The following is a 288,358-nucleotide window of genomic DNA, read 5'->3' on the forward strand; positions in this document are numbered from 1 at the left end:
AGTGTGGCTCACTTGTTAGAGCAGGCAGACCCTGAAGCAGAGGTCAGACCCGGGACCAGGGTTCAATTCCCGACGCAGCAGGGTCTTGAGCTCAAATGTCCATGGACTCGATAATTCTCGCTTCGGTGCCAGACCTAATCATGGGTTCACACTCTGCAACTCTGGGCATTAAGCTTGCTTAATCTCCACAACGGCCCCCGGCGGCAGGATGCCTGGCTTTCACCTTGGGGATGCCCTGTAGGGGCTATCTCACAGGGAAAAGCCAGGACGGGTACACAAGGCAAGCGCAGAGATACCCCTTCGGGGGTTGATTCAGGTGCTATATAAGAAACATAATAATAATAATGAGTGACTGTATGTATGAGTGATTCTATGGGTGAATGTGTGTGTAGAGCTAGGAATCAGTGCGTGCGTATGTAGTAACTGGTATTGGTGTGTCAATGGTTTCAGGAATGGCAGTCTGTATTTACCACTGGGTGTATCAAAGGTTATATTAGAGTGTGAGGAGGTGCATCGTATTATCACATGAATTATATCATTAGTGATGTGATCAGTGATGCCACTGACCATGTCATGAATGATGTAATATGTGACATCATCAGCAGTAGATTGCGGGTGCGCGAAATATAGTTAGTACAACTAACTATATAGGAGCAATTTCAATGGTTTTTTAAATGCTAATTCCTAACTATATAAGGCCTGAAACTTATGGTTTTTTAAGTGAATTTGCAAGGTTTTTATAATGCTAATTCCTAACTATATAAGGCCTGAAACCTATGGTTTTTTAAGTGAATTTGCAAGTTTTTTTAAATGCTAATTCCTAACTATATAAGGCTTGAAACCTATGGTTTTTTCAGTGAATTTGCAAGGTTTTTTAAATGCTAATTCCAAACTATATCAGGCGTGAAACCTATATTTTTTTTCAATACATTTCAAAGGTTTTGTAAATGCTAATTCTATTAGCGGATAACGTTTATATATGTTATTATCCTTCTGGGACCACCTGAGCAGCCATCTTGTTTCTCAGGAGGAGTGAGGCACAAGAGAGCACAAAACAAGAGTGGACCCCCTAGCCCTTCTCAGGGGGTCCCAGAAGGACCACCAAGTGCAAATTCTTTTTAATTTTTTTTTTAAATCGCGGGGTACGCGCACGGTACGCGTACGCGTACGGTGCGCATACCCCACGTTTTCTTTTTGCCCTTGGGGGTCCTTTTGGGACCCCCAGAGAAGGGCTAGAGGGTTGGGGGTCTCTACCCTGCCCCCTTTTCGTGTTTTCCACTTCTGTTTCGGGCTCTCTTGTGCCTCAGTTCTCCTGAAAAACAAGATGGTGGTCAACACTTCCTGGTTTGGACAGTTTGGAATGTTGACAGTCGACTGCCAGCCAATCAGAAACTCGCTCGCGCACGTAAGGGTACGCGTACGGTGCGCGTACGGTGAGTGCATATAGATATATAATTTGATCAAATTCAATTTTCTCAACAACTACTGGAGGGATTTTCACCAAATATAGAAAAGGCACTACTGCATACCTGTCCCTACCATTTTGTCAAGTTTGGTGTAATTCCGTTCAGCCGTTCGGGCTGTAGCCGTGTATAAAGGTCCCATAGAAAATGCCATTTCAAAAATTTCAAATTCCATTTTCTCAAGAACTACTGGAGGGATTTACACCAAACATACAAAAGGCACTGCTGCATACCAGTCCCTACCATTTTGCCAAATCTGGTATAATTCCGTTCAGCCGTTCGAGCTGTAGCCTTGTCAGAATGTCCCTATGGAAATTAACATGGGGAAAACACGTTTTGGGACCCCCCCTTTTTTCTTGGACCCCGCTTGACGAATCCCCCCGAAACTTTCAGGGAAGGAGCGGAGCGCAGCGAGGCAAATTACAGGCAGATCCCTCAATCGGCGCCAAAGTTATTCTCAATAGAATGCTCGTAATTTCCTATGGTAACTAGGTCCTAACTATATATACCTACTGGCGACCGCCAGTAGGTAATACATATATATATATATATATATATATATATATATATATATATATATATATATATATATATATATATATATATATATATGTTAAAGCTCCGCAGGTCAACGACTGGCAACAGATCGGCACTCACAGCAGAGATTGAACCACGTACGGTTTATGTAGCGCAACAATCAAAAACCAGACGCGTTTCAGCACTTGCCTTCGTCAGTGTCAGCGGACGACGGCAAGGAGGAAGTAAATGAAGGCATTATTCCATGAAATGAAAAACGGACCATAACACAAATGAAAGCGCCATCTTGGAGTGATGAAATAACGCTATTTACAGTGCAAAAGTAAACTTTCTCGAGCAATGTATGTATAGCTGTACAATTGATCATTCCTCAATACATTGAATTAATTAAATAAAGTATCTGTTAGGAAGTAGCATTTACAAAACCTTAGACAGTCATATATACACTCATACAGAAAAAAACCAAATAATAACCTATATACCTACTCACCACACACACTCACTCACCCATACAGTCCAGCATATATGCTGCCTACAACACATACAAACAGTAAGTCACTCATTCATGCATCTATGCACTACGTAAGATCTCCCAACAAAGCATATTGACACTTAGACACTCAGACACTCCAACTAATAATCAAACAAACAATAACCTATATAGACATTATGTATCACTCATATAGCTACTCACCAACACATGCAGCCACTTACACAGAAACTGAGAGACTGATACAGATATGTATATATTTAAACATTACTCACTAACCCATGTACTCATTAAGATATACTTAATCAGTCAGTTATACAATCTATTTTTCACCTAAAAAGCAGCCATTTATACACTTATATACTCAATTCTTCTTCCATCAACCTTCAGATAAACATATATAAAACATATTTAATTTTCAGAACTAACCCATTCACTGGATGATGTCATGAGTGATGTCACTGACCATGTCATGAGTGATGTAATATGTGAAGTCATCAGCAGTGCATTGCGGGCGCGCGAGTTATAGTTAGCTGAAGTAACTATAACGGGGGAATTTCATTGGTTTTATATGAGTAAAATATCCAGCTAACTATAACATGTGTCAAACCTATCGTTTTTTCGTGAATTTCATAGGTTTTGTAAATGCTACTTCCTAACTATAACGTGTGTAAAACCTATGGTTTTTTCAGTGAATTTCATAGGTTTTTTAAATGCTACTTCCTAACTATAACGGGTTTAAAACCTATGGTTTTTTCAGTGAATTTCCAAGGTTTTGTAAATGCTAATTCCTAACTATACCGTGTGTTCTACAATTGTGGTCGAATGTGTGCATGGTTTCATCTCTCTTAATATACGATGGACTCGGCTGTTTGATGTACAATAATCCTTTAACCCCTCCCACGCTTATGACGGAACCGCTCCGTCATAGCCCTCGGGTGGGCTGCGCTGGTGACGGAGTGGTTCCGTAATGGCCCACCCGGCATGCCTGCGCGGTGCTGATTTCGCGCCTGCGCTGACGTTCTGAAGAACGGGCGGGACCATGACGGAACCAGATGCGTCACGTTGTAAATAGCCCACACCATGGCGCATCTTTTGCACCGCCTCTGCGTCACAAAAGTGACGCAACGGCGGCGCAAAACAGGTGTAAGGGGCTTGTAAATCTGCCCCAAGTTGTCTAAAGGTAGGGTAGTGAGTTAAGGGAAATAAAAAATTAGGTGAAGAGCAGTATGGAAAAGAAATTAAAGGAGGAGGAGTGACAGAAGGGGAGTGAACTGGTATATTATATTGTATGTAAAACAGACGGATGAGATATACTAAGCCAAAGTATATTGTTTATTTTCATTGTCACGTGACACATTACTTTACTTTATTAACACTATTGAAACGCACATTCTTGCCCGTGAGGAAGGAGTAATCTTACTCCGAAACGCGTAGGTCGTTGTGCTCGCAAGCAACTGCATTTTGAATTGAGGCCACGGCTCCTGTGTGGTTTCTTCCCGTGACTGGAGGAGGGAACCTGCCGGCGAAACTGTGCTAATATTGACGGGGGTGGCTACCCCTGCCGTGTGCCCGCCGAATCAGAGGCTTGGGGAATAGCCATAACTGTGTGTTCATATATATATATATATATATATATATATATATATATATATATATATATATATATTGATAAAAGCAACTAGCCCCTCGACAGGGGAAAGAACCGTGTAAGCTTTGCCCAATATTAAAATAACCCAGCGCTAAGCTTTTACAATTAATAATAGGAAATCAAAGACACTAGGGCCATGAATAAGGGAGAAGGAGTCTGTATATTGGAGACCTGTAAATAATAACTACAAGAAGAATTGTAAATTGTAAATTGTTGTGTCTTGTAAAGCGCACTGCTACCCGGAGGCCTCGTAGCGCTATAGACCGCTGGGGAACCCGTCCTGGCTTTCCCTGTGAGATAGTCCCTCCTGGGGGTCTCCAAGGTGAAACCAGGCATCCCCGGCGTTTGTGTGGGGCCGTTGTGGAGATGAGGCAAGCTAATGCCCAGAGTTGCCGAGTGTGCTCCCTGGTCGGAGTAGGCACCGATGCGAGAATTATCAGTCCGCTGATCCTGGTTCAAGACCCTGCCGCGTCGGGAATCGAACCCTGGTCCCGGGCCGTTCTCTGCACTCGGGTCTGCCGCCTCTAACCAGTGAGCCACACCTCTCCACCAGAAGGGCAACAATATTAAGATGTTACAGATTCGAAATTGGAGATACTTATCTTTGCATTCAAAAGAGGCAGATTGTCCTGCGGGTATGCCGACTAGGGCCTAGCTGTATTCTGCCCCAGAACAATTTTGTTTGTGATGTAATATTTCAAAGTGGCTGTGTGGAGTTTGCATTAAAGGAATAATGCATAATGATAGCCTCCGATCTTGAAATGAAATCAGCAAATAAATCCTGTGCTTCAGAGTTATGTAAATTATTGTGGTAAACTCAGCATTTATTATGTAGAATAAAAAGACCATTAGACAAACCCAAAGCATTTTATATCACACATCCCTACAATTTGTGACCAAATAGTCTAATGTCTACCTAATGCCTACATATATATCAGCCTCATGTTGTTATATTGTCTCAGTGATTAGTATTCACTCTAACTAGATTATGCCAAACCATTTACTTATCCAGGCATACCTTAGAAAGTGGCCAGGCCTGCAGTCGTATAATAGTAATGTTGCATTTCACCTCAAGCGCTTAGTCCTTGTGTCCTTGCCCCTCCCAATAGCTCAGATCTCTATATACATGTATTACCAATGATTCAACATACAGAGAGATTGAAGATCTGCTGTGCAGTCTTTTGGTTTCCTCACTGTACTCAACAAGCAATGTCTCATTCAGAGACATTTTTGAAAAAGCAAGCAAATGCATCCATCTCTACTTCCTTCCAGGTGTGCTCTGTGCAAGGCTGGATAGGCCTGCAATGCTAATGCTAATCAGTACATGCAGAATGGAAGATTACGCAATTCGATGTTTCTTTCATGTTTGTTAGTGTGACTAAAGACAACTTGCTACTAAAATAATATGATTTCATGTACTGTATCATATTTTATTACCATTCAAAGTAATAGTTCTCTAGGCACTAAACCCTGCACATACACACCCAAAAGATTTACTGTGTCTTACGTATGTAACAATAGTTTTGTAAATTATATTTGGGACATTACAGTTATGTTATTCAATAATTTTGTACACGTTTTTGTAACGTACACAATTACACCCCCATTCTCTCCTGATAGAGTTCTCTGCACAGTACTGTGATGATTACCCAAAAGTTGTTATACACCATTGATCTTCTGTTATACACCATTGATCTTCTGTTATACACCATTGATCTTCTGTTATACACCATTGATCTTCTGTTATACACCATTGATCTTCTGTTATACACCATTGATCTTCTGTCATACACCATTGATCTTCTGTTATACACCATTGATCTTCTGTTATACACCATTGATCTTCTGTCATACACCATTGTTCTTCTGTTATACACCATTGATCTTCTGTCATACACCATTGATCTGCTGCTCCTCACACGAGTTCCACAGTCTTTAAAGGGGGATACGGGTTTACAGCAACACTTGTTGGAGAAGAAAAAATACCGAAATCTGCCTTGAAAAACGTAAAAGTTATTAGATGTGTCTGACTGTCTTGCCACATTGAGTTGTTCTTGAAGCTTCTCTTACCTGCAAAAGCTGCAATGAACCGTAATCATAATAAGCTCTTTATCAAGATATCAAATGATAAAGGACTGGAGGAAAAAGTCTAAATCTAAGGATAATTTATTTATTTATTTATTTATTTTTAATATTTATAAAGCGCTACTTATACCCGTGGGCGTCAAGGCGCTAAAACCAATATTGACTATGGAAATGTGAGAGCATATGTTGGATAGAGCAGATATGACGGTATGGAAAAGAGATTACTGAGAGAACAGCCAGGTTTTCAAGAGTTTACGGAACCTGAGCAGTGTGACACTTTGTCTGATATTGAGAGGCAAGTCGTTCCAGAGTCTGGGGGCCGCCACCAAAAAGCGTCGGTCACCCCAGGAGACTGTTTTGGTGCGAGGGACAACCAGTTGGCTGAGAGTGGCTGATCGTAGAGCTCTTGTGGGTTTGTAGGACTGTAGTTGATCTCTTAGGAAATGTGGTCCTTGATTATTGATTGATTTGAAAACTATGCAGAGTGCTTTGAACTGAATTCTTTTTTGTACCGTCAGCCAATGAAGGTCTTTTATGTTTTTTGGAGATGGGTTCAAACTTTGTTTTGCCGGTAAGGAGACGAGCTGCTGCATTTTGTATAGTTTGAAGTTTTGCAATTACTCTGATTTGAGCATTGAGAAATAAACCATAAGTTGCTCAAGAGAATAATATGGCATTACATAACTTTCTTTGAGAATTCCGCCAATAAAAGATGGAACATCACATAAGGAGATACATTAAAGAGGTAAACAGAACTATGAATTACATGATTACAGTAGGTTCAAGTCCTTCAATCAAATGCAAAATCTCTAATCCCTCTTAAACTCTGAAATACTGAAGTATGCCCCTATATGTAACCGTTTGATAAATAATGCACTATTTGACTATTACAATCTTTCCCCTTTTAGTACACTCTGATTCTCCATGTTAATATATCTCAAACATGCTTCTTTTTTTATAAACCGTTAGTGGTCTCTGATAATTAGAACAGGCATGTATCCATACTCCCCTTTAATGGAACACTGTATCTGTCTGATGATGGGTCCTGGACGAGGCTTTACTATCCAAGATCTGGCTTAGTGCACAAATCTGACACGTCTGCCTCCATAATTCAAACCTCAGTCTTCATCGCCCATGGGATACCAGAGAGATGATACAGAAGAGCATTAAGGGCTCAGAATACAGACATATAGTGATGCAGCACTTGAACACAACGGGGCATATTACCAAGCAATAGCGATAATTATCGCTATTGCTTGGTTAGAGACAAACATGTATCGCCGACCTGCGGCGATTTCAATCACAGATAAACGTAGGTATTACCAAGGTTTATCGCAAATGCGATAAAAATCGGCCGCAATGCATGAATATCGCTGAAAAGTCAGCGATATTCATGCATTACCGAGCTAATGCTCTTAGCCATGTTATCCACCTCCCATTAGATAACATGGCTAAGAACTGCTGAGGGCAGGTGTTAGCTTTTGGAGATATTTGCGCTTAGCGCGAATATCTCCAAAAGATGGTAATAGGAGATAGCGATGTTAGCGACTGTTTCCAGTCGCTAACATCTTGGCACGCCCACTTTGCATGTTATTAGTGATACATTTCTCTGACATGCAAAGTGGGGCCCAAGATGGTCGCTATCTCCTACTAGCTGTCGCTAACTGGTGTTAGCGACAGCTAGGTAATAGGGAGATCATTCTATCTCCGCTTTCTTGGCTTTTAAAGCCAAAAAAGCGGAGATAAACCCCCTTGATAATATGCCCCAAGGTCTTTACCTCTTCTGCTCTCCAGCCCTCTGGAACATGAATGACTTCTCTACACTTAAAATCGTCTATTTCTTCCCAGGACGTTCCTTTTGGGAATTGTACACCCCCTCACTAGCATTCGATCTCTCTGCTTCTCCATATCAAGGCTATACTATCATACATTTTCTGATGTAATTCAGGTCTGCTATCTGCCTAGGATGGAGAACTTCCTACCTGATTCATCAAAGAGCAAAGGCAACCTTTAGCTAATCTGAACCCATTTGCAAAACGATCTCGACAAAACTTAATACTTGCCCAATTTGCAACCTAGATGGAATTATCAAAATCACCCTTAACCACACTGTACACTTACTCCTCGCGATCTTCTGCGGACTCTTGGACTTCAATCACTTCAATCGTTTTTCCCACCACTCCTCCTCTCCCCTCAGAATGATTGTACAATTCCCAAATATATAATTCTGCCAATGACTTTGTATTTCTCAATCTTGGGTGTACAATCTATTTCTGCCACTGACTCTGATACAGCCATCACTCCTTTTCTGACTCGTCATCTCTTAAGCCCTTCCATTATCATATATCAACTTATGTCCCCTAAAAACCCTTCCAGATTTCCCATATCTACTTTCCTCTGTACCTTACTATTGGAGGTGTGTTTTTTCAGAAAATACAAAATACACACAAATAAACAACTTTCCAAGAGAATGTACTACGGTTAGTACTACATACTGAGTACCAGGGCTGGCTCTAGGGCGGTGCTGACTTCGGAGGGCACTGTGTTTTCAAGTATATTATAGTTTTTAAAGCACCTGCTGCGTCATCCCTTGCCTCCAGTAATTTCCATACAACAATAAGAATGTCAAGATAACTCCAGTGATTAGAGGCCAGAATGTTGTGTAATGGAAGTTTTGACTTATCATAAAGTAGTGCAGAGGATTATTATGCCTGCTGCAAGGAACGTGTACCATGCAGATCACAAAGGGCATCTAATATAAATAGCCAATGATTTTGTCAGAGGGATACTTTTGTTACGTGCAGTGTATATGTTAACATCCTAATATAGAACAGTGTGATAATAACTGTCATCAAAGAGCTGCATGAAAAGTGCAACCTATAGATTAGAGCGGTATGATTTTCCCCACGGTCTTTCATTATTCTAATGTTGTAAAAAGGGTTAATTTCGGTTTAAAAATAAATTCTTATTATTAAATGTAACCCTCAACAACGGTGTTATGTTTTAAATTTTGAGTTTGTACTTCTTCAGACACAGCACTCCGAAACTATACTGTCTATCAGTATGGATGATGTGTGCCTCCTGCACTTTGTAGTCCTCTGGCTTATGATACATTCGTATACACTGATTTACACACATGTGTGTGTGTGATGTAAAGTGCTCTGACACCCTACACTGGTATGAATGGAGTTATAAACCTAATTAAATGCATCAGAGCGAGAGTAGTTATGGAGACTTGAGGGACACTGTTAAAGGGTGGTAGTGAGGGAATCAGTGGAAAAGGTGGTTATTGGGGGCGCAAACAAACATTGCAGCACAGGGCGCCAGCAGTAATAAAGCCTGTCCTCTTGAGCATTGCCATGCTGTAAACAAACAGACAGAACATTCCTTCATATGCCAAATCACAGTACAGATAGAAGCGTTAGGCATTTTCTTTGGACTCAGTCACAAACATTAAAGGGCTGTGCTGCTCTAAAACAAGGGATATCTAAACTAACAAAAACAGTAATAAGTGCGGGCCCTGATTCGCAAAGCCATTTTGCCCTCAAAAAGGTTTCTTTATGTTTATCAAAGAGCTACAAAAGCAGGTGTAAAGTTCTATAGAGCTGCATATTTGTCTTTCAAAATGATGTACAGTTACACAATAGTGAACCTTTCACAAGCATTGATGAGTGGGTGGGTGGATCAAGGTATGGTTGCTGCATGTAGGAACAGATCCTAACGGTTGGTTACTTGAAGAAACTAGATTATTTATTGAAATGGAGCCCACAGCCAGAAGAACTTGTAGGCGGTTTAGGTTATCAGCAGCAACTGTCCCACAGAACCCAATAACTTTCTAGAAACGGAACACACACACAAGAATCATAACACATCAAGAGTGTAGATATGTTTTTTTGGAGGCAAGATTGCATTCGAGTAAGTCCATCACTCGAGCTGCTCCAGCAACCAGATCTCCAGCCCTCGAGCTAGCCGACCAAATGAAGGAGTATGCATAGTGGAATCTATTCCAGCACTAGGACCGGGGAGGCGGATCACCGCAACCAGTTTCGCAGGAGCATCTTTGGAGCAAGCTGAGCTTGGTGGTGTACTATGAGTCAGCTTTTGCTCCCGGCTGCCTCGGCAGACCTAAGGTGCTGTCTGAATGTTCGTAGACCTACTGTTCTGCTTCCAGTCTCACAGCAGGGGCGTCCTCTGAAGAGAATGGTGGGACACTGTATTAAAGCTGTGGTAGCTGCTGAACCCCCCCATGGCGCAAGACTGTTTTAGAGAGTCGAACTGGCGTATAGAAGGGCGATGGTCAAACCGTTAAGGGGGACAAGCTGGATAAGCTGGAGACTGTTGAAAAAGTGCCCCAGAAGCCCTCCCATGAAGTGGAAGGGTGTCAGCCCCTGATTACTAAGTGATTTTGTACTACTGAAGCGGACTCTTTGCTGATTGATGGTCAGGAGAGGGGAGATGGAACGCTACCGGTAAATAAGTCCAAAGCTGACCTTGAGATATCTAATCCTGCCACGGAAGCTGAGTTTGAGCCACTGTTACAATCTAATATAGAGTCTGCTTTAGAAGCTTCACGTATGGGAGAAGAAGAACAGGCTCTCCATCCTGGCCCCTTGAATGGGGACAAAGTGGCTGATGTAAGCAATATAACAACCAAAGTGGCAGTGCCCCAGGCTGATAGAGCCTTGATAAGACTACGAATATTCTCCCGGATGAGTCAGGAATTTCCAAAGCCAGTATTTCAGCGTCCAGTGTACGGGGGGGGGTGCTAACTGGAACAGCAGCTTCAGGCCAGAAGACTTCATAAACCCCTAGTGGCAAAGAAAATCTCCCTAAAAGAAGGAGAAAGAAAAATAAGAGCTTTCGGAAAACATCTGAAGGAGGCAGTACGGGGAATCTGAAATGGGATTATTCCGCCACACAGATTTCTGCCTCGGACGAAAGAGAGGGTAAACTTGGAGGAGATCTGGCAGGCTCTGCTATCGCAAGCATTGGTGGGATATCAGAGACTGGAAATCTGAGAGACCCCTCTCTTGCAATGGTTTCGCAATCTATTAAGAGCTTCCAGGAGGAGGTCAAAAGTGAATATCACAGAGTTCGACTTGCTGCTAAAAAACTGCGGGGCGCCATTACGAAAGTGGGCAGAAACTGCTCTGATATTGTTGAGAGAATATCCGCTGTTGAGACTTGGACGAAGGTCCTTGAAACAGAAGTAGTGTCCCTAAAAACTCAGGGTGTAGCTCATTACGGAGTTGTCAAGGATAAGATGTGGAAAATTGAAGATCAAGAAAACCGGCAATGTCATAACAATCTAAGCTTCCTGAGGGTCCCAGAAGGGGTTGATGGGAACAATGCCAAAAAATATATGGTTTCCCTTTTAAGGGGCGTCTATCCCATGTTACCTACATGGGACTGTATAAGGAAATCCAGTGGGCTCACAGGTTTCTTTTCATGCTGCCCAAACGTTCCCCTAAAATCCTAGATCGGCCCAGGGGCGTAACAAACACCCCGCAGCCCCCGCGGTGCAGGGGGACCCCCTCAGCTCATCGATAGAGATCTGTGAGTGAATTTCTCTCAGGCAGCTGTATTCTGCAGTCTGCTCAGAGCTCCTCGCGCTGACCCAGGACTACTTTGTGAGAGAGAGTAGAGAGAGAGAGTGGAGATAGAGAGAGAGTGGAGAGAGAGAGAGAGAGAGAGAGAGAGTAGAGAGAGAGTGGAGAGAGGGAGAGTGGAGAGAGAGAGTGGGGAGAGAAAGAGTGGAGAGAGAAAGAGTGGAGAGAGAGTGGATAGAGACAGTGGAGAGAGAGAGTGGAGAGATTGGAGAGAGTGAGTGAAGAGAGAGTGGAGAGATAGGAGAGAGACAGTGGATAGAGAGAGAGTGGCAAGAGAGAGAGTGGCGAGAGAGAGTGGCAAGAGAGAGAGTGGCGAGAGAGAGAGTGGCGATAGAGAGAGAGTGGAGCGAGAGTGGCGAGAGACAGTTTAGGGAGAGAGAGAGGAGAGAGTGGAAAGAGAGTGTAGAGAGAGAGAGAGTGGAGAGAGAGAGAGTGGAGAGAGAGAGAGAGAGTGGAGAGAGAGAGTGGTGAGAGAGAGAGTGGAGAGAGAGAGAGAGAGAGAGAGGGGAGAGAGAGTAGAGAGAGAGGGTGGAGGGAGAAAGTGGAGAGAGAGAGTGGGGAGAGAGAGTGGAGAGAGAGTGGAGAGAGAGAGAGTAGAGAGAGAGAGTGGAGAGAGAGAGTGGAGAGAGAGAGATAGAGAGGAGAGAGTGGAGAGATTGGAGAGAGAGAGTGGAGAGAGAGAGAGAGTGGAGAGAGACAGTGGAGACAGTGGAGAGACAGTGGAAAGAGACAGTGGAGATAGCGAGAGAGGAGAGAGTGGAGAGATTGGAGCGAGAGAGAGAGAGTGGAGAGAGAGAGTGTGGAGTGAGAGTGTGGAGAGAGAGAGTGGACAGAAAGTTGAGAGAGACTAAAGAGAGAGAAAGTGGACAGCCAGAGTGGAGGGTGAAAGTGGAGAGAGAGAGTGGAAAGAGATTGGACAAAGAGTGGAGAGAGAGTGGAGAGAGAGACAGTAGAGAGAGTGGAGAGAGAGTGTGTAGAGAGAGTAGAGAGAGACAGAGTGGAGAGAGAGAGTGTGGGGAGAGAGACAGTGGGGAGAGAGACAGTGGAGAGAAAGTGGAGAGAGAGTGGAGAGAGAGTGAAGAGAGAGTGGAGAGAGAGAGAGAGTGTGGAGAGAGAGCGAGAGAGGAGAAACAGAAAGTGGAGAGAGACAGTGGAGAGAGAGTGGAGAGAGTAGAGAGGTTGGAGAGAGAGAGAGAGACAGTGGATAGAGAGTGGAGAGAGAGTAGAAGAGAGAGTGGAGAGAGAGAAAGAGTGTGGAGAGAGAGAGAGGAGAGAGAGTAGAGAGACTTCCTGACTGAATCAGAAACTGCATACTGACTGACTGAGAGAGAGAGACTGGCTGACTGAGAGAGTGTGAGACTGGCTGACTGGGAGAGAGAGACTGGCTGACTGACTGAGGTAGAGAGTAAGCGTGGGCGTAAAATCCATTTCACTGGCGAATTTGCGGATTTTTGATGATTTCGCAATCCGCGAATCGTGCGAATTTACCCAATAATCCGCAAATTCACAAGCTACAAATTATTTTGCTTGGTCGCGCTTGAAAAATACAATATCGCGCGCACTGCGTTGTCTTACCGTGATTCTGAGTCCGCCGAGTTGTTTTTCTTCAGGTTTTGCGTCTGCGGCGCTATTTTCGATCTTGCTGCGTGATCGCGCGAGTTTTTCGAACGCAATTACATTATCGCGGCTTGCCATCTTGCACAACGAGAGTTTGACAATGCGAGTACGTCATAAAAGCCTGCGACGGCACACAGCTGACTTCTGGCGGGAGATTCGAACAGCTCGCGTTCCCAAAATTGCAAAAATTGCAATTCTGCACAAGAAATCCACCGCAGGAAGCATGAACCTTGTGAAAATGATGATTTTGATCAGAATAACTCTTCAGATTGACATTTGACTGCACTTTTTGGTGCAGGAGTCCATTTTTTGGGGTGGGGTGGGAGGAAGGAAGAGCCTCAGAGTCTCCAACTTCCTGTTCCTGTCCAGCAGGCTCCTCCCAGTGTTTTGTGCATGTACTGGTCACTTTTCATTTGGTTGTTGAGCTGGAAGGATTACTTTCTGTGACTGCTGCTGGATTTGTATTTGAGGACTTTTTGGACTTTGGAGTTTGAATCACTTTCGGTCTTGAGATTTTACAAGTAAGTTGGTGTTGTTTGTTTGGGGCAATGCAGTTGAGGTAACTACAGTTCTAAAACTTTTTCACAACTTTAAGAAAAGATATATTGTGGTGGGTAGCCACAGTATCCAGTAGGCCCAGGGTTAGTCATGGGTGCATGATACTACTGTTTCTGTGATTTGTTTTTTAACTTAATTCTCATTTATGTCCTGGAATTTTAGCTCACTGTTATATGTTGATTTTTTTTTAAATTGTGGGGTGCCTGTAAAGCCTAACTAGCCAGTAGTCCCAGGTGTAGTGAGTGGTGCATGGGCCTAGTCTTTCTGTGGGGTGTCTTGAATTTAAACATCATTGAGGGCATGGATGGCATGGGATTGTGGTGATTTTTGAGTGTTTTTTGACTTTTTGGGGTGGTGTTGGGGCCTGGCCATGTGGGTGGGGTCCATTTTGAGGCCTGGGACAGGCAGGGTCTGGCCATGTGGTGGGGGGTCAAGGGGCCATTTTTAAGCCAGACAGTGTGCTGGGGCCTGCACCCAGTTTGCCTTGCTTTCAACCATTATGCCCAGGGGTACTCAGTGGTGCATGGGCCTATTCTTTCTCTGGGGTGTCTTGAATTTAAACATCATTGAGGGCATGGATGGCATGGGATTGTGGTGATTTTTGAGTGTTTTTTTACTTTTTGGGGTGGTGTTGTGGCCTAGTCATGTGGTTGGGGGCCATTTTGAGGCCTGGGACAGGCAGGGCCTGGCCATATGGTGGGGGTCAAGGGGCCATTTTGAAGCCAGGCAGTGTGCTCAGGCCTGCACCCAGTTTGCCTTGCTTTCAACCATTATGCCCAGGGGTACTCAGTGGTGCATGGGCCTAGTCTTTCTCTGGGGTGTCTTGAATTTAAACATAGTTGAGGGCATGGATGGCATAGGATTGTGGTGATTTTTTAGTGTTTTTTTACTTTTTGGGGTGGTGTTGGGGCCTAGCCATGTGGGTGGGGGCCATTTTGAAGCCTGGGACAGGCAGGGCCTGGCCATGTGGTGAGGGTCAAGAGGCCATTTTTAAGCCAGACATTGTGCTGAGGCCTGCACCCAGTTTGCCTTGCTTTCAACCATTATGCCCAGGGGTACTCAGTGGTGCATAGCCTAGTCTTTCTCTGGGGTGTCTTGAATTTAAACATCATTGAGGGCATGGGATTGTGGTGATTTTTGAGTGTTTTTCGACTTTTTGGGGTGGTGTTGGGGCCTGGCCATGTGGGTGGGGGCCATTTTGAGGCCCGGTACAGGCAGGGCCTGGCCATGTGGTGGGGGTCAAGGGGCCATTTTGAAGCCAGGCAGTGTGCTCAGGCCTGCACCCAGTTTGCCTTGCTTTCAACCATTATGCCCAGGGGTACTCAGTGGTGCATGGGCCTATTCTTTCTCTGGGGTGTCTTGAATTTAAACATCATTGAGGGCATGGATGGCATAGGATTGTGGTGATTTTTGAGTGCTTTTCGACTTTTTGGGGTGATGTTGGGGCCTAGCCATGTGGGTGGGGGCCATTTTGAGGCCTGGTACAGGCAGGGCCTGGCCATGTGGTGGGGGTCAAGGGGCCATTTTTAAGCCAGACAGTTTGCTGAGGCCTGCACCCAGTTTGCCTTGCTTTCAAACATTATGCCCAGGGGTACTCAGTGGTGCATGAGCCTAGTCTTTCTCTGGAGTGTCTTGAATTTAAACATCATTGAGGGCATGGATGGCATGGAATTGTGATGATTTTTTAGTGTTTTTTGACTTTTTGGGGTGGCGTTGGGGCCTGGCCATGTGGGTGGGGGCATATTTTGAAGCATGGGACAGGCAGGGCCTGGCCATGTGGTAAGCATGGGCGAATTTTGCGAATCTCGCGTTCGCGAATTTTGCGGATTTGCGAACTCGCAATCCGCAAAATCCGCAAATTCCCGCGAATTTGCGGATTTTTTTTTTTGTGTTCGCCCGTGTTTCTGCCAGTTCGCGAGGGTTTTTACAATTTCGCAATTTGCGAACTTACCTGTCGGGTCGCAAGTTTTGCGAACTTGTTGTTTCTACGTGTCCAGCCTGTTTGGGACACTCTTCTTCATCACTGCCACTCTCTGTCACCACTGCCACTCTCTGACTACTCATGCCACCCTCTGGCCCACCCATGCCACCCTCTGTTTCATCACCACACCCTCTGGTTGTCCAGTGTACATTATTTTCGGCAAAGCAAAGCACACCTTCCCTGCCTCAAGTGACCTGAATTAATTTGGGGCTGATTAATGTGTCACAGAATATTTTTTTAGCTGGCACCTGCTTCCTTAGTGCGCCCTGATTAGTGATCTTTTGCACTTGCTAAGTGCTTTCATTGTTGCAAAATTAGTTACAACACCTGCCCTGCCCCAACTGACAATAATGAATTAGGGGCTGATTAATGGATTTTAACTTCCAGCCTGGCTCCTGCTTGTCTCCCTTAGCTGTAATTCAGGACCTTTGTGGCATATGTGTAACTATTCTGAGGTTCAGAGCAGGGTCACATAATAGTTGCAACTGGCAACTGAACTCTGGAGGGGCCCCTCAGGAAGCACTACAGGAAATGGCTACTAATGATGAGCCTGAACTTTTGAACCTGGTAAGTAGTTTCAGTTTTGCTAAGATCGTATTTCTGCAATTTAGCACTTATTCGCGGGGCGCGAAGTTGTACTGGGAAGCCGCGAACTCACACGAACAGTGCGAGCAGTGCGAGCAAAATCCGCTGCTCGCGGATTTGCGGATTTTGCGGGAGATTCGCGAATCTCACGGATTGCGAATTTCCCGAAAATCCGCAAAATCCGCGAGCGAAACGGATTTTCCGCCCATGCCTACCATGTGGTGGGGGTCAGGGGGCCATTTTGAAGCCAGGCAGTGTGTTCAGGCCTGCACCCAGTTTGCCTTGCTTTCAACCATTATGCCCAGGGGTACTCAGTGGTGCATTGGCCTAGTCTTTTGAGGTTCCGTGACGATTTGAACCCGTGTTTTCAGTATTGTCGGAAATACATAATATTGGTATCAGCGAACCGCAAATGACCCATTTAGCATATCCTGGTGTTTTCGCTACGCTACGAGCAAGAGTACTCCTGTAACAAACACATTTCCGATCTACCCATGGCATCCATCTTAGATCATGGCAGCCATTTTGTGTTTCTTGCCCTCACATACGCAATAACCTTTGATTATTTCATTTCGATTAAGGACACGTAGCCTTAGCTGGCGATTCACCTTTCCAGTGACACGTGCACCTTGGAACAGAACACGCTGTAGCTGCATGACTCGACAAAGGCTGCCTCCTCTGCCCGAGGCCAGTCCTGCTATACTGGTTCTTGTGGTCGTTGGCCTGATCATGATTAGGCGGCCGAAGCCGGTAGCCTTGCCCATTTACAACCTACAAACATCCCTTATCCTGCTTTTCTATCTTCTGCACCTGGCTCTGCTCCTTTCCTTCTGGGCCTTTATTAGGGGGAGGTAACGAAATTTACGATGAGGCGGTCCGGGTCTTGAATGAAAAGTTGACATAAGATTATGATGGAAAAGTGGGAACCCCTCGTTCGTAATGTTTTGACATCAGATATTGTCGACGATTCCTGTGCAACGCCAAATATTTATTGTTTAGGACACAAAGGTTTGGGAATGTACTAACATGTGGAGAATTTGCCTGAAGCCCAATTTTTAGTATATAAGGAGCAACCCTCTTTGTACAAATCGAACAGGCTCCTAGACACTGCCCATGCGTAGTTTCTGTGACTTCTGTGTCCCTGCAGTAATAAACCTTTGGTCTTTGACGCCACCATCGAGAAGCCCGTGTTTCTGTTTATTTGTGCACCAAGACAGGTGGAACTCCGGGGTCTTCGGGTGTTGTTCCCTGACACCTCTGGACGGAACCAAAAAGTCCAGAACTCCAATTGGCGCCCAACGTTGGGCGACGTCATTCGGTACCGGTCCAAAAGCCTGAAGAGTTCGAGAAGCTTTGTGTGAAGATTCCTGAGGGAGGCGCCCCACTTCATCGATCCCGGCATATCGCAAAAGTGGCCCGACGTTCTCTTCCACGAGGGTTCCCGTTCAGGACGGCTGCAGTGGGCCGTTGCCTTGACCGTCGCCCTGTCTTGGACCCGAGGTGCAGTCCTTAGTACGGCGAAACGTGACGGGTTTCTCCTTGGTGACGTCTTCAGTGCCTCAGTTAAGTATTTAGTGATTGCTAGCTGGTTATTTCGTGAGGGTTGTTAAAATCCTTTTTGGTTCTTAGTTTGGTTTGGTTTCGTAAGATTATCACTGGTTGTTCTGGTTACGATAATCTATTTGGTTTGGTTTGGGTATCGATACATTTGTTCTCTTTTGGTAGGCCTAAGTTCTTGGTTCGAGTGCACATTCTTGTTTGTGTTGTTTGTTCTGTGTTCCGGATTACAAAATGGTAAGTCGGAAAAATTGTATGTTGTCGTGTTTTGGTTGCAACAGTGATTCACGATTGGAGGACTCATGTCTGGTTCCTCCGATTGGGACTCCGTTATATGATCTTTATTGTAAGCATGGTGTGGGTCCTATATCTTATAATGAGGTATGGGTCCGCTACACTGAGAAAGATGGTGTCCTTAGTTGGCCACTGCATGGTAGTTTTGAACCCGAAATCCTTGACAATCTAGAAGTGAAATTGTTTAAGAAGAAAGCCCGGCCGGCAATGTTTGATTCTTTCCGTTACTGGCGAAAAGAATCTAAACAGAGAGAGATTAAAAGGTTGAAAAAAGAACAGAAAGAGCAAGAGTTAACTTTAGAACAAGCGGCTAAGCAGCTGCAAGATAACGAGTCTGAGAAAGCAATGGAGGTAGCTACTAGAGAGCGTAACTTAGCGATAGATAAATGCTATCCTGCCTTGCCATCGAGTACGACTAAGATAGTAGAGGATTCCGAAAACGATCCTCTGTTGTCTTACTTGTTACGGTCACCACCACCGTATGCACAGGGTATTACGGCTCCACCTGTACCAAATGTTCAATTGCCGGTTGCTGGACAACCTGGTATTCCTGCTCCTGCCCCTCAGAATCAAGTTCCTGTACCTCCTATAGTTAATGTAAACGTTCCTACGGCACCTCCTCTTCCTGGGTTGCCGACTTCTCTACCTATACCTGTATCGCTTACACCTACTGTTTCACAAGCTATCTTCCTCGATACTCCTACTGTCCCGCTATCTGTTCCAACTGCTACTGTGTTCTCTGCATCTGCCAGTATGTTGACTCCGGTTTCTGTTCGTCGAAAAATCACTGATTCTGTCTCTAACATTCTATCTCCTTTCTATAAATCTTTAATTAAGACTCCTACTTCTGACTCCGTACAAAGACGTAGTCAGCTCCCAAGTACTGAGGAACGGGGAATATTAGATTCCACGGCTCTCAGATGGATTTCGAAAAGTAGAAGATATAGCACGAGAGATGTACTAGATACATTTATGCAGAGGAATGAACCAACGCAACGATATGTCTTTGACGAGATGTGCTCTCTTTTACGTGAGGAACTAGAAGAAGATGACTCTGAATTGAATTTAGAAGTCTTAATTAAGGTTCAGAAAGAGTTTGCTGCAGGAATGATAATAGGTCAAAATATAAAAGAAGCGATGGAACTGATTTTAAGTTATAGGAATGATCCATCACTTCGTTCACCGAGAGACTTAGAGAAAGGTAGTACGAAGCAGAATCGACAATATCCAATGAGGGAGGTTCCTCCGATTTGGCGCGATGCTGTGCAAGCTGATGCAGTCCGTGGTATTGCAGCCGCTCCGGCGCAATTCCAAAGAGTGTGGATACACATTCCGTGGAAGCGAGCCGAAGTGTTAGCAGTGAAACAGGCCTTGCCAGACCCACGTAAGAATCCTGCCGGATACTATAAAGAGTTAGCGCAAACAGTTGAGGCCTGTGTAATGAATCTGGCGGACATTGACATGTTATTTGGCAATGTAGTTCCGCAACCAATTTGGGCTAAAATTCGTAAAGAGAATCATCCAGTTGCCCTAGGTGGTGATTGGGCAGCTATCATTGCAGCGGATGGTCAGCAAATAGGTGGTTCCAAACCCGAACCTCTAATTGCTAATCTTCCAGGTAGGATAATCGACTTAATGAAGACTCTGATGCCCGCATTGCGTGTTAATTGGGACAAGTTGGCCGCATGCAGGCAAAAGAAAGACGAAAGTGTCTCCGACTTTTTCACGAGGTTCGAAGAGACTTTTGTAGATCATAGTGGTCAGGATATGAGCACAGAAGGAGGACAGAGATTGTTTGTCGATAAATTCGTACATAATTTGCTACCTGAGCTATGCAATAAATTAAAAGATTCCGAGAGTGCGTGGGCTGTCTCTACAACTGCGCAAATACTTGCAACTGCACAGTATTATGAAAATAGGGATAAATAGGAGAAAGAGAAATCAGATAAGAAAACGAAAGACTTAAAGACTAAAGTTCTTTTGCAGCAGGCATATCCGCCTCGCATGAATCAGACTAATACACAGCAAGGATTGTATCAAAGGGCAGATTATAGTTCACCTAGGCCACAATACCAGTGGAATCAGTGTGCGTATTGTAAGAAAGAGGGTCATTATAAAAATGAGTGTCCAGTCTTAGCGCAAAATAACGCAGCAGCAGCTCAGAGAGGTCGTGGTGGTTTTGTGCAGAATTCTAGAGGTCGAGGACGAGGTGCTATGCCTCCACAGACGAATGATCGCCCTTCCAATCACTTTGATCAACGAAATGGACAGTCTGCCCAACAAAATAGATCTCAACAGTATCATGTTGAGGATTATTGTGAAAATGATGAGGGATTTCAACAAAATGAGTACTAGGACAGCCATGGACAGAGAGAGGCAGTAGTATCAGTTCCAGTGGATCAGAGTGGGCCTTATGTCGCAGTAGCAACATCAGGTGTAGTCGAACCATTTCTGTTGGATACTGGTGCCGCAAAAAGTTTGATCATGCATGCGAAACTCCCTGGCGCACCTTTGTCCGGCTTAACAAATGTTTCTGTAGGTTTTTCAGGCGCCCCTGTTTACAACCCGGTATCTGGTCCCTTGTCTATTTCTGTTGGACCGTGTCAATTGAAAGCACCCCTGATTTTGACGACAGGTTGTAATGAAAATCTGCTTGGTTTAGACTTGTTAAAACGCCTATATGCGACATTGTACTGTTCTCCGGAAGGAGTACAGCTTACGTTGGGTAAAAGAATCACCTCTCCAATGTACTTGTCAATGGATGCACTCCCGCCAGAGCTGCGTTCACTCCCTGATACTCTTTGGGCGACTGGTCCTAATGATGTAGGCCTTTTAGAAATACCACCATATGTAGTCACTTTGAAAGCAAATGTAAAATTTCCACGAATTCCTCAATACAAGATCTCTAATGAAGGTGAACGTGCACTTTTACTGATTGTGCAAGATTTGATTAAGAAAGGTGTGGTTGAAGAAACTAGAGGAAATGTCTGTAACAGTCCTGTATTACCGATTTTGAAACGAACTGATCCTACAAAGCCTCCAGTATATAGGTTTGTTATAGACCTCAGAGAAGTTAATAAAATTGTGGTTCCGCAGTTTCCTGTGGTTCCAGACATTACTGCCTTGTTAACGTTGATTCCTGCAACAGCTACATGGTTTTCAGTCATCGACCTGAAAAACGCCTTTTTCAGCATTCCAATAGCCGAAGAAAGCAGAGATATTTTCGGCTTCTGTCTAGGAGGTCGAAGCTTCAGATTTAAACGCGCTCCACAAGGCTATTGTGAGAGCCCATCCATTTACAGTCAGGCATTAAAAAGTCAGTTAGATTCCTTTGTACTTCCTCCAGGTTCTGCTCTAGTACAGTATGTAGATGACCTTCTAGTGGCTGTCGATGACAAGGAAACTTGCAAAGCAGCTACAATTTCGTTATTGCATCATTTGTCTAAATTGAATCACAAGGTATCACCTTCGAAAATGCAATATTGCTGCCAAGAAGTGACCTACCTAGGTCATCTCTTGTCAAAGGAGGGAAGGAAGTTGACCCCAGAGAGAATAAAAGCAATTACGCAGATGAGTGTTCCTCGCACACAGAGAGAAGTGCGTGCCTTTTTAGGTATTACCTCTTACTGTAGGCAGTGGATCCCAAATTTTTCTCTTTTAGCAAAACCATTGGTAGCTTTGACTGGGAAAAATGTTCCGAGTCCGGTGCCATGGTCTGCTGAATGTCAGGAGAGTTTTTCTGAGTTACGAAATGCACTTTGTTCAGCTCCTGTATTGGGCACACCCGATTACAGCAAGCCATTCACGCTCTATGTTCACGAGAGAGAAGGTTGCGCGTTGAGTGTTTTGACACAGAAATTTGGTGATAAACAACGCCCTTGTGTGTATTTTTCATCAACATTAGATCCGGTAGCTAGAGCGTTACCTAGTTGTTTGAGAGCTACAGCGGCAGCTGCGGCTTCCATTCGACAATCTGCTGGTTTGGTGATGAATAACATGCTAGTGGTCATGGTTCCTCATGCTGTGGATACACTCATGAACAGAACCAAGACACAACACCTTACCAGTGCGAGATTATCTGGCTACGAGCTGACATTGCTAGCGAGTCATATTCAGATCAAAAGATGCAATGTATTGAATCCAGCAACACTGTTGCCGGGGTAATCAAGAGTCGAGTGATTCCGAACCCCATGATTGTTGTTTCAGAACCGAGGAAGAGACAAAAGGACGAATTGATTTAAAAGACACCCCATTGTCAGATCCGGATGGCACGTTGTATGTTGATGGGTCATGTTTTAAATTGGAGAATGGTGATGTGACTGCTGCTTATGCAGTAACGACTTTGAGGACGATTGTGGAGACTGCAAGAGTGAGTCAGAATTCTGCCCAAGCTGCAGAGTTAATCGCTCTAACAAGAGCGTGTGTTCTAGCTAAGGGAAAGAGAGTGAATGTGTTCACAGATAGTCAGTACGCGTTTGGCGTGGCCCATAGTTTTGGCCGTTTGTGGAAAGAAAGAGGTTTCATTACGTCCCATGGGACTAAGATTCAACATGGTCAGTTAGTTAACGACTTGTTGGAATCTCTAACCTTGCCGACTGAAGTTGCGATTGTGAAATGCAGTGCGCATAAAGCAATCACGGATGATGTTGGTCGTGGGAATGCTTTTGCTGATGAGACTGCTAAACAGACAGCTAGAAATATGATGAGTAGAATGTATGTTGCAACGTCTGCAAGATGGATTTCCGAGTCTGGAATGTGTGAGGATACAGTGGAAAGTGTGAAAGAGATTCAGAAAGAGGCAACTGAGGAGGAAAAACGTGCATGGAAAGAAAGTACGGGCAAGTTGGATTCGAATGGGTGTTGGATTGACTTGTCGGAACAACAGCGTTGGATGTTGCCCGATGCGTATGTGCTTGCAGTGGTGACAATGGCACATGGAGTAGCGCACATAAGTTCTAAAGGAATCTGTAAAATGTTGGCCCCAGTCTGGAAGAATGATGGGATTAGTAAATGTGCAGAGAGAGTGGTGAAAAATTGTATGGTATGCTTGATGCATAATCCTGGCAAGGGAACTCCTACTCCTGCTGGTCACTTCGCTCCACCTTCTTGCCCCTTTGAAGTGATTCAGTTAGACTTCATTCACATGGATCGGTGCAATAACTTAAAATACGTCCTGGTGGTAGTTTGTGCTTTCTCCAGATGGATCGAAGCATATCCACTAAAGGACAATACTGCCCTATCTACTGCCAAAATTCTTCTCAAAGAATATTTCCCTAGGTATGGAATGCCACGGATTGTATGGTCAGATAACGGAAGTGAGTTTATAGGGAAAGTTATGCAGAGTGTGTGTGCCGGTTTAGGTATTAAGCAAAAATTTCACAGTGCAAACCATCCCCAGTCTGCTGGTTTAGTTGAGGGTTACAATGGCACCCTCAAACTAAAACTTGCTAAAATACAGGCATCCACGGGTTTATCATGGCCAGACGCACTACCCTTGGCTTTGTTATGGACGAGAGCGACTGTACATTCTAGAGTAGGGCTTAGTCCTTACGAAATAGTTTTTGGTCGTCCCGCTAATGTTTGGGGAGTGCCTAGGCCAAAAGAATTTTGTTCTTTGGAATATCCAATGTTGATTGATTACCTTTACGACTTGACTGCTAAATTGAGTCTTATTCACCAACAGGTTTTCGATGCATTGCCAAAGCCTCCGGAGAGTCCAGGTCATCAGCTGAAACCCGGTGACCACGTTGTGGTACGAAATTTTATGAGGACAAAGAACCTTCAGCCCAAATTTGTTGGCCCCTTCCAGGTGTTGTTAGCAACGAGAACTGCTGTTCGTGTGGCTGGTCGCAAGCACTGGATACATGCAACTCATGTCAAATGTGTGCCCCTACCACTTCCTTACGACAACTGGGTGAAGAAGGGAATTGGTGCCTCTGAATTCGAGCAAACACCCAAGTTTATCCCTTTCAGCGATACCGAATTGATAACTGACACTCCGAACTCTGACTCTCCTCCTGAAACTACTTCTTTGACTCCTGAACACTTGCCCCCTGCACCAGAAGAAACTTTGCCATCTGCGAACTTGAACATTGCAAACTCTGTTGACAACACACTGTTTCCTGATCAAACGATTCCTGCAAAACTAAGATACAACTTACGATCTCGTAATAAGGACAAATAAAGCAGGAAACTGCCTATTGTGATATTTGAAATTTTGAACTTTTGCCTTCAGCCAGGAAGTTTGCTATTGTTTTTTTTGTTTTTAAAATTGCCTTGCCGTCTGGGTAGCCGTAGGGTCGTGGCTGTGTACCTAGTTGAATCTGCGGGGGTCTGACACAAGGTCGATCTTTCTGTTGGTTCTGGGAACTCCCAGGGCTGATAGAGGCATTTTCATCTACGTACACATCATCAGTGGTCGCGAGCGGATTGTAGAAGATGGAGCTTCCTGCGCTGCAACGAGAAAATGTGATTTATGTTCGCAGAAACAGACTTTACAGAATCCTTCATAGTAAATGTTTTCTGATGCAATGTGCTATTACATTTTTAATTGTTTTGATAACGTTGGTGGGTGGAATCATTTTTGGTATAAACTTAATCTTTGTGCCAGTAACTACAGTACCTCCCCTTGATCCTGCTTCCTCTACTGTTTCTCCTATGCACTCTTTTCACTCGTTTCCTGAACATGAGCAAGCTCGACGCTCAGAATTCATCAATAACACTTTCATACAGCTCTTGCACCAACACCAACTAGTAGTTAACACTACAGACTGCTGGGTGTGTGGCTTGATACCCCACACTATGGATAAAGGCATTCCCTACCTGGTTTTGCCTTTTAGCTATAATGGATCATTTCAGGCCTTTCAAACCATCTTTGCTTATGCCCTTGAAACCTATCCTCCGCGTCCACCACGTTCCACTAAATATAACTCTGCCAACAAAGCTTTAGTCCAGGGAATTATTGACATGATCAAGGACGTCAATAATACTCCATCTTACCCTAGAGACGAATTGTGAGTATATTTGAGTTGGAACTCTTCAGAGTATCGCCTTAGTTTGGGAGAAAGCAAGCGTAAAAGCTCAACTCCAATCTGGGTCGTACCTCACCGAGGTCAGGTCTGTTTGCAAGGAAATGGGAGAAATCCGAGAGCTCAGCTAGGGAGGAGTGAGTGCGTAGAGACTTACGTGTTTCCGTCTAACTCTTCCCCTGCTTTTCTTACTGCTAGGGGTACCTACTTCATCTGTCAAGACAGAGCATATACATGGTTGCCTGCTGACTTTTCAGGGTCATGTTATATTGCTCGACTGTTGCCTCCAACATACACTGCTTCTTCTGACTACCACAAAACCAGAGTAGCAAGAGGTGTTTTCAGCAAGGAAGACACCGCTGGTCAGGAAGCTGGAGACTTCTTCAAAGGCTTCCTTCCGTTCTGGGGGCCTATGGCCAATAGTAGAAACATACGTCAGCTAACACGGGTAGTTGAATCTACTATTACCGAGACTACTGGTGCCCTTAGCAATTTGACAGCTGAGCTTCAGGCGGATAGACTCATGACGTTGCAGAACCGTATGGTTCTAGACGTAATACTTGCAGATCGAGGTGGGGTATGCAGAATGATCCAATCGAGCTGCTGTGTCTTTATTCCCAATAATGCTCCAACAGTCTATGAGGCGATCTCTAAGCTACACAAGATTTCCGACTCTATACACGTAGACAAGGGAAACTGGTCCTTCATGGAGTGGTTTTGGACTCTGATATCAGCGTGGGGATGGAAGGTTCTGATGGTCATTGGTGTCATCTTAGTATTCCTATTCTCATGCTGCCTGATTATCCAGTGTGGTCCTGCTCTGTGTAGTCTTTGTGCTGCAACCTGTTTTAGGAAACCACCTGCGTTTGGAGAAAAGGCACGAGAAAGGATGATGATACAACAGCATGTCACTGACCTGATGAGCATAGAATTAGACTCTGACATAGATTGAGTAATTGCCTATGTAAGGGCAAAAGGAGGGTCTGAGGTTCCGTGACGATTTGAACCCGTGTTTTCAGTATTGTCGGAAATACATAATATTGGTATCAGCGAACCGCAAATGATCCATTTAGCATATCCTGGTGTTTTCGCTACGCTACGAGCAAGAGTACTCCTGTAACAAACACATTTCCGATCTACCCATGGCATCCATCTTAGATCATGGCAGCCATTTTGTGTTTCTTGCCCTCACATACGCAATAACCTTTGATTATTTCATTTCGATTAAGGACACGTAGCCTTAGCCGGCGATTCACCTTTCCAGTGACACGTGCACCTTGGAACAGAACACGCTGTAGCTGCATGACTCGACAAAGGCTGCCTCCTCTGCCCGAGGCCAGTCCTGCTATACTGGTTCTTGTGGTCGTTGGCCTGATCATGATTAGGCGGCCGAAGCCGGTAGCCTTGCCCATTTACAACCTACAAACATCCCTTATCCTGCTTTTCTATCTTCTGCACCTGGCTCTGCTCCTTTCCTTCTGGGCCTTTATTAGGGGGAGGTAACGAAATTTACGATGAGGCGGTCCGGGTCTTGAATGAAAAGTTGACATAAGATTATGATGGAAAAGTGGGAACCCCTCGTTCGTAATGTTTTGACATCAGATATTGTCGACGATTCCTGTGCAACGCCAAATATTTATTGTTTAGGACACAAAGGTTTGGGAGTGTACTAACATGTGGAGAATTTGCCTGAAGCCCAATTTTTAGTATATAAGGAGCAACCCTCTTTGTACAAATCGAACAGGCTCCTAGACACTGCCCATGCGTAGTTTCTGTGACTTCTGTGTCCCTGCAGTAATAAACCTTTGGTCTTTGACGCCACCATCGAGAAGCCCGTGTTTCTGTTTATTTGTGCACCAAGACAGGTGGAACTCCGGGGTCTTCGGGTGTTGTTCCCTGACACCTCTGGACGGAACCAAAAAGTCCAGAACTCCACTTTCTCTGGGGTAACTTGAATTTAAACATCATTGAGTGCATGGATGGCATAGGATTGTGGTGATTTTTGAGTGTTTTTCGACTTTTTGGGGTAGTGTTGGGTCTGGCCATGAGGGTGGGGGCCATTTTGAGGCCTGGTACAGGCAGGGCCTGGCCATGTGGTGGGGGTCAAGGGGCCATTTTTAAACCAGGCAGTGTGCTGAGGCCTGCACCCAGTTTGCCTTGCTTTCAACCATTATGCCCAGGGGTACTCAGTGGTGCATGGGCCTAGTCTTTCTCTGGGGTGTCTTGAATTCAAACATCATTGAGTGCATGGATGGCATTGGATTGTGGTGATTTTTGAGTGTTTTTCGACTTTTTGGGGTGGTGTTGGGGCCTGGCCATGTGGGTGGGGGCCATTTTGAGGCCTGGTACAGGCAGGGCCTGGCCATGTGGTGGGGGTCAAGGGGCCATTTTGAAGCCAGGCAGTGTGCTCAGGCCTGCACCCACTTTGCCTTGCTTTCAACCATTATGCCCAGGGGTACTCAGTGGTGCATGGCCTAGTCTTTCTCTGGGGTGTCTTGAATTTAAACATCATTGAGCGCATGGATGGCATGGGATTGTGGGGATTTTTTAGTGTTTTTCGACTTTTTGGGTTGTATAACTGATGTTCCTCTGGTTTCCATTGCTTTTAGGTGCACAAGAGAACCACCAGTGCCAGGAGGAAATCCCGCAGCAGTGTGTGCAGCACAACGTCACGTGACGTCAGGTGTGGCCACAGAAAAGACAATTCTGCAACTCGTGCAACTGCGGCCTGCTGTTCTGACATCTCAAGAAGATGGCCCCAAAGAAAGTTTGCCGTAGCGCCTCAGCGAAAAAAGTCGCCAGTACCACTGCCAGTAAGAAGGAGCAGAAGAAGCAAGTGGCACCACCTACCAAGCAGACTGGTGTGCCCACCGACACCTTTTTTGGGAGAAAAAAAACTATGCCTGCAGCAGCAGCGGTGTCTGCCGGGGACCAAGGTGGAAGCAGCACCTCCTCTTACTTGGGCTCAGTGCCACCACGCCAAGTTAGGTCCAAGCCCACCATGAGTGCTGCAGCGGCAGCCACTTTGGTTGTTGAATCACCATCGACCAGTGATCTTGGCTCATCACAAGAAAGTACCATCCAATCAACGCCGGGTGTAACTCAGCTAAAGAGTGTTCAACAACCACAGCCGCAACGACAACCACAGGTGCAACTAGTACAAGCGCAAGTACATGGGCAAGGAGAGGCGCAAGGAGAGGCGCAAGGAGAGGCGCATGGAGAGGTGCATGGAGAGGCGCAAGGAGAGGCGCAAGTAGAGCCGCAAGTAGTGCTGCAAGGAGAGGCGCATGGACAGGTGCATGGAGAGGTGCAACTAGAGGTTCATGGAGCGGCACAACTGCCTACAACGCTTGTTCCTCCAGAAGCAGGGGCACATCAGGAAATTTGCTATTCAAGAGGAGGTATCCGAGGAAGCCACTCCTCCTGATGATTATCCATTGTCTTCCAGATCCCCAACAAGAAAAAGGTCAAGGAGGGATACTAGAAGTTCTTCTTCAAGCCCCCTTCCTTCTGATGATGCTGATGTTGATTGGAACCCACCAATGCAGTCTGAGAGTGAGTCACCCCATGATGAGCCGACAAAGGTAGCTAAGCCTAAAAGGAAGGCTCCCGCAAAGCTTCCACTTATGGGTGATGACAACGAACAAGAAGTGGTATCTTCTGCTGCTGATGAACAGTCTGACAATGACCCAGTCATCACAGCCGTCACTCCAGCCCCAGCAGGCATGCAGCAGACAGATATTTTAACCCTAGCCCGAATGGCTGCTGAGCGGGATATGGGCGGTGTGGCACTGGTACCACCAGCGTTAACTATAACACCAACACGACCTTCAGCTTCCATCTTTTTTAGTCAGAAGGGCCGGCATGGACCTCCATCCAGCTCGACCTCAAGTAGTGGTGCTGTAAGTGACCAACAGAAACAAATTCAGCCACGCCCATCCTCCACTTCATCTGGCATTGAAAGTCAAAGTAGCACCTCCACCACCAGCAGACATCACCCGTCCCCAGTTTGGGACTTTTTTACTGTTAGCCCAAAGGCGGAAAACATGGTTGTTTGTTTGATTTGTAAAGTATTAGTTGGTCGGGGTAAGCCTGGTACCAACTATGGTACCGGAGGCCAGAGAGGTCATCTCAAACAACACCACCCTATCCAGTGGGAAGCGCACATGAGGAAGATCGAGGAAGCCAAAGGAAAAGAAAATCCAAATGTATCCCTTGATATTGAATCTGATGATGACAAGAATCTGATTGTGCAGGGGGAAGTGAAGAAGTGACAGACATTTTTTCTGGTACAGCCAGTACCCCTGGAAGCAGCACTGCAGTGGTATCGCCCACACCCTCTACCCCTGCAACATCTATGAGGCACGCTAAGAGTGTTGGAGAGACACCAATGCGAAAAACTACATCAATGGGCCTAAAAACCACCGCAATGGAGCGCACACCGCTAGCCCCTCCTCCGGATCGCCCCTCGGGATTCTGGTACTTGTAGTTCAGTAGTGGATCACCCAGGTGGGTGCAAGTCGGTACTTGTTGGACTGATGAATCTCTAGACCCGATACATGTCCCGGGTTTTTGGGTATCGCCCGAGACATGGCTCGGGTTTCGGGATAACTTCCCTAATCAGTAGAGAAAATGGTTTAGGGGTGGAGGAGAAGGCCGCCAAACAACAGTCAATGGCCTCGATGCCCGAACCGGCACGCAGGGCAGCATCCAGGAGCCCGTCGGCTCAAAGCTCAAGGGAGCCAATTAGTAAAAACCACCGCAATGGAGCGCACACCGCTAGCCCCTCCTCCGGATCGCCCCTCGGGATTCTGGTACTTGTAGTTCAGTAGTGGATCACCCAGGTGGGTGCAAGTCGGTACTTGTTGGACTGATGAATCTCTAGACCCGATACATGTCCCGGGTTTTTGGGTATCGCCCGAGACATGGCTCGGGTTTCGGGATAACTTCCCTCATCAGTAGAGAAAATGGTTTAGGGGTGGAGGAGAAGGCCGCCAAACAACAGTCAATGGCCTCGATGCCCGAACCGGCACGCAGGGCAGCATCCAGGAGCCCGTCGGCTCAAAGCTCAAGGGAGCCAATTAGTAAAAACCACCGCAATGGAGCGCACACCGCTAGCCCCTCCTCCGGATCGCCCCTCGGGATTCTGGTACTTGTAGTTCAGTAGTGGATCACCCAGGTGGGTGCAAGTCGGTACTTGTTGGACTGATGAATCTCTAGACCCGATACATGTCCCAGGTTTTTGGGTATCGCCCGAGACATGGCTCGGGTTTCGGGATAACTTCCCTCATCAGTAGAGAAAATGGTTTAGGGGTGGAGGAGAAGGCCGCCAAACAACAGTCAATGGCCTCGATGCCCGAACTGGCACGCAGGGCAGCATCCAGGAGCCCGTCGGCTCAAAGCTCAAGGGAGCCAATTAGTAAAAACCACCGCAATGGAGCGCACACCGCTAGCCCCTCCTCCGGATCGCCCCTCGGGATTCTGGTACTTGTAGTTCAGTAGTGGATCACCCAGGTGGGTGCAAGTCGGTACTTGTTGGACTGATGAAACTCTAGACCCGATACATGTCCCGGGTTTTTGGGTATCGCCCGAGACATGGCTCGGGTTTCGGGATAACTTCCCTCATCAGTAGAGAAAATGGTTTAGGGGTGGAGGAGAAGGCCGCCAAACAACAGTCAATGGCCTCGATGCCCGAACCGGCACGCAGGGCAGCATCCAGGAGCCCGTCGGCTCAAAGCTCAAGGGAGCCAATTAGTAAAAACCACCGCAATGGAGCGCACACCGCTAGCCCCTCCTCCGGATCGCCCCTCGGGATTCTGGTACTTGTAGTTCAGTAGTGGATCACCCAGGTGGGTGCAAGTCGGTACTTGTTGGACTGATGAATCTCTAGACCCGATACATGTCCCGGGTTTTTGGGTATCGCCCGAGACATGGCTCGGGTTTCGGGATAACTTCCCTCATCAGTAGAGAAAATGGTTTAGGGGTGGAGGAGAAGGCCGCCAAACAACAGTCAATGGCCTCGATGCCCGAACCGGCACGCAGGGCAGCATCCAGGAGCCCGTCGGCTCAAAGCTCAAGGGAGCCAATTAGTAAAAACCACCGCAATGGAGCGCACACCGCTAGCCCCTCCTCCGGATCGCCCCTCGGGATTCTGGTACTTGTAGTTCAGTAGTGGATCACCCAGGTGGGTGCAAGTCGGTACTTGTTGGACTGATGAATCTCTAGACCCGATACATGTCCCGGGTTTTTGGGTATCGCCCGAGACATGGCTCGGGTTTCGGGATAACTTCCCTCATCAGTAGAGAAAATGGTTTAGGGGTGGAGGAGAAGGTGGTTTTTACATCAATGGGCCTAACTGGTTTGAAGAGGTCATCATCATCATCATCACGTAAAATGATCCAGCCCACCATTAGCGGAATGTTCTGGTCGGAGGCGCCATTTGAACGTAACCACCCAAAGGTACATCTGTATAACGCGAAGCTGGCTAAAATGCGAGCGCTGGACCTTCTCCCTTTTTCTTTTGTGGAAGGGGTGGGGTTTCTAGAATTAGTGGCAACAGTCTGCCCTAAATGGAAGGTTCCTAGCCGGTCCTATTTTGCCAGAATTGCGGTTCCAGCACTACATCAAGATGTGCTGGAGGTGATTGGGACAGCTTTGCAGAAGAGTGCTGTTCACACTATCCACTTGACAACAGACATGTGGACCAGTTGCCAAGCCCTTGATTACATGTGCATTACTGCACACTGGGTCTCTTTTGCAGGGTCTTTTGCAGGGGTTAGAGACAAGTCAAGTGCAGTTGCTGACCTGGACACAGTTTTTCAAGCTTCTCGGAAACATGCAACATTAGCCATGTTTGCAATGGACAAAAGTCATACTGCAAAAAACATTTTGGATGAGTTTAAAAGTAAGGTCTCTGAATGGCTGCAACCAAGAAATCACATAGTTGAATATGTTTCCACAGATAATGGCAGTAATATAGTTAGGGACATGCAGGACGGTGACTATTTCAGAGTGCCGTGTTTGGCGCACTGTATAAACCTGGTTGTTCAAGATTTCTTGAAACTGAACCCCAAGTCAAGAAGTTACTGTCTATGTGCCGAAGAATCTGCACACATTTCAGCCATTCTTTTAAGGCCCGGAAGCAGCTGAGGAGCATTTAACATGTACGTAAAGTGCCAGTCAAAGGACTCATCCAGGAGGTGGCAACACATTGGAACTCAACCTTTTACATGCTTGAGCGTCTGTACGAGCAGTGCATGGTAATCAATGACTATATCTTTACAGTAGGTTCTATTGACCCGAGGCTAGAGTTGGAGGAATGGCAGCTAGTTAAAAGCCTGACAGACATGCTTCGTCCTTTTGAGGTCTTCACACGTGAAGTCAGCAGGGAGGACTGTTCTTTGAGCAAAGCTATCCCATTGTTGCGCATGCTAGAGCACCAACTGAAGGCGGTGTCTTCAACGTTGAGAGATGATGGTGGAAAGCAAGCTGCATATCTGTTGGCGGAGAACTTATTTAGCCGCCTAGTTGCCAATGAAAGGTTTCAAAAGATACATACAGAACAACATTACATTTGTGCCACTATTCTGGATCCACGGCACAAAAAGGCAGTGGCCAGCAAAGCATTCATTCCTTTTGATTAGGCAGATGTTTCAAAGTACAAACATTGGATAGCTGTGTCAGCCAGATGGTTCGAAAAAGATCGGCATAGAATTCAAGGAGCCGTCAGAAGTCCAACTGAATCAGCAGGCGATCCAGTGTCAAGTTCCACTTCTAAATCTGTGGCCGAAGGGAGTCACTTTCCCTCACAGCCGTTAACGACACCAGCAGCAACCCTATCATCATCCTCACCCGCACCAGGTCCAGCCATAATATTGTCGGAAGAAGATTGGCTAACTCATCAAGGGTTTGTTCGTTCCAGTGCTGAGAAGGCCACAGATGGTACGCAAAGTGGAGCAACCGTGGAGAACCTTGAGTTGATGGTGCAGGCCTATCTGGATGAGCCAACACAGGTCTTTGTTCATAGGAACCCATTGCTGTGTTGGTACAGGAAAATGGCTCTATGGCCACTGATCGCCAACCTGGCTCTAAATTATTTGTCTTGCCCACTCACAAGCTTGTCTTCTGAACGTGTTTTCAGTGCTGCTGGTGCCATTGTAACTTCAAAAAGGTCCCGCCTCTCGGCCAAAAATGTGGAGAGGTTAACACTGATCAAGATGAATCAGCACTTGATACCACCAGATTACAAAGTACGTGAATGCACGCAGGAAGAAGAGGACACCGACTTAGGTGACAGAAGTTCTTCTCTGTTACCTGACCTACTCCCATCTCAAATCATGGAGTTGGAGGACGATCTCTACTTCCCTGACACCGAGGCCTGAAAATGACTTCCTTTTTTTCATCCTTATTCACTTTTATTCCTGTGTGTCTTTCTTTGTTTTGCAACTTTTACCACAACAAAACTCTAATCACCTTATCACAACAAGTCCATCAGCAGCACTGTCTTCATCTTATATTCCTTATTGATTTGAAGGTGCCTCAGTTTGCATTCCTGAGGTTCACAAGTTCACAACTCAATCATGCTCCTTTATACTCCTCCTCCAGACTCCCCCTATACATTTCCCTCAGCGTTTAGGCCCTGTTCTGTCCCTGTCCTCAGCTTCCCAGCAAGTAGTGGGCAGCTGCTACGTTTAGGTTTTGGTGTAGTGGTGCAACCTGGACTTTGATGTAAGTTCTGTGCTAAGGTAATTCCTGCGAATCTCCTGTGCTGCACCTCTGAATGTGTTTTGATGCATCATGTGCCTTGTTCTTACACCTCTGAATGTGTTGTTTATGCATCATGTGTTCTCCTGTGCAGCACCTCTGAATGTGTTTTATGCATCATGTGCCTTGTTCTTACACCGCTGAATGTATGTTTATGCATCATGTGTTTTGTTCCCAGGCCTATACCCCTAAATGTACGGTGATATTTAGTTGGTTGTTTTCTCCTAGTACAGGTGTTCCCTGTGAGGTCCTGGTTCCCTGCGTAATATTCTCCTAAGGTGGTTAGGGTTGCGTAGGTGGTACTTACCGGTTACCAGTAGTTACTGGTTGTGTGCTAAAGTGATTTATACTCTATGTTCTAAGTGCTAATTCTAACAGTATTTCTAGTTATAAAAGTGCTGATTCCTGACAGTGGTACAGGTGGCCCTGTCTTGTACATATCCCCTGTAAATTCTGCCCGTGCCTGTTGGCACATTGTGAAGTGTGTGTTTTTATCTAATGTGTTTTGGTGTAATACAAAGGCTATTTTTATACATAACCTTGTGTGGAGTTTCCTTTGTGGTGGGCCTTGGGTGTTGTTGCTGGGGGTGCATGCGCAAACACTTAACTCACATTGCCTCAGAGTTTAGCCTTACTGCTCGTGCTACGTTACCAAGGGGGTGAGCAGGGGTTATCTTGGCGCGTAACTTCCTTGCCCTGACGTGAAAGTGGGGGTCTCTGACTGACTTTCGCGCAAGCCCTGGCCGGCTAGGGATCCCATTTCTAACATTGGCTTGTTCATAATGATGCTGGCAATGTTTTAGGGGGGTTTGGTGTTCTTTGGTCCAGAATTGGCAGAATGTTTGCCTTTTTGGGTGTTTTGCGGGCACGTGTGTTTGGATGAAAACTAAGTGAAAACTAGTCGTAGACCTTCCTTCTTCTTCTTCTTCTTCTTCTTCTTCTTCTTCTTCTTCTTCTTCTTCCTCTTCTTCAAAGAGCGCAGTGGTTCGATTTTGTTCTGCCTTGCTGAGATTCTTGTGAATCGCTGGAACAAGTGACTGTCCATGTGAGTTTCAAGAGGATCGAAGTAGTGAAAATGCTGAAAACAGCAATGTTTTGTGAACAGCGCAATTTGCCATGTTTTGAATATACCAGTATTGCATGTTTTTGGGGGGCTGTTTGGGGGGCTTCTAATCTTCTGTGGGTGGGTTTTGGGGTCTGGGAGCACTGCTGGCACAGTCTAATGTTGATTGCATTTGTTTTTCAGGAAATCCATGGTGGAAAAGGGGAGTTAGGGCCTAGCTGCAGAGCGTATTTGGACTGAATTGAAGGTAGGCCCATTTTTGCTTTTTGCCTGTTTAAAGGTGTTCTGCTTTTGGGCGGGTGGCTACAGGGGTCTGGGGGGCATAGCTCGTAAGGTCTAATATCGGAATCAAGTGTTTTGGACCAAATCGGAGGTGAAAAGGTTTTTCCATTTTCAGGAATTTTGCTCACTTTAGCGTTTTCAGGGGCCTGCTTGGGGGGTTCCTGGTGTTTGGAGGGAGTTGGGGGTCTTGGAGCAACGCTGGGTATGGATACTTTTGATTGCAAGTGGTTTGGAGAAAATCCATCGTGGCAAAGGGGAGTTAGGGCCTAGCTGCAGAGCGCGCACTGAGAGATGTGGGAAATATGCAGATATTGGCTGTGAACATTTTTCCGTTTTTGCTTTTTGGCTGTTTGGGTGGGGGTTAAACTTGTTTCCGCTTGGGTTGACGGGTCTGGGGGCATTGCTAGGAAGGTCTAATACCGGATAAAAGTGTTTTGGAGAAAATCAGAGGTGAAAATGTTTTTGTGTTTTTGCTCACTTGCTTGTATTTGGGGTGCTGTTTGGGGGGTTCCTGGTGTTTGGGGGTGGGTTTTGGGGTCTTGGAGCAACACTGGGTATAGATACTTTTGATTGCAAGAGGTTTGAAGCCAATCCATGGTGGCAAAGGGGAGTTAGGGCCTAGCTGCAGAGCTCGCATGGAGTGATTTTGGAATGAGGCCAAAATAATTCCAAGTCTCCATTTTTGTATTTTTGCTTTTTGGCTGTTTGGGGGTCTTCTACTTGTTTCCGCCTGGGTTGACGGGTCTTGGGGCATTGCTGGGAAGGTCTAATACGGGATAAAAGTGTTTTGGAGAAAATCGGAGGTGAAAACGTTTTTGCGTTTTTGCTCACTTGCTTGTCTTTGGGGTGCTGTTTGGGGGGGGTTCCTGGTGTTTGGGGGTGGGTTTTGGGGTCTTGGAGCAATGCTGGGTATGGATACTTTTGATTGCAAGAGGTTTGAAGCAAATCCATGGTGGCAAAGGGGAGTTAGGGCCTAGCTGCAGAGCTCGCATGGAGTGATTTTGGAATGAGGCTAAAATAATTCTAAGTCCCCATTTTTGTATTTTTGCTTTTTGGCTGTTTGGGGGTCTTCTAATTGTTTTTGCCTGGGTTGACGGGTCTGGGGGAATTGCTGGGAAGGTCTAATACCGGATAAAAGTGTTTTGGAGAAAATCGGAGGTGAAAAAGTTTTTGCGTTTTTGCTCACTTGCTTGTCTTTGGGGTGCTGTTTGGGGGGGTTCCTGGTGTTTGGGGGTGGGTTTTGGGGTCTTGGAGCACTGCTGGCACAGTCTAATTTTGATTGCATTTTGTTTTAAAGGAAATCCATGGTGGAAAAGTGGAGTTATGACCTAGCTGCACAGCGCGTTTGGACAGAATCGAAAGAAGGCCGAAAATATTCCAAGTATGAGATTTTCCATTTTTGCTTTTTGCCTGTTTGGGGGTGCTCTGCTTTTTTGCGGGTGGGTTGGCGGGTCTTGGGGCATTGCTGGGAAGGTCTAATAACGGATAAAAGTGGTTTGGAGAAAATCCATGCTGAAAAGCGTTCTGGCCCTTTTTTAACTTAGGGCTCATTAGGGTTAGCAGCAGTATTGCATGTGTTTGGGGGTGTTCTAGATTTTTGCAACTGGGTTCTGGGGTCTTAGAGCACTCGTGGGAATGTGTAACTTTGGTTGCAAGTGGTTTGAAGAAAATCCATGTTGGAAAAGGGGGGATTTGGCCTAGTTAAAGAAAGCGTTTGCCACTATTCTTAACTTAAGGCTCGTTAGGGTTAGCAGTATTGTATTGCATGTGTTTGGGCGGGGGTTCTAGATTTTTACCACTGGGTGGGGTCTTGGAACACTTGTTGGAATGTCTAATTTTGATTGCAAGTGGTTTGAAGAAAATCCATGGTGGCAAAGGGGGGTTTTGGGCATACTTTCTGAGTGTGTTTTGGCACAATTTGAAATTAGGCCTCTGCGAGGTAGCAGCAGTATTCTGCACGTTTTTGGGAGGGTAATGTGGGGATTTCTAGATTTTGGGGATTGCCATCTCTGAAAGTGAAAGTATAATTTTTGCACTACACAGCGTGCCTTAAATATTTTTTTCTCAGAGGTGTCTTTAACACTTACTGTTGTATTTTTCCATCATCAATTATAGGCAGGCTTTTACCCTGTGCCATCGATGTACTACTCAGGCTTACAATTAACGATCCGCAAATCCGCATCAGGCAGGTAGTTAACAGTGTCTCTGGTCACCAAGATTGATCGACGGAGCATCCGATGGAATGAAGGAGTACCGCGAATAAGAGCAATGGCTGGATGCATCAACTTCACAAATTCAACGGGACAACTACAAAAAACAGTAACAGTATCCAAAATTCGCCTTATCTTTTAAATGATGTTCTTGTGAACTTGAACTTACTTCTACGAGTGTGACTCTGTGCGTTTGTTTGATCTCTGCTTCAAATTCATCCCTCCAGCTATTTGATACGTCTTTGCTATGTTTAACACTAATTTAATGTTCTAAGTGTTTATTCTCTCTGAGGGCAGAGAGGCAAGTGAAATTGCGTAATGACTGCAGCCCTGTACTGTCAACTTGTTTCTTCGTAGTTACTAGTAAGTTGCAGTAAGTAGTGGTACTACTTTTCAGTAACCTAACCATCCATTTAGTGAACAACTTCTGGCATGCAGTAGTGCACTTCCTTTATGTCCCTTTAAAGATTTATCAATATCTTCTAATCCAAAGATTTGTTTCTCTTCATTTGTTGTTTGACTGTCCATGCTGTGTTTTTTTTCCTCTCTACCAAACTTTCCCCAAAACCCCCATTCCCATCCAATTTTCAAACCCTAACCCTCTTCCCCCAGGCTGTGTGGTATTTCATTGAGGTGTGACTGACAACAACAATAAATTCCACACACTTGCTGGGGAGGATAAGGTCAAAGCAACCAGAAGTTCATGTGCGCCATCGTGGATTGATAAGAACATCCTCCTCCTACACGACGTGAACAATCAAATGCTTAATGCTTACCTTACGTTGGCACTGCTTAGGCTACAATTTAGGGCACTCTTCTGTACCGTACTATCTATTGTACTGTTTCTAATGCTACGCTCAGGCCACTCAATGTTTAATTTCCTCTTTTTTTCATATGGTGATACTGCCAGTGTGTACCATTACTGCTACCAGCACAACAATGATATTGCATTCGTCGAGGATTCAAGTCAACAATCAACCTTAATCACCATTTGCAATGCAGCCAGCCCTGGGGCTACCCCGATTCTGAAACACAAATCACAGGTAAGATAAGCATATTGGAGAGGTAGTAGAATAATGGGCTAGGAGGACTAAGTTGGGAGGAGAGCAGAGACTGACAGTACTACTAGTAAAGTACAGTAGTAGGGCTACTAAATTTACTAACTCGGTTACTTGCATTTTGGTACATTTCAGGACTAGATGTTTCATTCATGCTGGTAAGTTTGAAGAAAACAAACGTTCAGTAACCACCGCCAACCCCCACACAAAATAATATATGAACGCGTATGCTGTGTTTTTGTAAGAAAAATCATTATTAAGACATATATCTTCGTGTTGTTTTCAGCACAGCAATAAAATAAATTACCCGAACTCACCCCCCCTCCCTAACCCAACCAATGTCAAAAAGTCCAAAAGTCCCCTTTCCCAAAAACCCATTTCCCACCCCCCCAACAGTCTTTAAAAAAGGGGCAAGGGACAGTCACTTCCTCCGTGGCGTAGTTTGGCAAGCTGTTGCTGCATGTCCTGCTGCTCTTTGTGGAGGTCCCGAAGCAGGCGCTGATGTTTTTCGCACATCTGCTCCAGGTAGTCCACTCACTTTCGGAGGCGGCGTACATGTGCCATCCAGGCTCTGGGGGGGCAGCTGTTGTTTTTGCTGCTGTGCGGCGGCGGCGGGAGGCTGTAGGGCCACGGCTCCGTTTGGCTAGAGGCTTGTGGCTGGTTTGCCCGGAGGCAGTGGAGGAGGATGTACTGGTTGTTGCAGTGTCCTCATGCTCCCGAGCACACAACCGGCGATACTCGGCACAAATAGCCTCCAGCTTTTGGGCCCTGGCCCGGACAGCCATCTTCTTAGGGGTGAGCTTTTTTGGAGTAGCATCTATGAAGAAAGAAAGAAAAATACTGTAGCCAATAGTCTTTAACATAAAGTCAAAATAATTCAACAGAAAGTTGACACTCAGTAACACCAGCAAGTAGCAAACACAGTATAACATTTTGAAGATAACAGACTAGGTTTTTTTTGATTGTCGATCCACAACTGGTGCCTCCCGTGTGTGACGTTATTTATAATTTCTAACCACTATTTTGAGGGTGCCCCAGATAGGAGGAAGAACCTAAACCTCCAATTAGGACCAAGATCCAAACATAATTGATATAACAGGTATTTGTGCACACGTCGCCTTTTACAGAGTAAATGCTGTAGGTAATCAAACAACACAACCAATAGACAAACAATGTGGAAGTAGTCTTGATGGAAGTTTTTCTTCAATTCAGATTTTATTCACCACGCCCAGCCAACACGTGTTTCGCCAGGGCTAGTAGCCCACGACTTCATCAGGGCTGACGCGGGAAGTGGTTCCAAAGCTATTGCCACAATGGCTAGGTGCTCTCAGCCGGTTCTAATTCCGACCCGGCTACTGGGACGTCGCGTGACAGACACAGTCCATCATCATGATAGCAGACCACTAACAAATGTCCTATAACAAGTAATAAATAATATACTCAACGTATCAATCCACCACTATCTCTTCAAAGTGGCAGCAGCAGGAGTAAAAAGAAGGACTAGACTTGAGTCTACAGTCTCTAGATTTACGCAGTAATGCTCTTAAATGACTAAAAAGTTGCAAACAAGTAAGCATAGTAGCAACGCCAATAACCAGGCGAGCACCTGCAATGACAGAAGCTATTTAAACCTTAATTTACCTGCAATGTAATCGAATCAGCAGCATTCGTACTCTTCAGGAAAAAAAAAGATTAGCAATATAACAGAGCAGAAGGAAAAAAAGTAGTTATTAAATAGCTACTTACCAAGGCCAGGGATCTCCAGTCATGGCAGGTCGAGCATGTCATGCTCCCGGTCCAGGATGTCACTCCACCAGTGTGTCACTTGCTGGTAGGTGCGCCGGACCCCTTATACATGCGCCGGCACACCTTCTCCCACAGCTGGCAACGCTCCCGGAGGCCATAACCGGAAGCAATCCACCCACCTGCTGCCACGGTCTTATGGAGGTGGACTTGGACAAAAACCATCAAGGCGGCCACCTCCACCGCAGAGAAGACCTCCCTGTCCTGGACTTCCTCCCCCCTCAAACGCCCGCAAGCAAGCTGGGTACGGGGTGCTGGGCCCTTCCCCTTGCCCTTGTCGCCTCCCTTAGCCATGGTCCTGGGCACAAGAAGAAGGAAAGAAGAGTATGTATGAAAAAAATAAGAGAGAGAGCGAAAGAAATAAAGTAGGTAATAAAGTAACAAAAAGTTTTAAAAAAACACAAAATATAGGTGTAGGAAATTGAAGAGAGAGATAATAAGCAAAAAAAAACAAAAAAAGTTCAGAAAAACATAGGATTACAAAGATGTAAGATGGATAAAAAGGTAGCATGCCCAAAACCATAGCAGTGAATGAAAAACTAGATGGCCGCGCCCATAGAGGACCGCGTGGGAAAGTTTGTGCGATATTTCCCCCGCGAGCACGCAAAAATGCTCACGAACACGTAATCGCTCGCCGCATACGACGCAAGCATGCAACTAGCCCCCGGAAACAGAAACACGTCACGCAAACAAGATGGACGCGCCCATACACGACCGCATAGGCAACCTCGGGGTCGGTGCACTGCAAGCGGTCCGCGAATAAGCAAAAAATCTGCGCAAACACGCAAAAAAAAAAGAAATCCGCAAATTTGAACGAATTTGCGGATTGCAAGTTCGATTTCGCACGAATTCGCGCCACGCGAATCTCGCGAAATGGCAGAAAAACGAATTTTGGAAAACTGAAAGCACTTAGCAGGTGCAAAAGTTCAAGCTAATTTGTAACCATTTCCTGTAGTGCATCCTGAGGGGCCCCTCCAGAGTTCAGTTGCCTACTTGCAACTATTCTCTGACCCTGATCTGACCCTCAAAGCAGGGTCAGAGAATAGTAACAAGTAGGGCACAATGCTCTTGTAAAAAAAAAACTGAACAGGAAGCACTTACAGCTAAGGAAGCAGGTTCCAGACTTGAAGCTCAAATTCAGTGACACATTAACCAGCCTCAAATGAATTCATCTCAGTTGAGGCTGGGAAGGTGTGCTTTGCTTTCCCCCCATAATCTACAGTGGTGAACAAGAGGGTGTTAGTGGTGAACCAGAGGGTGCTGTGATAAACCAGAGCGGGACAGTAATGATCCAGAGGGTGGCAGTGGTAAACCAGAGGGTGGCAGTGATGAACCAGAGGGTGGCAGTGATGATCCAGAGGGTGGCAGTGACAAACCGGAGGGTGGCAGTGATGAACCAGAGGGTGGCAGTGATAATCCAGAGGATGGCACTGGTGAACCAGAGGGTGGCAGTGATGAACCAGAGGGTGGCAGGGATGAACCCGAGGATGGCAGTGATCAACCAGAGGGTGGCAGTGATCAACCAGAGGGTGGCACTGGTGAACCAGAGGGTGGCAGTGATGAACCAGAGGGTGGCAGTGATCAACCAGAGGGTGGCAGTTGTGAACCAGAGGGTGCTGTGATGAACCAGAGGGTGGCAGTGATGAACCAGAGGGTGGCAGTGATGATCCAGAGGGTGGCAGTGGCAAACAAGAGGGTGGCAGTCATGAACCAGAGGGTGGCAGTGATGATCCAGAGGGTGGCAGTGGCAAACCAGAGGGTGGCAGTGATGAACCAGAGGGTGGCAGTGATCAACCAGAGGGTGGCAGTTGTGAACCAGAGGGTGCTGTGATGAACCAGAGGGTGGCAGTGATGAACCAGAGGGTGGCAGTGATGATCCAGAGGGTGGCAGTGGCAAACCAGAGGGTGGCAGTCATGAACCAGAGGGTGGCAGTGATGAACCAGAGGGTGGCATTGTTGAACCAGAGGGTGCCAGTGATGATCCAGAGGGTGGAAGTGGTGAACCAGAGGGTGGCAGTAATGAACCAGAGGGGGGCAGTGATAATCCAGAGGGTGGCACTGGTGAACCAGAGGGTGGCAGTGCGGAACCAGAGGGTGGCAGTGATGAAACAGAGGGTGGCAGGGATGAACCATAGGATGGCAGTGATCAACCAGAGGGTGGCAGTGATGAAACAGAGGGTGGCAGGGATGAACCATAGGATTGCAGTGATCAACCAGAGGGTGGCAGCCTTGAATCAGAGGGAGGCAGTGATGAACCAGAGGGTGGCAGTGATGAACCAGAGGGTGGCAGTGATGAACCAGAGGGTGGCACTGGTGAACCAGAGGGTGGCAGTGATGATCCAGAGGGTGGCAGTGGCAAACCAGAGGGTGGCAGTGATGAACCAGAGGGTGGCAGTGATAATCCAGAGGGTGGCACTGGTGAACCAGAGGGTGGCAGTGCGGAACCAGAGGGTGGCAGTGATGAAACAGAGGGTGGCAGGGATGAACCAGAGGATGGCAGTGATCAACCAGAGGGTGGCAGTGATGAACCAGAGGGTGGCACTGGTGAACCAGAGGGTGTAAGTGATGATCCAGATGGTGGCAATGGCAAACCAGAGGGTGGCAATGATGAACCAGAGGGTGGCAGTGATGATCCAGAGGGTGGCAGTGGCGAACCAGAGGGTGGAGGTAATGAACCAGTGGGTGGCAGTGATGAACCAGAGGGTTGCAGTGGTGAGCCACAAGGTGATGAACCAGAGGATAGTAGTGATGAACCAGGGGGTGGCAGCCTTAAACCAGAGGGTGATAGTGATCAACCAGAGGGTGGCAGTGATCAACCAGAGGGTGGCACTGGTGAACCAGAGGGTGGCAGTGGTGAACCACAAGGTGATGAACCAGAGGATAGCAGTGATGAACCAGAGGGTGGCAGCCTTGAACCAGAGGGTGGCAGTGATCAACCAGAGGGTGGCAGTGATCAACCAGAGGGTGGCACTGGTGAACCAGAGGGTGGCAGTGATGATCCAGAGGGTGGCAGTGGCAAACCAGAGGGTGGCAGTGATAAACAAGAGGGTGTCAGTGATCAACCGGAGGGTGGCAGTGATGATCCAGAGGGTGGCAGTGGCAAACCAGAGGGTGGCAGTGATGAACCAGAGGGTGGCAGTGATGATCGAGAGGGTGGCAGTGGCGAACCAGAGGGTGGCAGTAATGAACCAGAGATTGGCAGTGATGAACCAGAGGGTGGCAGTGGTGAACCACAAGGTGATGAACCAAAGGATAGCAGTGATGAACCAGAGGGTGGCAGTGGTGAACCAGAGGGTGGCAGTGATGATCCAGAGGGTGGCAGAGGCAAAACAGAGGGTGGCATTGGTGAACCAGAGGGTGGCAGTGATGAACTGGAGGGTGGCTGCGATGAACCACAGGGTCGCAAACAGGCTGGACACGTAGAAACAACATGGTCGCGACCGTTGCAACCAAAAAAGTAAGTTTGCGTTCCCGAACTTGTAAAAAAACCCTCGTGAACTGACAAAAACAGCAAATTCGCAAATTCGCACGAATTCACAAATTTTGCGGATTGAGAGTTTGCTTTCGCACGAATTTGCAGATCGCAAATTCGCAAATTAAGCCCATGCTTAGAGAGATACTGACTGACTGCGAGAGAGACTGACTGACTGAGAGAGAGACAGAGAGAGAGGCAGAGACTGACTGACTGAGGGAGAGAGACTGACTGAGAGAGAGAGAGAGAGAGAGAGAGAGAGAGAGAGAGAGAGAGACTGACTGACTGAGAGTGGCTGACTGAGAGAGACTGACTGAGAGAGAATGACTGACTGACAGAGAGAGAGAGACTGGCTGAGGTAGGGAGAAAATGACTGACAGAGAGACTGACTGACTGGGAGAGAGAGACTGACTGACTGAGAGAGAGAGACTGAGAGACTGACTGTCTAAGGGAGAGACTGACACAGAGAAACTGACTGACAGAGAGAGACTAACAGAGAGAGTGCCTGACAGAGAGAGAGACTGACAGAGAGGGAGAGAGAAAAAGAGAGAGAGAGACTGGCTGAGAGAGAGACTGGCTAAGAGAGAGACAGACTGTGAGAGAGACTGACTGACAGAGAGAGACTGACTGACAGAGAGAGGTTGTCTGAGAGACTGACTAGGAGAGACTGGCTGACTGAGAGAGCGACTAACTGACTGACAGAGAGAGGGTGTCAGTGATCAACCAGAGGGTGGCAGTCGTGAACCAGAGGGTGCTGTGATGAACCAGAGGGTGGCATTGATGTACCAGAGGGTGGCAGTGATGATCCAGAGGGTGGCAGTGGCAAACCAGAGGTTGGCATTGATGAACTAGAGGGTGGCAGTGATGATCCAGAGCATGGCAGTGGCGAACCAGAGGATGGCAGTAATGAACCAGAGGGTGGCAGTGATGAACCAGAGGGTGGCAGTGGTAAACCACACGGTGATGAACCAAAGGATAGCAGTGATGAACCAGAGGGTGGCAGTGGTGAACCAGAGGGTGGCATTGATGATCCAGAGGGTGGCAGTGGCAAACCAGAGGGTGGCATTGGTGAACCAGAGGGTGGCAGTGATGAACCGGAGGGTGGCTGCGATGAACCACAGGGTCGCAATTAGGCTGGACACGTAGAAACAACATGGTCGCGACCGTTGCGACCACAAAAGTAAGTTCGCGTTCCCGAACTTGTAAAAAGCCCTCGCGAACTGGCAAAAACAGCAAATTCGCATGAATTCACGAATGTTGCGAATTGCGATTTCGCTTTCACACGAATTCGCGGATCGCGAATTCGCAATTTAAGCCCATGCTTAGAGAGATACTGACTGACTGCGAGAGAGACTGACTGACTGAGAGAGAGACAGAGAGAGAGGCAGAGACTGACTGACTGAGGGAGAGAGACTGACTGACTGAGAGTGACTCACTGAGAGAGACTGACTAAGAGAGAATGACTGACTGACAGAGAGAGAGAGACTGACTGAGGTAGGGAGAAAATGACTGACAGAGAGACTGACTGACTGTGAGAGAGAGACTGACTGACTAAGAGAGAGAGACTGAGAGACTGACTGTCTGAGGGAGAGACTGACAGACAGAGACTGACAGAGAGAGTACCTGACAGAGAGAGAGACTTACAGAGAGGGAGAGCGAGCGAGAGAAAGAGAGAGAGACTGGCTGGGAGAGAGACTGGCTAAGAGAGAGACAGACTGTGAGAGAGACTGACTGACAGAGAGAGACTGACTGACAGAGAGAGACTGACTGACAGAGAGAGAGAGACTAAGAGAGAGAGAGACTGCCAGAGAGAGACTGACTGACAGTGAGAGACTGACTGACAGAGAAAGAGAATGACTGACAGAGAGAGAGAGAGACTGACTGACAGAGAGAGAGACTGGCAGACTGAGAGAGAGACACTGACTGAGAGAGACTGGCAGAGAGAGAGAGGCTGTCTGAGAGACTGACTGAGAGAGAGAGAGAAAGAGACTTGCTGACTGAGAGAGCGACTAACTGACTGACAGAGAGAGGGAGACTGATTGAGAGAGAGACTGACTGTCAGAGAGAGAAACTGACTGACTGACAGAGACTGACTGACTGAGGTAGAGAGATACTGGCTGACTGAGGTAGAGAGATACTGACTGACTGAGGTAGAGAGATACTGACTGACTGAGATAGAGTGACTGAGAGAGATAGGCAGAGACTGACTGACTGTGAGAGAGACTGACTGACTGAGAGAGAAACTGATTGAGAGAGACTGACTGAGAGAGAGAGACTGACTGACTGAGAGACTGACTGACTGACAGAGAGAGAGAGACTGACTGACTGAGGAAGAGAGAAAATGACTGATTGACAGAGAGAGAGACTGACTGACAGAGAGAGAGACTGACTGACAGAGAGAGAGACTGACTGACTGAAAAAGAGAAAGAGACTAAGAGAGGGAGACTGAGAGACTGACTGGCTGAGAGAGAGACTGACTGACAGAGAGAGAGACTGACTGAGAGATAGACTGACTGACAGAGAGACTGAGAGACTGACAGAGAGAAAGAGAGAGAGAATGGGAGACTGACAGACAGAGAGAGAGAGACTGAAGAACTGAGAGGGAGACTGACTGAGAGAGACTGACTGCCAAAGAGACTGACTGAGAGAGAGACTGACTGACAGAGAGAGACTGACTGGGAGAGATGGAGACTGGCTGACTGAGAGAGACTGACTGACTGACAGAGAGAGAGACTGAGGTAGAGAGAAAATGACTGACTGACAGAGAGAGAGACTAAGAGGGAGAGAGACTGAGAGACTGATTGGCTGAAAGAGAGACTGGCAGACAGAGACTGACAGAAGAGAGAGACTGACTCGGAGAGAGAGACTGACTGACAGAGAGACTGAGAGACTGAGAGATAGACTGAGAGACTGACAGAGAGAGAGAGACTGAAAAACTGAGAGAGAGATTGACTGAGAGAGAGAGACTGACTACCAGAGAGACTGACTTAGAGAGAGACTGACTGACAGAGAGAGAGAGACTGGTTGCCTGAGAGAGAGAGACTGACTGAGAGAGAGACTGACTGACAGAGAGACTGACAGAGAGAGAGAGAGACTGGCTGCCTGAGAGAAACTGACTGCGAGAGACTGACAGAGAGAGAGAGACTGACAGAGAGTGGGAGACTGACAGAGAGAGGGAGACTGACTGTCAGAGAGAGAGCGAGACTGACTGAGAGAGAGAGACTGGCTTGCTGACTGAGAGAGAGAGACTGACTGAGAGATACTGACAGAGAAAGAGAGACTGTCTGAGAGACTGACCAAGAGAGAGAGAGAGAGACTGGCTGACTTAGAGAGCGACTGACTGACTGACAGAGAGAGAGAGACCGATTGAGAGAGAGAGAGAGTGACTGGCTGACTTAGAGAGAGAGACTGACTGAGAGAGAGAGAGACTGGCTGAGAGACTGAAAGAGAGAGAGGGACTGGCTGACTGAGAGACAGACTGACTGACAGGAGAGAGAAACTGATTGAGAGAGAGTGAGACTGACTGACAGAGAGAGATAGACTGACTGACTGGCAGAGACTGTCTGACTGAGGTAGAGAGATACTGACTGACTGAGGTGGAGAGATACTGACTGACTGATATAGAATGACTGAGAGAGAGCGAGGCAGAGACTGACTGTTTGAGAGAGAGAGACTGATTGACTGCTAGAGAGACTGACTGACTGACAGAGACTGGCCGACAGAGAGAGAGGGAGAGACTGACTGACTGAGGTAGAGAGAAAATAACTGACTGAGAGAGACTGCCTGACTGGGAGAGAGGGACTGACTGACAGAGAGAGAGAGAGACTGACTGACAGAGAGAGAGAGTCTGACTGACAGAGAGAGACTAAGAGAAAGAGAGAGAGACTGACTGGCTGAGAGAGAGACTGACAGACAGAGACTGACAGAGAGAGAGAGAGACTGACTGAGAGAGAGACTGACTGAGAGACTGACAGTGTGAGAGAGAGAGAGACTGACAGACTGACAGGGAGAGACTAAGAGAGACTGACTGAGAGACTGACTGACTGAGAGAGACTGACTGAGAGAGAGACTGACTGACAGAGAGAGAGAGACTGACAGAGAGAGAGAGAGACTGACAATGAGAGAGACTGACAGAGAGAGAAACTGACTGCAAGTGAGAATGACTGAGAGAGAGAGACTGACTGACAGAGAGAGAGACTGACAGAGAGAGAGGGACTGACTGACAGAGAGAGAGAGAGACTGACTGAGAGAGAGAGACTGGCTGGCTGAGAGAGAGAGAGAGAGAGAGAGAGAGAGAGAGAGAGAGAGAGAGACTGACAAAGAGAGGTTGTCTGAGAGACTGGCCGAGAGAGCGAGAGACTGACTGACTAAGAGAGAGATTGACTGACTGACAGAGAGAGAGAGAGACTGATTGAGGAGAGAGAGACTGACTGACAGAGAGAGACTGACTGACAGAGAGAGACTGACTGACAGTGAGAGAGACTGACAGAGAGAGCGACTGACTGAGAGAGAATGGCTGACTGACTGACTGAGCACGAGAGAGAGACTGATAGAAAGAGAGAGACTGACAGAGAGAGAGACTGACAGAGAGAGAGAGAGGCTGACTGACAGAGAGAGAGAGACTGACTGAGAGAGAGAGAGAGAGAGATAGAGAGAGAGAGAGAGAGAGAGAGAGAGACTGGCTGTCTGAGAGAGAGAGACACTGAAAGAGACTGACAGAGAGAGAGAGAGAGAGAGAGAGAGAGAGAGAGAGAGAGAGAGACTGGCTGGCTGAGAAAGCAACTGACTGACAGAGAGAGAGAGAGAGACTGATAGAGAGAGAGTGAGACTGACTGACAGAGAGAAAGATGCTGACTGACTGACTCTGACTGACTGAGGTAGAGAGATACTGACTGACTGAGAGAGAGAGACTGACTAAGAGAGAGAGAGAGAGGCAGAGACTGACTGACTGAGAGAGAGACTGATTGACTGCGAGAGAAACTGATTGAGAGAGACTGACTGACTGAGAGAGAGAGACTGACTGACTGAGAGACTGACTGACTGACAGAGAGAGAGAGAGACTGACTGACTGAGGAAGAGAGAAAATGACTGATTGACAGAGAGAGAGACTGACTGACAGAGAGAGAGACTGACTGACAGAGAGAGAGACTGACTGACTGAAAAAGAGAAACGGACTAAGAGAGGGAGACTGAGAGACTGACTGGCTGAGAGAGAGACTGACTGACAGAGAGAGAGACTGACTGAGAGATAGACTGACTGACAGAGAGACTGAGAGACTGACAGAGAGAGAGAGAGAATGGGAGACTGACAGAGAGAGAGAGAGAGAGAGAGATTGAGACTGAAGAACTGAGAGGGAGACTGACTGAGAGAGACTGACTGCCAGAGAGACTGACTGAGAGAGAGACTGACTGACAGAGAGAGACTGACTGGGAGAGAGACAGACTGGCTGACTGTGAGAGACTGACTGAGAGAGACTGACTGACTGACAGAGAGAGAGACTGAGGTAGAGAGAAAATGACTAACTGACAGAGAGAGAGACTGACTGACAGAGAGAGAGACTGACTGACAGAGATAGAGAGACTAAGAGGGAGAGAGACTGAGAGACTGACTGGCTGAGAGAGAGACTGGCAGACAGAGACTGACAGAAGAGAGAGACTGACTGAGAGAGAGACTGACTGACAGAGAGACTGAGAGAGAGACTGAGAGACAGACAGAGAGTGAGAGACTGAAAAACTGAGAGAGAGATTGACTGAGAGAGAGAGACTGACTACCAGAGAGACTGACTGAGAGAGAGACTGACTGACAGAGAGAGAGAGACCGGCTGCCTGAGAGAGAGAGACTGACTGAGGGAGAGACTGACTGACAGAGAGACTGACAGAGAGAGAGAGAGACTGGCTGCCTGAGAGAGAGAGATTGACTGAGAGATACTGACCGAGAAAGAGAGACTGTGTGAGAGACTGACCAAGAGAGAGAGAGAAAGACTGGCTGACTTACAGAGCGACTGACTGACTGACAGAGAGACAGAGACCGATTGAGAGAGAGAGAGAGTGACTGGCTGACTTAGAGAGAGAGACTGACTGAGAGAGAGAGAGAGACTGGCTGAGAGACTGAAAGAGAGAGAGAGACTGGCTGACTGAGAGACAGTCTGTCTGACAGAGAGAGAGAAACTGATTGAGAGAGAGGGAGACTGACTGACAGAGAGAGACTGACTGACTGACAGAGACTGTCTGACTGAGGTAGAGAGATACTGACTGACTGAGGTAGAGAGATACTGACTGACTGAGATAGAGTGACTGAGAGAGAGCGAGGCAGAGACTGACTGTTTGAGAGAGAGACTGATTGACTGCTAGAGAGACTGACTGACATAGAGGCTGACTGAGAGAGAAAGACTGACTGAGAGAGACTGACTGACTGACAGAGACTGACTGACAGAGAGAGACTGACTGACTGAGGTAGAGAGAAAATGACTGACTGAGAGAGACTGAATGACTGGGAGAGAGATACTGACTGACAGAGAGAGAGACTAGGAGAGAGAGAGAGAGAGACTGAGAGACCGACTGGCTGAGAGAGAGAGAGCCTGAAAGAGAGAGAGAGACTAACTGAGAGAGAGACTGACTGACAGAGAGAGAAACTGGCTGACTGAGAGAGAGAAGCTGACAAAGAGAGAGACTGCCTGACTGAGAGAGAGAGACTGACAGAGAGAGACTGGCAGAAAGGGAGAGACTGACTGACAGAAAGAGACTGAGAGAGACTGACTGACCGAGAGAGAGAGAGACTGAAAAGCGGAGAGACTGACTGAGAGAGACTGACTGACAGAGAGAGACTGACAGAAAGAGAGAGACTGACAGAAAGAGAGAGAGACTGAGAGAGAGAGACTGACTGACTGACTGAGAGAGACTGACTGACTGAGAGAGAGAGAGGGGGAGAGAGAGAGAGAGAGAGAGAGAGAGAGAGAGAGAGAGAGAGAGAGAGAGAGAGAGAGAGAGAGACTGGTGGAATTGGGGTCAAAGTGTGTTTGAAGCTATGCAATGCCTCTTAAGATTGCTATTGTCTGCTAATAAAAATTTATTATCAAGATTTGCTCTTTGAAGTTACATCTCCTTTTGAAATACAGCATTGTCTAATGTTTTAAAACGAGAAGGAGCAGTGGATGCACTTTTATCAAAACTGAACAATGAGTGGGCCCGATGTTGTATATCATGACAGGAGTCTACATCAGGAAACCCACCTAAAATTGGGCAAACTTTCCTGGCCTACTGATGGCAGGGACCCTGTAAGGAATGGACCACCACCTAAGATAACCTGCTGGCAGACTAAGCCCAACCTTTAACTCCACCATCCAGTGTTACTTATAACGGCTGTATTGGTGACAGTGGCGTAAAAATAGCCCCGCATGTCCTGCAGTATGGCGGGTTCCTAGCCTGAGAGCTCTAGACTGGCACGGAGAATGGGAGGGGGGCCCCCTCCATTTAGTTTGCAGGGGGGCCCCCTCAAGTTTTGTTACGCCACTGGATCGGCCACGGGCAATGCTGGTCTATTTTGATCATTTTCTGTTACGGCAAGCCCTCTGTGATCTACCTCACCCCACAGCTAAAAAAGAGCATGACGGAGTGACTTTCTTTACCAGAACAGATTTTGCCCATGCTACTGTAGAACGGAGGTGGCATTTTAGGCAACTTTTCGCTCCATTCCAACAGCTGGGGTTTGAAGTATATCTTCATAATCCGGCTCGAATAAAGTTTGTTTTCAGGGGGGAAACATGCAGCTTTACCTCAGAAATTCAGGCTTAAACATTTTTAAAGGATATCACTGGTGGGCCTCTGAATGGGGTTTGATGGATCATAGTATGTCATCGTATGTTATATGCCTATGGTGCTACTACCTTTTTGTGTTCACTTTGTTGGGTGGTAACTTAGAAATTGATTAGTTTTATTCTTGGGGTGACTGGAGAGAAGTGTTGAGGAAGTGGTGGGTATGGGATTGCTTCGGATGACATCATCCTGACTCTGGCTGAGCTCGGATGCCTTGGATATTGGTGGTGGGTGGGGGTTGGGGTGGATGGGTGTGTGGGTGAGGTTGCAGGCCGGTGGGAGAGGTTTATCATACACATTTTTCTTTTCTTTTTATTTCTTTCGCTCTCTTTCACCCTTTTTTCTCAGTATATATGGCCCAAGAAACATTAGGATCTTTTCTTTCTAAGGAATGGGTAAACTATGTATAGCCACTATTAATATAAGTGGCCTTAATGACATTGCCGCCATGGAAAGGCCAAAATCCGCATTCATCATAATATGGCGGGCGGTGCCTGCTAGGCACCCCCACCATATTATGAGCAGGGACCGCACAGCAGGCAATCTTAATGACTGCCTGCGTGCCAAAAAGTGGCAGCAGTCTTTCCGTCCGCCACTATGCCCCCCCACATTTTAATAGGGCAAGGGGGTAAATGGTGGGCAGGCAGAGAAAGATGTCGGATCGCCACCGCACTACCGGCGGTTGCTATCCGCCCGACATCATAATGGTCCCCTGTGTTGTTTTTTAATTATATATATTATTTCTTTTATTTTACATTAGTTTTTTTATCATAAACAAAAATTATATTTTTAATAACGATATTTTAGACTATGATGTTTTTTCCCTGATATTTTTGTACTTACCATTATGTAGGTAGGACTTCGAGATTTGTAACATCGATATTTTTGCATCAATATTTTTGTACCTCGATATTTTTTATGTCGATATTCTGTCAGTGATCCAGGCTAGTTGGGGTGACAACTCAGAACACCCGGACACGAAGAGTGGTTATCTTGGCATGTAATACTAATCTACAATTCACTTGCATGATAGCCGATAAACTTGGTCGATCGTTCATTGTTGAATGCTTAGATTCTCTCTGAACCTTAACCTTTTCCATGCTCATGACGGAGCCGCTCCGTCATGAGCCTCGGTTGAGCTGTGCTCATGACGGAGCGGTTCCGTTATGGCCCGCTCAGCGCGCCTGCGCTGCGCGAATTCCGCGCCTGCGCTGGACGTTCCATTGAGCGGGCGGGGCCATGACGGAACCGCTCCGTCATGAGCACAGCTCAACCGCAGCTCGTGACGGAGCGGCTCCGTCACGAGCATGCGAGTGCCGCTCGGCCCCCCCCCCTAGCGCTGCGGCGGAATTGCCGCCCAGCGAAGGGGTTAACAGGAAAAGCTGACAGCTAATATGTGATCTGCAAGCTCGGTTGGCTTAAGTGGATGAGAGTTTGGCTAGGGTTCTAAAACATGGGGGAGACCTGGAGGAATCCCAGGCAACAGTGGCACTGTTCAAATCTTCTATTTTGGGAATTATGGCTAAAAGGGATGACGGTAAACTCACTGTTTGGAAAGAGAAATCGTATGAATACAGTGAGCAGATCCGACACCATTTGGCTATGTGAACTAGGCAAAGGAGATCGCAAAATGTAATCTGTGAGATTCAGGATCCAATTACGGGGATAACCACGGATCCAGATAACATCAGACAGTCATTCCATCAATACTATTGATGATCTAAAGGGGAGTCTCAGAGAGATTAATGCATCTTTGGACTCAACCCCTGGTAAACAGTTCTCCTTATAAGAACAGCAGCAGTTAGAAGATACCCCACAATGAATAGAGATCCCATTAAGCATGAATAGCGTCCAAAATGGCTAAGCTAATGGCATGGACAGTATACCTGAATTTTACAACAACTTAACGAGCGCATGATTCAACTGTTAAATCATGTTTTTAAGGAGGGCAGGCCTCCAAGTTCCTAGTCTTCCGAACAAATTATGATATTTCCCAAAAAAATAAACAAATAGAGCTCATATCATTCGATCACCCTGATAAATAGTGATTGTAAAATATATTCTAAGATCTTGGCCTCTCGCCTAGCACCAATTGTTCATAAGGTAGTATCAACCTGACAGCATGGATTTATTCCAGGAAAGGGGACAATAGAGCACATAAGGAGGGTGATTTCACTCTTACATGCCACTACAACAGCAGGGTGTCCTTGAGACACCCCTGCACCCTTGAAATTATTCTCAAATTGCAATTAGCAAATTGTGAATCGCAAATTGAGATTAATTTCACAATCATTCCTATGGAATGAATGGGAAATTATTCGCTAATTGGGAATTCGCAAATAAGAAAGATTAAGAAATCGCTAAAAAATAGCGATTTTTTACATACATCCCATTTTGCGATTTCTAAATAGCGATTCCTTAAAAATCGCTATTTAGAAATCGCTAAATGGAATCTTGATACATCTGCCCCTATATGGGTTTAAAATATGCAGAACAGCTCAGATGTTATTTGTTATTGGTAGGCTTAATTTGTGTACGCCCCGGGCAAATAATCCAAATCTGCCTGAGATTTTTGGGGATCAACATATTAAAAGATGGGTGGAGCTTAATCTGAGTAGACTGGGGTTCTTCTTTTCTCCAGTTGACATAGTCTCCTTTGATGACATCAAGAACATATTTTGGTTGGATTGGAGGGATTTTTTTAAATACCTGCAAATTAGGGATTTTTTATCTAAAAACATGAGGTGGACCAATTGGATTTTCTAAAAATGCTGTAATTGACAATCTGGTAGATAACAGGGATATGTCAACATGGGTCATTTATAATCTCCTTAACTCAACAATGAAAGATGATCTGGAGAAATGGTCAGAGAAATAGCAAGAAAGGGTTGATATCTCAGATATGTTGTTCCATCAGTTTTATAAACTGGCACAGAATGTTTTATTACCCACTCGATTGTAAGCATAGTATCATAAAACCTGCTTTCTCTTTATTATACCCCATTTAAGATTGCTAAATGGGGAAGGGTAAGGGGACATACTGTCCTCACTGTGCATTGTCTTGGCCATCCATATTTATGCCTCATGTAGCATGCTTACACATGTGAACCAAGATATCGCTAAATATTTCAGGGAAGTGTTAGGATTGGAATGTATGCTTTCTCCCTGTCTGATCTTGTTAGGAGTGGCAGAGGAGGGGTGGATACTGTAGGGCAAGACTTAATCTTCATAGCTATGGCTGTTTTGCGGCTGTGCATTGCTTCAGCATGGTTGGACTCCAATCCTAAGGGATTTCAACAGTGGCTAGCCCTGTTCTTATAGGTCTACAATTTGGAGAACGCTGTCTATGCAAGGAAGGGGACTTGTGCTCGACAGAAAGGGGAAACAACACTTACAACGCAACTTTTACAACTCACTACCTTTACAACAAAACTTTTACACTGCAACATCCATTACAACGCATGCCATTACAACGCAACCATTACAACGCATGTCCCTACAACACATACCACTACAACGCATACCTTTACAACTCAGTCATTACAATTCATACCATTACAACGCATACCTACACTATCCAACACTTACCCTACTGTTGCACTCCCTGGAGTTAAATAGTAATTTGTACCCCTACACTATCCAATACTTACCCTACTGTTGCACCCCCTGGAATTTTAACCCCTACACTATCCAACACTTACCCTACTGTTGCACCCCCCGGAGTTAGAATAGTAATGTTTACCCCTACACTATCCAATACTTACCATGCATGCAATGTAATGGTATGCGTTGTAATGGTATGCGTTGTAAATGTAGTATGCGTTGTAGTGTAATGCGTTGTAAAGGTAGTTTCAAAGATTTTGTTGTAATGGCATGCGTTGTAATGGAATGCGTTGTAATGGATGTTGCGGTGTAAAAAATGCGTTGTAAAGGTATGCGTTGTAAAAGTATGTGTTGTAACGACATACATCCAACAGAAAGAGAAAGGCTTGAGAATCTGGGATCCACTGACAGAATGGGTTGAGGGGAGTTTTCAACCTGGCATTACCTGATAGTATTATTATCAGATTGCTGCTATGGCACACAGCACTTTAGAGCCATTTGGAGATTTTATGGGGCATATAAATGTTTGCTGGCTATTTAATGTTTATATTTCCATATGAGAAAGGGTTTTTAGGGAGATGTTTGTTAAAGCCTTAAGAATGAATTATATATATTTGTTATCTGGATCTCTCGTCAGCTGCTGGGGGGGTGGCTGGGTGGTGAGGGGTAATTGGGGTGTTTAAAATGATAAAATCCACAAAGCTACAGGGTTGATTCTTTTTTTCTCACTACAATTTTGTCGTTAACTCATGAATCTCCTCGTGTATTTAACCCCTTCCACACTCATGACGAGCTGGGCTCGTCATGGTGTAGCCTCCTCAAACACTGATGACGAGCCCAGCTCGTCATGAAATAAAGGAATACAGCAATTCCCAGCACAGGAGGGGAATTGCCTTAGCAGCCATGGAGTTAAGTACTTATTATTGATACAACGTGCAATAAATAAAACATTTTAAAAAAGATTATAGATATGTGGAGCATAAAAATAATAAAATGAAGCAGGTTAATAGTGAAAAGGGACAGCACATAACAACGGTATGCCTGAGGGTTTTTGAACATCCACACTCATGAATTTGTGGCCCTTCACAAACTCTTCTCTGAACCTGGCAAATGTCACGTGTTTCTTCTAGCAGCGGGCTTGAGCAACTCCCCTTTCAAGGTGTGAAGGGGACCAGAGCATCTCTGAAATGGGTGTAGCTGCAGTGGAAGGGGTTTATCCATAGGGTATACTTTATTTCGATTTGAATACTTATCCCTGATGTAAATTGTTGTATTTCTGAAGGAAAATAAAAGACAGAAAAAAGTGACATTTCACAGCGGGACTACTTTTCCTCAGTGCAGAATTGTGCTGGGTGTGCACTCCTGAACTCGGAAAGAGCAACACAGAAACATGTCACATGACATTCCCAGCAGTACACATTGAAACCCGGATTGGCACAACTTTCCAGGCGCATTTGTGGATTGCAAACAGTAATACATCTACACCCGTGTGTGGGAGTGCCTGGCACCATGCCATATTACAAACTGTAAGATATTGGGTAACTCAGGCAACAACCACAATCCTTCTCAGGATGATTGTTATGATGAACTACAAAAGTCACTAAATTAATCTGTGCTTACCTCTCTGGTAGTTTGGCACAAAAGCAGCCAGGGTTGGTTTAGAGGTAATGTGTAAATTATTTATGCAGCCATTGCTGGACTGGCCATAGGCGGGCATCAGGCATTTCCCCGGGAGGGTGAAAGGGTGGGGGCTGGTTTTGCAGTCTCAGGGCCGGTTTTGCTACCGGGGGCCGGTTTTCTAACAGTGCTGCAATATTGGCAGCCTGTAACAAAAGTAGCAAGCAAGCATTTCCACTCTTCGGGGGGGGGAGCAGGGGCGGCTCTAGGCTCATGATGGCCCTGAGTAGGGAGCGTAGGTAGGGGACCCCGGAAGAGGGGGTCTGGGCGGGGAAGAGCAGAGGCCAGTGACGAGGGGGGTCCAGGGTGTTTGGAAGTGGAACAGAGCCGGAGGCCGCCAAATCCCTGCCAGGGGCCGCCACGCAAATATGTATCCATCGCAGAGGATTATTATATTAGTGATATATTTTGGCATGGTGGCCCCTGGGGTTTGGTGGCCCTGTGCAGGTGCATAGCTTGCACATGCCTAAGGCCGCCCCTGGGGGAGGGGGTATTGGGTCGGGTCAAACAGTGCTTCATCAGGGGCTGGTCCAAGAAAATTGCCAGGGCTGCTTTGGTTTCCCAGTCCGGCCCTGGTGTGCCTAGAAGTGCAGATTAAATGTTAGGTTTTGTACATCGGCCAGTGCTACGTAGCGTGGTCGAAGGGTGGGTGCAGTGGTTGGGAATATACGAAAAATACAATTTATTCCAAATGATGAACGCTGTCTTGCTGTGCAATAGCGAAACTAAATCTATGACAAACTACTCTGGGGCAGGGCTTTTAAGTGGGCCAGGCCGGCCCCCCCTGCCGGTGCTCAGCGCCGACAGTTCTAAATAACAGGTGCTGAGACGGGTCTCTATCGGGCCTGAAGGTGAAAAGAAAAATCTTAGCTCTACAGCAGTCCCACCCTTCACTGTCTTTGAAGTAACTTCAAAGAGACTCGTTATAGTTCTTTCACAGTCTCATCTTTTCAGAACGGCAGCATTCATAGTTGTTGCCTACTTATCTTACATAATTAACAACCATTGGTAAAGCCAATAGCACTGACTTCTTGTCGTTGTAATGTTACTTGTTGTGTTATGTGCTGGATGCAAGGGCAGAAGTAGCAAAATACCAGTCCGGAGGCAAACTACCTAGGCACAGGTTTTTAGCTTGCGTATTTTTAAGTCACGCCCTTAATCTCAAAGGGGCCACCCCGGCCCCTTTAAGAGACCCCCTTGTTTTTTCATTCCACTTAAAGCCCTGCTCTGGGGAATCAATACTCAAAAAGAGCAACAGCAAGGAATATTTGTTATGAACAATGTCATAATTGAAGGGTAACTTGAACCGCCCACAACAAATGAACAGGAACAATGCAAGAGGATTTTGCACTCTCAAGGTTTTCTGCTTTGCAAATCTCGCCAGGTAAAGCACATGGAGAGTTATGTACGCTGACTGCAACAGAAAAGGGCATCCTCTATCGTGTATGGCAGCTCCAATTCCACATAAAGTCCTTCATTGTCATTTCCACTACATCTCTGGCTTGTAACCAGGCAGACATATCAGCCCCATTACTTCCTCTCAACATAGAACGAGGGCCTTATTGTTGAAAGTATCAGAGAAAGCAGTAAGTTCGCAAAGGTACTTTTTGTTTCATACATTTTTTCTGCCGTTTCTAAGCGCTAAATGGAGGAGGTGATAACGCATATTCGGCCTTGGGCCTTGGGCTATACAATCAGCACCCTTGGGTTGCTTAACAATTAGAATACGTTGTTTAGCGTTAGGGTCCCAGCAAGTAAATCTGCTAAATAGAGGTAAGTAATGTTTGCTCTTAAAACGCCATAAACATGAAATAAAAAATAAAAAGAATTTGAACTATAATAAAAGTTGTGGATGAGGGAAACTGACAGTGATTGTGACCTCATTCAGGAGGAATGTCAGCCCTCACAGCACTCCAGGCTGGTCTCCAGGATACACTTTGTATCATAAAAAAACAAGAGATTGGAGACACTGACTGACCTGCCCAGCTGAAGGATGGGATCCTGCCTTCAGAAAAAAGAGACACCGGAAGTGAAGAAGGCAAACAAGCCGGCAGACTCGCCAAAGGCTCAACGCAGTCCCGTCAAGAGGCCATTCTCTGAGATCATGAGTAGCGGAGAAGGCCTGGGCGATGACGCACTCACGGTGAGACTACGTCAGGTCTGTCAAAATAGACGGGGCCCGGGAATGTAAGACAGAGAGCTCAAGGGAAGCCGCAGCCCGGGACACATCCTGTCCAAGGTCACACAGCGCCTGTTAAAGGAGGGGCGTCCCACACTGTTTGGTTTAGCTGTGCCTCTGGTGATGTCAGAGGAGGGTCATTTACTGTAGAGTCCAGAAACTGACACACACCCCGACTAGAGAGGACAACAGTATGCTTATAACTTTTCCCGTTATTTTTGCAAGTCCCTTTCGGCACTGCTGGTGAGCTGCCGGATTAGAAAACAGATGAATTGATAAGCGAATCAATGAAGACATGAAGCATGGGCTGGGAGAGGGGGCGGCGGGGGGCAAGGTGATGTCTACTCACGCTAAATAGAGGCAAAGGACCCCTGAAACTTTGTTTAGGTTGTCCATCTCGTGGAACTACAAAAGGGTAGAGTGGGTACCTACTCCACTGGATATAGTGTATCGACTCGGTCGTACTTAGTAATCTTGTCTGCGCAAGCAGGGTTAAGAGTCTCCTCTCTCGATGGGGGTGGATTACATTTATCTAAATAAAATTGGTGTCTTCGTTGTTCTGAAAAAGGGTTAAAAAAAAGTGTAAAACGGTATTGGAACTTTGCCATTTGGGCGTTTCCCCAGTAGGTAGTAGGCTGGGGGATGCCCTCGAAGCAGGAAGGGGTGCCCATAACCAACCATGCCCCTCACTAGCCGATTCTAGCAGGACCAGACTGGGACCCAAAAGCAACTCTGGCAAGGTTTGGTCAGACCACCCATACTGCATGGAACGAGTCTGAGCGCCCCAAGGAGGTTAGAGGCTGATGCAATCATTATACGGCTGGATGAGACTAGAGACAGGGCTGACGTGCTCACTGGATGAATAGTGGAATGGTAATGAGTGGACGAATGAATTAATGCAAGAATGGATGACAATTGCATGGTGTATAACCAAACAGTAGAACGGTGCAAAGAAACACACTGTTTTGAATTATGAAGTGTCTGTATCATATATGCACTGGGCTGTGAGCCAAGCAACAGCAGAACCCTCACGTTCCTCCCACAAAGTCCTGAAGGGCATTGATGCTCATTGTGACCCTGCTGGAGACAGGAATGAACTAAATGCTAAAACAAATGGTTTTGAATCAACACTTAAAAACCATATGTTTTGTATGGTTTATTTTTAAAGTTTCAAAGCACTGCAGGCAGCCAACCCAGCCAGCTCGAGCCCCACCAACAAAACTGGCCCCCACCAGTACTGAAATCGACTCCCACTATGCCAGTCCACCAGGAAAACGCCTGAATCTTTAGTATCAGCCCGAGCCTGCTTTCTAGTCACAGCCTCTCGCTGTCTGGGCCTTGTTTACAGACAAAGACCATACTTTCCGGGGTCAAGAAAGTGTCTGTTTTACATTGTAATAGCATGTGTAAACTGACATGGGTCCTACTACTATGAAAGGAGTAATTTACAGTGAAGTGGCCTGGTCTCCATAAAAATGATGCTGCCAAGACTCTGCCTCCCGTGCTTATGCTGGCCTGCTGCTGAATCTAGAGTCAGTTGGTTTGTCAGAGAGTTTTTTCATCAAGCAGACAGTCCCCCATTTCTATGGTGGAAGGGGAAAAACACTGAGGCAGCAGGTCTGCCATGCTATGTCAACATGGTGGACCTTGTTGCCACTTATGCCAATTCTGTTGACTGGCGCACACATTGTGGGTCCATATACCTCTTATGATGCCAGCATTCTCTGATTATATGTGTTAGGATATTGCCATCTGGCCACTAGGTGGTGCTCATAACGGACCTCTTGGGTCCTGCCTTAATCCATGAATGGGAATATATGCACTTCTACACTTTGCATTCCCAGATGCACTATCTTCCTGCTGCATCATGGTCCCTGAAGTCCTTTCTGTCTCCAAACCCTGGTGGTGGTATTCTATTCTCTGTCTTGATTCCTGGATCCCACAGTCTTTCTGACCTCTTTACATCAACATTCTGGATATTTCACTTTCTGGGCTCCGACCCGTATTCTGTTCCTGGCTCTCCTGTGTTGTGTCTGCTGGTTTCCCAGTTCTCCTCTCCTCGTCCCAGTCTGCCTTTCCGTCATTGGTGGTACCTTATTCCTTGCAACTGGTTGACTCAAGTCAAGTCAATACAAAGTTTATTGTGTAGATTACTTAAAACCATGACAATAGAAAACATTTAAGACAAAAACACAATTATACAGAAGTAAAATAAAATGCTAGTTGCATGTCAAAACCATGCAATATGAATGGCTTATTGTGCCTGAGAAAAGGAAGCACTTAGTATATAGACTTTCTCTCTGCCATCTTCCCTTTCCCATGTCTGTTATGAAAATAATGGATAAAAGTAAGTTAAAAAACCTTCCATAAAATAAATAAAAAGTTGACAACAAAAAAAAGACTCCATTATGGCGTAGGCTAACTCTACTATGCATCAATGTCCGTTATCCATGGGTTAAGGGTTAATACATAATCGTCTCAGTGCTTTGTATAGAGTTTTTTAGGAAGTCCTGCGCAGCTTTAAAAAAATGTACCTATTCTTGCCAATTCAGGGGGGACCATTGTGCTAAAAATCCAGTTCATAGCTTGGCTGCATGTTCTTATGCCGTGAATTAAAAAGAGTGGCTTTAGTAAAGTTCGACGGCAATCAAGCAAGATCGGACAGCTGCACAGTAAATGTAAAAGAGATTCTGATTTGTAGCCACAGAGTCTGCACTTGTCTACTTTAGAAAGCAGCGGCCAGTTAGGATTAAAATCTTTGATTTGTAATGCCAGCATCCTTACTGCCAATTTTAGTCAGGCAGGCTTTCCCTATAGTACAATTGAGGTAAGGTTGTGCCCTAAGTCCAACTTGACTTTCATTGTTGTATGACGCTGCCAGGGCCCTTAATGGTGGAGTGGTATTAATTTTTTGCAGGTCCATGGTCTTGGAAAGTAATCTAGTCTGTTTTTTCATTATACTTCTTATTGCAGCGAACGTAAATGAAGAAGTATTTAAAGTGGTCAAGTTGATTTGTAAAGTTTCTGCTGATGTCTTTAAGTAAGTGGACCATGGATTGATTTTATGTTTGAAGATATCTTGCAAAATAAATTTCAGGGTGCCCGGTGTTGCCGTGATACATCTGTGATAGTACTTTACAAAAGACCCCATACTTGACCATGTGATGCCCTCAAGGCCAAATTCAAGTCTGACCAAGGGTCCCCTGGTATAACAGGGCCATTTAAACACTCTTTTGTATATTTTTGGATGTAATTTTTTGATGGTGTTGGTGAGTTGACCTGGAAAGGCCTCACTGCCGTAGGTAGTTGCGGATGGTAATACTGCCCTGAGTACCTTTCTAATTGGCGCAGAGGATGGACTTTTAAGGGAGCGTGTAATTGACACAGTCTTGTGGTTATTAACACTGCCTTGTTCTTTATGTGACACTTGTTTGTTGTTGATGTGCCGTTTGCAGAAAACCATGTGCCCAAATAGTTATAGGATATGGCTCCAGAGATTTTTAAGGGACCAAGGGACCAATTGTTTTTTTTTTTTTTTGCATCCTTCCGAATGATAGAACCTTTGTTTTTGCTTTGTTTACTTTCAGTTTATTTACACTATTGTATAGGTGGAGAGAGTTTAGTGCTCGCTGGAGACCTATTTTTGAGTTGTCGAGGAGGACGATGTCGTCCGTGTATTGCAATATTGTGATCTTTGTGTTGCCGACTTTTGGGGAGAATAGATTAGCGTTGGTAAGCGCCCGCGGCATGTCCGCTGTATATAAATTAAACAACATTGGAGCAAGGACGCACCCTTGCTTTAACCCTTGGGTGGTATTGATCTTCTTGGTTAGCGCAGTGTCTGACAACTTGACCCTCACCCAGGTAGTTGTGTATAGCGATATGATGGAATTGAGAAGGCCGCCAGGAATACGCCACGCCTGCAGTTTTCTCCAAAGAATGCCTATGTCCACCAGATCGAATGCAGATGAATAGTCCACGAAACATGCGTAGAGTGCTGGTGTCTTCTGGTTTGTTGCCTGGTAGGCAAGGTAGGATAGGGTGATTATGTTGTCCAGTGTGGAGGAATTAGGTCTAAAGCCAGTTTGGCAAAAAGGAATTATTGCGTTTGTTGTTGCCCAAGCCTCTAGATCTTTTAAGAGTGCGGCTGCATAGATCTTAGCCTCAATATCCAACAAGGCTATCAGCCGATAATTATAGGGATTCAGTCTGTCGCCCCTTTTAAAAATTGGGTGCAATATTGAACCTCTCCAGCTGTCGGGTACTTGATGGAGTTTAGTGCAGGTTGTAAACAGTGAGAGAAGTATTGCAGACCATAATGACGAGTCTTCTTTGAACAGTTGGACCGGGAGGCCATTCAGACCAGGTGCACCTGAGGATCTTATTTTGCTCAGTACTTTTTTAATACTATTAATCGTAAATGTGGAGGCACTGTCCTCTGAGTCATCCGAAGCATCTGAGTATTCAGGCTGAGAGGCTCCTGTTTGATCAACTACATAGAGGTTGTTTACCTGCGAAGACCACATTGCTTCAGTGATGGAGTTGCTCCTTACTTGGTCTCGGCTTGTTTTGTTTTTGATGTATCTTCATATGTCTGCATGATTATGATTGCTCCTGATTGAGTGGACATATTGCCAATCCTTTTCCCTCTGTTGATTTTTTTCCTGCCTTATCAATTGCCTATGCTTTTTTCTTGCACCCTGGAGTTCCAAAGACAGGTCGACTTTGGTTAGTACATTGCAAGTTTTCTTGAGTGCCATTGTCGGCTTACGAATGTGCAGTGAGCTCACCAAAATCGTTTGATTATAGTTGATTGGTATTAACTGGTGCTTCCTGGGGCCTTTTTGAGGATTAAGTAATTCATGGATGCCCCTAATAATGGGAGTCCAGTGAGATAGTAGGTATTCGCCGCTTTGGGCTTGCAAGGACTGTCCTGTGGCTGCTTTCCAAAATGCAAAATTCCGTAAATTGATTAGGTGAAATCTTTCGTCGTTGCATGAAGTACCCAACACTTTATGACCTTTGTGTTTCAGGAGATTTACATTAAATGTTGTACAAAGTGGTAGATGGTCACTATCTTTGGAAAAAGGCACTTTGAAGCTCGCAAGTTGATTAATAAGGTTCGCTGTGGCAAAAACGTAGTCGATGGTACTTATTCCTTTGAAGGTCTTCAGGGATTGGGATGATGAACCTTGGCTGTTTGGTAAGAGCTGTAAAAATTGTAATCCATGTTCACTTAAGATGTTATTCATTTGGGTACTTAAAGGATTTAGAGATAAAGAGGTGGTGTTAAATGATCCTAATTTTCGTAGGTTAAAGTCTCCGCAGAATATTGTGTCGTAGTTAACATGGTCACAGAGGGTTTGGTCCAGATTATCGCACAGCTGGCGAAGACGACTTGCTCGATCTGAGCCGAAGCTGTTGAAATAGACATTGATCAGGAGGATTTTAAAGCGGGGCGCCAACGGCTTACTGCTCTCCAATACGAGCGCTTGAAGCATCTCATCTTGGGTTGAAATTGATCGTGTTTTTATTTTCATATTCAAGTTGAGATATATTGACAGGCCTCCAGAGGGCCTCCCAAAGATGTTTTTTTTCTTAGCTACGTGGTGGATCCCTTGGAAGCCAACAATTGTTAAAGGTGTTAGAGCCCATGTTTCTTGGAAACAAAGAACATCAGACTCCAATAGGAGGTGGTCTCCTGTTCTCCTCCCCTGAGCCTCCTGCTATTTTGCTTGTTGAGCACAGAGTGCAGCACATCACAACTGACCTTGTTGCTGTGTCTCCTTCCTCTCTGTTTGATCCTGCAGCTATTTTCCAGGTTTGCCTTTGCTTTCAGTTTTCATTGTTTTTCGTTTTCAAGTCTGTTTATTGAATATAATGAAAATACAAGGAATCAAACAAGTAGGAGAAATACAGCAAAAAAGTTAAAACCAAAGTCCATCACAGGTAGCGATATACAGCATTGCGTCTCTGCCAAACATAAACAATAGCTGTAACCCAAATCTAAAGGTGGGTAAAAGACAGAGGGAGAGATATGTGGTGTGGTCCTCTTAGTGAATGAAATAGAATATTGCCTCTGCTGAAGAAGCCCCACTGCAAGTGTGCTCAAGGTTAGACATACACGTGGGTCTATCGCTATTGAGAAGACTGAGTGATCAATGTTCAGTTATGTATTTCAAATATGGTATACCTGTGTTCATCTCTGAGATTTCTTAATATCAAACCTGGAGAGAAAAAAAGGCGTACATCTCAAACTTCCAACAAATAAAGGGGACACAACTCCCCAAACAGGGAAAGAAAGAGAGGGATGGTGTTCCTGAAGCACCTTGGAGTGGGGAGGGGGGGGGGGGGCTTTACGGAGGGGGGAGGTAAAGAACTCTTCTATTGCTCCGATGAGGCCGCAGACACCGGCTGTCAACCTCTAGGATACGTTTTTTAATGCTATGTTCCTGGCCTGATTAGTTATTTGTCTTTATTGCCTGTCTTTTCTTTATCCTGCCTCCTCGTTTCCCTGTTTGCCCTGTCCCTAGTTCTGACTGCACACATCCAATCTGTCTTGTATATGCAGATTATTTGTCTTGGATTATATGTTCCGGTTCTGATTGTGTATTCCTGCACGGTCCTAGTTAGTGTGCAGATTTCCAGTCCTGTGTATTCCAGGGTTAACCCTGACCCTTATTCTAGTCCAGATGTCCCCTGAGCCCAGATCCTGTTTATGTGTACCTTACACTGTTCTCTAATGTGTCTGTATTATTATCCTGATTTTTATTGCCTCAAAGAGTGCAGGCTAGACTCCAAAGCGTGCGCCTTTGGCTCAGAGAACCACCCAGCACTCCTCATAGGCGCTGCTGGGATTCTCATTGAACTCTGTGAGATTTGTCTGCTCCTTGCCTTCTTGTAAGATTTTTTTTAACCTCACAACGAGATCCCTTCTGGGGGTATAGAAACCATCATCGATGATCGTTTGTCTATCACTTTCATGCTTTTACTGTCCTGTTGTTTGTACTAGTGTTAATTACATAGTTTCTCTTGCAGACCTCCAGTTTTTTATACCCTGCCTGTTCTAACCTGCCTTTCTCCTGCTTTCTTCCCGCCCTTCAGGGACTCTCTTATTTATGTTTGAGCCCTTCTCTAGAAAGCCTTTAAAAATGACCTTGACTTGTTCTGAACTTAGCTAATGTCCAAACTAGCTACTTTCTTGACAACATGCATTGAAAAAGTGCGACCTCCTAAGAGTTCTTTACAGACTGAAACAGGTAGGTGCACATTTTTTCTAATTTGTTTGTGCTTTGTATACATGTTATAGCATACATATGTGCAATAGCACCATAGGCCATTTGTTCAAAAATCATTTTTCTCAAAGTGCTTTGCAATTCAATAAATTCAGTAACATGAATAAGACAAGCATTTGCAATGCAATGGTCTCGGCATCATTAAAGGTAGAGCAATTGGCATTGCTCATGACATTTCTTTTTTTTCTTTAAATCATAAATAAATGGCATTGTCATTTACATTGCCAATACACACCACTCTGCACCTGCACTCACTGCTCTGCACACTCACTACTCTGCACACTCACTACTCTGCACTCACTACTCTGCACACTCACTACTCTGCACTCACTACTCTGCACTCACTACTCTGCACTCACTACTCTGCACTCACTACTCTGCACTCACTACTCTGCACTCACTACTCTGCACTCTGCACTCACTACTCTGCACTCTGCACTCACTACTCTGCACTCACTACTCTGCACTCTGCACTCACTACTCTGCACTCACTACTCTGCACTCTGCACTCACTACTCTGCACTCTGCACTCACTACTCTGCACTCACTACTCTGCACTCACTACTCTGCACTCACTACTCTGCACTCACTACTCTGCACTCACTACTCTGCACTCACTACTCTGCACTCTGCACTCACTACTCTGCACTCTGCACTCACTACTCTGCACTCTGCACTCACTACTCTGCACTCTGCACTCACTACTCTGCACTCTGCACTCACTACTCTGCACTCACTACTCTGCACTCACTACTCTGCACTCACTACTCTGCACTCACTACTCTGCACTCACTACTCTGCACTCTGCACTCACTACTCTGCACTCTGCACTCACTACTCTGCACTCTGCACTCACTACTCTGCACTCTGCACTCTGCACTCACTACTCTGCACTCACTACTCTGCACTCACTACTCTGCACTCACTACTCTGCACTCACTACTCTGCACTCACTACTCTGCACTCACTACTCTGCACTCACTACTCTGCACTCACTACTCTGCACTCACTAGTCTGCACTCTGCACTCACTACTCTGCACTCTGCACTCACTACTCTGCACTCTGCACTCACTACTCTGCACTCTGCACTCACTACTCTGCACTCTGCACTCACTACTCTGCACTCACTACTCTGCACTCACTACTCTGCACTCACTACTCTGCACTCACTACTCTGCACTCTGCACTCACTACTCTGCACTCTGCACTCACTACTCTGCACTCACTACTCTGCACTCTGCACTCACTACTCTGCACTCTGCACTCACTACTCTGCACTCACTACTCTGCACTCACTACTCTGCACTCACTACTCTGCATTACCACTCTGCACTCACTACTCTGCACTCACTACTCTGCACTCACTACTCTGCACTCACTACTCTGCACTCACTACTCTGCACTCTGCACTCACTACTCTGCACTCTGCACTCACTACTCTGCACTCACTACTCTGCACTCTGCACTCACTACTCTGCACTCTGCACTCACTACTCTGCACTCACTACTCTGCACTCACTACTCTGCACTCACTACTCTGCACTCACTACTCTGCATTACCACTCTGCACTCACTACTCTGCACTCACTACTCTGCACTCACTACTCTGCACTCACTACTCTGCACTCACTACTCTGCACTCACTACTCTACACTCACTGCTCTGCACTCACTGCTCTGGTCTCACTGCTCTGCACTCACTGCTCTGCACTCACTACTCTGCACTCACTACTCTGCATTACCACTCTGCACTCACTACTCACTACTCTGCATTACCAGTTGGCTTAAGTTCACTTAAGTTATTAAAGATGAGCAAACAGGAAAGGAAATACCTAGGTACTTCTCATGGTGGCAGCGTGGTGGGGACGCTTGATCAGTTTATTCTTAGGGGACCTCTGTACCGAGCATCTGTTGTCTCTGGTCCAGTTATTAAATAGGAGATCTTCCCTAGGGACTATAGCTACAGCTCGCTCGCCAGCTCATCAAGATGTAATCATTATTATACCATCGACTAATATTGAGGTTGGCGTTGAAGTTCCATATCCCCTTGGAACACTAGAGGATTCCCCAAAATCGCCACTGACCCAAAGTAACATTACAGCCAGCGTCTCTACACGTGCATCTGCCACATCCCCAAATAAAAAAACCTCTACCAAATGATTAACTCTGGAACCGGCAGTAAAAAGGAAGCGGGGAGGAGGACCACAAAGGCCTTGTAGAGCCTTGTAGAGCAAAAGTGGCAAGGTCGAACAAAACCCGTGACAGTGTCTCACCCGAGGAGGGCAGTCCTATAATTAATGCCGATTTGGTTGATGGTGATACCAATTATGCAGCGGAAAATGGTATTAACTCGAACTGTGATTTAGAACAGTGGAAGACATTTGAGAGTATTTTAACTACCTTGCTATCTCCTATTACACAAAAACTAACCAAGATAGAGGAATGTTTGGACAATTACGAATCTCTGGTGAGGTCAAGGTTTGTTGTAAAAAGGGATAACATCTGCAATACACACACACTTGGATCGACAAGCTTTTATACCCAACGAGCTGCAAGCGAAACCTAACGTGGGGCGGGACTGAGAAAACGAAACCTATCGTGGGGCGGGACTTCCGTTTTGTGAAGCCCGCGCCCACGGAGTGCCTGGAGGAGCACCGAGGGAGAGCCCCGCGGTCGGAGGGCCTTTGACCGGTGAGCGGAGCGGGGGGAGGGGGGGGGAGAGAGAATGCCTGTATGTCTGCGTGTCCGGAGGGCCTTTGACCGGTGAGCGGAGCGGGGGGGGGGGGGGAGAGAATGCCTGTATGTCTGCATGTGTGTGTGCGCGACGGCGGAGGGGTGGGGGGCGGGGTGCGACGGCGGAGGGGAGGGGTGCGACAACGGAGGGGTGGGGGGGATGCTCGGTGCACGTGTGTGTGTGTGTGTGTATGCATGCGACGCTGGGTTCGCTGTATGTGTGGGTGCGTGCGTGCATGAGCGCTCGTGTGTGTCTGTCGCTGTTTCTGCGCATGCGCGTGTGGTGTAGCTGCTTCCCAGGAGACAGCAGCTGAGCGCGTTCGCGAGCGCGTGGCCAGCGGAAATCGCCTCCTTGAGGCAATGCGCGTGACCAAGGCTGTCTCCTGGGAAGCATCGTCCCTGACATAAGATCTCGGCGGAGACGCGCTTACGCGCGTCTTTTAGCCGAGACCTAAAAAAATGATCCGCTTGGATGTAAAACATAAATTAAGCTCCTTCACCAGTGCTAATGTTGTGCTTGAAAAAGTGTGACCTAGGCCTGAGACAACTGAATGGCAGATGGGCTGGCATGTAGATTGGCGACTGGTGACATTTGAAAGTGGTGGGGTGTAAAATTTGGGTATGACATTTATGTAGTGAGTGACATGAGCAAGCTTAATGGATAAACGTGGGGTCCAAAGTCGCCTCTCCTCCTGAGAAAAAATTGAAAACATGATTGGCAAATGGTGCATTTTATAGCAAATTAATTTAGAGATAAAGTATGGCTTATAAAGCAGTGGAAACGTATAGTCTTGAAATACTAAACACATTTAAAACTGCACCATACTGCATTAATGTGTTCAACAGTAAATATAATGTGCAAATTGTACAGTGCTACAACTTCAGGCCCTTTAAAGTGTGTGCTTGCCTAGTGTTGTATACTGCATGCAGCATCATTTTTGGAAGAAAATGCTCTAAACAGGCTTTGGGAAGCACCTACAGCTGCTGGCTGCATTCAGTCACTTAGAAATATGTGCAGACAGGTCTTTAAGAAAGATGAAAAATTGTGGGGGCTCTCTAAATGGAACATTTAAAAGAAATTTCTAATTTCCATAGTGTGCCACCCAACCAGTATTTTGGTTTCTCTCCGAAATGTAATTGCATTCAGACATATATAACACAACAACTTAGATACACCTCAAATATGTCACTGTGATTGGCTTTGTCAATGAATTGTTGTTAAGCTAGATAAATGAGTAACAATAATAATTTGTTATAAATTATTACCATTGGAAATGTTTCACTTCTGAAATTGTGAGTTTGAAAATTAAATAGCATGGAGGCCTGTGGAAGAATTTTCGGCCTTCAGTTATTTGCTCTATATGTTAGATATGTATGCCCATTTGTTTCAGCACATCTTGCCCATCTGCACCTCTTCTTCTGCCTTTCTTTCCTCTTCCGCACCCTCTCTGCACTTCCTCGCATCTTCCTGGCATTACCACTTCCAAAAATATATACGGCACTCACTCACATTTAAGCACTTTATTTCCTCTAGCTTTTACCTTGAAAATATTTTGACATCTGTGTACAAGAGTAATAAGATAGTCAAAATAATACAGAAACACAGCATGATAAAATAGCTAGCACTCTTGGGGAATGCAAGATTAAGCAAATAATGTGAAATAAGAGAGGAACCAAATTGCTGGGATGCATTGACTTAACTTTTTTCACATTCACTGTTTGTAAATCAATTCATGTTTTTGACATTAATGTTAAGGGCATGAAGGTAGGGACAGTTTAATTGCCGTACAGCAGATGTCTTTACTGAGCACATATTTCTCCCTTCCTGCTTGACTCGGATATTTGGATATTCCCTACACTTCCGCCACACTGGTTTAATGAATAGGAATATGTGTGCACGTTCACAGACAGGTCTGTCTTGTTTACATGTGTAATTTTTGCTTTTAACTGTATGTTACAAGCAGGTTGGTTAAAGGAAGGAAATGCTGCTGCCATCTACGGCTGGTTCACTATATAAAGAGCATATTATACTCCGGAAAGATTACATAGATACACAGGCCAAGACACTTCGGCCTGTGATAGGTGCCCGGAACCCATGACAGATTTCATGCACCTTGCGTGGTCCTGCCCTAGAATATATACATTTTGGGAATTGATTTTTAAGGAGCTAGCAAAAATATTTGAAATAGAGCTTGCCCCGGATCCAGCCCTGGCACTGCTGGGTTATTCCAAAAACATTGCGCGAGGGAAGCGTAGACTGCTGCTTGCGAAATGCGGAGTCGCTGTCCATTGGCTGCGTGGCCCTACCCCCACCATGACACAGTGGTCACGAGATATGCTTTACTGTAGCACACAGACGGAGAATTACAGTGAACTACTACCTCCCAGGAGCCGCCCCAAAAACTTCTGGGGACTACACACGACATACATTACCAACAGGGGACAGTAAAAAATGGAGATTGCAGATGATATTCCACTAAAGGACCACCCATCAGTTGCGGACTGACTACACGAAAAACTTAGCGCGACAGACACGACGTAAACAGAACAGGGACTCCCCGCCCCCACACACATAGGGCATTACTGCAACTTGTTCTGGTAGGGTGGAGAACAACCACACCACGTTCATTACGGTGCTTAATGACACCTCCTTATGATGCTGTGCTACAATGTGTTCAGATGGTTTGATGTAATTTTGGATTGTGCTAAAATGTGTAACATGTGTATGCTTCACTGCGGACAGGATACTGCATTTAGCTTCTTGTTTGAGCTGTACATTTTTGGAAAATAAATGTAATAACTATAAAATCTGGGGAGAGAATGTGAGGCTAAGGCAGTCATTCACATTTCTTAATTATACCAACCATTGTCTATGCCCGGGAAGCACTATGTGACTGGCATGTCCTTGTCTCTAAGCTACCTTTGGTTGCTATTTCACTGTAACCTTATCCCGGTGCACACGTCCAGTGGATTGCCAATGGTGTGAGTGTCTAACTCACTGATCCACCTACTGTTTTAGAAAAAGCATTTAATTACATGATGCATTATCAGTTCGAAAAGTTCAGCAAGCATTTAAAAATTTCCCCCTATGCTGTTCAGCCAGGGTTAATTTGCAGACCAGTAAGTGAAAACAAAAGGGCTGAGGAGTAAGGCATGTTCAACGATTATGTGCAGATAAGGACATTTGGCAAAAAATGTTAATTTGAACAGGAAATGTGTTCTGCGCAAGCTGCCTTGCTACCTAGCATCAAACTGAAACTGAGAGGCATATTTACAAGGCACTTGCGCCACGTTTATGCCACCGTTGCGTGACGCAACGGCGGCGTAAACGTGGCGCATCCCAGCGACCCATTTACAACGTGACGCATCTAGGCAGATGCGTCACTTTGTAAATCCCTGCGCCACATGTGGGAGTTCCGGCGCAGGGTGGGCGTTCCGGGGCAGGTACGCCTCGCAAAAGTGCCTGCGTGAAATCTACAAGATTTCACGCAGGCACTTGTGCGACGCTGCTACGTCAATTCCTTACGCCTGCTTGAAGCAGGCGTAAGGACTGACGCAGCACGTTAAGTATAGGGCACAACCGAGCATTGCTGGAGTCGCCTCGCGCTTGCGACGCGACTCCAGCGATGCGCCGCCCTTACGTCATGAGATGCGTCATGCATCTGCCTACCCTTGCGCCACGGCGTGCCGCATTGTAAATGCTTCAAAAAGGGGGTGGTGATGGACAGAATATCTGAATTAAGCAAGACACTCCTACCCAGTCAAGAGATCAGGGCTTGATCCATCACCGTTATTTAGCTCACTGCACCATCCCAGCTCAGAACCTGGCTACATGCACATTTCTCTGTCTCTGGCCCATTGCATCATGGGAACAGGGCAGACCAAACTACCAAGCCAATTCTTTACCAGAAAGGAAACAAGCTTCCGGGGACCGGTTTCTGGCATTACAGCCGTTTTCGGCCCGGCTTGCTTGAATCCTGATGGTGCAGTGAGCAAGGGACTCACATCTGAGTATACCCTTCCACACTTGTGGTGCCCAAAACGATTCAAAAAGGGGTTGGTGATGGACAGAGTATCTGAATTAAGCAAGACACTCCTACCCAGTCAAGTGATCAGGGCTTGATCCATCACCGTTTTTTAGCTCACTGCACCATCCCAGCTCAGAACCGGGCTACATGCAAATTAGTCTGTCTCTGGCCCAGTGCATCATGGGAACAGGGCAGACCAAACTACCAAGCCAATTCTTTACCAGAAAGGAAACAAGCTTCCGGGGACCGGTTTCTGGCATTACAGCCGTCTTCGGCCCGGCTTGCTTGAATCCTGATGGTGCAGTGAGCAAGGGACTCACATCTGAGTATACCCTTCCACACTTGTGGTGCCCAAAACGATTCAAAAAGGGGTTGGTGATGGACAGAGTATCTGAATTAAGCAAGACACTCCTACCCAGTCAAGTGATCAGGGCTTGATCCATCACCGTTTTTTAGCTCACTGCACCATCCCAGCTCAGAACCTGGCTAGATGCAAATTAGTCTGTCTCTGGCCCAGTGCATCATGGGAACAGGGCAGACCAAACTACCAAGCCAATTATTTACCAGAAAGGAAACAATCTTCCGGGGACTGGTTTCTGGCATTACAGCCGTCTTCGGCCCGGCTTGCTTGAATCCTGATGGCTCATCCGCCGTGACGCAAGGGTAGTTTTGCGTGACGCATTTGTTCTGGCGCATCCCTGCTGATTTGCAGAGATGCGCCAGAACTCATAAATATGCCCCTTGGTGTCTGCTGCAAGGGAAGGCCTAACGTATGGAGACCTCATACTAACAGATAGGGGAATGCAACTCTCAAACAATAAAATTGAAGAAAAGGCAATTTCAGGGTATATTAAATGCAATGATAATAAGTATTCAGCAACTAAAGTGAGTGCCCACAAGATATTTGGACCACTTGTGCAAGGGAACAAGAACCCTGCTTTTCTTTGTTAATGTTATGTTAATTATTATTTGTACAGCGCACGTACGCCCATGGGCTTCATGGCGCTATTGGAAAGATCAGATAAATAACATAACAAGGGGAAAGTGTTAACAACAATCTATACAGTGAAAGCCTGTGTGAAGAGCAAGGTTTTAAATGCCCGTCTGAAGGTAAGGAGATCCTTACTCTGTCTAAGAGTCAGAGGCAAGGAGTTCCATAAGGAGGCTGCCAAGAAGTGGAAACAGCTGCCTCCTTGTCGCTTCTCCTTAAACCGGGGCACCACCAAGAGATCTTTATGGGCTGAGCGCAGACTACGCGAGGGGGAGTATCTCCCTATCAGCTGTCTTATAAACAGGGGGTCCTGGCCTTGTAAGGCCTTGAAAATAATGCAACCGGCTTTAAATGTGGCTCTCTGGGCCACAGGTAGCCAGTGTAGTCTCTCTAGTCCTAGTTTGATGGATTCCCACTTGGGTAACTTGCAAATCAGCCTGGCTGCTTGATTTTGAAGATATTGCAGTCTTTTAAGTTGACCTGCAGGCAGGCCCAAGTATAGACAGTTGGAGAAATCAATGCGGGACAGAACTAAGGCGATAACTGCTTGGATCAGGGCAGAATGGGTAAGAAGGTGAGCAATTTTCTTGATTTTTCTCAGTTGGAAGAACCCCGAGGAGACTACTGTTCCAATCTGTGTTTTCAGAGAGAGATCCTCGCTGATGGTCAATCCCAAGCTTTTTACTGAGTGAGATTTTTTAGGAGGAAGGCCCATATCCAGGGGCCAGAAATGGGGGCCCCAGCTGATCTCACTCTTCCCGGGCAAGATCAACTCGGTCTTGCCCGGGTTCAGCTTGAGATGGTTCAAGGTCATCCACCTCTGGATATGGGTCATAGCAGCCTGGAAGTCACCAGCAGCATCGGAGGAGTTCAGGGTGAAAACGAGCTGTAAGTCATCAGCATAATTATATGCGGTGACTTTATAATCTCTCAAGGAAAACAATAGGGGCCGCATATACAAATTAAATAATAATGGGGACAAAGAGGAGCCTTGAGGGACTCCGCAGAAATAAATCATTTTGGGGGCTGTAAAAGACCCTAGCCGGACAGACTGGGTGCGCTCCGATATAAAAGATTGCAGCCAGCCCAAAGCAGAATCTCTAAGGCCGGCCTGTTCGACACGGTTGACCAGAATGGAATAGTCAACCGTGTCGAACGCTGCAGACAAATCGAGAAGCACCAAAGCCTGATGGAGATTTTTGTCGGCATTGGACCTCAGGGTGTTCTGAATGGCAAGTATCACTGCCTCGGTGGAGTGACAAGGCCGAAAGCCTGCCTGATTAGGTTGCAGGTACTCAGTGTTTTCAATAAATTTCGAGAGGCAGTTGGTAACATGAGCCTCCAAAATTTTTGAGAGGTAGGGCAGGAGAGAAATAGGCCGATAATTTGTGAGGTCGAGAGGGTCTATACCAGGCTTTTTTGTGAGTGGAATTAGTAAAGCCTGTTTAAAACTGCGAGGGACCGTGCCAGAAATAAGGGATTCGTTAAGCAGTGGTATCATGCCATGAGGGATGGCACGTCCAATTTCCCTCATAATGTGAGGTGGGCATATATCCTCAGGGGATCCTGATTTTACTCGTGTCAACAAGTCTGAGAAAGTGTTTAGGTCAATAAGGAGGAAGGAGTGTAATGTAGAGGGGTTGTAAAAGCAGTCGTCCAAGATGGCACAGACAGGGGATTGAGATATATTTTGTTTTATGGCGGCTATTTTTTCACTGAAGAAGGTATTCAAGGAGTCACAGAGTGTTTGTGTGGGGACTACCGGGGGGGAAGTTCTGTCATCGTTGCACAGCTCGTTCACAATGCTGAATATCTCCTTCGACCTGTTTGTAGAGTTTAAAATTTTTGTCGAGAAATATTTGGCCTTGTGGTGGAGAAGAATTTTTTGATAAACTTTCTTAGCCGAGCAATAAGTTACCCTGTCTTGTGGGTGATAATTGGATCTCCATGCTCTCTCTTTCTGTCGTACTTCCAATTTTAATTTGTTTAGATTGGGTGTAAACCACTTATGGGCATCAATGCTTCTCGATTTGCCAAAGCTGATAGAGGGAGCATAATCATCAGCGGCTTTGTTCAGCCATTGTTTAAGCCTAGAATCTGCAACCTCCACATCAGTGCTCTGCGAAGGGAGAGATGTGCTCAGTGAGTTTAGGAATGCAGGCATGTCTGCTGTTTTCCATTTCCGAATGGTCCTGCTTGTTTGTAGCCTGAATTGAGTGACTTTCTCCATATGAAATGAGAAGACTATACTAAAATGGTCTGACCAGCTACAAGGGTTTATACTAATAGAGTGGACAGGTAAGTTCAAGGTCCAGATTTGGTTGAGACTGTGACCCTTCTGATGGATCGATGTGTTAATGTGTTGGGTCAGGTTAATATCATTTAATAGGTCTCTCAGCTCGGCTGCTTGAGGATCCAGTGTTACATTGTCAAACCAATAATTTAGGTCTCCAATCAGGAGTAATTTAGAATGGTTTGTAGCAAGAAGGGCAAGCTGCTCTGCTAGAATGGAAGGGAATGTGGCCATCGTTTGTGGTGGGCGATAAAGTAAGACCACTACTAGTGCTCCATTAACAGTATCTAACTTAACAACAATGTTTTCTGAGTTCGGCAAAAGTAAGGATGGTAGTCGCCTAAGTTGGTGTGTTTTGTGGATGGTAATGGCCACTCCTCCCCCAATTTTCCCTGATGGACGGATTACTGACAAGATGTAATAGTCAGCTGGTAGTGCGGACAAAATATCCGGTAGGGAATCTGGAGTAAGCCATGTTTCTGTCAACAGCAACATGTCCGGTTTTTTATCAGTTAACAGTAAAAATATGTCGATCTGGTTTTTAGTCATAGATCGGGTGTTTAGATAGATACAACTGAAGTTGCATGTTGTGCCGGAAATGGTGGTGTGTACTAAGTACTTGGTTAAGGGATCAGCAATAAGAGTGCTGGTGTTAATGATCCCAAGCCGAGATGTTTGTTTTATCGTGTTGGGGGGTAAGGGGGGGCACGTTATGGAAGTAGGTCTTAAAGCTAATAGCTCAGCGGATGAGTAAGAGTAGGAACGGGCAGAGTCCATGGCCCCTAGTCCCGAACGCTCGCGGATGAGCGCAGACGAGCTTAACTCAAGCGCAACTCCAGCACGCCTACGTCGCGCCCGCTGCGTTCGTCCGCTGCGCTCCCTCTGACACATCGCGTTTTATGGGAGTGAGCCTCGAGCAACTGGACCGCTGACTCTGGTCCCAGTGCTCTACGGCTCCTCCCAATATGGCGCCCGTTCTCGCCACCCGACCGGCACAGGGAGCCGCGGTAGGAGAGCCGCCCTCCACTCGAACGGCAGAGGAGCCGCGGTGGACCGGGGCGGGGGGGCCGATTGCTACAGGTAGGAAATTAAAATAATTGCCAAATTGCAATACATGTGTTGAAAAGCGTGTTACCGCTATGCGTCTGCCTGAATTTGCAGAGTGCAGAATGCAGCAGAGATGCAAGGAAAAGCTCTGAAGGTGCAGCGCAGGAAAATAATACAATTAAAAGAGTCACCGCTAGCAGCCTTGTAGATCAGGATGCCACAGTTAAAATCACACCACAAAATTGCGCTGAGATTGTTCTAAATAGCTGCCCTTGTGCATGTAGAACCTCCAAATGGCGCCGGGAAGCTGCCACCTACCCGGAATCCACGGAGACAGGAGCGCCCTCCTGTCGTCTTATGGGAGGGAGCCTCGAGCAACTGGACCGCTGACTCTGGTCCCAGTGCTCTACCGCTCCTCCCAATATGGCGCCCGTTCTCTCCACCAGAGCGGCACAGGGAGCCGCAGCAGGAGAGCCGCCCTCCACTCGAACGGCAGAGGAGCCGCGGTGGACCGGGGCGGGGGGGGGCCGATTGCTACAGGTAGGAAATTAAAATAATTGCCAAATTACAATACATGTGTTGAAAAGCGTGTTACCGCTATGCGTCTGCCTGAATTCGCAGAGCGCAGAGTGCAGCAGAGATGCAAGGAAAAGCTCTGAAGGTGCAGCGCAGGAAAATAATACAATTAAAAGAGTCACCGCTAGCAGCCTAGTAGATCAGGATGCCACAGTTAAAATCACACAACAAAATTGCGCTGAGATTGTTCTAAATAGCTGCCCTTGTACATGTAGACCCTCCAAATGGCCCCGGGAAGCTGCCACCTACCCGGAATCCACCTTTGGATCAATTTTGTGGAGCAGCTCCACTTCTAAAGGGGCAAGTGATGTGCAACCAAGGCCTGAGGTGACACAGTGAGGGAGGTTGGTATGGCGAGGTGTCTCAGGACAATATACATAAACCAAGATTAGCATGACAACACTTACCATTATCGAGGACAAGGCACCTGATCACACATGCTTGCATCCACTCCTACCTGTGACAAATGGGAAAGGCCCTGTGAATGATGTACGTCTGGAATCAGGCAGGGATGGTGACTCAAGCGCCAGAAACCATGACTAAAAGCTTCACTGGCCTACAATGGATACTTCCATTGAACACAATGGAAATGAAGGGCCTCATTTATGAGGCTGTGCTTCACTTTTACGCCGACGGTACGTCACTTTTTGTGACACACCAGTGGAGTAAAAAATGTCCCTTGTTGCGCCATATTTACAAAGTGACGCATCTAGGTAGATGTGTCACTTTGTAAACCCCTGCGCAACATTATACCTGCGCCAGGTATAATGTATGCAAGGGGGGCGTATTGACGCAAGAAAGGGTCCTGGAAGTGACGCAGTGAAATCTATGATATTTCACTGCGCCATTTCTAGGACGCAAAAGTGTCAATATCTTACACCTGCCTCATGGCAGGCGTAGGACTGATGCAGGCCCTTTCACATGGGGCTTGCCCCATGTGAAAGGACTCATTGCTGGAGTTGCGTCACTTTTGTGACACACTCCAGCAATGCGTCACTTTTGCGCTTACAGATACGTCAGAAATACTGACGTATCTGTAACTCCTTGCGACATGATGCGTCATATTATAAATATGACGCATCAATCATGTCGCAAGGAGTGCGCACTGAGAAGTGACGCATCACTGCTTTCACGCAGCGATGCGTCATTTCTCATAAATGAGGCCCGAAGAGCTTTAGAATGGTAAGCCCTGCATCATGCATCATGTTTCTTAAAGTTGACTTACTGCCTGGCTTCCGTCTCCTGTCTCAGAGCGAGGAGGGGCAGGCAGCCTGGAACAGACAGCCCAGGCTTAATTACATAAATATTTTAGCGATACGATTGTATCTCTAAATAAATCAATTTATTTAATATTTATGTAGGAATTGTAAGAAATTTCAATAGGGCACAGCCCCAGAGCCCTAAAGGAGAAACTGCCCCTGGGTACGTAGCCGGTAGATGCCACATGTAATTAGGCACAGTCATCCAATCAGGTCACATCACTGGCAGCACACACAGCGATCATGTGCTCCCCATGCCAGACATCTGGACACTTTACCCACTAGCCCTCATGTCCATGCAAGGTCGAGACACACATGCTTTTGTTATCAGGTGAAAACTATTTTATGACTCCATGACATTCCTTTTCCTAAAAAGTGTATCAGAATTTTTTTATGATGCTCCAATAACTTGGCACTCAGATCAATAGTGCTTTGAGACAGTTCTCAGACCCCGACTCTGTAACTATTCTTCCAGATGAAGTGTTTGATTAAACCAACTATTCCTGTTTTGCCAAATGCTTCATTGTCAGGAGCGTAACACAGGCCCCCGCACTTCTTCAAGGAGAATTAAAACACGCCCAGCCTCCTAATAAGTTAAATGGTGCACTGCACACGGCACGCACGCAAGCCTTGGCCCCGAGGGTCAGGGGAGATGCTCACCTGAGCCGCTCTCTCATTATATTTAAACGGTGCGCAAGTTACAGCAGCACAGTGCGCACGAGCGGGCCCCAGCTGGGCCTCTGATCTCTGAGCCTCTTTATTCAGGAACTAGCAGCCCGTCCCGACGTTGTCCGGGTATGAATTGCTGCCGGCCAGTAGTATATTGTTTTGTAGGATTTCATTTAGATAGCATTTCTTATCTGTGACAGGCCTGTGAAACGCTCCGATTCACAGTGCACTGCTGATGTACTTAAGAGTGCACGTTCAGTAGAGTGTGAACTCGAGTTTCCCTACTTTATTTTTCCTTGCAATACTATATAGCACAAACTCGACAACATGGCATGAGCACAATTTATATTACAGAAGAACACATTCATTAGTGGTAGGCACAGGGAGACAAAGCGATTTGCCTGGAATCACAGGATGTTGAGCTGATGCCGAGATTCGAACGTAGCTCCCCAGCTTTAAAGTTCGCAATTCTAGAACTTGTGGCGGGAGGTGTGTCTAAAAGTGTATGTCGGTGCTGGCCATCAATGAGAGAGACCTGTGCATTTTTCAAATGGGTGGTGAAAAAATATGAGTATGTTGCTGGAGATGTGGGCCGCCGTGCCACCAATGTACTTACCGGGGGAGGGTAAACACCCATTATTCCGCAACTTTCTTTCCGCATACCATCACTCCGCATACTTTCATTACGAAAGTACCATGACTCCGCAATTCCATTATAACGCATGGCATTACATTTTATATGCTTTTACCACGCATACATTTACAACGAAATTCGTTGTAAATGCATGAATGGTAAAAGCATGTTTTTTTAATGTTTGGATAAGGTAAGTATGGGTATAGGGGTATATGTTTTGGGGTACTGAGGTATATGTTTTGGGGTGTTTGGATATTTTAAGGGTTCAGATATAGTTTTGGGTTATGGGGTACAGGGGTAGTTTTAGGGTTTAGGGATAGGTATGGGTTTTGGGGTACAGGAGTATTTTTAGGGTTCAGGGATAGGTTTGGGTTTTGGGGTATAGGGGTATTTTTAGGGTTCAGGGGTAGGTTTGGGTTTTAGGGTACAGGGGTATTTTAAGGGTTCAGGGCTAGGTTTGAGTTTTGGGGTACAGGGGTATTTTTAGGGTTCAGGGCTAGGTTTGGGTTTTGGGGTACAGGGGTATTTTAGGGTTCAGGGGTAGGTTTGGTTTTGGGGTACAGGGTTATTTTTAGGGTTCAGGGCTAGGTTTGGATTTTGGGGTACAGGGGTATTTTCTAGGGTTCAGGGGTAGGTTTGGGTTTTGGGGTACAGGGGTATTTTAAGGGTTCAGGGCTAAGTTTGGGTTTTGGGGGACAGGGGTATTTTAGGGTTCAGGGGTAGGTTTGGGTTTTGGGGTACAGTGGTATTTTTAGGGTTCAGGGCTAGGTTTGGGTTTTGGGGTACAGGGGTATTTTAGGGTTCAGGAGTAGGTTTGGGGTTTGAGGTACAGGGGTATTTATAGGGTTCAGGGCTAGGTTTAGGTTTTGGGGTAAAGGGGTATTTTTAGGGTTTAGGGATAGGTTTGGGTTTTGGGGTACAGGGTATATTTATAGGGTTAAGATGGGTTAGTGTTTAAGGGTGTTGGGGTATTTTAAGGTGTAGGGGTGGGTTATGATTATGGGGTGCAGGGGTATTTAAACAGATCAGGGTGGGATTAGCACACGATATGAGACATGGCATGAAGGGCGGAACGTACCACACACCCCCATCGTTTGTCACGCCCCCAGTACATGCCCACAGCACAACGCAGACACGCCCACAAGAGACTACTTTGCTGGCACGGTTCTTTTACCTTTTAAATGTATATGTTGGGCATCTGCATAGCCTGTGTCCTTCTGCTGCAACTGCCCTTTCCAACGCTGTATTGGGTGTTGTGATTGGTGCTGTGGTTCCTGAGATTACCCGCCTCAAAGGTTTGGGCTCTCTCTTTATTATATTAGTATAGATAGGTGTGTGGGCGCGGGCCCGGTGAGGCTCTGCTGCTCTTTATAATATTTTAAATAAATGGTGTGGGCAGGTGCACACGGTGTGCAGTTGTCTCCGCGACGTATCTGAGCAATGCGCGGTCTCGGGGCTGGTGAACAATGAATGAACTGCCTTGCTGGCCCCTGAGTGGTGTGCGCATGATACTTGGGTATGGCACATCCGATCCCAGGACCCAGCCACCGACGCTACTACGCTGAGAAAGGACCATCCCGTCCCGACCATAATAATAATGTAATTTATTACTATACCCTGGCCTGCCTGGCTAGCCTTGCCCTGCTGCCAGTGCTTTCCCTGCTGCTGTGCCTGGCCCACTCGCGCCTACCTCTGAAGAGTGAAGCTGCAGCCTGCAGGCCAGGTCAGGCCCGCCCAGCCCCAGCTCTCAGGTCTGTAGGTGAGTCTGCGTCCAAGGCTGCAAGTCTAGGCAGGAGTGGTCCGTGGGTGTGGGTGGTGGAGTCTCAGTGGGTGGCGGGTGGGGATTTGGATCCAACGTTAATTTGGAATGAGGGAGGTCATCATGGTGGGGCCCAGCTGGGAATAAAAGCAAAACATAGTGTTTCAGTCAGATATGATCTGGGGGGGGGGGTCCACAGGTGAACTGAGTGTAGAGGGCAGAACCTCAGTGAGGGTGCTGTCGAGTGGATGAATGGCATAATGTGCGTAGCTAGATGTGGGGCAGGGATTGCTCAGGGTAGCGGGCCGCTTGGATAAGAAATGCAGTATGAATGAATGTAAACATCATAGGGCTGGTGTTATTTATAGACTGATGTTCCCGCCGGAACGTGGGGACCCAATCACTCCTCTCGCATGATAGCGCATGGCATGTCTTTTCTCTTTTTTGTACCACAGCTTCCCGGGTCCTGGCGAATCTGGGCAGTGGCTGGGGGGCGCACTAGTGGGGCTACATAGAAGGCTGGGGAATGAGCTCATGGTATAGAATTGCTAGCCGCATGAGAGACTTGCTAGCGGCCTTCCAATTGTTTGGGCCCTCGAGGTGCAGTTGGGGGTTGAGGGCTGGGGGTATTGAGTGGGGGGATGCAGAGTTGAGACTGGGTAATAGTTTGTTGCGTAAGGAAGAGAGATTAGAATGGAGAGTGGTGTACCGGTGAAGAATAAGAGAAGAAAGTGGGAGACACAACCGAAAAAGAGAAGGAAAAGTTGAGGTATAAGTAAGTGGAAGGTGAAAAGACAGACCAGTGAGAGAGATCCGAAGAAAGGAAATACGGAAGGAAAGATGTGGAGACTGACAGAAAATAAGATTGAGAGGAGTGAGGTGAGGTCGGTGATGGGTGAACAAGTAGAATGAAAGGAGAAAAAGAGAAAGGAGTGACGAAAATAGAGGAAAGAAAGGGGGAGGCAAGTGCAAGCAACTTTATTTAAAAACACTGCAATAGCTTTCGAAGAACTTTTTTTAAAACGCTGCAAGACATTTATGTAAAAAAAAAGTCGCAAGATATTGGAGAGACAGTCTATCAAACATGCAGCAATAACTTGGACACTGGCATCTCTTATATTGCCATTGGGTTTGATTTGATTGTGAGGGACTGGAAATGGAGGGGGTAGAGAAGAAATGGGTGAAGTAATCGTTTCTTATCTGAAGACATTCAACTTTGCTCCTAGAACACACAAACGTTTAAAATTAAAGGCTGCACATTGTCCACAATGTCCAACGAAGTAGCACATATTCTACCTCTCCCTCCCACTATCTCCCTCCCTCTCCCTCTACCTCCTTCTCCCACTCTGTCTCTCCCTCTACCTCCCTCTCCCTCTAATGCTCTGTCCCTCCCTCTACCTCCCTCTCCCTCTGCCTTCCTCTCCCTCTCCCTCCATCTCCCTCTACCTCTACCTCTCCCTCTCTGTCCCTCCCTCAACCTCTACCCCCCTCTCCTTCTACCACCCTCTCCCTCCCTCTCCCTTTCACTCCCTCTACCTCTCTGTCCCTCCCTCACTCCCTCTTCCTCCCTCTCCCTTTACCTTCCTACATCTCCCTTTCTCCCTCTACCTCTCTGTTCCTCCCTCTACCTCTACCTCTCCCTCTCCCCCTCTACCTCTACCCCTCTCCCTCTACCTTCCTCCCCCTCCGTCTCCCTTTCCCTCCTCTACCTCCATCTTCCTCCCTCTCCTTCTACTTCCCTCTCCATTTCCCTCCCTTTCCCTCCCTCTCCCTCCCTCTCCCGGTCTGTTTCTACCTCCCTCTCCTTCTACCGCTCCGTCCCTACCTCTTACTCCCTTTCCCTCTACCTATCTGTCCCTCTCTCTACCACCCTCTCCCTCCCTCTTTCTCTACCTCTCTGTCCCTCCCTCTACCTGTCACTCCCTCCCTCTCCCTCTACCAATCTCTCCCTCTACCTCCCTCTACCTCTACCTCCCTCTCCCTTTCTGTCCCTCTACCTGCCTCTACCTCTCTGTCCCTCCCTCTCCCTCTACCTCCCATGCTCCCTCTCCTTCTCCCTTTAACTCCCTCCCTGTACCTCCCTCTCCCTATATGTCCCTCTGCCTCTCTGTCCCCCCTACACCTCCCTCTCCTTCTACTTCCCTCTCCCTCACCCTCCCTCTACCTCTACCTCCATCCCTCCCTCTACCTCTACCTTCCCCCTCTACCTTCCTCTACCTCCCTCTACCTCCCTTTCCCTTTTCCTCCTATACCTCCCCTTTCCATCTCCCTCCCTCTCCTTCTACCTCCCTCTACCTCTCCCTCCCTCTCCCTCTCTGTCCCTCCATCTAGATCCCTACCCCTCTAGCTCCCTCTCCCTCCATCTACCTTCACCTCTCTTTCCCTCCCTCTACCTCCCTGTCCCTCCCTCTCCCTCTACCTCCCTCCCTCCCACCCTCTACCACCCTCTCCCTCTCTGTCCCTCCCTCTCCCTCTCTGTCCCTCCCTCCCCCTCTCTGTCCCTCCCTCTCCGTCCCTCTGTCCTTTCCTCTCCCTCTCTCTCTACCTCCCTCTACCTCCCTGTCCCTCCCTCCCTCCCTCTCTCTCTACCTCCCTCTCCCTCCCTGTCCCTCCCTCTACATATACCCCCTCCCTCTAACTCCCTCTCTCTTTACCTCCCTCACCTCCCTCTCCCTCCATCTACCCCCCTCTACCACCCTCCACTCCCTCCACCTACCTCCCTCTACCTTCCTCTCTCTCTACCTCTCTGTCTCTATCTGTCTGTCTCTGTCCCTATTTGTCTTTGTCTCTCTCCCTAGCTATCTGTATCTGTCCCAACCTGTCTCTGTCCCAATCTGTCCCTAGGCGCAATTGTCCAAATTCGGATTGTGTTTACATCCAGGCGCGCAACGGCTATTGGGCTCAAAGGGTTTCATTCCCCCCTTACCCCATTGTGTGTGGCAGCCCGGGCTGAGACAGCTTTCTGGGCACGCACACAGCCGCACCTGAGTACTTCACAGGTCTTCCATTTGCTTGTTAATGAGGTGTTGTTGTTTTTTTCACCCCTTCTTACAGCCCCTGCATCTCCACTCTGCCTAGAAACGACAAGGCAAGGTCCGTGGGCCGCCAATGAAGGACTGCCAGGCCGCTGGCGGCCCACGGGCTGTACAATGAGTACCATCGATGTAATTAGTTTACACAACTTTAAAATACTTTTTAAGTGCTTTGAACTTGTATTTGCTATTTTGTCAGGAGGAAATTACGGCAAACCTAACCACACAACAAAGTATGGTTTACTCCCATCCAAAATGAACAACAGCAGAGGAGCGCCCGCTCCCCACAAAGACCTTCTCAGATTCTCACAAGCAGGAGCGCTCGCTCTCCCGCCCCCGCTCCCAGGCCCAGCACTTTCACTTTCCATATTATTATTTGGATTGATACTGTTTATCTAAAATGGGGTTTGACTTCCTTTCGCCTTGCACCAGAGAATCTGTCAAACGAAGCAGACAGAACCAGAAGCAACATCTTCTACACAGCACCTGCTGCACCCTCTGCTTGAGTGGCTCGCCTCCCCAGATTGTGACACTGTCTGGGCAGAGCACACGCCAGAGGTGCAACTGTAGGGCAGGAAAGCCCCACACTCGAAATCGGTGAAACTGTGTCATCAGATGAAAGCTGTGAGAGGGTGTTCATGTTTTGAAGCGGAAAGCATGGAAGCCAATGCCCAAAAATGCCAGGGATAGTGAAAGTGACATCAGAAGCCCTTTGACAGTGTGGTATCACAGTGTTGTGTTTAAACAGAGAGAGACACCTTGTCAGCAACCAAGGGAGTAGAGTACTATCAGTACAAAAACCAAAGTATTCCTCGATTCACTCAATCAACAAGAACCCCCTAGTGGAATTCTTAATTCATATAAAAAACATAGATAAACTAAAAAAAGATCTCACTCAAAGTCCCTGAAACACTCAAACAATGATACTACTATAACATGCAGTGCAAAAAAAGTCACTTTATTTCTTTAGTACATGTAAATATTATTAAAACACAAATATTATAAAAACACCTATAATAAAACACAATGCATCATTTCATCATAATTAAAAACAATACAATTCATCAAATCAGGACATAACATAACATCTTATGACACTTTTACCATAGAGAACCCTAAAAAATAGGGAGGACGAACAATGATAGACAGTATGCTTTGTCTTTTAGCTCAACAATTCCCTGGGAAAAATTTTAGCAAGATTATCCTGGATACATATACTCTGTTTTGTATCTACAGATCCAACTTGGATAATGTATAGAAATGCGTCAACGCGTTTTGATGGGTATCTGGTTATTCCATCTTTTTCAAGACAGTCATTATGCTCACTTTTCTTTGTGGTATATTTGATTGTTATACCGTGAATGAAAGGGAGTTGATATTTGCACTTATTCTTGTACTTCTTTTGCAGACTTGAAGAATGGTTTATTTACTGGACCCCCTTCTTAAACGGACATGAATAATCCTCATTTCCCAACTGCCGTATATTCTTGAACGGTTCAATTCGGTACCCCAGATTTCTAGTTTTGTGTCCAAGGAGTCCGCATATGAGGTCCAGGGTAGAGGGGCTTTTAGTACATACACCTGCTCACCTACCGGTGCGCTTACGTCATGCTCTTATTAACTCAGGGATTCCCGGTTCTGCTTCGTCCTTTTGGAAAATGTGTTGACCTACATTCCAAGACACTGTGGCTGACCCTCAACAGCTCCTATTTGCTGCTGGTGAGCGTAGATAGGCTGACTGTGGCAACAGTACCCTGTTGCCAGCCTTTATGGCGTTTGCCTCGTCACACTCCCCATTGGCGACGTCACACTAAGTGTTACTTTCAAGAGGTGAAAGGTGTCCAATGTGCAACACAGGGCACCCATCTAAATGCGCACAAGAACACATGGAGAGCGCTAAGCGCAGAATGTACAGGATGCAATATTTATCTTATGCACAGCACCGACTTCTCATTATGTAATGCACCACTGCATACCTTTGTAAACTGGATTCAGAGGCTTAGTTTTTTCTGGTTCCAGGCAGTACCCCCTGGGCCTATTCCTTACATTTGAAATTGACATTTACTGCAGTAGTGCGAGAAGGCATTTCATGAAAAAGAACTAATATAAAGTATGGTTGCAAAAAAGAAAACTACAGCTATGTGTTTAAAGACACTGAAAGACCTCGTCTTGACACTAAGGGGCCCATTAGGATGGCGGGTGGATCGTCCCCGCCAGGCTGGCGTACCTCACCTTCAGCTGGAATTGCCAGTGAGATCTCAATGAATGACTTCATCAGGATTGGTAGCCGTTGGGGCAACACAATACATGAGCCTTTATCGGACTCATTAAGGCATCAACATCCGTTGGCATTGCTGATGGAAGTGTTAGACAGATATCCAACACGCATTCCTCTCTACAAAGCAGGCATCGTAGAACAGGTAAGATGCAATCTTGCCAGATTGGTCTGAATGACAGGAACCAGATCTCTCAAACGAGCCAAGCCAAGAATCTGTGTTATGCGTTCACGATACTGCATTGCCAAAAGAGCTTTCTCCATGGTTATCTGGGTATTGCTGGTGACCGGACCTGCCATAACGGAGCAGGAGGAATAAAAATAGTATCCCTGCTAGGAGTCCCAAAACGAGAGGCAGGCCGCCGAACACAGAGTGCACGAAGTTAGGAGAAATGCCCAGGACATCTTCAAAGGGTGCTAACAGTCCAGGAAAAATCGTCTTAAATACATGTACAATACCACTGGTATCAGACATATTTAAGATACAACCTCTAACATTTCTGCTAAATGTATGGGGCAGTTTGTTGATAATAATGCATGTATCTCCGCAGAGGACCTTGCAACTTGCAGATCATACGTCTCTCTGGACGAGGTCAGTGACACAGTTTTTTGTAAAAGAATGGCTTTCATTCTGCTTAAAGTATCAATTTGTATAGAAGAGATGCTCAGTGAAGGCAATAGTGGTGACTCCCTGTGTGTCTTAGGTTTTGGAAACAATACTTGCATACAACAAGTGACCCTGGCTGACACACTAACGAGATAAGCTGTTCCTGGCATCATTCCACAACAGCTGTGATCATTCAGCATTATGTAGCTTCCATTGGAAAGCTGCCTAAAAATTGGATCTATCACTGCTGCCGGGGAACCCTGCAGGTGGCATGATAAGTTGTTTGAAGAACCATCACAGGCTCCATGTAAATTAATGCCTTGACATAGAAGTGTACCACTTAATGTAGTTTTGCAATTTTTACCACTAAGAAATACCTCCTTTTCCCCACTCCAACATTTGTGTGTGTATGGTAAATCCCAGGTCGACTTTATGTATTCTTTACCCAACCTTTCATACAGGCCTGCTGGTATGTGTTTTAAGCAATACTGAAACTGGAAACTCGTCGCTGGTATCGCAATGGTGCCATGTATTATCCATTCAACGGCTGGTTTCTCAGAAACGGTTAATGGTAATCTCTCCAGTTTTTCTATGCTCAGCACCGTATAGTCTGCTCACCTCTGTGCCAAAGAGATTTGTTTATCTGTAAGGTTAAATCCAGTAAAAAATTACGTGTTTTTTATTAGACGCCAAGGCACATAGCCGGAACAAAGGTTTTGTAACGTCCAGCTTAGCAGCATTATAGAACGCAATTGAGACTGGCCATGTTGTAACATTAGCAAGTCCTGTTCCATTATGTCTATGGCAGAGGATACAATGCTGTCCAAAGAATAAATTCTGGACAACAGAGTTGTTAACCCATTGTCAACTACAGAGAGAGCTTTCTCTAAATTAATACGATCAATTTCCCGTATTCGTTCTGCAGTTTCCATTTGTGTGACTTTCCATGCTTCATTATAAGCAGCGTAAATACCGGCGTAAATGAAACATTTATGACCTGGTTTGCGAGGTCCCATTAAGAATTCTCTCAAATCAATGGCATCTTTAAGTAAAGTTAAGTGTTGTTTTATTTCTGGGAGTGTAGATTTTTGTAGCCACTCAGGGCACAGTTTTCCTACACTGTAAGTTGCTATTATCCCTGGATGTTGTCTCTGGACATATCTTGGATCTGGCCTAGTTACTGTAAACACTTGTGTCTTGTTCATGAATCTATATTGACAGTTATTGTAGTCCTCCGAGCACTCAATATTATCAAAAAATAGTCTTTATATAGTTTTCACTATTTTATTGTCCAATCTTCATTCAAATCAAGATCCAAATTCCCATCAAACGATTGCTTGCAGCCAACGCGCGTTTCGTCAAGTCCGTATAGGACAATTTGACTTCTTCAGGGCTGCAACCCAAATATATACAATCAGTCTCATTCCTCCAAGTTAAAGAACACATAGCAAAACAAATTATACATTGTCCGCATATTAACAGTAAACTGTTCAAAATAAGTGTTGATCTAACCTAAGTTAAGGTCCAGTATATCATTACTGTGTTAACACATTAATCCCACAAGAAGGAATATATTTACCAAAAACCTGATCTCAATATTAAACAAAAAGCAAAAAACATATTTCAGACCATCCAATTATATACGAGTCTTGTATACAAAGTAATAGGTTTAAGACTGTGGTTCCCGATAACGCCAATAGTTAACAGGTCACATGTAAATAACTCACCTAACTAATGGTCGGTGTCTACCCTTGGCCCATCCAGGCGTGGTTACTTAAAATTAGATCAGTTTCTTTTTATATAAGTTCTTATGTACATACCAGAACCTATAAAAAATATATATAGTCATATTGTCAATACTAAATGGGTAGCGTTAGATAAGTTTTGCAAGATTGGCAACACGTATTGGGTCCAACCTATTCAGTTAATTTCTAGTCAATATCTGCACTCACCATATAGTGGCGGAATTATGGTATATATCTCCAACGTATATACTTCTGTCCAAAGTCTTCACTTCCAGTCCAAATATCAATATTTTATTCCAATCAAGTCCTAAAGTAGATTAATAGATGTACCAGTATTATCAATATGTATACATCGGTCTCTACACATTATTTAGCCCAATACATATATTCGCTAAGTGTGCCTCACCTTTCGCTCCAGTATCTATGCATAAGCGTATATTTTATCATGTATCCTCTAATATCCTCTGTGTTTACAAGAAACTCCAACACGAGTCCGTGTCTAAATAAAGAAAAGGGCAAAGGAGTACAACAATAAGTCCTGTGTCCACCTTCGTATTTAATCTTATCGTTGTAACAGTATCACTACAATACATCTGTCATGCTCACCGTTAGTCAATACGAAGTGTTCTCAATCCGGCGTTCCGCGCGGGCGCCATCTTAAAGTAGCAATTTATAGTAATATTAGCGGGCGACATCTTGTAGTGTCTAATTATACTCGCAAGATCGGTAAATAAACTAATACGGTCATAGTCTCGCCATAACCTTGATATTGCCTCAAGTCATTCTTTTATACTGATACTGTTAATCAAATATGTATTTAGAGAGTTTCAACTTCGGCGTTCGAAACGAGCGCCATTTCGTAATGGCAAATGTAGTTAGCGAAACGTGCGTCATCTTGTAATGTCCATTTGTCCTTATAAGAGTAACTTTGGGCTAAACGAATCGTAGTCCCTCCTTATTAAAGTAGACACACATAACGACTATGTACCTTAAGTTATCAGTCATAATGAAATACTAATCATTTTGGCAAATTCATACCCTGCATGGCAAGATGCATCATAATATTTCTTTCTTGTCCTGTGAACCGCTGGGGTCCTCAGGTTGACCACAATCTTTTCCCTATGTTTAACAAAATTGTGCATTATTTAACATGTTTGTTTGTTCATAGCATAAGACATAGCAGAGAGGAAATTGAGGTAAGACTATGAACTGTAGAGTGAAAACTGTAGTTAACAATGTTGGTGCCTATGTTTCTGTTCTATGTCTAGTTTATACTATTTTCTCTCAGAACACTGTACACTCTATTGGAAAAGAAAGGTTAGAGATTATGAGTGAGTACATAACTTAGTACTCCACTAGGGTAGGATACAAGTGAGATTGTAAATAATAATTTTGAACCCACTGCCTCTCGGCTATGTCTTATGCTATGAACAAACAAACATGTTAAATAATGCACAATTTTGTTAAACATAGGGAAAAGATTGTGGTCAACCTGAGGACCCCAGCGGTTCACAGGACAAGAAAGAAATATTATGATGCATCTTGCCATGCAGGGTATGAATTTGCCAAAATGATTAGTATTTCATTATGACTGATAACTTAAGGTACATAGTCGTTATGTGTGTCTACTTTAATAAGGAGGGACTACGATTCGTTTAGCCCAAAGTTACTCTTATAAGGACAAATGGACATTACAAGATGACGCACGTTTCGCTAACTACATTTGTCATTACGAAATGGCGCTCGTTTCGAACGCCGAAGTTGAAACTCTCTAAATACATATTTGATTAACAGTATCAGTATAAAAGAATGACTTGAGGCAATATCAAGGTTATGGCGAGACTATGACCGTATTAGTTTATTTACCGATCTTGCGAGTATAATTAGACACTACAAGATGTCGCCCGCTAATATTACTATAAATTGCTACTTTAAGATGGCGCCCGCGCGGAACGCCGGATTGAGAACACTTCGTATTGACTAACGGTGAGCATGACAGATGTATTGTAGTGATACTGTTACAACGATAAGATTAAATACGGAGGTGGACACAGGACTTATTGTTGTACTCCTTTGCCCTTTTCTTTATTTAGACACGGACTCGTGTTGGAGTTTCTTGTAAACACAGAGGATATTAGAGGATACATGATAAAATATACGCTTATGCATAGATACTGGAGCGAAAGGTGAGGCACACTTAGCGAATATATGTATTGGGCTAAATAATGTGTAGAGACCAATGTATACATATTGATAATACTGGTACATCTATTAATCTACTTTAGGACTTGATTGGAATAAAATATTGATATTTGGACTGGAAGTGAAGACTTTGGACAGAAGTATATACGTTGGAGATATATACCATAATTCCGCCACTATATGGTGAGTGCAGATATTGACTAGAAATTAACTGAATAGGTTGGACCCAATACGTGTTGCCAATCTTGCAAAACTTATCTAACGCTACCCATTTAGTATTGACAATATGACTATATATATTTTTTATAGGTTCTGGTATGTACATAAGAACTTATATAAAAAGAAACTGATCTAATTTTAAGTAACCACGCCTGGATGGGCCAAGGGTAGACACCGACCATTAGTTAGGTGAGTTATTTACATGTGACCTGTTAACTATTGGCGTTATCGGGAACCACAGTCTTAAACCTATTACTTTGTATACAAGACTCGTATATAATTGGATGGTCTGAAATATGTTTTTTGCTTTTTGTTTAATATTGAGATCAGGTTTTTGGTAAATATATTCCTTCTTGTGGGATTAATGTGTTAACACAGTAATGATATACTGGACCTTAACTTAGGTTAGATCAACACTTATTTTGAACAGTTTACTGTTAATATGCGGACAATGTATAATTTGTTTTGCTATGTGTTCTTTAACTTGGAGGAATGAGACTGATTGTATATATTTGGGTTGCAGCCCTGAAGAAGTCAAATTGTCCTATACGGACTTGACGAAACGCGCGTTGGCTGCAAGCAATCGTTTGATGGGAATTTGGATCTTGATTTGAATGAAGATTGGACAATAAAATAGTGAAAACTATATAAAGACTATTTTTTGATAATATTGAGTGCTCGGAGGACTACAATAATTGTTTGGACCTTGGTTTGCCTTGGAGACTGTGGTAACCAGTCTCCCACCTCTTCCTGAGCACCATCTTGACATTTTGTTCTGTTACGTTTACCTTGACTTTGTGCTGTGCGCTCCTGTTAGCCGTTACCATTTCTGTCTACTATATTTACAGTTATTCGTGTCTGTGGGCCCGAGTAACCATTTTTTCCATTCAGGATTAGTTCTGTTTTGTTGTAAAATATAATTTACGTCTACCTCCTCATTTGTAGTTCTATTACCATAAGGTGTGTGCTTTGGTATGGACGGTTTGTTTAAATCTTTTATCTTAGCCAGGTCAAGACAAGATGTCTGTTGAACAGTTTCATTTAAGAACATTATTTGTTCTGGGATGATGCAGGCTCTGAATAATGCTTCTAAGCCTTGTACCTGCCAGTCTTTTGTGCCCCAGACAGTTTTTGTCTCAATGTTGTCTTTCCAAAAGTCAAAGCCTAATGTGGACAATTGAGCATAAAAGGCCGCAGAATATATTTGCTTAGTATTACTTAACATACTTTTCATGCCTGTTTTAGTAAAATGTTTAAAGTAAAAGGTTTCTGGATTTGTGACATTAAAACCTGTAAAGTATGGAAATTTGTCATAAAATGTTTTTGAGCTACCTTTTGGTGGCGTTGGACAATGTTCCCATTGATTATAAGTTAAAACATTTCTGGTGTTTGCAGATTTGTGTAAATAATGATGACTAAAATGATTAAAACAATACATTTCTTCATTTTTTGATGAACCATCTAAGTATTCATGTTTTGCAAATTTTGCTTACATTTCTAAGTCTGCCATCATGTTATTAACAGTTTCAAAGTCCCAATCATCAGAAAATGTACTTGGTGAGACAAAATCACTCAAGGAAACCTTAAATTGGTGTGGAATTTTCAGCAACTCAACAGAGCCATAAATGTCACGATCAGTTCTATCCCAAGCTATACCACCAGGTAGAGGAACGGCTGTGATGTTTACTGATGACAGGTCTCTTTGCTCACGATGAGATGATTTGTGTGGTTTCAGGATCAAGTTCATGTTCTTACTTGCTGTGTCCATTTTACTATATTTTCCATCCATCAGCTTTCCCAAACTTAAAACAAGAATGAGCCATAGTAGGAGAAAAAGTATACCTAACACAATCCAAAGTTCAAGCCATGGTGAAACCAGATATGTATTTGCAAGTTGGTGAAAAAGTTATTTTACTTGTTCCTTGAAAGTTTTGTTTGTTGGCGTTGTTTCAGGCTCACTGGGATCCCCAGAAAAGGTTTTGAAGTTGATGAAATAGCCAGAGGCAGATCTGTCAATGGTTGGTATTGCATCTGTAATATTTGAAATCGCTGGAGCTACTAGTTCACTTGACATGTTAGTATAGTCGGATGCTACATCATTGTAGATGGGAGTTTATTGACAAACTGTTATTTGGGTTTCAAGAGGCACACGTTCCATGGCTTTGTTGCATAGTCCTTCTTTTCTCACTGCAGATTCTTCAAAGGTGATGAGTCTTTCAGTTTGCACCTCTTAGATGGTAGCAAGATTTGGTCATCTGCTACATCTTTGGAGTCCACTGGGCCTACTACTTATTATCGACCACATGGTGATGTTTTTCCAGGTCAAATGATACAGAGCGTTCTCCTTTCTTCCAGCGAGGGGCGGCAGCAACACTGTTCGTGATCTGTGGACTGCTAGTACAGGTACTGGTTTTCTGTAAGAAGGCCCAAATTCCTTCTTATTCGCTATTTTTTCTCTGACCAGATCCCCAATCTTTGGAATCCAGACCGGTCTTGCTGGGACGGGTGGTTTTTCTTCATTGCTCGTTGGCTTCTGTATGATGTTGCTTGGACTTCTTCTTGTTTAATTTAAGTCCTGTAAAACAGCCAAATGGTCTTTGATATCAAAGGGTTTTTGTTCTACCACTGAAGTATGAGGATTGAGGTCTTCGATCATCATTCTAGTACCGAAAAGGACTTCATATGAAGTGATTCCACCCAGAGAATTTCTTGGCAGGTTATTAAGACTACGTTGGACACTTATTAGATGTTTGACCCACCCGTCACCCGATACTAATACCCTAGCTGTTATAGATTGCTTTACGTCACGGTTTTTTCTTTCCACAACCAAATTTCCCTCAGGATGGAATAGACTTGAGTACCGCATTGCAACGCCCAAGCTGGCCATGGCCTTCTTGTAAGCCCTAGAGCTAAAAGCAGGACCCTGGTCAGAATATAGCGTGCCGATTGCGTATGTGCCGATAAAGACTCGCAAATCTTTTATAACAGTTCGGGCGTCAGCCGAGCGCTGGGGCCTCATCCAAATGAATCTTGTCCTAATACTTGTGGGACCGCTTTTGTCCATAGGCACGTCTGAGCGTGGATAGTCTAATGCTAACAATGGTGTCTGTACAGGGCTGGCTACACTGTAGACAGGAATCTGGTGGCGCTACAAGCTGTGATCTCTGTAGCAGACATCTCAATTAATTTCAAATTCGTAAATGTGGGCGCTCATCCCTGGCCACCAGTACATCTCTTGTAATTCTAGTAGAGATTTAGAGATCCCTTGATGTATCAGACCCTCTCCCATATGTGCTTCTTGAATCAAAGCACCTCTCCGATTCCTGTTTGGGATTACCCTATCCCCTACTCAAGGGATTCGAGAAAAAGGAACGGAGTCGGCATCAATTATGTATGAATATTTGAGTGGATAGTTTAGAGGTAACGCTGTTCCGCTGCCTTTGCTTGTGGCATTGACAGCTAGCATTGTTTCACTGTCTATTTTTATTTTTGAACAAGTGATTGCAGCTACGGAAGCCATTTGCAAAGCTGCCTTCGCGGCTTCATCAGCTAATGAATTCCCTTCAACGTGAACGCCATCACGCTGATGACTCAGTGTATGCATCACGTGAGTCTTTTGTAGTTCTTTCTGTAATAAAATTACTTGTTCCCAAAGCATTTTATGCTTGATTGTGCCACCATTTGCGTCTTTAAAATCATTTTGAACCCAGTTCTGCAAATATTCATTGTAAGACTGGACGCAGTAATACGAATCGCACACTATGAGTGTGGGGAATTCGCAATCGTTATTTTCCAGCACCATCTTGAAAGCCTGTAGTTCAGCTCGCTGAGTTGTACAGTCTCCAAGAGATTGAGTTTTAGTGACCATAGGTCTGAATTTACCATCGCGCCAGCGACTTTTAACAATCGTGCACGCCGCACTATAAGCATGTTTGCCCCCAATCGCAGGCCGTGCTGATCCGTCTGTATATATTATACAGCCGTAATGTTCTAGAGGCCGAATCTCAGTGGGCAGAGGACATTCTTGTTCGTATTGGAGACATTTTTGAGTCTTCAAGTAGGGGTCAAAAATGTATTCAACGTCTGTTACAGCAAGAGAATTAGCCCATTGTATCCATCTTGGATGTAAAGCTTTTGCATTTTGAATGCTTGCCTTTGTCACTGCCTCTAAGGCATGTACAGGAGTAATGACTTTTATGCATTTACCTTGTACGAGGGCTCTCTCTTTTGCTACTGCAGTTTGAACTGCTGTCAGAATTTTCTCTGTTCAAGTGAATTTCATTTCAGCTTGTGTGTACACGTGTGAATTGTAAGCTATTGGTACCTTTTCACCTTCATTAAAGGTTAGGTAAGTAAATCCGCATCTCCCTGGGATGATTCGGATTACAAGGTTTCGTTCATTTACGCGTGTCTGTAAATGTGTGTTGCTAACATGTCTGTTTGCACTGAATGCAAAATTTCTGTGTGTTTTTGAGTCCAATTAGTAGGTTTGAAATCAGGTTTGATAAATTCGTAGAGAGGTTTAACCCTTTCTGCGTAGTTTAGAATGTAAGTTCTTCCGAAACTCAGGAATCCTAGGACTGGCTGTAAGTTTTTCAGCGTTTTTGGAGGTTGGAGCAGCGCACATTTTTCTAAAAAGTTTGCTGCCAGGCTTTTGCCTTCACTTGAAAGTTTGTATCCAAGAATAGGACGTTGAGGTGGGCAATTCTTGATTTTTTAAATTTGAATTTGTACCCTTCAGAGGCCAATCCAAGTATTATGGTGTTCACCCTGGTTAAGTGCCTGTCCAAGTCATCATCTGTAAGAATGATGTCATCGACATAAGATACTGCCTCATCATCATATGTTTGCAGTAACTGTGTTACTCTGGCTTAAAATAACCCAAGGTCTGTTCTTGAATCCCTGTGGAAGATGACAAAAGTGTTTTTGTGTCCCCATTATTGAGAAAGGTGTAATGTTTTGACAGAAGAAACCGTTAGAAATATCTAATGTCATTTTATATTTTTTGCGCACAATGTTATTCATCAGTGCTGCACTGTGTGCATTTGGTACTGCAAATGTTTTGCAACAAGAATTTAAATGTCTGTAGTCCAAAACTAGACGATATGTTTTGTCTGGTTTGGAGACAGGAAACAAAGGATTGTTCATGGGCGAGGTGCATGTTTCAATCACCCCTTGGTATTCAAGTTGATCTAGGATCTCCCTGACTTACTTGCTTTTTAGATTCTTGTTTAACTGGATACTGCTTCTGAGCAGTTGGTTGATTTTTTAACTGGATCTTATGGTGAGGAGAATCCTCATCCCATCACACATGGTTTTTGTATAATGCTGGTGCCTGGGTCACAGCCCATTTTCTGGCATAGGTGTATTTTTTATGAATAGGAATATGATTTGAGAAGGCTGGCATAATGATCTCTTCCCCATGTGGGCACTCCCTGACAAATTCAGGTGGCCAGTCTTTTTCAGCCAGAAGGATGTCATAACCTTTAGATAGTTTTACCCAGAAGAGTGCTTTTATTTTCCTAGTTATGTCCCCCTCTATTCGGAGTGTTACTTCATATAACATATGTGGTACACTTACCCTGGTATCTGCAGTTTCAACCTGAATGCATTCATTCAGGTCCACTGTCGCCAGATGATCCTTCAGGATCTTGCGAGCTATGGTAACCTTTGCTGCGCTGTCCAGCATTGTCTGGGCCCCCTCCCCGTTCTTGAGTTGTGTCCTCAAGATCCTCGGCATGTCTGATTTTAAGACTTGCTACCTTCTTTTTGGTAAATTGAGTTTCTTATTTTTCGGAACTTGTTGATCGTCCTTGGACTTCCCGCGTTCTTCTTCGTGTTCTGATCGTCCTCTTCTTTCGGATTTCTGTGAGGAAGTCTGAAAGGTACGAGAGGAACGTGCATCAGTATATTGATATCTATCAGGTTTTCTTAAATTATCCCTATTTCTCAGGTCATACCTTTTTTCTGAGGGCTCCTTTTGAGGAGACCTTCCTCTGGATTTAGAATGCTTCTCCTTAGGACGTGTCTGTCTAGTATTTTCCCACTTCTTTTTAAAAGTAGTGAGAGTTTTTTTTAATACAAACTTTTTCAGGATTTTCTGTTAGTTCGGGATTTACTGGTTTCCCTCCCAAACTATCTCTTCCCAGTTCTTCATAGGATTTTTCTATTATTCTGGCCAGTTCATATGGTTGCTCAGTTACATCAAGTTATTTTCGTTTTTGGCGGATTGCCACTGATGCTGCTTCACCTTTAATATTAGCTAATATTATAGCTGAGACCTGTTTGAAATCCTTGAGTAACTTCATACCGAGATTTAAAGCAGGCTCTGCCCCGTATTCATTTTGAATCTGTTTCAGGACGTCTGGTATTACTGCCATGGACGGAATACCATGTGTTCTTGTGTAGATTGCAGCAAAGACTGTACCCCAAGTGTCACAGTCCTCCAGGTGTGGTGCGATCCCCATTGGTAAACAGATTGTTAGAATTCTGTGTCTCTCATGAGGTGTACTATCGGGAAATACTGCCTCGATCTGAGTAATTGTTTGAGCTAACCAGAATGGAATTTGTTCCCTTTTTGTGGGTGATTTACCAATGACTGATTGTATAGTCTGTGGTGTAATTTTGTTTGTGTTCCCTTGATGAAGAGTTTGCTGTGGAATTCTTATAGCAGGTTGGACTGTTAGAGTCCGCATGACATATTGAACCAATTGTCTATGTATTTTAATTAATTGTTTTAGCTGAGCTACCAGTTCTGGACCTGTCATTTGTTTAATGGCAGGATGTGGTGTATAGCTGGCTAGTACCGGCCATGTTGCTCTTGGTCTACCTAGTGAACCGAGCCTGGTAATGTGATTTTGATGTTGTAGGGCGCCTTTAAACCAGAGCTGATGCTCTTGGTAAGTTTGTGGAATTTCAATGTCCTTGAAAGGAACGTATTCCGCTGGATGTTACTCTATTTTATAGAAGTGGAACACATGTGTTGTTGGATTTGCTTGTGGAAAGATAATCCATGAATAGAATACCTCTGTCTGCCGATATTCATGTGCCTCTATGACAAAATTTACCCTACCACCTCTTGCTGATAGGCCATTTTCTATGAGCTTTATAGCTATGGTTTCCTTACGTTTTCCGGGATGATTATAGCATCCGGGTCATTTTGTTGGAAACCTGTAATGTCTAAACCCGGTTGGGTTGCATTTACTGCAGTTCCACTGCCTCTGGGATTATCATCGTCGGTATACGACATTTTGTTTGAAAGTTTTGCAGAGCAACTTTCAAGGAAATAAAGATAAGGTGCATGATATTTCGGAACACGGTATCTTTCAACGTTAATCAAACAAAATACTAATAAATAGGATTTTTTGTCCTACTCAGTAATGGTGGATTTTTTATCCTTCAACCCACTCCAGAAGTCTATTGGAGTATTTTATGGGATAAAGGGTTCTCTGTGAAAAGCACGACTGAGTTACTCTAGTATCTAGCTTTAAATTTGAGCCTTACGAAACGTTGGGCGCCATGTAGTATAGTTCCTATATTCCAAATAGGCTCTGCGAATTGGAATATTATATATTATAGATGTGACATAGGACTTATGTCAGCTAGGTGGCTATCGAATATATTAGACTTAATTGTGAGTGCCAGCTAGCTCAGAGGTCACTAGAAACTTTCTTGAGTTCACAAGAAGGGATTTAGTTTCTGACAACTGCATAAACATGATAACTTTGTTTCCCCAACATAAAACTGATCTTCAGAGTCGTGGAAACAATAGATAGATATTTTACTCAGTCATTCGTGCATCCTTCGTTTCACCAGAGGTGCAGAGAAATAGAGAGACGGGCGTTTTCAGTAAAAGAGTATTTATTGAACAGTCTTCTTTCTCATGCAGAAGAAATTAACTGCTACAATCGTAATACTGATTGCAAAGTGTAATGCGTATAGTAAGAAGAGTATTATGAAATAATACTGTAAAAGCATGTTATAGTTCCTAGACCATAGATAAATACATACATAAATAACAAAGGCTAAAAAGTTCTCAACTGGTGCTTCTAAAATACACCTACCCTGATGTACCTAACCTAATTCTAGTACGAGGGAATAGGTAAGTGGGGTGTAGCATAAATTTAGTATTCTTTGCCAAGAATCTATCCAAGATTTCTCTTAGGGTCTAACCAGCTCTGTACCTTGGTTTTAGAATGAAGGAGGTCAGTCTCAGGACTCGATTTCCCAACAACCCGCAAGGGTAGCTTGGAAACACTGGAGCTGGATTTCTCGGCAAGAGAAAAGAAAGCGTCTCACTCAGTGCGTCTGCTGGAGGGTCGGCTTCCTTCGGCACTTGCTGTAGCTGGATGCGTCGGGCAAGTAGATAGTGGAACTGCTCCAAACCACCGTGTGTTTGCTATAGCAAGGGTGGGCATATTTATACCGTGGAGGTGCTGAGATTGACGTAAAGATGGACATAATAACGTCATCAAAGAGTCTCAGTTCTTTGAAAACTCCATGAGTTCTTGGACAAGTCAGTGAGCTATGTCTAAATATGGTTATGATTTGTATGCCTATATAAGGATATGGTGATTTATACCTATATAAGGGCATGAACCAGGAAAATTACACTAGGGTCCTAAAATGCTATACAACACCTCGTCATTGGGTAGCATGCCCTAGGAGAGTGCTAAGGTGTTTTTGACAAAGTCGTCATTTTTTCCCTGTCAGTTTTTTTCTATCTTTCTCTTCATTATGGTTCCAAATTGATCCATTCTTTATGTTGTGGTACTGGTAAATTATTGCAACTCCGAGTGTTGTGTTTTGTCAATGATTTAATGGGTGTATGAAGACATTGCTATTTCTCACAATCATTTCCATCTCTGCTGTGTTGTTGCTAAATTCACACGTTTTGAACTAACCATTGCACTTTTTTCAGGTTGTGACCCTTCATATGCATTGGTATTTGGTGTTTGTGAAATATTTGTCTATATGCATCTGTACATAACGTTGAGCTCATAGTAAAGTAGCTGTAACCAGTAATTCCTATATATATATATTATCCCACAATCATAATAGAACCAAAGAATATTTAAATCTCGAGAAGCTAGAATGTATCACTTCCTTAAAAAGTCGACAACTCATCCTGGAGTCACCGCTAAAACACTTGCAAATTAGGTTCCCCACACAAGTTAAAAAACATAGCAAATATTGCCACAAATGGCATGCACAAAATAAGGCACACACTTTCCCCTGGCCCGAGGGAGAAACATTTGACACTAACACAATCAAACACATGAGGGCACACATTCAGATCAAATACATAGGACAAAACAAGACCAGAAGAGAGGCACTGTTCGAACTGTGGGCTATCTTCCAGGAGGTCCAGATCGACAATCCTATCCCAGAACCAGCATGAAAGGCGTCCGCACCTCCCCTGTCATATGTGGGACTGGAGGTGTTCTCCCTGATGCCTGACATCCCTACGGTCCCTGCAATTGGTTACACCAATACGCTGTTTGAGGGAGCCAGAGGTCCCCCCTACTGGACAATGAACTGTCCGATCCAGACATAGGAGGCGGACAGACTAGCGGCCCAGGCAATCCCAGCATCACCCCACTGGTCTGGGTGAGCATGTTCAGGCAACAAGGAGGTTCATAGCGGGTCTGGACAGCGACACGACTGGCAATAGCAAGGAAGAAAGTGTCAGTCCCCCGGAATACAACAGCAAAGGTGAGATTACAGGGTTGGCCCACAGACCAAAGGTAGAAATAGGAACCGACAAAACACCCAAAAACACACACATTCTACTGTCCGCCCCAGGCCAATCGGAGGTCACGTTGCTTGTGAACAAGACATCATACAATTTTCTGCTAGACACAAGGGCAACAAGGTCATGCCTACAGGAAGGGACAGTCCCCTTATGAAGAAGCACTGCAGTTATACAGGGAGTCTTGAGTACGGAGGCCACGATCCCCATCACAGAACCCCTTAAGTTGGAGATGGGGGGAATAGGGTGAGGGTATAGTTAATATATTTTCCCTCATCCCTGACTAATATATTACGGCGAGACCTAATGACCAAGTTAAACTGTCCATCTAGTTTGCCAACAACAGAACTATAGCCTGCACCTCCCTGAGAGTTTCTTCCCGAGCAAGAATCCAGACCAGCGAAACACTGCATTGCTTGTACACTGGCAAGGAGAGTCCCAGCCAATCAGAAACAGTTTGCTGCTGCAGTCCTTGAATATAAGGGAAATTTCTTTGAACTATATGAGTTAGCTTGGTAGTGAGCATGTCACCCACACCACCTCTTAGTTGAAGCCGCAAAAAGAATGTGAACCTTTATAGCCAGCAAGGTATGAAAGGAGGAAGAGAGTTGGGGTTGCGACATGCACATACCTATTGGGTCCCCCAAGACTGGGTGGAAAGCCGGGCCAAGACCCATAGGGGCAATTGCGTTAACAGCCAGACCACATGTACCTCCAAGATCATCGAGCTCAGCCCCTACCCATGGCACCTCCACGCACAAGAAAGTGGCACAGATGAGGTTGCTTGGCACTATGTGGTGCTTTCCCCATGCCTGAAACCCCTTTCTTCTGACGAATGCAGTACCCAAGCATATAATGATCATTGGAGAATCATCACGTAGAGCAAATAGAAAACCACCCCAAGGAAGTGTCCCCGCTGGCCACATGGGGAGGAAACCTGAACATGGGTTGAGCAGGCAGCCACACGTAACCACCACGCAGCAGCCCACTGGGAAGGGTTAAAAACAGGAGCAAGCCTGACACAAATTGAGTAAGATTGCCCTCAAGGGGGTTGCGTTGGCAGCGAGCTTGCAAATGACACCAGTCTTGAAGGGGGCTTCACTGCTGAATCTGAGAGGGTTTCAAGCCAGTCCTATCAGCATTGGTCAGGGAGGTTGGCAGCAGCCAGACTTTAGAGAATGTTACTACTGTCTCAGAATGGGCCACACGGTCGACCAATGCTTCCTAAAAGCATATCATGAACAAAGATCGATGATCGTGGGCCAGTCCCTGCAAAATCTTCAGCCACAAAAACAAGCCCTGGGTAACCCAAATGCACCTTACATTCAGCCACAGGGAAGTCAGACAGCCACTGCACCACCGGAACAGGGATCAGGTAGTTGGTCAAACACTTGACAACAGCCGCAACAGACAGGGAACTCAGCCCAACAAGGATAGGGGCCACAACCATGGCAGGGAGGGGTAACTGGGAAGGCAATGTCTTTACACAACCGCAAAACTCAGTAAGCTCGAACCCCCAATGCGAAGCTTCCACTTCACGCACACTTCAAAATGTATTTAAAAAATAAAGAAAAGTGAGACAACATTAGGAATTTATGCCTTTACTTCTGTTCTAAAAAAAACTCTGGCCTGCAGTATGTTTTGTTGATTAGGAATCCACAATAGAGTTCCCTAATAGGGTACCTGCGGGAACACATGCCCTACTCTGCTGCTTATCCCCCAGGGTGGGGTTGACTGGCCACACCCCAGGGGGTGGGCAGCCTGGCAAGGGGCAGCTGCTCCCCGACCTGTGCATAAAAGCAAGCAACCTAGTCCCCTCACCCAAGTCCAACTCAGATGGGTTCCAATAACAAGATCAAACTGTCCCCCTTCTTGGGACCCCAGCCCAGGACCAAAATTCCTTCATGGAATGAGGTTTCAACAGCAGCATCCCCATATAACCATCAGCCTCCATGCCAATGGAGGCCCCCTTTTCAGTTCCAAAATGAAGCACTGTTCCAGCTTCAGGAGCCAGTTTTCCCTCACACTTGGAATGATAAAAATTCCGTAACCTCCTTAACACACACATAAAATCCGACAGATTGTGAAGTACTGCATGGCACTGGATCAGTTCTGGCCTCGCACCGGACTGCTATTTATTAACATTCTGCCTCCTCTATTCCCTCAAACATCCAAAAACCTACTCATCTGTCATGTCCCTCCAAAACAACAAAAATAGCATGTCACCGGTTAGATGTCCCGGGCCACAGCTGGGGACAGCAGGCCCAAAATATCCTGATAAGGTGAAGTCAGAGGGAGAGGGGGTGCAGGGAAGGAAAGAGTCTGCAAAACTCCATCACATGTCTATGCGAGATACTCAGAAATATGCTCGCCAGCTAATACATACAAAGGCTAGCACACACCATCTGGCAGATGCAAGAAGCCCAATATTGAACATCTTTCCGACCATCTCCGGTACACGACCATAGAGACAGCCAATCACATAAGACCTAAGAAGGCGCCCAACAACCCACAAAAGAAGCCCAAAACCAGCCCAAATGAAGCCTCTAGAAAAAGGGCATTGTCAAGACACCTGATACCACTAACGAGAATCAAATTGTATGCCGCATGCCTGGATTAGAGGAGCACACACGTGACCTCAGGGCATATTGCAATCCCCAACAACAACCAATTGCAACATGCCCCCTCTATTTACATAGCCCACCCATGTGTAGGTGAAAAGGCTCCACCTGCTTTGAAAAAGCACCCTCACCCATACACTAGGGAAGGTAGGATATTAGACTAACGATGCCCATAAAACAATAGTCAAATAAACAAAATCACCCACATGCACATGAAGATCACCCACATACTGAAATATCCTTTTCTGTCATGGTGAGGGGGTAGAATCAATGACCCATAAGGAAAAACCCAAGCGACCCATGAATAATCACCCACCGTTTTTGTAATTAGCTACCCTTATAGGGGGCCACCTTCTGGTACCCCACTAAAGTTGTGCAAATGCACGTGAAAAGCACACCCCTACAAAGAAAGGCAAAGGAACCCCCAATAATGTTTTTTGATGACATACGTAAGAAAAGAGCTACAATGGTTCCGTCGGGTATGAGAAATTTGTACTTTGTGCTGGTACTGTGACCGAAGCTCTCTGTTTTATTAGGGACAATGAAAAAGCGTCTCCACCGGGGTTAAAATGCTCAAATTGATGCAAAAAAATCCGCCCTAGTTTGCAGATTTTCCACTGTAACAAACCTTTGCAAATCACTTTCAGATCTCAAAGGCAACCTTTCGATGCCACCATTGGTCTTCCTATACCTCAATTTCAGAACTTGACGTTGACTACCGCCACGTCACCCAACTTTTGGGTACATTGATTCAATACTAGATCAGCTGTCTGGTTATTTTCCTGTCCCAAGGAAGATCTGCCATGAAGCTTTTTGAGCCACCCTTTCGTCGAAACGTTGACGATATATAGAGGTCCATTCCCACCGGGGTCTAAGGGTCCAAACTGCAAAATAAACTTGCACTCTATCAGAGACACTTGATTAACCAATATTCTGGCCACACTGGGTGCATTGCTTCTTCTGTATATCTTGTATATAGAATTTATGTTTTGTTTTCACCAATGTGTATATAACACTCAGTCATCCATGTCACTTGAGCACCTTTGTCACATGAATGCATCTTCACTTTGTTTTTATTGAATTGTAGACACTTGAAAAAATGCAAATATTTCTTTGATTAAAAGAAAGAGTAAATTCTTAAGACTGCATAAATTGTTGTTCTTTTGTGTTCCAGCCTACTCTCACGTGCAAATGTTGTAACTATTTTTGGGATTAATTCTGAAGCGTATAAGCAATTTCTCATACCCGAAGGAACCATTCAATCAATCAATCATAGCATTTGTAAAGTGCACTATATACCCTTGAGGGTCTCAAGCCGCTGTGGGGGTAGGGGGGTGGGGGGGAGGGGGGGCGAGCTGCTACTGTTCGAAGAGCAAGCTCTTGAGGAGTCTTCTGAAGGTCAGTAAGTCTTGGGTCTGCCGTAGGCGGATGGGGAGGGTGTTCCAAGTCTTGGCTGCTAGGTGGGAGAAAGATCTTCCACTGGTGGTCACTCTTTGGATGCCGGGGACAGTGGCAAGGGCAGGTCTCTCAGGTGGGGTGTGATGTGGTTGCAGCGAGGGATGTTGAGGATCAGGCGTGTGGAGGCGTTCTGGATGCGTTGGAGCAGTTTCAGGAGTTTGGCCAAGGCTCCTGCATAGAGGGCATTTCCTTAGTCCAGTCTGCTGCTGACGAGGGCCTGGGTGACCGTCCTTGTTTCGATGGGGATCCACTTGTAGATCCTGCGGAGCATGCGGAGGGTGTTGAAGCAGGAGAAAGAGACGGCGTTGACCTGCTTCATCATGGAGAGGGTGGAATTGAGGATGACTCCTAGGTTGCGTGCGTGATCAGTTGGTGTTGGAGCTGTTCCTAGTGCAATCGGCCCCCAGGAGTCGTCCCAGGCCGAGGGGGGGATCCGAGGATGAGGACCTCCGACTTGTCCGAGTTTAGCTTCAGTCGGCTGTTCTTCATCCAATCGGCGACGGCCTTCATTCCTTCGTGGAGGTTGGTTTTGACAGTGTGGGGGTCCTTGGTGAGGGAGAGTATCAGCTGGGTGTCATCGGCATAAGAGATGATGTTGAGGTTGTGCAATCGGGCGACGTGGGCGAGCGATGCCATGTCGATGTTGAACAGCGTTGGGCTGAGGGATGATCCCTGGAGTATGCCGCAGATGATCTCGTGGCTTCGAAGTGGAAGGGGGGGAGGAGGAGGCTCTGTGTTCTGCCGGAGAGGAATGAGGTGGTCCAGTCCAGGGCCTTCTCTTGGATCCCGGCGTCATGGAGGTGTGTTCGTAGTGTGCGGTGGCAGACCGCGTCGAAGGCGGCTGACAGGTCCTGGAGGATGAGGCCTGTGGTTTCTTTGTTGTCTAGCAGGGTTCGGATGTCATCAGTGGTGGCGATGAGAGCAGTTTTGTTGCTGTGGAACCCGGACTGGGACTGGTCTAGGATGCTGTTTTCCTTGAGGAAGCTGGTCAGTTGTTTGTTGATGGCCTTCTCAATGACCTTCGCCGGGAATGGGAGCAGGAAGATGGGTTGGAAATTCTTGAGGTCCTTGGGGTACTCTTTGGGTTTTTTGAGTAAGGCGTTGATCTCGGCGTGCTTCTAGCTTTTGGGGAAGGTCGCTGTCTCGAAGGAGATGTTGATGGCTTTCCGGAGATGGGTGCAATGGTGGTGCTGGCTTTGTTGAAGATGTGGTGTGGGCAGGGGTCTGATGTTGTTCCAAGAGAGCAGGCAGTTAGTGTGGATGGTGGTCATGGGGGCGAAGGACTCAGTGGTTGCCAGGGTGGTCGCGGCATTGAAGGTGTAGTGGATGTCTGCGATCTTGCGGTGGAAGAAGGTGGCCAGCGAGTCACACAGGTCTTGCGACTGTGGGATGTCATTGGTGTTGGAGCTGGGTTTGGAGAGTTCCTTCACTATGTTGAAGAGCTCTTTGCTGTTGTGTGTGTTGTTGTCTAGGTGGTCTTTGAAGGAGGCCCTTTTGGCGGATCTGTTGAGTTGGTAGTGTATGCGGGTGGCCTTCTTGTGGGCTACGTAGCTTTCCGGTGTTCATTCACGGAGCCAGTTCTTCTCGAGATTTCGCCATGTTTGCTTGGAGGCCTGGAGGTCTTCAGTGAACCAGCTAGCTTTCTTGCTGTTGTGGCCGTTGGAGGGTTTCTTGAATGGTGCGAGGTTGTTGGCGCAGTCGTTTATCCACTGTCTGAGGTTGCAGGCAGCAGCTTCGGGGTTGGTCGGGTCTGCAGGTGTGCTCCGGGCAAGGGTGGTGGATAGCTGGTCTTCGATGACTTTGCTCCTGCAGAGGCAAGGTATCTGTTGGGCGTGGTGGTGCGCAGTGGGTTTCCGGAAGGTGAGGTGGATGCAGCGTTGGTCGGTCCAGTGGAGCTCGGTGGTGTGGTCGAAGGAGACGTGAGTGCTTGCGGAGAAGATGGGGTCAAGCGTGTGTTGCTGCGGAGTAGGTGGGTGTTGTGACGAGTTGTCAGAGTCCGAGGTTGATGAGGTTTTCGATCAGGGAGGAAGAGTTGGAGTCGTTGTTGTTCTGGAGTTGGTAGTTCAGGTCCCCAAGGAGGATGTAGTCCGTGGCGGCGAGGGTGTGTGTGCTGACGAAGTCGGCGATGGAGTCGCTGAACTGTGGTCGGGGTCCGGGGGTCTGTAGACGAGAGTTCCTCTGAGGGTGGTGTTGGGGTCGGTGTGGATCTGGAAGTGCAGGTGTTCGGCAATGCTGAGGGTGTCATCAGTGTTTGTAGAGACTTTGAGAGTGTTCCTGTGGACTATTGCGATTCCTACTCCATAGGTGCGGTCCTTGCGGGTGATCTTATAGCCTTCTGGGATGGCTATGGCGATGTCGGGTGCTGAGGAGGGGTTCAGCCAGTTCTCCGTCAGGAAGGCGATGTCTGGGGTGTTAGAGTCGAGTAGGTCCCAGAGTTCAATGGCGTGTTTGCGGGCAGAGCGGGTGTTGAGGAGGATGCATCTGAGGTGTTTGGGTTCTTTGGTTGATGGTTTGGCAGGCCGGATGCTGGTGAAGCAACAGTTCCAGCAGGAGAAAGGACGTTGGGCGCCCTTCGGGGCGCACAGGTAGCAGGTGTGTTATCGTCCGGTGTTGAGTGTGTGGAGGGTGCTGGAATCGTAGTGGAACAAAAGGGGGTGGTGATGGACGGAGCATCTGAATCAAACACTCACACCCAGTCAAAAGATCTGGGTTTAATCCATCACCGTTCTTTAGCCCACTCTGCCACCCCAGTTCAGACATGGCTATATGCAAATCAGTCTGACCCTGTGCCTCATGGGAACAGTCCAGCCCGAACTGCCAAGCCATGTCTTACCTGGACCAGAAACAAGCTTCCGAGGACCGGTTTCTGGCATTCCAGCCGTCTTCAGCCCGGCTTGCTTGAATCCAGTGGCAAAGTGAGGAAGGGACTCACGTCTGAGCATACCCTGCCACACTTATGGTGGCCAAAAGTGGTACAAAAGGGGGTGGTGATGGACGGAGCATCTGAATCAATCAAACATTCACACCCAGTCAAAAGATCTGGGTTTAATCCATCACCGTTCTTTAGCCCACTCTGCCACCCCAGTTCAGACATGGTTATATGCAAATTAGTCTGACCCTGTGCCTCATGGGAACAGTCCAGCCCGAACTGCCAAGCCCTGGACCGGAAACAAGTTTCCGAGGACCGGTCTCTGGCATTCCAGCCGCCTTCAGCCCGGCTTGCTTGAATCCAGTGGCAAAGTGAGCAAGGGACTCACATCTGAGCATACCCTGCCACACTTATGGCGGCCAAAAGCGGTTATGTTATGTTATGTTAAGTGCTTTTTATAAAGCGCGCTGACACCGAAGCTTCCTGGCGCTGATAGACAGAATAGATGAGGAGGGAGCAGAGTTAGCAAGATCTAACCAGAGGTGGGGAAGAGGTGGGTTTTCAGCATTTTCCTATAGGTCAGGAGGGAAAGGGAGGATTTGATGGGGAGAGGGAGAAGGTTCCAAAGTGCGGGAGCCAGGTGAGAGAAGCGGCGACCGCCGAATCTCTTGGTTTTGCTCTTGGGGGTGATCAGCGAATCTCGGTGGGCTGATCGAAGATTGCGTGTGGGACAGTGAGGGCGAATGAGGGATTTTAAGAAAACGGGGCCAGGGCAGTGAAGTGCTTTAAAAGTAAGGCATGCCACCTTGAAGGCAACCCTACGATCGACTGGGAGCCAATGAAGGCACGTAAGCAAAGGCTTAGCTGATTGCCATCTGGGGGTGCCATGAATCAGGCGGGCCGCCTGGTTCTGGACACCTTGGAGGCGTTGTATAAGATACTGCGGTAGGCCGTGGTAGATGGCATTAGAAAAATCCAAGCGGGAGAGTCCCAATGAGATGACAGTTTGGGTGAGTGCCGCAGGGGGAAGAAGGTAACGGACTTTGCGGATCCTCCGGAGTTGGTACATACAGGAGGAAACCACCACTCCAACTTGAGCTCTGAGGGAGAGTTCGGTGTCAATGATGACACCCAAACTCTTTACTGTTTTTTCAGGGGTGGGGGGGTCCAAACCCTGGCGGCCAGAACTGTGGACCCCAGTAAACGTGGCTGAGCCCAGGAAGAAGGAGCTCAGTTTTACCGGGGTTCAACTTCAGTTGGTTCTGGTTCATCCAAAGTTGGATGTGAATCATGGCTCCGTGAAACGTTTTAACAGCATGTGGTGAGTTGAGGGAGAAAATGATTTGTAGATCATCAGCATAATTATAGGTGACGATGTCCCATTTCGAGAGTGACTGAATGAGTGGCCGGAGATAAATATTGAAGAGAAGTGGGGAGAGGGAAGATCCCTGGGGGACACCACAGGACGTGGGGGTTTGTTTAGCAGTGTAGGGGCCCAGACGGACCGCCTGTGTTCTTCCCGTAAGGAAGGATTTGATCCACTCAAGAGCAACGCCCCGGATGCCTGCCTGCTCGACACGGTGGAGAAGGATGTTATGATCCACCGTGTCGAACGCGGCCGACAAATCCAGTAGCACGAGGGCCTGGGGAATTCCCGCGTCCGCGCCGCTCCTGAGTGTGTCAAGGACTGCCAGAATAACGGCTTCAGTGGAGTGAGCAGGTCTGAAGCCGGACTGATTCGGCTCGAGATAGCAGGAGGTTTCTATGAAGCTGGACAGGCAGCGGGTAACATGGGCTTCCATGAGTTTGGAAAAATAAGGAAGGAGTGAGATGGGGCGATAATTTGACGGCTCCGACATGTCCGCCCCTGTTTTTTTTAGGAGAGGTACCAGAATGGCGTCCTTAAAGGCAGTAGGACAGATGCCACTGCAGAGAGATCTGTTCATTAGATGTAAGACAGTGTCTGGTAGGTTGAGACAGATACTCCGCAGGACAGAAGGTGGGCAGCAATCATTCGGAGAACCAGATTTCACACAAATGGCTAATTCTGACAAGGAGGTGGAATCTAGAGCAGGGAAGGAGGTGAGGGTCAAAGGGTTGTGGGAGGAATTATCCGGTAGTGGCGGTTGGGGGAGTGGAGGGATAGATTTTTTTATTTTTGAGATTTTGTCTACGAAAAAGGAGTTCAGAGTATCACAGGCTTCCTGAGTGGGGGTCTGGGCAGGAAGGGTTCTGTCATCTGTGGTTAACTCATTCAGAACTCTGAATACCTCCTTAGATTTATCAGTTGCCTGGGAGATCCTGTTGGCGAAGTGCTCCATTTTGGCATAACGGATAGCTGTTTTGAAATCTTTACGTGTGGCCAGATAGGATTGTTTGGCTGAGTCCAAATAGTCATGTCTCCAGATGCGTTCTAACTGGCGTGTTTTTAATTTCCGGAATTTAAGATCGTCGGAGAACCACCTGTGAGAGTTCCGATGTCTAGTACAGGGGAATTTGACTAGGGGGGCAAACCGGTCGCTAGCCGACTCTAGCCAGGAGGCAGTATCTCGTTCTAGTCCGTCGATGTCGTTAGGATCATGGATGAATGGGCATGAGTCGGCCAGGGCGGTGAGGAAGCCCTGGGAGTCGTATGAGCTCCATTTACGGGAAGAGCCACCAGCCATCAGAGGGGCAGGAGTCTGGCCGTCAACTGTGATGATGGTATCCACTAAGTAGTGATCAGACCAGGCGCATGGAGATATGTCTGGTGGGGACAGTGCCAGATTGTAGGTCCAAATCTGGTCCAACATGTGTCCCTTGATATGGGTGGGTTGAGAGACCTGTTGGACGAGGTTCAAATTTCTCAGAGTCTCAAACAGCTCGGTGGCATGAGGGCCAGCATTGGTGTCGCCAAACCAGTAGTTTAGGTCCCCAAAGATAGCGAAGCGGGAGTGAAATGTGAGGAGAGAAGACAATTGATCATTCATAGTGGAGGAAAAGGATGGCATAGGGTGTGGGGGCCGATAAATTAGGAGGAAGGTAAGAGGGCCAGTATTCGTTTGCACACTAATGAGGAGATTCTCCACCTCGGGGAGGGGGAGAGAATAGGAGGAAATGGAATTAAGGCGTTTGGATATGATGGCCGCTACCCCACCACCGGGCCGATCGCCAGGTCAGTCAGCGTGGAGAATGTAGTAGTCAGGGGGGAGAGCCGCCAAAATATCCGGTAAAGATTCTGAAGTAAGCCACATCTCCGTGAGAAGGAGAATATCTGGATTTTAGCTGGAGAGCAAAATGAAAATATCCTCAGAATGTTTTATTAGCGAGCGAGTGTTCAGGTATGATACCCTAATGGATGTGGAGTTCCTAGTCGACGTGGTTGAAGATGGACATCCGCCGACAAGGGATTGGTCAAGACGCGAGATACCGGCAGCAAAGATGTGCTGCAAGACCATAGAAGATGGTAGTGTGGCAGAACTCTGTAAATCTCTGAGTGCTTGGGGGGAGTATCTGATGAGGTGGTCAGCATGGCGTGCCCTATGGCCCGTCCTGGCGTGGACGGGCGCAGACGGGCTTGCCTTTGGCGCGCGGACGTGGAAGGCACATAATATAAGTAGGAAGATGGAGAAGAGGGTGTGGCCTAATTGTCGAGGGGGCGTGGCCTGACCAGGCTTCCCCACAGTGATGATGTCACCAGGAATGGAGGCCCGCAACAGCGTTTAGATCGGCCATGCAGGGGAAGTGCTAGCGAGGGTAGGTGAAAACAGTTAAAATCACAAAAAGAAATACAATTTTTAAATGAAACTCGTTGCTCCCGGCTTTCCGCCTCAGGAGTTCTTTCTATCTGTCAGCGTTCGGGTTTTGGCGCGCTAAATAGGCGGAGGGGGTGTGGCCTAATTGTCGAGGGGGCGTAGCCTGACCAGGCTTCCCCACAGTGATGATGTCACCAGGAATGGCGGCCCGCGACAGCGTTTAGATCGGCTGTGCAGGGGAAGTGCTAGCGAGGGTAGGTGAAAACAGTTAAAATCACAAAAAGAAATGCAATTTTTAAATGAAACTCGTTGCTCCCGGCTTTCCGCCTCAGGAGTTCTTCAAAAGTACAAAAGTACAAAAGGGGGTGGTGATGGACGGAACATCTGAATCAATCAAACACTCACACCCAGTCAAAAGATCTGGGTTTAATCATCACCGTTCTTCAGCCCACTCTGCCACCCCAGTTCAGACATGGCTATATGTGTGAGTGTTTGATTGATTCAGATGCTCCGTCCATCACCACCCCCTTTTGTACCACTTTTGGCCGCCATAAGTGTGGCAGGGTATGCTCAGACGTGAGTCCCTTGCTCACTTTGCCACTGGATTCAAGCAAGCCGGGCTGAAGATGGCTGGAATGCCAGAAACCGGTCCTCGGAAGCTTGTTTCCGGTCCAGGGAAGACATAGCTTGGCAGTACGGGCTGGACTATTCCCATGAGGCACAGGGTCAGACTGATTTGCATATATCCATGTCTGAACTGGGGTGGCAGAGTGGGCTAAAGAACGGTGATGGATTAAACCCAGATCTTTTGACTGGGTGTGAGTGTTTGATTGATTCAAATGCTCCGTCCATCACCACCCCCTTTTGTACCGCTTTTGGCCGCCATAAGTGTGGCAGGGTATGCTCAGACGTGAGTCCCTTGCTCACTTTGCCACTGGATTCAAGCAGGCCCGGGCTGCAGACGGCTGGAATGCCAGAAACCGGTCCTCGGAAGCTTGTTTCCGGTCCAGGGAAGACATAGCTTGGCAGTTCGGGCTGGACTGTTCCCATGAGGCACAGGGTCTGACTGATTTGCATATAGCCATGTCTGAACTGGGGTGGCAGAGTAGGCTAAAGAACGGTGATGGATTAAACCCAGATCTTTTGACTGGGTGTGAGTGTTTGATTGATTCAGATGCTCCGTCCATCCCCACCCCCTTTTGTACCGCTTTTGGCCACCATAAGTATGGCAGGGTATGCTCAGATGTGAGTCCCTTGCTCACTTTGCCACTGAATTCAAGCAAGCCGGGCTGAAGACGGCTTAAATGCCAGAAACCGGTCCTCGGAAGCTTGTTTCCGCTCCAGGGAAGACATAGCTTTGCAGTTCGGGCTGGACTGTTCCCATGAGGCACATAGTCAGACTGATTTGCATATAGCCATGTCTGAACTGGGGTGGCAGAGTGGGCTAAAGAACGGTGATGGATTAAACCCAGATCTTTTGACTGGGTGTGAGTGTTTGATTGATTCAGATGCTCCGTCCATCACCACCCCCTTTTGTACCGCTTTTGGCCGCCATAAGTGTGGCAGGGTATGCTCAGGCGTGAGTACCTTGCTTACTTTGCCACTGGATTCAAGCAGGCCCGGGCTGAAGACGGCTGGAATGCCAGAAACCGGTCCTCGGAAGCTTATTTCCGGTCCAGGGAAGACATAGTTTGGCAGTTCGGGCTGGACTGTTCCCATGAGGCACAGGGTCAGACTGATTTGCATATAGCCATGTCTGAACTGGGGTGGCAGAGTAGGCTAAAGAACGGTGATGGATTAAACCCAGATCTTTTGACTGGGTGTGAGTGTTTGATTGATTCAGATGCTCCGTCCATCACCACCCCCTTTTGTACCGCTTTTGGCCGCCATAAGTGTGGCAGGCTATGCTCAGACGTGAGTCCCTTGCTCACTTTGCCACTGGATTCAAGCAAGCCGGGCTGAAGACGGCTGAAATGCCAGAAACCGGTCCTCGGAAGCTTGTTTCCGGTCCAGGGAAGACATAGCTTGGCAGTTCGGGCTGGACTGTTCCCATGAGGTACAGAGTCAGACTGATTTGCATATAGCCATGTCTGAACTGGGGTGGCAGAGTGGGCTAAAGAACGGTGATGGATTAAACCCAGATCTTTCGACTGGGTGTGAGTGTTTGATTGATTCAGATGCTCAGTCCATCACCACCCCCTTTTGTACTGCTTTTGGCGGCCATAAGTGTGGCAGGGTATGCTCAGACGTGAGTCCCTTGCTCACTTTGCCACTGGATTCAAGCAAGTCGGGCTGAAGACGGCTGGAATGCCAGAAACCGGACCTCGGAAACTTGTTTCCAGTCCAGGGAAGACATAGCTTGGCAGTTCGGGCTAGACTGTTCCCATGAGGCACAGGGTCAGACTGATTTGCATATAGCCATGTCTGAACTGGGGTGGCAGAGTGGGCTAAAGAACAGTGATGGATTAAACGTAGATCTTTTGACTGGGCGTGAGTGTTTGATTGATTCAGATGCTCCGTCCATCACCACCCCCTTTTGTACCACTTTTGGCCACCATAAGTGTGGCAGGGTATTCTCAGATGTGATACCCTTGCTCACTTTGCCACTGGATTGAAGCAAGCCGGGCTGAAGACGGCTGGAATGCCAGAAACCGGTCCTCGGAAGCTTGTTTCCGGTCCAGGGAAGACATGGCTTGGCAGTTCGGGCAGGACTGTTCCCATGAGGCACAGGGTCAGACTGATTTGCATATAGCCATGTCTGAACTGGGGTGGCAGAGTGGGCTAAAGAACAGTGATGGATTAAACCCAGATCTTTTGACTGGGTGTGAGTGTTTGATTGATTCAGGTGCTCCGTCCATCCCCACCCCCTTTTGTACCGGAATCGTAGTGGAGATGGGTGCTGTGTCATTCGTGGGGGCCATGGGTTCTGGCGCTGGGCGCGGTCCAGGGACCGGCGCAGACAGGCTTGCCTTAGGCATGCCATCAGCGCGCCCGCTTTGCACGGCCGCGCAGCGGCCACCATATAAGGGGATGTGGAAGGGAGGAGCAGCTGGGAGGCGGGAGCGGGCGCTGAATGGGTGGGCGAGGCTGCATGGAGGCAGTGGCGGGAAGAGGCGAGGATACAGAAGGAAAAGAGGGAACAGGGAAGGGGCACCAAAGCATTTGACAGAGGGGCAGCAAAAGTAATTAAGATGGCACAAATAGTCAGCAAAGGGGCAGCAGAAGTAAAAAGTGTGGCACAAAACAGTCATCAAAGGGGCAGCAGAAGTAGTAGAAACGGCACAATGGGCATCAGAAGTAAATAAAAACGGCACAAAAAGATATATTACAGCCAATTTTCTCTGCTGCTTTGTGGAGAATCCAATACATGCTCTGTCTTTTGACTGGCTGGGTTGACCTCACAATTAGTAATGACCACAATCATATTTTGCCCCAGATATATGCTTTGGCATGCATTGAGGTGCACTGGTGCATCTGTTTTCCATTTAGATTTACTAACGTATGAATGTGCTTTTTTTTGCAGGGTGAAAGGAAAGAATCAGGGTTGATGAAACGCAATCATGCAATCCCCGACTTCCCTACCTACCATCTCAACTCACTATTAATCTCTTCAGAGGATATGAAGGTGGGTGTTTCTTTATAAATTTTCTTTTTTCTCATCACTTGCCACTTTTATTCACCATCTCTTTTTTCCTTAGCACTGTTTTGTTTACTGTCTCTGTTTTTCCGTGGCACCCCATGTGGGAAAGTGGGTTTCTGTTGCAGTTACCCCCCTTTTTGCCAGACTACTGACTACTTGATGTGCCCTTGGTCCCTGCCAATCAGGTTTCCAGGGCCTGTGTTCTTTACCCAAAACTAACCCAATTAGCATCTCTAGCCACAGATCAGTCCCCGGTAAATTGTACCACAGGTACCCAGGGCATTGTGACCAGAGAATACCTCTAAGGGTTGCAGCACTTATTGTGCCACCCTTAGAGGTCCTGTACCACCACACACACACGCACTGCCTTTTCAGGCTGTGTGTTTTGGTGCAGAACAAAGTGAAGAGTCGACATGGTGTACATCTCTGTGTGCCATACCTACAACCCACTGCCCTGGCATAGGTCAGTTGCCCCTCTCGCTGGGTGCACTATACCAGTGTTGAGGGTACAGATGCATGAGGCCTGTACCCCTACAGTGTCTAACTCCATTTATAGACATTGCAAGTGCAGTGCTGCCATTAAGAGTATATGGTACTGGGAGTTTGTCATTACAAACGTCACAGCATCATAATGGGTACACTGAAAACTGAGAAGTTTGGTATCAAACTTCACAGCACATTAAACCCACACTAATTCCAGTGTGGGATTTAATGAAAAATGCACACAGAGAGCCTCTTAGAGATCCCCCCTGAAACCTAACCCACCACTAGTGTCCAGACTGAGTGGCTGCTGTCAGCTGCCACCACCAGACATGTTTCAGGACCCCTGGGTCGAGAGCCTGCTGCTCTCTGTGGCCTGAAACAATACACATCCTGGGATGAGGTGCCAAGCCTCCTCCCCCAGGATGGGCAGGGTTCATGAAGGGGAAGCTTCAAAGGCTTGCCGCCTTTGTGAGTTTCCTGGGGCCAATTGCTGCTTTCAGCAACTGGTCCCCACTGGTCCTGAACCCCACTTTGGGCAGAAGAACTGGTGGGAAAAACAAGTGAGGAAGAGAGGTGTGCCCAACTCTGCCAACTCCACCCCTCAGGTGGTCATGGTGAGGTGAAGCACAACTCTCAGTCTATGCCATCTTGAAGATGGGGGGACTCAGCCAACCAGGGACGGGCACATGCCCCCCTCCCACCTGCCTTTTACCTGCTTGTAACACCCCTAAATCTAGTATTTAGGGGCACCCCTGAACCTTGCTTCCTCAGATCCAGAGAAGAAAAGAAGAAGAAGGACCGAACAGCCATGCAGCAGCTAACAAGAAGAAGATGCTCACTAACTGGGCCCTAGCCTCACCGGCATGTCTCTCCCTCAAACCTGCTCCTGTGAAATTCCAGTGTGTCCTGCAGCCAGCAAACTCAAAAACCCCAGAGGACCTGCCTGCCTTAACTTCTAAAAACTGCTTCTCCCGTGAACACCGGATTTGTTCAACTGCAAGCTTTGGCAGCAGCCGGAAATCGCAAATCTGCCCCACTCTGCACCCACAATCCACGGGCCAAGCTCGAGCAGGCAAACACCACGATGAGGTTGCGCGGCTGATCCTGTACTGTGATCCAGCCATCCCTGACCTGCCTCAAGCCTCCAGTCGATGCCTGCAGTCTAAATTCAGAAGATACCCCTAACTGCGACCAGGAGTAGATAAGAAGATCCAACCCCAAAAGACACCCCTGCACCCGACACCCCATGGCCTTGTGTGCCCAAACCAATGGTGCCTAACCAACCCCTTAATTTCTCAGCTTACTTCTTGATGTGGTGGTCACACCCAGAAGTCCTTTGTCTCCCTGCCTGCAGTGCTTTTGCAAACCGGAGGTTCTCCATTGGAACAACAGGGCATCCAACGTCGAAACAGCACCCTGCACCCCGCCACCCTAGTGCTGCAGAGGGTGCACCTTTGGTGCTAATTTGTTTCCCATTTGCCCTGAGCTAAAGTCCAGGAGCATTGCCCCCATAATCCAGAGGCCTGCTTGCCAGCAGCCACCAGCCTGAGGTCCCCTATTCCCTATTTGATAACATTGGCACTTTGCACCCGGCCGCCCTAGTGCCGGTGAGGGTGTAACTAGAGTGCATCCTTGACCCTGGGGGAACCCTTGTTCTAACCCCAGAATCTCAACTAAAAATCTGATTACTTACCTAAGAACTGATAACTATATTTTCCTCCATAGGATAACACTGACACTTTTTCCATAAAAAGCTTCTGTGTGGAGTTTTGAAACCTAAAGAAAATCTTTAAATTGTACGATTTAACAAAAACACTTTTACACACCTGTTTACAGGAAATGTCCCAGTGCTGCATCCAGGAATACAGCACAGAATAAGAAAAGTAATCCAAAAGTAACTTACCTGCTACTTTATTGAAAATCCCATTCAAGTCTATGTACTGTATTTACAAGTGATTGCATTTTTCTGAAACAATACTGTAAGTCAAACCATAGTACATTTACAATGGCAATTGAAGTGTTTTACAATCAGCATATATTACTGTAAAATATTTATTGCTTACCTGTGCCAGGTTTGCTTGGTTCTAGAAATAAAATAACTAAAGTAATATTTTCATACAAAAACAATTGGTCTGAAGTTCAGTATTTGAGTGTGTGTGAATTCAATTGCTGACTGAGTGTGTACAACAAATGTTTAACCGCCTTACTGCTCAACGACACTAGCACAAATAGAGAGTAATGTTCTATCTAATTTGAGCTCTGCCTACCTTTGGGATTCCACTGGACTCTGTGCACACTATATTTTCCTTTGGTATAGTTTATACTGGGCCAGCTTCCTACACCACATTCTTGCCAGAGTATGCTGGCTTGTTTGGACTGCATTTTATAAACATTTCAAATACAATTTATCCACTACTCCTTGCAATTATTTTTGAACTTTACATTAATTCTCAGACTTTACTTTTGGTACTTAAATGATGTAACACAGTTTCTATGTTTTCTTTTTCTTTTAATGGAACAGGTCTTTGACAAGAAATCAGGTGGTCTATAAAATTTAAGCCTTGGGACTCCCCCACGTGTATGGTAGTGACAGTTTCTATAAAAAACATGTATTTCACAATACTAGAAACTCAATGATACGAAATGAATAAATAACTCTAAACATTTATTTGGAGAATTTAAAATTTCTTTCTGGCTTTAGAGAAAAAATCTATTTTTATTTTTAATTGATACTAGGCATGCATTTGAATCATTTTTTATTGTCATATTTCGGAATTTTAAAACCATTGAAACATGGAAACATTGAACAGCCTGCTCGTACCCTGTTACATTGAAAGCACCTCTTGCCCTTGGAGCACACTCTATTGAGACATTCTCAGTGTTGGTAAAACCAATGGCAAAACCAGATGTGCTGAAGTGTAACTGTACCACACACAACCCACAAGACAAAACACAACAAGATAAGGCAAAAAGCATGCTTTTTCTGTAGCCTAAAAATGGGGCAATAGCATTATGCCACTAACCCCTGGTTCAGCACTGGCTAAGTGAAAAGTTGTCTTTTGGACAGTTCCTGTGATTACGCAGGAACAGCACCTAGATTACACATTACAGTACCCAAGCAGAGACATTGAGCAAACAACTGCTACAAAGTAACTGCCCATTTTCAATAATCAAACAAATGGGTAAGAGAGTCGGAAATAACAACAGAGACTCACTACTTAAAAAAATTAAAATGTACTGGCATTTAAAAACAACCATGCATCATCATTAATACAAATGGGCCTTACAGTAATCCTTCCATCAGGTATGCATGCCCCTGGTCATTAGACATGCTTCTGTGTCCTACAGGGCATGACATACTTCCCTGACCTTGTGAACTGTAACTTTAACACACTTCAAACCGCATAATAAAAAATTTGCATTATCGGATTTCCAACACGTAACTGTGCAGTTGAACATATCCCTTTTAACTATCCCCCTCCCCCCTCTAGGACGTCTGCGTGTGTTTAATTACCTAATTAATGCATTTTCTGGTCGAAGATCCTATATTTATGCACTTTGTGGAATCTGTGAGATGACTGTTCCAGTCTGTGGGTTTACTTCTGGTGGGGTTTGTAAGTAACCCTGGGCGTAGTGTGCGGAGTGGGGCTACGCGGAGCTACGCGAAGTGGGCACAAAACTACGCCCACCCGCGCACTCCGCGTAGCCCCCCTACGCGCAGCCCGCCTCCCTCCCGCCCTCCCTAAATACTGCAATAAATGTCTAGAAAGCTTTTAAAAACACTTACCTTGTCCGCCGCGTCCCCGGGGCTCCCTCTCACCGTCCCTGGATTTGTGCCGTCATTTCGAATACTAATGCGCATGCGCGGGCGCCCGCGCATGCGCATTTCTCGTGAGAAATGCGCATGCGCGGCCGCCCGTGCATGCGCATTAGTATTCGAAATGGCGGTGCGAATCCAGGGACGGCGAGAGGGAGCCCCGGGGACGCGGTGGACAAGGTAAGTGTTTTTAAAAGCTTTCTAGCCATTATTGAAGTATTTAGGGAGGGCGGGAGGGAGGCGGGTGGCGGTCGGCTACGCACCGTCTGCGGAGCGCCCGTAGTGCCGCCTGGCTGCCCGCTACGCAAAATGCGTAGGAGACGGCACTACGCACACTCCGTGCACGGAGCGTAGCTGGCCGCCCACCCCTATTTGTAAGTCCGTTATCATCATTGTCCATGCTAGGAGGTCGTCTGCTAGTTTTTTGTCTCTTCTAACTAATTTCACTCTTAGTCTCTTAGCAGTGGCCCACTCGCACATATCTTTCAGCCATCTTTCACAATCCGGGGGTTTTGGTCTTTGCCATTCAATTGAGATGTGTCGCTTTGCTATGATTAAGCCCAGAATGACAAACTTCCTGCTCAACTTCTTGTTTTTAGGTCGAGCCTAGCGTTGCAGCGCATGCGCTGCCGCTCTCCAAGGCTTGCGCTGCTCGCTCTTCGAGGCATGCTGTAGTAGGGCATTGTTATAACCGGGGGTCTCTAGTTGGCACAGGTAAGTACCTTAGACCAAGTAGGGACCCTTGCTTCTAGTCAGGGTGAAGGAATAACCCTCTGAGATAACCCCCGCTCACCCTCAAGGTAGCATGGCGCGAGCAGTCTAGGCTAAACAGAGGCAACGTGGATAATATTTGCACTTAACACAACAATAATCCCCAATCCACCACAAACTGAGACCACACAGGTAAGTATATTTTATAAAAATATATAACTTTATCTAGTTTCAGCATATAAAAGAAGCAGTTGCATGATAATCACTTCTGTAGACAACTTAGCATTTTATCTTAAAGGTTGCACTTAATTCTTAATGGTTCTTGTAAATAGGCAGCAAAACAAAACAGTCTCAAGTCCCTTAAATCAGGTATTAAAAATAATGCCCCTGATTTCTGAATGATGCGCTCTCAAAACGAGCAGTCCAAACAATGCCAGCGTTTAAAAGATATGCCAGTGTTATTGGGTTGACAATGCTCTTCAAATGAGCAAAGAAACAATGCCAGCGTAACAAAAACTATGCCCCAATGGTCCCCTGGCTTCAGGGACCACAAGCGCTCCTAGCGCGTCTCACCCGGTATCCTGAGGGAGGGGGGACTTCTTTCCTCGTGCTCGCGGTGACGCGGGTCCCCCAGGGGCACCTCGCGGGGGGAAGGCTCAGTGTTGCTCCCGCCCGGCCCGTCTCCGGACGCTCTCCGCCCGCTCTGGATCCTTCAAAGAGCAGCGGGGAGCAGAGACGGCCGGCCAGGGGCTGGTGCACCTGCGGAGATCCCTCGGCGAGGTCCGGTCACTTCTTCCCGGGCCCGGCGGTGATCGCGCTGATTCCTCGGCTTCTTCGGCTGCCTCAGCGAAGGCAGCCAATCCCCTCGCGGCGCCTCAGGCGAGCCTCCACAGCACCCGGGAGTCAGCCAATGGCAGTGCGGCTCCCGGGACAAGCAACGATGACGCTCCGCTCCCTAGGCCAATCACGGCCCAGCACTGCTGATGACGCTGCGCCGCACGGGCCAATCCCGTCGCGGCGTTAGTGAGGGGGCTCGGCTCCCTCCACCAATGGGAGCGCGGCGGCTTCGTTCTTTGCCGAGGCAGCTCCTGGACCTCCAAGCAAGTTACGGGGGGGTTCCTGGCCCCGGGCCGCGATGGTGATTTGGCGGCAAAGGGGTTTTCAAGGGCGCTGGTCACGATTAGACCCCCCTCTCGACCTCCCCACCACGTTGGAGCTGGTTTCACGAGGGGAGGCGCCACAAGCCTCCAACCCTCACTGGAAATGTGCCGATGAGCACACCGATCCCTTCCTCACGCTCCGCAGTCGAGTGCCACGCGCCTCGGGTCACAACAGCACGATTTTGCAGCTGTTTTCTGGCAAAGCTTTAGGAACCTTTAGCCCTGGGTTCCCAACAGGAGGCCAGCTCTTCTCAGGCCCTTGGAGATTCAGTAAAGACACAGCACACAGCAAAGTCTTGGTAGGTTCAAGCAGGCAGGGTCACAGCACTCAGCAAAGTCCCTTTCTCCTCTTCAGCTTTCAGTGGCCACAGCAGAATAGGTCAGCCCTTAGAGCACACAGCAAGGCAATCTTCCTTTAGTTCTTCAGCTGTCCTTCCTCCAGCAGAGGTTCCTTCTTGCTTGTAGAATTTTAGAATCTAATCTTCTGTTGTAAGGGGTCCTTCCCTTATACCCCTGAACGCCTTTGAAGTTCTTTGTGCAAGGGGGTCCTTGGCTCTGGAATGTTTCTGGTGTTCTTCTTCCTGACAGCTTCAGGGCCAGGGGTGACAGTGGGCCGGCAGGGGAGTTAGCCAGCACGGTGGTCAGGCAGGCACAGCCCAGCACTATCAGGCGCTCCTCTCTCCCCTTCCCCGGGCAACAGATGTCGCCTTTCACCCCTGGGCTGACTCCAACCCCCTCCGGGGCCCTGCAGCTCCTGTCACGCAGGCATTCCACACACACAGGCCCAAGCACACAGAAAGGTTTATACAAAAGAACAGCCACTCTCTAAAAGTGCTATTCTCAACCCCAGGATCCAAAAGCAACCTTCACTAAAAGATGTGTCATTTAATTCTGAGTTCAGGGATATCTTTCATTGATGTTCCATCTTGTTCCTATAGGGAGATAGGCTGGGGTCCAATGGGACCAGCCTCCCCATGTTACCCTAGGGAGCCTTACAGCCCTACAGCAGTGAGCACACAAAGTGGCTGCTGCTCTCCACCAGTGCATGTTACCTGCACTAGTACATGCTCTCCCCTATCCATACACTGCACCCTGCCCAGGGGGGTACCTGGAGCCTTCCATAGGGGTGGCTGATGTGCACAGACAGGGGAGGGTTACGCCCAGCCAGTGGGGACACTGGCCAGGCGGACATGGCAGTCCACTGACTGCACACAGGCCCTGCGCTGGCAGGCCTGAGACACCATTTTAGAGCTACTCATGTGGGTGGCGCAATCTGCGCTGCAGGCCCACTAGTAGCATCTGTCATCACCAGCCCTGGCACACCCAGTGCACTTTACTAGGGACTTCATGGTGATACAAATATGCCAATCAGGTATACTCAATCAATATGACAATTTACAGAGGGAGCACTTACCCTCTGACACTGTTCAGCAGTGGCAGAGGGTCCAAAGCATCTAAACCAGCAAAAACGAAATCCAGCACAGCATCAAAAATACATGAGTCAGAGGCAAAAAGATGGGGGAATAACCACGCCAAGGATGTCAGGTCTAACACGTGTCCCCTCCAGCTGAAAGTGGGGAGAACTACCCAACCTCTTGGGAGTCCTCATCACTAAGGCGGAAGAATCTGGACAGACCGTCAGCATTGGCGTGTTCTGTACCAGGGCGGTGCTCCACCGTGAAGTCCATCCCCTGTAGGGAAATGGACCACCTCAACAGTTTTGGATTCTCGCCCCTCATATGCATTAACCATCTGAGGGGCCTGTGGTCGGTCTGAACACGGAAGTGAGTCCCAAACAGGTAGGGCCTCAGCTTCTTCAGAGCCCAGACCACAGCGAAAGCTTCCCTTTCGATTGCACTCCATCTCTGTTCCCTGGGGAGTAGCCTCCTACTAATGAAAGCCACTGGTTGGTCTTCGCCCTCCTCATTGATCTGTGAGAGTACTGCTCCCACGCCTTGCTCTGAAGCGTCAGTTTGCACAATGAACTCACTTGAAAAGTCAGGTGCCTTAAGCACCGGTGCTGTGCACATGGCAGTTTTGAGGGTGTCAAAAGCAGTTTGACAGGCCTCAGTCCAATTCACTTTTCTGGGCTGATTCCTAGATGTCAGCTCTGTCAAAGGGGCCACAATGGTGCCATAACCTTTTACAAACCGTCTGTAATACCCGGTGAGACCTAAAAAGGCTCTCACCTCAGTCTGGGTCTTGGGGGGTTCCCAAGCGAGAATGGTCTCAATCTTCGCCTGTAGGGGCGCTACCTGGCCGCTCCCCACCTGGTGTCCCAAGTACACCACAGATCCCTGCCCTATCTGGCACTTACTGGCCTTGATAGTGAGGCCTGCCTTCTGCAGGGCCTTCAACACTGCGCAGAGGTGTTGCAAGTGTTCCTCCCAAGTGGAGCTGAACACAGCAATGTCATCCAGGTATGCTGCGCTGAATTCCTCCAGCCCTGCTAATACCTGGTTGACCAGTCTCTGGAATGTGGCCGGGGCATTTTTCATCCCAAAGGGCATGACACGAAACTGGAAGTGCCCCTCGGGTGTTGAAAATGCTGATCTTTCCTTGGCCCCCTCAGTTAAGGCAATCTGCCAGTAACCTGAAGTCAAATCAAAGGTGCTCAGGTACCGGGCAGCTCCCAACCGATCCACCAGCTCATCAGCTCTGGGGATGGGGTGCGCGTCAGTCTTGGTGACCGCATTGAGCCCGCGGTAGTCCACACAGAACCGGAGTTCTGGGGGGCCACCAGGTGTAGCAGCTTTCTTAGGCACTAAGACCACTGGGCTAGCCCAGGGGCTGCTGGAGGGCTCAATTACCCCTAGCGCTAACATCTTAGAAACCTCTTCTTTGATGCTAGCCCTGACCTTGTCAGCCACTCTGTAAAACTTCTGTTTCACAGGCAGGTTGTCACCGGTGTCCACATCGTGGACGCACCACTTGGTGACACCTGGGGTCAGGGAGAACAGGGGGGCGAACTGACCCAAGACTTGGCGACAGTCCTTCTGCTGCTCTGGGGTCAGGGTGGGTGAGAGTATCACACCATCCACTGACCCATCCTGCTCCTTGACTGCCAGGAGGTCAGGGAGAGGATCACTATCCTCCTCCCCTCCAGCATCTGTAGCCATGAGCATAGTCACTTCAGTCCTCTCAAAGTGGGGTTTGAGGCGGTTCACATGTAGCACTCTCAGGGGTTGCCTGGGAGTCTTCAGGTTAACCAAATAGGTAACCTCGCTCTTGCGCTCCACCACCTCGTATGGCCCAGACCACTTGTCACGGAGCGCACAAGGCTCCACAGGCGCCATCACCCACACTTTCTGTCCAGGTTGGAACTCCACAAGAGAGGTATTCTGGTCATACCACCTCTTCATTTCCTCCTGGCTAGCCTCCAGGTTCTCTTGAGCGAGCTTCCTGAAGCGCTTGGTCTGGTTGCGAATGGCCAGCACATAGCTGAACACATCCTGAGGGGTTTTCCCACGGGATTTCTCCCACCCCTCCTTCACCAGAGTAAGAGGCCCTCTGACAGGGTGGCCATACAGCAACTCAAAGGGACTGAACCCTAAGGATTTCTGAGGCACCTCCCTGTAGGCAAACAACAGGCATGGCAACAAGACATCCCATTTGCGCCTCATGGGCTCTTCCAGGCCCATGATCATGCCCATCAATGTGCGGTTGAATCTCTCAACCAAACCATTTCCTTGAGGGTGGTAAGGAGTGGTGAATTTGTATGTCACCCCACACTCCGCCCACAGGGACTTCATATACCTAGAAATGAAGTTTGTCCCCCTGTCTGAGACCACCTCCCTGGGAAATCCCACCCGGGAAAAGATTCCCATCAGGGCACGGCCCACCACGGGGGCTGTGACCGTCCTGAGCGGGATGGCTTCCGGGTACCGAGTGGCATGGTCCACCAAGACCAGGATAAACCTGTTGCCTAGGGCTGTCTTGGGATCCAGGGGCCCCACGATGTCAATGCCCACCCGCTCGAAAGGGGTGCTCACCACGGGAAAGGGTTGGAGGGGTGCCACGCACTTCCCTCCACTCTTGCCACTGGCCTGACAAGTCTGACAAGACTTACAAAAGGCAGCGACGTGCTTCTTCATCTGGGGCCAGTAGAAATGGGTGACAAGCCTGTGATAGGTCTTGTCTTGCCCCAGATGTCCTGCGAGAGGCACGTCATGAGCCAGACCCAGTAGGAAGTTCCTGAAGCGCTCGGGCACTACCAGCACTCGTGCTGCACCGGGCTCAGCGAACTTAGGCTCACAATAAAGTAAGTCATCCTCCCAGTAGATCAAATGCTCCTTGGACCCCAGGCCTGCGGCCTGGTCGGCAGCCTGCTGCCGCACACCAACGAGAGAAGGGCACTCCTTCTGAGCCTGGCAGAATTCCTCCCTGGAGGGACCACCTTCCTGCTGCCACTGGGACAGCTCAGGCAATTCCCCTAGTTCGGCCACCTGCTCCCCTGTAGGTTCCAGGGCATCCCCCTCTGGGTCTGCCTCCTCCTGGACCGTGGGAACAGTGGGGGCCGGTTTCCCGCGCCCTCTACCCCTTCTTCTCTTGGTAGGTTCCTGGGCCTTTGTTCCAGGCTCCAGCTCTGCTAGACCGCCCTCTCTGGCTGTCATGGCCCGGGTGGACACACAGATCCACGCAGGCAAACCCAACATCTCCAAGTGAGTCCTGTGCTCTACATCTTTCCATGGAGAGCTCTCCAGGTCATTACCTAATAGACAATCTACAGGCAAGGCATCACTTACAACAACTTCCAAAGTACCGGAGACTCCCCCCCACTCAAATGGAACCCGTGCCAACTTGCAGTAGCGCACTGAACTGTCAGCTGCCACCACAGGACGGAGTACATTGGGAATGATCTGCTCTTCAGACACCCATTGACACCTGACAGATGTCACACTGGCCCCGGTGTCTCTCAGAGCTTCTATCTCCTTTCCATTGATGGTCACCTTCTGCCCATATTTCTTAGTGTTTAAGGGCAACAAGGCTTCCTGGGCCATCTCTTGGTCTCCTAAAGAGACAAGGGTCATCACTGCTAACCCCTCCTCCCCACTAGAAATCAAATCCCCTCCCAAAGCTACACTGGCTAACGCCGGTGCTGGAGCACCAGAGGGTGCTGGAGGTTTCTTTGGACATTTGGGGGCAATGTGCCCCACCTCCCCACATGTAAAGCAGGTAGGCGGGGGCCTGTTGTCCTGCTTGCCCTTACGGGGCCAGGACTTCTTAGACTTGGGGGGTTGAGACACCTTCTCCTGGGAACCAGTTTGGGGCCCTTTAGAAGACTCCTTTTGATTACCCGTGTCCCCCCCACTCTTCTGCTGGGGACCCTGTCCACCCTTGGCTGGGGTACTTACCACCCCCTTGTGGACCCTGGTGCTAGTCCACCGGTCCGCCTCTTTAGCAAGCTCACTGGGATCAGTTAACTTGCTATCCAAAAGATGCTGGCGCAGCTCTGGGACACATAAACTACTTAAGTGCTCCCTACTAATCAAGTGACACAACCCCACATAATCAGTAACTTTGCTGCCCTTCATCCAACCTTCCAGTGCACGCGTGTACATACTCACACACTCCACCCAAGTACTTGAATCAAGCTTCTTGAAGTTCCTAAACTTCAGGCGGTACTGTTCAGCAGTGAGCCCATACCTGAGGCACAAAGCCTCCTTCATGGCGGAGTAGGATAAAGCATCCTCTGCGTCTAAGGGTGCCAAAACATCCCTCCCAGAGGCCTCAAAATGCTTCCACAATCCTGCTCCCCAATTCTTCTCAGGCACTTCATTCATCTTTAAGGCAAGTTCATACGCTCTGAACCACGCATAAATATCCTCACCCCTCTGATAATTCTGTACCAGATCCTTTGGTATGTATACCTTACCCGCCTGTACTGGTTGTGCGCTGCCACCATTAGAACTGGACACCCTCTCTTTATACTTGATGGCCAACTCTTTCATGCCCCTCTCATGAGCCAATTCGAGCTTCTTCTCCTCCAAAGCGAGAGCATGCCTTCTCTCCTGCGCCGCTCTCTCCTGCGCCTCTTTCTCAATTTCCAGGCGCAGTTTCTTCTCATCGGCGTCCGCTCGGAGTTTCAAAATCTCAATCTCATGGGCCCTAGCTCTTTGATTCTCCTCCACTTCCTCTGGAGAAATATTCCTACTGGAGTGGTCGCTGCCAGCCTTAGATGCTGACCGCACTGGCAAATCACTGAGCAAAACAACATTCTCCTGTGTGCCGTCCACTTCAGTAGCTTCTTCTGAGACAACATGTTTGGCCTCCCACCAGGCCCTCAGAGCTTTCTGTAGCTCTTCCTTGTTTGCGCTGCCCTTCACTGGGCATCCAAGCTGTTTGCAGAATTGCTTCAGGAGAACCTTTCTGTAGTTGTACAACTCCTGAATTGCGAATTCCACTTCCAATTCTACTCTCACGCTTGCCGCTTTCACAGACATGATGCTTCCTAACCGGGGGGGCGTGGCTTGGGCGCCGATGGCGATGGTCGCCTGAGAGCTCGGCTCCGGGACTGAGCCCGGAATTATCCTGAACATCGGAGGCTGAGGGGCACCCCAGACCCCGCATTCGGTTGAGCGAGGCGACGACACCCTCCCGAGGGCCCTGGTGGAGTTTGGACGGAGGTGGCTTTGAAGAAATGCCGAGGTTTGCGGAGTGGCGGAGTGCGACCCAATATGGCGCCCGGACCCCTTTGTCCCCTTGATCGAACCTACGGAGTTGAGGAGGTCTCGCGGGTGTCGCCCGGCACCCGGCTTCACCAGCCTCAGTTGTTTTAGACATTGGACATTGGCTGGTTCGGACCCTCTACGGCGGGACCAAACTCGTTTAGACGACCGGGCGGGTGCCCACGCGTTAGAGGGCACCGGGCGCGGGTGCACTCAGTTCTAGGCAGTGGTCGGCACCGCGACTCCGCAACTAGCTGCGAGTTCCTGGCCACCCCAACTACATGGATGGCGCGACACTCGGGCGCCACAGGACAACCGGGGGAGTTGGTGGCCCTCCCCCCGGAGCTATAGTGGGTGAACGGGCCTGCCCGACTTGGAGACGGGTGTCTCCGCCCCCTTATCGGTGCCCTCGGACGCCGTGGCGGTGGCGTGAGCCGAAACGGCGGAGTCTCCGCAGGCTCTGGAGAAGGAGATCGCCCATTCCGGACTGGAGGGCGAAACCCCGGGAAAGTCGTGCTGGGCACTTGCACACGGAGGCGACTACTCCGGGACCTTTGCGGAGAGCCCCTGGCAGCATGGGGAAACCTAAAGGAGCCAAGGGATCCAGCCAGGCCACCTCGGACTCTGAGGCCCAGGACAAGGAAGAACATGGAGATCCTAAAAGACCTGGTGGCGCACCACTCCAGCAACAATTCGACCGTGTACTGGAAGCCATAGAGGCAACTCGGTCGGCCCTACAACAGGACATTGCCCAGGTGGCGACTGGCCTGGGCCTCCTTAGGGCAGACCACGGTAAACTCTCGGACCGGGTCAAGGAGGTGGAGAGTACGGTGAAGACTATCGAACCGGCGCAGAGAACCCTGGCTGCGACGATAAAGGATGCCATGTCCCGAATCGAGACCCTCGAACGGAGGGCGGAGGATGCGGAAGGCCGAAACAGGAGGAATAACATTCGGGTAGTGGGCCTGCCGGAAAAGGTTGAGGAAGGCGATATGGTGCGCTACCTGGAGACCTGGCTCCGAGACACGGTGGTCCCGGAGGGCCTGTCCTCCTTTTACACTCTAGAACGGGCCCACAGAGTTCCAGCGCGGCCCCCACAGCAGGGACGAGCCCCGAGGCCGGTGGTGGCGCGGTTGCTACATTTCCGGGACAGAGACCTGATCCTAAATGCCGCCAGACACAATGGCCCGTTCCAGGTTGCAAACAGCCAGGTGAATATCTTCCCTGACTATACCTACGAGACGCAGCGCAAGCGGTTCTCCTTCCTGGCGGTTAAGCGTGAACTCAGGAGTGAGGGCATCCAATATTCACTCCTATTTCCTGCGAGGCTCCGAGTCATTGTCGACGACAAAACCCAGTTCTTCGACACCCCGGAGGAGGCCTGTGACTGGCTCGAACTGTACCGAACAGGGAAGGATGGTTACAACGCCTCGACCCATCAGGCGGAGGAGCCGGAACAAAGGAGGCGATCTAAAAGGGTCAGGAACCGCCGCGGCCGCACGGGAGGACCCTCGACAGCGGAGACATCATCTGAGCGGAGGGGAGTGTTGGAAGTTCTGTCGGAACTGTCGGGAGCAAGGGGCGAAGACGTCGAAGAGGAGGAGGAAAACCCGGGTGCTCGGGGGGCACCATCGGACTCGGAAGACTCAGTGGCAGACAGTACCCACACACCGGTGATCACACCGAAATCGGTGGAGGACCTTTTGGACGGACAAGGGTAATGGGATAGGTTGCCTTGTTTTGGGTGGGGGCCCGGCAGGGGGGAGGCGGCTGCCGCTCTTTATTGCTGACAATGGAAGAGGGAGGGTTGGGAGGCTTCTACTCTTGCCCCGAAAGATTTTGACACGGGGGGGCTTATTATAGTCCTGGTAGCCTGGGCGACGAGGGCCCACTGCCTCCGCTCAGCCCGCACCTGGCCCATAAGGCCTTCCTACGGTGGCGACCGTAGGACTAGTGGGGTTTTTGGGGTTGTTCCCCGTAGAAGTTTGGATGGGATCTAGATGGTGCAGTTTGGGTCCTGTTCTGGGGTGGTTGGGAGGGGGTTTTGTTGGTTTTTGGGGGGTTTGGTTCTGGTTGGGGAAAATGGCCGCCGACAGCGCTGGGAGGATTGATGTTTTTTCTTTGTGGGGACCCGGGCGGGGAGACTGTGCAAGAACACTTTGGGACAATGGCTGATGTTGCTAACTTGAAATGTATTACTTGGAACGTGAGGGGGCTTCACACTATGTCTAGGCGTCACAAGGTCCACGCTTATTTAGTGCGTAGGGGAGTGCAAATGGCGCTGCTGCAGGAAACGCATCTGAACAAGGCGGAAGGGGCGGCGCTTCAGCGTAGGTGGCGAGGGCAGGTCTTCTCCACGGCGTACTCTGCTTATGCCAGGGGGGCGCTAATATGGATCAGGGCAGGAGTCCCCTTCCAGGTCACGAGGACAGTGTTGGACCCAGAGGGGCGCTTCGTGGCCATATCAGGCACGCTAGGAGGGAGGGACTTGAATGTTTGCTGTGTGTATGCCCCTAATGTGGACCAGACTGCCTTCCTTTCCGGGTTATCGGGCTCGTTGGCCCACTTTTTCACCGGTCCCCTCCTGCTGGGGGGAGACTTTAACTCCGTGGTAGATGTAGACATAGACCGCTCGCATCCCCCGCTCCCCGACTCCCCGGTCCGGCGGACGGCTAAGGGCCGTCAAGATTGGCAGACCCGCTGGGGTTTGACGGACATATGGAGGGCGCATCACCCCGCGTCTAGAGATTATTCGTACTTTTCGAGCCTTCATGAGCTGCATGTCAGACTGGATGGCTTTCTTGGTTCGTCCGAATTAGTCTCGGCAGCGGTCCGATCGGAGTATTTATCGCGGACCATTTCGGACCATAACCCCCTCCTGCTGGACATTCGCTGGTTCCCTGGGACGCCAGCGGTACCTACCTGGAAGATGCGCCCCGAGATCCTCGAGGACAGTGTCTTCAAGGCAGACTTAGGGGAGAGAATCACGGATTATTTTGCATCCAACGGCGGTTCCGCGAGTACTAGGGCGTTCGAATGGGACGCTTTCAAGGTGGTGGTGAGGGGGTACTGTATCTCTAAGAGGGTGGGCATGCGGCGTGTTATCCTGGCTGATTTGGACGCAGCGGACCGAACGCTCCGCGCGCTCGAAATTAGCCGACCCGGACGCCCGGAATTGCAAACACAAACGGTAGAGGCGAGGGAGACGGTGGCGGTGGAGGTCGAACGGCTCCGCTGTTTTGATTATAAGGCCTACACGGTCCGATCTATAGCGGAGGGCGACAGGTCGAGCGCGTTACTGGCGTGGTTGGCCAACCCTACGCGCCAGTCCCAAACGACGACTAGGATGCGTAGGGCGGATGGGACCGAGGTGTGCACCCAACCGGAGATTCTTACTTGCTTCCGGCATTATTACGAATGTTTATACCGTAGTCGCTCCGCGCGTGACCCAGACCGGCTCGATCACTATCTTCGCCCGCTGGAACTCCGCACAGTGGAACAGGAAGTGGCAGACACCCTGGGATCTGACATAGGCTTGGGGGAGATCCGCGGGGCCATCAAACGGATGGCGAGGAACAAGACCCCGGGCCTAGATGGCCTGCCGGTGGAGTTCTATGCAGCTTATGCTGACCTTCTGGCCCCTCGTTTACTGGTGATCTACAGGGAGGCGAAGAGGCTGGGTCGCCTCCCCGGCTCGATGTGTGAGGCGTTGGTGGTTCCTCTCCTCAAGCCAGGCCGAGACTCGTCTGACCCGGGGTCCTACCGTCCCCTCTCAATGCTGACGGTGGACTACAAAATATTGAGCAGCATCTTGGCCTCGAGGCTGTTAGGACATATGGGCTCCATAGTACACGAGGACCAAGCCGGTTTCATCCCACGGCGAAATACGACCATGAACATCCGAAGGTTGTTTCGCTTGCTTGGGGAACCATTCGTGGATGCCCCGTCCCCGGTAGTTTTGTCGGTGGACCTGGAGAAGGCGTTTGATAGCCTGGAGTGGGACTACTTAAGCGCGGTATTGCGGAAATTCGGCCTCGGGGAGGGATTTATCAAATGGACAGCAGTTCTTTACGCTTCCGCTTCAGCCAGGGTTAGATCGGGCCCTTTGATTTCATCGCGATATCCGGTGGAGCGTGGCACGCGGCAAGGGTGTTCCTTATCCCCGCTTCTTTTTGCACTAGCGGTGGAGCCACTAGCGATGCATCTTCGCTCGGGAGCCCACTATACGGGCTTATGGACAGCGGCGGGCCCGCATTACGTCTCGCTCTATGCGGACGACCTGTTGCTCTTCCTGGAGGACCCGGTCGACGCACTACGGGGAGCGGAATTAGCGCTAACGGAGTTCGGAGAAGTCTCAGGCCTACGAGTGAACTGGTCTAAGACCTGCCTCTTCCCGATGCGTAGGGGTGTCCCCACTCCGGCGCTAAGTAGGGAGATCAGATGGGAACCCGACTGCTTTAAATACCTTGGGGTATTCGTGTACCACGACCAGCCCGACCTCCTAGACGGAAACATTGCCCGTTGCATACGAGCACTCCGAGGCAGCATGGATTTTTGGGCCACGCTGCCGCTCTCCGTGGCAGGACGCATCGCCCTGCTCAAAATGGTGGCGCTCCCCCGACTATTGTATTACTTTCGGACTTTGCCGATCTGGGTCCCACCGGCTACGTTTCGCCGCTTGCGTTCTATGGTGGTCGGGTTCCTTTGGGGCACGGGCCGGCGGCGGGTGGCCCTCAATACCCTGATGAGGCCGAAGGACGAAGGGGGGCTCGCTGTGCCGGACTTTGAGAAGTACTACCTGGCGGCGCAGCTCCAGACATACACCCAGGAGATAGCCAGAGAGTTCAGAGGCCCGGAAGACGGTAGAGGGACGGGTATAGCCAGGCACGTCCTCTCCTTTATCGCGCTGCGACAGCGTTTAGTCCTTCGGGACCTGTCGATGGAGGAGCGGACTATCCGACTCTGTTGGAATCGGGCTCATAACAGAGGTCACCTGCGGACCCCATATGCACCTGAAATACCATTGGGGATGCTGACGGCCCTCCCCCACGGAGGAGACTGGTCGCGACTGGCGGACTGGGAGGATTCGGGTTTACAGCTCGTCGGGGACCTGTATGAGGACGGAGTGCTCCTGTCCTTTCAGGATCTCATTGACCGCTTTGGGATCCCCCGGGGCGACTTTCTGCTGCACTCGGCCATTGTGCGAGTGATCCAGGCGTACTGGCAAAACGGACTAGAGGAACCTCAGTTGTCTCAGGTGTGCCAGTATGTAATGATGTCGGCGGGCACAGTGAAGGCGGTCACTTGCCTTTACGGCAGGTTGATTACCGAGGGGTTGGTCCCTCTCACCACACTGAAGTCCCGCTGGGAAGAGGACATCGGTAGGGAGATCCCGGAGACGACCTGGTCCCAGCTGGTGAGGCGAGCATGGAAGGGTACACGTAGCGCCCGTTTCCAACTGGTCCACTACTATGTTCTTCATAGGGCGTACCTGACCCCGGTTAGGATCAGGCGTTATTTTGCCACAGCCTCGGCGGAATGCCCTAGGTGCCCGGCTCAGGAGGCGGACCTCCTACACATGCTATGGGCCTGTCCCGGATTGACGTCCTACTGGCAGGAGGTGGCGGCGACTTTAGAAGAGGTGACGGGGAGGCACTTATCGTTCGATGCGGCGGTAGGGCTACTGCACTGGTTCCCCCATACCCCCCGGAATAAAATCACCAGTAAATTTATAGACCTGGGGCTCCTACTGGCTAAGCGAGAGGTGACCAGGAACTGGAAGGCACGTGCTGGTCCTACGGGCAGCAGATGGCACGGTGAACTTTTGAAATGGGCGGCGGGTGAGAGCGCGCTGCGATATCAGTTGGCTTGGAGGCAAAGCAATGAGAAGGCGCAGGAGGCCGCGTTAGAATGGGAAACGTTGGTGCAGGCCCTCAGGGATTATTGTACCCCCAGCGACTCCGAAAGCGAAGAAGCAACTAGACCCGAGTCCCGTTAGACACTGGCATTAACAGCACTATTACCTTCCCCGAGGGTCAAGCAGTGGATCCTACAGTGATAAGACTCCCTGGCGCTGATGGTGGGGGGGGGGGGAGGGGGGAGTTTCACAATGACTGGTAGTTTGAGGGGGGGGGTATCTTTTTGGGGGTTGGGGTTTGTTTAGAAAAGCAGATGACGGACAGTGTGTTATCCGGACCAGCTCCAGCATCCTACTGACCCCAGCTACATTCGCCGCCCAACCCCAGGAATATGGGCCGCTTGGCTGTATAGCAATGCTATGGAAGGGGGTCGGTGGGCTATATCTAGTAAGAGTTGGCTATAATATGATGCTGGTCGTTACTGTATTGTTGTACTGATTCCTGCAATAAAAATATATTTAAAAAAAAAAAAAAAAAAATGATGCTTCCTAACCCTTTCAACAAAAAGGTTTCACCAAAAAGAAAAAATCTTGCGCAACCTGTGCTGCTAAACTAGACTAGTGATGTACAAGAGATCACTGCAGGTCAAGTGCAATTATTAGTTCAAAATCCGCACCGCTGTCCAACAACGTTAGAACCGGGGGTCTCTAGTTGGCACAGGTAAGTACCTTAGACCAAGTAGGGACCCTTGCTTCTAGTCAGGGTGAAGGAATAACCCTCTGAGATAACCCCCGCTCACCCTCAAGGTAGCATGGCGCGAGCAGTCTAGGCTAAACAGAGGCAACGTGGATAATATTTGCACTTAACACAACAATAATCCCCAATCCACCACAAACTGAGACCACACAGGTAAGTATATTTTATAAAAATATATAACTTTATCTAGTTTCAGCATATAAAAGAAGCAGTTGCATGATAATCACTTCTGTAGACAACTTAGCATTTTATCTTAAAGGTTGCACTTAATTCTTAATGGTTCTTGTAAATAGGCAGCAAAACAAAACAGTCTCAAGTCCCTTAAATCAGGTATTAAAAATAATGCCCCTGATTTCTGAATGATGCGCTCTCAAAACGAGCAGTCCAAACAATGCCAGCGTTTAAAAGATATGCCAGTGTTATTGGGTTGACAATGCTCTTCAAATGAGCAAAGAAACAATGCCAGCGTAACAAAAACTATGCCCCAATGGTCCCCTGGCTTCAGGGACCACAAGCGCTCCTAGCGCGTCTCACCCGGTATCCTGAGGGAGGGGGGACTTCTTTCCCCGTGCTCGCGGTGACGCGGGTCCCCCAGGGGCACCTCGCGGGGGGAAGGCTCAGTGTTGCTCCCGCCCGGCCGGTCTCCGGACGCTCTCCGCCCGCTCTGGATCCTTCAAAGAGCAGCGGGGAGCAGAGACGGCCGGCCAGGGGCTGGTGCACCTGCGGAGATCCCTCGGCGAGGTCCGGTCACTTCTTCCCGGGCCCGGCGGTGATCGCGCTGATTCCTCGGCTTCTTCGGCTGCCTCAGCGAAGGCAGCCAATCCCCTCGCGGCGCCTCAGGCGAGCCTCCACAGCACCCGGGAGTCAGCCAATGGCAGTGCGGCTCCCGGGACAAGCAACGATGACGCTCCGCTCCCTAGGCCAATCACGGCCCAGCACTGCTGATGACGCTGCGCCGCACGGGCCAATCCCGTCGCGGCGTTAGTGAGGGGGCTCGGCTCCCTCCACCAATGGGAGCGCGGCGGCTTCGTTCTTTGCCGAGGCAGCTCCTGGACCTCCAAGCAAGTTACGGGGGGGTTCCTGGCCCCGGGCCGCGATGGTGATTTGGCGGCAAAGGGGTTTTCAAGGGCGCTGGTCACGATTAGACCCCCCTCTCGACCTCCCCACCACGTTGGAGCGGGTTTCACGAGGGGAGGCGCCACAAGCCTCCAACCCTCACTGGAAATGTGCCGATGAGCACACCGACCCCTTCCTCACGCTCCGCAGTCGAGTGCCACGCGCCTCGGGTCACAACAGCACGATTTTGCAGCTGTTTTTCTGGCAAAGCTTTAGGAACCTTTAGCCCTGGGTTCCCAACAGGAGGCCAGCTCTTCTCAGGCCCTTGGAGATTCAGTAAAGACACAGCACACAGCAAAGTCTTGGTAGGTTCAAGCAGGCAGGGTCACAGCACTCAGCAAAGTCCCTTTCTCCTCTTCAGCTTTCAGTGGCCACAGCAGAATAGGTCAGCCCTTAGAGCACACAGCAAGGCAATCTTCCTTTAGTTCTTCAGCTGTCCTTCCTCCAGCAGAGGTTCCTTCTTGCTTGTAGAATTTTAGAATCTAATCTTCTGTTGTAAGGGGTCCTTCCCTTATACCCCTGAACGCCTTTGAAGTTCTTTGTGCAAGGGGGTCCTTGGCTCTGGAATGTTTCTGGTGTTCTTCTTCCTGACAGCTTCAGGGCCAGGGGTGACAGTGGGCCGGCAGGGGAGTTAGCCAGCACGGTGGTCAGGCAGGCACAGCCCAGCACTATCAGGCGCTCCTCTCTCCCCTTCCCCGGGCAACAGATGTCGCCTTTCACCCCTGGGCTGACTCCAACCCCCTCTGGGGCCCTACAGCTCCTGTCACGCAGGCATTCCACACACACAGGCCCAAGCACACAGAAAGGTTTATACAAAAGAACAGCCACTCTCTAAAAGTGCTATTCTCAACCCCAGGATCCAAAAGCAACCTTCACTAAAAGATGTGTCATTTAATTCTGAGTTCAGGGATATCTTTCATTGATGTTCCATCTTGTTCCTATAGGGAGATAGGCTGGGGTCCAATGGGACCAGCCTCCCCATGTTACCCTAGGGAGCCTTACAGCCCTACAGCAGTGAGCACACAAAGTGGCTGCTGCTCTCCACCAGTGCATGTTACCTGCACTAGTACATGCTCTCCCCTATCCATACACTGCACCCTGCCCAGGGGGGTACTTGGAGCCTTCCATAGGGGTGGCTGATGTGCACAGACAGGGGAGGGTTACGCCCAGCCAGTGGGGACACTGGCCAGGCGGACATGGCAGTCCACTGACTGCACACAGGCCCTGCGCTGGCAGGCCTGAGACACCATTTTAGAGCTACTCATGTGGGTGGCGCAATCTGCGCTGCAGGCCCACTAGTAGCATCTGTCATCACCAGCCCTGGCACACCCAGTGCACTTTACTAGGGACTTCATGGTGATACAAATATGCCAATCAGGTATACTCAATCAATATGACAATTTACAGAGGGAGCACTTACCCTCTGACACTGTTCAGCAGTGGCAGAGGGTCCAAAGCATCTAAACCAGCAAAAACGAAATCCAGCACAGCATCAAAAATACATGAGTCAGAGGCAAAAAGATGGGGGAATAACCACGCCAAGGATGTCAGGTCTAACAGGCATGTTGTGGAAGTGCAGCAGAAGCTCCACCCATATTTTTCATTGGCTGATGTCATTGTCTTTTGTAAATGCTGGCTTCCGATACAATATGCGGCTCCTTAGTCCCTCTGTGTTACCGACCTGTCTCCTTTTGTGACCGCCCATCAGGACTGGATTTTTACTTGCAGAGTTCCACTGTATCCTTCATTAGTGGGTAAGCACTATTTTGGCAATGGCGGCCGCGTGTTTATTTTTGCATCACGCTTTCACTTTAGCAATAACTGCTGCCCCACCCTGCGAGTGCTGGGTGGGGCGGTAGCTATTGTAAAGTGAAAGCGTGATGCAAATCTAAACAAGCGGCTGCCTTTGCCCAATGGCGACAGCTTGTTTTGTGTTAGTTTCTGGTGTGAGGTGAGCTCAATTAGCTAGCCTAATAATCTATTTTTGTTGCTCCTTGTGCAATTTACTACAGACGAACTAGCTAATGAAGCCACGGTTACTATGGCAAAGTATGTGCCTGCGTGTGGTATGACCAGACTTCAATCAGTTCTTCGGAGCTCTTTGCGTGCGCGTATGCGTCGGATCTGAGGAGACGCCCGGGCAGCATCTCCTAGGAACGGATGACGCAGGTGTCTTCTCCACGCCCTACACCCACTGCCCCACGTGGTGACAGCACTGTGCGCTCATCCTGCCATTTTAGGATAGGTTAAGGGTACGGTAAAAGCCATTCACAGCCTCTGCGTTTCTAGTTTCAGCATTGCGCCGCATGCATAACTTTACTTTAATTTCTTCTGCAAGATGCTATTCTTCAAGTTCAGGGCATCTTTGATCAGTGCAGTAGCCATGAGGCCGGCGTCTGCTTTACAGAGATTTGGTTACGGATAATTCAGTTTGTCAGGGGAAATGCTTTGATTACCTTTTAAATGTGAACACTGCATGAACACATTCCTTTATGTGAAGTGGCATGGCGAGTTTGACTTTAGGTGTAGTGGCGGGTTCTCGGATGTTTTTAGTAGAGAGGTAGACAGTACATACACACTTAAGTGCTTTGTGCCTAGCAGAAGGAATGAAAGCACTATACCAACACTTTTTCTATACAACACTCCAACTCTAGAAGGCTCCAGCGAGATCATGGGGGCTTTACTCCAGACAATGTTCCTTATTTCCTATCAGCACTTTTGCACGTGTCTTGGGGATTCAGTGGGAGGGGGACGCAACAACCCTTCCAGTGAAGTTGTGTCGGCTGGGAGATGAGTCTGGAGCTCCAGTAGCCCATTAAGTAGTTCTTACATGTTTCTAATGTTGTAATTGATGCCTATTTTATTCAGGAAGATGGCAGGAAATTCCCCCCTTCATACACCGTGCCAGGCATCCTGCCTTTGAAAAGCTAAAATAATGGGGGTCCTTCTCTGAAAGGACACATGGGAAGGAAATCACTCGAGAAGATGGCTGAATGCTAGAAGCCTGCTTTGAAGATGAAATTAGCGAGAGGGGCATAATTGCACCATTGCAGACTGATGATGGTTGGTAAATCTCTGTGTCCTGCTTAACCCCTCCATGCACTCGTCGCTTCCTGTTCTGTGTTTATCTAGCTAGCTAGCTCCCAAATCATCTGCAGCATTTTTACAAAGTATCATACAGGCTGAGTGACCTTTGACATGTTGAGATCATGAGCTGTCAAAATGGCCGTGGGAAAGGAGCTCCAGGACTGAGCTCCAGGCTTCGGGATCACTATTAGTGTAATTCTGATAGATACATCTGCCAGTGGATTCCTCACCTTGTGAATATCCCCCTGCGTCAGCAGCATTCGTAAATTCTTTTTGTAGCTTTGCGCCCTCGTGGAACGACGTCACAGAGGCACGGCATCGCGCGCGACTCCACTGATGTCACCGACACCATATTAGGCCCACGATGGCGTGATGACATCAGTTCCCTTTTTTCAGCATCGTCGACGCTAACGGTTTTCTGGGATCGTACAGTAGCTTTGTAGTAACTTTGCTACTCTGTGCTTATTTTTACTGTATCTTTGTCTTCTGCCGAGATGACTTCGAAGAAGACTGGATTTAAGGCTTGCGGGCAATGTGGCAAGACCATGTCCATAACTGATCCGCATGAGTGCTGCGTGTGGTGTCTGAGCTCCGACCATGACGTTGAGGAATGCCCATCTTGCAAGAAGATGACTCCAAAGGCCCTTCGGGAGAGGGAGACAAAGCTCCTCGTTGCGAAGCTGAAAAATAAGAAAGATGAGAAGACTTCGTAGACGCGGTCTCGGCGAGGTCACGCTCGGAGTCGTCATCTGTAAGCATGGGCGTAAAATCCGTTCCGCTCACGGATTTTGCGGATTTTCGGTAAATTCGCAATCCGCGAGATTCACGAATTTCCAGCAAAATCCGCAAATTCGCACGCAGGGGATTTTTTTTTTCTTGGTGATACAATTTTGCGGCGCGCGGCGTTTACTTACCGTCATTCATCGTTTGCCGAGTTATTTTTCTTGATATTTTGCGAGTGCTGCGCCATTTTGGATCTTGCTGCGGGATCCCGCGGGAATTTGGCAAGCACGATTACGTAATCGCGGCTTGCCAACTTGTACAGCGAGAGTTTGTCAACGCGAGTACGCCGTGATCACGTATCGCGGTACTTCGCAATTGCGAGCTTGGAGATGCGGCGAGCAGCAACAATCTTGCACTCGCGAAAATACAAAATTTGCAATTCTGCACAAGAAATCCACCAGCAAGCAGCATAAACCTTCTGGAAATCATGATTTTTATCTGAATAACTCCTCAGGTTGACATTTGCGAGGAGTCCATTTTGGGGAGGGGGTGGGGGGGTGGGAGGAAGGAAGTGCCCCACAGTCTTCAACTTCCTGTTCCTGTCCAGCAGGCTCCTCCCAGTGCTTTGTCCATCTCCTGGTCACTTTTCATTTGGATCTGGAGCTGGAAGGATTACTTTTTGTGGATGCTGCTGGATATTTGGATTTGAGGCCTTTTTGACTTTCTTTGGATCACTTTTGGATTAGAAATTTCACAAGTAAGTTTGTTTGGGGCATTACAGTTGCTGCAACTACAGTTTTGGGATTTTCAATTTTTGGGAGGTTTTGGGGCCTTTTGCCCAGGGGTACTCAGTGGTGGGTGGACTGAGTCTTTCTGTGGGTTGTCTTGAATTTAAACATCATGGAGGGGCTGGATGGCTTGGGATTGTTCTGATTTTTCAGTGATTTTCACAATCCCTGGGAGATTTCGCTCACTACCTTTTTTTGCCAGGCAGGCAGTGGATAGGGTGTCTTCTGGTCACCAACATTGATGGACTGAGCGTCAGATGGAATGGAGGAGTCCCGCTAATAAGAGGAATGGTTGGATGGATGCAACTTCCCAAATTCAACAGGACAACTACAACAACATACATACAGTAGTATCGCTTCTTTTCTAATTTTTAAGTAATGGTTATGACCGTGAACTTCTATGAGTGTGACTCTGCATTTCTTTGATCTCTGCTTCTAAATTCATCCCTCCAGCCATTGTATAGGTTTTACTTCTGCTATTTTCCAAGCTAAATTAATGTACAAAGTGTTTCTCAGACTGCAGAGATATGCAAGTTAAAAAGCATAACAATTAATGCGGCCTTGTACTGTCGCATTCTTTCTTCTTTCTTCCACAGTTGTCGAAAGTACTACTTACTTTTCACTGACATGCATGCAGTAGTGCATGCACTTTCAAAGATTGATGGATAGGTTTGTACCCAAAGATTTGTTTATGTTCAATTGTTTGTCCATGCTGTGCTATTTTTTCTTGTCTCCCAAAACCTTTCCCAAAACCCCCCATCCATTTTTCAAACCCTAACCCTCTTCCCCCGGGCTGTGTGGTTTTGATTGATGTGTGACTAAATTACAGCAATAATTCCACACACTTGCTGGGGAGAATAAGGTGATAGCAACAGGCTGGTGAAGAAATCCGAGGATATATTCTTACTCTGCTTGACAAAGACCCATGGCTAATGTCAAAGAACTTCAACCGAATTAGTAGTTATACTTTACCATTTGTTAGGCTACAATGTGGCACTGTTCTAGTGTACTGTCACCTGCTATATTCTCTATTGTACCGTTGTAATGCTCAGGACAAACCAGATTTCATTTTCTTTTTTTTCATAGGCATGCAACTGCCACTGTGTCACACCACTAGTACCACCTCAATGAGGACATTTCATCCGCCCAGGATTGCCAACCTTAATCGCCATTTCCCGTGGAGCCAGCCCTGTGCCTAGCCCTACTTTGAGAGAAAATTACAAAAAACAATTTGATGGACAGAATGTAGATCAATGTCTTACATTCACCCCAGTACAGGGATCTGGGCCTAAATCCATCGTTTTTTGCACTCCACACCACCCTGGGTCAGAAAATGGCTTTATGCAAATCAGCTCTGACCCTGTGCCCGATGGGAACAGTCCAGTCCGAACTACAACAGCCATATCTTTCCCAGATCGGAATCAAGCATCCGAGGACCGGACCGGTTTCGAGGTAACACCTCTCATCAGCCCGGCTAGCTTGACTCCAGTGGTGTGGAGGCTCTGGGACCCACGTCTGAGCTACCCCAGTACACTCAGGGAGAAAATTACAAAAAACAATTTGATGGACAGAATGTAGATCAATGTCTTACATTCACCCCAGTACAAGGATCTGGGCCTAAATCCATCGTTTTTTGCACTCCACACCACCCTGGGTCAGATAATGGCTTTATGCAAATCAGCTCTGACCCTGTGCCCCATGGGAACAGTCCAGTCCGAACTACAACAGCCATATCTTTCCCAGACCGGAATCAAGCATCCGAGGACCGGACCGGTTTCGAGGTAACACCTCTCATCAGCCCGGCTAGCTTGACTCCAGTGGTGTGGAGGCTCTGGGACCCACGTCTGAGCTACCCCAGTACACTCAGGGAGAAAATTACAAAAAACAATTTGATGGACAGAATGTAGATCAATGTCTTACATTCACCCCAGTACAAGGATCTGGGCCTAAATCCATCGTTTTTTGCACACCACACCACCCTGGGTCAGATAATGGCTTTATGCAAATCAGCTCTGACCCTGTGCCCCATGGGAACAGTCCTGTCCGAACTACAACAGCCATATCTTTCCCAGACCGGAATCAAGCATCCGAGGACCGGACCGGTTTCGAGGTAACACCTCTCATCAGCCCGGCTAGCTTGACTCCAGTGGTGTGGAGGCTCTGGGACCCACGTCTGAGCTACCCAAGTACACTCAGGGAGAAAATTACAAAAAACAATTTGATGGACAGAATGTAGATCAATGTCTTACATTCACCCCAGTACAAGGATCTGGGCCTAAATCCATCGTTTTTTGCACTCCACACCACCCTGGGTCAGATAATGGCTTTATGCAAATCAGCTCTGACCCTGTGCCCCATGGGAACAGTCCAGTCCGAACTACAACAGCCATATCTTTCCCAGACCGGAATCAAGCATCCGAGGACCGGACCGGTTTCGAGGTAACACCTCTCATCAGCCCGGCTAGCTTGACTCCAGTGGTGTGGAGGCTCTGGGACCCACGTCTGAGCTACCCCAGTACACTCAGGGAGAAAATTACAAATCCACATTCTGTCCATCACCTGTTTTGTTTGCAATTACCGCCATATGTGCGCTGGGGATGCTCAGACGTGGGTCCCAGGCACTCCACACCACTGGAGTCAAGCTAGCTGTGCTGATGAGAGGTGTTACCTCGAAACCGGTCCGGTCCTCGGATGCTTGATTCCGTTCTGGGAAGGACATGGCTTTTGTAGTTCGGACTGGACTGTTCCCATGGGGCACAGGGTCAGAGCTGATTTGCATATCGCCATTGTCTAACCCAGGGTGGTGTGGAGTGCAAAAAACGATGGATTTGGGCCCAGATCTTTGGACTGGGGTGAATGTGTGACATTGATCCACATTCTGTCCATCACCTGTTTTGTTTGCAATTACCGCCATAAGGGCGCTGGGGATGCTCAGACGTGGGTCCCAGGCACTCCACACCACTGGAGTCAAGCTAGCCGGGCTGATGAGAGGTGTTACCTCAAAACCGGTCCGGTCCTCGGATGCTTGATTCCGTTCTGGGAAGGACATGGCTTTTGTAGTTCGGACTGGACTGTTCCCATGGGGCACAGGGTCAGAGCTGATTTGCATATCGCCATTGTCTAACCCAGGGTGGTGTGGAGTGCAAAAAAACGATGGATTTGGGCCCAGATCTTTGGACTGGGGTGAATGTGTGACATTGATCCACATTCTGTCCATCACCTGTTTTGTTTGCAATTACCGCCATAAGTGTGCTGGGGATGCTCAGACGTGGGTCCCAGGCACTCCACACCACTGGAGTCAAGCTAGCCGGGCTGATGAGAGGTGTTACCTCGAAACCGGTCCGGTCCTCGGATGCTTGATTCCGTTCTGGGAAGGACAAGGCTTTTGTAGTTCGGACTGGACTGTTCCCATGGGGCACAGGGTCAGAGCTGATTTGCATATCGCCATTGTCTAACCCAGGGTGGTGTGGAGTGCAAAAAAACGATGGATTTGGGCCCAGATCTTTGGACTGGGGTGAATGTGTGACATTGATGCACATTCTGTCCATCACCTGTTTTGTTTGCATTAGCCCTACTTTGAAACACAAATTACAGGTAAGATAAGCGTTTGGTGGGAGGGAGTATAATGGAGTATTAGGAGTGACGAGAGACTGACGGTAGTACTACTAAAGTCCTAGGACTCTTGAATTCACTTCACTTACTCTTTGAGAGGCACTTAGTGTTGAAAACATTTGGGCATTTACACTTAAAGGAAGAAAATGGAACTAAACTTTCAGGAAAACAAAGTTACTGTTAAACCCCCACCCACCAGGCTAGCAGTAAAAAACAGGAATGCTTAGATAAAGTTTGAAAAAGTATATTTATATCCCTAACAAAATAATCTCCCGCAAGACCCTCCCTAACCCCAACGGTTGTCCTTTAAAAGTCCCAAACCCAAATCCCGATTCCCACCCTCCAAAAGTCTCTAAAAAAGGGGCAAGGGACACTATGGGTGGATGCTGTTGACTTTTTGGGCCAGGGCATCAAACTCCTCGCGGAGCAAGGCGTGCTCTAAGCGGAGCCCCTCCAACACGTTGGTAAAGTGGTGGAGCTCCTGCTGAAGGCGGGACACCCTCAGGGTACTGCGGCGCAGGCGTGCCTTGCAGTTGCAATGGCTGTGAGAGGCAGCAGTTGTCCTTGCTGCTCGGCGTCGGCGTTTGGCTTTGGCAGCTCGGCTCGGTCTGGCTGGAGCACTGTGCTGGGTGGCAGCCCGTGGGGGCACGGAGGCCGATGCAGCTGACGTTGTTGTCGTGGTCGACTGCGCACTTTCGTCGTCCTCCAGGGCCACCAGCCGCCGATATTCAGCAACAGTGGCATCGATCCTCCGTTGCCGGGCCGCTCTAGCCAGCTCCTTCCTCCTTGTTGGTTTGGAAGGAGCATCTATATGAAGAAAGAAAGACATAGTCTGTAACTAATGCTCTTTAAGATTAACTCAATCATTCAGCAGAAATTTGTGTTACAGTACAACTAGCAGCTTGCAAGCGCATTACATAACTATTGAGGCCAGTATCTATCTAACCTCCCACTTCTTCATCCTTGCTCTAACATTAGTGGGAGTTTAAGGAACAAATTCTACGAGCACTATGGACTTCCATTGGAGTCGACTATGAAAGTACACCAGTCTTATTCTTCTTCTTGTCTCTTGTTTAGGAAAATTGGTACGTTATCTTCTGCAAGCCGGCATAATGCCAGCGCACTGAACTTGCACCCGAGAAAAAGAGACGCACGCCATGATGAGTGACCTAGACTTGCGTTACTGTACCGGTCCAGTACATGCAGGTGGTGAAGCTCTTACTTTTCTATTACGGGTGGCACTGAGAATACTCTGTTACAAGGGCTACTGCTTAATTAATTTAACTTTCACCCTACAGTGCAAATGAGTACTAGAAATGGAAAATGAAGAAGATAAATAATCTGATTATCTATCACTTCACATGGGATGTTTTTGCTTACATATGGGATGACTTTAGGTGCTTTGCTTTTTATTGAGTGAGCAGTGATACATCCACACATGAATGACTGAGTACTACTAAACTTATTAAGAGAGGTAGGGAGTGGCCACCGTAATAACCGAATCTATGCTGTGCTTGCAATACAAACTACTGCTACTATTGATGGTAGTATTTGGACAAAATTACAACTTCTTTTCCTTGCCTTTCCTACACTGGAACGGACGTGCGGGTGCAGTGTTACATGCTCTTCAAAGTTACACTTAGTTCTACCACTGACCGTCTACTCTCTCTAGATCATGGGTACTCACAAACTTTCTCTCGGGGGCTAAATTTACAGTGTAGTTTGTGGCTGAGGGCCGCACTGGTGGGGGTGGTGTCAGAGGGGGCGGGGCTAAAACAAAACGAAAACTTGTGACCATGAGGTTGCACACAGGTCCCTGCAGCAGATGCCTTCATCCACTGAGCCACCAGACCCAGCATTTACATACATCTCTCTCCCTCCTGCTCTCCCTCCTGCCCTCCCTCTCCATCTCTCTCTCCCTCCTGCCCTCCCTCTCCCTCCCCCTCTGTCATCTCACTGTGTGTGTGTCTGTCTGTGTCAGCCTTCAGCCCGGGCTGAGACAGCTTCCTCAACGCGCACACACAGACAGCCACACCAAAGTACTTAACAGGTCTTTAAAAGACCATTAACAAATTATGGAGGCTTTGTTTGTTGTAGCGCCCCTGCATCTCCACCCTGACAATCACTGCTCGCCCGGCCCCACAGAGCAGAGGCTTTGTTCTATTTCACCTCTTTGTGGCCCTGCATCTCCACTCTGCTCTGTGGGGGCCGGGGGAGCAGTGATTGTCAGAGTGGAGATGCAGGGGCGCTAACAGGTGAAATACAACAAAGCCTCTGCTCTGTGGGGGCCGGGGGAGCAGTGATTGTCTGCAAGGTCTGCACACCGCCAAGGAAGGCTTGCCGGGCCGCCACTGGCCCGCGGGCCGTACTATGAGTACCCCTGCTCTAGATACACATATGCTATCTAAGAGTCAGATAGTAGCATGATCCAGGCATCCATCTATTCAAAGTATATGGACACATACAGTTTCTGTGTCACCCACCCAGGCTGTTGTCCTTCCACCCATCATTGCTTCATCATTTACCCAGCCATGCATCTCATATTCTTTCCTTCCCAGCCACGTCTTCAATCTCAATAAGTAAGGAATATATAAGAGCTTACCTCTGCCCGCCACCACCACCGTCTCAACTCTCACAGCCGGCACTACAGCCGCCGCCTCCTCCCCTGAAGAAGTGCCCTCCGCCTCCGTGTCGAGCACCACCACCTCCGCGCTGGCCCCACCACCAGATGTTCCACCTACAAAGTACATTTAAGAATGTTAGAATAAACCACTCACTAGTATTTGGTCTAGGAATGAAGACATGTGAAAACAATGTAATTTGTGACTGTCTACTCTAAAGTTTAAAAAAATGTCCCTTTTTCCAGGGAAGGGTGTTGTCTTGCTGCACTTTTTGGCACAACTGATGAAGGCTGGCTTTTTAACACGCATTATTTTTCTCCACACAGACAGAAGATGGACTTCTAACAACAAGATCAAGTTGAAACCAGGTGAGAGCTCGGCTCGACCACAAGAAATGTCTTCAATTAATCGTCAGCACTAACCACTTTTCCATTATCAGTTAAATGTTTAGTTTTATTATGACTTCATTTTAATAAATGTGTTTACTTTTAATAAAGCTTTTAAACTTAAATAGACTCTGTATTTTTTGGTCCAGAGTAGAGTGACTGAGCGAAAGGTTTTGCAATTTTTGCAAGCAGGAGTCCGTGCCTCTGACACTTCTTGACTCTGACTCCGTACTCTTGAGCTGCGTTGGATAATCATCATTGGGGATCAATCATCGATGAATTCAGGAGGTAAATGACTGTGCCACACTATGTAGTCAGTCAGGAAGGACATTGGGGGTTCAAAGTCTGTTATCACAGAGGTATGTGGAAACTCTAACAGCGCCTATTACAATTGATAAGCAATGCACTATTTATTGTCCATAGTTCTGTTTCTGCAGAAGAATTGTCCCTGCAACAGTAGTGGTATGGATTGTCCTCCTATCCAAACCAAAAGGTAGTATCTTATTCTTTCTTGGTGGTCATTCACATTTTATAGTTGGGAATTTTCAAAGCAGATAGAACACTTCAAAAGACATTATGGACAATCCCAGAGGACTGCACTAAGTTGATAGAGCTATTGCTGACTAGAATGGGAGTTTCGCCAACCGTGCAATCTTAGTTAGCTACACAGACAGACTAATAAGAATAATCTAGTAATACCACAGGGAGTCATAGTAGAGGCAGGATAAGAATTTAGATACGGTCTACAAGAAGATCAAAGACGATTTTGAAAAAAACAAATGAGGAACGCTAGGAAAAATAGGTACTAGTCTAAAATGAAAACTTACTGGGGCCAGCAAAGGAGCCCTCGCCTGCCCGATCCTGGCCCTGTTCAACAGCATCCGCCGCCGCCTGCTGCTCCTGTGTCCCCTCGCCCCTGGGGGGATCTGACGTACAACATGAAAGAAAGAACAGAAAACATGGATGATTGTTGCTTGTCAATGTCAACCAAATCAAACATTTCAAAACAACAATAACAAAATATTTCCGCGAAATTATATTGATTAGGGTTAGTTTTCATTGATTTGCGGACCTGTGACTTCGAAAGTCACGTAACTCACTAAACAAAGTACTGAAAGGTTCACCTAGGACTGGCAGGCAGCAGTCCGCAGGCAAGACGCAAAGTGACAGACAAACTCCATTGTGATTTCAGTCAGATCAGTGACAACACTAACAGTTGCCTGCTACATAACCAGTCATTTAAATAGTCAAACTATCAATCAACCGCCACTATTTTTCTTATTGCCAGGGGTACAAAAGAAGGGGCAGATTTAAGCCCCTTGCGGCTCTTTTGCTCCGTTCTTGCGTGACTTTTGTGACGCAGCAGCTGAACAAAAGAGGCGCCATGGTGCGGCGTATAATATTATAACAACGTGACGCATTTGGGAGATGCATCCCGTTATAAAGCCCTGCGCCATCAGGGGGCGTTCCGGCGCAAGGGAGGGCATTCCTGCGCTGGAACACATCCTAAAAGTGGCTAAAGGAAATCTACAAAATTTCAATCAGTCACCTTTAGTACAATGATGCGTCACACAAACCCTGCACCTGCTTGAAGCAGACGTACGGCTTGACCCAGCATTGGGGAGATAGGGTACCCCAGAGCATTGCTGGAGCTGCGCCATCGTTGCGACGCAACTCCAGCAGTAAAGCTTCGGTGACGTTTTGGGCCCATGGTGCGCCTCATTGCAAATACGGCGCACCATGTTTGGTGGTGGTAGCGGGCCGCACAATTACTGGCGCATCCCTGCTACTTTGCAGGGATGCGACGGTAATTGCAATTCTGCCCCTTAGGGGCATACTTACTTACGCGTTCTGGCGCATCTCCAGAGATGCGCCAGATCAAATGCGTCACACAAAACTACCCTTGCGACACGGCAGATGGGCCTCATTTACAATGCGGCGCGCCCTGGTGCAAGGGTAGGCACTTGCGTGACGCATCTCGTCACGTAAGAGCGGCGCATCGCTGGAGTCACGTCGCCAACGCAATGCAACTCCAGTAATTCTCAGGGCCACCCAATACTTAACATGCTGTGTCAGTCCTTACGCCTGCTTCAAGGAGAAGGAGAGCAGTGCACCTGAAATGCACAGAAGATTTTGAAATATAATTTAACTACAATGTAATCATCAGCAGCATTATTGGCTTGCTCCATGTAAAAAACAAATATTTGCAATACAACAACACAGAGCAGGAGAAAACATAGTAGTGAGTGATGAAATAGCTACTACTGCTCACCAAGCCCGGGGATCTGCAAGCCGAGCTGGTCCAGCAGGTCGCGCTCCCGGTCCAGGAGGTCCGTCCAGCGGTGGGTGGCCTGGCTGTAGGTGCGCTGGACCCCGGAGAGTTGGGACATGGCCCAGCACACCTTCTGCCACCGCTTCCGGCGCTCCCGGATGTTGTAGCCGGCCGCGATCCTGCCGCCTCCCGCGATGGTCCTGGGCAGGCGGCGCTTGACGAAGAAGACCAGCGCGCCCACTTCCTCCGGGCTGAAGATCTCCCGTCGCGTCACCTGCTCCCCCTTCAATCGCCCGCATGCTGTCCTGGCACGGGGTCCAGTACTCCTCCTCCCCGCCGCCGCTGCGGCCCTCAAGTGCCTGGGCAGCTTCACGGTGCCTGGCTTCACCATGGTCTGGGCAGGTAAGGTATGAAGTAGAAAATTAAGAAGGAATAGGATAGGGAAGAAGAAAAGAAAAGAGTTTAAAAAAGTAGTTTAAAAGTAAACAAAAATAGCAGAAAAGACAAAAATATACAGCTAGGAAAAGAGAGGGATAGATAAGAAGCAAAATCGTTCGAAAAAAAACTGAAAACAAGCAAAGGATGGCAAAGATAGCAAGAGGATAAACACCATGCCCAGACACAGGAAATGAATGAAAAACAAGATGGCCGCCCGTTCACGAGCGCGAAAGTAAGTTCGCATGCGATTTTCCTCGTGATCTTGCGCGAACTTGTAATCGCAATGCGCTTACTTCCCGAGATTATACATAGCGGGCGGAAACGGAAATACGTCACGCAAACAAAATGGCCGCGCCCGTACTCGACCTTGGCAAGCGGCCCGTGAATACTGCAAAAAACATCGCGAAATAACACGCCGCAAAAAATATAACGCTCATTCGCACGAATTGGCGGCTTCCGCGGTCGGTTTCGCCCGACACCGAGCCTTGCGAATAGCGCGAAATTACAGAAAAACGATTTTTGCAAAAGCAAAACCAATGAGCAGGTGCAAAAGGTCAATCTCATGATTTGTAACAATTCCCTGTAGTGCTTCCTGAGGGGTCCCTCCAGAATTCGGTTGCCTACTTGCAACTATTGTGTGACCCTGCTCTGACCCTTACTGTATGCCACAAAGGTCCTGATTTACAGCTAAGGGAGAAGACAAGCAGGTGCCAGGCTGGAACTACAGATTCAGTGACACATTAATTAGCCCCTAATTCATTATTGTCAGTTGGGGCATGGCAGGGGTTGTTTACTAATTTTGCAAAGCTTAAAGCACTTAGCAGGTGCAAAAGTTCAAGTACATCATTAATCAGGAAGCACTAAGGAAGCAGGTGCGAGCTAAAATTATGTGACACATTAATCAGCCCCAAATTCATTCAGGTCACTTGAGGCAGGGAAGGTGTGCTACGGTTTGCCACAATAATGTACACTGGTCAACCAGAGGGTGCTGTGATGAAACAGAGGGTGCCATGGGTGAGCCAGAGGGTAGCATGGGTGAACCAGAGAGTGGCAGTGGTGACAGAGGGTGGCAGTGATGAAGAAACAGGCTGGACACGTACAAACAACAAGTTCGCGAAACGTGCAACCCGATAAGTAAGTTCGCGTTTGCAAAATTGCACAAAAATCCTCGCGAACAGGTTCTAAAAAAAAAATCTGCAAATCAGCGGCAATCCGCGGATTTTGCGGATTGCGAGTTCGCAAATTCGTGAAATTCGCGAACGCCAGATTCGCAAAATTCGCCCATGCTTAGTCATCTGCCCATGCTTCAAAATCCTCGAGGAAGAAGCATAAGAAGAAGAGCCATGAGTCACGTCATCACTCAGGAAAGGACTCGAGTTCGAGGCCGAAGTCGCAAGTGAGGCTACTTCGTAAGGAAGCGGAAGCTTCGGCTTCGGAATCACAGGACTCTGATGGTGAGGCTTCGCGTGCGAATTCGCCAGGGTCACCGAAGCAGCAAGCGAACCCTTCTCCGGATCCGTCTAATCCTTCTAGTCGGAAGGATGAAGGTGAGGTGGAGGAGGCTGGTGATGGCGATGTTCTGGTGCCTGCGGGTTCGTCGACCCCGGTGCCGCTGGTCGAGGAGGAGGTCGACGTCGTGACGACTCCGCCTCCTCGAGAGCAACCAGGTGGACTTTATCCAGCCTTTCCGGCTCCTGGTCAGGATCCATCCCAGTTCCTGAATGTCATGTTTGGAGTTTACTCCAGGGCTATGTACCCCTCTGGTGCACCTGTTGGTCCCACGGGTCCTATGGCGTTTAACTTGGGCGTTCCCCAGGCTTATGCACCTCAATCAATCAATCAGTGACACTTATAAAGCGCGCTACATACCCGTAGGGTCTCAAGGCGCTGGGGGGGGGGGGGTGGGGGTGCCGCTACTGCTCGAACAGCCAGGTCTTCAGCTTCACCTGAGCCCTTCATGCCTTTTATGCCGGCTCTAGCACCGCAGTGGCATTTCCCCGTGCCACCGAAGCCTTCGACGCCAAAGCCTTTGATGCTGAATCCATCGACGCCGGTGCATACGACTCCGATGCAGGATTCCGTTCGACCTCAGGTGAAACTACCTCACCCAACTTTGGGTTCGACGCCTGCTCCAGCGGAGTCGGTTCCGGATCCGTCGACTTCGTTTATGAAGGAGAGGTCGAGGCGTGAAGCCCAGAGACTTCTGGAGGAGGAAAGGTATCGGTTTGCTGATGTTGAGGAAGGAGAGTTACAGGATTCTGATGATCCTTTTGATGACCTGAGAGAGGCCAGTGGGCCTGAACTGTCTCCTGAGTGGGATTTGGCTTCTGTGTCAGACGTGCCTTCCAAGGATGTGATGCCATATCACGTTGTAATTAAAAAGGCAGCCAGTTTGTTGAACATTACTTTGCCCACTGCTGAGTACAAATCTAATATTCTTACTGAGGTCCTTCACTCGCCTGCTTCAGTTATTGAGCCAATGCTACCATTTAATGATGCTTGGGCTGAACCTATCTATGAAGTCTAGATGAAGAATTTGACAGCTTCTGCGGTTTCAAGGGCTGTGGCGAGGAGGTATAGGGTTGCACCTGGTGACCCGGACTTTTTATCAACAGACCCCCTGCCTGAGAGTTTGGTTGTGCAGGCCGCCTGCTCGAAGAAGTCTGCTGGTGCATTTCCGCAGGTTCCTGGGGAAAAAGAGTCCAGGAAGCAAGATCAGACGGCCAAGAAGGTCTTCTCATCAGCCAGTATTGCATTAAAATCTACCAACGCAACTTGTCTAATGGGACGGTACATCCATGCCTTGATGTATTCCATGAAGCAGTTGGTGCCAAAAATTCCTAAGGTGGATAGAAAGGACTTTCAGGAAGTAATTTCGGACACTCAGGCTGCTGCGAGACAATTGATTCAGAGTGGGCTGGACACTGCTGATTCGGTGGCGAGAGTCATGGGCTCTTCGGTGGTCACTAGAAGAGCTGCATGGCTTAAATCATCGGAGTTCTCTGCAGATGTTCAGTCTACTTTGATGGACTTGCCATTTGATGGTTCAGGATTGTTTGGAAAAAAGGCTGACGCTGCCTTAGAACGTTTCAAAGACAGCAGGGCCACAGCAAAATCTTTGGGTCTTCAGACCAGGGGTTCTTCTGGAAGGCGCTTCAGAGGATTTGGCAGGTCGTCCTTTCGTTCCTATAAAACATCGCAGCAGCAGCCACAACAACAGAAAAATACGCTGTACAAGTCATACAGAGGAAGACAACAAGCTCGTCCTAGAGGTCGTCAAGCCTCCTCCTCCTCCTCCTCCTCCTCTTCCCCTTCCCAGCCCCCTGCCACCGCAGCAAAACAGCCCTAGATCCGCCATTCCGGATCATGTGGGCACAGTTGGGGGCCGGCTTACCCATTTTCTATGAGATTGGGAATTGATTACATCAGATCTTTGGGTTCTCAATCTCGTGGAAAATGGGTATGCTCTTCCCTTTCGGGAATTTCTCCCCAATTACCCTCCTTGCCAGGGTTATTGTTCGAAGAACCACCTGCTGCTCCTGCAGGAAGAAGTCCTGGCTCTGTTCAAAAAGGGTGCGATAGAGGTGGTTCCAGAGCAGGAGAGGGGTCAGGGGTGCTACTCCCGGTATTTCCTGATCCCCAAGAAGGATTGTAGGCTCCGTCCAATCCTGGATCTCAGGATCTTGAACCTTTACCTGAAGCAGGAGAAGTTCAAGATGCTCACCCTTGCGCAGGTTCTTCAAGCACTGCTGGAAGAAGACTGGATGGTGTTGATCGACTTGCAGGATGCTTATTTTCATATCCCAATCCTGAAGTCACACAGAAAGTATCTCTGTTTTTCGGTTTGATCGCAACACTACCAGTTTGCGGTCCTTCCATTTAGTCTTACTACTGCGCCCGAGTCTTCACCAAGGTGATGGCTGTGGTGGCAGCACATCTCAGAAGATCGGGGATACCTGTATTCCCGTATCTGTACGATTGGCTGATCAAGGCAGAATCTCAAGAGATAGTGCTCCATCATCTGCAAGAGACAACTCAGTTGTTGCACAGGTTGGGTTTTTCGATAAATGTACCCAAGTCTCACCTAGTGCCCTCCCAGCACAACCTGTTCATAGGTGCGGTACTGGACACTACTGTGTGTCGTGCATTCCCTCCTCCTCAAAGGATTCGCGACATACAGGATATGATTCCTTTGTTTTTCAATGGAGCGGTCGTTCCAGTCCTGAAGGTCCTTCGCCTGCTCGGTCTGATGGCTTCTTGCATTCTGTTGGTCAACCATGCACGCTGGCACATGAGGGCACTCCAGTGGTGCCTCCGCAGGCAGTGGTATCAGCACGGCGGGGATTTCAGGGAGTCAGTGAGGATCTCCAGAGAAACTGCGGCGGATCTGTCTTGGTGGAGTGTGGAAGGCAATCTGTCACAAGGAAAGCCTTTTCATCTACCTCCATCGGTGGCCACAGTGATAACGGATGCATCCACTCTAGGGTGGGGTGCTCATCTGGGAGATCTGGAGATCAAGGGTCTTTGGTCTCCAGAGGAAAGGTTGCTTCACATCAACCTTCTGGAGTTGCGGGCGATACATTTAGCACTCAAGGCCTTCCTCCCTTCCCTTCGCGGTCAGTCAGTTCAAGTCCTGACAGACAACACGACCGCGATGTGATATGTCAACAAGCAGGGAAGAGTGGGGTCGCAGTGTCTCTGCAGAGAGGCTCTGTGTCTCTGGTCCTGGGTTCAGGACCATCAGATTTGTCTGATGGCAAATCATCTGGCCGGGGTTCTGAACGTAAGTGCAGACAGTCTCAGTAGGCAGTTCTCCGCCGACCAAGAGTAGAGGCTTCACCCAGAGGTGGTTCGTCACGTCTTTCGGATGTGGGGAGCTCCTCGGGTAGACCTGTTCGCCACTTGCGAGAATGCTCACTGCCCATCTTTCTGCAGCTTCCAGTTTCCGATGCAGGAAGCCTTGGGGGACGCGCTTCAGTTGAGTTGGGACTCGCGACTCCTTTACGCGTTTCCTCCCATACCTTTGATTCCTCGGGTTCTGAGGAAATACGCCAAGACCGGGCCCAAGTCATATTGATCGCCCCGGATTGGCCAAGAAGGGTGTGGTATACAGATCTTCTCCACCTCTCCTCGTGCCCTCCCCTCCGTCTCCCTCACAGGGCAGATCTCTTCTCCCAGATAGAGGGGCGGGTTCTACACCCCCACCTCAAGACCTTCCACCTTCATGCCTGGAGATTGAGCGGGGCAACCTGATTTCCTTTTCTCTTCCCCACGATGTGGTGGATGTCATCTTGTCATCCAGGCGTGACTCCACCAAGTCCATTTATTCTTATAGATGGTCTAAATTTGTTGCCTGGTGCGGGGAGAAGTCTGTTGACCCTTTAAGGGCTCGTTTGTCCAATATTCTACAGTTTGCTCTTTCCTTGGCCCAGCAGGGTTTTGCGGTGACGACTATCAAAGGTTATTTGTCGGCTTTCCTTTGTTTGCCAGACCAGCCCTCCTTGTTTAAATCTCCTATTGTTTTACGTTTCATTAAAGGCCTTACCAATAAATTTCCTCCTACACCTTTTATTGTGCCTCAATGGGAGTTGAACCTTGTTCTTACGTTTTTGATGGGTTCGCCTTTTGAACCTTTACACACATGTCCCTTGAGACTTTTGTCTTTCAAGACTATTTTTCTGGTGGCAATTACCTCGGCAAGGAGGGTAAGTGAGTTTCAAGCTCTTAGTTCTAAGCCCCCATTTTTATCCATTCATTCTGAAAGAATGGTTCTAAGGACCAGGGCTGCTTTTCTGCCTAAAGTGGTAACACCTTTCCATCTGGGGCAGTCGTTACCCTCCCAACCTTTTATCCTCCCCCTCACCCTTCCAAGGAGGAGGAGAGACTTCACCGCTTGGACCCTAAGAGGGCGGTGAGCTTTTACCTGGACAGGACACGAGAGTTCAGGTTGGATGACCAGCTGTTTGTGGGCTTTGCTGGCTGCAAGAAGGGGAAGGCGGTGCACAAGCGCACGCTCTCGAGGTGGATTATCCTTTGCATTAAGATCTGCTACGCCCTGGCGGGTAAGGACCCTCCAGAGGGTATTAGAGCTCACTCTACTAGAGCAAAGTCATCAACATCTGCTTTGTCTAGGGGTGTTCCTGTTGAGGACATTTGTAGAGCGGCGACTTGGGCCTCCCTCCATACTTTCGCTAAGCATTACTGCTTGGATACTAAAGTGAGGAGGGAGGGCCACTTTGCACGTGCTGTCCTCCAGGATTTTCTGGTATAGGAGAGTGGACACCCTCCTCCGGGAGTGGGGACTGCTGTGGGACTCTATTCACAAGGTGAGGAATCCACTGGCAGATGTATCTATCAGAAGAACAAGTTAGTTACCTTTGGTAACGCTTTTTCTGGTAGATACAGTATGTGCCTGTGGATTCCTCACAGACCCACCCGCCTCCCCATTGTCCACTCTGCTATACTTGTGTTTTTTATTTGTAAATATATATTTTTACTGTCAAAGGAAATGTTTATTATGTTTTTATTTCCTGCTTTGGTTCCACACTAGGTGTGTTTTCTTGACATTTGTGTACTGTGTATACTGTGTATATTTCTGCTGTCATCGGTCCGTCCGTGTGCCTTGAAGGCACTGAAAAAAGGGTGGAACTGATGTCATCACGCCGGCGTGGGCCTAATATGGTGTCGGTGACGTCAGCGGAGTCGCGTGCGATGCCGTGCTTCTGTGATGTATTTCCACGTCAGCGTGAAGCTACAAAAAGAATTTCCGAATGCTGCTGATGCAGGGGGATATTCACAAGGTGAGGAATCCACAGGCAGATACTGTATCTACCAGAAAAGGCATTACCGAAGGTAAGTAACTTGTTCATCTCGACCGGGTCGAGTTCCTCCAGCCTCTCCCCAAGAGATACTTGAATGACTTACCAGGCCAAATCCAAACAGGGGTGAGCTTGAAATCGCGACACAGCCTCCCCAGGATACGAGGATCCATGCTGCGAATTCCCCCATCGGAGTACCACCGCTATCGAAGTGACCCTCGATACCTCCGTTCCAGACCCGCTAAGTCCCAAAATCCAGATGGGGAAATTATCACCTAAACATGGCGTCCAAACCAGCGGCCTAAGAACGAGAAGCACTCTTCAGCCCAGCACTGAGCACCGCCGCAATCAACAATGCCTGACTGGGCAATTTGCCGCCAGACACAGGGTCACAAGAGGACTCACCCAGCAATAAGGCCCCAAGAAGCCCCCACGAGGCCTCGATCCACCTTACCAGAGTAAGGCTGGACCTCCTTGACCCCGATGGAAAATAGGCTGTCCCGAGGTGAGAGCTGAGCCCTGGAACTCAATATAATCTGATTTCACTTTGCCTGACCCCGTAATGGGAGCCATACTCATGACCACTTGGAAAATCTCCCACCGGCAAGGATAGAATCACCCCGCAGAACGTCCTCATCCTTTGGGCCCCACAAGTTGACTGCTCCTACTCCCCAGGGCAGCCGAGCACAGAACTACAGCCCGACCTCAATCGCCCGAACGTGCCGACCCCACAAGGGCTGCCCCAAGGTAATCTCCCAGACACTTAAACTTCTTAAAGGGTCACAATACTTCTACTGTGAAGCGGTCCACGCTTCAAATAAGCATAGTCCTTCGCGCGAATCACATGGGGCTTCCAAAGCATGTCACATGAACGGTAATGCACTCATCTGGAACCAAAGCACACAGGATAATCAATACCATCTTTTTCTACTGCAGTGCACTAAAAGGTTCCTTTGAAGCAGCATACCTAATCAATTAATATCTTATTTCTAAATTACAGTGGGAATATGTAAGAAGACTATTATGTATAGTACCTGACCCTAAGATGGCCGCCCTCGGCCGAAACACCAAGCTCTCCCGATTGCTTCAGTGGAGTCGTTGAGACCTTGCCAAGCCAAAGCAGGGACCGGCTGCAAGAGGGTCCTGAACCAATGCCCCTCCGACAAATCGGACAGCTTAACATGGACTCACAGGTTAGTGTAAGCAGCCCCTGGGTGTCTGTCCCCAAAATGGCCACCCAGGACTTAATCTCTGAACCACCGATGCAACTTTTCAGAGGTGTCCGTGCCCCCTTATAGAGGGCATCTGTAATGATACAGGCCCCCCTCCCAGGATATCAGCCCAGCACAGACCCTCAAACTTGATCCTAGAGAAGCCCTACTCCACCTCTCTCCTCACTACTGGATCCTTTCTCCCGGCAGGGTAGACCACGAGCTCCCCAATCCCCCCACCTGACTAGAAAACCCTCTCCCCTCCTCATGACAACACTTCTATTATACCCCATAGGGAATCCGCCTCCCTCCGAAGCCAGACAAAATACTACCGGCCACGCTAATTGTTGTCACACCATGAACACTGAATTACCTGAAACCTCACAGGCCAAACTCCTTCACGATTAATTTCCTCTCCACCCTCTCCAGTAAAGCGAAGAGAAATTTCAAACATAGACTGATCAGACAGCACCCCGAAACACTATTTGCAGACACCTTCCACTGCTCCTTCAAAAGGCAGATGAAAATGGATCTTATCTTCCATACTGAAAAACCCGACAATCGGAACGCCATCCTCACCACATATTTCCACATCTCCAAAACTACCATCACATCCCATAGCCGCAAACTGACGGCCTCTCTCTCTAACCACCAGACGCAGAGCGGGAACATCTCCATAACCATCTACTCGAATGGCACAGTCCTGATACAAGCTAATAACCACAACCTCGAGGTTTTTGCCTCTCTCTTCCTCTCGCTAAAAAAGCCCTCCTTCCACATTACTCGACCTGGACTGACCCCTCTCTTCCCACCAGTGAACCTGCCTCGTCAGGTGAGGCACCAGACCCTTCTTGTGTACTCTACGAGAACCTCCTCCCTGCCCTCGCGAGACACTTCCAGCAACTTTGCACCTCTGAATAACGATCCCATCACCCCTGGCGAATGACCCTCCCTCCCACCGTCGCCTCCCCTTCCATCCCAACCAGCCAACCAGGAATGAGTCATACTCCCAAGCACAGTGTACCTACGACTCTACTCCACCCTCAGGCCACACAAAGCCACATCCACGATACGAACCAGTGCTCCTCCTGCTCATGATCCCTCCAAGAGACAAATCAAGCAGCTCCTCCTCCAATAGTCACCATAACTGGGACCCGCCCCCCACCTCCTCGGGCACTCTGCCCTAGACACCCTCCCCCACCTCGGATAGCATGATGCATCACCTGAACCACCTTGAAACTCAGCTTGAAATCCTGATCTGAGGCCGGTGCGAAACTTTAACCAACCTTTGACACGATATGTAAGCCCATTCATCCCCCCACCACAGCGCCAAATCTCACCCAACTCTGGCCTGCCAAGGTACCACCCCCTAGCAGGCCCCCTGTCCCTCTCAGGTCCTGGTCATTGACCCCTAGAAGAACGGTTACTGAGAATCGCTTAGAGAGACCCAGAAGATCAAAAGCCGCACTGTCCTCTCTGGAAGCGGCAGACCTAGCCTCAACCTACAACTCTCCCTCCAATTCCTCCCCCAAATCTGTGATCTAAGTGATTACGGGAGTTGGAAGAGACCACCCTCCAACGAAAGCTCCTAGACCCCGGCTCATCTAACTTCTCTACCTAGGGCCCCATCTACTAAGAATCTGAGCAAGGAAGGGTCCCCCATCAACTGCATGCTTCAAAACTGCAGATCAGCCTCTAAACAAGTAACCGAACTAGCAGAAGCCATCCTCTGCCACGATATAGACATAGCATTCATCACGGAGACCTGGCTCAACAATCTCTCCTACCCTAGCATGGACATGCTGGTACCTCCTGGATTTAGAATGATCAACAAAGACAGAAAAGTTCAAAGAAGAGGGTGTATAGCAATCATTCACAAGAATAACATCTCCATTATGGAAACTGCTTTTTGCCTGTACAGCTCCTTTGAATGTCTCATAGTCAACATCAAGAAAAGTGACAACACTCTGCCACCTCCTGCACCACCCCCCAAGCAACTCCTCCACATTTGTGGAACACCTCTCTGACCTGATTGCCCATTGCTCACTCGGAAACTCAAACAACATCATTCTTGGCGTCCTCAATCTAAGATGGAATGAAACAAAAAACCTGCCAATTCAAACCCTAAACAACCTCCTACTAGAAAACAATCTAACCTAACACTGCTCAGAAAAATGCATCATAGAGGAGCAACCCTTGACACAATTATTGCCCAAAGCAATGCAATTACCATCAACCACATCCTTTCCGTAGACTAGTCCGACCATCACATCATTCTATTTCACATCAAGCAATCGGTCCTAACTCAACACCCTATGCAGGACCCCCCAAATGGATTAGAAAAAAAGCTCAGATCCCTCGAGCTGATCTAGAAGAAAGGATAAGCTTTTCCCCATCATCACTGATCACCTCCCCACTACCAAACTCACCTCTCTCTACAACTCAAATATGACGCACTCTCTGGACCACCTAGCTCTTATGAACCTAAAAAAAGACAGGAGCATTCCATCCAGATCTTGGTTCACCACTGACATCAACGAAGAAAGAAGGCAACTAACAGCTTTAGAAAGACTCTGGAAGAACAACCCCTCCGTCTTCCACCGCGATGAACTCCAAGCAGCCCGCAGGAAGTGCAAAAAGCACATTAAGAACGAAAAAACATCTTTCTTCTGCTCTGCGCAAGACAATGCAAAAAACATACCTAAAGAGCTCTTCAATATCATCAGGAAACAAACCTCCAAGCCTCCAAAGAATGATGTGACAACTTCGCCAACTTTTCCAACGACAAAATCGCCAAGATCAATCTCTCACTTGGCTCTAATCTCATCCCCTCCACCGAGATCCAGCCACCTGAAACTAACGACAGCGCTTCCAAGAACCTCCCAAAACACTGGTCCTCCTTCATTCCTGTTCAGGAAGCAGAGATAGTCAAAGCAATCTCCAGTGCTAAACCCTCATCCCACACCCTTGATCAGCTCCCCCCTCAACTGACCAAGAACTTGAAGCTCGTCCTAGCCCCACTATGGTGCAAGATCATAAATAGCTTACTGATATCAGGAGTCATACCAGATTGCCTCAAAGTCGGTGAAGTCATTCCACTGCTGAAAAAGCCCGGCCTAGACACTGAGGATCTGAATAACTCCAGACCTGTCTCGAACCTACCTCTTCTGTCCACAATCCTGGAGATGTGCACTTCCTCAACTGAACCAATACCTGGACAACATCAACCTTCTAGATCACCACCAATAGGGCTTCAGAAAAGGCTGTAGCACTGAAACCGCGATCCTCAATGTCATAGACGATTTACACAAGTCACTTGACTCAGACCAATGTTGCCTCCTCATCCTCCTGGATCCACCGGCTGCATTTGATACGGTCGATCACAAACTTCTCATCAAAGTTTTACAAGAAAGGGCAGTTCTTGCACTGGTTCTCTTCCTTCCTCCATAACCGCTCATAAAGAATAAAAATCTAAAACTTCGAGTCCAACTTCCATCCCGTTAACAGGGGTGTTCCACAAGGGTCAGTGCTCTACCCTCAGCTTTTCAACATTTACATTGAGCCCCTTACCACTCTACTCAGAAAATCCAACATCCCTTTCCACCTATACGCTGATGACACACAGTTATATCTGGAAACCACCTCCATTGATGACATCCAGAAACTCAATGCCACGCTCAGAGAGGTACAACATTGGCTCTCAAGTAATCACCTAAAACTCAATCAAGAGAAAACGGAAATACTCCTCATCTCCAACAAAAAAGAGAACCCGCAAATTGCAGAATGGCTCAAAGCTATTGATGCCTTTAATGGTAACCTCACCCTGGCGGAATCGGTAAAATCTCTAGGTATCACCCTAGACCCAAATCTGGACATGAACAAACCCATTACAAGATTCGCTAAATGCGCCTTCCTCAATTTCAAATTATTGCACAAAATAAAACCCCTCCTCCCAACTAAGGACCTTCAACAAGCCAGCAGAGATCTGAGCTCTCCAGAAATATCTTTAGTGGGGTATTAGTACCAATCGAAGAGGGTTTTGTTATGGGCCTCTCTTAACGCCAATGAGTGATTACTCTTAGCTATATCGGACCATAAGTGTTTCGATTCATCTTCTGTAATGTCTCTTCCCATCACTTGCTCCCAAAAGGACATGTAACGCGCCCTTGGCGCACGTACTGTTGCAAGTAACATACCCTAGAGGGAGGAGATTGCCCCCTTCATGGAGCCCGCCCTCTAAACAAACTGTTCTATTGGGGTATGTTCTCTTGAGGCTGCTTCCCTAATCTGAGGCTGGGATACCCAGTGTTTAAGTTGGAGATATTGGAAATGGTTGCTGTTGGGAACATGAAACTCTCTTTGGCAGCTTTCAAATGTCAGCATGTCATAATTGTGGAAAAGGTCTGAGACCATCAACATCCCTACTCCTTCCAAGAATCAAAGGGGCCTTCTCGCAGGGGGTAAGTCTGGTTTGAAGTGGATAGGGGTGTAAGGCGAAGGGAAGGATGTCCTTCTCCCATCTCTTGCAATGTCATCCCACACCTTAAGAGTGGTTCATGTCGGGGTACTAATGTAGTACAAAAGGGGGTGGTGATGGACGGAGCATCTGAATCAATCAAACACTCACACCCAGTCAAAAGATCTGGGTTTAATCCATCACTGTTCTTTAGCCCACTCTGCCACCCCAGCTCAGACATGGCTATATGCAAATCAGTCTGACCCTGTGCCTCATGGGAACAGTCCAGCCCGAACTGCCAAGCCATGTCTTCCCTGGACCGGAAACAAGCTTCCGAGGACCGGTTTCTGGCATTCCAGCCGTCTTCAGCCCGGCTTGCTTGAATCCAGTGGCAAAGTGAGCAAGGGACTCACGTCTGAGTATACCCTGCCACACTTATGGCGGCCAAAAGCGGTACAAAAGGGGGTGGTGATGGACGGAGCATCTAAATCAATCAAAAACTCACACCCAGTCAAAAGATCTGGGTTTAATCCATCACCGTTCTTTAGCCCACTTTGCCAACCCAGTTCAGACATGGCTATATGCAAATCAGTCTGACCCTGTGCCTCATGGGAACAGTCCAGCCCGAACTGCCAAGCCATGTCTTCCCTGGACTGGAAACAAGCTTCTGAGGACCGGTTTCTGGCATTCCAGCCGTCTTCATCCCGGCTTGCTTGAATCCAGTGGCAAAGTGAGCAAGGGACTCATGTCTGAGTATACCCTGCCACACTTATGGTGCCCAAAAGCGGTACAAAAGGGGGTGGTGATGGACGAGCATCTGAATCAATCAAACACTCACACCCAGTCAAAAGATCTGGGTTTAATCCATCACCGTTCTTTAGCCCACTCTGCCACCCCCGTTCAGACATGGCTATATGCAAATCAGTCTGACCCTGTGCCTCATGGGAACAGTCCAGCCCGAACTGCCAAGCCATGTCTTTCCTGGACCGGAAACAAGCTTCCGAGGACCGGTTTCTGACATTCCAGCCGTCTTCAGCCCGGCTTGCTTGAATCCAGTGGCAAAGTGAGCAAGGGACTCACGTCTGAGTATACCCTGCCACACTTATGGCGGCCAAAAGCGGTACAAAAGGGGGTGGTGATGGACGGAGCATCTGAATCAATCAAACACTCACACCCAGTCAAAAGATCTGGGTTTAATCCATCACCGTTCTTTAGCCCACTCTGCCACCCCAGTTCAGACATGGCTATATGCAAATCAGTCTGACCCTGTGCCTCATGGGAACAGTCCAGCCCGAACTGCCAAGCCATGTCTTCCCTGGACCGGAAACAAGCTTCCGAGGACCGGTTTCTGGCATTCCAGCCGTCTTCAGCCCGGCTTGCTTGATTCCAGTGGCAAAGTGAGCAAGGGACTCACGTCTGAGTATACCCTGCCACACTTATGGCGGCCAAAAGCGGTACAAAAGGGGGTGGTGATGGACGGAGCATCTGAATCAATCAAACACTCACACCTAGTCAAAAGATCTGGGTTTAATCCATCACCGTTCTTTAGCCCACTCTGCCACCCCAGTTCAGACATGGCTATATGCAAATCAGTCTGACCCTGTGCCTCATTGGAACAGTCCAGCCCGAACTGCCAAGCCATGTCTTCCCTGGACCGGAAACAAGCTTCCGAGGACCGGTTTCTGGCATTCCAGCCGTCTTCAGCCCGGCTTGCTTGAATCCAGTGGCAAAGTGAGCAAGGGACTCAAGTCTGAGTATACCCTGCCACACTTATGGCGGCCAAAAGCGGTACAAAAGGGGGTGATGATGGACGGAGCATCTGAATCAATCAAACACTCACACCCAGTCAAAAGATCTGGGTTTAATCAATCACCGTTCTTTAGCCCACTCTGCCACCCCAGTTCAGACATGGCTGTATGCAAATCAGTCTGACCCTGTGCCTCATGGGAACAGTCCAGCCCGAACTGCCAAGCCATGTCTTCCCTAGACCGGAAACAAGCTTCCGAGGACCGGTTTCTGGCATTACAGCCTTCTTCAGCCCGGCTTGCTTGAATCCAGTGGCAAAGTGAGCAAGGGACTCCCGTCTGAGTATACCCTGCCACACTTATGGCGGCCAAAAGCGGTACAAAAGGGGGTGGTGATGGACGGAGCATCTGAATCAATCAAACACTCACACCTAGTCAAAAGATCTGGGTTTAATCCATCACCGTTCTTTAGCCCACTCTGCCACCCCAGTTCAGACATGGCTATATGCAAATCAGTCTGACCCTGTGCCTCATTGGAACAGTCCAGCCCGAACTGCCAAGCCATGTCTTCCCTGGACCGGAAACAAGCTTCTGAGGACCGGTTTCTGGCATTCCAGACGTCTTCAGCCCGGCTTGCTTGAATCCAGTGGCAAAGTGAGCAAGGGACTCACGTCTGAGTATACCCTGCCACACTTATGACGGCCAAAAGCGGTACAAAAGGGGGGGGGGGTGATGGACGGAGCATCTGAATCAATCAAACACTCACACCCAGTCAAAAGATCTGGGTTTAATCCATCACCGTTCTTTAGCCCACTCTGCCACCCCAGTTCAGACGTGGCTATATGCAAATCAGTCTGACCCTGTGCCTCATGGGAACAGTCCAGCCCGAACTGCCAAGCCATGTCTTCCCTGGACCGGAAACAAGCTTCCGAGGACCGGTTTTTGGCATTCCAGCCGTCTTCAGCCCGGCTTGCTTGAATCCAGTGGCAAAGTGAGCAAGGGACTCAAGTCTGAGTATACCCTGCGACACTTATGGCGGCCAAAAGCGGTACAAAAGGGGGTGGTGATGGACGGAGCATCTGAATCAATCAAACACTCACACCCAGTCAAAAGATCTGGGTTTAATCCATCACCGTTCTTTAGCCCACTCTGCCACCCCAGTTTAGACATGGCTATATGCAAATCAGTCTGACCCTGTGCCTCATGGGAACAGTCCAGCCCGAACTGCCAAGCCATGTCTTCCCTGGACCGGAAACAAGCTTCGGAGGACTGGTTTCTGGCATTCCAGCCGTCTTCAGCCCGGCTTGCTTGAATCCAGTGGCAAAGTGAGCAAGGAACTCACATCTGAGTATACCCTGCCACACTTATGGCGGCCAAAAGCGGTACAAAAGGGGGTGGTGATGGACAGAGCATCTGAATCAATCAAACACTCACACCCAGTCAACAGATCTGGGTTTAATCTATCACCGTTCTTTAGCCAACTCTGCCACCCCAGTTCAGACATGGCTATATGCAAATCAGTCTGACCCTGTGCCTCATGGGAACAGTCCAGCCCGAACTGCCAAGCCATGTCTTCCCTGGACCGGAAACAAGCTTCCGAGGACCGGTTTCTGGCATTCCAGCCGTCTTCAGCCCGGCTTGCTTGAATCCAGTGGCAAAGTGAGCAAGGGATTTACGTCTGAGTATACCCTGCCACACTTATGGCGGCCAAAAGCGGTACAAAAGGGGGAGGTGATGAACGGAGCATCTGAATCAAGCAAACACTCACACCCAGTCAAAAGATCTGGGTTTAATCCATCACCGTTCTTTAGCCCACTCTGCCACCCCAGTTCAGACATGGCTATATGCAAATCAGTCTGACCCTGTGCCTCATGGGAACAGTCCAGCCCGAACTGCCAAGCCAGGTCTTCCCTGGACCGGAAACAAGCTTCCGAGGACTGGTTTCTGGCATTCCAGCCGTCTTCAGCCCGGCTTGCTTGAATCCAGTGGCAAAGTGAGCAAGGGACTCACATCTGAGTATACCCTGCCACACTTATGCCGGCCAAAAGCGGTACAAAAGGGGGTGGTGATGGACGGAGCATCTGAATCAATCAAACACTCACACCCAGTCAAAAGATCTGGGTTTAATCCATCACCGTTCTTTAGCCCACTCTGCCATCCCAGTTCAGACATGGCTATATGCAAATCAGTCTCACCCTGTGCCTCATGGGAACAGTCCAGCCGGAACTGCCAAGCCATGTCTTCCCTGGACCGGAAACAAGCTTCCGAGGACCGGTTTCTGGCATTCCAGCCGTCTTCAGCCCGGCTTGCTTGAATCCAGTGGCAAAGTGAGCAAGGGACTCACGTCTGAGTATACCCTGCCACACTTATGGCGGCCAAAAGCGGTACAAAAGGGGGTGATGATGGACGGAGCATCTGAATCAATCAAACACTCACACCCAGTCAAAAGATCTGGGTTTAATCCATCACCGTTCTTTAGCCCACTCTGCCACCCCAGTTCAGACATGGCTGTATGCAAATCAGTCTGACCCTGTGCATCATGGGAACAGTCCAGCCCGAACTGCCAAGCCATGTCTTCCCTGGACCGGAAACAAGCTTCCGAGGACCGGTTTCTGTCATTCCAGCCGTCTTCAGCCCGGCTTACTTGAATCCAGTGGCAAAGTGAGCAAGGGACTCACGTCTGAGTATACCCTGCCACACTTATGGAGGCCAAAAGCGGTACAAAAGGGGGTGGTGATAGACGGAGCATCTGAATCAATCAAACACTCACACCCAGTCAAGTACTAATGTAAGCGTTGGCTGGCCTGTCCTTTTTTGGTTTCCACATTACATCCCTGATCATCCTGCCCTCTATTGGCCTGTCTATGTGGAGTCAGTGTTTGTCAGACTCCCTTATTGACCACCCCACCACAACTCTCAGTTGGGCTGCTTTGTAGCACAGGGCGAAATCTGGTAGCGCCACCCCCCTCCTCCTTCTTTGCTTGTAACAGTGTGTGCAATAGGAGGCAAGCTCTCCCTTTCTGCCATATGAATTAAGTAATAAGATAGCGGAGTTTGGGCATAAGATCGCGATACAGGTCGACCGGAAGCTCATGAAACAGCTATTTTGGGAGCATTGACATTTTTATGGCATTAATCCACCCAAGCCACGAGATATACTGAGGCTTCCAGCGCCGGAGGTCTTGATGGATTCGGGACATCAAGGGGGGATAGTTAGCCTTATAGAGATCCTCTATCCTGGGGGTGAGCTGAAAACCCAAGTATTGAAGGGATAGTTTAGCCCACTGAAAAGAGGTCTGTCCTCAAAGCTGCTGGGCTTCGGCATCTGGGATTTTGAGGATTAAGATAAAGGATTTTGACAGATTGACTTTGAAACCCGCTACTGCTTCATACTTTCGAAGTTCTGTCTGCAAAGCCTGCATGAGGGGCCTGGGTCGACAGGTGTCATCAGGATATCGTCCGCAAAGAGCAAAGCCTTGTGGTCTATACCCCGCAAAACGTATTCCCTTAATTTCCAGGTTAGCCCTAAACTGACATGTCAGTGGAGCGAATAAAAGGGGCGAAAGTGGGCAGCCTTGTCTCGTCCCTCTACTCAGTGCAAATGGGAGTGACGTTGACCCATTGACCTGAACTCTTGAATGTTGGTGCCTATAGTTAGCTCTGACCACATTAATAAACCTCTCCCCAAAGCTGAAGCGTTCCATGGTGAGGAAGAGTAACAACCAATCCACCCTGCCAAAGGCCTTCTCGGCGTCTAGGGGCACCAACATTGCCGGGGTTTTAAATTTGGAAACTTTTTCGATCAGGTGTGCTGTCTGCTGAATATTGTTGTGTGCCTGTCTTCCCTTTATGAAGCCAGATTGATCAGGGTGGATTAGTGCTGTCATTAGGTTTTCTATTTGAGCGGCCAGTATGGCCGAGAACAGTTTAGCATCTAAGTTTAAGAGGGCAATTGGTCTGTAGGAGGCACAGTTCTGGGGATTTTTCCCTGCCTTGGGAATGACTGTGATTACCGCCTCAGCCATGAAGGTTGACACTTCAGCGTCTTCCGCTATTGCGTTAAATAAAGAAGTGAGGTGTAAACTCTGACGCGAAGGTTTTATAAAAGTGTGTTGTCAACCCATCAGGCCCTGGGGCTTTGTACGGTTTAAGTTTCGAGATAGCCTTACCTACCTCCTCGGGCAGGATCGGGCAATTTAGTTGGTCATTCACCGAGGGCCGGACTTGGGGCAGGGCTACGGAATCTAAGTAGTATTGTTGCATATCTTTATCTGGGGGTGTGCCTGAGTAAAGGTCCTTATAGAACCCCCCAAATAAGCTCGCATTTACTTCATCTGAGTGTGTTAAGGTCCCATCCCCCTGCAAATACCCTTATGTATTCTTGTTCGCTTTTTTCACGTAGCTGTCTAGACAAATATGTTCCCACTTTGTCTCCCTGGGCATATGGTATTTGGAGGAGCCGCAGTAGAGTGTATTCTGCCCTATTTGTATAGATCACCTTGATCTTCCCTGTTAGTGCACTAAGCTGTTGATGTAATATCCCAGAGGGCGCGTTCTTATGTTCTCTCTCTACTCTCTGCAGTTCGGCCTCCAACTCCACCCTTTCCTTCGCCCAGCGCTTATTCAGTGTGGAGATCAGTTCAATGCATTTGCCTTTAAGGACTGCTTTACATTTTTTTGGGTGATCTGGCCTGGGGTTTGTTTATCCCAAAGTATTCAGTAATTGTTATATTCAGGTTGTCCAGTAGCACCCTGTCCCTGGTTACTGATATTGGGAAGTATCGTCTATGTGTACCTGCCCCGCTACTTCCCTAAGAGAGGCTGATTGTCACTAAACTGTGGTCCGATATAATAATTGGGAGTATCTTTGCTGCTTGGAGGACGGCCAGTAGGGATTGGCTTGTGAAGATGTGGTCCAACCTCGAATGTATGTGTGAAAAGAAGGTGTAATCTTTCATGTCAGGGTATAACATCCGTCACACATCCCTTAGACCCAGGGTACGTATTTTCTGTTTGATTCCTTTGTGAAAGTTACCTGTGGTCCCTCTGTGGGGATGAGTGCTGTCCTTCTCAGCATGCCAGGTTAGGTTAAAGTCACCCATAAGAACCGTTGGACCTTCCGCAAACCCACTTATCAGGTCTAGTAGGGAAGACAAAAACGCTAGCTGTCCAACATTGGGAGGGTAAGCAGAAATGAATGTGCATAGTCTGCCTCTCAGATTCACCTTTACCATGATTACCCTGCGTTCTTTGTCTGCCTTTTTGGCTTTGGGTTGGAATTTTCCCATACTATGGAACAGAAGTGCGACACCCTTTTGTTTAGAACTAGCTGATGATCTATAGACTAAGAGGTAGCTTTTGTGGCAAATTCTTAGCTCCTCAGATTTTGTTAAGTTGTGTATCCTGCAGCACTATCACCTCAAACTGATGGTCTGCCAGGTATTTCCATCATTTTTGCCATTTAAGGGGCTATTTCAGACCTTTTACATTCCACGAGGCAAATGAGACCATCTTTTAGTCACCCCACTTCTCATGTGACTCCTGTGAGTCCCGGAGAGACCACTTGTGATCCCCTCCTACCTGATTTACCGAACCATCCCTTATGACCACCACCAGAACACCGCTCCCCCTAAAATAACAAAAACAAGAAACTGTGAAAACTTACACTGAGTGCCCAATGGGGCCTCAGCAGGTACACTCTTAAGGTTGAAATCATGGTAGCGGGCGACTTGGATAGTGGCCGCAGCCGCGCCTGTCAGTTGCTTTGTGCATAGATAACCATGTTAGAATTTATGCTAGTTTATAGTCCTTTAGAAAGCCCTTTGTAGGTGTTGTGTAGCGTAGGCTTCATTGACATTTCGCCTTTAGCTGTGCACACCCCTGAGCGGTGCTGTCCTGTTTATAGAAAGGGGGGCCAGCGCCTTGGACCTCGTCAACTTTTCCTCTTTATTTTTGGCTGGGTTTGCCTATGGAGATTGTGCGCCATTGGGAGGAAGGTCCTTTCTGCGCGTCTGTCCCTCTCTTATGGCATTGACCATCCTCAACTTCGGGGGTAGGGAGACCCAAAATAAAAAGTCCTTCTTACAAGTCAGAGATATGGTGTGAATTGTTGTTGAAATCAAAGGTCAGACTAAAGGGAAACATCTATCTGCACCTCAATTTGCCCTCTCAGAGCTTAGCTGTTACTGGTCTGAGTTGTTGTCTGCATGCCAGTGTCAAAGGAGCAAGATCTTGAAATAATAAGCACTTGTACCCTTGGAAAGAGATCTCGTCTTTTGTTCGAGCTGGCTGTAAAATCGCTTCTTTTGTTTTGAAAGAATGCAGCTTAACAAGGATGTTGCGGATATGCTTCTATTAGCTCAACAGCGGAGTCCCCACAAGATGCGCCTTGTCAATCTAATCTTCATCTTATATCTCGGCAAGCAGCCCCTAGACAAAGGCTTCTAGGTCCAGCCCCTCCGCACCATCTTCCAGGTCCCTAATTCTAACGTTCTCTCTCCTGGACCTATTTTCCAGATCTTCTACCTTCAGGTTCACCTATTGAAGCTGGGTCTGAAATTCCTGTTCTTTCTCATGTAACTTCATTGTGCAGGCTCTTGTGTCTGGTTTTCTATCTCCAGGACTCTAGAGCCCACAGAATCCACATCTTGCAGGAGACATGCGCTCGGTGAAGACGGCCTTTAACTAATCCATGGAGGCCCTTAAGTTTTGCTTGATTTCTGCGCAGATTTAAACTCCCTAAGCGAGGCTACTAGTTCCTCCCTGGTGAGTGCCATCATGCTTGCTTGTCTCTCATTATCGTGGGCTTGCTTCCTCTCCGTGGGTGTAAAAAAGCTTGAGACTGTATTCGCTGTCTACTGTGGCGCCATATGGGCAGTGTTGGAGGCCTTCTCCACTTGGGGGGATCAACCGCCTTTACCAATGGCAGCTCCTAGTGTTGTGCGCTGTTGTTATGTGACCTTCTGTCAATGAGCAGTGGTCTCAATAAAACCTCTCTCCTGGATTAGGATTCAGTGGCCATCTTATGGTCAGGCGTGTGGTGTGGCTCAGGGTGTCAAATCTCGCTTCTCAACTACATTTTAAGCGTACCACGGCCGGGTTTATGGGGTCAGCTTAATATCTTTTTCCCTTCCTGGCCCCCATCAGATTGCCCAGTCTCTAAAAGTCTATGAGCTCTTGACCTGGACGCCATCTTGGGGTCAGCCATCGCCCTCGTATTTCGGCCCTTCTTGGAGGCCTCTCCTCCCCTGCCATGAAGCAGATGAAATCTGGGGGGAGGGCGGCCCACTCCTGGGCCTCTTCAGCGCGCCGCACCGCTGCGGTTACGCGATCCCCGCTCACCTCTTCATTAAGTCGGGTAGGTCTCCGACTTCATGCATTGGCATGCTCCGGGGCCACACTTCCTTCAACCGTAAGCGGACACTCCACCCCCCCCCCCCGCAGTCAGAGGGCCTCCTTTGCCGGTGCCTTGTGCTGCTCATTTTACAGGCATAAACACGTCCACAATGCTTCACCCATTTCTCCTTTTCTCAACTGCCACAGCCTTCTGCGCCATTTTGCGAGCTCCATGCTGCTAGGAGTTGTTGTTAATCCATGCCGTTTGGGAGCTGAAGTTGGTCTCCCGAGTTCCCTTCGCAGTCACTCCACTTTCCGGACTGCTGTTGGGTGAATCTGGCTGTCTAGCTTTCTCGGATCTATGTCTGACAGGTATGGGGCTCCGGAGCTGGTGTGGATCACGTCCACCCAGCCATCTTGACTGGCCATGCCCCCTTTCAGTTTGGTTTTTAATCAGTGTGATGTGGGTAACTCATATTGAAGAAAGCATGGTAGTATCTTTCCACTTGATACTGGGTTACCTCTTAATAAAGAGCTGGAGGGTCTTTACAGCATGTAGAGTTTCACTTCCACCTACCATTTTCATTAGGAACCAGGACATTGTTGGTGATGTTGCTTCATAACTTTGGCTAGGCTTACTTCTGCTAGCTACAGCTAACTTCAACCTCCTCACGTGGGTCTTCAAGGCCATGGTGTATGCCTGTCCTACATTGTGTAAATTTTTCTCTCCTACCAGATCTTGCACCCTGCCAGCTCATATCCTTTTCAACTCCAATTATTTCCAATCCACAACACATATTTCGATATCAAACCACAAAATACAACTCAAAAACATAATTACAAAAACACCATATACATCCAATCCACACCACACAATTTCACATAATGCCACGAAATTCAACAGCACACCACATAATTAAATTCCACTGCATACCCCTCTGAAAAAAAAGCACTCAGTGATTTAAGACTGTTTTTAAATTTGATTGATGTTCTTTATACTGCGATGATTTTAAGTAATAATGCAATAAATACATTATACAGACATACACTTCATAACACAAAATACCATTCCACATAAATACAACCCATAACACACACTCTCACTCCACCTAATTCCAGTACACTCAGTACCATATAATTGCTATCCACATAATTCCACATCACACCACATAATGTCACTACACAAATTCACTCCACACCACATAATTCCACAACTAATCAAACCCACATAATTCCACTACACACCACATACATACACTCCATAACACATAGGAAAATCACACTGCCAATAACTTTAACACTACAAATGCGAGACCTATTGCATTTTCCAAAGCTTGTTATGTGTTGGTAGAAGTCGTAATAATCCACATTTGTAAAGCGCGAACAATCACCCATAATGGTCTCGAGGCACTGGGGGCCGTCTGGAAGATTAAGCAAGCTATTGCCAGAGTCACATGGTGCTGGGCTAATCTGCCACCGGCGCGGGGATCGAACTGTGATCCCCAGATTCCTGTTCTCCTCAGCACCTTCGTGGAGGAGAACAGGGTATTAGCCCCCCGGCAGGCTGGGTTTCGTCCCTCACACTCCACGGAGTCCGTTGTTTTATCGGTCCTTGACAACCTCAGAGAGGGTATGGACACCAACCATCCCCAGGCCCTGGTACTCCTCGATCTCTCCGCCGCTTTTGACACGGTTGATCATTCCATCTTACTGTCCCGTGTCAGAGCGGCGGGAATCGGAGAATCGGCCCTGGTCTGGCTATCCTTCTTCCTGAGTGACCGCACCCAGGCAGTGCGCTTGGGTGACTTCTCAGCGGACTTCCAGCCGGTCAAATGTGGGTTCCCCCAGGGTTCATCCCTTTCCCCGTTGCTATTTAATTTGTATATTGCTCCTCTTATTTTTGCCCTCCAACAGCTGGAGGTCTCCATCTATAATTATGCGGACGATCTCCAGCTTATTTTTTCCCTATCATCTTCTCCATACTCAATCTCCAATTTCCAGTCTGTCATGACTTTTATCCGGGACTGGATGAATCACAACCACCTGAAGCTCAACCCCGACAAAACGGAGTTGGTGGTGATGGGTGGTTGCTCCAGTCCCTGGTCCTCTTCCTTTTGGCCCCCCTCGCTGGGTTCCCCCCCAACCCCATCTCCCTCTGTAAAAACCCTTGGGTTCAAACTAGATCACAAACTTTCACTTCACTCCCAAGTTAGCTCTGTGGTGTCCTCCTCTTTCCTCTCCCTTCGCACAATTCGTAAAGTCTCTCGGTTTTTCTCTTTACCGGCCCTTAAACTTATCGTCCTGGCAATGGTGATCTCCCGCCTGGACTACGGCAATGCCCTTTATTGTGGTATGCCCGCGTACAGCGTGCGACGCCTCCAGCTGGTCCAGAACCAGGTGGCTCGTCTGGTCTTCAATTTATCCAAGTCACATCACGTCACTCCCCTCCTTAAGACCTTACACTGGCTCCCCATTCAAATACGAGCCCAGTTTAAATTAGGATGCATCATCTTCAACGCCCGGTCTGGCTCAGCCCCTGCCTTTATTAGTTCTGAAATTCACCCCTATGTCCCTCCTAGGGAGCTGTGTTCTTCCACCCAACAATTGCTCATAGTCCCCCGTTTTAAATGTAAAAAGTGGGGAGGCTCCAAATTTTCCACACTCGCCCCTGCCTTCTGGAACTCCCTTCCGCTTCACCTGAGATCCTGTCCCCAGTATACTCTTTTCCGTAAGGCACTCAAAACTTTCCTCTTCACACAAGCCTTCTCCCTTTAAAACCCCACTTCCTAGGCTCTAATTTCCGATTCCCCAGGAGTTCAGTTCAGCTCAGCGCCATGAAACTGCTAGGTGTACGAGTGCTTAAGAAATATTTTAAACTCAAACTCAAACTCAGATTCCAGCTTCAGTCGCCCTGGCAGCGGCGCCACACCTCTCCCTAATATAAATGTATCTCTCTGGGGACCTCCCATCCCGATGCCGCTTTTATTTTTTGCAGCACCTCTTCCCAGAATTCTACCACCTGCTGGCACGTCCAAACCACATGTATGAAATCAGCTTCTAGCTCCCGACATCTGGGGCACAAGCTAGAGCTCTCTGGGTATATTTTACAGAGTACTTTCGGAGTGAGATATGCATGGTGAACACAATTTTAACAGCGACTCACTACTTATGACCTTCCAAAGACCTACAAAAGACAGATTTGTCTGTTTCACAACTTAGCATTAACTATTTCAAGAAAATATCAACAAGATTTGGCGGATTCAAATGCAGGAAAATTAAATTTAGACAGACATATGTTTCCATATACATGGAGAAGGAATATCTGTGTCGTTCTAGTACATACTTGACCCAAATCTTATGAACCTGATCAACTCAGGACTACCTATAGGACATGATTTCAGTTGTAGGCCGCTATCTGGTGGATCCTGCTGTGCCTGTCCAGAAGCCCTAAAACCATGATCTAAGCCCTGAATGTACTTGGACCTTGAAAAGAAACACAAACTGCAACTCCACATGTCTTCATGATCACATGTCCTTGTCAATTAAGATATATAGGTATGAAGTGCAGGAAAAAAAGTAACTTGCATCAGTGAACATACAAGTAATATCAGATGCAAAAAAGCACAACAATAATAACAAACCACATAAATGCAAACCAGGCAAAGATCTATCACGGGTGATCATTGAGAAACTTAGGGACCTTGATCCCCCAGAGTGATGGCTAAGATCCTCCTAGAAAAAGAACAAAGGTGGATATTTAGACTTAAGACCCACATCATCAAATTGAACTAAAGTATCCCCTGGTCCTGGTTCAATAAAAGCTAAACACTGTACCACAGGCATAATCCCATAACAATGACCCAGGAGAGTAACCACCCTCTTCTACAGAGCCTTTTATCTAGCCCTAACTACTTTAACCTCACAAACTAACCCATACTATACCCCAGGACACCCCAATTGGATGGCCACTAGCGGGTTACTCCATCATTCATATTGGGCAGAATATTGAACGGTGTATTTGTGCCCCAATGCATCCTCCATCATATGCATGTAGAGAGAAAAATCTCTAAATCATCAGACACATAATTCACTGAGCACCTATAAGCCAACAAGCCATGGTTGAGCCCCTGTTTTTATGGTGAAGCTCACTATACTTATTATTGTAGTGATATGCACTGGACATTGTTTTATTATTTTGCCAATTTTTACATATTAACAGATTGGATTTTCCAGTATCATACATCCTTTTTGGATCACAGGCCTTTTGTATATTTCATCATTTTGAGTAATATAAACCTTAAGTAGTAACAAAACGAGATAGTCTGCTTACAATTCACACAACTGAGGACAAATGCACATAAGTGTGATGTAGCATGCATGATGTTATTCACCACGCATGTCATTTTCGGAATTACACGAAGGCTGTGACACTGAAGCACTAATTAACTTACTGTTTCCCCAAAGTATAGAGAATATCAATTTTAATTAACTAGTGGATACTAGAAGAAGGTTTTAGACAGGTTTTCCCCTAGGAAATGTTATGCTTCACACCTTTACCTTAGCACGATAAAGAGTTTTCCCAAGCACCTGGACCCCACCCAAATGTACCATCATTCTAAATGAGGTGCTTGATGATGAAGCATGTCACACACAAACGATGGGCGAGAGTCCCTATAAAACCCCAGGAGCTATGGGGTTTTGGGATAGTGTAGGCTCATTACCCTTCAGTCTCTTGTATTTGGGGACCTGATTTCTAACAGCATACTCTGTTTCACAATAGTATCTTCTTCCTGCTGCACATATCTGATATTTACACCCCTTTCCACACCATAATTCACTTTTCAGTAGCTCTTTACCACAGCTTTGAGTTTTATTATTACATGCTATTAACACTACAGCCTATTCCAGTACCACATAAACTGCAATGTCGCCATGTTGCACCATGAATTCAGATTGAAGTCCAATATAACAGGTCGGATCACTCCTGCCTTAGGAAGTGACAATAGCAGTTTCAAAAAATTCCCAAAAGGCCTTGCCTCCTAGACTCAATATCTCTGTGCCATATAATATATGTGTCAAAACGTTAGATTTATATGCCTGATAGAAAACCACCATAACCATTACTACATTTCCTTAATTCTGCAAATAAAGACAGTGCTTGAATTTCACATTGGCTTTGATGGAAGTAATGTATGTATACTTGTAAAGCGCACTGTTACCTCGTTACGTGGTGTCCTGGCACTGTATACCGCTGGGGAACCCGTCCTGGCTTTCCCTGTGAGAGGGCACCCCCAAGGTGAAGCCAGGCATCCCCAGCGCTGCTGGGGCTATTGTGGAGATTAAGCAAGCTATTGCCCAGAGTTGCAGAGTGGGACCCATGGTTAGCATAGGCACCTAGGCGAGTATTATCGAGTCCGCAGACATTGACCCAAGACCCTGCCGCGTCAGGAATTGAACCCTGGTCCCGGGCCGACTTCTGCTTCAGGGTCTGCCCCTTTTAACCAGTGAGCCACACTTCTCCACAAGTTGCATGCATATGTTGTTATTACCTCAATGTTGGAATCAACATAAACAAAACAAAAGTAATGTTTAATATAAAAAAAACTCTGTTTAGGTTTTTGAGGTAGCCATTCCAATCCACAACAAAGTAATGTAGCTCTTGATCTTGATTTAATCCTGTGTCTACTGCTTTGAGTTTTATTTTCCAGTTTTCCATCCTGTTTTTCTGCGAACCTCTTCCCTCGACACTTGAGACCGAACTACTTTGCCTGATGCCCGATGGAGCTACCTGGTTTAGCTATAGGGGAGATGGACCGTGGATTCCCTCCTTGGTCATCACCTACCCAGTCGATCTTTAGACAGACTTCCTCTCATCTCTATGGTTGTCTCTTCCCTTATTCTCACGTTCTCACCTCACCTATCCCCCACTTCTTTTCTCTCTCCTTCCTCTCCTCTCCTAATGTACTGCTGATGGTTTAATGTAATGTGTAATTGTTGATCTTTTTCTGTTATACTGTTAAACCACATTGTTGCACTTCCTTTCGTCCCTCCTGTCGTCTCCTACCGCATCCTCCCTCTATTTATGTCTCTCCTTCTCCCCTCTCTCAATGTATTGAAATTGAACTTTTTTGTCTGATGCCCGATGGAGCTACCTGGTTTAGCTATAGGTGAGATGAGCCGTGGATTCCCTCCTTGGTCTTCACCTACCTTGTCGGTCTTTAGACAGACTTCTTTTCGTCTCTCCGTATTGTCTCTTCCCTTATCCTCCCTCTCTCACCTCCCATGCCCCCTCCACTACTTTTCTCCCTCCTTTCTCTCCTCTCCTAATTGTATTGCCTAGTTTTTGGGATTTATTGTGTTATTGTTGAACATTTTCTGTCACATTGTTGTTTCTCATGTAAAGCGCTCTGATACCTCCGGGTCTAGCCAGTGCTATATAAAACTCTTTAAATAAATAAATAGGACATGTTTTGTTTTATAATGTGTTTCTAGTGGATAATTGGCGTCATTATTTCCAGTGGCCCTGACATGGTCTTGAATGCATTCTTTGAGTGGGCAGATTGTGCAGCACACACAGATTTTTTGACATTTACTAACGATTACATATACCGCATACCTGGTATTGCAATTGCTGAAATCTCCAATTGTAAAGGAAATAGTATTTTTGTTTTGGAATTTGATTTTGTTTATAGTTGTTGTACAAATATTGTATCTTCCACATTAATAAAAGCCCTGGGTATTGAGAGGTGGTTTGGTTTCTAGATTGACTGTGACACACAATATCATGTATAGTTCTTGGCCTTTTATACGTGACAACTGTTTTTCTGACAACATTTTCTGTAGAGTACAGAATCTTGTGTACATTATTACTGTGGATGCTATAAGAGATGACAAAGGCAAGGGAACTCATGATTCCTTGAGTAATAATACTAATTTATTAGATAGTACCTTATATTTTTCCATTACTTCAGCCTTCAACTTCCCCCTCTATTTTTACACACACCTTCTCATTTTCCTATTTTCGACAAGGAGGCATCACTTTGGAAACTAGTACATCACCCTCTCGCTAGATCATATTCATATATAATATGATTGAGACATCTAGCTGCAGATTCCTTAACTTTTGAAATCTCCCCAGGAGCTTGTCTTGATCCAGACATTTTTCAACCGCACCTCTGCACACTGGAGGATGGCGTTGTAAGGTTCCGCAATAACTTCTACTCCAGTCATGACGACAGTTGAGCCATGTAAGTCCCCTCCGGCGCACAGACATCAGTTTCTTCTTTTCCACACTGTAACGCGGATCCGGAGAAGCAGTTCCTAAGGTCGATTTTTCTTGACCTGCTTTGACACTTTCTGTCGGTGGAACAGTGCACCTCTGTCTGATGTCTACAGGATTCAAACCTTGTGGGCTATGTCGGTGATGGACCTGCATACAATTTGTATGTGGTGTTTAGGCAAGCACCACAACACTGAAGATTGTGGCTACTGACAGAAACTAAAACCGAAGTTGTTAAAGGAGCGATGTTTGAAGTTGATGCCCGCGTGCGGGTCACGTTCCTCGAAGGCTTCTCAGCCTTGGTCTTTGTTGTCTCTGGAAAAGAGGGCTGGATCTAGGAGCCAAAGCCGGTCCGGAGGATTTCATTAGCCAGGAAAGTCAAAAGGTAAGGGGCAGTTGAAGTTGTGGCATTCTCGTATTTCACAGCGTGGAGACTCTGTCTACCATGGCACCTCCTGCTCGATGGTTGAGGAGGATGTATGTGACTTTGCACCACATCTCCCTGTGTTTCTGAGAGCTGGTGCATCAATGGCTTAGATGAAGGAGTTTTCAAATTTCTTGCAGCTCACCTTTGGGACACCATCTCCCTCTGGAGCACCTTTAGGCCCCAAGGAGGTGAGTAGGGTTCCGTCAGATAGTCCCATGCTTGATGGGATTCACTATGAAATGTGTTGCCATCTCTTCCGGATAATGTCCGCTCGGAGATTGGTGATTAGATTAAAGATGGTCAGCTGGCTGCTAGGCTCCCCACAGGGTGTGCTATGGACACAACGGACTCTGTAGGTTGCGCTATATCATCGGCATTAGCATTAAGGCATCAGGCTTGGCTGGAAACTTTTGGTTTCTCAGAGGCTGTCCAGTCGACTTTGGTCGACAGGCCATTTGATCGTGCCCATCTTTTTGGGAGTGAAGCTGATGCAGAGCTAAGCCATGTCTGTGAAAGACAGAGGTCTTCAGAGTCATAGCTTTTCTTTGTTTGTTACTGGCGTGATTTGTCTTAAATGTAGGCTTTCTCTTTCAAAGCGAGTAAACCTTGTTAGGGCATTTTTCATGTCCGTTGATGGTTTTACTACTTGGTGTCCTGCGAGAGCAGATGTTTTATTCTCAGTACCATTTTTTTCCCTTTTTTATGCTGGTATTGTTTAGATGACCGAGGGAGGTTTCCCTTTGTTCCTTTGCCTCTGAGGATGAGCTTTGCCCTCAAGAGGTTATTGTCAAGAGAGGTGTCTTCTTGTATGGAAGATTTTCTGACGCAAGCTTCTCTGAAGCAGTTCAACATGCTAGGTAAAGTTGATATGCCAGTGGTAAGTCTGGTATGTAGGGACGCTCTGGTCTTTGTTTTTAGACTAATCAGTGTAGTATGTCCTCACTACACTTGTGGTGTGGATAATTATTATGGCGATGATGCATTCAGGGTCTACGTTTTGTATTCTTTTGAATACATGTTCTTGTGGTTCATCCTTCATTAAACTCCTCTCTGTTTTTATGTTGTAGGTTGTTTTCTCCTTTTGAGCGGACTGCATATCTACATTTTTATTATATGTGCTTCATTTTTTGGAAAATTGTGAAAATTCAGAGTTCTTGGTGTATTTTTTGGACGACACAAGTTAGTTTCCTTCTCCTCTGTGGAGGGGATAGGTAATTCATCTGTTTCTTCACAGAACATATGGGGTGAACTCTGCATCATACGCTGTGTAATAGGTAGTGTCGTAAACAATCTGACTTCTAGCTGCAGTTTCCTTACATGTTTTCGGTCATACAATTTATGGTTGGAGTTTTTAGGCTTTATTAGAAGCTCTTCTTCCTATTCTCCCACAAAGCTTTTTGCATCTCTCTGGAGGATATATACTACCTGCCTTTTTAGGTATGTATCCATTTTCACTGTGTTTTACTAGTCGTTTGAAATCATGGCTGTTATTTCTTGAAGAAAACTTGTGATCAAATTGTGTTTACTATCACACATGTTGTTGCACGCGCTTTTTGCTAACAAGGATTCATTTTAGATATTATTTCCTTTTAGTGTTTCATTTTCTCCTTATTTAATGTTTTGATACTGCACATAATCGGTGCGTTACCCATTTTTTCTTTTGTTTGCCCTGATATTTTGAGCGTGCCCACGGCTTGGAGACATGTTCAGACTTTCGGACCATGACAATGAAGGCCATGCAGCCGCAGGCTTTGTAGATAGCTGCGTTCTGCAGTAAATGTGGGCCAGCAATGCTCTATGTGTTGTCAGACCTCTCGGATTCTGGCATGGCAACATTTTTGATATATTAAGTATATGTCCAGGTGATAAACCTTTGTGGGATTTCTTTTACAATTGGCATTATTGATGAATATCAAAATTAAATTCAAACCTATTAGTGTCATTTTAGTCTCTTGACAGTACATTATGTAACCTTCGATTGGTCATTTTGTTCAAACGAAATTCTCAATACCACTGAGGTAATACTGTTCATCTTTCTTTTGGTATAACCCAACTTTTGAACAACTAAACTCTTCACACAAAAAAGGATTTTGAGTGTGCCGCACCTCTCTACTGGCCTTAGGCCTACCCGTCTCAGTTGTATGATGAATGCAGAGCTGTTAGCTCTTATGGTGTGCACTACCACCCCCCCTGTTGCTCCCAAGAGGCAATTGTTAGAAAAAACAATGAAAATTCCACCCACTGTGGATTGCACCACCAGAGATCAATAACACAAATATAAATGGAATCAATAAAGAGTGTCCATGAATGGTTGTTTTGTTTTTTTGTCTCTTCTTTATTCAATTTTCATTGGGCAGCAAACGCGTTTCGTTCAAAAGAACTTCATCAGGGCTGTAAAAACATTAAAAAAAGATTTCATGTAGTACTATACATAAGGAATAATAATTTTCCAATCATAATATTTATATTCATAAGACAGAGGCAAATCTCCTTTCTAAATAGATCTCTAATCCTCTATACTTCTCTTTTATATATTTACAAACTATACAATACATATATACAATAAATACATCAGAACAGAATGTAAACCCTCTATGCAAACCGGATCCAATTTTTTATATACATTTTTAATTCATCCATTGTGAAGATATATAAACTTCAACCTTCATAAATACACACGTTTGCCTTCACAACTAACATGTGAAAAAGATAATAATATTGAAAGTCTAGGGAGGAGCTAGATTTCTATACTCATTATCCTTCAAAGAGACATTTTGCTTATAATCTAGTACAATCCATTTTTATACGTAGAAGAACAAGATGTGATGTCTGTGCCCATTGGACACAGTCAGCACTGTAAGACATTGCTTTGTATAAGTCTTTTTTCTTTCTGGTTTGAACTATTTATATTGATCCCCATCCATGTTTCCCCCAGAAATAGGAGGGCCCTGTTATTACTCATGTAAAACAGCAGCAGAATATACTAACGTGAGAGAGAAATAAATCTGCTCACTCTTCTGGAATACCGTGTTTCCCTTAACTTTTTCAAAAATAGTAGCACTTGGGCTGGGCCCTGTTATCACCTATGTACAAAAGCAGAGAAATATATTAACGAAAAAACATGTTCACTTACTTGAGATACTGTGTTTTTCTCAACTTATCCAAAATACTGATTGCACTGGCTTCCACTAGAGTCTACTGGTAACAAAATGAAGCACTGTGTTGCAAAAATTATGCCTGGTAGCATGATCATAAAAGTTGAACCACAACGGTGATAGATGTTCAATTGACAATAAAAAGTATGATTTCAGAAATAAAAAGGAATAATGAACAATGATATGTTGCAGATTAAAGCTTGAAGAGGTTTTATAAAAATGGATTGTACTAGATTATAAGCAAAATGTCTCTTTGAAGGATAATGCATTACCAAAGGTAAGTAGCTTTTACGTCGATACCCACTACGACTAGTCAGTAAGTATTATGTACAACAGAAAGCTTCTCTTGTTTTCCATTCTACAGACTTTTCCCTTTACTTACTATTGTGTCTTGTCCCAGACGATGACCCTGTGCGGTGCAAACCACTGTTCTATGCAAAGTACTATTTTTAATTTACCTTAACATCTTTCACCCACTTACTCTCTTTCACATATCTAGGAGGGGATTGACGGTAGACAGTCAAAATATCGAGTTGTTAATGTCGAAGTACCATATTATCGAGTCCTAAAAGTCGATGGTAAGAAATATCGACAACCAAAATATTGTTGTAGAAAATATCGATTTGTGTGTGTGTCAATAATATCGAAGACATGAATTTCGAAATCAGTAATATCGAAGCTTAAAATATCGACATGCAAAAATATCGATATGTAAAAGTGATGTTTTAAAGTATGTAAAGTAATGATATAGTCAAATGTTGTCTATATATAAGGTAATTTATACATATAATTTCAATAATTTTAGTTATAGGTGTAGGAGCGGGATGTAGAGTTTATAGGGGATAAGGGTGGGTAGTGTTTTAAAAAAGTATAGTGTAATTATGTAATAATAAATTTCGAATTTTAAGTAAAATTTTACATTTTCGAAATTTGAATTAAATATTTGTAAAAGGCGAAATTTTATAAAAATGTATGGAGTATTTTTTATTTCATTGTAGTTTGCTTTTGTGTATGTAGTAAAAAACTTTGTAAATATATATTTATATTTAAATATTTACGAAATAATTGTATAATAATTTTAGGAGCGGGATGTAGAGTTTATAGGGGATGAGGGTGGGTAGTGTTTCAAAAAATATAGTGTAATTATACAATTAAAAATTTCGAATTTTCATTTAAATTACTAAATTTCGTTAATTGAAATAAATATTTGAACTAGTCGAAATTTAATCGAAATTTAGGGAGTATATTAAAAAAATTTAATTTTCTTTTGTGTATGTACTAAAAAGTATTCTAAATATAAAATAATTATTATATATTTTTTAAATATTTCTAATATAATTTTAGGAGCGGGATGTAGAGTTTATAGGGGATAAGGGTGGGTAGTGTTTTAAAAAATATAGTGCAATTATAGAAATTAAAATTTCTCATTTTCATTTAAATTTCGCAATTTCAAAATTTGATATAAATATTTGAACAAGTCGAAATTATATCGAATTTTATGGAGTATAGTACAACATTTTTTAGTTTGCTTTTGTGTATGTACTAAAAATAATTGTAAATATAAAATTTTTATATATTTTTAATAAATATTTGGTTTCAAGGGGATAAGGGTGGGTAGTGTATAAAAAAGTATACTGTAATCATAGAAGAATAAATTTCGTATGTTATTAAATTATTTCTACATTTCGAAATTTAAAATACATATTTGTTAAATGCGAAATTTCACACACAATTGTGTTATATTTTTTTTATTTTGGGATTTTGTGTATGTAGTAAAAAGTATTATAAATATATATTTTCGTAGATATTTAAAAAAGAAATGTATTATAATTTTAGGAGCGGGATGTCGAGTTTATAGTGGATAAGGGTGGCTAGTGTTTTAAAAGGGAAATTTTTAGGGTTCTGGGTCCGTTTTTTGTTTGTGGGCAAAGGGGTATTTTTAGGGTTCAGGGGCAGTTTTTAGTTTTTGGGTAAAGGGGTATTTTTAGGTTCAGGGTCAGTTTTTAGTTTGTGGGTAAAGGGGTATTTTTAGGTTTCAGAGTCAGTTTTTAGATTTTGGGTAAGGGTTTTTTTTTAGGGTTCAGGGTCAGTTTTTAGTTTGTGGGTAAAGGGGTATTTTTAGGTTTCAGGGTCAGTTTTTAGTTTGTGGGTAAAGGGGTATTTTTTGGTTTCAGAGTCAGTTTATAGTTTGTGGGTAAAGGGGTATTTTTAGGTTTCAGGGTAAGTTTTTAGTTTGTGGGTAAAGGGTTTTTTTTAGGGTTCAGGGTCAGTTTTTAGTTTGTGGGTAAAGGGGTATTGTTTAGGTTTCAGGGTCAGTTTTTAGTTTGTGGGTAAAGGGGTATTTTTAGGTTTCAGGGTCAGTTTTTAGTTTGTGGGTAAAGGGGTATTTTTATGTTTCAGGGTCAGTTTTTAGTTTGTGGGTAAAGGGGTTTTGTTAGAGTTCAGGGTCAGTTTTTAGTTTGTGGGTAAAGGGGTATTTTTAGGTTTCAGGGTCAGTTTTTAGTTTGTGGGTAAAGGGGTTTTTTAGGGTTCAGGGTCAGTTTTTAGTTTGTGGGTAAAGGGGTATTTTTAGGTTTCAGGGTCATGTTTTAGTTTGTGGGTAAAGGGGTATATTTAGGTTTCAGGGTCGGTTTTTAGTTTGTGGGTAAAGGGGTATTTTTAGGTTTCAGGATCAGTTTTTAGTTTGTGGGTAAAGGGGTTTTGTAAGGTTTCAGGGTCAGTTTTTAGTTTGTGGGTGAAGGGGTATTTTTAGGTTTCAGGGTCAGTTTTTAGTTTGTGGGTAAAGGGGTATTTTTAGGTTTCAGGGTCAGTTTTTAGTTTCTGGGTAAAGAGTTTTTTTTAGGGTTCAGGGTCAGTTTTTAGTTTATGGGTAAAGGGGTATTTTCAGGTTTCAGGGTCCGTTTTTAGTTTTTGGGTTAAGGGGTATTTTGAGGTTCTGGGTCAGTTTTTAGTTATAGGGGTACAGGGGTACAGGGAAAAATAATTTATGATTAAATTTAAATTAAATTAATTAAATGAAATTACATTAAATTATATTACATTAATTTTTCTTTTACATTTAATTTACGATAGTAATTTATTATGAATTAATGTCCTGCACTTACTCAAATTAATTGGTGACTGGAGTTGGAATAGTAAATTAAATAGGTTCTGTGTACTGCACTTACCCTAATTAAATGGTGATTGCAGTTGTAATTGTAAATTATTAAAGTTTTTTGACAAGCAATTACATAAAGTAAAGGGTGATTGGAGTCGGAATATTAAAATTATTAATTCTGTGTCCTTCAAATATAGATATTATATGTATATGGGTGTATGAATAATAACAGTTATAGGTTCTGTGTATAGTATGTACTCTAATTACATGTGTTATATAGAAATAGATAGAACATTACAGTTATAATACATTTGCAAAAAGACATACAAATGATTTTGTAATAGGTATTAGAAAATAATGACACAATTTTTGTTGACAATATTTTTTTTTATTCAACAATTGAAAATTACGATCACATATACATTTTATCAAGCTATGTTTGGTATAAATATTAACAAAAAGAAGGACAATGTTCTTTTAATAATCACATTTTTGAGTAGTTTTCTTGAAAAGTACTTTTAATTTGTAGAGAAAAAATGGTTAGTTAACATAATGCAATGTATGATATTATACATACATAATAAAAATATTGTTTCTTAATAAAACATTAAACATGTGTAATGAAAAACATACATCACAAAATTTCAATAAATATAGTGATATACAGATGATGATATTAACATATGAACACTTTTACATGTATAATATAATATAAAGATCTTGATTAGAACATTTACATCATCATCAATGATTGTTTTAAGAATACAATATTGTTATGTATAATTATTATTATTAATAAATACGTTTTAATAATAATAATTTTCACCTATTAGTCATATTGTAAACAAGTAAATCAGAAAAACAAATACAATATTACACATTTAGTTATATAATAATTTTAATAAATATTACATTAAATATTTCAACATTTTCATACTTAATGTAATAAATATTAAAAGTATGTAAAATAAAATTAATATACAGTAAAAAAGATTTTCATTTCACAATGTACTATACAATTTTTTGTACATTACACATAATTTCGAACATATATATAACAATAATGGACATTTATAGTAGTACTTTTCACAGTTACATATAATTCGGTTCTTTTATTTTGTAACCACTCTTTGTCTTTTTGCGTTATTTTGGGAAAGGGTAAGTCGTGGTTGGAAGCAGGTTCACGTTTGAGTAGGTACGATTCTACTTTTATCTTTTTAAAGTATTGTAACTAAAAATTAAAGGTAGTCCTTTGTTATTTTGGGGTTGGTAATTAAAGTATGACTATTTACATATAATGGAGTGGACTCAATACGTATTTCCGTTCACGAGTTTTTGGGCCATTTGAAATAGTTGGAGTTAATGATTATGTGGTATGATTTAATTAAAATTTAAAATAATAGGAATGTTATGTTTATATATTATGGTATACTCGTTAGTGTTATGTCGGTGGGATTGTTTTGAGTTTTTTTGTCTCGTATTTTGAAACAGCTATTTCCGTTTCCGATTACTCTTTTTTTTTGGGAAAGGAAGTGTGTTTCAGTTGTTAGAACGGAGATGTATAACATTCTTCCTTTATATTTTGAGTTCTCTGAAATATTTATCACAGTTTAAGAGAACAGTCGTCATTTTCAATGGCATTTAAAGAGTCGTTTTATTTGGATGATGGATAGTTTTAGCACAGTTAATAGAAAAATAATTAATGATTTGTTGGATTAAGTCTTTGAGATTTACACATTGTATTGTCGGTAAAGGATTAATCTTTATTATGTTCTATTTAAAGGTAAGTTATTCTTTTTTATTATTTTGTTTGGATCGAAACAGTATTTTTAAAAAAAAAAATTGGATATAATGATATATTTATTTAGTCTTTTTATAATAGTGTAAAAAAATAAATTAGACTAAATAAATACAGATTTATTATATTAGAATATGTGTGTTATCAGATTAAGGATATTGTTTGATGTTTATCCATTGATTTACTTATTGCAATTAGTTCAATGTTTTGGCTATCATTTTTAGATATTCTAGTCCTCTTGTTGTAGGATATAGTTGGACTTGCTGTTGAAGATATAGATACATTTGAGCAGTTTGTCTAGAGATTTTTGGTTTTAGTTGTATGACAGATTGCTCCATACGTAGTTCCTGAAAGCTTTGCTCTTTTTGTATAGCTGTGACTAGCTTGTGTAATGTGGGTATTGTACGTCCAGTAGAAGAGAGGAAGGCATTGTGCCAACCTTCAACAGCATTGTTCATTTTTGCCTCTTGGTTCAGCGTTGGTAGATATACATTCCACCAGGGAATTAAAAATTTAGGCTGGCGTCTGTGGCCTGACCTATGTAGTCTTCCTACCCAGTTGTCCTCAAAGTAATCTAAAAGTGGGGCGAGTCTTTGCTCATTTTGGGTGTAGAAAGGACTTTCAATTAATAGATTGTAATGTTCTGCCACATCAGTTACTGGTACATATGCCAGAGCAATGAGATGTTTGATTTGGTATGCAAAAGTTATATTTGTTGCATACTCAACACTAAGGGCAGATTTTTGTAAATGTCTCCAGAGACATTGATTGAAATGAAAATAACATCCTTGAATGGATGTGTGTGGGTAACTTTTCAAAATAGAATTAATCATAGCTTGTTCGAAGTCTATGATGATTTTCATTGGGAAGTAGTCAGAAGTTTGTTCTTTTATTTTTTGCAAAATTTCTGAGTAAGTTGTGGCTTGTTTGTTCGGTAATAAACAGTATATGAAGGGGATACAGGTATTATGATATTGCCCATGAATTGTGTATAATTGGTAGAAAGGTTTTGGGCATATAGAAAAGTTCCATCCATCATCCAAGTAGCACTTTCTGTTAATTTTTTAATATTGTTATTAGTTGCAAACATGATTATTCTTTTTTCCTTGCTATGATTATCATAAAAAATAAATGGCTCGTCATTATGAGTGATTACAAGCTCAGGCGGAATTATGACTTCCTCAAAAGTTCTAGGAGTTGGTATATTGGGTCTACTTGCTTTCTTTGTCCTTGCTATTGTTCTTTTAATGGAAGCAATAGATGGTAGCTGACCTCTTGCTTCTCTGAGAACTTTAGGTAGTAATTCTTTCAGAATTACGTTGGTAGGTAGTTCTGATCTGGTACTTAATTCTTTGATATTCTCGAGAGTGGATCTCACTTCAATTTCCGAGATGTTTGGTGGGTGATTATGTTCAGTGGTATTAATAACACTAGTTTCCCTTGTTGTAGCACGGCCATAGCATTTATTGGAGTAATATTTCGTACACTTCCAATTCACTTTAAGGTCTTTTTGTTTCTCCTGAGTATAAATGTAGCCCATATAGCATAACAAAAATTTGCCTTTCTGAGATGTAATAAATCTTGCATCATCAGTCATTCTTGAGTTCTGGTATCTAGAAAAGTTAATATACAAATATTAACAAATTGTGAAATGTATAAAAGATTTTAAATAAAGCAAGTACTCTTCTTGTAATTTACTTACCAGCAGTAATGTTCTATGATTCGAAAGTAGGTGCTTGTTCAGTCCGATGTTGTGGTCCTATTGCCACGGTCTGTTGAAAAAAAATTAAGTATGTTATAGGAAAAGTTACAATTTTTATTTTGGTTACATTTTTGGTAGTTTATAACGTCTCTAAAAATACTTTAGTTTATTTGGATTTTAAAAGAGACATTTCCAAGATAATACTAACAGAAGCATAAAAAGAGTCATTTTTTGTTCGAGTATATGCTATAGAGTTTATAAAGACTTGTTATGTTTTATTTCTGAACTTACCAAGAGAATTAGAGTAGTAGCAGAATGTTTGTTGTTTGATGTGAATTATCTGTTTTCTGTAGCTTTGAGGTCTGTTTAGAGAGAAAGTTTATGAAAATTACCAATGCGTTTATATGTTCCATAAACAATACACACTTGTTATAAAGCATTGTTACTTATTTGCTGAAAAGAACATGGGATGACACATGTATTGTGATTTAAAGCAAAAGAAACATATTTAAGAACAGGAATAAATAATTTTTTACACAGCATTGTAACGTTTTTTTCCCCAAAACATTCTGGATTCACAATATGTATTAAGAGTTACAGGCTAAGAAACAAAGTAGAGAGTTTGAAATTAGGACACTAATTGTCAAATAACGTTAAGTAAATACAAAAAATATGTAGATACCTTTTTTAAATTTAAAGTGTCCAGTATCTTGAAGTTGAAGTATAACTTGATTTGTTTGTAGAGTCTGTTTAAAGGTAAAGTACATAAAGAAACAACAATTTAGGTTACAAATCTTGGTCTATAAGTAATAGTAAAAAAACATTAGAATTTATTAACAGAGCTATATGATTACTTACTTGTAGTTTCAGGACAAATTTTCTTGTACAGAAGAATATAGATGGTGCTCCCAAAATTGGCAGTATGTGGTCACGAAGAATATTCCCTGCAAGTTTTATGGCTGTTTGTGACTAGTTTATATAGTCTATGTGTAATTAAGTTTGCTATCTGATTGGTCAGATATGTAAAGACGAGTTACTATTGGTTAGTTTGAATTTTTTTTAACTTAAACATTTAAGATATATCTTCTTATATTGTTTATCTAGAGGAACTGAAATGATATATTTATGTAATAAAAAACTCTTGTAATAAATATAGAATATGTACAATGAGTACTAAGTATAAAAAAAGTATGTTTACAAAGAGTTTATATCCAAATATCGTTAGTGCGCGAAAACACAAATTTTTTCAGTAAATGTTACTTAATAATTTGAAAATAAATTAGTGAAGTCTTTTAAAATGTGTGTATTACTAAGAGAATAGATTTATTGGTGTTATATATTAAAAATTGAGTATTATTTTGCTATCGATATTTTTATATAGACGAAAATAGTGCTATCGAAATTTTAGTATTCAATATTATTGTAGTGTGCTATATGTAGTATTGAGTGTCGATATTATGGTAGTCGAAAATAATGTTAACGATATTTGTGTAGACGATATTTTTGTACATCGATATAGTTTGATCGATATTTTAGTCGTTTTCATGTTAAGTATAGGGTGTCGATATTAGTGATATCGATGTTTGAGACTCGATGTTATAGTAGGTCGATTTTTGTGAAATCGAAATTCTGTCAGTGATTCGGGATTGACACGTACCTTGTGTCTACTCTTAAGGCTTTCTGATAAAAACACTGCATGTCTGCAAAGACGGTCTTCCACTTCTCGTCTAATCGTCCATCTTTTTATAAATATGTCAGAGTAAACTATAGTTACAATTCCAATGATTCGAGGGAGCGGTCCACACTTCTTGAAAATATCACAGGGTCAAAAATTATTGATTCCCAAGTTTTTATTCACGTATCAGTCACCAAATGACGACAGCTTCCATTATAAATTTCAACATCTCAAATGAATCCATATTAATCAATTCAGCAGACAGCCGACGCGTTTCGTCCAATGAAGGACATCATCAGGGCTTTCAATAGTTGTCCGACAGATAAATCTCTCCTATCCCAGTCTACAATAGATATTGACCACAATTCGATATCTCTTTAAACTATAGTTACACATCTTCTGTTGGCATTATAAAGGGTCAATTAAAAACATATTTCCTAATTATAGTGCAGGTATATTTGACACCTTTTTCTATTATTGGTATCCATGGATACCTCTTTTTAGTCCCATCCTCACAACTTACCCTTTTTAGAACAACTTATGTTATCACATGAATATAATTGTGTTGTAAGTGCAATGCTTACATAAGCATCATTATGATTGTATTACGGTCTTGACAAGGTCCATCAGACAAAACAAGTGTTGGCTTCTTTCTGCATGGCTGTTTTGCTGTACCAAGAACTAGTGATACATTAAAACCATAAAGAAACATTGAACTTTACGGACTCTCCTACTAAGTAATTTATAATTGTTCATTTTTTCTTATATGCGCCGATGTCATGTATTTCAGATGTCTTGCGGTGACAGCTCTTGTCAGATGCTACAAAACCTGTAGGTAGCACGGTGTTTGGATATTGTTAGAACCACACATTGAGTTCAAATGCATATTTGTATATCTCTAGACTTGCTATGCCTGCCTAACTAGAATGTGCTACGGGTTTTGTTCAATGCTAATACCATAATAGTATACATATCTTTGTTTCTCCATCTTTGGGCTAATATAAATTACTTACTTCTCCACCAGGAATACATTTTATGATGGAAGGGATAAATTGGTCCAGGAATTGTTCAACACTGGGGGCATCAATGTAATGATCTCTACCAGACGTCCTGCAGATATGGAGGGATTAAAACATAAATATGTAAAACCTGAGAGATTAAAAAACAAGAATTATCTTGCTGGTTTGACGCCTTCATACGTAAAAAGTATATTGAACACAACGAGTCCCTGGGGGACTAGGAATACTTAACTATCCATCATTTGAAGATCTAAAAGAGGATTTAGTCCTTGAATGATAATGCCTCCTACATGATTTGTCATATGGGATGTAGGATATTTTCATACAACAGGCAGCAAGATAAATCAGATACTAGAAATCCTTAGAGTAGTCATAGGAAGACATCAACTATGAAAGACAAAAAGACCAGAAAACTCACTAGGGATAAGAATCTTTACACAACTGGTTGCATATTTACTTATGGATGTAAGTTTGACAATATCAAACCACCTGCAAAAGCTAAAACATCCACTACCATGACCCTTACTTCTTTTTATCAGTGAATCAGACATGTCCAGAATGGCAAGTGAAATTAATGATTACAAAACACTAATCATAGCTCACATCCATGCATCCCCATATTCCTCCTACTCTTTTTTAGAGGAAGTAGAAAGCTAGAGGATAAGCAACAAGTTACTAAACACAAAAAACAAGTCTCCATCACAAACCAACAAGAAAGGGCAAAAATAATTCCAGGGGTCCGAACAAAAGATAAAGTAACACCACAGGCATCATCAAGGAGCGAGAAAGGTTAAGACCTCTTAAACATAGCCCCATTGGGGAGATTGTCATAGCCACAGATAATGGCCCAACCAATTATATCTAAATAATTAATATGGCTAAATGTTCTTTGCATGAAACTGAACTATTGAGCAAGAGTCTTGACTTCTGTCCTGCATAATACTGCAATTTTACCCAAGATCCTATTGACCTTAATACGTTTTTTCTAGAATCAAACTTAGAGGGTTGGTTCAGGACATAACTGGTAACCCGACAGAAAACGACCCACTATAAAATGTAGTAAATCAATCTAAGACATCAAGATAGCAATGGAGACCTAGAATCAATTTAAATCCACTACTGGCACCCAACAATAGTGTAAACACATTTTATAAATTAGTTACCAAGTTAGAAGACCGACAAAAAACATAGACCAGATACTGACTACAGGAATCTGAAAGGACTTTAGAGAAGGGCCCTTGGCTTAGTTAATGAAGACCCCAACATCATTGTTAAGGAGACCGACAAAGGGGGTAATGTAGTAATTGTCAATAAAGTAGAAAATAGAATAGAAATCGACTGACAAGAAGGTGACTTAGCCTTTTTTTTAAAGCAAAAATAAATGGCCCCCACGCCATACAAGCTGTCTACCATGGCATCCTGGTAATCTTTTTGTTTTTTTATTGCGGTGTTGAACAGCAGATATAACATAGAACATGCCCTTAACTTTCTTAATGAAGACCCCAACATCATTGTTAAGGAGACAGAAAAAGGGGATAAAGTAAAAGATAAAGTAGCAAATAGAATAGAAATCGATAGAATAGAAATCGATTGACAAATAGGTGATGTGGCCTTTAAAAAAAAAAATAGAAAAAATAAACGGCCCCACACCATACAAGCTGTCTACCATGGCGTGCTGGTCATTTTTTTTAAATTTTGTTTATAGCAGTGATGAACAGCAGAGATAACATGGAACATCGCCCACTCTAAATCAGGCAGACAGTATTATATGTAAATATGTAAACCTCTGACATCCCACACTGCATCAGGCTGTCAGAGGAGTGTGTCAGCGAAAGAGCCAGAGTATGCTCCATTGCTGAACCCCATTTGTCCACCACCCCCCTGGTCCCTCGCACATGTATTAATAAGTACTAAACTTGCATGGGCAAAGCTCTCCCTGTAGATAATATAGGAAAGTTGTAGTGGAGAGTTTCACACGTAGGTTTGTGAATTGCATTTTGCAGTAAGTAGTAATAATGTATACACAACAAATGAAGTTTGTGTATAGGCTCAATGAGTCTTGTTCTTTACATGTTCTTTCATGTTCATTGCAGACTGTGAAATTAAACACACCAAAATGTAGTTCGTGATTTTGGCCTATTGATAATAGAATCAGTTTTATGAACGTCAAATTGAAAGAAAATGGTTTTGATGAAATATACTGAGCTCTTGTATTTGCTTTCATGACTTATAATGTAGAAAAAAATACACATGTTGCCATAAAGGTTTCCTTTCTGCTGAATGCTTCTCATTTTAGAGAATCATATCAGAAGACGGAAAAGGCAGTCCTGTTTCCTTTTTTGAACATCAGCCATTCCTATGCTCTGGGACCTGCCTTTCATCCTGGCTGGCTGTCCCTGGCTGTAGACATTGTGATACCAGAACTCAATTGTAATAGCTATTTACAGTTGATTGACTATTCAATTTCTTTAATACAGGCGGCTAGATGTGTCACCACTCACCTGATGGAAATTAGAGATGGGTTTTTATACAGTGATTGCAGGTTTCCATGTAGTATATTTGGGACAAAGTACCCCTCCAATATATTATAAGGATAGTGCATGTCACAGAGCAGTTCCATGGCCATATAGAGGGATGAGGTCAAAGGCTCAGTTCCTTATTAAGATTATGGATCTCTGTGGTAACTTGCAATAGCCTTTTCATATATGACAGTGGGTACTCCTTATAATCCTTATAGTACATGGTTACACCAACATCTTTCCCACAGACAACTTAAATCCTTGGTGCATTGCTCTTTCATTGAGAGTGCATGTTTGCAAACAAAAACAATAAAAATAGAATTTCTAGTGCAAAATTAAACACATGAAAAAGGCTGCAATATATTTGTTGCAAAAAGGTATTAGAATCCGATTAATACAAATCAGTTCTAAAAAAACAAGAATTAGCGCAGAATGAGTAGAAACATGCAGAAAGATTCAAACTTTTCTGTAATTAACTAAGGACTGTAATAAATTATTACAGTTGAGCGGCTATGTTATTTCTTTATAATAGGGGACTTGGTGTGTAACAAGCCACATGGTATAAAGAAATCAGAAACAGGTTTTTATACATACAGAATTCCATGTATTATCGTATATTATATAACTGATTAATACATTAATAAAGTATATAAAACACATGAAATGAATAATATTTTTATTTTTGTTTTATTGTATTAGTTTATGTGCTGATAGCTATGAATAAACATGCTGAAGGACTCAAAAGTACTTTAGTGTGATCAATTGCCTATTCTACATGAGCATACTGATGAATGTATCACGAAACTGACATTATGCCTATAACCGTGCATATTGTTATCCATCCTCATTGTGCCTGTTGGGTCCTTTTCAGATACACGTTTCTAGCAAATGCAAAGCAAAGACTTATTTTTTTGGCAATTCCAGTCCATAACATGAGCACTAAATGTATACATCCTTCAAGGGAATCACTGTGTAATATTGCAAACATATGGTCTCTCTATGTAAGTCTTTCGGTCACCAGGCCCTCCTTTACACAACTGAGAGTGAAATGGACGAAGTTATTGCACAAGAACATTGGTTACTCCTTTTTGCTGGAGTATTTTGAGATTTCTTTTAATGAGTTGGTGTTGGGATCATCCAAACAAGCGCATGCACAAGCAGGTTTGTTATTCTGAATGCTTTCGATTGTCTCATGACCAGAGTTAAATTTCAGGAGAAACCATACATGATTTTCACGCTGTAAAGTAGTATCTGATATCTGAGATAATAAATGAAGAAGACAATATCAATTTAATACAGATTTATGCAATGTGTTAAAATCATTTGAAAGCCAATAAAAGTGGTAAAAACCTATTAAAAATCATGAAATAGATAACAAAACTTGGTAAAAACCTATTCAAAATCTTTAAGTAGATAACTAAAAAATAGCGATTGGCCAATGAAGACTAGACCTATGTTGTCTAACTATTTACAAATGATTACTTTATCTGAGTAATTCTAGAAAAATGTGAAATGTCCCAGTCTTGATTTTGCAATACAATTCGAGACACAATAACCAACTTTCGATTTAGACATAATGTCGGCAGCCAATAATGTCATTTAAACCTTTAACCTTTATTATCACTTTTATATCTTCCATTAATAGAATTAGTCACTTGGCTATTATAGTACAACAAACTGGATAAACACGCCCGAAAAAACACTATATTAATATTGCAGATTTGGCATGTGTCCATTATCACACCCTTCTGTCCCTTTTCACCACTACAGGAATAGAATTTAGCTTTTCAGTCTATAGTTCCAGAAGACACTTCTACGGGTATGAGATGGAAAAAGTCTCAAATATTACTTATACCAAATGAAATCTGAATTCCCTCAACTCCTGTTTGCACACAAAACAGGATTTCAAGATGGGCAATGTTTGCTCATGGGTTCATTGCATGCGAGTTCTTTGCTCATATTAATCTTGTTGGATCTGGTGACATTTAAATATCTTTATGTTTCACCTCTACCCTGACCTACATCTCGGCCCTTCTGAGGCTGGGGTGCCCAATCTCAAAACGGGCAGAACCGAACCCATTCTTTTCTACATCAAAACAATTTCCCAATTCCCCTGGTTTCTAGTGAGTGTTCTACCACCTCGGTGGTTGGGAGCAGAAATCCTGAATTATCTTTGGAGGTAGTGCCCTAAACATTTGATCTAAAGATGCTTGGGTTTTCCGAAGCAGGGATCCTCTAGGATGAGATAGTGCTGGAAATATCTGTGGCTTAGGGAAGGGGAGACACTTGAGGGTTTGGGAATGAGGTTCACTCTTAGCAATTTGTGATCTTAGTGCACACTCTTGGCGAGAAGAGGGGTGACAGGAGAGGCACCCTAACACCCTCATATTTGTGGGGCCTGATTGATGGTTGGGGGTGGTTTTAGGCCCTAAAAGAGGAAAAACCTGTCATTATTTCACCAGATGGGACTCTTGTTCTTCCTTGTCAGGAGGACCCCTGTTATCAGACTCCTGGCTTGTGATGTTGAGATCCACCACCACCGCATCGGTGGCTGTAGGCTCTACCCAGTGTGTTTTTGTCTGGGACCTTGTCCATCTGTGGGTGGGCCCAAGCTCCCTGTCTTTGCTGTCATTCACTTCAGCATTTCCTCAATAGCGGTGTTCTGTCTTAACTGCATTGCAGCTGGGATCCCTCTTCTTCCATGCCCTTGGTCCTGCTGTTCCTCACCTTAGTTCCTGTTGTGGCTGTTGCAATGGACTAAGGATAGTGTGGAAAATTTAGGAGTGCTCTTGTTCGCTAACTCCTGTACATTAGAGATGAAATTGGCAATATTGCATTTATTTCTAAATGCCAATCAGCACCTTGTACACTCCTCAGTCCCCTGCAGAGGAACATATCTCACATTCTCCATTATTCTGTGGGTAACTGTGGCAAACACAGGAGCAGCCATAGCAGGTCCCTCTCAATATATCTAATATATCTATTTACAAAATGTCACAATTTTGTAAAGACAATGCCATTTACTCCAGCCTCGTCCAACTGACATACCCTTATTATGGCAGACAGGACTGTAGGCCTTGTTTAGAGAGTTGCATGAGAGTGCAGTTACAAAAGAATGTAGTATATCTAATTGTTTGATTCACATTGAATAGTTACCAACTAGAGATGTGCATTGCTTGCATGAGATAATGCAATAAACTAAAGCACGTCTCCTGTGTTCCAGCATTGAGAGACATGTAACAGGAGGAACTGGACAAATTTAAGAACACACAATATATCATTCAGTTGTTTTCGCACTTCATTCATTACATTACAGCATACTTGCAACTAACCCTGGGTGTCGGACTACGCTACGATTGCGGAGCATGCATAGTTTGCCCTACTACGCGGTACGCAAATTGCAAGTAGCTCTTTGCATAAACACATAGCGGGCATTTTTTGCTTGCTCGCGGTCCTCAATTCAAGTTGGCGGATGCGAGCGAGCAAAATCAACATCCCGGCGAGACCTTTTCCTCGTTCGCGATCAGCAACATCAAGTTGCTGTCACGAGCGTGGAAAATATACCTCCCGGAGATATTCTCAATGCGGGGAGGTCAGGTTTCTCATTGCGAGTGGCCGCGTATGCTCACGACAGCTCGCAATGAGAAACTACCAGTCCACGTTGAGAAAGCTACCGCTCAAGTACAAATCTACTCGAGCAGCAGAAAATTACCACTTGCACTGTGCAAGATGCCGTTTGCAATGATTGCACAGTGCGGACAAGCATCCAGCACTGTGCAATCAGTGCGAACATCATTTTCCCTACCGCACTACGCTGTTCATGTAGCTTGCGTAGTGCGAACTGCACTTCGCGTAGCTATGCATAGTGCTACTATGTAAACTACATCAGGGTTACTTGCAACATTGACAAGACAAATGTAACTGAAAAATACATGAGGCCACAAAGCCTATAAACTACAGGTATCACTACACAGCTGGCGATAAAGATTCGGGTAGCTGGTCTGTAGGTCCCCCTTCTGCAGTCGCGTCAGTCATAGGTGACTGGTGTGGAGCTCTTCCCAGAAAGTTCTGGGCTTTCTGAATGATATCCCAGCACTTGCATTAACCCTGACAGGTGTGAGACGTAACCCCAATGCAGAGCAATGTTTGGCAATATTCTACAACATAGCCAAGCTTTCGCTCTTCATCAGCTGCCTCTCTGACCTCCCATAAAGATGGCCCTGCTCTTTCACCTTTTCTTCTGAAATGATGATGGAGGAGCATTCTCCTCAGCCTTTTTGGTGGTGCTGAATCTTCTCTCAACAGCAGGATGGGGGTACATTGTGTTTCCTGGGTGGGATGGCCCAGTAATGGAACTTTCTGCACTTTCACTATGTAGCTTCATGTTCGGTGCAGTTGGCAGGTAACTCCTTCCAGCTGTGTAGATTCATGCAGTATAGACTTTTAAACTGAGAAGAAGAGGGAGTGCGTGGCTCCTTGGTGCCACATCACTGACAGGTCTCTTGTTCCACTCATGGCCGATATTCTGTTATAAATGTATTTTTCTGAACAAAGATAAAGGGCATTGATGTTGACTATGGACATGGACCTTTTTTGCTCTTTGATCTAATGAGGTTTAAATGTCAATGTTTTTTCCATGTAGCATTGGGGATGGATACGAGATTTTCACGTATTTGGTGTATTTGGTGAAGGACTTGGTATTTTCATGTGTGTTGGTAGTGCTGTGTGTCATTGTGTGTATCTTTTTTTGACATGTAATGCAAGTTTTTGCATATGTGTAAATTTGTGAGTGATGTCAGACGTATTTTTTTTAAGTATATGATCTATTAGCATTTTGCCAATATGTTTTTTTGGGTATCTGCTCTGATAATTATTTTTTTTCACAATGTAATTTTATTACTGACAGCCGGTAAAGGTTTGGTGTCCCGCGTAACACCAGTGATTGACAGCATTAATGATCTCAACATTTTCAATGTTAACATAGCATTGTTCATGCAATAAACGTATTTGAATATAACTCTTAAAATCAAACAATAGTGCCATACTAAGGTTACAGAGAATACCGGTAGGTCTAGTGTACATATGTCCGAGGTCTGCATTTATTATTGAACATTTTTTATTTTATTCTTATTTGTTAGGGTCGAGCTTTGTGCTTGTATTGCTATTCCCTCCCCCAATTGATTTGCATATGATTGGTTTTCAGAACCTGTACATGGCATGTGTAGAGTGTTACTTACTTTGGGGCTATGCTGTAGTATATGAGCCTGTTTAGGAAGTGGGTGTAAAATTGTAAATTGCAACTGATTAATTTTTTTGCAGGTGTGCTTTGGTATTTGTTTGTCCCTTTGTATGCCCTTCAACGATGTTCTGTTTTATCCTTCCACTTTGTAGCATATATTTCCAATGTTCTAGTACCCTCCGACCACTCCTCATTTACTACACAAATATAGACATGCATGTGATGAGTTCTCTACACTGTCAGTTCAGAAATCAGCTAATGAGAGATAGGACTGGTGTAGACAAAGATGTAGCTGTTGCTTTGTAAACTGCATTCATGAGTAAATGAAGTTGTGCCATTGGAGTGCTACCATGCATATTCATAAATGCCTTTGTGAGGTGCCCCTTTATATTTTTTGCCCTTTCATTATGGATCTCTGTTTCCAAGGTAGTCCAGAAGCAAACTTAATTGTATGTTCTGATAATAATAACCATATTCTTGATGCCGTAACATCTGCCTGTAGTCCCTGACGTGAGACTCAGAGGAACTTGGACCAGCTGTACATTAAAACATGAAAGTCACACCAACAACGCTCTCTCAGGGCACCACTACAGTTCCACAAGCCACATAAAAAGTAGTTTGAGGAAAGGTCACAGATTGTTTGATAGTAATAAAGGAGTTTGGAAAACCTACATATTGGTGGCAAGGTTATTTTATTTGTTAATTAATTACAAAATAAAGCTCTTGGCATTGATCGCAATCCCAACAAATACTCAATTGATGAATGGTCAGCATACCTAGATTCACCCAAGATATTGCAGCATTGATCAAGAAACTTTACACAATAAATGGAATTTTTGAAGCATAGTATTTTGTTTTTTGCAGTGCTTTATTGTATTAATATTCATTATGTTTTCATACTTTGCTCTCAGATTGAAATTTAATCTGTGAGCCATGTTAGTAGTGGTACCAAATATCTGGATAAACACCATCATCCAGCACTTTATTTTCTGTAGGCTGGGATTTTTTAGCCCATATTTTCAATGGTAACATTGAGGCTGTGCGTCCCAGAATACATTTTGTGGTTGATTAAAAAGGACTAGCTAAAAGCCACTTGACACCTAGGATTCTGTCTGTGCATGAAATGGAAGTCCCATATAGCAACATAGCAGTAATCAAATCAAATCATTATTGGCTGATTGGATAATAAACTCCATCAACAAATACAACCTTTTAAAAAAAAAGAAAATTAGACATGCTAAAAGTAATAAAATCATAACAATTTTAAATCAAATTATTTAAATAATATTCAAAATCACTGTTAGAATTCAGATTTAATATTAGTCATGCTCAAAATATTGTGTTTTATTGGCCAAGCACCATGTAGAAACTTTGAAACAGCGAAACCTACAGTCTCCACCATTGGATGTTTATAGAGGCACATTCTTGAATCATTCCTCCTCATCAGACCGGGAATCCCCAGGATACTAAATTAGCAGTATACCTTGTAAAATATATAAAGCATGCATGACACAGTGTAAAATATCTCTAGGTCTGAAACAACATTTTATATTTAGTAGCACATCAAACTCATTTGAAAGAACCCAAACCTCAGCAAATGAGATGAAAACTTAAGCTCTCCAACTTCCACTAGAGTCCACCATAGCTCAGATTTCTACCACACATCAAGGGAGTCCCCTGACAGAGCTCTGCTCTGATCTTTTACTGTACCTTAAATGTATTACTTTCTTGATCTGCTGTGGGTTTGTACCAGTCCTTCTTCGTTGCAGAAGTACTACAAGTTGTTTATAGAGAAATTGCATACGTTTATGGGCAAGGGAGATCTTTTTACTTGACAGCCAACTGTCACCAACTGTCACCATGGCTGACAAAGACAGAAAATCTCTTTTCAGGACCTGTTCATCTTGTGGTCTTAAAAAGATTTACATTGAAAATCCTCCTTTACAGTGTATTTACTTCCTTTATCCAAATCATAAGGCATCTAAATGGGACATTTGTCGGAGTTTTTCATCTAAAACTCTTACGAAGAAAGATAGGAGGTTGGCTTGGTATTTGATGGCAAAAGAGAATATTCCTCCTTCAAAAGGAGATGCTCCCTCTTCAGGGGAAGATTCTGTGAAAAGTGCTCCTCCAAGCATTTCCAGGAAGGCAGAGCAAAAGAGACTTTTTATAGTTTCTTCAGTCAGACTTATTTGGAACAAGGCTGGCAGCTATCCCTTCTGTCACAAAACAAGGAAAACATGCATCTAAGGGATCATCAAACTTCATTGAGAATCAATCTCTGAAAAAGAAGTAAACATTTGCAAAACTTGAGTCAACCTTGTTGATGATGTTACTGTTGAAGATGTTGTCTACAAGACTGTCAAAGATGAGCCCTTTAGCGTTTTCAGTGACAATACTGTCGATGGCAATCCTGTTGATGCTGACTCTATAGATGCCAGCCCCATTGACAGTGGAACTTGCCCACCAACCATACTAAGCAAAACCAAAGGGGATGATGGACGGAGTGTTGAACATAGCAAGCACTCACCCCCAGTCAACTGATCTGGGTTTAATCCATCATCATCCTTTTGCTCACTCTGTCACCAACCATACTGTCAACAGTAGAAACTATGCCGTCAACAGTGACCTCAGTGATGACAACATCAAATGCAGTTTTCACTCCTCTGCCTTCACCATTGAAGGTTTCAAAATTAACACCAAATCATACTTTGCAATTTGATCTGGAAGATGAGGCAAGGGAATTTGGTTCACAAACTGTGTATGGCCCAACACTATTGAATGCTAAATATGTCCTGGATTTTGGAGAAGACATGGAGGGAAATAATTCTTATTGAGGCTATGATTATCAACAGGATATTATTCTGCATGCTGCATTCCACATAGGAGCGTACACCCTGAAGTAGTTCAGGTGCCTATGGATTTTTTAAATACATTACAACAAATGATGGAAAATTTGCAAAAGTTAGTACCACAACAACCACCACAACAGCCTATTCCTTTATCAGCTATTGATCCTCCACATCAGTAACCGCAACCCCTCCACACCTCCAAGAGAGTCACCCAGAGAAGTTCAAAGTCCAATGATCCCACCAATGCCTGAAGATATGGGCAACGATGACTCCCATCATTTTGTATATTTTGATGTAGATGAGTTAGAAGGTGTTGGAGGACAAGATATTATGGTAGATGATATCATGATCCCAAGGGAAGAGGATGATATTTCCAAGTTTCATTCACTTTTGGAAAGGACTGAAAGAATTTTAATGTTCCAATGAAGCCTTTAGATCATCAATGTTTTCTTTACGTCTTTAAAGAGCAATCTTGGAAGCCTGTAAGAGCAATGCCAATTTCAGATTTGATTTGGTCAGAAAGGCTCAAGCTAATGGGGAATTCAGATATGTTTCATGTGGTGCTACCTCGCCTGAAGAAAAAATATAAAGCTTGACAGACAGCTCCAGTTTGGCTCACCGGACATTCTAGCAGTTTTACATATTTTAATGCATTTTAAACCTTTCATTATTCCCAAATAGTGGCATACCGCCATAATCCATCTTGCTCTAGGATTCCGGTAGGCAATACAAAAGAACAATCAATGTTCTGCTGATTCTTCTGCACCATAAAATGAAGGCCACAAATTTGCCAAGTGTGGGTAGCAATGAAAAGAACTCCATACCTGAATTTCAGATAAAGTGATCTTAAAAAAGGTGGAAAGATGTAATATAAAAATTCCTTATAATGAAATACACTTTTCTGGAGTAGGAAAACCTGTGACCAGCTGCCAAGGGAAGCAGAGGATTCAGTGTGTTCCCTAAAGAGATGCCAAAACCTCTTGAGGTTTCCGGATCAATGAGAGATTCAACCAATATTCACTAAGACCAAGATCACTCAAGTACTCAAGTATCTCTTAACATGGCTCAGCCAGGGAAACCTGTGAACTAGAGATAGACCTAAGATGTCACAAAGAGCTTCTCAGGACCTCTTCAGTATTCCAAATGAGGACATAGCAGTTATGAATTGTCCATGTGTGTTATAGTCAAAAATGTAGTTGTCTATCTCCATATAGCTTCATTACATATATGAAATCTCTATAAGGACCATCTGAGCTGGTTAGTAGCCTTCATAGATTTAAGAGGGGGTGTTGTGTGCACGCCGTGCAATGTACAAATGCTGTTGCAAAGTGAAATAGACACCTGTCTTCCGTGTGACTAGGAATCAGTGTACTCCAGATCCCTCAGTGGATACAATTATTTACATTTAAATAAGCTATTTTTTTTCATTGCAGGTCTTTGATAGTCTGGAGGTGCAGTCAGTCAAGCAGATTCGTATTTCACCATCTCTCGTGCAAAGTCCCTGCCCAATCTGCCAAAGCCCCGTACCAGGGTACCGTTCCCGCCGCCAGTCAGCACGGGCAAAGCGTTTGAGCAGTCCATCGTCCTTGAAAGTCTGCCCCAGGTGTCATCTGCATCCAGCAATACTGGAAGAAATCTGATGCCTGACTACTGCCCAGGAGCTTTGGTCCTCTGGGTTAACTTACCAGAAAATGAAGCTGTGTTCTAGTAAATGTTGAAGGGATCTCAGCTTGTTACGGTATGTGCTATTAGCCGGCACTTGAAATACTCAGGAGAGTAATCTGTGGATCTGCAGTGTAATACAAGACAGAAAGCTGAGATGTTGTCTCTGTGGTTTAATTTTCAATGTAGTGTATTCCTACTGCTTACATTCACCCTACTAGAAGCATGAACACATGGATGTATTTTGTAGGACTGACCACGTAGAGCTGGGGTCTCCAAACAGGTCCTGGAGGGCAGGATCCATGCCAGATTTTTGGGATATCCCCATTGGGATACATGTAGTAATTTTAAAAATCTGGCATGGATCCGGCCCTCCAGGACCGGTTTGGAGACCCCTGACGTATAGGGATTACATGCTATCATGTGCACCTCACCCTGTATTAATGAAATATGGCGCATTAGTGCACATGTTACCTTCCGTAAATGGTAGGAAACCTATAACACCAATTTCAGGCTCTCTGTAATTATGATGATTTAGACCTTTTGCAAAATGTCTTAAAGAAGTTTTGAGTTTAGGCAATTTGTTCATACAAAGTAATTTTCATGAATTTTATGTCAGGATTCAAGATCCATATAGTGTCACCCCATGGAGATTACAAAAGCTCTCTTGGTTTGAAGTCAGCCAACACGTGCCACAATCTTGTGGGTGCTCATGAGCTTTTTCAAAGCTCCACAGAAGGTTTCACAAAGGATCAAAGAACAAACATTAATTCCTGCTCATAATAATTATTCTGGGCCGTTGGCAACCTCAGAGTACGCGTTGTCGTCTGTGTACAGCGTAGTAATGCTTCTCTGTCTCAATTTTATTTCCTGTATGAGTTAGGCGTCCCCAGATAAAAAATAATATTAAAATCAATACTACCATTAAATAGAATCAGATTTCGAAATACATATGTATGACTGAGGCAATTGAAAAGCACGTAGAAGGCAACACAAAAAGAAGCGATCTCTCAAATCGCCTCTCCCAGTCCACATTACATCTGTGTGCTAGCTGGGAAACATGTTAGGGATCAACCGGTTTTACTGCTGATAAGATCTCTCGAATGATTATAGATTGTGGTCCAGAAACCAGACATGATTAAATCTTCTACAATGTCCAAGGCTCATGCCAGAGGGGCTGTTCCAAGGGCAGAGAATTTGGAATGACAACAACCATCTTACTGGGACGTTGATTCACCAAAATGCCAGGGGTAGTGGAAGTGACATATACCCTTTGACCTTAATGATGTCACAAGAAGTGGCATCATTGACCCAGCATTGTCACCTTTAACCATGCATCATTCCAATAACTGATGTCACATAACCCTGATGACATCACAATATTTAACATTGCTGAAGTTAGTTAATTGCATTATTAATATTATATATTCTTCTAGAGGACAACAAAGGGTGAGGGGTTCTCTTCCCTGAGAAACACTTTAAAAAAATGTGCTTTTTAATACATAATTTTCACATACATTTGCTAAAAAAGCATAGGCTCTACAAAAACACCCACTGTGGGGCTTATTTGAAAGCTCATCGCACCGCTGGTGCTTCACTATTATCGATACAGCGGCTTCCCCATATTTACAAGGCCATGTAAAGTCACCCTACATCTCTTTTCATTGCCTTGTAAATCTGTTTTGCTTTCACGCATAACTGTGTATGAAAAGGGCATTCTATGGGTGTTCCCATGCAACATCCAATGAACTTGATGCATTCCCACGTTTACAGCATTTTGTAAACCTGGGAATGTGTCAGAATCCTACGCCTCCCAGGGGAGGCATAGGGAGGAGCACCAAGGAGAAATACTTGTATTTCTCCTTGTTTTGTCCTCTTTCTATGCGTGCTGCATTCTGCAGCACGCATAGAAAGAGAAAAAGGCTTTTATGATTGTTTTTGTGCAGGAAGGGATGGATGCCTTCCTGCACAAACACAATCATCCCCTTAGGGCAGGCACCCTTGCAAAATGGCGCAAGGGCGTCTGGGCTGTCACAAGGCTGCTGTTTGTGTGCCGGCGCAGGGAAGAAGGACAGAAAGGAGCAGTATCTTGTAAATACAACACATTTCTGCCCCTTTATTTTATCGCACAGCAGTGCACCAGGAGGGCTTGCTGCACTGCCGTGTGTCAAAATATTGCAAATGAGGCCCTAAATATTCAAGTCCTTTCATAGTGTGCCAAGCTACTGAAATGTGACAGTTCCCATGAATTCACTCAATTAAGTTTTTTTTTAAATGTCATATGGGTGCCCCCTTATGTCAAAAATGAACTCCATTGTTAGCATTGTATTTTGTTATGGTGGCCCCATTTGCCTAAATATTACATACAATATGTCAGTGCCAGATTTTCCGAATACTGCTTCTCTTGCACTATGGAGGTCCCTTATGTCAAAGGTTGTTTCTAGTATGTCAAGGACCACATTTTGTCAGGGATGGCCCTATGACATTCCCACAGTTGTCTTCCCATATGCAAAAGAATGTTCTCCAGTGTGCCATCGCAATCAATTTGCCACAGGTGTCAACTATGCTAAGAATTTCCTCCAGAAGGCCAGATCTGATTTTGTTTCATGAGTACTCCCTGCCGAGATTCACCTACAGAGTGCCAGCAGTAGCATTTTGCCGTCAGTATCCCATATGTAAGTATTTACTCCAGAATTCCAGTGCCAACATTTTGTCAAGGGTCTTCCTATAAGCCAAGAAGCATACCACCGGATCTGCAAGCATACCAACATATGCTCACTTACATTCACTTATTCACACTCATTCTATCATTAGCACTGGCTTGCACTCAATTATCTTTACCTAAGGAAGAGTTGTGGTGCCGCGGCCAGGGAGAGACTGCCTCCTGAATCTGGGGATTCCGGTTCGATCCCCGGTGCTGGCAGAAGATTAGCCCAGCACCATGTGACTCTGGGCAATAGCTTGCTTAATCTTCTCGACGGCCCCCAGCGCCTAGAGACCCTAACGGGTGATTGTTCGCGCTTTACAAATGTGGATATTATTATTTATTCTTGTGCACTCACTCTTACCCTGAATCACTCATTCACACTCTCTCACTGACTCTAACTCTGACTCACTAATGCTTACTCATTTTGACACACAAACACACATCCATGATCCCTTATTCAAACATACATGCTCACACATATACACGCTCTCACACAAACTCACTCTCACCCACATGCATGCACACAACATACATTAGAACCATTTAATTTTTCTAATCTAAGATACTAGTGAAGGTCCAAATCTTGCTACTCCACTTTTTTTACACTGATAGTGAATAATAAACGAGGTTAGAGCCTGACTTCGATATTGTGAGACACCCCTGTATTCTTGGCACTGATTTTGCCACCTCTGAGGCCAGGGTTCACAAAGGCAGTGCCAGCGGTAGCTTAGCTAGGGATTTCAACTGCGACCCCTATATGACGTCCATTCCATCTTATTCAATATGTGATCACAGCATTCCAACAGAACATGTACAGCATTTACTATACAAATAATACCAAACATGCAGAACATATTTAGGGGTAGAGGAAGGAATTTCGTTATAGAAGGCTAGGATTTTTTATTAATTAGGTCAGAAAATACATACCTATGGGTACTGGTAAAAAAGACCCATGCCCCTGTAAACCAATATAGTAGCACCAAATTGCAGTCTCTCTATGGCCCAGTATGAAGACAATAGCCAACTTCCACTTTAAACTTTCGGTTACCTACAGTTCAGCTAAGTCTATCAGATTCATGGTTCATCTGTGGGGATAAAACAATCTGATGCCTCTCAATCTTACCCATCTTAGTCTCTGGGGTAAAAACTGATATGCAAACACTTGAGAAAGCCAGAGGAAAAAAAGTAGGGAAAATACCCCAAAGTTGAGTGGAATACCCGTATGAACTCTCCTATGCTATGTTTTCTCTATGTGCTTTTGTAAGTGTTCTTACAGTAGTCTGCAAACAGAGACCACCTAATTCAATATTTGTGTTGCCAATGACCCCCTCAATTCTGTTACTGGGTGTCCTATATTGCTTTAAATCTTGCTTACAAAAAAACAAGATGTCATACATCAAATACCAGTTTGTGATAATATGGAGTTAATTCACAAAAAGGAAGCAGCTGCTGTAATTTTCTAGAGGGTTTTCATTCCCGTCAAGCCGTTTAGTGAATCAATTCCATATATTCTGGTTGACTCTTATTGCATGAGACTAAAAAATGGAAATAACCAACATTGCATCCAGAAGACACCATCAGAAACGAAGGCACACAAGAAGGTGTTGAACTGCAGTGAAGCGAGAAAAGCAACAATGGTTTGAGGACACTGGAAAAAACAGGAAGAAAGTTTTAACTTGGTGATACGCAGAACAGTTCTAATGTAGTGACTATAGAATGTCCCAATACTTAACAATGGCGTTTTAAAATATCAGCATACCAAGATGGCTGCGACCATCGATTTCCCATTCTGGGTCACGCGATAACAGGACATGTCACAAAAAGACATCGGCCATCTTGGAGAGACATCATTCATCCCTTAAAATTAGTCTGTCCTGCTATTATCTTTTACCTTGAATGAGTCCACTGATATGTCCAATAAGAGGTAATTAGCAGAGTCAAGGACCTTTAGGTATGCAAGCTGCTATCTGAAACGTTGACTCTGTGGTCCTCTGTGCCATCTATTCCAATTTGCATCAGTAACCCCTCCCTAGTCATTACCTGTGCTACAGCTTTGATGCTTGTGTGCATGTCCCTGAAACCACCACCTTAGGGGAGCAACACAAATATTTTTGAGCAATCTCACATAGTTCACAAAATGCATGACACTGAGCAAAAAAACACAGAAAAGGCCAGAACATACAAAATTAAGCAAAATGTAATGACATACTGTCCATGGGAGATTTTTGCCTATCGACAACCATAAACGCCCCCAATTCCCACAGCAAATCACTTATACATTGGAGAAATACATTAAACTGTGTTTAGCAAATGAAGGTCAGTGGTTAGGGGTGTGTTCCAAGGTGTGGCTACAAACAAAGGGCCTCATTTATGAGTCACTGGCGAGGGCAGCACCACACTTCTTATTACTGCGCTGCCCGGGCGCCAAGGTGAAAGGGCAGGAATGCACCTTATTTTTGAAATATGGTGCATTCTTGCCCTTTTCCCCTTATGTTGGCACACAAATTGCTGCCTAGTACCAACATAGGCAGGATGGTTTCTGAGCAGGAAGGGGCACCTTCCTGTACAGAGCAATCCTGAGAGGGGTTTGGGGTTTTTCTCTTTCTATGTGCACTGTAGAATGCAGTGCACATGGAAAAAAGGAAAAAACGAGGAGAAATGAAAACATTTCTCCTCGTTACGCCTGGTTTGGGGAAGCGTAAGGTTTAGGCACTGCCCCAGTTTTACATGGTTTTGTAAATCTGGGGCAGAATCAACATCCATGGGCATTGTGTGAGAACACCCACTAAATGCCTATGGGACACCTGCTTCACATAGAGTAAGAAAACGCAGCGCCTTGCGCTTTTTTGTCTTCCGCCGTATCTATTAGGCCATGCAGAGCCAAGCAGGGTGACTTTGCGTCACCTCATAGATATGATTGAGATGCTTGTGCCGCCGAAGCTTAAAAAAAAACACTCCAGCGGCGCAAGCCTTGCATAAATCAGCCCTAAAATATTTTGTTTGTTTTTTAGGTATTTCACCGTCAGGTAACTACATATAAAATATTGGGTAGCTTAAATCAAAAATATATTTAAAAAGTTAATACTATAGAGTACATTATAAAACTTCTATTATTTAATGCACTGCACAGGTCTGTGTGTAACCAGAGAGCCACAGAATTTAATTTGGTTGATGCAGTAGAAAATAGTGACTTTTTTTTTTCAAAAGACATTTATTGTACCTTTAACCTTATACACAGCGTCTGGCCTACAACCCCTAGGGCCGTCCGCAACTTATTCACCTGTACTCCGTAATATCAGAATAACACAGCCCAGGAGCCGACATCCCGGGGGCACGGCAGCGGTTTATATCAATACAGGTACTCAATTCACAATAGGATTATAACTCTGCATGGGTCTTTTTTTTTTTTTTTTTTTAACTTGTTAACATTGCATCAGACACAGAAGACGACAATAATCAAACACTGGGAGGGGACCTGCCCGCAGTAATTTTAGTAAATGGCCTTGGAGAGGTCCTTTGTATTATAAAAATTGCCCTGAACCCAAGCAAGTCATATAACAAATTGGATTTTATCAAAATTTATTTTTTTATTTTATTTTTATGAATTTATTTTCATTGTATATGGATATAAATAGTTTAGCATCAAAATAAATAAGCACCTTAACAACAATTAAATAGTGGTTCTGACTCCATACTTGCATACCATTAACACTCATACAAAAAACATTCACACCTCATACATCATGCAACACTAGGCAGAGATGATTTTAGATGACAAGGGGACCGATGATCAGATGTCCGGGTTGGTTCAGTGGGTTCCTAAATAGGAACAGACGCCAACGCGCGTTTCGGTGTGTAGCCCCGTCCGGGGCAACACCTTCATCAGGGCAAAGTGGGGTAGAGAAGGAGGAACCACAAGTGTACAGAAATTCTATTAGTAGCGAATGAGGCTGGCGTATGATTAACGAAGTAGATGGCAATTTGCTAGTGCCAGGAAGTGATCGCGTTGCCTTAGGAAGTATCTGTGATAGATGGAATCCTGTCCCCAATTATACGTGGCGGAATCCACCCCAAGGGGGGTAACGCATGGATAGATAAAAATGTGTATCCCTTCAGATCAAGGGGGAGATACCATAGAAGACTTTAGATAGATGCTGACCTTGTCTGCTACTGGTACAAAGTGAATAAACCTTTTCAATGGTGGGGAAAAAGCCACGGTTAGATTCTGGTCAGTGCTGGGGCCGCCGGCTGGGGGTGTAAGTTAGGCTAATCAATGAAGATGTCTTTGGTAGATTAGTCAGTTCTACCGTCAGGTTATTTTCAAACTTGGTAGGGTCCCTCCTGGATGGAACCTGGCGCATTAGCAGGGGGCAGTCTCCAGTCGGCGGTCCGGGTCGCATGCACGAGGACGACAATAACAACAATATATGCAGTATTCTGAATATTCGTAGTACAAATACAGTTGAGTCCCCATCGGTATATCATTTATAGAGTAGTGGCTACATTTCGGAATGGCCTAAAAACCCACCATGTAGTACTCGATCATGGGACTGGGACTCTTAGTCTGAGAGGTCCTCGTCCGATTCAATCTGAGGCGGTTCACAGATATCCCCTCTGAACCTATTCCATGCCCCCCATATCTGCCCCCATTTCCTGGGGCACCACCGATGAACAAACACCGCCTTCTCAGCAACCATCGCTACATCCATGTCTTTACACCACTCCCTCAGCGTAGGCGATGCCTCAGCGCCCCATAGTCTGGCAATGTTTCGCTTTGCAACCATCATCCCCAGCATGGCCCAATCCTGCTGTCGAAGTGTCAAATCCGTTGCGTCCCACATATTTAACAGGCAACGCCGGGGATCAGGCAGCAGGGAAACATTCATGGTTTGGGAGATGGTACGCATCACAGCAGCCCAGAACATAGCCACTCGACCACAATCCCAAATGGTGTGATAGAATGTTCCGCTCTCTCTGCACCCAAGGAGACAGTACTCGTGAGAGCCCCTCCCTATCGTATTCAGGACTGTTCTGGTGTAATACGTGCAGTGCAATATTTTCAACTGCACCAGTTTAAGCCTGGAAGGGATCGCTGTTTCCCGCGGCGAGGAGATTGCCTCCTGCCACTCTGAGTCATCAAAGTCACCCACGTCCCTCGACCAACTCAACCGCAACTGAACTAACCTGTCCGGGAGATTGTTGACCAGCTTTCGATACGTGAAAGATGTTGCTCTACGGGGCATGTGTTCTGTCAGTAACCTGTCCTCAAGAGGAGTGGATTCTGGTAAGAATGACTCTGCAAGGATGGCTGTCTGCAGTGCATGACGGATTTGTATGTACCTGTAGTGTTCAGACTGTGCCATCTCAAATTTGGTTTGTAGAAATGCAAAGCCCACTACCTTGCGCTTTTTCCAAAGGTTTCCCGCAACCGATATTCCTATGTTGTCCCAAGCCTGGAACCCTTTACTGTTGCGAAGGAAACCTAGTCTGTATGAATCCTACAATGGCGTAATTTGCGTGATTGTATTAGCGCACTGAAGGTGTCTGTGTGCCTTGTACCAGAGTTAGATCGTGTGTCGTGTCGGTCCCACCAGGTCAGTCGGAACACTGCGGCTATATAAGTTTCTCAACAGACCTCTGGGCTCCAAGCATTGCCTATCTGCCGAATAAGCGGGTTCAGTCTGTGGGGCATGCAACCGATAGGTAATTTGTTTGAGGTGGGCCGCCCAGAGATACAGTTCAATATTAGGGAGGGCTATGCCTCCATCATACCAATTGTTGGACCCGGCCCTTTTGGCAGGTTCCCCCCGAGACTTTTTGCTTTTTCCTAGCCTGTTTCTGGAACCTGGTGGTGGTGATTTTAGGCCTCTGCACACTTTTTCACTGTGGTACAGTGTAAAGTGCGTGAGCTCTCTGTGTATGTGTGGTGAGTGACCTGCCCTCCCATAGGAATGAATGGGGAATATGTATGCCCATGGTAGTTCCTCATGTGTGGGGAGTGCAGGGTCGAGTTTGGTATGTGTGAACTCGTGAGATTGAATGCTGCGTAATGATATATGCGGCATGAATGTGTCTAGCGTAGAAGTGCCACTTTTAGAAGTTGGCATATTTGTGTAATTTGTGTCTGGCGTGTGATTGGCTGAGGCTGGCTGGTGAGCCTGGCTCCACGAGTCTGGGAGGGTCTGCCCCGGTGGTGAATGGAGTGTCTAGCATGCTGATGTGAGGGGAGGAGTGAGCCTGGGCCTGCTTGTGGATTGACCGTCTGGTTTGAGGGTCCTAAATGAGGCTGGGTTTTCCCCACAGAATGCTGGCTCCACCCCCTGGGGTGCCCTATAACCAGTTCTAGCTGGTTCTCACACTGCCTGCACCCTTTAGACAAAGGATTTTGGGTATAAAAATGGTGCTGTGACACTCTAAAAATGTCTTGTTTCTGACTTGAATCCTGCCAGGGGCGTGCTGCTGCTTGGGCTCAGGGGAAGGCTTGCCTCCCTGAGCCCTGCCCAGCCCCTGGATAACTGATGGACTACCTCGCTTTGTTATTTTTAGACCCGAGGGAGCCTACCCCGTGTATGCCGCTGGAAGCTCACCGCCATAAGCCCCCGGGGGCAATAGGGCCGCTGAGGGAGGCTCATTTGCAAGGGCCGCGCTGCAATTGGCCCGCCGCAAGAGGCTCACCCAGTGAGCCACGCTAGGATTGGCCTAGCGCAGAGAGGAAGCGCAACGTCACGAGGGGCTTGTCTTTGAGCCGCGCTCGGATTGGCCGAAGAGCTGCTGTGTGAGGAGGAGGCCGGGGGTGAAGAGAAGATGGCAGCTGAGGCCGCTGACGGCAGCGCGGGGCTCCCAGGAGTCCCGGGAAGCCCCGCAGAAAAAGAGCTGCCACGTCCTGAGAGAAGCTCCCGCCCAGAGAGCCAGTGAGTACAGCTGGCTGGGGGGAGCGAAGGAAGTGGAGGCACCACGCCGGTGCGACCCTCAGAGCAGCCCTGCTTGATAGAGGGCTGCTCCAACGGCATGGGGGCATTGCTGTTTTCGCTCCATGAGGGAGCAGATGATTTGTGAAGGGGCAGTCGAGGGCACCGAGACAGAGCGGCCCCGTGCACTCAGTGGGCCGCTCCCACGTGTTGGGGCATTGAGTCATTGCCCCTAAGTGGCTCCAGCGAGGGGCCACAGTTATTTTTCTTCTTGAGCCCTGAGAGAGGCTCAGCAGCGCCACATTTGTTTTAAGAGCCCAGAGAGGCTCATGGGGCATATCTGTGCAAGAGCCTGTGTGGCTCCCACAGGGACACGAGTGTCTTCAGAGCCTGTGTGGCTCAGCAGTTGGCGCAGTTCTATTCTAGGGGCTAGTGACAGCCCGTGTCGCAGTTTGTTTCCCAGCTGCCCAGCAATTAGTGGGCAGCTGCACCGTTTAGGTCTTGTGTGGTTCCCAGGTGCCCAGCAAGTAGGGGGCACCTGCAACGTTTAGGTTTTGCACTGGTGGCGCACCCCTGACTGACGCTGCGTGGCAGCGCGCCCTGACATTCTGGACACAGGGCTTTTTGAGTCCCCTTGTTGGATGGCCAGTTGGCCAGGGGGCTGGTATGTGATTTCTGCGCAATGTGGTTGTACTATGTTTTTGATAGTTTTTGCCTTAGGTGATGTTTGCGCAATGTGATGTGGTGCTAGGAAATGTAATGCATTTAATATGATTACGCACCTTGATCTTACACCTCTGAATGTTTTTAGGCATCATGTGTTTTTGCGCTATTGAGTTATGTTCTGGCACCTCTGAATGTTATTATGCATCATGTGTCTTCCTTGATTTTACACCTCTGAATGTGTTGGTTTATGCATCATGTGTTTTTCCTTCCCTGCACCTCTGAATGTGTTTTTGATGCATCATGTGCCTTGTTATTACACCGCTGAATGTATGTTTTATGCATCATGTGTTTTTCCTTCCCTACATCTCTGAATGTTTCTATGCATCATGTGTAATGTGTTCTTGCTTATACCCCTAATTGTATTGTGATACTTAGGTGGTTCTTTCTAGTACAGGTGGTCCTAGTGAGGTTCTGCTTCCCTGCGTGACATTTCTCCTAAGACGTTTAAGGTTGCGTAGGTGGTACTTACCTGTTCCCAGTAGTTATTGGGTGTGATTTATAACTGTTATTTTGTGCTATACTTATTCTAAGTTCTAGAAGTGCTATTTCTAAAAGTGTTGATTCTGACAGTGGCCCATGTGGCCCTGTCCTGTGAATAATCCCTTGTGAATATTGCCCGTGCCAGTTGGCACAATGTACATGTGTGACTTCTATCTGATGTGTTTTTACAATACAGAAGCTATTTTTATATAACCTTGTGTGGAGTTCCTTTTGTGGTGTGCCTGGGATGTTGTTGCTGTTGTGTGCTGGCGCAAATGCTTTACACATTTCCTCCGGGATAGGCCTGTCTGCTCGTGCCAAGCTACCAAGGGGGTGAGCAGGGGTTATCTTGGCGTGTGACTCCCTTGCCCTGACTAGAATGGTGGTTTCTGCCTAGCTTTGGCGTCAGCCTTACCCAACCAGAAATAGCCAGTTCTAAAACCAATCTTTCACCAGTTTGCATTGTTTGATCCGTGCCGGTTTACCGTCCCACAGCAAGGCCAAGACCGCAGATGAAATCGCTGTGAAGTAGGAGGGCAGGACCGGGAACGGCGTGTTTTCGAGAATGTAGAGGAAGCGGGGAAGCGTCATCATTTTGAACAACGCAGCTTTGCCCAGGAGAGTTAGAGGGAGGGAGCGCCATACCTTTACATCCTGTTTAAATCGGTATAGGGGGGGTTTAAAATTTAGGGCGTAGAATTCATCCGGGTCTGACGAGGCGTAAATACCCAAATATTTAAACGCTGCATCCGTATAGCTTAAGGGGCAGCTCGCCGGGAGCAACGGCGGGTGGCCTGCTAGAACAAAGAGTACCAATTTAGTCCAATTAATCCAATATCCCGACACTCTCCCAAATTTTTCACAAACATTAAGAAGCTCAAGAATCGATTTTTTAGGGGAGGTGAGATAAAGAAGGATGTCATCCGCGTAGAGAGATATACGATCTTCCCGCGTCGGTGACCACCGGATACCTTTAATAGATGGTTCCCATCGGATCCAGATCGCTAACGGCTCAAGAACCAAAGTAAACAGGAGGGGGGAGAGCGGGCAACCCTGCCTGGTTCCTCGACTGAGCGGAAATTCTCTCGATATGTGGCCATTTGCCACTACCTGGGCCAGGGGTCTGGTGTATAATAGACGAACCCAGGCGCAGAACTTGGGGCCGAAGCCCATGTGTTGAAGCACAGCAAACAAGTAGGGCCATTCCACGGTGTCAAATGCCATAGTGGCGTCAAGGGAGAGGAGAACCGCAGGTTCTTTTATGCAGTCCCGACGGGCCAAAACTGCTTGTAAACATCGCAGGCTGTGTGATGTGTTGCGGGATGGCATAAAGCCAGATTGATCTGGGTGCACCAAGGTAGTAAGATGTGGGGCCAGTCGCTGTGCAAGTAATTTGGCGAGAATCTTCAGTTCCGCATTTATTAAAGAGATAGGGTGGTAAGAGGCGCAAGCCTCCGCCGCCTTCCCAGGTTTATGAATCGGAATGATCGTGGCTTAGCGCTGATCTCTAGGGAGTTCTCCCAATTCCAGACTATCTGTAAACATTTTAATGAGATGGGGAGCCGTGATTTGGACCGTGTTCTTGTACACCTCCACTGGAAACCCGTTGGGACCCAGTGCCTTACCCGATGCCAAGGCATATGTTGCCTCTTGAATTTCTTCTACTGTGATATCTGCCTCAAGTAGAAGCGCTGCATCCGGTGAGAGGCTGGGAATGGTCAGGTCTTTGATATAATCAAATGCCTCCTCAATCGAGTACTGTGCCTGGGGGGTGTACAGTGCTTCAAAGTGGTCTGCAAGTTGGTCTACTAGAGCCCCGGTATCCGAGGTCACATGTCCAGATGGCGACGACACCTGTGCTATGACTCTACCCGCTTTCTCTTTCTTGTCCAGCAATGACAGCATCTTTCCGGCCTTGTCCCCCAGCTCATAAACCCTATGTTGAGTGGCCTGAATTGTATTTTGCACCATTTCCTTCTGATATGCCATCCACTCGGTGCGCCGTAGCCGGACAGCCTGGGCAGCTCCAAGGGACGGGTGAGTCTCCTGCTCCCGAATTGCAGTTTGAAGTGCCTCCTCTAAAGTGTTAAGTTCCTGCCGCTGCGTTCGCTTGTGGTCAGCAACGGAGGATATGGCCTGTCCGTGTAAGACCATTTTGTAAGCCTCCCACAAGATGATGTGTGAGTCTACCGATACGGAATTCTCCTGAAAATATTGTTTAGTGGTACTATTTAAAACTTTCATGATAGGCGTGACCTGCAGGTAGCTCGCGTGGATAGGGAAAATGCATCTGCGATGTGTGCGGTGGTTCGTGTAAGTAAGTCGGAGTGGAGAGTGATCTGATATTCCCCTGGGACGGATCTCTACTTCCTCAACGCTCTGCAGCCCATCGCCAGACACCAAGATGTAATCTATCCGGGAGAGACAGTCGTGGGTAGCTGAATAATAAGTGTATTGTCTATCATATGGGTGTTTGTATCTCCAACAGTCTGTGGGTCCCAAGGCATCAAGTAGTCCTAGGAGTCGTCCGGACCCTCGCCCCGCTGTTGCATGTGGGTATCTATCAAGTTCCTGATCTACAATGTCATTGAAGTTGCCCCCTATCACCAACGTTGCGATCGGCAGAGTCAAGAGGAAGGCCGTGAGGGCAGTGTGTGTTGTAGCATGTAGGCCTGGCGGGGCATACACGGACACAAAATTAAAAAGCTGGCCCTCCCACTGCACCGTTGCAGCCGCAAAACCTCCCTGATTATCTATACGTATCTGTTGCACCACCATCTGGAAGTTTTTCCTTATCAGTATCCCTGTCCCTCTCGAACCCGATGAAAAATCTGCATGTGCAATGAACTTGTAGCCCCATCTATCCATTGCCTTTGAGGCCGAGCCCACTAGATGAGTTTCTTGCAGTAAAATTATGGCCGGGTTACAGCGCTTTAGGTATTGCAGTACTAGTCCACGCTTCACCCTGTCCCCCCAATCCCCGAACATTCCACGTTAGGACTGTCAAGGCTGACTGGCGGGTTATATGATTCTCAGGTGTATCTGCAACTGGTGCAGCCATCAGTCAGTGTGTGCGATATCGCGCTATCAATCGGGGATAAGTCCTGTAATGCCTCTACTTTCAAGAAACATGTCGTCTTCATCATCATACAAAAAGAAAAGAAAACACTGAAAAACAACCCAAACACCCTCCCATCCTGTGTCCCACCCACCCTCCCTGCCTCCCTGCTAGACGAACTTTCAACTGCCCGCCACCCCAACTCAGCAGAGCGCTCTATCCCTCCCAAAACCCCAATACTTGCTTGTCGGGGGAAGAGTTCAGCCAGGTACCAGCCCCTTAATGCCCCCAGTCTCGACCCAGGTCAGAGTCTCCTACAGCAGAGGCCCGAGTTTGCACCGGATCACTGCTGTAACAAAGAAACAGCAATATGGAAACAGGGCTCATTCCTCTTCAAGGTGCGAAGTTTGGTGCAGATCGGGGTCTCCAGAGCTAGATCCCCCGGTTGCACCTTCAGCGTCCCGGTGTCGGTGTGGTTTCGGTCTACGATCTGATCTGTCCACAGTGCGCCATCCTTCCAGCCAGTCATGTGCAGCCTCAGGGTTTTCGAAAAACCAAGTCTTCTCATCAGCCACCACCCGAAGTCTTGCCGGAAAGAGCATTGAATAGGGCAGTTCTTGCGCCCTAAGTAATTTCTTGACCTCCAAAAAACTTCGCCTTTTCCTGGAAACAGTCGCTGTGTAGTCCGGGAAGAACGAGACCATAGAGTTCAAGACCCGGATAGGAGAGGCATTTCTTGCTGCTTGTAAAATGGCGTCTCGGCCCCGAAAGTTAAATAACCTAGCAAGGACCGGTCTCGGTGGCGCACCCGGTCTAGGTTTGCCACCGGGCACCCTGTGTGCACGCTCCAATGAGAAAAAGTTCGATAGTCCCTTAGGTTGTAGTTTGGTGGTAATGAGCTCCTCAACATACAGGTCCATAGCTCTTGTGCCTTCCGATTCAGGAATACCAATAATCCGGACATTATTTCGCCTCGCCCGCCCTTCCTGCTCGTCGAGCTTTTTAGCCAGCGCCTTATTCTCCTTTTCAAGCTGGGCGACCGAGGTCTGCAATTCTGAGGTGTCCATCACGAGAGACTTGGCAACTATCTCCACTTCTTTGACCCTGTCCGCCATTTTGTGGAGATCAGCACGCAGCAAAGATACGTCTGTATAGATAGTGCCCACTGTTGCTTGAACGTTAGCAAGGGCCCTCATCCAACTTCAAGAGTGACCTTTTTTGTCCCTTCGTTATCTGTAGGTTTAGTTTGGGAGTGGCCGGGAGATGATCCTTTCTCGTAAGTGAATTTATCCAGCTTCCCCTGTGTAGCGGTATGCCGCGGTCCCCTGCCAGCCATGGTGACTTATGTCCGTTGTGCACAGTATTACAAAAGAATGGGGCAGTGGGGAAACCAAAAAATTGTCAGTCCGCGATGAAAGCAGCAGTGATGTTGTATGGCGCACCACACCTCGGATTTAGGCGCTGTGTCTCTCCGGAGTTTTGATGAGCGTGGGGCCAGGCCCACGATGCAAACGTTTATCTAAGTACGCGCCGGGCCATGCTGGAGTCCGTGCCAGGGAACGAAGGCAGAGGAGGAGAGGGTTGCCCCTCGGGCGTAGGCCGCTTTTCTCACGGCGGTAGCACTTCCCACAGCCTACAGTTGAAAGTCTGTCGTGGCCAGCAGCCGGAACCGCAGAACCCCGTTCAGCAGTTATCAATGTTGAGTCTTCAGGTGAGCAATTATCCTTGCTGAGGGAACTTCCGCCCCCTCGAGGCGGCGGGTAGGGAGTGCCATCTTCGAACTTCCAGTTCGCTGGCGTCAGCCGGATCTCAACTTTAGCCCCCGGATTCAGTTTTCCAGGAAGGCGGCAGTTCGTCAGCAGGTCGCTCGGGTCGATCTGAACCTCCGATTTTCACTAAAGTCACACCAGGCGATACTGCCGGTACTCCGATCCTAAGGGCCATTGTCGGAGCAGCATATTTATCAGGATAAGTGTGCGGATTTAAAGAAAAGGGCGGCTGGGTCCACGGAGCTCACAGGCTAAGCGACCATCTTGATCGGCCGGTAGCCACGCCCCGTGTATTTTTAGTGCTATGAGGTCACAGCCTGTGACAGAAAGCTCACCAATCCACCCCAGTTCAGACATTCCGTCCATCATCTTGTGTGTTTTGCTGTTCACCCTATGTGGGAAGGGTATGCCCAGACGTGGGTCCCGTGCTCACTAGTCCACTGGAGTCAAGCTATCCTGTCTGAAGACGGCTGATAGCCAGAAACCGGTCCTAGGATGCTTGATTCCGGTTCAGGGAAGACATGGCTTGGCAGTTCAGGCTGGACTGTTCCAATGACGCGCAGGGTCAAGGCAGATCTGCATATGGCCATGTCTGAACTGCGGTGGCTTGGTGAACAAAATAAAGATGGATTAAACCCAGATCTGTGACTGGGGGTGAATGTTTTGCCATTGTGCAACATTCCGTCGATCATCTTGTGTGTTTTGCTGTTCACCCTATGTGGGAAGGGTATGCCCAGACGTGGGTCCCGTGCACACTAGGCCACTGGAGTCAAGCTATCCTAGCTGAAGACGGCTGATAGTCAGAAACCGGTCCTAGGATGCTTGATTCCGGGCCAGGGAAGACATGGCTTGGCAGTTCGGGCTGGACTGTTCCCATGAGGCACAGGGTCAAGGCTGATCTGCATATGGCCATGTCTGAATTGGGTTGGCTTGGTGATCAAAATAACGATAGATTAAACCCAGATCTGTGACTGGGGGTGAATGTTTTGCCATTGTGCAACATTCCGTCCATCATCTTGTGTGTTTTGCATACAAAAAAATTACACATCAAACTGCACTCCATGAACACAATTCATGATAATACACTGCAATGTTGGAATGGTTATTGTAAGAAAGGATCTTGTTGTTTGTGATGTATCCCTAGATTTTTTCCCTATCTGCTTTGCCGGCTTTAAAACTCTGTGCACTGTAACCCTGCAAACTAGTAGTAAAATCCTTCTGCTTCCCCATTAAAAATTGTTTATTTAAAAGCAAGACATCAAGAAATGTAAAGTTAGCAAGTTCTTACAATGACGAGCATCAAAAAGCTATTTTCACTGTAAGAAGATTCTGACTGGCACATCAAAAATAGTAGGAAGCAGGATTGAATACTAATTCTGCTATATGTGGATTGGGACCAGCTACAAATATGATTAATCCACTCTTTTTAATAGTTGTTAAACATCCAACTTAATGGAACGTGTGATGTTTAGCAAATGTTATGGAAAAGCAACTTTTAGAAAGTTACTTTTTCCTGCCAGAAGCTACTGGGGACTAATCTTTATATACTTTCTAGCAGTTGTTCAGTGGGCAATTATCACTTATGAGGTGTGTAGGAGGCTGGCCTACTATATGGTGCACACTTATTTAAGTAATGCACCTTGCAATAATCAAGGCAACCATTATTGTGATTTTAGTCGTCTTTGATAACCTTTTGAAAGCTCTCAAAGTGGTAGCTGTGGAGAGCAGCCTTCAGGCACATCTTGACGGAGTGTTACACAGCTTGTTTTACCAGGTTGATCATATAGTGTATGTGTGGTGATGTCTTTTTTAAGATGGAATCTAATGATGTATGTGGTGACATCACATGGAGTTCTAAAAGAGAGCAGTTGTAAGCTGAAGGTTACTGATGAGATGTATCTTGTGAACTGCTCAATAAACAAGCTGTACAATCAACACTTTAAGTGTGAATACTACGGTAGGTTAAATGACAAAAACAAAGTGTATATATAAGAATATGTCTATTTATTTCAAAACACTCACAAACACACAGGTATATATCCTACCTGGAAATATAAACACAAATACACAATAATACTTCAATTGCAATAAGGTAAGTAACAAAAAAATACAGTGGTCACCAGGGGGAGACCAAACCATATATTAAGAAGGTGAAATGCAAAGTGCCACCAAAGTCAGGACTTAGACCAGGAGACTCTTAGGAGCTGAGGACACAAGAACCCATTCAAGGTAAGTACCCAGGAGGCTGTGTGCAGAGTGGAAACACAGCTGTATGTCTAATAGAAGTCAACAGGGAAGTCGCGGTTGCAGTTTTTAAGAGGAAGAACCCATTCCCAGTGGACCCTGAGGAAACCCCATGGAACAACAATAAAAGAGTGTTGTTAACTATAGAACAAAGGAGTATTCAAGCGAGCTCTAAATCAGACACTAAGTCAGAAGCTAAAGTCTTTGAATGAGATGAACCAGGTTGGTGTGTCTTACCTGGGCTCCATTGGGATTAGCCTGAACTTTCACCTAGGTGCAGGACTACCCCGACCATAGACTATTTTAAGCACTTTGTGCTTTTTGGAGCTATTTCCCCTACACATTCCATGTTGTTATGTTATGTAATGTTATATGGATTTGTAGAGCGTTACTTACCACCCGAAGGGTATCCAGGTGCTTGAGCAGGTGTGTAGGTCGTCTGCTGGGGGCTAGTTGAAGAGCGAGGTTTTCAGCCTCTTGCGGAATTCAATAAGCGAATAGGAGCTTCTGATGCTTATAGGTAGGTCGCTCCATGTTTTGGGTGTGATGTAGGAAAAGGCTACGCCTCCTATTCTGCTTTTACAGATACAGGGATGTGGCCCCCTATGATTTAACTGATCAGAGAATAGATGACAGCCAAATCACGAGCGGTGCTACAAGCTCGTGTTACAGACAGTAAGGATGTAGCGGTGCACTCTACAATAGAAAACACACAGTTCTAGGAGCTAAGTACAATATCAACTCATTTCAAGTCGCAGCTCCTAAGCCAGCCTAAAGGTTTGTGGAGCTTCAGAGCCCTGCTCACTTTACTGCTTTGCAGAGATCAATGCTGCCTTCGAGGGGAAAGGCTTCTTGGTTTTGCCTCCTCTAACTGCAGAAATGCGGCTGGAGCCTGACATCTTACAACTCCTTCCGTTATATATTACAATGTATAACATTTTGCAGACAGTACTACATTACAACTACGAACAAACTACTATATGCTATAAACAAACAAAATCAGTTCTACAGTCTTTCAGATAAGGTGGCCTGCCAGGAAGCATCCTGTTGGCCTTGCGCCTGTGGTCACACAATGAAGGGAGCAGGCGCTGTAAGTATTGGTTGGGTACTTCCTTTGGTAATGACTAGGCCACTGACGCTAGAAGCCTCAGCACACACTGATATGTACGCACGTAGGCTACCTTCGTGCTTGACCGGTGTTCCGAGGAGCGCTGTACCCCCATCGAGCTTTGTACCCACTGTGGTGCTGTAGCACCGGGGGTAGGAATACTTAGGCCGCAGAGTGGGGCCTAATCTACACTGTTTCTAGGTGTAGATATTAGCGTTGGATGGAGAGAGAGGTGGGCGAGGGGATAGACGTTTATATTGGATGCTGTCCATGACGTTCACGGATGCCCCAGTGTCGATCAGAGCATGTACCGGGGATCCTGCGATCTGTACGTCGCACATTGGTGGCGGCCGACTCCGGGCACCATCTCTGCCAACGAAGGACACGAAGTACACCTCATCATCATCGTCTTCCAAACTAAACGCCGCGCGGGAAGCGTCACTGCAAAGACCAGGGTCTTCAAGCGACAGCTGATGCACACTGCCAGAGGCCAGGGGCCGGCAGGGTGCGCAGTGAGGCTGGGGGTGAGGAGCCGGAAGACAGACAGGGCCCCTGTAGCCACGTGGTGGGCCTCTCCAGTGTCAGGGCACTACTCGCTTCTCCCCCTCCAGGGCACTCGCCGAGGCGTCAAAGAGCAGGGGGGGCGGCGGGAAGCGTGTCCCCGGGCCCAAAGGACAGGCTCCTTGTGTTTGAGTGTCCTCCATATATTGCAGTATTATACCTTTATGTTTACTTTATAGGCTTTTGCAACCTGCACACGTGTCACTTTTTCCTCCTGTAATGCACCGTTTGTTACCTCTTGTATTTTAATAGCAAGCTCGTGTGATAGACAGTAAGGATGTAGAGATGCACTCTACAATAGAAAACACACAGTTCTAGGAGCTAAGTACAATATCAACTCATTTCAAGTAGCAGCTCTGAAGTCAGCCTACAGGTTTGTGGAGCTTCAGAGCCCTGCACACTTTACTGCTTTGCAGAGATGAATGCTGCCTTCGAGGGGAAAGGCTTCTTGGCTTTGCCTCCTCTAACTGCAGAAATGCGGCTGGAGCCTGACATCTTACAATTCCTTCCGTTATATATAACAATATATAACATTTTGCAGACAGTACTACATTACAACTACGAACAAACTACTATATGCTATAAACAAACAAAATCAGTTCTACAGTCTTTCAGATAAGGTGGCCTGCCAGGAAGCATCCTGTTGGCCTTGCGCCTGTGGTCACACAATGAAGGGAGCAGGCGCTGGAAGTATTGGTTGGGTACTACCTTTGGTAATGACTAGGCCAATGACGCCAGAAGCCTCAGCACACACTGATATGTACGCACGTGGGCTACTTTCGTGCTTGACTGGATGCTTCCTCTCATCCAAAAACATGTGCAGCAGCGGGGTTCCACGATCAGGCAGCGCCACAGTTGCTGCGTGGCAAGGAAAGATCAACTATCTTGCAAGTGCGACAATCTAAGGAAGTGTCTCCTGGTGCATCAGTGAAAGGCAGTGCTGTAAATGGAAACATAGAATTAAAAATTTGCTAACATTCGTGCCAAGAATTTTCAATTCTATTAAGCACAGGAGGCGAGGATTATGTTTTCTCTATTTCTTTACTGAAAAATAAAGCAGCCAATCAGTACACAGTAAAGAAAAAACGGAACTACAATATCCATGATACCTGGCCAACCATAGAGTACATAACAGCATATAAAGGGTCATAGAGGCCACAACTTCCTCTTTCTTTGTCCATAAACATCACTATAGGAAAAGTTAAAAAGCGGCAAACTCAAACAATATACGAAGGACGTACCGCGGAGAGGTCATCAGCAGGTTGAAGTGAGGAGGTAACATCCGAAATTCACTGTAACAACCAAAGACCAACCAACAGGAGAAGATTGAACCATGCTTCATTTAAGGTCGGAGCCTGGAAGAAGGAAAACAGAGCCGTAAAATCCATCCCATAAAGGATTAAACACAGAATCCATGACAGGGCGGGAACATTTCATAGAACACTCAATATAATGGCAAAGAAGAAATGCATAAAACAATTGAATCAATCATGAGAAATTAAATAAGGTTGGGATAATCCTCGCCTCCTGTCCTTAATAGAATTGAAAATTCTTGGCACGAATGTTAGCAAATTTTTTATTCTATGTCAGGACGGAGGCTCCGATTATGCTTGTTCAAAGCTTATCCACCACTACTGAAGCAACACTTACATAGGTTGAAAATAGAATGTCTTAAATACAGAGTCAGAAGACCAATCAGCGGCCTTCATGATGTCATGAAGACTGACACCCATGGAAAAGGCCTTGGAAGCCATAGCTCCCCGTGCCGAATGGGCACCAAAGAGGGAAACATCAATGCCTGCTTCCAGCATGAGCCATCTTAACCAACGTGCTAGCGTAGCAGGAGTAACGGGTCTGAAAGGTTTCTGCAAAGCAATCAGTAATTGACCTTGTAAATCAGAACGAAAAGGTGCAGTGCTTACCTCGTAATCCTTGATACATTGGACCACACACAGTTGAGGGTTGTGAGGAAAAGAAGGATACGTAACTGAAGACGTATTACATTTAGTCCGTCTCGATAGAACAAAAGTAACGCCCTCCGGGGAGAAGGTGCGACCTGCCAGGTCCAAAGCCCGAACATCAGAAACTCGCTTGCAGGAAATCAAACACAACACCACAGTCAGCTTAGCTGAGAGTTGCTTACGGTTCAATAAAGAGTTAGAAGGCCAAGACTCTAAGAAACGCAAAACAACTGACACATCCCACAAGGCAACATATTTAGGGCAAGAAGGTTTTACCATCCGGATGCCTCTCAGTAACTTAGATATCAAGGGATGTTCCCCAGCGGGTTTGCCATCAATAGATACATGACCCGCAGAAATCGCAGAACGAAAATTGTTGACCGTTCTATAAGCCAACCCAGACGAGGCCATGGAGGCCAGAAAATTGATAATCAAAGCGAGATCTGCTGTAGCGGGATCCACCGACCGTTGTGCGCACCAACCACACCAGCGTTTCCAACTTGACGCAGAACGCTTGTGTATGTTGGGGGCCCAAGCTTCACTGATAAATCAGGTAGCGTCTCCAGATAACCCTGGGACTTTCCAGCATCCCCCGAAATCCTCCATGCCACCAGATGGATTTGACCCGACAGAACCAGAGGGTGCGGTTCGTGAAGAGGGTCCAGCAACTGGTTCCATTTGTGAGGAAGAAGGAGCAGCATCGAGCAGCTCATCTCCAGAAGAACCGGAAACCAAGCCTGAGCCCTCCAAAGAGGAGTGATCAGAATGATCTCCTAGGAGAACTGCCTCGCGCGGGCCAGTACCCGGGGAATCATCACGAACGGTGGAAAAGTGTAGCACAGGAGAGGAGGCCAAGACTGGAGAAACGCGTCCGTTGTGAGGGCTTCTGGATCCGGACGCCAACTGTAAAACTGGGGAAGCTGCGCGTTGAGGCGAGAGGCAAACAGGTCGAGATGACAACGGCCCCAAATTCAGAACAACATCCGAAAGATTCGAGGATGAAGCCTCCAATCGCTGTAATCTCTCAGATGACGAGAATTCCATTTAGCAATCCGATTGTCGTGGCCCGGCAGGTATTTTGCAATAACAATGATCTAACGTTGCAGACAAAGATGCCAGAAGTCTTTCGCAATCTCCGCCAGAAGTCTGGACTTGGTACCCCCCAGTTTGTTGACATAACGCACTGCCGAGATATTGTCCATTCGGAGAAGAATGCAACAATTCGTCCTTTGAGGAGACAGACACCGAATCGCAAAAGAGCCCGCCAGAATCTCCAGGCAATTGATGTGAAGGGACAACTCCTCCTGGGACCATCGACCTCCCGTCGCAACCGGACCGCACCGGGCTCCCCAACCCCAAAGGCTGGCATCGGATTCGATCACTACATCCGGAGTCCTCCGCGAACAACGCCTGGCCGTTCCAAGACTCCATGTTATTATTATTATTATTATTTATTTTTGTAAAGCGCGATAGTCACCCGGAGGTATCCCAGCGCTGAAGAACCCTGAATTCACCAGGTCAACGGAGCAAGAGACTAAGAAGGACAAGGGAAGAAAGGGGGAACTGAAGCAGAAAAAGAGGGGAGGGGGTGTACAGGATTAGGGAAAAAGATGAGTTTTTAACAGTTTCCTGTGGTCCAACCACCACAACATCTCTGCTCGGGCATCCTCCGTAAGAGGAACGTGATCCGAATACCGAAGATCCTTCTGCTGGTGCCTGATCTTGAGGCGCTGCAGTGCGCGGTAATACAACGGACCCGGAAAGATCGCTTTAATCGAAGAGGACAGAAGGCCTACTATTCGAGCCACCGATCTCAAGGAGACAGTCTGTTGAGCCAGGATCAATCTCAAGTCCCTCTTGATGGACCTGATTTTCTGACCGGGTAAGAGGAGTTGACAGGAGACCGGATCTATCAGAAAGCCAAGGAAATCCATCGACTGAGATGGAACAAAGTTGCACTTCTGTGGATTCACTAGAAAACCTAGAGATTGTAATAGATCTATGGACCACTGTAAGTGTGACTGTAGAAGAAGTGGGCACTGTGCCAAGATGAGTACGTCGTCCAGATAAACTATTAGACGAACCCCGCGCGACCTCAAAGACTCCATCACTGGACGAAGAAGCTTCGTGAAACACCGCGGAGCTGAAGAGAGGCCGAATGGAAGGACATTCTCTATGTGCTTTTGTAACTGTTCTTACAGTAGTATGCAAACAGAGACCAGCTAATTCAATATTTGTGTTGCCTATGACCCCCTCAATTCTGTTACTGGGTGTCCTATATTGCTTTAAATCTTGCTTACAACAAAACAAGATGTCATACATCAAATAGCAGTTTGTGATAATATGGAGTTAATTCACAAAAAAGAAGCAGCTGCTGTAATTTTCTAGAGGTTTTTCATTCCCCGCAAGCCGTTTAGTGTATCAATTCCATTTATTCTGGTAGACTCTTATTGCATGAGACCAAAAAAATGGAAATAACCAACACTGCATCCAGAAGGCACCATCAGAAGCGAAGGCACACAAGAAGGTGTTAAACTGCAGTGAAGCGAGAAGAGCAACAATGGTTTGAGGAAACTGGAAAAAACAGGAAGAAAGTTTTAACTTGGTGATACGCAGAACAGTTCTAATGTAGTGACTATAGAATGTCCCAATACTTAACACTGGCGTCCTAAAATATCAGCATACCACGATGGCTGCGACCATCGATTACCCATTCTGGGTCACGCACTAACAGGACATGTCACAAAAAGACATCGGCCATCTTGGAGAGACATCATTCATCCCTTAAAATTAGTCTGTCCTGCTATTATCTTTTATCTTGAATGAGTCCACTGATATGTCCAATAGGAGGGAATTAGCAGAGTCCAGGACCTTTAGGTATGCAAGCTGCTATCTGAAACGTTGACTCTTTGTTCCTCTGTGCAATCTACTCCAATTTGCATCAGTAACCCCTCCCTAGTCATTACCTGTGCTACAGCTATGATGCTTGTGCGCATGCACCTCAAACCACCCCCTTAGGGAAGCAACACAAATATTTTTGAGCAATCTCTTTTTTTTTGTGTCCTCATATCCACCATGGTTTTAAGAAAGCCATTTAGAATAAGCTTTAGACGAGTTTACACAGTATAGTAACTGAAAGGGATCATTTCGTTCGAGGGGAGAGCCACAGATCCCGCAACTGTCTCAGCTTGAAATTCTTTTAGGCTACCAGTGGGGAGGCCTACTGCTGAGCCTAGGCCGGGATATGACCGGATACGAATGAATTGGCACCATAGTAGTATAATCATTGGACCCGGGGAAAGAAAAAAAAAAAAAAAAAAAAACAACCCCGGATCTTTATTGAGACCATACAATCGAGTACCAAAAGGTCCTTTTACTTTGGTTTCCTGATCTGGCTAGATCTATACGTGCAGTCTGTAGCGTTGATGTCAGCCAGTCCCCATGGGAAGGGGGGATGGGATCCTTCCATCTCCTGCAGATCTCTCTTCTTGCCAGAAGGATCGTGTAGAAGACCAAGTTTCTATCTATGTTTTTAGTTGTCCTCAGAACTCCAAAGATCACTAATGGTAAGTCTATACTAATTGACGTACCTAATGATGCCGTGAGAGTCTTACCTATGGCCTCCCAATAAGGTGTTATACGGGGACACTCAAAAAATAAATGGATATCTGAGGCTGCCATCAAACCACATCTTGCACATGCCACTGAGGTTCCTGAGGTAAATTTAAATAATCTTTGGGGGGAGTAATACGCCCTGTGAAGGGTAAAGAGATGGTTTCTACGTAACCATGAGGGTTTCACCAAATTTTTTAAATGTTCGAATGAGGTAGACCAGAGTTCTTGTACGTCTTGAGTCAAGATTACATCGGCCCAAAGTTGAGTTGGTAACTCAAATTCCCCCATCAGATTCATCTAGGAGTCTATACCATTGTGAAATCTCGTGTTTGGTTGAGGGGGTACCAACCAAGTTGGTTATTAGTTGACTATGCCCTCCAAGTGGAAACTTGTTGCGTTTTGATTGTGGATCGTTATATGTCTGTGTCCAACTTCTGATTTGTATATATTTAAACCTCGAAAAGGTTGGACCTATTTTATTCTGTAAATATTCCCAGGAAAGCAGATCCCCCTCATAAAAGAGATCCCCCCATTATTTGAGGCCTGCTTCTCTCAGGGGATTGGCTAAGGAATCTTCCAACCAGGCTGGGCTATCAGGTAGCCCCCAAAGTGGTGTTTTATCGCAGTAGTATCCCTGTTTAATAGGTTTAATTAGCTCAGACCAGGTTTTAGCCAAGCCATACAGGACCTTCAACTTAATCTTTTTGAAGAATTTCTGGTTGCCGAATTTAAATAAAAATCCCGACTGACTGAGGCCTTCCCCATTTAGCATGGCCGAAAACATTAATCCTATCCCATAATCAGTAGGTTTATTTAGAAGCATTCGAATGTGAGATAGCTGAAAAGCCCACAAGTATGATTTTAAATCTGGTGCGGCTATTCCTCCCTTCTCCCAACGCCGTCTAAGCTTTTTCCAAGCTATTCTAGGTAGTTTTTTATTCCAGATGAAAGAGGTGATTTCTGATTGTATTTTAGTAATTTGAATATGATTAAAGTAAAGGGGAATAGTGTTAAAAAGAAAAGAGATTTTAGGCAAAATGACAATTTTAACGAGATTAGCCCTCCCTATCAAGGATAATTGAAGGTGCGACCATGCTTGCAATAATTTTCTACATTGTTTAATAATTGCTGTAATATTTACTGTGGCGAGCCTATTGATATCTTTTGTGATATTCAGGCCCAGATATCGTAGTGAATCGCTCTCCTGTATTTCCAAGGAACTTGGGATGTCATTCCAGACCAACATCTCTGTTTTTAATGTGTTGATCTGGTAGCCTGATAATTTCCCGAACCCCTTAGCAATTTCAAATATAACCGGGAGTGCAGTTGTTACGTCTGATGTAAGAACAAGTAGGTCATCAGCATATAATGCTACCTTCTTTTCCCAGCCTCTACGATGAAAAGGGACAATCGCATTCTCTCTCCTCAGTTGTTGTGTGAGAGGTTCAATGTAAAAGTCAAATAGAAGCGGGGAAAGCGGACATCCCTGACGAGTCCCTCGTGTTATATTAAAGGGGTCTGACAATTCACCATTAATCAATAGGCTAGTTTATTAATATTTTTGAGCAATCTCACATAGTTCACAAAATGCATGCCACTGATCAAAAAAACACAGAAAAGGCCAGAGCATACACAATTAAGCAAAATGTAATGACATACTGTCCATGAGAGATTTTTGCCTATCGACAACCATAAACGCCCCCAATTCCCACAGCAAATCACTTATACATTGGAGAAATAAATTAAACTGTGTTTAGCAAATGAAGGTCAGTGGTTAGGGGTGTGTTCCAAGGTGTGGCTACAAACAAAGGGCCTCATTTATGAGTCACTGGCGAGGGCAGCACCACACTTCTTATTACTGCGCTGCCCGGCGCCAAGGTGAAAGGGCAGGAATGCACCTTATTTTTGAAATATGGTGCATTCTTGTCCTTTTCCCTTTATGTTGGCACACAAATTGCTGCCTAGTACCAACATAGGCAGGATGGTTTCTGAGCAGGAAGGGGCACCTTCCTGTACAGAACAATCCTGAGAGGGGTTTGGGGGTTTTTCTCATTCTATGTGCGCTGTAGAAAGCAGTGCACATGGAAAAAGGAAAAAACGAGGAGAAATGAAAACATTTCTCCTCGTTACGCCTGGTTTGGGGAAGCGTAAGGTTTAGGCACTGCCCCAGTTTTACATGGTTTTCTGAATCTGGGGCAGCATCAACATCCATGGGCGTTGTGTGAGAACACCCACTAAATGCCTATGGGACACCTGCTTCACATAGAGTAAGGAAACGCAGCGCCTTGCGCTTTTTTGTCTTCCGCCGTATCTATTAGGCCATGCAGAGCCAAGCAGGGTGACTTTGCGTCACCTCATAGATATGATAGAGATGCTTGTGCCGCCGAAGCTTAAAAAAATAGACACTCCAGCGGCGCAAGCCTTGCATAAATCAGCCCTAAAATATTTTGTTTGTTTTTTAGGTCTTTCACCGTCAGGTAACTACATATAAAATAATGGGTAGCTTAAATCAAAAATAAATTAAAAAAGTTAATACTATATAGTACATTATAAAACCTCTATTATTTAATGCACTGCACAGGTCTGTGTGTAACCAGAGAGCCACGGAATTCAATTTGGTTGATGCAGTAGAAAATAGTGACTTGTGTATTTTTAGTGTTATGAGGTCACAGCCTGTGACAGAAAGCTCACCAAGCCACCCCAGTTCAGACATTCCGTCCATCATCTTGTGTGTTTTGCTGTTCACCCTATGTGGGAAGGGTATGCCCAGACGTGGGTCCCGTGCTCACTAGTCCACTGGAGTCAAGCTATCCTGGCTGAAGACGGCTGATAGCCAGAAACCGGTCCTAGGATGCTTGATTCCGGTCCAGGGAAGACATGGCTTGGCAGTTCGGGCTGGACTATTCCCATGAGGCGCAGGGTCAAGGCTGATTTGCATATGGCCATGTCTGAACTGGGGTGGCTTGGTGAGCAAAATAACAATGGATTAAACCCAGGTTTGTGACTGGGGGTGAATGTATTGCCATTGTGCAACATTCCGTCCAGCATCTTGTGTGTTTTGCTGTTCACCCTATGTGGGAAGGGTATGCCCAGACGTGGGTCCCGTGCTCACTAGGCCACTGGAGTCAAGCTATCCTGGCTGAAGACGGCTGATAGCCAGAAACCGGGCCTAGGATGCTTGATTCCGGTCCAGGGAAGACATGGCTTGGCAGTTCGGGTTGGACTGTTCCCATGAGGCACAGGGTCAAGGCTGATTTGCATATGGCCATGTCTGAACTGCGGTGGCTTGGTGAACAAAATAACGATGGATTAAACCAAGATCTGTGACTGGGGGTGAATGTTTTGCCATTGTGCAACATTTCGTCCATCATCTTGTGTGTTTTGCTGTTCACCCTATGTGGGAAGGGTATGCCCAGACATGGGTCCTGTGCTCACTAGGCCACTGGAGTCAAGCTATCCTGGCTGAAGATGGCTGATAGCTAGAAACCGGTCCTAGGATGCTTGATTCCGGTCCAGGGAAGACATGGCTTGGCAGTTCGAGTTGGACTGTCCCATGAGGCACAGGGTCAAGGCTGATTTGCATATGGCCATGTCTGAACTACGGTGGCTTGGTGAGCAAAATAACGATGGATTAAACCCAGATCTGTGACTGGGATGAATGTTTTGCCATTGTGCAACATTCCGTCCATCATCTTGTGTGTTTGCATACAAAAAAATTACACATCAAACTGCACTCCTTGAACACAATTCATGATAATACACTGCAATGTTGGAATGCTTACTGTAGGAAAGGATCTTGTTGTTTGTGATGTATCCCTAGATTTTTTCACTATCTGCTTTGCTGGTTTTAAAACTCTGTGCACTGTAACCCTACTAACTAGCAGTAAAATCATTGTGCTTCCCCATTAAAAATGGTTTATTTAAAAGCAAGACATCAAGAAATGTGAGGTTAGCGAGTTCTTACAATGACGAGCTTCCAAAGCTATTTTCACTGTAAGAAGATTCTGACTGGCCCATCAAAAATAGTAGGAAGCAGTATTGAATACTAATTCTGCTATATGTGGATTGGGACCAGCTACAAATATGAATAATTCACTCTTTTTAATAGTTGTTAAACATCCAACTTAATGGAACGTGTGATGTTTAGCAAATGTTATGGAAAAGCAACTTTTAGAAAGTTACTTTCTTCCTGCCAGAAGCTACTGGGGCCTAATCTTTATATACTTTCTAGCAGTTGTTCAGTGGGCGAATATCACTGATGAGGTGTGTAGGAGGCTGGCCTACTATATGGTGCACACTTATTTAAGTGATGCACCTTGCAATAATCAAGGCAACCATTATGGTGATTTTAGTCGTCTTTGATAACCTTTTGAAAGCTCTCAAAGTGGTAGCTGTGGAGAGCAGCCTTCAGGCATATCTTGACGGAGTGTTACACAGCTTGTTTTACCAGGTTAATCATATAGTGTATGTGTGGTGATGTCTTCTTTAAGATGGAATCTAATGATGTATGTGGTGACATCACATGGAGTTCTAAAAGAGAGCAGTTGTAAGCTGAAGGTTACTGATGAGATGTATCTTGTGAACTGCTGAATAAACAAGCTGTACAATCAACACTTTAAGTGTGATTACTACAGTAGGTTAAATGAAAAGAGTGTATATATAAGAGTATGTCTATTTATTACAAAACACTCACAAACACACATGTATATATCCTACCCGGAAATATAAACACAAATTCACAAGAATACTTCAATTGCAATAAGGTAAGTAACAAAAAAATACAGTGGTCACCAAGGGTTGAACAAACCATATATTAAGAAAGTGAAATGCAAACTGCCACCAAAGTCAGGACTTAGACCAGGAGACTCTTAGGAGCTGAGGACACAAGAACCCATCCAAGGTAAGTACCCAGGAGGCTGTGTGCAGAGTGGAAACACAGCTGTATGTCTAATAGAAGTCAACAGGGTAGTTGCGGTTGCAGTTTTTAAGAAGAAGAACCCATTCCCAGTGGACCCTGAGGAAACCCCATGGAACAAAAATAAAAGAGTGTTGTTAACTATAGAACAAAGGAGTATTCAAGCACAAAGGAAAACAACACCTATTTGGTGTGTCTAGAAAGCCCTCACTCACCGACCTGGTCAGTGACATGCTTCATCATTGGGCCCCACTGGGAGTGACCGAGTGCCACCCCAGTGTGCTTCAACGCCAGATTTACTGCGGAGCAGGTAATGTGAAGATGTGGGAGCTAAGTGATAGTGTCAGTGATTAGTGAACGTGTTAATAGTGAGTTTAAAAATGCCTTAGTTGTATCAAAAAATGTTTTATTGGCTGATCAATAAGACATATAAAAAATGTGTTGGAAACCTAGACCTACTAAGTTGATTGGTCTGTTTCCAGAAAATATTAAGTGATGGTCAACATGTTTCTGCCAATGTCGGTTTCATTTAACTGGCATTCGTCAGGACCTAAAGTGGGCTATACCCCGGCGGTATGGACACGCTAAGGTCCACGCTACCAAGGGACGTGAAAGTAAAAACCATCTGAAAAAGTGCAAGTGAAAGGGAACACAAAAGGTAAATTCCCTTCAGGGTCTCTCTATTTCGGAGACCGAAAAGATTAAAATGTACCTATGGAAGGAAACAGTACAGACAAACATATAGAGACAAACAAACAGTTAGTTTTCTCAGCTCAGAAGAATATCTGTAGTATTCAGTGACTTTGTGCTCGAGTGGTCTAAAAACAAAAGTACACACACATTAGCTGGTAAATTATTGTCTCCGTCTGTGGGTGTGTGCTGAGCTGCGTCAAAGGACTGCAGATCTGTGCAATGGCGATCAAAGTAATATGGCCATGCCGGTAGGTATTAAGAAATGCCCACAGGTGCGCATGTGTGCTTCAGTGCGCGGAGGGCCAATGCAAAGGGTGTCACTGTGGTGGACACAACACGACTCAGCTGCAAGCCCTTAAGCAGCGCCTGGCGCACCGCGTACGTGTGAGGGACTGATCAATGGGCCAAAGGCAGGTGACCCCTCTCCCCCACAGATAGACAAAGAAATGGAGGTGGATCTCACTTGTAAGGTGAGGCACTGTCACCACATAGACCTCGGGAGGGGGGTGGTAGCGTATTTGGCACACCCTACAAAAAAGGCGGAAAGATGGGAACGAACATTAAAAGAAGCCGCAAATAGTACTTAGCTGGTTTAGATTCCATGGATTATGAAGCATTCCCGCCCGCGACGCTAGGCACCCGCTAGTAGACCTGCATGCTCCCTCTGAACCGGGTCTCGACGATGCGAGGCTGAGTCCGGTGTGAGGTATATAAAGCCAGCTACGAGCGAGAACGCTCGCATTTCCGGGGTGGGCGGGGCCTGGGTGAACCGGCGTGAGATTGCCCTATCACCAGCGACGACAGAGTGAGTATGAGCGTGATGCCTGAAGCGGAGACTAGAGCGCTGACTCACTTGTGTCTATGAGAATGGAAAACTTTATTGGTTATGCTGCTGACCTCGCAGAACGGAATGTGACCGATCACAGGTGTCAAGAGCGTCTCACATAAGTTGGGAAGCTGAAGTCATCACAATGTGTACAGATCAGTCATTAATTGAAATATGCGTACAGATCAGTCATTAATTAAAATGTGGGTACAAAAGCTAGACAACTTCCGCGAACTGCAGGTACCCTCAAGCCAATGGCAGAATGAAATACACTGGGTGTCTGCACTATTAAAATAGCAAAGATATAGGCCTGGCGAGGGGTCTAGTAATCCCATCGATCGTGAGGGTATTGGAGCCCTGTATCAGGGCCTGGCGAGGGGTCTTGCAATCCCATCGATCGTGAGGGTTTTGGAGCCCTGATTCAGGAAGCAGTTTGTAAATCAGGGATATTCATATTAAAGGCAGTGACATCATCACTTGAATAGTTTTAGTGAGAACTAAAGGTTTAACCCGAACATCCCAGATTCCACTACATCAGCACTTCAATGGTTGTTGGACACTCTGATTCTAGTTACTTGAGGACAGAGGCCCATGGTATATCGTCATTCAAGCCGTTTAGGTGGGTACCCAGGTGATACACCCACCTTTGCTCCTTCTCAAAGAGTCTGTCTGCAATGTTTGTGCCTTCATTGATCTGTTCTATAATGGTCCACTTTAGGTCGTTCGTGGTATGATTGGCTTGTAGGAAGGGATCGCTCATTTTGGTGGATGCTTTTCGACACATTATGTTGCTTCTGTGTGCACATACCCTCGGCTTGATTTTCCTCGTTGTCATCCCAATGTATCGTAACTTGCAGAGACATGTGATTAAGTAAAGGACATTAGAGGAGTTACAATTAGTGTGGAGTTTCTGTGTCCAGATTTTTCCTGGTTCCAGCGATTGAGTCTTAGTTGCTGCCGTCAGGTGACACACGCTGCAGTTAGAACATGGGAAATGCCCTGTGACTCTTGGTAGGCCCCACGCATCTGTGATGCTACGTGTTGGTGTGACGGTGCTTTCCCTCGGTCTGGTGTGTACCAGGGAATCCTTTAAACTGCGCCCCTTCCTGAATGAAAAGAGTGGTTTTTGCCAGGTCTTGTTCGTGCTTGTAATTATTTTCCAATTCTTATTGATGGATTTCTTCATCAAATTAGATAGGCTACTGTATGTAGTCACGCAGGTCAAGGGTGGTTCCTCTGGAGGTCTCTCTGTTGACTCGAGTAGAGCTTCACGAGGTTGATTGCGTGCCCGTTTAAAGCCTTTGTCCAGGATATGGTTTGGGTATCCTCTCATTTGCAGTTTGTTAGTGAGACCTGCAGATTGTTGTTTGAAGTCGTCAATGTTGCTGCAGTTACGCCTGATCCTCAAATATTGCCCTGAGGGTTGGTTTTCCTTTAATGGTCGTGGATGAAAACTGGTGAATTCGAGCAGGTTATTTTTGGCGGTAGGTTTGTAAAGAGTTTTAGTAGTCAGCGAGGTACCTGTGTTGGTGATCACTACGTTGAGGAAAACCACTTCAGTTGTGCTCACTGTGTGGGTGAACCTCAGGTTCCTGTCAGCTGTGTTGATCCATTCTAAGAACTCTTCAAGACGGGCCATGCCCCCTTTCCAGATCAAGAGCACATTGTCTATATAGCGTCTCCAAAAAAAAATGTGGGGGGCGAAAGGACTGTCTGTAGGCAGGATGTATCTAGCCTCAAAATTGTAAACGTATAGGCCCACCACACTAGGGGCGAATGTACTGCCCATTGATGTACCAGAGCACTGGAGATACAGTTGTCCTTTGTATACAAATACATTTTCTTTGAGCGCTATGGTTGCACAATCTACAATGAACTTCTTTGGAGTGGTGTACTCCCAGGTTGAGGAGTCCAGAGCAGAGCTCAGTACTTTGATTGTGTCATCTTGAGGGATACTCGTGTATAGGCTCTCTATGTCTAGAGTGGCCAAAATCACTGAGTCCTCTTCATAGGTCATGGTTTGCAAAAGATGTAGGAGGCTCTTAGTATCCTTCAGGTATGTAGGGTTTTTTGGGATGATCGGTTTGAGAAAGTGATCGCAGAAAATTGAGAGGGGTTCGAGTAATGACCCAATTCCCGACACTATGGGGCGGCCTGGTGGTGGCAGTTTGTTCTTATGGGTTTTGGGCAAAGTGTAGAAGTATGGAACAATGCCTTTGCTGGTTGTGATGAAATCAGCCTCATTTTTAGATAGATGCCCATTTTCTTCTGCGTTTTTGACCAAGTTGGTAATGCGGCTTAGCAGATCTGTGGCTCACTGGTTAGAGGAGGCAGACCTGGAAGCAGAGGTCAGCCCGGGACCAGGGTTCAATTCCCGGCTCGGCGGGGTCTTGAGTCCTAAAAATGGCCATGGACTCGACAATTCTCGCTCTGGTGCCTACTCGATTCACGGGTTCACACTCTGCGACTCTGGGCAACAGCTTGCTTAATCTCCACAACGGCCCCTCGCGGCGGGATGCCTGGCTTTCACCTTGCGGATACCCTGTCGGGGTTATCTCACAGGGGAATACCAGGACGGGTTCCCTAAGCAAGCGCTTAGAAACCGCTCGGTGATTTGCGCTATATAAATTCCTGTACATTTACATCTGCAGAGGGGTCATGGTTGAGGGGTGTGTAGTTCCTTGTGTCGTTCAGTAGCTCCTGACAGACTCTCTCATAATCAATGGTGTTCTGAATTACAATCCCACCACCCTTGTCCGCGGGTTTCACTGTAATCCCGGTGTTGTTTTTGAGGGTTTTGAGTGCCTGGTACTCGGCGGTACTGAAGTTGCCAAACGTAGTTGGTTCTTGGCATGTCTCCAGATCTTGGAAAACTGCCTGTTCAAAGGCTGTGATAGCTGCTCGTACTGAGTACGGTGGAGGTGTGAAAGTGGACTTCGGTCTGAGTCCTGTCGCCATTCTGAAGGGCCGCATTTGGATCCTCCTTTCCTTCAAAAAAAGCCTTCAATTTTAATTTCTTAAAGAAATCGGTCAGTTCACAGTGCAGTCTGAACTTGTCTGGATGCGCTGTGAATACGAAACCAAGGCCTTTTTCTAAGACCTATTTTTCAATAGCTGTCAATTGTTGGTCCGATAGGTTAGTGATGAGGCTCGCTGGCCGCTTGTTCCTGGTTGCAATGTCTTGCTCCGGGTGTGGTTGCCTACTGGGTCGTCTGTTTGCCAGGACACTTGGTTGGTTGTCCCTCTGCTCTTGCCCCTTCCTCTCTGGCCCCTCTCTAAAAAAGGCTGTTGATACTGGGTCTGGAAGTGTGGCTGTTGCCAAGCAGGGTTCCAACCCATCAGTGGGAACTGCGGATTGTGAAAGGGAAAAGGCGGGGATCCACATCCGGGTGGGGGTGCTAATGGCCACCTTGGTTGCTGATTGTAGTATCCTGAGTTGCCTCGGTTTCCTCTATTCCCTTGTCACCGTCCCTGTCTGTTAGAGCCAGTACTGGACCCGCTGCTGTTGGAGGAGTTATCATCAGAATAGTCGGTATCCCTATTGTTTTTGGCCAGAGGGATGAAATTAGGGTCAGCGTATGGGTAGACCTTATTAAATTCAAATCTCTTCAAGTCTTTTTGAAACTTTGCGACTTTAGACTGCATCAGATTCTCTTTGTAATTGTTCAGTTCCCGGTTGATCTCATCAAGCTTTTTCTTGTAGCGGGTTACCGTGGCCCTGAACTGGGATTCTGTTTCTTGAATCTCCACCATCAGTGCCTCTGAGGGGCGTAGTGCAGTCTTAATTATTAGGACGAGCCAGTCATGCGTGCAATGCCACGCGATCATGGCCCATTCCTTCCGAAATGTAGCATCATTGTGAAAGATGCGAGGTGCATTAGTCACCAGGAGGCCTCTAGGTGCGGTACAGGATGTCAGGTATTGCTTCAATATTGTTCCATGCAAAATTGTGCGGATCCGGTCCCGTTTCTGTTCGGTCAACTTATCCCAATCCGATGTATGGGCTATAGCCTGAGAGATTGCGGGGTCAGCAAAGAGGGAGGAATCTGACATAATTCTCCTATTTCGGCTTCCGAATAAGTAAGTCCCAAGTTCGCCATGATGTACACGACAGGGGTGTTTAGAGGTCAAAAAATTAAATTCAAAAGAGTGAGTAGGCCACAGGGGCAGCCCAATAGGGGATTAAAGGTTCCCTGGGCCAGAGAGAACTCTCACAGCTGTGCGCTGCTAATTATGTATCAACATGAAGAGAGGTAGGGAGCAAGCAACACTCTTATTCCCCATTTGACATCATGAACAACAATTAAAGAGTGTTGTTAACTATAGAACAAAGGAGTATTCAAGCACAAAGGAAAACAACACCTATTTGGTGTGTCTAGAAAGCCCTCACTCACCGACCTGGTCGGTGACATGCTTCATCATTGGGCCCCACTGGGAGTGACCGAGTGCCACCCCAGTGTGCTTCAACACCAGATTTACTGCGGAGCGGGTAATGTGAAGATGTGGGAGCTAAGTGATAGTTTCAGTGATTAGTGAACGTGTGAATAGTGAGTTTAAAAATGCCTTAGTTGTATCAAAAAATTTTTACTGGCTGATCAATAAGACATATTAAAAATGTGTTGGAAACCTAGACCAACTAAGTTGATTGGTCTGTTTCCAGTAATATTAAGTGATGGTCAACATGTTTCTGCCAATGTCAGTTTCATTTATCTGTAAATATGAGCCCAAGGAAAACCCTGGACTGCTAGAGGCACAACTGCTGGGCCATGGGCCTTTAAAAGTTCAAAGCATACGTTAAATCTCTAGTTCTTCTGCATAAGCAAATCACATTTATTTTCAATAGTTTGCCTATTCATCAAAAACATGTAACATGAAGGTACACTACTTTGCATCTGTATATTGTATATACGCGAATAGCTGAAAATATTCAATAATTATATTCTCAAATCGCATGCTGTATGCACTAATGAAAAGAATCTCATATGTATGATTAAACAAAATTAATGTCCAGAATCCCAATGCATTTCGGGTTTCAAGGTGAACCCTTCGTCAGGGGATTAATGATATGAAGATGAAGGTACAAAATCCTTGGAATGTCGACGTCCTGTAGTGCAGATTCTACGGGATCTATAAAACAGCAACATAGAGAAACTGTATCCAACTCTCACATGGGTATTACAATATTCAAGGAAAAAACTAGGGAGTGCCACTGAGAAAGAGCCCCTTAAGTAAAGAAACCTGCCCCTTGTTGTGAATAATGATACATCCATGTGAGGAAAAATGTGTAATTCACTATCAAGATAGTGAGAAACCAAGCAAAGTTATGTGAGTATCATGCAAAATTTAAAAGTGTCTCAAATGGAATAGAGCAAGTGATGTGAATAGAGACTTAAACTAAAAGAAAAGGGCAAGATTCTGATTAAAAAACTGCATGCTCGATTTAAAAGTGCTCATACTGTAACTGAAGTACGCCCAAGTTATATTTTCCAAACTGGTTTCTAGCACTGATACTTATACCAGTCCAGTACCCTGAAAGTAAACGAGCAAAAATCGGTTAACTAAAGGTGTGGGATTTAAAGAAACCCACCGTGAAATGGAATATCGAGTGAGCTTACCGCCTACTCTGCCAAAATGTTAAGCCGCTAAGAAAAGCTTAATAAGAACAGATCTGCAACGATATAAATGCCACAAATATATTAAATGAGAACTACGAAGTACAACCGTCTCTAACTACGTTATACATGTCGGACGAAACTCCGTTAACCGACCTGTAGCCGCCAACGCCGACACCCTGATTCCAGCACAAGACGCGAGTCCGCCCATCTGGTCACGTGGTGCGGAGCTCGCCGGTTTGTAAAAGAAAAACAGAGAAACAAAAAGCGGACTTCATGTGATGGATGAAGCAAAGAGAGACCTCTGTTCACCCTGTAAATCATGTAATGTAGAGGTGGAGAAGAGACATGAAGGATAAGCTGTGACCTCTCAAGGTAAATACTAAGAGTGTGAACTATTAACTATACGGAGAAAATCCAAGAAAGATATCTAAAAGGAACGTAAAAAATATCTAAAAAAATCCCAGATGCTGTGTAACCTATTGCCTAAAGGGGATGCATTAGCGCAAGTGAACCTATTGACAATCATGCAGAGAAGAGGGTGTGTAACCCAAATAGATGGTCCAGTTAAAAATGTGCTCAAGTGGACAGTGCCTATACGTACAAAAACATGCAACAAATGTGATTTTATTACTAAAACTGTGTGAAGTGAATCCCAGTGTACTCCCTTACAATCTCTTGAAAACATGTATATCTTTAAAGAAAACATAATAATTCATAATGGTCATTGAGACCTCCTGGAATAACAGTTCCTAAAGACTTTATCCAATAAGTCTCCCTCCTAGCTAGGAGAGTGTTGAAATCCATTCCTGAAGTGCGTTCAATACGGTCTAGAACTGTATACCTTAGTTGGGGAATAGTGTGTTTTGCTTCTACCCAGTGTTTAGCTAGTGAAGAGTTAATGTTCTGGTTCCTAATGCGACTCTTGTGCTCCACTATTCGTGTCTTAATCTTTCTGCTGGTTCGTCCCACGTAAACCAGCCCGCATGGGCATTTAATCGCATATACTACTCCTTCCGTAGTACAGTCTGCATTGCGTCTTAGTTTTATGCTTTGGCCAGTATGTGGATGCATGAATTGATCACCAATGATAACATTACCACATTGTCCGCAATTATAACATTTCATCATTCCTTTTTCCTTTTGTCTTGCGCTTCTCTTGGAAGGTTTCAAAAATTCTCTCAAGTTATTTGTCCTGGTTGTGCGAACAGTGGAGAACCATGAAACACTGTTAGAAAGTCTGGTTCATTCTCAATAAGTTCCCAACGGTTCCTGATGATGGACTTAATCTGGGAAGTTTGAATTGAGTTTTTAATGACAAAAAAAGAGGTTTCATTTACCTGGCATTCGTCAGGACCTAAAGTGGGCTATACCCCGGCGGTATGGACACGCTAAGGTCCACGCTACCAAGGGACGTGAAAGTAAAAACCGTCTGAAAGAGTGCAAGTGAAAGGGAACACAAAAGATAAATTCCCTTCAGGGTCTCACTATTCCGGAGACCGAAAAGATTAAAATGTACCTATGGAGGGAAACAGTACAGACAAACATATAGAGACAAACAAACAGTTAGTTTTCTCAGCTCAGAAGAATATCTGTAGTATTCAGTGACTTTGTGCTTGAGTGGTCTAAAAACAAAAGTACACACCCATTAGCTGGTAAATTATTGGCTCCGTCTGTGGGTGTGTGCTGAGCTGCATCAAAGGACTGCAGATCTGTGCAATGGCGATCAAAGTAATATGCCCATGCCGGTAGGTATTAAGAAATGCCCACAGGTGCGCGTGTGTGCTTCAGTGCGCGGAGGGCCAATGCAAAGGGTGTCACTGTGGTGGACACAACAGGACTCTAGCTGCAAGACAAAGAAATGGAGGTGGATCTCACTTGTAAGGTGAGGCACTGTCCCATGGAAGACAGAAGGTTGTGTTGTGTAGTTCCTACACATCTATATAGTATCTGCATATTTAGACAACATAAAATAAGGGATTGGTGTCCAGACTGATTATAGACATCCCCACAGGTATGTTAGCCTTTAGATCAGCTAGCTCACAGTGCCACTATACGCTCCCTAAACTTACCATGGAGCGCATAGTTCCTGGCAACTGTTCAAACATTACAACTCTTGATCCTTCAGGGATAGTGGAAACAGTGCAGTCGTTTTTGCTCAGTCACTCGTGCTCAATTAGTCTCAGAGAGATACACAGAATAAACAATAGGGACGTTTTCAATAGGCATTTATTGAACCAACGTCATTCTAGTATAAAACATGTTTGCTGTGACAATCATTAGACAAAAACAGATATATAAGATTACAAGCACCAATAGAGTAAATAAAAAGTAGAGTTCTACCATGGTGCTAAAACAGTGAATATATACAGGCATATAGATACATGGCAGTAATCATTCTTCCTCCTACTATGCAGACCCTATCTAAATGAACCTAAGTGTACCTAACATGTATGTGGTTGTAAAGCCAAGAATCCCCTAGGAAAGAGCCGACCCCATTACCTGATGGGAGAGAACAAAGACCACATTTTGGTCTCAAGTGGGACACCCCGCAAGGGATGTCAGACCAAAGTGTGCTAGAGTTTCTGCATGTAGGGACTTCAGCGTCTCATATCAGCATGGAAGCTTCTCCTCCGGTTGCCCAGTGAAGTTGTGGTTCTTTTATACCTGAAAGGAACCCTCAGGGGTTTTACCTGGATGTGTAATGTTACTGTTGGCTTGTCATGGTGACCTTATCGCTGCAGCTGTGAGGGCCAGGTGATGCTGAGGAAGACCAGGAGTTGTGCACTAGCTGTTCCACAATTGAAGTCAAGAACCAGGGAGTTGGTGTCTGGCTGGAGCACTTACAAGCCTTGGCATCTTCAACTGAAGTGGAAAGCGAAGAAGGAGCAACATTGGGACCAGCCACGAGCAAGCATAGGAGCCTACTGGAGCACAAGAAGACCCTCAGGAGGACCCACAGGCCGAAAGCACAGGAGTTACAAGGATCCTTGAGCAGCTCACCAAGATGAAGGCCAGCGGCGCAGAGGATGCAGTGAGGATGCTGTACTTGACAGGAAGAGATGCTGCAGGCTGGAGCTTCTTACTGCCCAAAGATCTCTGGAATGTAGAGGCAACAAGCCTTGCCTGTGGCAAGTTGGTGCAATTCACAGGTGTTTGGTTCCAGTGGCTCAGACAAAGGATACTGGCTTCAAAATTGCAGCGAGTACAGGTCAGGCCTGGAGGGAGTTACAGAACCACCATCGGTGTTGCTGAGCCTTTCAAAGTCTGTGAGACATCAGGAGCAGCTGAACGGGCAGCTGTATTGCGGTGCCTGCAGATGCAGGGGAGTGACTCCTTCACTCCAAAGTAGATTACTTAAGGCGTCCTTAATGCCCACAGGTGTGTTGAAAATCCTGGAAGAAGCACAGACAAAGTCTTGTCCCTTGATGAATCTGAGGACCCACCCACAGGTAAGCCCTTAAATAGGCTGGCTCAGGGGTCCCACGCAGAGGACAGGCTGGACAGAGGGGAAGGATACTCCCATGTCCTTTGTCCAGTTTTGCACCAGAGCGGGAGACAAGGGCTCCCTGAACTGTTTCAAACTGGAGTTTGCAAGGAGGGCGCCAAAGGTGCCCTTCCAAGTAGTCTGGTGAAGCTGGCAAGAGCCACCTCTCCAGCCCAATACACTAAGTAGTGTCTGGGAGGTGCTCACACCTCCCTGCGACAGGAAATCATTTTTTCTACCTTACCCTGCTCGAGATTGGCTCAGCAGCAGAATGGCAGAATTGTGTCTGTGGTCGACAGCAGGACTAGCTTGCTACCAGACTCTGAAAGGCTGCAAATAGCAGTACAGGGGGTACCCCAAGCGAGGCCCCTAATACATGGCATCATACTTCAAACACTGGAATCGGGTTTGGGATATGATTCAATCATGTTTGATAACAAACTTAACTGAGTTTGATGCAGCCACTAAATAGTTAAACATCTCGTAATGACTGATGTCCAAAATATGCATCAAAATGGCTGACCACACTTACAAAGCCTGGAGAATCGACTCTGGGGTTTGTAGGGGTGTTCTGCTCATGCAGGGGCATCCTCACACTCATAACCAAGCACCCTGTCTTCAGGACTGAAAGGTCTGCAATAGGGGTGACTTATAGGTTCTAAATGTAGTGACCTCAGATATAAGGAAACAAATATCTGTAATGAGAGGTGCAAGCTCCAACTTACACAGGCTGCAATGTCAAGCCTGTAGTCACAGTTTGAATGGTCTCTCGTGGGTGGCAAAATACATGCTGCAGTCCATGGGAGACCCCTGTTGTGCCGATACCTTTAGTACTTTGGTACCATATACTAGGTACGTACAAGGGTACACCAGTAACCAATTGTGGAGGTACAGAAGTACTTACTATGGTCAATTTAGGAATGAAGCTCCGTGACTGGAGTCCTAATTAGCAGGATCCCAGTCAGACTACGTGAGGGTAACAATGAAAGCAGATCCTACTTTCCTACAACATGTGTGAGAACTTTTGCCAGAGTACAGACAATGGCTTGGGTGTGGAGAGGTGTTTTTCTTTCCCTGGTAGGAAGACTAGATGAGGTGTCCCCAGAGACTCTATTTACTTCAAACAGACATCGCCAGTTACAAGGCAATTTTACGTGACATCTGGGCAGGCCTAGTTTGTGTCCTTCCAGCCAGGTAGGCTCAAAAGCCATTGGGAGGAGAACTGCCCTCAGAGCTGGATTGAAGTGACCTACCCTGTCCAGAGAACAAAGTGGGTGCACGGCTCTGCAGAAGGGTAGAGGGGTTTCCTTATATTGGATCTTGGAAGGAAGGGGCATTGTGGTATTGTTCACAGTGGGAAAACAAGAACCCTGTGAGTCTCTAAGTGTCTCCCCTGAGATCCGGGGGCTTTAAAAGTATAGTCCTATGATTGTTTGGGACTAACAGACTAATGGCCTGATTTAGATCTCAGCGTACTGGATGCTCCGTCACAATGATGATCGATATCCCATCCGCCCAAATATAAATCCCATTATCTCCTATGGGATTTATATGTTAGTGGACGAGATTTCCATCACCATTGTGATGGAGTAACATGTCTGCCGAGCTCTAAATCAGACCCTAAGTCAGAAGCTAAAGTCTTTGAATGAGATGAACCAGGTTGGTGTGTCTTACCTGGCTCCATTGGGATTAACCTGAACTTTCACCTAGGTGCAGGACTAACCCGACCATAGACTATTTTTAGCACTTTGTGCTTTTTGGAGCTATTTTCCCTTACATTTTCCATGTTGTTATGTTATGTAATGTTATATGGATTTGTAGAGCGTTATTTACCACCCGAAGGGTATCCAGGTGCTTGAGCAGGTGTGTAGGTCGTCTGCTGGGGGCTAGTTGAAGAGCGCGGTTTTTCAGCCTCTTGCGGAAATCAAGAAGCGATGAGTAGGTTCTGATGCGTAGAGGTAGGTTGCTCCATGATTTGGGTGTGATGTAGGAAAAGGCTACGCCTCCTATTCTGCTTTTACAGATACGGGGATGTGTGTGTGGGTGAGTGAGTCTGAGCATAGGAGTCTGGTGGAAGTGAAGGCAACAGTTGAGATATACTGGTCCTATGTTGTGCAGTACCTTGTATGCATGTGTGAGGAGTTTAAATTGGCAGCTTTCATATATGGGCAACAAGTGGAGTCCTCTGAGGTGTGGCCTGGGGTGTGTGTGATGTGGGAGGTCAAGGATGAGTCTAAAGGTGGCATTCTGGATGGTCTGAAGTTGGTGGAGGAGGTGGCTGGATTTCCCGCATAGAGTGAACTGCTCTAGTCTAGTCTGTAATTGACTAGGACTTGAGTGACAGTGTGCCTGGTGATCATGGGACTCCATTTATTTTCCTGAGGATACATAATATGTGGAAGCAGGTGCAGCTGACGACATTCACCTGTGAGGCCATGTTGATTTTGAAGTATAAGAACATTCCCAGGTTTCTTGCGTGGTTAGAGGGTATAGGTGTTGGACCAAGCTCTGGAGGTGGAGTCCCAAGTGGAGTTCTTGTTCCTGAAAATCTACACTTTGTGTTGTCCGAATGGTGTGTCAGGTAGTTGGATTTCATCCATTCCGCTACACAGATCATGCATTTGGTGAAGTTGAATTTGGTCATGTGAGGACTCATCCACCATTGAGAGGATGAGCTGGGTGTTATCAGCACAGGAAATGGTGGAGATCCTGTGAGACCTGATGACGTTGATGAGTGGTGCCATATAAATGTTGAACAGCATAGAGCTGAGAGATGATCCTTGAGGGACTCTGCAGATCATGTCCTTGGGTTTTGATGTGTATAGTGGGACTCTGACTCTCTGTATTCTCCCTGTGAGGAAGGAGCATATCCATTATCCATTGAATGCAAGTTACATTAGCGTACAATATATATAAGTAGAGGTTTTAGACTGCAATACATGGCAGACAGCCAAATACAAGAACAAAAGTTACGTAAGCTTGTTGGCACTTGTGCGAGGACAGGAAGCAAACACGATGTAAGAGGTAGCAAACAGTGTGTTACAAGATAAAAGTGTAGTGTGCATGGTACAATAGAGTACAAAAGATAGATAGAAGGATAATACTGCAATATATGGCAGACTCTCAAAGCACAAGTCACTGGGAAGATACTTCCATAGTCAAGGAGAATAGAACTCACCATATTATGGGGTCTTCCTTCTCATCTGAGAAGGCACAAATTGATTTTGGAAGTGTCTTTAAGGGAGGAGAACTTTGAGGTCAGTTTGAAGGCCTGGGATGAGGAGGTGTTCCTGGGTAGAATGGTTAGGGGACGAGTTAGATATGATTCTAAATCACACACACCTTAGTACATTGGTCATTTCTAACTTAGAATTCTAAGATTTGACTTAGTTTCAAGACACAGGACTACACTACTGCCTCTGTGGCTGGAGGTACGCATGTGATTGCCCCACCCAACTCCTTACGGGTTTGCATATGGACAAGCTAGTTCTCGCAACTGACAAACAGGCTTGGCCTTGTTAGCGTGGGGGGCATGGCTTACCCCTGCCTCATAGCATGGGTAACCAGGGTACTCCCTAAGGTACTTTCAGGTCTAGAGGAGGGAGTGGCAAACCAACAACAAGAGTAAGGGGAACCTCTATTCTGACCTATATTTCTTTACACCTGAGCATTAAAGTCTCTTCGAAATTACATGCAGGATGCTACAAGAAACATGAAATCATTCACTTAGACTTAGTATTTGTATTTTATTTCTTTCATTTACTTTCTATCATTTTTATAACAGTTTTATTTTTCTCATTTTTTAGTAATTATTTTATCAAAATTACAATACAGTGACATGGTGACATATTTACAAATGAGTTTAAAATGCAGGGTTAAATCATGTCTTGACAGGAACCTCTAAACAATACATATAGGAAACTCTCACTCTTACCATCATTCATACGTACTCAATCTTTCATACTGACTGTCCTGACATTACTAACACAACAAGCAACAGTGAAAAAAGTGAAAAACATATAATGTGTCCCAAAGTAGACTCCTCAAGGTATAACTGAACCCGTAGTTTTAAGTCTTCCTTTTTATTGTAAGGATTAATAGTCTTTTGTAATCCTTTCCATTCTTTCTTCGGGGTTTGATTTGATTTTGTGTGAGGGTCTCTGGTGCGTACGGCCTATGTACGTTTCGGTGGTGTCATTACTTTACTTCACCTTCTTCAGGGCCAACATGAAACTGGACAACAAACAGGTATATACATACTATTAAAACCAGGGGGTTCTCATTATCTGAAATAAGAACATATGTACCATCATTAATTTCTGAGCATCCATAAATCAATACAATACTTAACTGTTTAAATGAACTTGCCATGCCATAGGCTAACTTGTGCTAAACTCAAAAGATAGTCGAGTGAAAAGGTGCACTGAGCAGCTAGTACCTTAGTTCCCAGAATGAGGGAGAGGCTTGTAGTAAGGAATGGCTTACCCCTGCCTCATTGCAGGGAATATATATTGGTATTGAGGGGGGTGGGGACAGGGCTTCTAATGGATGTTTTATCTGTCACATACAGGAACCGCCCGACTCACATGGGGGGGCCACCTGACCTATCAACAGGTATAAGGGTCATGCACACTTTGGGGGGGGGGACAGTGAGCTAGGGTCTGGGACACCGATTTTCTCACCAGGAGTCATTACTGTCCCTGTTGTTGGGGCGTGCAGGTTACGCCCCATGGAAGTAATACATTGGTAGTCAACTGGTGATTGTAAGCAGGGCAGGTAGTTCCTGTGCAATAATGGGATGTTTTCACTTTTTAAACAACTGATGAGCCAGGGCAATTTGTTTATTTACTAGGCAATAACTGGGGTGTCCTCTCTGTAAGCAGTGACAGATTGCTGTGACAAAATTGAAATGCGTTTCTTTTAAACAAAAGGTGTGTCTGGGCATATCATACATCCCAGGTGCAATAATGGAATGTGTTATTTTGTAAAGCAACTGGTGCGCAAGTAAAGGGCTCTGTCCTGGCGATCGAGTTAGCAATAAGCTTACCGGTCAACGCTGTTTAGGGGCGGTTTCCATGGATTTGCTTTCTCTTCCAGAAATGCACGGGTTTCGTTCTTTAATGGTCCTACCACGCCTAGCAGACCTGCCTGCCGGGGCTTGGAGCAGGGACAGGGGAAGAACACACTGGGGCCAGTGTGTAGGGTTTCTGGGTCAGCACGTCCAGGATTGGAGTTTAACCTTTTTTCTAATTTCAGGACAATCGGATCAAGTACACAGGCACCACTCTGAGAAGTACCATGACATCCTTACACTTCAGCTCAGTTGTGCACATTTACCTGTTTCAGCCACTGGCCTCACCTCATAGATGACAGGAGGGATAACCACACGGGTAGATTGGCAGAAGACTGGTATGGAAATTATTAGGGGGGTGCCCAGGGGTCTTTGCCAGAAGTTATCTGAAGGTCAGTACGTGTGACACACTATAGGGTTTGCACACAGCATGGGAGAGGGCCTGTCCAGGGGGTCAGGGGCTACGGTATTGTCAAAGTCTAGACTTCCGTAAGTGTGACACATTTGCCCACGCTGAGACATTCACATAAGTTGCATCACAGCATCACCAGTTTCTTATACTCAGGCCCATTGGCACTATGGTGATGCGGGATCTATTTGTTCAGAATTCTGTGCCTGATTTAGCCACACATATATCCTCCTGTCTGACACCACTAGGACCTTCTAGTCTGGCTCCACTCCGGGTCGGGCTGATACATTAAGACTCTAACTTGTTTATTTCTCCGGACACAGGTTGGTGCGTTGGCCATGTGGCAATTGTTTTCCTTATTTCACTTGAAGGGTCCGGTTGTGGGCAGGCAAATTCAAACAGTCAAAAATTAAACAACCTGGGTTGACACGCAGTGGAGGGCACCTGGCTAAGTCCACTGGCAAGCTTTCACCTAAGACAGTATTTTAGTTGTTGGTTATGCAGGTATTAAAGTAAGGTTTCAGCTTGCAGTTTTTCACAAGCCAGGAAGCACGGGTGGTGAAGTATCAGTTCCCCCAGTTGCACAACATGTATATACAGCTGTATAGGGTGCTTGTTGAAAGCTTCATAGGGTCCAACGAGTGCCAGGCAAAGGGGGACGAATAGTACAAGTAATAAACACGATGAGATACTGTACACAGTTTAAGAAGGGACGTGCCTAAGCTAAACTCATACTGGCCTTATACTCATGTCAGAGAAGTTAGTGGCCAGACAGTGGGCGGTCCAACTATTGTATTTGTTTACGGTTGCAAGCATGCACCAAGAGATGGATCCCCAAGATCATCCCAGACAGACTATAAGTCCCGTCCTTTAGCCAGGCCTTGGCTGTTGCGGCCAGCTATTTTGTAGGTTGGGGTGCAGTATGCTGGGGGGAACATGGGGGCAGAGCTTAATCTGGCAAAAAATTATTGACGAAGGATTGTTGGGAGTTCCCACTGCTCTAAACGGGCAAGTATTCTTTTGTGGATTTCCCCTCTTGTTTACCGGCAACTATGCGAGGACACTCGTGCTTAGGACACGTACCCCATGGCTAGATAGTCACCTAAGGGGGGGATTTGGCCTCTGACAGGCCTTGCCAGGTCTGGGGTAGCCAATCACAATAGCTGGAGCCTGTGGAGTTGACAATGTTAGAAACTCAGACTGGGGTGTACTGAGCCATAAACCCCTCGCCTGAGCGGCGGGAGGCAGCGGGCTCTAGGTGTCTTTGAAGGACAGGCAAGGGCTTTATAGGACTGAAGTGCGTGTCACAGAATTTACTCTATCCCAGAAGGCTAACAGCGGTTAAACCATAAGACCAATATGGGAAACTTGTGACACACAGTCTTGTAGTTCGACACCATTACTGGTGTAAGTATCTAGGGTCACAAGCCGTTAGCAGGGTCCGGCACCTGTGACCAGTCAAAGGTGCAGCAAGCAGGGTAGGCTGCGTAGGTTGACACTTCACGATAGGGTGTAGTGTCTTGTGAATGGCACAATACAATTATTCCCTCAAACCTGTGTGACACCTTGCTGTGTGCAAACAAGTAGGAGGACCCCACTCTAACTTTGTAGAGGACGGTGGGGACACATTAGGGTAAAGGAAATAAACGTCCAGGTTCGTTGGACAGTTTGGGTAATGTCTTGTTTTAGTGTAGGACTAACAGGTATCTCTCTTTCCCGCTCCCTCAAATTGTTTGTGTTTTCTTAGAGGGGTATATTTTCCATGAAGAAGGCAAAAAAACTAACCTTATATTCATACAATAAAGAACAGAAGTTGTATCTTTGATGTTATTAAGATAGAGTTATCAGGTGGGAAGGCGTGAAGACAAGGGGAGTTGGTTTGGTTGTCTATACCTAAATTCTTGTTTCCATACAACAATCAACAAATGGACCTTTTTATTTTATTTTATCAACACTGTGATGAATATGCATATTGTATAATGGTTTTAATGAATTGTTTTTTAGAACATTGTATTGTGGAATAAAACTTGTATTTTGTTACCAGACTTAAGTAGTGATATGTTTTTAAATCAAAAAACGTTTATTTACTTAACTATTGTGTCAAAGATATTGTCCATTTGTTGATTGTTGTATGGAAACAAGAATTTAGGTATAGACAACCAAACCAACTCCCCTTGTCTTCACGCCTTCCCACCTGATAACTCTATCTTAATAACATCAAAGATACAACTTCTGTTCTTTATTGTATGAATATAAGGTTAGTTTTTTTGCCTTCTTCATGGAAAATATACCCCTCTAAGAAAACACAAACAATTTGAGGGAGCGGGAAAGAGAGATACCTGTTAGTCCTACACTAAAACAAGACATTACCCAAACTGTCCAACGAACCTGGACGTTTATTTCCTTTACCTTGCTGTGTGCACCAGGGTTAATTTGATAACTATGTAATTGTCTGGTCATTGTGGCGTAATAATGCACCAGAGAAGAAGACCACAAAGAACATATGGTGGGAATTAGCCACCATACGGTGGGAATTATCCAACAGTGGGGGACAGGCGAAATTGAGTGGTCAGGAACTCCCTCCCGGCTCTGTATGCAAGGCGCTCGGCAGGGGAGGCATTGGAGCCAGCGCACAGGATGTTCCTCTGAGCTATGCGTAATTTCAATGGGCAGAGGAGACTGGGCGTCATTAGACTTGGGGTGCTACACGCCAAACGCTAGGGGTGTTTGGAGGACAATGTGGTACTTCTGCCCAGGATAAGCATGGACCTGTCCTGCTGGTTGGGGAGAGGCCCTAGATTTTGCAGGATGTAAGTAGGAATGCCGGCCTTGGTGGGGGGGCCTGGCTGCGACGGTCGTCACACCCAGGGCTATGGCAGAGTTACAGAGCGATCCAGAGGCGGAAAGGTACTCAGGGGTACTCTTTTCAGGAGCACAAAGGGTGATGAGGCCGAATATCCTCAGGAAGTCTGTGCGGTGGACCCTGGGGTGCGACAGCGCCCCGTCTATCCTACGGGTGGTTGGAAACCTGTACAACCGGGGGTCGCTTGAACGATCCGCCCCTCGTGGGGGGGGGGGGGGTGCTTGAGCAAGAGGGTGGACCGATGGTTCACCGGAAGTGGGTGTGGCTATTCCCTCACCACAACCGCTAAGCACCGATTGGCTAAGGCCACGATGCAAGTTGGCCCATCAGGTGGTAGGCCGCGAGGGGCGGCTTTCCTTTGGATCGCCTGTAAGATAACCCACCAAGTTGGCATATGTGTATGCTAATAAACCTGCAGCAATTTTATCCCAACAAAAAGTTGTCTTGTCTGCTTATTTATGATAAATGCATGTTGCTGCGGGAGGGCTGGTGAGTGGGCCGATATTGACACTATGCGGGCCGACCGACACGTCCCCGCAGGGGACACTCATAAGAGGGCGGCCCCCTTAGTGCCACAAGATGGCACACGGGGCAGCCCAGTGTTCCACGACCCTAAAGGGTCCTGCTCGTCACTTCCGGCTGGGGTGGGCCGGGGAGAGGTATATATTCCTCCCATGCCCACCTGGCGGCCTCTTTGTCCCCTCACCCTGTCGCCGTTGCCCTCCCTACCGCATACCTGGCGCTTTCAAGGTGGGTGGAACTGTGTTTTAATGTTTTTATTTGTGTTGCAGGCAGAGCTACAGGGCGATCCAGAGGCGGAAAGGTACTCAGGGGTACCCTCTTCAGGAGCACAAAGGGTGCTGAGGCCTAATATCCCCAGGAAGTCAGTGCGGTTGACCCTGGGGTGCGAGGGCGCCCCATCTATCCTACGGGCGGTTGGAAACCTGTACAAACGGGGGTCGCTTGAACGCTCCGCCCCTCATAGGGGGGGGGCGTGAGGAAGAGGGTGGACCGATGGTTCACCGGAAGTGTGAGTGGCTATTCCCTCACCACAACCGCTAAGCACCGATTGGCTAAGGCCACGATGCAAGTTGGCCCATCAGGTGGCAGGCCGTGAGGGGCAGCTTGCCTTTGAATCGCCTGTAAGATAACCCACCATGTTGGCATATGTGTATGCTAATAAACCTGCAGCAATTTTATCCCAACAAAAAGTTGTCTTGTCTGCTTATTTATGATACTTGCATGTTGCTGCGGGAGGGCTGGTGAGTGGGCCGATATTGGCACTATTTTCTCGCCCCACAGTGGTTCATCTGCTGCCCACTACTGGTTGGGTGTCACTCTGCCTTTCAGCGCTCTGTGGCGGCGGAAGCCGTCAGAGCAGTCCGGGCCCGCACTCCTCTCCGTCTGCCGTCGCGGGATTACTTTGTGCCAGATGGCGCCACTGAAAACTCTTTGATGCGGGTCGGCTGTTTCACCCCGGGGCTCTTCACACGCCCCGCGGGCTATCAGGCCCCTCCAGTGCCTCCTCACAGGGGGTGTATTTAATGCCAGCACATCAGGTGCGGGATGGGCTCCCGAACACCGCCTTCTGCCCCGGCTCTTCACATGCCCCGCGGGTCTTCCGCCAATTTCGACGTCGCTACAAGGGGTGCCTTCAGCACGGGCAACACACTTCGCCCTTCACCACCTTCAAAAAGGGGGCTGCACATGCGGGATTATCCCGCTCGGCGCCAATGTAAAGATGGCGTGCGCTATGCCCACATACTAAGGTAAGGAGCACACGGACACGTATTGTTATGGTGCAGAATTGGCCATGAGCACGTGCAACCGGGCCCTTTTAATAACAGCCTCACGTCACTCATGACGCCTGTGAGGGTTGCGTGTGGGGGTGCAAGTGTGCCCACTCCCATAGGGGGAGTGGCTACTAACTCTGTGTCTGTCGAGACACTAGAATGTGTCTTGCAGGACACAACAACTGCCATAGGCTCAGCATCCATTGCCATCCAGTGCTTAGTGAGCCTAGTCCAAGTCACTGAATATCACACTTAAACAACTGAGCTGGGCAGAAAGAGTCGCTTGAGGCCACTTTTGAGTGGAGTACGGTGCCAACCTCTGCCCAGGTCCGCTGCTCGCAATGAGGAGGTCAGACCCCTCCCAAGCTCCGCACAGGAGGGTTGCTTAGCCCCAAAACGCTCCAAGCCCCACTGGGACCTCTCTTGTGTTCGCCCCAGTGCAGGAAACAAAACAGGAAGAGCCAGGCATGCCTGCCCCTTTGAGGGCACCCAGGCAGGATGGGTGGGGCGTGCTTTGCATCCTCCTGCTTTGTTGACGGTGTGATGTCACATCACCTCTCTTGTAATGAGGAGTACAAAGGACGCTGGAGTAATTGCAAAGATCCCTGTTGCAGGCTGGAAGCCAAAGAAGGCCCACTTAGACTCTCATTAAGAGTGGCCTGGACTAATCTCCCTTACATTTGCACATTGTTAATTATCTGCCAGGTACAGTATCCGTGCAGATTCTTACATACATTAGTGAACACCCGTCCTTGCACCACATGTTGTAGTGGTAACACTCTTGTGGGAGCCCTCTTGTTTTATCAAATAAGTGCAAATTGTGGGTATACATTGGCATGCAAGGAAGATGAGTATCTAGACGTACACTGCCCATGCCTATAGTGCCAATGTCGGCAGCGCCCCCAACCGGCAAATACAGCAGTACCATAATAAAGAACACACAAGACACATTGGTTGTTGGAGAAAACATTGCTGCAGATTTATTTTGCATACGAAATATGCCAACATGGCGTGGGACCTTGTCACAAAAGGATCGCTGTGGAAGGTAAATATACCTGTCCTCCGCCCACTCGGTGCACCGGAAATGACGAAAGGAAGCGCCTCGACCCCGGTGGTCCAGACACTAGATCCATGAGGTTTGTGCCTAATGTGACACCAAGGTGGCCGCCCTCTTATGTGGGCCCCCTGCGTGGTCCGCGGGCAGCCTCATTTCATGGCTCCATAGGGTATCAGGAGGGATCGGGATCACAATAAGGCCGGGGCACTCCTTAAAAAAGTGTCCCACATTCCTGGATCATGCCTTTTCATTAAACACTAATTGATAAGTCTCATTGGGCACATGTTTATAGAAATTTTTGGTAATTTTAACATATTATAGCTTATAGACCCAGTAACGTGGGTAAAAACTAGAAGCACTGATTTTTGGCCTGGTGGGCTAGGTGAAATATAATGGTACAAGTGCGACAACACTTGATCTGATAGGATAGGTATTTTAATATCCTGGCCTGTACGAAAATGACAATCACCCTAATGAGTATGTATTTTAAACAGTAAATGTCAGGCAAATGCACTTTACATTGATTGCTAAAGCTGCCCTAATGACCCGTGACTGATCGTTAAATTAACAAAGACAGAAAAGCTATGTTAAAAAGGAATAAGGTTTTTATTATATATAAAGATTCCTTTAATTATCATTCTCTGGTGTTTGCAGCATTTTAAAACATGAACAATGGCCAGTTATTTTTTTAATGTTTTTTGTAGTTTTATATAGTGCAAACTGGTCCCACAGGCATTGGATCTACTTACATAAGCAACAGTTGCGGTAGAGAAGATCAAATGTGTTTTTATTTTTCAGCCTCAGGACATATGTGATTCTCCAGAATCACAGGATGTTGATCTAATGCCGGGACACCAACATAGTTCTCGAGTTCAAAAGTTGGCATCTGTAGTCAAGGTAGCCTCACAGCTAGGCCTATGCAAACACACCTGTGCCCCCCCCCCACCCCCCGCACGCCCCCTCCCCACACCTTACACTCAGTGCAGAAACACATGGGCTAAAATGTGACTTACTTCATGAAGAGGTCTCGCCCATCTAAATGGGCATGCTAATGGAGGCCCATAGGTGCCCCCCAGGCCCCATTGTGGAGGGCCAGGGCAGTAGGGGGCCTTGCTAGGGGCCCCCAAAGACACTTTCAAACAGCCTGTTCATGTTGGAAACGTAAAGTGGCATCATAATGCCAATGCTAGAGCTGAGCCCGGCTCTGCCATCATTAGGGGATTATGATGGCTTCCCACGCTCCGACAGGCTTCTTGAGCTCGTCGGAACCGCATCAAATCCCCCCGCTGGTTTTGAACTGACCGCCGTCATCCATATGAGGCAGCCGGAATGAAAGCTACATTGCAATCGGGCTCATAGTTCCAAAGCTGCAACAATACGCAAAATATGCTAATGTTCCCACATGCCGATTGCCCAGAGACTGGCTTTGATGTCAGTGTAAGCTTCATTGTCTTTCAGTTCTCTCAAACCCCACTATTGCCAACAGATATGAAAAGAATGAACCATACCAATAGTACGGGATTATACACCAATCAGATTTTTAAGATTTCACCATATTTGATTAGAGTCTATATGAAAAAAAAATTGATAGTATATACGGGCCATCAAATATGATGACTTCCAATTGTTTTCTTAATGCAAGGTCACCTCAGTGGCTCCATATTTATCTTTTCTTTCTCCCTGCTGTCCTGTTTATTTCTAAGGCCTGTTTCAAATTAATTTACTATTTTTGTTTCCAACTCTACTTTTGGGAGGCGCCCTCTTCATTCTGTGCTATACCATTTTCTAATGTTACTCCTAAATCTTCCTCTCTTCTTTATTTCTAAATTCAACTTGTGTTGTTTCTGGGACATGCAAACTATAATATTACCACCCCCTGCTTAGTGTGTAACCTTGACCAAAGAGTCATCATATTTGAATATTCAAATAGGGCGATGCTCAGCACTAAGCGCTGGATATAACATGGTCTCTCCTGAGTATTCTTCAACAATAAAGCGACACCCCTCAGGTCCTCAGATGGGGAGAGTAGAAATGAATCTGCTGACATGCATTTTTGCATTGCTTCAAATTTTCTGTTGTGAGTAAAGTGCATGTGTGTAAAGAGGGTATTTATCCAGAAAATGATGAGATGTAGAAGCAGGATAAAATCCAAAGGTAGTTTTATTCCAAGTAAATATCAGCATTAACACAGGAGTGCTACCGCCTTCCAGAAAGTCCAACAGCTTAATGAAACTGACAGAAGCTGTGGCTCTAACTGGAAGACGCCTCACGAGGGATGCACCTTCGAACATAAACATGTTCGAAGATACACTCCTCTGCGAGGAATCAGCTGGTGAGACAAAAGAGCGTGACAGCTGGTTGGATTATGGAGCGTGCAACAGAATGTAAGTAACATACAAGAGATAAAAGAAAGACTATACTTTACATCTTCTCCCTTCCTATAACATTAACAAAAATTTGAAAAAGTATGAAGTTAACTTAAGACATATAAATAAAAATCTTTAAACCTTGAAGGGACGGAACAATTACAATGAGTCCTAGGAGGTTTAAACATTTCATTAGTGGAAGAGCTGAACTGAATATTAACAGAAGTAGAATGCAAATCAGTACCCTCAAACATTGCACGAAACATTGTCTGAAGGGGCTCCTAAAGGAAAATATGAACATTCATGAAGAGCAGAATCAGATATGTGTAATGGAGTTCCTTTAGTTTGATCATTGAAAATTACACTCCCCTCGAGGATGTAAGAAGTGAAACGTACAAACAAACGGAATGTTATTACATCAGAACAATGTGAACATACACCATAGGGAGGATCAGGTTTGAAACAAAGAAATCTTTTAGCTGTAACCATAAACTGCTTTACTCATAAAAAGTGCTTTAAATACTGAAAACCTGAAAACCTTCACAAAAACCCTTTTACGCCACCATCCTTTCTTCACAAAACAAACTGGACATTTTGAAGTCTTCATAATCCTTCATAAACTACAATAATGCACCTAAAGCCTACCAAAGCCCAAGTAAATTTCATGCACATATTCCACAGATACCGTGCGGAGGGAAAGTAAGGAATAGAAAGGTGAAAGGGTGAAATCTGAGTTGCACGTAAGGCATAGGGAAATGACAACAACTGTGTCACACCAGAGTAAAGGTAGGTTGAAAACAGAAAAAAAAAAAAATAACAAGTGCAGGATAGAGATGAAAAGGCACATATAAATCCCTTAATCTCCAAACAACAAAATATTACTTATAATGAAAAGTTCTTGACAACCCTTTGTAACAATTTTGTGGACACCCAATAAGACGAAGTGTGTGCTCCAACTAAAACCCTATGTTCCTCAAATGCCCCCAAACAAATCAAAGTTTCTATAATTGAACAATTCCTCCCTGCAGAGATTCATTAGAACTTGAAGGAAATTCTATGGTGTTAATATTGACATGTTGCATATCAGATTCTAAAGGAACCACATCAAACCCTGAAAGAATATCATGTTGATCATGTTGAACAAAATTCTCAAGTGTTGACACAGATCCAACATGTACGGTAGGCCTGGCCCTGCACACATTATTAAAATGACCAAACTTCTGACAGTTCGTACATTTCTTCCCTAGAGCATTACACATAGGACTGTTACTGAGATGTGTTCTTGATCCACACCTGAAACAAAATGTATTGTTACCTCTCTGCTGAGGTTTACTAAAACTATTCTTAAATGAAACTGCATTAACAGAAACATCATTCTGTACAAAGTTAGGAACATTTTCAACTATAATACTTTTTGAAGAAACAATGCTCCTCTCGATACTTTTAGCCATATCAACCACTTCAGCCAATGTTGGATCTCTGCAACTTAATATCCTTTCTTGGATTTTTTTATGGCAACAACCATAAACAAATTGATCCCTGATATAAATGTCTAAATCAGCCCCAAAGTTGCAATCAGCTGACATGTTTCTCAAAATTGAAATGAAATCTTCTACGCTTTCCTCCGGGTTTTGCTTTCTCTTTCTAAAATTAAAACGCTCCAGAATGACACTCGGAAGTTCCAAGAATTTTCTATTAAGTCTTTGAATTGCATCTCTGTAAACATTCCAGCCTTCGCCTCTTCCTGAAGGTGGAATTGAAAGGGGTAAGTTATCGTAAACTTCTCTACCGGCTCTCCCCAAGTGACTATAAAGAATAGCAAGCTTCCTTTTAGGAGCATAATCCTCTGCATCAATAGCCACTAAATAGTTCTCGAAGCTTCTAAACCAAGTTTTCCACGGTTCCACAGGTTTTCCATTAACAGGTAAGAATTTGTTCAGAATAATTACCTGTTGATTATTAGCCATTTTTTTTTTAAACAAATAAATAAATAAATTCTAACGAAATAATAAAGCTTGTAAATATGCAACTCTTGTACTCTTTCCTTTTAGCTTTTAACTAAGCTTTGTAGTCTTTAAATAATAATGATAAATGTCTTTAAAATGCTGAATGTGTAGTCTTTAAAATGTTAAATGTCTTTGAATAGTCTTTAAATAAAATGATAAATGTCTTTAAAATGCTGAATGTGTAGTCTTTAAAATGTTAAATGTCTTTGAAATGCTGAGTGTCGTTAAAATGCCCCAGAAGATGAATGTATGCTTCCTTCTATCTTTATGAATCCTTGTCAAAACGTAAATTCAAACTTTTACATACCATTTCGTAGTCCAAGATCTGAGTAATGAGATGTGATCTCAAAAGGGCACTTGCGCAACGATTTTCAATTGAAATAACAAAAATGAGCGTGTTGCGTGTTACGTTTACCCTACAAAATCGGCTTCAGAAATGGTTACATGCAATGCGTGATGATGTCATCACGTTCAAATCTCGCGTGACTTGCCAACTCACAGGCTCCGTGAAAAATGAAGGAAACACTCAAAAATGCGCTGTCGGGTGAAATTTCTTCAGTTTTCTTCCGTTTGAAGAGGTAAGGGATAATCACAAGTTTCCCTTTAACAAGTGCGCAGTAGAACAATTTAATCTTTGAAATAAGATCCTTTTGAACAATGTAACATTCCAAAGATTTGGTGAAAATGCTGAAATTCTTCCTCTTTTTGAAATAAATCCCGTCGCCAAATGTAAAGAGGGTATTTATCCAGAAAATGATGAGATGTAGAAGCAGGATAAAATCCAAAGGTAGTTTTATTCCAAGTAAATATCAGCATTAACACAGGAGTGCTACCGCCTTCCAGAAAGTCCAACAGCTTAATGAAACTGACAGAAGCTGTGGCTCTAACTGGAAGACGCCTCACGAGGGATGCACCTTCGAACATAAACATGTTCGAAGATACACTCCTCTGCGAGGAATCAGCTGGTGAGACAAAAGAGCGTGACAGCTGGTTGGATTATGGAGCGTGCAACAGAATGTAAGTAACATACAAGAGATAAAAGAAAGACTATACTTTACAATGTGGCTGAAAGTATTACTTGTGTGGATATGGGTTTCTGATGTGCTCTGACCCCGTTTTCTGTGCATTTTCCCTGAGGGTTCACAGGCTGGCGTCGTGTTGACCCAGAGAGGTTCCCACTTGGTTGAACCAGGAGCCTCGGTCCTTCTGGAGTGCCTGGTCTCTGGGTATGATATTAACACTGCTCATCTGAACTGGATGATGCAAACTCCGGCAGGCACTTTCGCTTCTGTTGCAGGCTTTAGGACAGGTTACCAAGTCGAGGTGTCCAGTGGCTACCAGGGAAGGGATGCTCCGTCCACAAGCGGCAACACTGGGCAACTGAAGATTGACAGGGTGACGGAGGCCGAAAACTGGACGTTACTGCTGTGCGAGGCGGTCACAGTCACTTTTCCCGATAAAAGTCTGCATGCAAAAGACGGAGTGAAGTGTTTCAATTACAACACACGATGTATTGCATCAAGGAGCAGCCGTCGGGCATGCGTTGACACACAGCTTTCTTAGTCATGTTTCAAGAAAAAATGAAAGGGTTCCCCTCCCCCCCCCCATTCACCTGGTGTTCCTCTAAGAGACTGTTAGATTTGGTTCAACTATAATAGGGCGCTATATGTGTATGTCACGATAATTTATTTTCCCATAAAAAATATGTTTCATGTTATAATTAATATTTGCATTTTTTACAAAGGGATGAAAAGATCTCCCTGCAGGGTCGAGCCAGCCAGGAGTCGAACCTGGAATCTTCTGCTCCGTAGGCAGACGCGTTATCCATTGCGCCACTGGCCCGCCGCTCTCTATTATGCACGGGGCGGAGTCTGTAAAGTAAGGGGCGGAGTAGTAGACCAGCGCATGTGCGCTCTGGTATATGGACGGCAGTGTGCACGCTAGAGAGGTTTAATAAGCTAGAGAAATGATAGCTCCTTCACATTAAGTAGTGAAGATAATAGCAAGAGTCAAATACTGAGGTGTATGAAGGGATCACTTAAGGAACTCACCGAATGTACAGGCAATAAAAGTCACAACAACTTTAACAGCCACTGCTCTCTTGGGCAAAGAGTGGTGATGTCACTTTGTATATTTTGTCCCCTGCTCTGATTGGATCAAAGTATTTTCGATGTGGTCAGAACTCGCAACTTAACTAGTTCTTTTCCGCTGCAGTGCAAGTGCAGAGGGCGGTGTGGCGGGAAATACAACTGTTTGCGCACATTATACATCGCAACTGGAAATAACCACTGTTCCGCAGACACAATACATTTGTGATTTATTTTTCTAGAACCGTGGCCAATGGCCATGCACTAGTATCGCAGATGCCACGTTATTTTGACCAGTTTAAATGGAAAAAGTCACTAGCAGCTGCATCCGTGACAGCCATTAAGAAGGTCCGCGCCTTCGAGACCACGCTTGTAAAGGTGCTTTTTAAAAAAAATTCACTAGCATTTATTGTTCGATGAAAATATTGGGCCCTTTGGCAAATCGACAGTTGTCTGTTTTACAGTTAAAACAGACCTCTCGAGAAACTCAGAATGGCCCACTTTAAAAACTAAATATTGGCGTTAAATTCCTAGTATATAACTTAATTCAAATGCGTACCTGTTTATGTAACGAAGTTTACAGATCAGTTTATTATAAAACCACACAGGACGGAACTTCATGGTCTAACAGGCGTGATGTAGTTTCTTATAATGTTTATAGATCATTTTCAAGTTTATATTAAAAGTTGAAAAGTAAAAAGATACCGAGCCAACCAGGAGTCGAACCTGGAATCTTCTGCTCCGTAGGCAGACGCGTTATCCATTGCGCCACTGGCCCGCTGTGGGTCATGTGATTTGAGCAAAATAATGGCCATATCACGAGAGGTGCTATGAGCTCGTGTGACAGATGGTAAGGATGTAGCGGTGCACTCTACAATAGACAAGCATTTGCAATGCAATAGGTCTCGCATTTACGCGAGTTTGAGCTATTGACATTGCAAATAACAAAGCCTTTTATTTATGTTTTCGGTTCCAAAAACATAAATAAAAGGCATTGACATTTACAATGCCAATAGCTTAAACTCGTGTAAATGCGAGACCTATTGCATTGCAAATGCTTGTTTTTGTATCTTGGTGGGAAAACAATGCAATTTGTTTTGATAACGTAGTGCAAATGAAAACGGATTTACTAAGGAGTTTCCTCACTTGGTAAAATGTAATCTTCCATATTTATATCATGGATTATATTTGATGGAGAAAGTGTTTTATTTTAGGGCAGGGTGGTGTTGCTGTCCAGGAGGGCAGGATGGCACTCTCCTTTCTCCCTGTAAGACCTTACAGCTCTGTGCATCTCTCTTCACAGTATGAGCTCCCAGTGACACATCGAACTAGAGGGTGGGACACTGATGTATACTCACTTTACACCTCGCTTGTGTCTCCACACTCTCTGTAGGCTGCATGCGGTGCACGAGCCAGGGCAGAACGAGCAGTGCCACAGGGAAGGGGGGGCAGGGGTGAGAATGACCTCGGCCCGGCCCTCTAAGACTCACAGTTCTGTTTGTCCCTCTTCAGAGCACGAGCTACCAGTAACACGTTCGGAGCTCACCTTTCGGTAGAGAGAGGAGAGTAAAAAGCTAAAAAGAAATCGTCATTTCCAATATAGCTAATAGCAGATTAAAGTTGAACAAGATACCATGCGCTTGAACAGGGAATTGAACTCTGGACCCTTAGCTTATAAGTCTGATGCTCTACCGACGGAGCTCATGCTGTCACGGGCCTATTTAAGCATTTTTCACGTGTCAGGACCATTTAAGCTGCATGTTATAGAAGAAAGGGAGATGCATTATATCTGGGTGAACAAACATATTCGAAAGCTCTAATGGTCTCGGAATGTTCCGATGTAACTGCTGCCTCATGCCTCGTATATTGATAGTAAATAGAAGTTTTAAACAAGTGGTAATATTCATGACTTCAGACTCACAGTTAGTGGGAAATGGGTCTGGAGTGCAATAGCAATAATCTGTAGTCTTTTTCACCATTCCTCAAGCGATAAAGATGTTAACTCAGGCTGAATTGTGGAGATTTATCGGAGGGGAGGGGGAAGGGTTAGCGGATATGAATTGCAAAATAGTTCCTCACATGGACAACATATTAACAAGAAGGGATGATTTGGGTCCAATACTGAGAGTAGACCTGTCCGTGTTTTGCATCTTTTCGGATCTGATCCTGGGAATCTACGTTTGGGAATAACTAAAAATAACAACAGGGTACACTTGGATTGAACGAACTGTTCGAGCGATTTAAGTATATTTACAATAAACTGCTGGTCACATAAAATATCACAAGGGCCCTGTACACACCGCAGAGGCTTAGGTGGGTGCTGATGGGAGTTTGTGGTCACAGCTCCTGGAGGCCGCTTTTGGTAGCTGTGCAGAATGATAGAACCGATAGTAGAAGTCAAAGGCGCTTGTCCCCGCACAGTTTAGAAAGCAGGACATCGCAGCGCTATGGACGTCTGTGTTGACATCACACATGCAAGGCAGCTGCTTCTGCCTGGCCAGTGACTGCTTTGTTTTTTTCAGAGACCATAATATTGGGGAATATGGGGATCGACACAGACACTGACACCGAAATAGTGTGAAAAAGGCCGCTTTTATTGAAACAGGTGCACATCACAATTACAAGGCCTAATGCCTAACAAAACTACAACCTCACTTTACAAGCTGTTACCTATGTTACGCTACCCCCACCCCTAAGGTTCTCCCACACAACATTAAAAACCTGCCATTCAGTACCACCTACTGTGACCTTTCAGTTTTGACCTTTGAACGTTACCCTTGGAGTGACCTTCCAGCCTTTCCCTTTGAAATTTGACCTTTGAACTTTGACCTTTGACTTTTGAACCTTTGGTGTGGCCTTTTAACCTTTCCCTTTGAACTTTGAACTTTACCATTTTACCTTTGACCTTTCAACCTTAACCTTTACGACTATTAACCTGCCACTAACCTAATTTCCTAAAGCACCTTAAAGATCCTACCTAGTGAACTTATCTGCCCGTACCCTTTCAGCCTGGATTGCCTCAGTCAATAACAAATAAACTTGGCAAAAACATGTACACATGAGTGCCAACCGCCACCCAGAAAAAAGGGGGGGGCAAACTCCCCTTTTTTCTTCCCCCCAAAAACGGGGAACCGATCGAAACTCTGCAAAAGAAACCTGCACCGAACACTCCCATCCGACGAGAAAAGGGAACCACTAAAAACCTTAAAAACCATCCTACGATTTAGTAATAAAGCAAGCCACATGAGCATCGAAAAAAGAAGTCCTGGCAGCACAAAACCCTTCCAAGTCTTCCAATTGCCAAGTGTACAGACCCAACCGATGTCCCAAATGGCCAGTCCACAACCCACCTGGCCGCCGCTCAACCGATGGAATGACTCACCTGAACGTAAAATCCTAACAACTTATCTTAAGAGGGTAGCAGATACCTCGCACCCAGGCCTCCCTCTCCTCACAAAGCCATGTGCCAAAAAATATGTAGAGAAAATGAAGTATCTAGAAACACTCCCCCCCTGACCAGAACACATTGCTAACAACAGTACATGCCAGACTCCCTAATAGCTAATGCCTGCTATGCCCCGAACCCATGGGCAGCCTTCCCATACCCTGAGAGCCAGCAAACCCCACAGCAACGTGGTTAGCCTAGACCCGGGGTCTCCAACCGGTCGATCGCGAGCTACCGGTAGCTCGCGGAGACCCCGGGAGTAGCTCGCCTGGCCCTTGCTCTGATTGGAGATCTGTGGATGGGGCGGGCCGGGCGAAGCGGATGACCCGATGACGCTCCTCCGATGACGCTCCTCTCCGGGAGCTGCAGACTCCTCTCGTGAGAGTCTGACGTCATCGCCAATAGAAAACGCGCGCTGCCATCGCACTCTCTGCCACTGTGCTACGGGTGCCAGCGCGGAGCTGTAGACGAGAGTGACTTCCACCGCCAGAAGCCGCCACTGCTGCAGGTAAGCTCGCTCTTTTCGTGCCTCTTCCCCCCCTCCTCACATCTGGCGCCCCTCTGACCCCCGCCCGCTGAACACGCTCCGGCTGCTCTCCTGCCTCGCTCCCTCTCTTCCCAGCAGATAGACCCCCTCCCTCTGACCCCCGCTCGGGCTGCTACCCTGCCTCGCCAGACCCCCTCCCGCTGACCCCCGCTCGGGCTGCTCTCCTGCCTCGCCAGACTCCCTCCCCCTGACCCCCGCTCAGGTCTCCTGCCTCGCCAGACCCCCTCCCGCTGACCCCCGCTCAGGTCTCCTGCCTCGCCAGACCCCCTCCCCCTGACCCCCGCTCAGGTCTCCTGCCTCGCCAGACCCCCTCCCCCTGACCCCCGCTCAGGTCTCCTGCCTCGCCAGACCCCCTCCCCCTGACCCCCGCTCAGGTCTCCTGCCTCGCCAGACCCCCTCCCCCTGACCCCCGCTCAGGTCTCCTGCCTCGCCAGACCCCCTCCCTCTGACCCCCTCCGCACCTCTGGGCTGAAGAGCATGTCGTAGGTGGGACACCACAAGATATTGAGGCAAGCAGTATGTATGGTGAACAGAGCTAACAAGCCATTTTCCCTAGCCCAGCAGTAACGTGAGTCCTAGCCACCTCCTGCGCAGATTTGTATACCTTCTTGTGCACAAGAACATTTGACTTGTGGTTGCAACAGTTTGTAACTTTAGATTTATTAGATCTAGCCTGGCGCAATCTCAGCAGCTATAAATGGCCCAAATTCTGAAGAGCCTTAATCCAGCCTTTGCCTGACATGAGGCTCCTGTTCCACATTGGGGGTGCAGGATCCTGGACACTTTGTGTCCAGTCACAGAGACGAGTAGAGGAGTCCCCTGAAGCCCGGCCAAGGGAGTGGGCTCTTGGTGCACATGGTCGCTGTGGTTCATTTCTTCTAGCCCAGAGGCACGCAAAGATTGCCTGCTGTCTTAGTGGCTTCAACAGGCTTTTGCTGGCTGGACTTTAGAGTTGATTTTGCCTAGAATGCATCACTCCTGTTTGTAGATACTAACAGTGGGCCGTAAGGATAAGCGTTGACTCTCAGACTCATTAGTAGTGCTATAAAGGTGTCCTTTCATTTTAGAAACTATTTATTGGCACTTGAATGTATTCGAAATGGATTTTTTTCCAACAGAGGCACTGTGCCAGGTGCTTCGGAGTGCGAGCAAGTGAACACACTTAGGAAGTGCAGGTAATGGGCGAAGCTAGGTAAAAGACGGATGTCGTCACAGAGTGGGGAAGCACTTTTCAAAAGTACGTGCTAAAACCAGGGCCACTGGAATTATGTGGCAGGGGTGACCAAATTATGCAGCATGGTGGACTGAATTATGTGTCAAGAAAAGGCAAATTATGTGGCATAATGCGGCACATTTTGTGAAAGTATTACTTATTATTTTGTAATTTTTACACGTGTTAACATTGTCGGGGCAAAGGCTTCACCTCATTAGAACCAGTTTGAGCACCCAAATACAGCAGTAAGCACCATAAAGGTAACCAGTTAAGCTTTGCAATGGCCCTGCAATGCACAGAAACACCTCAGTGCGTTTTTAGTAACTTTTGATCCATATTACCTGCGACCATCATTTTGTTAAAAATCACCTAATTCCAGTGGCCCTAGCTAAAGGAAGGATTTTCAGTGGGAGAGTCAGCAGTGTGCAGCCAAACGTATTCAGACAACATGAATAGTTAACCGCGGATAATTGCCTGGGGGTATTTTCCTCGAGAGGAGAGTCCATATTTCAAGGTTATAGGTAGAGAGATGTACAGCATTTATAAGCCACAAGCAAAGTCTTGCGCTGATCAACATTTTTGGTTTACGTTTAGTCTGAGGGGTTTCCTGTGTTTCCTCATGTACACCATGGAGTTGTTACTCCTCCTGCAAAGTGGCAATATTTCTTTGTGAGTGGTCTTTGGAACTAGAAATAGACGAGCTGTTTTCCTGCGAGTTAACTTTTAAACAACTTTCTTCACGAAGTCGAAACTGGAAATATTTTGGGGGTTTATTTTTCTTCAGACAACTTAAAAGGCTAAATAAATTTAAATGTGAAAATCCACATGCAGAAAGAGAGAGAGAGAGAGAGGGAAACGGAGAGTGGGAAGAAGTAAGAAATGGAAAGGGCGGGAGCAAAGGGGAGTGCAAAGAGTCACAATGAGAGGAGAGTGACAGGGATGGAGATGAGAGAGAAGTCCACAGAGGAGAAAGCGACAGATGGGAGGGGAACGAGTGGCAATGAGAGGGTGTGACAGAGATGCAGATGAGAGAGGGTGGCGGAGATGGTGAAGGGTGTAAGACACAAAGACACTGAAACACAGAAATGAGTGGGATGCAGAGAAAGGAAGGTGGTCATTTTTTAACAGAAGTAGACACTCGACTTGCTGGGACAAGCACTCAGTATTTCCTCATCCAGCCCAGTGAGTCTCGTGGAAGCTCCCAGAAAGGGGAAGGTGTGACCAGGGGGGTGCTTGTGAGGTGGCACAGGGCGCAGTATGTCTGGCTTCGGGTTTTGTGTTTGTCACTATGTGAGCAAATCGAGTATTTAAACGTCTGCTTGCAACTGCAGAAGCCTCTGTGTACTTTTTTGAGTACAGGTCTTTAAGCCTAAACAAATGTTCTTGAATCTTGCTTTGTGTGTACTTGATAGTGTTTAAGTGTGTTTGTACTTATGTTGGGGTGAAGTTGATGGATATAAAGATGTTGTTACAGATCCTGTTATAACACTTTTGCAAGTGCTTTATCAATCTTCCTGCTTCCTCAAATTTGCTTGAAACTCTTTTTTTTTGCCTCAGTGCAATACCACAATCACTTACGCCTCATCACTTTCAAATGTCACCAGCCGCCCCTGATTACAGCATTATTAAAACTGTCCATGTGGTATTCTTGCCTTTTGTGGATTGAATGTGGACTTCATCAACATTTTTACTCTTGCTACAGAATCAACAGCCAATGATGGGTCAAGAGCCAGGTCCCTCCAAAAGGCCGAAGACTTACCACTTCCATCAAGAGTGGGAGAACGAATTTTTATTTACACAAATCAAAGACAACTGTGTGTGTTTAATCTGTGGAGCAAAAGTTGCAGTGGGGAAAAAGGGCAATGTTGAGAGGCATTTTACAACAAAGCACATGAGTTTTGAGAGGAAGTTCCCTAAGGGAAGCAGCCTGAGGTCACAAAAAGTAAATGAACTGAAATCTGCATTGCAGACACAGCAATCTTTTTTCACAAAGCCAACGAAGAAAGCCACTGCAGCAACTGAAGCATCCTTGGTAGTTACTCATCACTTGATCAAGCACAAAGCAACATTTTCAGATGGAGCAATTATGAAGGAAGCAATGCTTCTAATGGCCCACTCTTTATTCAAAGACTTTAAATTTAGCCCTGAAGTTATGTCTGGCATTTCAGATGTGCAGTTGGGGGCAAACACTATGGTACGAAGGGTATCTGCATTATCGGGCAACGTGACAGAGCAGTTGGAGCGGGATTTAAAGACATGTAAATATTTTTCTCTGCAATGTGATGAATCTGTTGATGCAAGCGATATTGCACAGTTGGCTATCTTTGTTAGAATGGTTTTTGAAGATTTCACGTATAAAGAAGAATTTTTAACTCTGTTGCCTCTGAAAACCACAACCAGAGGGTCTGACATCCACAATGAGGTGAAAAAGTATTTTGCGAAACAAAATGTTCCATTGAAAAAGTTAGTGGCGATAACAACTGATGGTGCACCCGCAATGATAGGGCGTCATTCTGGCTTCATTGCCAATTGTAAAGCAGATCCAGATTTCCCTCCGTTATTAAACTACCATTGCATTATACATCAACAGGCAATATGTGCAAAGGTAATGGGGTTTGATCATGTGATGACTCCTGTTGTTAAAATTATTAATTCAATTCGTGCAAAGGCCAAGCAGCACCGAACCTTCAAATTGTTCCTTGAAGAACTTTCAGCTGAGTATGGTGACCTTTTACTGCACACTCAGATCCGATGGCTTAGCAGAGGAAGAATACTGCGAAGATTCCTTTCCCTATTGCCAGAAGTCAAAGCTTTCATGGAGTCTAGAAATGAAGATACCACACAGCTGTCAAACACTGAATGGTTGCTCGATTTAGCTTTTTTGACAGATGTCACAGAGAAATTAAATTTATTGAACTACGAGTTGCAAGGCAAAAACAAGACAATAGCCAACATGATTAGTTCTGTGAAAACATTCAAAACAAAACTTAATCTTTTCATACAGCATGTACAGAAAAGAAAGTTTCAGCACTTTCCCTCAGTGCTCCAAATCCTGTCAGAAAACAACATTGAGGCTGGGATCCTTGACATACAAAAATACAGTAACCTCCTCGTGAGGCTTAATCAAGAGTTCAGTGACCGGTTTAGTGATTTTGAGCAACTGGAGCCCTGTGTGATGTTCACTTCAAACCCCTTCATGGAAGTGGATCTTAGTGACATTTCAGAGAAAATTAGTGTTCTTCTGAACCTTGACTCTGACACCATGGAAATGGAGATGGTCTCACTTCAAAATGACATTGAATTGAAATCAAGGCAATCTGACATACATTTCTGGAGTCTTGTGGATGCAGAAAAGTTTAAGAACATCCACACAGCTGCATTGAAACTTTTTTCCCTGTTTGGCTCTACCTATCTTTGTGAATCTGCATTTTCCGATATGAACTTCATAAAATCTAAGTTTCGCACACGTCTGACTGACGAACATTTAAATGACTCCATAAGAGTTGCCCTCTCAAACTACACCCCAGATTACAAGGCATTACTGGACACCATGCAGTGTCAAGTCTCTCACTGAAATTATTTGTATGTAGTCGTAATCAATACTTGTTCAGTCGCACTCCCTGGGGAAATGACAAATCTGTTTATTTATTAAAACCAAGATTAAAGTCGCTGCAGAGAAGAATCTTCAGCCTCCTGCAAAGCTTTTTTAGTATTTGAACAAGAACAATGCAATGTGTACTGCAGGCCTGTATTACAAACAATAAAACTTAGCTGGAGAGAAGAATCTTGAGCACGTTTCCAAATGATTATTTGCAGCATAAAAACGAATCAGTTCCACATTGAAGTTAAGATCGCTTTCCATGTATGTTTGTTAATTGAGCCGCATTACAATGATTATTTCAATGACCACTATTACTGGAAGGTCTTAATTTTGGACCTTAATTTTGGACCTGGTAATTGAAATGACTTGAAGCGTCACAAATCCAAAGTCATTCCTTTTGGTGTTCTAGGCCTGTCTTGGGTATTTTGTTCAAACCACAGTATTAAAGGCAATGAAACGAGGCGTGGGGGGGTCTCGCGGAAAAATGCACAAGTTGATTCGGGTTCGGTAGCTCACGACTATGTTCACTGGTCAGAAGTAGCTCTCACTACACAAAAGGTTGGAGACCCCTGGCCTAGACCAATTCACCCCTTTGCCACCTCAATGAGCCAGAACAAACCCCTGCTCAGAGAAAACTTACACACAGGGAAGAGCCACACGTCCCAGAGCCCAAGCCAACAAAAAACTACATACCTGCGAACTGAAGCCCCACCTAACCGTCTCCAGACATATGAACAAGTCTAAGAAAAACCCTCTGCCAGGAGACACCTAGGTGAAAAATATAACCTAAGAGCTCGGATACCCAAAAGGCCCCAGAAGAAAACAAGCCTGTTCATAAAACAAGCGCACTTCAAAAACCCTCCCTGCAAAATACAGGCAACGCCCTAAAACTGAAAAATATCCCCTGATCACCCCCATGACTCCTCCCGCTGACAAACACCTCCCATAAATTGTCCCAGGCCAGAGAAGGAACTGCGCAAGTAGGAGCTGACAAAAACCTACCACCAGCTAAAAGACCCTGCGTTATGTACATACCAAAGCTGTTCCGGTATTGCGGTCGGAATCCTAACCACCTAAATGGCCAGACACAGAAAAACCCCTCCACTGCGAATGAAACCAAGCAGCAGCAAAATTCCCAGTTCACACCAGGGATAAAAAATGCCCAGAACGCCAAATGAAGCCTAAAGCAGCCAAGAACAAACCCGCAACCAAATCACAAACTGCACAACCCTAGCCGCATGCTTGTAGAGAATTTCCACTGCTGCCAAGATGTAAATCCTGAACCAAAAATTCGAATGTGCCGCTTCCACACCCCTCGGCGACAAAGCCACCTGCACAGGAAAAAAGGCTCAAAAACGCCAAAGCCCCTCCCACCAAAATACCCCCGCTCAGACACGACCCCTAAAACCAACTGCCTTGTCAGAATATACCACACCCATCACCACCTGCCGGTCCTGAAAATATTTGAACATCCCACTGAAAGTCATCGTTTCGAAACCATAGTAATCTGTCAAAGGAATGTAAAATTGACCTCCTCATGCGCAGGTCCACCTACACACCAGCCAACAAGCGGATATAGTGTAGAGGCAGCTAATGACCTGACAACGCCCTACCCAATCTCCTGCAAAAAATCCTACCAGCCCTGACTACCCTACAGGCAGCATTGATATAGCCCCACAAAAACTGGATGTCCTTCGGTGTTAATTTATGCTTGCCCACTTTCCTTCCAACAACACCAACGTTTTCGGGTTCTTAACAATCGACCCCGTGCCTGCATTCCTACTAAGTAAATTTCCATGCCCAAGAATGACATGGTCGGCATGGCCCCATTGTTCCTCTGGTGCCAAGGGCCAACCCCACCTCCCCCAAGAGCTCGTGGAAAGTGTCTAGTGCTACCTGGCCCTCTGTGGAGCCCGGGGAACCGACGAAAGAAGACATCTAAATAGTGTGTTACCAGCCTCGGACCAGTGTGCTGTGTAAAATACCCCTGAAAAAAGGTGCTGAAACACTTAAACAAAGCAGAAGACATTGAACAACCCATCGGAAATGCCCTATTCACATACCACCATCCCTCAAACTGGAATCCAAGAAGACCCCAATCAACCGGATGTACGGGAAGGATGTAAAATTAAGATTTTATGACCCTGTCGCCATATCTATAAGTGCGCCCGCGGTCACAACCAATGACATAGCAACTTAAACTGGGAAATATGACATTGGGGCTGCCTCCTCATGCATGTAAATATATACTGAAAACTCCTCAAGCCACGATAGGTGTCATCTTTGTCCACACTGACCCCATTCTTCTTTGAGAACACCCCTCCCAATCGAAGAAAGCAATCAAATCATCCACTGGGCAGCCATCAAAAGGACCTGTCAACCCTCCTTCACGGATTTCTTTGTCCAACTTGTGTTGCACCCCTGCCATATGTTAAAATGCTGACTTCGAAAGTCTTTAGACACCGCCTCCGCTGAGGCCCCTTTTAAACCCAACGAAAACCCCTCTTCAAAACTCTCCAACAGGACCTGCTCTGCTTGCAAACCCTCATCTTCCCCAGACCTTGACGCCAAAGCTGTAGTCCGACTGGTGTAGAAGCTTTTGGGCCCGTGACCCTGAAATTCCTTACCGCCCCTACCACCCGGGGATTTTTGTGGAGGCCCAGATGTGCAAGCACCTGTCCGGTGCCCCTGCTGGTTTCCTTGCGCCCTGCCTCCCCAACACCTAACCAAGCGGTGTTTCCTTCCGCACTGAGAGAACTCGGGTATGAACTTATCTTATCTTATCTTATCTTATTGTTTTGGTAAAGCGCTACAGCTGCCCCAGCAATGAGGCGTCCCGGCGCTGAAACCCAGATCAGATCCTGAGCGTGGAGAGTCCATGGACAGAGGAAGGATTACAGGCAAGGGAATAGAAAAGTTTTCACTGCTTTCCGGAAAGCAGATAAGTTGTCTATCGAGCGAATATGATGTGGTAGTTCATTCCACATCTTGGCTCCCAGGAACCTAAAGGAGCGGCCGCCCATGCGGCAGAGTTTTATGCGTGGGACGCAAAGAAGGTTTTGGTTGGAAGATCTTAGGTTCCGTGACGGCGCATAGGGAGTGAGAAGGGGTTGAAGTAGAGGGGGGGTGTTGAGTTTGAGAATTTTGAAGGTCATGATGAGGGTCTTGAACTTGATTCTGGAGTCAACGGGGAGCCAGTGCAATTTTCTGATGGTCGCTCTGGCTGAGCATCTGCGGGGAAGGCCGACCAAAGTTCTAGCGGCCGAGTTCTGCACGCGTTGGAGTCGTGCTAACTCACATTTGTTGGCACCAAGAAGGAGCACATTGGCATAGTCTAGACGCGAGAGGATGGTGGCTTGGATGATGAGTTGGCGGGTCTTTGCGTCGAAGAAGCCTAGTATGTGGCTAAGGCTTCTCAGTAAGCCAATGCAGGTGCCGGCAACTTTTTTGGTGTGGGCTCGAAAGTTGAGTGAGTCATCCATCCAGACACCCAAGTTTTTCACTAGGGTTTTGGGGGGAGGGATGGTACCAAGAGAGGACGGCCACCAGTGCTCATTCCAAAGGCTGGTGTTTTTGCCAAGGAGAAGCACCTCTGTATTTCCGCCATTAAGTTGTAAACAGTTCGTAGTCATCCATTGGGCGACCGCAGAGAGTCCGTTTTTGAAATTAGAGGAAAAGTTGGAAGGACTATCTGAGAGGGCGATGGCCAGTTGTGTATCGTCAGCGTACGATACTAATGTCAAGCCCCATTCTTTGGCCACTGCCGCCAGAGGCTGAACATAGAGATTAAAAAGAGAGGGGCTTAACGCAGAGCCCTGCGGGACTCCCTGTTCAATAGGGTGGGGTTTAGATAGAAAGGGGGGGGCAGAAACTCGAAAGGACCTGCTCTCGAGGAAGGATCTGAACCACTCCAAGGCATGACCAGTTACTCCAAAAGTCTCCAGACGTTTAAGAAGGATGACATGGGATACCGTGTCAAATGCCGCGCTGAGATCCAGAAGGATCAGCGCAGCACTTTGACCGGCATCTAAGATCGTCCGGAGGTGCTCTGTGGTGGCTAAGAGAGCAGACTCAGTGCTATGGCCTGGTCTGAACCCGTTTTGTGATGGGTCCAGAATGTTGTTTTTGACCATATGCTGGGATAGAGTGCTGTTGACATGCGCTTCAGCGAGTTTGGAAAGCCATGGAAGCAGGGAGATTGGTCGAAAATTCTCCGGTTTAGATGGATCTAGGGTGGGTTTCTTGATGATAGGCGAAACCCACGCTTGCTTCCAGGCAGATGGTACACACGCTGAAGTAAAGGAGAGGTTCAGGATGGCGGTTAACGCTGGTAGGAAGAAGTTGAGTGACTCTAGGAATTGAGCCGGGCGCATGGGGTCTGCGGGGGAGCCAGATTTGACTTTATTGCATAGTCTGATGAGGATGTCTTTGGAGATTTCTGGAATGTAGGTCAAGGTCGAGTAGCTAGGAGAAGCAGAAGGATTGCTGATAGTATTAGGGTCGTGCTGGGGGAAGGAGGTGTAGATTTTCTGTACCTTGTCAACGAAGAACCTGGCAAGTTCTTTGCATTGTTGCTCGGAGGAAATAGTAGGGAGGGGTGTTTTGCTGCTCTGTAGTTCTTGTACGAGTTTGAAGATTTCTTTAGCGGGGGTGGGACTAGACATACCATACTCCCTTGTGCCCAAGCCTTCATAAAAACTCCCCTCACGCTCCTGATGCTGACGGTGTAGCTATTGTCCTATCCTCCCCTCCCCTGAAGGGGCCAGCACCTACAAGTAACCACTTACGGTAAGTATAGGCCTTCCAGTTTACATTTGTCAACGGCACCGTAAGCCGCTCGGCCAGCTCATACCTCTCTTCCTTAGACCCTCCTTGGACCGTATCTCCTTGTGAAGTAGCTTCAACCTTTCAACGTTTCCCCCCCCTTCAAACGTGCTCTTTCATGGCCAACATCAAATGCGCACCTGGGGCCTTTTGCTACACCCATGTACAGGAGGTTTTATTAAACTAGCTCTTTACTCTGCAAGGCTCTTTACCTAGCCCGTCCGTCCAGTATTCAAGCCACTCTCCACTTAGTGCCTGATGCGACCACTTCATCGGTCCCCACACCTCGGACTCTAATATAATTACCCATGTGGAGCTTACCACCCGGCTCTCCCATACATCGTCACCCTTTGTCTCCACCGATACCATTTTTGGATTTGCCCATGGAAGCACCTTCTCACTCCGCTCGGTCTCTGATATATTTACCCATGTGGAGCTTACCACCCGTCTCCTCCCAAACATCGTCACCCTTTGCCTCCACCGACACCATATTTGGTTTGGCCCGTGGAACAACCTTCTCACTCCGCTCTTTGACCGATTCACCTACGGAGCTTACCACCCAGCTCCTCCCAAAAATACTTCACCCTTTGTTTCCACTGACACCATTGGCTCCATGCCATTTGCTCAACTGGGTCCACCGTCTGAGGAACCCTCACCCAGAGCCGCACTCTCATCCGGGCCCCAACGCCGCTGCCCACATGGGCTGCACCGCCTCCGGTGCCTGAAAAATTCTAAAAGACACATGAGAAGGCACCCCTTCCACATTGTCCCTCCACTCCCCTTCCTCAGGGAAGTCATCATAATACAGTACAAACGATTCCTCAATCTGCATAGAATCCATCATAAAACCCACACTGCGGGCCTCAGCCGACCCAGCATTGCCTACACCAACCCTAGCGGCCTGTGAAAATACTCCTGGCGAGGGAGCCGCTGTACACGCCGGTACTCCCCCCTGCGGTGACTGCAGCATCTGTTTTACGTTGGGGTCAGCGAGGTCGCGCCTGACCTTCGTTTGCTGACCACGCCGCAGCCGGTACGGAATGTGCCGCACAAGGCTCCACCCCCCCTTTCTCCTCATTGCATTGGGGCCGCTCTTCGCCCTGCTGACTGAGTCCTGTTTTTCGTTGGGGCCAGCGAGGTCGCGCCTGACCTTCATGTGTTGGCCGCGCCGAGCTCCCCTGCCGGAATGGAATGTGCCGCGCAAGGCTCCACCCTCCCTTCTCCTCGGTGCATTGGGGCCACACCTCACCCTACCGAGTCTGCCGACCTACGACGCTCCTCAACTTATGAAAAACAAATTTGGACTGGAGTGCTGGGAGCGCCCAAAAACTACCTAGCCTGCAATCTCCCCTGCCCAAGGACCACCCTCGAAAAAAAAAAAAAAAAAAACGATCAGCACCCTGCCCCCTGAGCCTTAAGTCACCGTACTTATCCGGGAGGGCGGCGGAGGGGGAGGGGTCCCCCTCCGCCACATCCCCACTCCACCCAAAACATCCTGAAAAAACCAGGCGCGGGGGAGGCCCTGCGTGACGAACTCCCCACTCACCATAACCAACCACAAAAGACCCCAACCTCACTTCCTCAGCACAATGACTGAAATGCTGAACTGCGCCCCTTAATGGGGGCTCTCTCTGGTGGAGGGGTACTAAGGTACCTGTAGCCCCCAAACCCAGAGCCCCTAAACCCCTTTCACCCAAGAAGAAAAAAGGAACTATGCTCTCCCAAGCATACACCCCTGCCACCGGAACCAATTCCCCCTCTGAAAATCCAAAAGACCTCACCTCACCCTCTCCCCCATTCAGGACCTGCTAAGGAGACACCCCGTGGCTGAAACTCCCCCCACCCCCCAAACTGGGCCCATTCCCCCTCCCCTATAAAAACTGCCACCCAATGACACCACCCCACCCCCCCTTACCTCGCCCCCACTGCCTTCACCACCGGACATGACATGCCAAACCAGGGCCGCTTTTCTAGACCGCAGGTGGTCCTGCTCCAAAACCGGGTTCATTGTTAGGCGTTTACGACGTGCAAGCAGCCAACGCCGCTGTTATGTCTCCAATTAATAAATTCCTGTGACCTGCTCCGTCCAAAAGCCGAAGCCATAACAAGCCAAAAATAACTAAACTTCAGCACAAAAATTTCCCCGACTAAAATAAAAAATTTCCTGACTAAATGCTCCCAGCCACCAGGTCACCAAAGAAAAAATTCTAGAAAGATGGGGACCAGCTACCGGGAAAGCTCAAAATTGTGACAGGAACACACAAAATGGAGGAATAAATATCCCTTGGGCTAGAAAATAGCCAAAACAGCCCAACAAGCCCAACCAGCCCAAAAAGCCCAACCAGCCCAAAAAGCCCAACCAGCCCAAAAGGAAGGGGGAGCAGAGTCCTGTGTCGCTCCCATTCCCCAAACATCCCGGGGGCAGACCTCTCTACGCTCGGCTGCCCCCCAAGACCCCATGGCGTACGCTCGGCTGCCCCCCAAGACCCCATGGCGGGGTCCCCGTAGTTCCATATTCTCAAAGATAAATGGACAGCGGTATCCGTGGCCAATAAAAGGGGGGCCTGGGGGAAGCGTTGTGTGAGTGGGTGTGTGTGTGTGTGGGGGGGAAGAGATTACTCGGTCCGCAAGGGTCGGACATTACCCGCTGCTAACTCTTAATATTTCTGGCAGTTCGGCGCAGTGTGAGCCCACAGTTGTCATCACAAGAGATGGGTCTGAGATCCTGACGGGTGCACTTTAGCGCCTGAGGAATTCCCGAAGCGCATCTTTGCACCCAGACTGGCGGAGACCCTAGTGGAGATGTTCTTTGTGTGCTGGCTCGGGGATACAAACGCTCAATGTCCCATGTTTGCGTGCATATACAAAGAGGTCAACAAACACCTGACTGGGTCTGCATTGTGCGGGCGGCGTTACGACTCAATGAATGACAAGTTCATGCCTGGGGACCACGAAAATACGTTTAATCTATGCAGGTCAGTTCCAGAAGGTGACACAATATGTTGCCAGCACTGCTGTTAATTTCGCAGTCACGTATTTTGATTTTGCTTCATGCACTAATGATTTTCCCCAAACCCCGTTTTGTCAGCAGTATTTACCAACAGAAAACAAACACGTCTGAACCGTCTGCGCCTGCTTAACCCCTTCAACGCTGATGATGAGCTAGGCTCGTCATGGCGTAGCCTCCTCGCACGCTGATGACGAGCCCAGCTCGTCATGTAAAGTGCGTTTTAAAAAAACTCAGCGTGCGAGCGGAATTCCGCTAGCGCGCATGGTGTTAAAAAGCGCCGTTTACCGTTTTTTTTTCTCAATTTCTATTCGTGCACTATATGACAAGAGTAATTTCTTTCCATCCAGTTTGGCACTTAACTAAACCGTAAGGTTAAAAACCAGATGACGGTAATCACCACAATACATTAAATCATTTTGAACTTGTCAGTGACTCCTGTGAATATTGTTTATGATTAATAAAAAGCGCCTGCATTTATTACCACCAGAGAAGGAAGACATGAAAGCAAATTTGGTTACAGTTACACTACGTGATTTCAGCGAGAAAACCAATATTTTATGTAGGGAGAAAAACAACATGGCTACATTTCGTAACAAAGCATAACAACAGCAACGCATTTCTGGCCCTTTGCAACGTTAAAATTGGAACTACACATTGCAAACTGATTTAGGTATGTAAAAACCAGTGTGGCTGATGGCGCCGTCACACATGCAATACGACAACTGCTACGTGTACATTAACACCTGAGACCTTCCCAAGAAACACTGACAGTGCTAAATACGTACTTGGGAGGTCTTCCGGCGCAGTGCAACTTTGTAAAGCCCCTAGGGTGGTGCTTACTGCTTACACTATCTCTCCCCTTGAACGGAAAAAAAGGCAGTCAAGAAATGCACTCACGTAGGGAATTATGACATAGCATACCTAAAACAAGTGTTTTGAACGAAAGAAAAGCGTGTCCGTGCGCAATGACATGTTAGGTAGTAAACTCGAGCCCCGATGTATACAAATACACTCACGTGCAAAATTAATCACAGCTGGACTCTCATACCGATACTTGCAAATACACCCCGACCACGTTAAAGTTGAAAGCGCGTTAAGTTTAAGGCATGTTAAACATCCAGGGATGAAATAAATACCTGTTGAAAAATAAAAAAAGATGAATGCACTACAGTGCAGATGATAGCGAGAACGAGGCCTGACACGCAAATCGGATTTCCAGGCGGGAGAAAGGAGAGGCGTGACACGCACAAACTGTCCGGAAGGAGCGGAAAAACAACGGAGCGGGCAGCGGAGTCTGGACACGGAGGAACAGGACGAGAGGAGTATTACCCGGTGAGGGGGGGGGCGTTGGGGCACATTGACGGCACCCGCCCCCCCAGTGTGGAAGCCCTGCGTGTGCCCGGTGAGTGGGGTTGGGAGGGTGTGTGTGCGCGCGTTTGTGTGTGTATGTAAGCCCTGAATGTTGGGGGGGGTGAGTGTGTGCGCGTGGGAATGTGTGTGCGCATGCGTGACTTTGCCTGTGTGTGATTGCGAGAGCATGTGAATGGCAGGCAGGGGATGTGCACGGCCACGTGCGCGCCCTCGAGGGCAAATCGGAGACAGCAGAGGCTCGTGCATGTACTCTGTCTCACATTCCCCTGAACACACCAACAAAAGATGTCAAGCAGACAAAGCATGCTTCGCATGCTTTTTAGGTCTGCTCGACCTAAAAACACAGGAGCTAAGTATACTATCAACTCATTTCAAGTCGCAGCTCTGAAGCCAGCCTACAGGTTTGTGGAGTTTCAGAGCCCTGCTCACTTTACTGCTTTGCAGAGATGAATGCTGCATTCGATGGATAAGGCTTCTTGGCTTTGCCTCCTCTAACTGCAGAAATGCGGCTGCAGCCTGACATCTTACAACTCCTTCCGTTATATATAACAATATATAACATTTTGCAGACAGTACTACATTACAACTACGAACAAACTACTATATGCTATAAACAAACCCATGGCTCGACCTCAGTTCTACAGTCTTTCAGATACCGTGGCCTGCCAGGAAGCATCCTGTTGGCCTTGCGCCTGTGGTCACATAATGAGAGGAGCAGGCGCTGTAAGTATTGGTTGGGTACTACTTCCTGTGGTAATGTCTAGGTCACTGACGCCTGAAGCCTCAGCAAACATGTTATTTTATTTTATTTATTTAAAGAGTTTTGTATAGCGTGAACAGGACCCGTGCGTATCAGAGCGCTTTACATATTAAGAGGTAGTAAGGAGATACAACTTATACAGATTAAATGTATCAGTATATATGACAATAAGAGACAATTATTTGCATGTGGGCTACTTTAGTGCTAGACTGGATGCTTCCTCTCATCCAAAAACATGTGCAGCAGCGGGGTCCTTCGATCAGGTAGCGCCACAGTTGCTGCGTGGCAAGGAAAGATCAACTATCTTGCAAGTGCGACAATCTAAGGAAGTGTGTCCTGGTGCATCAGTGAAAGGCAGTGCTGTAAATGGAAACATAGAATTAACAATTTGCTAACATTCGTGCCAAGAATTTTCAATTCTATTAAGGACAGGAGGCGTGGATTATGCTTTCTCTATTTCTTTACTGAAAATTACAGCAGCCAATCAGTATACAGTAAAGAAACAAGCATTTACAATGCAATGGTTTCGCCTTTGGAAAAGTTAGAGCTATTGGCATTGCTCATGACATTTCTTTTTTTTTTTTTACTTATAAGTAAATGGCATTGTTATTTACATTGCCAACCTTAATGAAGGTCGAAGTCTCACAATGCCTGTCTCACAAGGCACACAGATACACAGCAGTTACCCACTTCACAAGGCATAACATACACTCAACTTCCGACATCACAAGATACAAAATGCACTGCAGTACCTTATGCAAAATGCACAAAGTGGGAGGGGGGGGGGGGGGGGCGGGAAAGGCACGGATAGTGGGAGGGGGGCGGGCAGGCACACGGACAGCGGGAGGGGGGCGGGCAGGCACACGGACAGTGGGAGGGGGCGGGCAGGCACAGGGACAGTGGGAGGGGGCGGGCAGGCACACAGCAATCTGTCTAACATATAGAGATTTCATATCAAAGTGGTGTGAGGGGGAGAAAAGTGTTGATTGAGACACTGAAGAGCATCTCTCCTTCCACAAATATTAGTATAGTTTGTTTCACAGTCTCATATTTTCAGAACGAAAACATGTTCGGTTATAAATATCAATAGCAACGTAATTGTGTTTACTCATTCATCTAACACTGCTAACAAGGACTGGTGAAGCCAAAAAGTCCTGCATGTTTTAGGCCTATGTTTGTTGTTTTAAGTCTCATCTTTAATTGCGAAGGCCACACCTCTTTGAAAGGATTCCTAGTTATGCTTCCCTGGCCACGCCGCTTTTTAATAAGCCCCTAACGTTTTCATTCCACTCCAAGCCCTGAATAAAAAAATATTATTATGGAACCTCTGCAGGTTTGTGCCATATGTACTAAGTCTGTGCGGTTATCATAGATTGCCACTGCATACCTAACCATCTCATCGCTATAATGCGGCAAACCCAGTGGTATCGACTTCATGAACATGCAGTAAGGTGTACATGCCGTTTCGTGGCACACCCTTTTATGTGGTGACATAAGTTGTGTCCAGGGGCTACCGCATGACTAGTGAGATCTCCCTAAAATGTAACTTAGGCTGGACACTTTAGAGCTAGATAAAGGCTTTTCGCATTTGTGAGCTTGTCTTCATTGACCTACATAACCTCTGTGCAAAACCCCCATATGTTGTGCTTTTTATAAAGTATGAACCCCAATATTGAATTTAGGCACTGGGAATACTCCACAACCCTTTTCTAAACAATTTACATGCGGCATACAGGCTTTCATGGCACGGGAGGGGGCGGGCAGGCACACGGACAGCGGGAGGGGGGAGGAAACGGCAAGGAGGGCGGGCAGGCACAGGGACAGCGGGAGGGGGGTGGGCAGGCACACGGACAGCGGGAGGGGGGCAGGCAGGCACACGGACAGCGGGAAGGGGGAGGAAACAGCAAGGAAGGCACTCACCTGGACTTCCTCCGGCGGCTGTCGGCCGCAGAATGGCGAAAACAAACACATAAAAAAAAAACTCCGCCCACCGCCGCGATGACGATCGGGGAGGGAAGAAATCGCGGGAACGCCCACGAATCTGGTCCGGCCTTGACGGACAGATCCGGCTTCCAATGGCTAGCCTCCATTTAAGGAGCTAGCCAATGGGAGCCGGGGGACGTTCCTATATCCCATATTGTAATCATTAGGATTTCGCCTGCGCGAACTGCTTGCGCAGTAACGCCAGGCAAAACCTAATAATGAACAGAGCATAAGAGACCTTGCATTGCTGAAATCTAGAACAGCCTAGCTCTCTTAAAGTGGCAGCTTCAAACTTCATTCTTAAGAGTTACCTTCCCTTGTGTTTCCTTTACATAGAAGATAAGTGTTTTATTTATATGTTTTATTTTTGTCTAAACTGAAAAACATGCAAAGTCAAATAGCCATTACTATTTAAATTCTGAAAAAGATTTCTATTATGTATTCTTGTTGATCCCGCACAAGGATGACGAAATTCATGAATATTACGGAAAATTAAATTTTGAAAAATCTTTGCTTACATGCCTGACATTTTAGATTGTGCACAAATTAAAACCAAAAAGGTACATTTCTCTGTAGGATTTTAGACCTTCAGCTTCACAGTTAAATGGTTACTAAACGTCCCTTTTGCTAAGAACAGGAGTGGGTATTTGCCGAGCTTCTTGATAAATGTCCAATAGAAAAAAGCCTTGCCTTTACGCCTCATGTGTCTCATTAAGAGACGCACCTATCATAATAAAATCCGGATAGAGAAAGCCACATATTATGCAGACAAAATTCAGGGGGCAGAGAATTCTGCCAGGGAACTGTTCAGCATATATAAATCCCTAGCCACCCCTAAAACCTCTACTCAAGATGAAGAGTTCTCAGTAGTAGCATGCAACCGCATTGCTAACTACTTTGGAGATAAAGTGTCTAAAATTTACTCTGCCTTTCCCGAAATCCCTCCTGCAGCGGAAGAGCCTGCAGACCTAGTATCGAAGGAAGATGATCAAAATCTGCTACTTAACTTCACCATCCCCTCACCGGAAGAGCTAGTCAAAATCTGCAGATCTGTTAAATCTGGCTCCCCTCGAGACCCTGCATCCCCAAAAAGGCTGAGTGATAGTCTGGAGATCCTTGAACCCTATATTAGGCACGTGCTAGATGTCTCCTTCCGATCCAGCTCTATTCCTGAGGATTGGAAACAGGCTGTGGTGCTTCCCCTCCGCAAAAAGCCCAACATTAGCTTTGAGAAGTTGGACAACCTACGCCCCATCTCTCTGCTGCCTTATTTTTCTAAGGTAGCGGAGAAGGTGGTAAACAAACAGCTAATGAAGTATGTGGAGGAAGGCAACATTCTTCACCCTACCCAATTTGGGTTTCGGCCCCGTCATTCTACAGAGTCTGCCCTTCTTAGGGCCACTGAATCCCTCAGGCAGGGTGCAGACGAGGGACAAACCATGGCTCTAATCCTATTAGACCTCAGCGCTGCGTTCGACACTGTAGCACATTCCATCTTGCTACTGTGTCTGAATAAAGGAGGGGTGAGAGGGGCAGCATTGAAATGGATTTATTCATTTCTTACTGGCCGAGGCTTCCAGGTGAGGCAGGGTGACCACTACTCCGAGCGTATTTCTTTGGACCAGGGGGTGCCGCAGGGCTCGTCCCTGAGTCCAACACTTTTCAACCTTTATGTCGCTCCTATTGCCACCTTAGTAGAGAGTCACGGCCTCTGTTTGGTGTTGTATGCCGACGACACGCAGTTGGTTATCTCCCTGTCGCGTACACCCAGTCTCTCGGCGGACATCTTCAGAGCTTGCATGCAAGATCTAGCTGCCTGGATGTCCGCCAACTGCCTCAAGCTCAACGGAGGCAAGACCGAGGTGCTGGTCGTGGGGGGCTGCCAATCAGCGTGGACGTCGGCATGGTGGCCATCTTGTCTAGGTCCAACACCCACCCCGTGCCAGAAAGCTAAGAACTTGGGCATCTGGTTTGATACTGACCTTACCTTCATCCCCCAGATCAATCAGGTGGTCGGATCATGTTTTGGGACCCTCAAAAGTCTCAGGAAGACTTTGAAGTTTTTACCTGTGAGAGCCCGACAAACCTTGGTGCATGCACTAGTCACATCAAAGATGGACTATGGCAATCTTCTCTATTTTGGGACCTTAGAGAAGAATCTCAATCGCCTACAGGTCCTACAGAACGCCGCTGCCCGATTAGTGCTTAGACTACCCAGAAGAGCCGCATCTGCAGCGGCCCTTCGGTCTCTGCATTGGCTCCCGGTCAGAAGCAGGGTAGAATTCAAAGCTTTATGCACGTGCCATCGGATCATTAATGGGAGATCTCCTCTCCCTTTGCAAGGACTTCTGACCTCTTACGAGCCTTCCCGCTCGTTGAGATCCTCCGGCTCTGGACTCCTGGTTGTTCCCAAGGTGTCTAGAGCACGGATGGGTGGAAGATCCTTCAGGCACCTTGCAGCCTCAAGATGGAACAAACTACCCATGGCATTGAGATTAGAGTCATCAGAATCAATTTATAGAGCCAAACTTAAAACTGCACTATTCGCTCAGTAAGGTATGCCGCTTCTATAGGTTCCAGTAAGAGTCGCTCCTCAGCGCGGGGACACGCTGCTGTGCGTCACCATGCGCTTTACAAAACCCCCTAAATAGAAATAGAAATTTATATGAGCAGATGGTGCTGGGTACAGTGCCGCACATGGGGGTGTGCCAACCGCACTACATTATTCCACAACTTGCATGAAACCGTCAGGCGCTTATTTCAGCACAGCATGCATTGCTCCCAGTATACCATACATATCAGTGTGTAAAAAGAGTGGTCGCCCATCATGCAATAGCTCTTGTAAAATCTGGGAGAGGACAGTAGTATGAATCAAGGTGCACCCTTCTGACTGCTGCATCCGACTGTATTATGATACTGCTCTCACCACAGTGCATGTTGCACTGAGCAAGCTTGGGTTTAAGTCTCAGCAGAGGCTGCCATAATGATTATCTGGCCGAATCACACAAAAGTGAACAACTTAACCTAAGCCTTGGTTTTAGAGCTGGGTTTGACATTTTGGTGTACGTTTTGCAGTGTGATCTTTTTATGTATAATAAAAATAATTTGTTTTTAATCAATGTTTCACTCTAAAGTAATTATGTGCTATGTTGCACCGCCAGCCACTACCTACTGCAGAGCTTTCATCTCGATATTCAATCAATTAAACCAAGAGATACTGAAGGAGACTTAGGAAACCAGAACTCCTCAACAAGAAATAGAGTAGGCCCTCTTCAGTGGCCACATTAATTGCAATGGCGCCAATAACAGGAGGACCAGCCCAATCAGAAATTTGAGCTCATAGGGACCCGTGGATCGGTTTACTTCCTTCCAGACCTTTCGGATTCTGAAACCATCAGAAATCTCTGAGTGAACATCTGAATCAAAATGAGGAATGACCAGGTGTATCGGACCTGGAACTTCTGGTGAGTCTTAATTTCTCAGGAGACCCCTTCTTAATTCTGTGTTGTGGCAGCAAAAGGGCCCCCTTGTGCATTAAAATCTTTGCATGCAGAGGAATTGTAATGAGAACCACCGTACAACGGGAGGGGGCGGGCAGGCACACGGACAGCGGGAGGGGGGAGGAAACGGCAAGGAGGGCGGGCAGACACACGGACAGCGGGAGGGGGGCGGGAAGGCACACGGACAGCGGGAGGGGGAGGAAACGGCAAGGAGGGTGGGCAGGTACAGGGACAGCGGGAGGGGGGGCAGGCACACTGACAGCGGGAGGGGGGAGGAAACGGCAAGGAGGGCGGGCAGGCACACGGACAGCGGGAGGGGGCGGGCAGGCACACCGACAGCGGGAGGGAGGAGGAAACGACAAGGAGGGCAGGCAAGCACAGGGACAGCGGGAGGGGGGCAGGCACACGGACAGCGGGAGCGGGGCGGGCAGGCACACGGACAGCGGGAGGGGGGGAGGAAACGGCAAGGAAGGCACTCACCTGG

General features: G+C 46.1%; 1 protein-coding gene and 1 non-coding gene across 2 annotated transcripts; one reads left to right on the top strand and one right to left on the bottom strand.

Moving 5' to 3' along the window:
• The first annotated feature begins 59,190 nt into the window (after positions 1 to 59,190).
• LOC147715169 (uncharacterized) lies at positions 59,191 to 205,453 on the top strand. The gene is made up of 3 exons (XM_086919773.1): positions 59,191 to 59,340; positions 116,697 to 116,798; positions 205,070 to 205,453. Exons 1-3 carry the CDS (start codon positions 59,191 to 59,193, stop codon positions 205,274 to 205,276), a joined length of 459 nt encoding a protein of 152 aa, XP_086775899.1. The 3' UTR covers positions 205,277 to 205,453.
• A 57,849-nt stretch (positions 205,454 to 263,302) lies between these two features.
• On the bottom strand, positions 263,303 to 263,375 carry TRNAR-ACG (transfer RNA arginine (anticodon ACG)). Its single transcript has one exon. It is a non-coding gene; the product is annotated as a tRNA-Arg (tRNA).
• Between the last annotated feature and the right edge of the window lie 24,983 nt (positions 263,376 to 288,358).

This window comes from Lissotriton vulgaris, chromosome 5 (assembly GCF_964263255.1).
Source record: "Lissotriton vulgaris chromosome 5, aLisVul1.2, whole genome shotgun sequence".
Classification (NCBI taxonomy): domain Eukaryota; kingdom Metazoa; phylum Chordata; class Amphibia; order Caudata; family Salamandridae; genus Lissotriton; species Lissotriton vulgaris.

What these genes read in the sequence shown, in the direction of transcription:
- LOC147715169 (XM_086919773.1), top strand. Translation starts at nt 59,191, where the DNA reads ATGGGATCCTGCCTTCAGAAAAAAGAGACACCGGAAGTGAAGAAGGCA. An exon ending in TGGGCGATGACGCACTCACG is followed by an intron (nt 59,341 to 116,696) that starts GTGAGACTACGT and finishes TTTTTTTTGCAG; the next exon opens with GGTGAAAGGAAAGAATCAGG. An exon ending in TCTCTTCAGAGGATATGAAG is followed by an intron (nt 116,799 to 205,069) that starts GTGGGTGTTTCT and finishes TTTTCATTGCAG; the next exon opens with GTCTTTGATAGTCTGGAGGT.